The 288,358-nt window shown below is 37.8% G+C and overlaps 6 protein-coding genes and 2 long non-coding RNA genes across 10 annotated transcripts in view; 4 read left to right on the top strand and 4 right to left on the bottom strand.

Annotated features, from left to right (window-relative positions):
• Positions 1 to 38,255, bottom strand: part of LOC121380898 (sterol regulatory element-binding protein cleavage-activating protein-like) — a 51,991-nt gene extending 13,736 nt beyond the window's left edge. The window contains exons 1-18 of one of the 3 annotated variants that reach the window (XM_041509926.1): positions 38,095 to 38,255; positions 26,977 to 27,227; positions 25,352 to 25,496; positions 23,560 to 23,720; positions 22,581 to 22,718; positions 21,511 to 21,590; positions 21,160 to 21,274; positions 20,221 to 20,402; positions 18,461 to 18,587; positions 16,459 to 16,571; positions 15,992 to 16,086; positions 15,106 to 15,204; positions 14,111 to 14,419; positions 11,205 to 11,488; positions 8,987 to 9,425; positions 8,237 to 8,367; positions 4,682 to 5,103; positions 90 to 202 (exon numbers count right to left, since the gene is read on the bottom strand). In XM_041509926.1, coding sequence (XP_041365860.1) covers positions 90 to 202; positions 4,682 to 5,103; positions 8,237 to 8,367; positions 8,987 to 9,425; positions 11,205 to 11,488; positions 14,111 to 14,419; positions 15,106 to 15,204; positions 15,992 to 16,086; positions 16,459 to 16,571; positions 18,461 to 18,587; positions 20,221 to 20,402; positions 21,160 to 21,274; positions 21,511 to 21,590; positions 22,581 to 22,718; positions 23,560 to 23,720; positions 25,352 to 25,496; positions 26,977 to 27,089 — 3,066 coding nt within the window. In that variant the 5' untranslated portion in view covers positions 27,090 to 27,227; positions 38,095 to 38,255. Of the gene's footprint in view, positions 1 to 89; positions 203 to 4,681; positions 5,104 to 8,236; positions 8,368 to 8,986; positions 9,426 to 11,204; positions 11,489 to 14,110; positions 14,420 to 15,105; positions 15,205 to 15,991; positions 16,087 to 16,458; positions 16,572 to 18,460; positions 18,588 to 20,220; positions 20,403 to 21,159; positions 21,275 to 21,510; positions 21,591 to 22,580; positions 22,719 to 23,559; positions 23,721 to 25,351; positions 25,497 to 26,976; positions 27,228 to 28,866; positions 28,975 to 38,094 lie in introns of those variants that run through there. The other 2 variants (XM_041509925.1, XM_041509927.1) reach the window with 2 other exon arrangements.
• A 29,991-nt stretch (positions 38,256 to 68,246) lies between these two features.
• Positions 68,247 to 204,863, top strand: LOC121380586 (putative sodium-coupled neutral amino acid transporter 11). Its single transcript, XM_041509470.1, has 13 exons — positions 68,247 to 68,776; positions 127,752 to 127,893; positions 128,889 to 128,963; positions 156,037 to 156,095; positions 168,786 to 168,861; positions 176,962 to 177,030; positions 187,864 to 187,976; positions 190,856 to 190,935; positions 194,089 to 194,159; positions 197,586 to 197,747; positions 198,786 to 198,898; positions 201,285 to 201,422; positions 203,378 to 204,863. Exons 1-13 carry the CDS (start codon positions 68,738 to 68,740, stop codon positions 203,672 to 203,674), a joined length of 1,434 nt encoding a protein of 477 aa, XP_041365404.1. The 5' UTR covers positions 68,247 to 68,737; the 3' UTR covers positions 203,675 to 204,863.
• A 7,967-nt stretch (positions 204,864 to 212,830) lies between these two features.
• Positions 212,831 to 222,071, bottom strand: LOC121381153 (coenzyme Q-binding protein COQ10 homolog A, mitochondrial-like). The gene is made up of 5 exons (XM_041510314.1): positions 221,960 to 222,071; positions 220,605 to 220,766; positions 217,865 to 218,057; positions 215,748 to 215,849; positions 212,831 to 215,121 (listed from the first exon to the last, which is right to left on the bottom strand). The coding sequence occupies exons 1-5, from the start codon at positions 222,040 to 222,042 to the stop codon at positions 214,963 to 214,965; spliced, it is 699 nt and encodes a 232-aa protein (XP_041366248.1). The 5' UTR covers positions 222,043 to 222,071; the 3' UTR covers positions 212,831 to 214,962.
• A 1,798-nt stretch (positions 222,072 to 223,869) lies between these two features.
• Positions 223,870 to 239,439, bottom strand: LOC121380595 (zinc finger protein 622-like). Its single transcript, XM_041509483.1, has 8 exons — positions 239,361 to 239,439; positions 233,394 to 233,573; positions 231,299 to 231,605; positions 229,826 to 230,002; positions 228,298 to 228,460; positions 227,069 to 227,199; positions 226,249 to 226,380; positions 223,870 to 224,918 (listed from the first exon to the last, which is right to left on the bottom strand). Exons 2-8 carry the CDS (start codon positions 233,562 to 233,564, stop codon positions 224,791 to 224,793), a joined length of 1,209 nt encoding a protein of 402 aa, XP_041365417.1. The 5' UTR covers positions 233,565 to 233,573; positions 239,361 to 239,439; the 3' UTR covers positions 223,870 to 224,790.
• Positions 239,406 to 244,502, top strand: LOC121380596 (60S ribosomal protein L37a). Its single transcript, XM_041509484.1, has 4 exons — positions 239,406 to 239,507; positions 241,168 to 241,296; positions 243,303 to 243,385; positions 244,402 to 244,502. Exons 1-4 carry the CDS (start codon positions 239,505 to 239,507, stop codon positions 244,463 to 244,465), a joined length of 279 nt encoding a protein of 92 aa, XP_041365418.1. The 5' UTR covers positions 239,406 to 239,504; the 3' UTR covers positions 244,466 to 244,502.
• Positions 244,503 to 261,663: 17,161 nt separating this feature from the next.
• Positions 261,664 to 264,669, top strand: LOC121381381. Its single transcript, XR_005959075.1, has 3 exons — positions 261,664 to 261,910; positions 263,931 to 263,995; positions 264,616 to 264,669. It is a non-coding gene; the product is annotated as an uncharacterized LOC121381381 (long non-coding RNA).
• A 423-nt stretch (positions 264,670 to 265,092) lies between these two features.
• Positions 265,093 to 267,143, top strand: LOC121381382. The gene is made up of 2 exons (XR_005959076.1): positions 265,093 to 265,137; positions 266,999 to 267,143. It is a non-coding gene; the product is annotated as an uncharacterized LOC121381382 (long non-coding RNA).
• Positions 267,144 to 285,815: 18,672 nt separating this feature from the next.
• Positions 285,816 to 286,927, bottom strand: LOC121381485. The gene is made up of 2 exons (XM_041510805.1): positions 286,874 to 286,927; positions 285,816 to 286,532 (listed from the first exon to the last, which is right to left on the bottom strand). Exons 1-2 carry the CDS (start codon positions 286,925 to 286,927, stop codon positions 285,816 to 285,818), a joined length of 771 nt encoding a protein of 256 aa, XP_041366739.1.
• Positions 286,928 to 288,358: the final 1,431 nt, after the last annotated feature.

Here is a 288,358-nt window from a genome sequence, read left to right as displayed (position 1 = left end):
GACAATAGGAAAACAAATGTCCATGACTTAGCATAAACAACAGTAAAACATTATTTTTCTAAAGACAAAAGAACTACATTGAATAATACCTCAATGTGTCCATTCTTGCAGCCTGCTACAACCAGACCATCTTGACAAGCCAAGCACCAGATTTCCGCAGACACGTCGTACAGCTCTTCACAAATATCACTGGCAGCATCACCTGCACAGAAAAATAGCACATTCAACCATTCATTCATTTTAACTTATTTTCGTGCTTATATCCAATTAAGTTTCGAGCACACTGTCCTGGACACACACCTCAGCTATCTGGGCTGTCTGTCCAGGACAGTGGGTTAGTTAGTTGTTAGTGGTTAGTGAGAGAAAAAGAGTGTGTAGTGGTCTTACACCTAACCATCAAGTCTTTAAAATTCGCTCTGGGTGGGAGCGGGTACCAGGCTGCGAACCCAGTACCTGCCAGTTTTATGTCCGATGGTTTTAACCGTGACACCACCGAGGCCGGTAGCATATTCAAACAATCGTGTGGAGTGAGATAAAGTTTAGTGGCAGAACACTAATATAGAGAATAACTGGCTACGGTCTTATGATATCTGCTTTATCCTGCACTGGTTAGAATGGTTAACGCCGCAAGGCTCTGCCAAGTGGTATCTGCAATTTGATCTAAGCGGGATAAAGCTGATAATTTAAGACTGTCACAGTAACTGGCTATTTTATTTATCCTGCAATCCAACAAAAAACAGTTGGAAAATCAAATTTATTCCAGTTTTTGTAGCAGTATGATACAGGGGGTGGGACGTAGCCCAGCGGTAAAGCGCTCGCTTGATGAGCAGTCGGTCCAGGATCGATCCCCGACAATGGGCCCATTGGTCTATTTCTCGTTCCAGCCAATGCACCACGACTGGTACATGTATATCAAAGGCTGTGGATGGTGCATATAAAAGATCTCTTGCTACTAATGGAAAATTGTAGCGGGTTTCCTCTCTAAGTCTATATTTCAAAATTACCAATGTTTGACATCCAATAGCCGATGATTAATAAATCAATGTGCTCTAGTGTTGTCGTTAAACAAAAACAAATTTGTCATCCAAGATATATGTAATTCTTTGTAATGCCCTAATTATATTTTGACACATTTATAAATAAATATACATGTATCTTTATCATGACACAAAATGTTTTTTGTATATAGTGTACTGAAAGAAATGATTTAAAGAGTATTTTTATTGAAATTCTAGTCTAAAATATTCGAGTCTAGTCAGGCTTATGTCATGTGACCTGTATATTTTCAGTCAGTGACCATTGCTACGTACCCTTATTAAATATATCTATCCCTCATTGAACCATTAGTGCATTGAAAGGAATAACTTACTAGTAGTTAAAAAGAAAAGAAATGATGGAGTAATAGTATCCTGGTTTATTTTTATAAATTTTTGGTTTTGATGGTCGCCAAATGAACTATCTGTAAAATTCTACATTTGTCCAGTCAGGGGGGCGGGATTTAACTCAGTCGGTTCAGTGCTTGCGTCACAGAATCGAACCACCTCAGTGGATCTATTCAACTGATTGGGATTTTTTCCATTCCAACCAGTGCACCATAACTGGTCAAAGGCTGTGCTTTCCTGTCTGTGGGAAAGTGCATATAAAAGATCCCTTGCTACTAATGCAAAAATGTTATGGGTTTCCTCTCTAAAGACTCTATGTCAGAGTTATCATATGTTTGACATCCAATACCCGATGATTAATAAATCAATGTGCTCTAGTGGTGTCATGAAACAAAACAAAAATTTGTTTTGGTCCAGTCAGGAAAGGTCATCTCAGGAGACCACTGGGCAATTTTCTAGCCCGAACCATCATAAACAGACTACCAACCTGCTGCAACCCGAACCATCATAAACAGACCACCCATCTGACTACCCACCTGCTTCAAGCCCGAACCATCATAAACAGACCACCCACCTGCTTTAAGCCCGAACCATTATAAACAGACTACCCACCTGCTTCAAGCCCGAACCATCATAAACAGACTACCAACCTGCTTCAAGCCCGAACCATCATAAACAGACTACCAACCTGCTTCAAGCCCGAACCATCATAAACAGACTACCAACCTGCTTCAAGCCCGAACCATCATAAACAGACTACCAACCTGCTTCAAGCCCGAACCATGATAAACAGACTACCAATCTGCTTCAAGCCCGAACCATCATAAACAGACCACCCACCTGCTTCAAGCCCGAACCATCATAAACAGACTACCAACCTGCTTCAAGCCCGAACCATCATAAACAGACTACCAACCTGCTTCAAGCCCAAACCATCATAAACAGACCACCCACCTGCTTCAAGCCCGAACCATCATAAACAGACTACCAACCTGCTTCAAGCCCAAACCATCATAAACAGACCACCCACCTGCTTCAAGCCCCAACCATCATAAACAGACCACCCACCTGCTTCAAGCCCGAACCATCATAAACAGACTACCAACCTGCTTCAAGCCCGAACAATCATAAACAGACTACCCACCTGCTTCAACCTGAACCATCATAAACAGACCACCCACCTGACTATCCACCTGCTTCAAGCCCAAACCATCATAAACAGACCACCCACCTGCTTCAAGCCCGAACCATCATAAACAGACCACCCACTGCTTCAAGCCCGAACCATCATAAACAGACTACCCACCTGCGTTAAGCCCGAACCATCATAAACAAGACTACCCACCTGCTTCAAGCCTGAACCATCATAAACAGACTACCCACCTGCTTCAAGCCCGAACCATCATAAACAGACCACCCACCTGCTTCAAGCCCGAACCATCATAAACAGACTACCAACCTGCTTCAAGCCCAAACCATCATAAACAGACTACCAACCTGCTTCAAGCCCGAACCATCATAAACAGACCACCCACCTGCTTCAAGCCCGAACCATCATAAACAGACTACCAACCTGCTTCAAGCCCAAACCATCATAAACAGACTACCAACCTGCTTCAAGCCCGAACCATCATAAACAGACTACCAACCTGCTTCAAGCCCGAACCATGATAAACAGACTACCAATCTGCTTCAAGCCCGAACCATCATAAACAGACCACCCACCTGCTTCAAGCCCGAACCATCATAAACAGACTACCAACCTGCTTCAAGCCCGAACCATCATAAACAGACTACCAACCTGCTTCAAGCCCAAACCATCATAAACAGACCACCCACCTGCTTCAAGCCCGAACCATCATAAACAGACTACCAACCTGCTTCAAGCCCAAACCATCATAAACAGACCACCCACCTGCTTCAAGCCCCAACCATCATAAACAGACCACCCACCTGCTTCAAGCCCGAACCATCATAAACAGACTACCAACCTGCTTCAAGCCCGAACAATCATAAACAGACTACCCACCTGCTTCAACCTGAACCATCATAAACAGACCACCCACCTGACTATCCACCTGCTTCAAGCCCAAACCATCATAAACAGACCACCCACCTGCTTCAAGCCCGAACCATCATAAACAGACCACCCACTGCTTCAAGCCCGAACCATCATAAACAGACTACCCACCTGCGTTAAGCCCGAACCATCATAAACAAGACTACCCACCTGCTTCAAGCCTGAACCATCATAAACAGACTACCAACCTGCTTCAAGCCCGAACCATCATAAACAGACCACCCACCTGCTTCAAGCCCGAACCATCATAAACAGACTACCAACCTGCTTCAAGCCCAAACCATCATAAACAGACTACCAACCTGCTTCAAGCCCGAACCATCATAAACAGACCACCCACCTGCTTCAAGCCCGAACCATCATAAACAGACTACCAACCTGCTTCAAGCCCAAACCATCATAAACAGACTACCAACCTGCTTCAAGCCCGAACCATCATAAACAGACTACCAACCTGCTTCAAGCCCGAACCATCATAAACAGACCACCCACCTGCTTCAAGCCCGAACCATCATAAACAAGACTACACACCTGCTTCAAGCCCGAACCATCATAAACAGACCACCCACCTGCTTCAAACCCGAACCATCATAAACAAGACTACACACCTGCTTCAAGCCCGAACCATCATAAACAGACTACCCACCTGCTTCAAGCCCGAACCATCATAAAAAAGACTACCCACCTGCTTCAAGCCCGAACCATCATAAACAAGACTACCCACCTGCTTCAAGCCCGAACCATCATAAACAAGACTACCCACCTGCTTCAAGCCCGAACCATCATAAACAAGACTACCCACCTGCTTCAAGCCCGAACCATCATAAACAGACCACCCACCTGCTTCAAGCCCGAACCATCATAAACAAGACTACCCACCTGCTTCAAGCCCGAACCATCATAAACAGACCACCCACCTGCTTCAAGCCCAAACCATCATAAACAGACTACCCACCTACTTCAAGCCCGAACCATCATAAACAAGACTACCCACCTGCTTCAAGCCCGAACCATCATAAACAGACTACCCACCTGCTTCAAGCCCGAACCATCATAAACAGACCACCCACCTGCTTGAAGCCTGAACCATCATAAACAGACCACCCACCTGCTTCAACCCGAACCATCATAAACGGACCACCCATCTGCTTCAACCGGAACCATCATAAACGGACCACCCACCTGCTTCAACCCGAATCATCATAAACAGACCACCCACCTGCACTCCAGCTCCTGTTTCTGGCCTGGACTTCGGAGGACTGCACGTCATCCAGCCGCTGCGAGTCCCCGGCACTGTACAGACGGCGATCGTGACTGGCAGCGTCGCTGGCCACGTTGCGCCAATGTTCCTCATACACGCCATCGAACCAGCCCTGGAAATCATACCCCTGCCCCTTCCCACTGTTCTGGTCCCCAGAAGAGGTAACAAATCTCGGTTCTATGGATGAGAAGTCCGTGTTGATGGTGCTCGTTAGGTCTGGCTTGATGTCGGAGAACGTCTTCCTTTTGTTCACCTTCTCGTCGTGTAAGCTTTTCACATCCATGTAGTTGATGTCGCCATGGTATTCCTCGTACAGATCGGCTTCACTGTCTTCGATGTTTCTACCCAGGCACGGCTTCCGTTTCTGCGGAGGGGTGATGCTGTAAAGAAATGAAATGAAATGTTTTATTTACGGTTATATGGCGTCAGACATATGGTTAAAGACCATGTAGATATTGAGGGAGGAAACCCGCTGTTGCCACTTCAAGGGCTACTCTTTTCGATTAGCAGCAAGGGATCTTTTATATGTACCATCCCACAGACAGAACAACGGCCTTTGGTATACCAGTCGTAGTGCACTGGTTAGAGCGAGAAATAGTCCAATGGGTGCTGTAAAGAAAACAATCATTACATGCTATTATTATTATTATTATATCACTTGCTGTACTGTGCATCTTATGATTTTGTGGCAATCAGAGCAGTGGAGTTAAAAAGAAACTGTCTTATGACACCACCAGAGCACTTTTATTAATCATCCGCTAATTGATGTTAAATATTTGGAAAATGTTTATATACTATCTAAGAAAAACTTTGCCAGCAGTTGCAAAATGAAGTACTAGTAGGCATTGGAACTGACAGAGTAGGAGTTGGGGTTTATCGAGAGCTATAGACACTCAGTAATGGGGACACACTGGGGGGGGAGGGGTGTTCTATGGGCCGGAGTCTTGTTACCACAGAAATGTGCAATGTAGTCCACTTGCAATGCATAAAGTTAGTGAAATTGTTGGCCCAAGAATAGAACAAGTACATGTATGACTGAGTGGTTTTCCGTTTTAAAAACAAGCTAAATTTTGTTTCATGTTTTTGTAAATTCCGTTTCATTTCCATTTCAGACTACAATATGCAATTAACAATTGAACCAATTGAACTAACACAAGTTGTGACAAATTAAAGTCCGAACCAAACTGTTAACAACTACAATAAATTACTTTCCTATGTTTAATTGCCGATACATTTCCCCCAAATTTTTTTTAGACACAAGTTGTGAAAAAACCATTACAGTGACACAGATTCCACATACGAGACTGTAACGGTGTTGCCAGTGTCGACTTCGCTGAGATAGCATAGGGCAAAATACATGCAGTTTTCTGCCGTCTGCCATTTTGTTTCTTTATGGAATACTCTTCAAAAGGGGTGACAGTCTCCAAAGTATGTGTCATAATTAATATAAAATCATTACAGATCAGTAAAAATCAATGATCTCTAGTGGTATCATTAAAAATAATAATAATAATAATAATAAAATTAATATGACGTCGCTATTTGTCATTAAATCAAAGTAACCCTACATATTAGTAGCGAAAAATCAAAGCAAAGGCTACAATTATAATAACTACATAAAGTATGATTGTCTAACAATTAAGTGCACTGCACTTAGGGTTCACAAAACGTAAACATTATGATTTATTTTTTCATCTCTGTGACAGTCTAACGTCGTCTGCAAATTGAAGTATGCGCAAGACACAACGGAAATAAAGTAACATTGCAACGTTCAGCCAGCCGTTTTTTGCTAAACGTTTGCAAACACATTTTGACTGGTGGTTCCAGAAATGGTCATTTGGTTTAGTGTCTTCCAAGACAAGTGACAAACTGCTGGCTAAACTTACTCCTGGAAAAAAAAACCTGTCCCATCTGCGCAGGCGCAACAGACTAAGCAGTAAACCAGCCCCAAGTTCAGCCAGCAAACGTTTCACTAACGTTCGCGAAGTATTTGATTGGTTCCCAATGTCACCATTTGGTTTACCATGAAGCGCATAATCCAGTCTAGCGTTTGCCAATAGTACTTGCGCACAGGTCAATCGTCAGTTTACAGAGTGTGGCAATAGTAAAATAGTATTAATTTTTTTAACTTTGCGGAAAATCGTAATTCCGTTTCCAAATGTAAATTCCGTTTCACAATGGGAATTCCGTCCTTTTTCCGCGATCGCTGAAAATCACTGGGTCTACTGTGCTCATGAATCCAAACAAAATATATTTTAAAAACAAAGGCAATGAGCAGTAACGGACACTGTATTCATGGGAAACTCAAAGTTTTCCTGAAGAAATTAACCCATAGAAGCCGAGCTATACATTCAGACAAGAACCAAGAAAATATGAACTGAAGTCTGAGTAACTGTGGCGAAAATAGACGTCGGACATGAGGGTAGTAAACGTCGCATGCGCGCCTTGTTTTGCAACCACTGTTTGCTCGATATTTTTCATTAGCAGCAAGGGAGCTTTTACATGCACTTTCCCCACAGACAGGACAGCACATACCATGGTCTTTGGTATACCAGTAATGGGGCACTGTTTAGGATTGGGGAAAAAAAAACAGTCCAAGAATAAATCCTCCGAGAAGCTTGGATATGGTGATGCATTCTATTATTTATATTTATATTATATACAAAAACAAATTCAGAAACAAAAATGGCTGTATTGTTTTCGACAAGGCCAATGTTATGATCTGGTTGATTTACAGCAGCAGGGTTTCTAGAATTTTTACCTAATCCACTAGCCATGGGACCACAATTAATTAAAATTTCACTATCCCTACTTTATTTAATACAATTTTACTAATAGTAATAATCAGATATGTTACCTAAAGAAAGAAAGAATTGTTTTATTTAACGACGCACTCAACACATTTTATTTACGGTTACATGGCATCAGACATATGGTTAAGGACTAGACAGATTTTGAGAGGAAACCCGCTGTCGCCACTACATGGGCTACTCTTTCCGATTAGCAGCAAGGGATCTTTTATTTGCGCTTCCCACAGGCAGGATAACACAAACCATGGCCTTTGTTGAATCAGTTATAGATCACTGGTCGGTGCAAGTGGTTTACACCTACCCATTGAGGCTTGCGGAGCACTCACTCAGGGTTTGGATTTGGTATCTGGATTAAAAATTCCATGCCTCGATTGGGATCCGAACACAGTACCTTCCAGCCTGTAGACCGATGCCTAACCACGACGCCACCAAGGCCGGTATGTTACCTAAAGAGATATAGAGATAATAAAAACACTAAGATTGATCATATTAACCAAATAGACTTAAATGCAGCATTTAACAAAAAAATTCACTAGCCGTCGGGCATGGCAATAGCAGTTATTTACTAGCCCAACCTTGAATATCACTAGCCACGGGAGTGGGGCTACCATAATCTAGAAACCCTGCAACAGTTTGTTTAAAGCATTGCTTGAGGGATCAAAGCATAAATTATAAATGCTGATGACAAATGACCAACACTCACATATCCACCACAAACCTTTTTCTACAGATTGACGTGATACACTCTCCGGTGTTTGAGTCCCAAATGCGGAGTTGTCCTCCCCAGCAGGAACTGATCACCAGAGGGCCATCAGTAACTACACAGTCAATAGTCTACAAAAAGAAATAAACATAACTTTAGACAGAACTGTTTATATCTTAATTATTAAAATATGTTAATATAATAAAGGAATATTTTAATTATTGGTATCTAAAATATGGTTATTTTGACACCTGGTAGAGAGACAGAGAGAAAATGAGAAAGACAGAAGGAAGGAACACATTTTATTTACAATTATATGGCATCAGACAAATGGTTAAGGACCACACAGATATTGAGAGAGAAAACCAGCTGTCACCACTTCATGGGCTACTCTTTTTGATTAGTAGCAAGGGTTCTTTTATATGCACCATCCCACAGACAGGGTAGTACATACCATGGCCTTTGTTACACCAGTTGTGGAGCACTGGCTGGAACGAGAAATAGCCCAATGGGTCCACCAACGGGGATCAATCCTAGATCGACCATGCATCGAGCGAATGCTTTACCACTGGGCTACGTTTTGTCCACCAAAAAAACGAGACAGAGACCGATATGTGAGACAAACACAAAAAAACCATAGAGGGGAAATCTGTGTTGCCACATAGGCTAATTCTGCTAGAAAAAAAGCAGTAACCATTCTATCAAACAACCACACCTCGTTATCACTAAACGTCCACACCGACCACTCACCTGGTTGTGTCCCTTCAACACCAAAGGAACGGTCTCCTTGATATGTTTGATGTAGCCCTTTCTTCGCCGCCCCCGCTTCGACCACGAGGACCGCCACTTCGAGTAGTTCCTCGAACACACGCACTTGTACAGCACGACCATGAAGTACGATATCACAATGACGCTGAGGAACCCCAGACACACAGTGATCACCAGCTCCTTCCGCGAGCGTGGGTAGAACTGCTTCAGCTGTTCTGGGTCCATGTAATACGGAATGTGGTAGGTCACGTCCTTGACCTTGGGGACGGTTTGGTCCTTTGAGGTGCGGTTGTCTACAGCTGGGTGCGGGATGTCGGATGGCAAGACGTAGTAGTTTCTCTCGGATGGGTGACGGATCGAGACGGCCGCCTCGGGGTCAATGATGATGGACAGGTGAATGGATGGAAGAATTGTGATGTATCTGGGAATGTGATAAATAGAGAATATTTTATGTTTTTTGTCAAATATGATTTATATCTTATTGAGTGGAGTCCAGTCACGCTTGAGTGCGATATGATTGCAAACTTCATGAGATGAGATATAAATCATATTTTATAAAAAAACATGAAATTTTCTATTTATTATATAATTTTTGACAATTTACCTTTATTTTTTAAATGCCAGCAGCAAAATAGTTCCGGCTTTCTTACAGTGAAGATACCACTTTTTACAGTGCCGACAACACATTTTAGAGTGAAATAGTGACATTTTCACTCTAAAATGTGTTATCGTCACTGAATGATTGATAACACTTTTATTTCACTGATACTTTAAGATATTTCACTAAATGTTATATAATAAAAAGAAATATTATATAAATATTCCATGTTTCATTACAGTTCATTTGCAGTATATGTGTTTTTTATATTTGACACAATGTTAATGTCAATGAAAAGTTTGTTTTATTTAATTATACTACAAGAGCACATCGATTAATTAATCATCGGCTACTGGATGTCAAACATTTTGTACGTCTGACTTATAGCCTTCAGAGAAAACCCAGTACAATTTTACTTCTGATAGGGTACTTTTAATTTTAGAAATTAATTGTTCACCACGTAATCAACTGGCAGTTCACGTGATTTTAAAGTTGCGTAACCAACACGCGAACAAAACAGTTCTCGTGAAATATTGTGACTGTATATTTTACATTAAATCGCATGCGACAAGTCTCTATGACAAATCACATAAGGGTTAACCAAGATGTTACAAGATGTAAACTTATAGCCTACCTTCCCCACAGGCTGGTGTTGTAGTAAGCGAACAGCTTGGGCCAGTGTTTGAAGTAGAGATGTTACAAGACGTAAACGCATAGCCTACCTGTCCCACAGGCTGATGTTGTAGTAAGCGAACAGCTTGGGCCAGTGTTTGAAGTAGAGATGTTACAAGACGTAAACGCATAGCCTACCTGCCCCACAGGCTGATGTTGTAGTAAGCGAACAGCTTGGGCCAGTGTTTGAAGTAGAGATGTTACAAGACGTAAACGCATAGCCTACCTGCCCCACAGGCTGATGTTGTAGTAAGCGAACAGCTTGGGCCAGTGTTTGAAGTAGAGATGTTACAAGACGTAAACGCATAGCCTACCTGCCCCACAGGCTGATGTTGTAGTAAGCGAACAGCTTGGGCCAGTGTTTGAAGTAGAGATGTTACAAGACGTAAACGCATAGCCTACCTGCCCCATAGGCTGATGTTGTAGTAAGCGAACAGCTTGGGCCAGTGTTTGAAGTAGAGATGTTACAAGACGTAAACGCATAGCCTACCTGCCCCATAGGCTGATGTTGTAGTAAGCGAACAGCTTGGGCCAGTGTTTGAAGTAGAGATGTTACAAGACGTAAACGCATAGCCTACCTGTCCCACAGGCTGATGTTGTAGTAAGCGAACAGCTTGGGCCAGTGTTTGAAGTAGAGATGTTACAAGACGTAAACGCATAGCCTACCTGCCCCATAGGCTGATGTTGTAGTAAGCGAACAGCTTGGGCCAGTGTTTGAAGTAGAGATGTTACAAGACGTAAACGCATAGCCTACCTGCCCCACAGGCTGATGTTGTAGTAAGCGAACAGCTTGGGCCAGTGTTTGAAGTAGAGATGTTACAAGACGTAAACGCATAGCCTACCTGCCCCATAGGCTGATGTTGTAGTAAGCGAACAGCTTGGGCCAGTGTTTGAAGTAGAGATGTTACAAGACGTAAACTTATAGCCTACCTGCCCCATAGGCTGATGTTGTAGTAAGCGAACAGCTTGGGCCAGTGTTTGAAGTAGAGGTTCTGCCACTGCTGTACATTGGTGTGTTCCACAGGGCCCAATGCCTCCTCGTACATCCGGTCTCCACCCAGAGCTTCTTCCACGGCGTTCAGGCTGTTCTTGTCCATTTGTCCGAACCCCGGCGTCGACGGGCCACTTGATGCTCCGGTGTTGTCGGGACTCGTCAGCTTGTCCACTAGGCCGGTCTTGTACAGGATCAGGCCAATCCATACTACGGTGCACACCTGAAGAAAAGGTCACACATCAAAACAGAGTCTGGTAAAGTTATCTATATGTTATCACAACTGTTACTAGTAATCAATATGTAGTATATACCGGTAGAGGCTATTTCATGTTTTTTGTCACATATGATTTATATCTCATCGAGTGAAGTTTTTAATCATATCACTTGTCTTGCAAGTGCGACTCGTGAGATATGATTACAAACTTCACTCGATGAGATATAAATCATATTTGACAGAAAACATGAAATTTTCTATTTACCTTTTGGCAATTTACCTTTATTTTTAAAATGCCATCAGCAAAATAGTTCCGACATTCTTACAGTGACGATAACACATTGTAGAGTGAAATTTTCACTCTAAAATGTGTTATCGTCACTGAGTGGCTGATAACACTTTTATTTCACTGATATTTTAAGATATTTCACTAAATGTTATATAATAAAGAGAGGATAGAGTTAGAACTGGACATGCAATTCAAGGTTTGAAATTAAATTTGTGGAGTGGGAAGCAATCTTTACTTCCAAGATTTTAAGCTGGAATGAAATGCAAGAAAGTGAGTAGTCGTCCCAGAAATTAAGTTTCAAAATTAGACTCCTATACGACTCGTAGTGTAACTTTTTTAACAGCGATGTAGAAGAATTGAGACAAATGTGGATAAAGTTTAAGATTTATAATTATCACTCTTGAAAATTAGCGATTCTTAACGTATCTGGAATACTGTCAAAAATAAGATGGAATGCAAAAGCTGTTTGTGTAGCTAACTATCAGAAAACATGGTTTATGGTTTTGAAGCAATGTTTGCAATCTGCTCCCTGTCAGTTTCAGGTCTTGCAATTGCTTTACGTTGGCTGTTCAAGCAGATGCCTTAAAGCGACATACCCTAGTTTTTAAACACTAAGGCATATTTTTGACAATTACAGCTGTTTTTGATAACTGAAATCATACTTCACTTAGATTTTATTGTTTAGTTTATCCATTTCCGTACATTCAAAGTGTTTTTGGTCATCCTGGTATTTTTAATATCACAAAATGCCTTTCTCATATTTTTAAAAATGCATGTGCATTTGAGAAGTAACAGGTATGGAGTTGGACTTTTAGTCTATTTTTAGAGGGTATTTCACAATTTCAAAGTCACAGACAGATGTTTCACTCATTTGTAACTTTATCCAAATGTGTTGCAGGTTTGTAGATTAACTAAACTTAATGTTACTTTTCACAGGTTGAAACTAGGGTATGTCCCTTTAATTCCTGTATCAAAAAGATTAAGAGCACAAAATATATGGTAATTTGTTAATTTGTTAAAATGTCATGCAAGCTGGTGTGGGTTTATAACTTAATAATATGTTATTATACAAATGTTTTGTATTATTTTGTATAGAGATGCATGCCAATTCATTGGTTCCCTTTTGACACCAGAAGACTATAAATCAGTTTACTTTAACCTTTAGACTACTGGATTAATTTTTAACAAAAACCACGTTGAGTGGGTACAAGTTTATAATTTTTACTCACATATATTCACTTAAATGTTTTATAAATACATGAAATAAAGTTTATATATGAATCGGTAAGTATTATTTTCGTGTCTTTTTTTGTAATTTTTATTATTTTAAATCGGCTAATGGTGATTAAAATTAGGCAAAAAATCGAAAAAGTTGTGTTTACTTACAGGCATTTGTGGCCAGCTGTCCAGTATTTATGTCCATTATTCCCGATAACAGTGGTTTTCTGACCAGAATTTTTTGTTAAACCCGAACTAAGATTCATATTGCAATATTTGGTAATTTTCGTTGTTGGTAAAACGATCAAATTTATTATCAAATTAGCTGTCACAATTAGCTATCGATCCCTGAAAATGACCGCGACGTGCCGCCACTGTTGTCAAGCGAAAATACTTGCCGAAAACCACTTTTTGAACTCAAAATTTCAAGGTATTTTCAATTGAAAAAATCAAAACAAAAGCCACCATTTTGAAAAAAAAATCTTTTTTCTTTAATTATATTTCCGTTTCCGGTGAGTGTCGTGTGCAAACCGGCGGGAAATATGAATTGGGGAATGCACTGTATACAGTGTACAGTATATCGACTGACGTGACGTCGGGCGAGATATCTCGCCTGCAGTAGTCAGAAGGTTAAAGCAATATTTCCACACAGACCGACAACTTAATCCTGCCTGTGTGTTAAACCAAGAGATTTTTACCGGCCTCGATGACGTCGTGGCAAGCCATCGGTCTACAGGCAGGTAGGTACTGGGTTTGGATCCCAGTCGAGGCATGGGATTTTTAATCCAAATACCGACTCCAAACCCTGAGTGAGTGCTCCGCAAGGCTCAATGGGTAGGTGTAAACCACTTGCACCGACCAGTGATCCATAACAGGTTCAACAAAGGCCATGGTTTGTGCTATCCTGCCTGTGGGAAGTGCAAATAAAATATCCCTTGCTGCTAATCGGAAGAGTAGCCCATGTAATGGCGACAGCAGGTTTCCTCTCAAAATCTGTGTGGTCCTTAACCATATGTCTGACGCCATATAACCGTAAATAAAATGTGTTGAGTGCTTCGTTAAATAAAACATTTCTTTCTTTATTTCCAAGAGATTTAAAAAGCTAACTATCAAGCACTTACCATAATCATTCTCTGAAAGATTCTGGTTTTTGCCCAGAAGAAAAACAGCTTCAGTCTCCGTGGCAACTCCAGGTTCTGGAAGAAGGCGTCTGCCGGTTGTTGCCTTGGAAACAATGGTGACGATAGACCCGTATGGCCGACCTGCTGACCGTCTAGTCTGGGCGCGGACCGTGATCGGTTCAGCTTGGACGGGGGTGGGGGTGGGGGGAGCCGAGACATGATGGGGCAGCGTAGAAGCGGCTCGATGCTATCAGCAGATGGCTCACTGTCTACAACCTGATGAATGCTCTGCTTGTGAAGATCCAGCAGCTGCAACAAATATTTAGGGTTTTTTTAAATATATTATTTAAAACCAATAAGGTATATATTTAGCATAGTAACTAATGTGTTTATATTATTGGTAGCTAGAATTTTGTTACAGATATCTCATTATTTAACAAGCAAAACAGAAATTCACAACAGCAACAAAAAAAACTAAAATTCAGTATAACAACTAACATCATTACATTTATATTATTGGTACCTGAAATATGTTTTACAGACTTCAAAGACATAGCACTTAAATTGCAAGGCATGGCAAGTAATGTCATTATATTATTATTGATAGCTGGAACAAATCATATTTTAAAGGTATAATACTTAGCCAACAATGAAGAAATTCAACATATCGAAAATGAATATATATTATTTTATTATCAGTACAATTATTTCACATCACCTGTACTAAAATGGATACATGCACCATAATGAAAGGATAAAAACAAAATATGTGTATGTGTTATCAGACATTCTTTATACTAAAGTTAAAGTTTGTTTTATTTTACGCCACCACTAGAGCACACTGATTAATTAATCTCTAGCTATTGGATTTCAAACATTTGGCACTTCTGACATGTAGTCATCAGAGGGAAACCTGCTACCTTTTCATTAATAGTAAGGGATCTTTCATATGCACATGCCCCCAACATAATCCTGTCTGTCATATTTTAGTTTACCTCCATTCTCCTGATATCAACAGACAGCACTGTGGTGAAAAACACCATCTGCAGGAAGAAATCAGACAGCAAACCCACCACAGCAAACAGACAAAACTCCTGAAACAAACAAAATTTACACCCAAAAATAATGCCATTCGATTATTTTAACTTTAATGATAGTAAATAAACATATTTACTCATGTTAGTAAACGTGAGCATTCAAGAATTATTGATGTTTCTTTCATTCTTCTTTTTTTTCTGTCGAGTAGTTTTCTTAACTAAGATAGGATAACTGGTCAAAAGTTGGCTGGCCTACCTTGTTGCCTACCTTTATAATTTACTATAAGTTATTTATTTCCGAGACAATTGTTTTCTAAATTTCACACAAAAATAGTATTTTTTTGTTATTTCTAAAATAAGGATGGGACGGACTGTAAGCGAGGATTTTTGGGGTGTTTTTTAAACTAGAAATTAGTGAATATTATATCAAATTATATACCATAAAGTTTATATACCATTGCTTTGAGTGTAAGGAATATTATTTCTGAAATTGTTCCAAGCAACATCAAAGCTTATTTTGATGTTATGATGGAAGATAGTCAAAATGAGTATGTGCAAAAAAACATTATTTCAAACATTGTATAAGAATAACTTCTATATAAAATTCAAGCTGACTATATCCTTTGTGGACACAGCTGCATGTTTTTAACCTCTATATAAAGACCATCTGGTTTTAATGGATATATTTTGTAGCTCAGGGCCATATGTTATATATTTTGGGTATTTTAAACATTTAAGACAGCAAAATAATTCTCAATAAACAGGAAAACATTTACTAAAAAAAAAAAAAAAAAAAAAAAACATTTGTTTTACTTTCAATATTGCATCTAAGTGATCAAATTACCTGAATTGCTGGAACAAAGGTAAAGAAACCGACAAGAAGAATAGCCAGTTCGGTAACAAGGTTCTTGGTAATAAACCAGCCTTCCTTACTGAGACCTGAAAACACACAAAGTACACAGAGATTATCACATGAATATGTGTGCTGTGCAAACTTCGGAAATTTCATTAAATTAAACAAGCTTCATCAGCAAGTTGACAAAATTAATAAAATGAGAATATAGGCCTCTAAGAATTCAGGTAACCTATTTCCTTTTTGTGTAACCCATTATGTCTATGGTGCCCTAAAGTTTGTGCTAACAAATAATAGGTTACACAAAATTAGATTTGTACGAGCATCATGCAAATGAAATGGTCATTCTCACAATCATAGCAATTAACAGAAAACAAAACATAAGATAACCAGTCACAGATGAGTAAATTTGTCATTTTTAAAGATAATCTTTCTACAATAAATAATTATATCAGCACCTTGAGCGACTCGAACTTTGACATCGAGATGTACTGGAGTGGAAACAACAGACTTGGTCAACACTACCACATTCTCCAGTCCAATTATTATCACTAAGTATGGAAAGATCTCTCTGAAAAGAACAATAAAAATATATATATATACTCTTCAAAAGAAGAAACGCAAAACCACATTGTCGTAACATTTGGAGAATTGATTTAATTATTGAATGGTGAGTCCGATAATTACCAAATGTTGCAGGATTGTTCACAATTCACTCTAGTCCATTGTGAGTAAGTGATAGGACACACCACCAAGGTCAAGGTCATCTGGAGTCAATACCGGGTGTGGCCTCTGCGTGTGTTGACAACTGCCTGGCACCGCCTGCCCATTGAAGCAACCAGAGTACGGATGACGTCCCGGGGGATGGTGGCCCACTCGGCCTGCAAAGCTGCTGCCAGCTCGGGCAGGGTCTGGGGCTGTGGTTGTCGCTGTCGGAGGCGTCAGTCCAACTCGTCCCATAGATGCTCAATTGGGTTCAAATCCAGTGATATCGATGGCCAAGGAAGGACATTAATGTTGTTGTTCTGTAGGAAAGCCGTTGTGAGACGTGCTGTGTGAGGCCTGGCGTTGGCATGTTGGAACACTGCGTTGGCGTTGGCCATAACTGGAACGATGTGTGGCCGGAGGATCTGGTCAATGTAGCCCTGTGCATTCAGGTTGCCCTGCACGTGGACCAGGTCAGTTCTGCCAGTGTGTGAGATGGCTGCCCACACCATGACACTACCCCCGCCGAATCTGTCCACTTCCTGCACGCAGTTTTGCAAAAATAACGTTCACCACGACGCCTATACACGCGACATCTTCCATCATGACATCGGAGCAGAAATCGGGACTCGTCACTGAACCACACCTGTCTCCATCGCAGTTGAGGCCATTGTCGATGAATCTGGCACCACTGCAGTCGGAGTCGACGGTGTTGTGGTGTTAAGATGACACCTCGAACTGGACGTCTGGCACGAATTTCTACCTCACGTAGGCGGTTCCGTACGGTCTGGTCGGATATCCTGCGCAAACCTGGTATTGCTGCGGCTGTGGAGGTGGCAGTAGTCAATCGTTCCCGAAGGTGGCGTACCCGGATGTAGCGGTCCTGCCCGGGGGTAGTGACCCGTGGTCGACCGGATCTAGGGAGGTCACGTGTTGATCCATGTTGCTGGTAACGGTCCCACAGTCTGGAGATGGTGCTTGGGGACACATGGAATGCCCTGGCAACGGCCGTTCTGGATTCGCCTGCGTCTAGTCGGCCGATGGCATTGTTTCTCTGCGGTTCACTGAGACGTGGCATGTCCTGGATTGTCAACTGTCAGCCAGATACAGAGGCCAGGCAAGCGAACACCCTGCACTTTTATACTGTCGGTGTTCATGTTGCACGTGTAGACAACGCACGTGCAGTGGTGACATGGTTTGCACGTGGCTGCGTTTTTGCGAATATTCACATTTTGGAACTTTATTGTACAGTAGCTGCGTTTTATCGAATGTAACCGTGGGAATGTGTTTGGGACATGCAATGACCTTATATTCACAAAGCATGAACCGGTAGGAAACATAAAGTCGGAGTTATAACCCATTTGTACCCTTTTGCGTTTCTTTTTTTGAAGAGTATATTACATAATATCAACAAGTCTGAAAATATTTTTCTGAAAAAAACAACAACAACACAACCACAAAGAAACAATATACAACATTATGTGGATTAAAATGAACTAATATTGAAGACATCAAGAGACATCACTCTTAAAATAATGAAGCATATGAATTTTTTTTTTTTAAGCTAAATTCTAAATTGTACTGGAATACCAAGTTTTGATATAAAAAAAAAAAAAATTAAAATCTGTAAAAAAAATAATGGAAAGGTAATAGCATGGAAGCAAAATAACATCTAACATGTCAATGTAGCATAACTACAAAAATAATTAAGCCATACTATGAGACAAAGGAAAAGTTTTTTTTTTAGAAACGTACCCGCCATTCAGTGTTGGTGTGAGTCCAAAGAAAGCACAGATACTGACGGATACAAAGAGAGAAGCTATCACCGTAGACACTGCACTAACGGCAAGACCAATTTTAGATTTAACCATCTCGATCTTCCCTGAAAATAAAATGCACATTGAAATATACAACACTGTATGTTTCTTGTGTTCAAAAAGTATACAGCAAAATTTCTTACAATATAACAAAAATAGTGTTTATGCTAATATAAAGGAACTAGTTTTGTATAATTAGTGTTTAAAGTTTTATCCAGTAACATATGTACTACATAACTTTAAACATATTATTTAAAGAAACCCAGGGCCAATGTTGTTGTTTTCATAACCTAATAGTCACCTAGGACACCAGAAGTTGGCTAATAATCATGTTAAATTATAGTATCAACATCAATTTATCAATGGTTATTATTGGACACACATTAAGCTTTATTTCAATTTTACTTTTATTTTTATTCTTATTAGCCTGGCTGGCCAGTAATTTTTTTGTATAGCTCCAAAGGCCTGAAATACCTTAAAATGTACCATAAATTGAACAAGAGTGAACATCTATGTCCTTGCAATTGCAATTAAATAAATATATGGGGGTTTTTTGTTGTTGGGGGTTTTTTTCCTGTCCAAACTGTTTCTATACGGCAGTATACTTACTGACAGAGAAGTAGATGTACATGAGGAGAACAAAGTACATGACAAGCAGCGGTGTGTACTCCACAAAGTAGTTGATGTTTCTATACTGCAGCGTACTTACTGACAGAGAAGTAGATGTACATGAGGAGAACAAAGTACGTGACAAGCAGCGGTGTGTACTCCACAAAGTAGTTGATGTTTCTATACTGCAGCGTACTTACTGACAAGACAAGAAGATGTACATGAGGAGAACGAAGTACGTGACAGAGAAGTAGTTGATGATGTACATGAGGAGAACGAAGTACGTGACAAGCAGCGGTGTGTACTCCACAAAGTAGTTGATGTTTCTATACTTACTGACAGAGAAGTAGATGTACATGAGGAGAACGAAGTATGTGACAAGCAGCGGCGTGTACTCCACGAAGTAGTTGATGTTTCTATACTTACTGACAGAGAAGTAGATGTACATGAGGAGAACGAAGTATGTGACAAGAAGCGGCGTGTACTCCACGAAGTAGTTGATGTTTCTATACTTACTGACAGAGAAGTAGATGTACATGAGGAGAACGAAGTACGTGACAAGCAGCGGCGTGTACTCCACGAAGTAGTTGATGTTTCTATACTTACTGACAGAGAAGTAGATGTACATGAGGAGAACTAAGTACGTGACAAGCAGCGGCGTGTACTCCACGAAGTAGTTGATGTTGCTATACTTACTGACAGAGAAGTAGATGTACATGAGGAGAACGAAGTACGTGACAAGCAGCGGCGTGTACTCCACGAAGTAGTTGATGTTTCTATACTTACTGACAGAGAAGTAGATGTACATGAGGAGAGAACGACAAGCAAGTACATGACAAGCAGTGGTTGTGTACTCCACGACTCCAGTAGTTGATGTTGCTATACTTACTGACAGAGAAGTAGATGTACATGAGGAGAACGAAGTATACTTACTGACGAAGTACATGTACATGAGGAGAAGCAGCGGCGTGTACTCCACGAAGTAGACGTTTCTATACTTACTGACAGAGAAGTAGATGTACATGAGGAGAATGAAGTACGTGACAAGCAGCGGCGTGTACTCCACGAAGTAGACGTTTCTATACTTACTGACAGAGAAGTAGATGTACATGAGGAGAACGAAGTATGTGACAAGCAGCGGCGTGTACTCCACGAAGTAGTTGATGTCGCGGTAGTGCACGTTCACCACAAAGTCCACCTCACTGTTGTTTACATTCTTGCTTGTCTCGGGGTAAAGAGATTCCAGTCTCTTCTTCATGGCACTGATGAATCTGATGAAGAAAATAAAACTGTATATGAAAACAGGGAACACAAATTTAAAATTTATTTTGTTTGAAATTAAAAACACAAAATAAAGAATGAGAAAAGTTAAAATTGTAAAACTCTATAGTAATAAATAACAAGCAGGGCTCATATTATTTTACGAAGCTGTCTTAGTCTTTCACTATTAAGACTGTCACTATGAAATCATAAAATCATCATAACCTTTGACATCACTATGGTGTGTGCTGTAGTGATGCTATAGCCTATGATGGTTTTACGATCTTCTAGCGTTAAGACAACTTTGAAAATACCTAGCCCGGTTATTATTCCTTAATTGAGTGACCGTTATATATTAACAAATTATTCCCAAAATGCAAAACCATTCATTTAATTAAAACAATACAGATTATACAATAGTTCAAAATATACATAAAATATTTTTTTCTTTTAATCCTTACAATGATCCATCTTATAATAATGTCATTTTCTGCTTTTTATCATAGAATAACATTCCATTTTTTAGTAGCATCGTGCAATAACGGAGTAAGAATTTAGTAAAATGTGAAACAGTAAGGCTATTATTATATACATGAATTTGGAAATTTTAATCTGTGCAGGTATATTTATACTGCCTGGCAATGCAATAAACGTAATACAATAACAAACTACTGATTACTTTTCAAAGGAACATTCTCTGTGACGTACATTAAAAAGAAATCAAGTGGTATTATATCAATTAATTTTACTGGTTCATGAAATACTTACTTGGGATTATATTGCCTTATAATAATGGTGATAGCATATGAAATGGTTCTCTGTCTGTTGCGAATAAAGTATCGAGATACACCGGTTTGTTTCCATGGTAATCCAAAGAGTACATCTGAAATAATATTCGAGTCACTTTTCTATAAATATTGCAATAAAATAAGTTATAACACAAAATTAAAAGATGGATTTTTTCACAAACTACATGTGAAATTACTGAACTGGCGACTTCATAGAAAGTTAGAATAATAGAAATTGTAGAAACCGTAAGAATAAAAGTCAGGCACGGTGATCTAATTTTAATTTCATAATCGTGATAATTTGTCAATCAGTTTTATGAGCAAAGATTACCTTTAACAGAGGGAGGTGTTTCAATTGTGTTGCCAAACTTCCTGTAAATTGTCTTGATAATTTCTGCATCTGTGCTGAATCTGTTTGGGTTTTTTAAAAAGAAAGCAGGTTCATATTTCAGACACTGAAAGCACTAATCTCTACATGCTGCTTTAGGAAAGGAAGGAAATGTTTTATTTAATGACACACTCAAAACATTTTATTTACGGTTATATGGCATCGAACATATGGTTAAGGACCACACAGATATTGATAGGAAACCACTTCATGGGATTTCTCGCTCCGGCCAGTGCACCACGACTGGTACATCAAAGGCTGTGGTATGTGCTAGCCTGTCTATGGAATGGTGCAAATAAAAGATCCCTTGCTGCTAATCCAAAAGAGTAGCCCATGAAGTGGCAACAGCGGGTTTCCTCTCTCAATATCTGTGTGGTTCTTAACCATATGTCTGACGCAGAAAATAAAATGTGTTGAGTGCATCGTAAAATAAAATATTTCTTTCTTTCACTTTATGGGCTATTTTTTTCGATTAGCAGCAAGGGATCTTTCATATGCAACATCCCACAGACAAGATAGTACATACCACGGCCTTTGTTACAACAGTTGTGGAGCACTGGCTGGAATGAAAAATAGCTCAATGGGTCCACAGACGGGGATCGATCCTAGACTGACCGCGCATCAAGCAAACGTTTTACCACTGGGCTACATCCCAACCCTGCTGCTTTAGGTTACAAATTATTATATTTAATTGAATTCATATTTTCTATTGTGTTCAAAACAATGTATTAGAAAATTAACAGAACAAAAAGCATTATTATTAATTTAAAAATATCAATCCAGATTCTTTTAATACTGTCCATTTCAAACAGAAATTGTAATGTTCATATGTACTGTATAATACATGTGTTTGAAAATAGGCACAAAAATGAAATGAATTTGTCAAAAAGCAAAATTTGTAGTGACGTAAAAAGTAAGGGATCAAAGCAACAATTTTTGTTTTTAATTTCACATAGTGCTAAAATGTGGAATCACAGAGGTTTTTAATCTCTGCATTTAAATAAATTATTTACTTATTTGGATCCTTCTGCCAGATGTTAGCAGGGGAGAGAATAAGACAGCTGTATTCTGGAAGGAAGTGTTTGACTTTGTGCCAGGACAACGTCTCCGATACTCGCAGACACAGGTCAGAAACTGCATACTCCTGGTCTCTGTAAGAAAATCTTATCATTTTAGTAGAGACTCTTTAACAACTCAAACAAAATCAATTCATACAATTATTATAGTAAATTAGCATTGCTACTGTCTACACTTTTATATTCTGTGATTCATTATTTAAAGAATACAAAAAAAAAGAACTACAAAATGTCTATTCACTAACCATTTTAAAAACATACAAACATGACCAAAAAAAACACCATTAAAGGGACAGACCCTAGTTTTTAAACACTACAGCATATTTTTTCACTATTAGAGACCTTTATGATCACTGAAATCAAACATTACTTATATTTTATTCTTTAGATTATCCATTTCCATAGAACCAAAGTGTTTCTTGTCATCTTTGGTGTTTGTAGTATCAAAAATGGCATTTTTTATCTTTTTAAAAACACACGTGCGTCTGAGAAGTAGCGGTTTATTGATTCGAGTTCTACTCTATTTTTAAGGATATTTCCTGTTTCAACGTCACAGACTCTTCTTTCACTCTACTGTAACTTCATCCAAATGAGTTACAGGTTTGTAAATTAACTAAACTTAATGTCCCATTTTTTACAGGTCTGCGCCTTTAACTAACAAAACCTTTTTGTCAGTAATAATTTACACTTCAAACCACAAATCATTAGATACATGTACACGTAGAACTATTTGGTTATTTCATTAAAGAGAAGAACTTAAAGATAACAATAAAAGCTAATCATGGGTTTTAACTCCTATTTTAGAAAATTTTATAAAAAATTAAAATAAGAATAATAAAAACACTTATAAGAAAATAATTACAAAAATATAAATCTGAAATAAATAAATTCTACATTAAAAAAAAAAAATTGTTACCCATCAGAATATTTGAAGTTTTCTATATGTTCCAGTATTTCATAAACTTTTCCCAGAGGACCACGAAAAGCGTCAGTGGGTATTAAGATTTCAGGTTTCCATGGAGATACCGTAGCCTTGACAACAATCTGCTGCACAAACCCAACAGACTCCCCAACAAGCTGGAAAGGAATAAGGAGTTTTTATAATAAAATAAAATTTGTGAGCAGGTTCAATCATATGAAACAAGCATGTTAGGCAAGCGCACTACCAACTGATCTAGATCCCGCACCAGTACTCATGCATCGAAATAAGCATTGTGTCTGGTAACCCATTTACAGGTTACCACAAAATATAGCTTGGTAACCTATAGGTTACCACAACTATATAGTACTTCTACGTTTAAATTAAATGTTTGTGCAAACTATTCAGCACACATCTAGTTGATGCTGCTAAAACGCGGACATTCTGAAAATGTATCGGAAACGCAGAAGTCTAGAATGCATTATCTGATGTACGTTCGGAAACGAAACTATTGTTCGTTGAAATTTTTGTCAAGAATGAAACACCGTTCTCGACTTTTCTTACATGTGGTAACCTCCCGGTAACCTTAACGACCGTTCTTGACTTATTTCGATGCCTGAGTACTCCATATAAATGATGAACCTAATATAGCAAACAAAAAGAAAAGAATACCTGTTTAATACCTCAGCACATTTTTAAAACTATGGCTCTCTGGTGTCTAACATTATTTTTCGATTTGGTCTAGAAAATAAAAGAGGAAGCCAGCTACTGCCATACAAGGTACTCCTACTAAATAGCAGCAGCATATATTTATATGTATATGCACTGCCTTACGTGCATGTACAAACAGGTTAACATAGGGAGGAAGGAAATGTTTTATTTAACGACACACTCAACACATTTTATTTACGGTTATACATGTACATGTATGGTGTCGGACATATGGTTAAAGACCACATATATTGAGGGAGGAAACCCGCTGTCACCGCTTCATGGGCTACTCTTTTCGATTAGCAGCAAGGCATCTTTTATATGCAACATCCCACAGACAGGGTAGTACATACCACGACCTTTGATATACCAGTCGTGGTGCACTGGCTGGAACGAGAAATAGCTCAATGGGCCCGCTGACAGGAATCGATTGCGCATCAGGTGAGGGCTGTACAACTGAGCTACGTCCCTTCCCCAGGTTAACATGGATACCAGTCTATGATATACCAGTCTCGTTCGGACCGACAAAACTCACTCTGTAGTCCTATAATAATCCATTGCTTCTCAGGTGATAAAAGTAGCAATATAAACTTCCATTTTTATTTAGTGATTAGGCAAAGTTAATGTTTGTTAGAGCACACTGGATGGCAAACATTTGGTAATTCTGACATACGAAACCTGCTACACTGTTTCCATTAACAGCAAGGGATCTTTTACATGTACTTTCTCATACAGGACAGCACATACCACATCACACAGGTTGTGGGGGAAAAAAAAACACAATGGGTCCACAGAGGAGGTTCCATCCAACAACCTAAGCAATTGAAATGAGCGCTCTACCAAATGATCTTGCCCCAGGGGCGGGGGTTCCGAAACAATATGTAAATGTTTATAATCTGAAATTATACATTTTACATGGACATCAATTTAGATCTATGATGTGGGGCTTGGGTTTTTTAGGGGGGGGGGGGGTCCGTGCAACTGGAAAACACCCTATAATCCGCCCCTGCAACCCATCAAACAAATTAACTAAAAATAAATAAATTGTTGGACACAGTTAGCAACGGATCACACCCACCCAGCGTGGCTTCTTGGTGTCATCCTCCTTCACATGTTTGATCTTCGTTGTAGTTGTCGAGACTGGATCGTTCTTGTACTCGTTGACAGGAACCTCAAAGTGTAGTGGAACATTGCCGGGTAGTGGGAGGTTGGTCAAGGGATAGCTGAAATATGTTAATGATCAAACATTACAAATTAAATAGAAGACAATAGCAGTATATGTCATTGTTTCTGCCAGGAAGAAATTTTTTGGGTATAGTGCTATGGAATTTAATACATCCACAGTCAACAGGGGGTATGGGGGCCTCTCCCCAGAAAGACAATAGGCTAAGTTTAGTGTTAGAGTTAAGAAAATCATACAGTAATGATAAGAGTAATTAATTTTGACAAAAAGTTAACTTAAAAAAATAAAATCTGTCAAAACATTTAGGTATGGAGCCATACCCGTTTTACCCTCTGGCAGGAGAAACCCTGTAAGTGATAGCAAACAATATATGGATTAGTCACTGGTGTGTGGATATTAAACAACATTGGGCTTGCTCTGCCACTCGCCAAATTCACCAAATGCAAACTGGTAAATTTTATTTTAATTTGGCAAAATAATTACATGTAATTCTTGACATTTTATACGAAAATAATGGTGAAATTCTGCTATTTTTTAAATTTTAATAAATAATCTGGCAAATTTTCCTGCATACCCAAAGCTAGTTCTGTAATACTAGATAACAGGGCTTCTATAATTTTTATAAAATCCACTAGCCATAGGATCAGTTATTTTTTAAATTCATTAGCCCTGCTTTACTTTAACTTAATACAATTTTACAAAATAATAGTAATTATCAGATATGTCGCCTAAAGAGGGAGATAAAGCTTAAAAACACTAACATTGGGGGTCGGGGTGGGGGCAGCTTATTTATGTAAATTACAAAATAGACTTAACTGCAACATTTTATCAAAAACAATTCACTAGCCGTCAGGCATGGCAGTAGTACATGTAGTTATTTACTAGCCCAACATTGAATATCACTAGCCATGGGAGTGGGGCTACCATAAACTAGAAGCCCTGAGATAAATAAACGTATGCATTCAGTTTTCTAAATAATTAAAAGTAATGCACATTAAACATACATGTACACTGTATGTGGTATAGGAAAATATTTAGATAGTTCTCAAAATAAATTACTTAACATTTATAAGCTAGATTAAACTCCCAAAGTTCTTAAAAGTAAAAGGTAGAATCTATCTGGTCTTTTTTTTACTGTGACTGTCATTAAAAGTAAAAAACACATCTGCTGAATTAATCAGGGATGTTCTGGAATCTGTGGGACCCCTTTGACCACCTATCATTAATATTTTCCATTAAAACTAATGCCAAGTGCTACACCTACATGCTAAATGACACCTTCTTAAGACAACTAAAAAAAGGCCAGCACACTTGAGCACTGAGTATTTCATTAATCATTTAACATTAGATCTTAAAAGTATATCAATAAATGGATATACAATACAGACCTGGGCCCCGTTCCACGAAGCGATTTTAATTAGCCCTAAGATCAACTTAAGTGCATAGGGTAGCTATGCGTTTAAAGTAATTTTAGGGATAAGATCACTTCGTGGAACGGGGCCCTGTGTAACAGTACTTACCATATCAAACCTATAATACAGATCACCCCAACAATAATGGCAATGGGGTGGCTGGAACAGAACAAACCATGGGTGTAGTAAATTTGTGCAATGCGGTCACGCAATGACTTCATTTCGAGCTGATGTCCGAAGTCGATTTTTCCCTGGCATGGTCACTTACTGACCACATGACAGGAACTCAAACATTTGAAGTATACTAGTTGATGAGCGTGATGGATGTGACACATTCTTAAGGACACACCATGACGTGTCTGAAATATAAATTAATATGAAGATAATAAAGCAAGTACATAGATATTTAAAACAACAATTCATGTGTATAACATTTGTCATAAATACTTGGATCATACAAAGTAAACATATGATTTAAAAATTGAAATGTGATCTAAAAAAAAAAACATGTATTATATGTTATGGCATGTGTGTGTGTGAGAGAGAGAGAGAGAGAGAGAGAGAGAGAGAGAGAGAGAGAGAGAGAGAGAGAGAGAAATGTTTTATTTAACGACGCACTCAACACATTTTATTTACGGTTATATGGCGTCAGACATATGGTTAAGAACCACACAGAGTTTGAGAGGAAACTCGCTGTCGCCACTACATGAGCTACTCTTTCCGATTAGCAGCAATGGATTTTTTATTTGCGCTTCCCACAGGCAGGATAGCACAAACCATGGGCGGATCCAGGAAATATTTTTAGGGGGGGACCAAAAAAGAAGGGCACATTGACTCGTCAAAAGGGCACCTTACTACAAGTTTTGATATTTACAATTAATATGAATTCCTACAGTTCTACGTCATAATATACTAGCAATAATGAAGTAAATTGGTGTCACTCACGTTAGAACCTCAATGGGGCCCCATTGAGACTCAATAACACAGAAACATACCTGCAAGCTTGCGCATGTACACGAAAATCTTGATTTCATTTATCTACAATATAATTATTGTTTACTTAAAAAAAAAAAAATTCTACAAACAAAAAGGGCACTTGGACATTTTGAGGGCACTTGAACAATTTTTGGGGGGGACGCGTCCCCCTGGTCCCCCCCCCTTGGATCCGCCCATGCAAACCATGGCCTTTGTTGAACCAGTTATGGATCACTGGTCGGTGCAAGTGGTTTACACCTACCCACTAAAAATCCCATGCCTCGACTGGTATCCGAACCCAGTACCTACCAGCCTGTAGATCTGATGGCCTAACCATGACGCCACAGATGCCGGTAGAGAGAGAGAGAGAGAGAGAGAGAGAGAGAGAGAGAGACCGACAGAGACAGATACAGAGACACACAGAGAGACAGATAAAGAGACACATACAGAGATAGAGTGAGAGTAAGAGAGACAGAGATAGATACAAACACAGAGACACACACATACAGAGAGAGACAGAGACAGAGAGACAGAGACAAAAGACATAGAGAGAGGGGGGTATAAATCCCAGTTTGGGCTACTACTAGTCAAAGACAGACCCAAGCAAAAACCCACACATTTTCTACATCCAATTCAGACTAGTGGTTAGGGACATCATTCTTAGATGATTCTGGCATGAAACAGTGCACCATGCCAAGGACCATGGGTTCAAATCCCATCTACCTAAAAACTACCTTGTAGTGTTTAAAATGTAAAGCAAATTTAATGATAAATATGGTGGCACGGCCACATGTCCCATATTCCAATATAATTCCATTCTCAAGCCCCTGCCCTCAACACCGGTAGTGGTGTTGTCTAAATGGGGGACGAAATGACCGGGGACCAAATCGGCAAATGGCTGGACTTTGTGGGGTAAACACGGTCCAATCAAAGATACTTGTTATCAAACGTTTAACTAGATTTTGATAGACACTAACGTTAATACTTACAGATAACTATACTTTAAACAAAACAAAAACTTACAAACCACATAAAGCAGTAAATGCTATGGATATTACATCATAATTATTTTTATCCACAATGTAGGCGATCAACTTTTTGTTGATAAGCGTGACCGGTGTAACATTTATATCTAAACCCTGACACATTATCCGATGCGCGTGCGCAAACTAGGGTTTTACGTGATGTTATCATGTCTATCAGTTCTAGTATAAATAATCGATATTGCTCAGTTGTGTAGTGAAAGATATTTGTTGCCTACCCTAGAATATAATTATATTAAAAATTATCCATTATTATATTATAATATAGGCCTACATACACATGTATAGGCCTATAGTATAGTATAAGTACAACTAGAGTATAGTTAATTATTATATTATTATTATTAGCCTAACATGTAACAACCTTTGAACAATTTCAGTCATTGATAAACAACTTTCTTCTTCATTTTTGTTAAAATAAACCAAGAACAATTATATTGCATCAGAACAGCCTCAATGGTGTAGAGGTTAAACCATTGGACATAAGGTGGTAGGTACAGGGTTCACCTCCCGGTACCGGATCCCACCCAGAGCGAGTTTAATGACGCAATGGGTAGGTGTGAGGCCACTTCACCAACTTTTCTCTCACTAAATACTAACTAACCCAGGGCTTCTAGGATATTTTTTTTTTTAATCCACTAGACATGGGATCAGTGATTTTTAAAATTTACTAGTCACGATTAAAAATTAACTAGCCCTACTTTACATTAAGTTAATATAATTTTACTAAATAATAGTTATAATCAGATATGTTACCAAAAGAGGGAGATAGAGATAAAAAAAACCCACTAATATTGGGGGTTGGGGTGGGGTCAGGATATTCACATTTACAAAATAGACTTAACTGCAACATTTGACTCTGGGTTTATTTCACTAGCCGTCAGGCATGATAATAGTAGTTAGTTAATAGCCCAACATTGAATATCACTAGCCATGGGAGTGGGGCTACCATAATCTAGAAGCCCTGTAACCACTAACCCTCTTTCTGGACAGACTCTGGATAGCTGATGTGCCCAGGTCAGCATGCTTGAACTTTAATTGGATATAAGAACGGAAATGATTACAAATTAATGAATGAATAAATGAAAATATTGTATTAAGTACAGTTTGTTTTGCATAACAATATCACTAGCAGTTGCAGATCCAGAAAATCCATTTAGGGGGGCCCCTAACGTGGCCGAAGGAATTGTCTAATTGTCTTACGGGGAAAAATAAAATATACCGGTAAATATAACTGTCATAAAATTCAGGGGGAAGGGGGGGCTCAGGCTCTGAGTCCCCCCTTAGATCTGCTACTGACTAGACCACACTGACTAATTAATTATCGATCAGCAATTGGTAAATTTTGTCAAACAGTTGATAATTTAAAGGGACATGCCCTAGTTTTTAAATACTAACGCATATTTTTGACTATTATAACCGTTTTTTATAACTTAAATCATACTTAACTTAGATTTTATTGTTTAAATTATCAATTCCGAACATTCGAAGTGTTATTGGTCATCCTGGTGTTTTTAATATCACAAAATGCATTTCTCATATTTTTAAAAACGTACCTGCGTCTGAGAGGTAACACTTATGGAGTTTAGTTTTAGTCTATTTTTAGAGGGTATTTCACCATTTCAAAGTCACAAACTCATGTTTCACTCAATTGTAACGTTATCCAAATGTGTTACAGATTTGTAGATTAACTAAACGTAGTGTTAATTTTCACAGGTTGAAACTAGGGTCTGTCCCTTTAAAGTTATGTTAAAGTTTGTTTTTGTTTAACTACACCACTAGAGCACATTGATTTATTAGTTATTGGCTATTGGATGTCAAACATTTGGTTATTTTGACATACAGTCTTAGAGAGGAAACCCACTACATTTTTCCATTAGTAGCAAGGGATCTTTTTATAAGCACCATCCCACAGACATAATAGCATGTACGGCAGCCTTTACTATACCAGTCATGGTGCACTGGCTGGAACGAGAAAATAGCCCAATGAGCCCACCAACTGGGATCGATCATAGACCAGCTGCATGTCAGGCAAGTGCTTTACCCCCAGGCTATGTCTCACACAGAAGAAAGCCACTTTGACACAGAAGAAAGCCACTTCATTTTTTCCGTTATATATGCTCTTTCCCACAGACATGACAGCACAAACTACAGCCTTTGATATCCAATAGTCACAGATTTTACAGAGAAATTCATACTAGTGACTTTGTTATCAAAGGTGCTATCCTGAGTTTAAAAATGGTAGCCATTTTAAAAGGTTTCCAGCAAATAAAATATTTTTACATATATTTTTTAATTTTGTTTTTATTTATTATAATTGCAATTTCTTTACATTTTCTTGCTTACAATATGAATATTGCATTTCTGGACATTGTAATGTTTTATAGTATCTCAATATTGATTTTTGTCTAAATAATTTCATATATATAAATTTGTTATTTCTTCCAATGGCAAAATGAAATTTGATATACTAGTAGTTTGGCTAGAAGTCATTCTAAATGTATTTATCCATATATAATGCCTTATATGTAAAACATGTTAAGATAAGATAGTGTTTTATAAACAGGAAAAAGCAAGATGTCTGTTAATTTTGTTGGGGGACAAACGGAAGTCTTGCTGAAGTTGAAAACTCAAGATAGTCCCTTTAATAGCAAATATTTTAAAATTGCGTATTAGGCTACTAAATAATGTAAATAGTTCTCTCTGTCTCTGTCTCTCTCTCTCTCTCTCTCTCTGCCTCTCAAATTAAAAAAATATCTTAGTGTGATCAAACATCAATACCACTTTCTGCAGTCCACGTAAAAGCAGCTAGAGCATCTAATTTATAACATTTGGAGGATGGGAAGGCACAGTCTCCTGGAAATTTTCTCCCATCTCCCCATTCTACACATACATATCGGCATCCACATGATCACGATCAAAGAAAATATTCACTAATTATATTTCAGTAATCAGAATATACACAAATGAAATGAATATTCTTTGGGTGGGAATACCTTAATATTTCAGTGCTGGAAAATGCAATGATGCATGAACAAAAATTCTATTCAGAATGAGTGATTAAGATTTTCCAAAAAGTTGATGAAGGGTGACCCATCCCCACCCCAAACATTCAACTTCAATTGCCTCTTTTATTTTTAATTTGTTTTTTGGAAAACTTTAATTAGGTTGCCTTTTTCACAAGTTGGTCCATGTACTCTTTATGTACCCTATTTATATATATATAGCACTGTCAGTGTACTCTGACATATTACATCACATTCTGGTAAAGTGCAGTCTTCTGAAGGAAACTAGAAAGATATACTAGTATTTGGTAGAAGAAATATAATGGAATCATTTCAATTCCATCCTGAACTTTGTGGAATTATTTCAATTCCATCCTGAACTTTTGTTGAAATTTCTTGTGATACTGAATTTTATTATAAAATTTAATTTTACCTATCTGTGATGTTTGTATTTTTGGCACAGTTCTTTACAGTGTTTTAATTTAATGCTTGAATTTTTATATTGATGTTGAACATCAATTTTATGCGTTTTATGCATTTATCTTTGTTTCGCACTCAATACAGCCAATGTATTTTTCATGCTGTTGAGTTGTTAAATATACATTCATCATTCATTCTATGCATATAACCCGTCGGTGGGTCCACTGGGCTATTCCACATCACCATCATCATCATCATTATCATCATCACCATCACCACCATTATCATTATCATCACCACCACCATCATCATCACCATCATCATCACCACCACCACCATCATTATCATCATCATCGTCACCACCACCATCATTATCACTACCATCATCATCATCAGTATCATCATCATCACCACCACCACCACCATCATTATCATCATCACCACCACCACCATCATTATCATCATCATCATCATCACCGCCACCACCATTATCATCATCATCATCATTAGCATCATCATCATTAGTATCATCATCACCTCCACCACCATCATCATTATCATCACCTCCACCACCACCACCATTATCATCATCATCATCACCACCACCATTACCATCATCATCATTAGTATCATCATCACCACCACCACCACATCATTATTATCATCATCGTCATCACCAGCATTATCATTGGCAGCAACATCATCACCTCCAGCACCCAAAATATTATTGTCACATCCCATTGGTTGGTGATCACGAACATAGCAATTAATAGGAACACAAAGGCAATAATGGGATCAAACACAGTTTATTTGATCGACTTGGCTTTGTAACTTGAATTACAAATTACGTATTGATCAATGTCAGGCAATAAACGTTTTTGCTACATAGATATGACTGTCTGCATGGTCTGTACTATAAATGAAGTGCACAGAATTTTGTATTAGATATACATGTAGTTGCTTACAGTATGGTAATATGAAGTGCACCTGGCAATAGACAGAATTTTGTATTAGATATAGTTACTTACAATATGGTAATATGAAGTGCACCCTGGCAATAGACAGAATTATATAATAGATATAGTTACTTACAGTATGGTAATATGAAGTGCACCCTGGCAATTTACACACTTTTAAAATGAGATATACATATAGCTATCTGCATGGTCATATGAAGTGTACCTTGGTAATAAGCATTTTATTAAATAAGCTGTTTTGCATGATCAGTACAGTGTATACCGTACATGTATGTATATTATATATACAAAGTTTACCCTGACATTAACCATTTCATTAAATATGGTACTCTGCATGGTCTGTATTTATTTTGAAGTTCACCTCGGTAAAAGCTAACATCATTTTCATTAGATATGTCTGTCTTCCTGATGTTTATTATATACATGTAATTATTTAAGTTCACCCTGGTAATAACCATATTCATTATAGCTATGTTGTCCGTATTCTTCCCTAATTATAAATATCCTGGCTGTAAACATACTTTTGATTATATATTGCTATTTTGCATGGTCAAATTCTACCTAGTACTAATCATAATTTTCATCAAATGTGGTTCTCAGGTATATTTTTACTGCATGTGCTGGGTTGTCGTTAACTAAATGGGGGTGGGATGTAGCCCAGTGGTAAAGCATCCACTTGATGTGCAGTCGGTCTGGGATCAATCCCCATCGGTGGGCCCACTGGGTTATTTCTCGTTCCAGCCAATGCACCAAGACTGGTATATCAAAGGCTATGGTATGTACTACCCTGTCTGTGCATATAAAAGATCCCTTGCTGCTAATCGAAAAGAGTAGCTTATGAAGTGGCGACAGCAGGTATCATCTCTCAATATCTGTGTGGTCCTTAACCATGTCTTTGACGCCATATATATCTATAACTGTAAATGAAATGTTTTGAGTGTGTCGTTAAATAAAAACATTTCCTTCCTTCCTCTGCCAGGTCTATTTTTACTGTATGTGCTGGGTTGTCATTAACTAAATATTCCTTTTCTTTATGGACTTGTATAATAACATGTAAGTTCAGGGAGCAGAATTTAATTTACTTCTGTCAGTAGAGAACTCACCTGAGGTGCTTGAATCACGGGATTGAACCACCTCAACATGTCAAATCATTGATAATTCTGACACATAGTCTTCAGAACAAAAACTAACATTTTTCCTTTAGGATCGTTTATATGCATTTACATACAGGCAGAACAGCACATACCACAACCTTTGATATAAAAATCGGGGCAGGACATATCTCAGTGGTAAAGTGCTTGATGCGTGGTCGGTCTGAGATCAATCCCCGTCAGTGGGCTATTTCTAATTCCAGCTAGTGCACCACGACTGGTATATCAAAGGCTGTGGTATGTGATATCCTGTTTGTGGGATGGTGCATATGAAATATGAAAGATCCCTTGCTATTAATGGAAAAATGTTGTGGATTTTCTTTTATCAAAATTATCTAATGTTTAACATCCAATAGCAAATGATTAATAAATCAATGTGTTTTAGTGGTGTTGTTAAACAAAACAAACTTTGGTATACAAGTCATGGTGCACTGGTTGGAATGGGAGAGAAACCAATGGATCAGATGAGGAGATTCAGTCCTACGACTAAAGCACCTCCATCAGATGGCAAATATTAATTTGATCATTCTCACACACTCTTCATCTAACATTTTTCCTTTAGCAGCAAGGGATCTTTTATATTCACTTTTCCACAGACAAGACAGCACATACCACATCCATTGATATTCCAGTAATGGAGATCATAGGGCCCTGGTTGGGATTAGCGGGAGGGGGGGGGGGGGGGGGGGGGGGACCAATGGACCTGTCAAGGAGGTTCTGTATCTTACGACTATAAAGAGCCTCAGGCGATCGTTCTTCAGACAGATCTAAATCCTGCCCCTCTTAGACACACTAACGTCCTTGTATATTCCCAATAAAAGCCTTGGAGTGGGTAATACATTGAGTTAATCTATATAGTTATGGTTAGTTAGAGGAGAATATTCCACAGACTTGAAGTCTGTAGAGAGTCTGCTTGAGAGAGCTAGACGTGTTAGACTGCTAGACGTATTCAAAACCATGTGGAGATGATTTGTGTTGGGGTCCAGTGGATGGATTATAATCAAGACTATATTCAATGATAACAGGACTTGAGACAGAACAGGCTGTAAAACAAATATTGGTGGGTTTTTTTGGAAGGAAATGTTCTCTTTAATGACACAACACATTTTATTTAAGGTTATATGGCTATAAACATATGGTTAAGGACCACACAGATTAACAGCAAGGGATCATTTATATCCACCATCCCACAGACAGGATAGTACATACCATGGCCTTTGCTACACCAGTTGTGGAGCACTGGCTGAAACGAGAAATAGCCCAATGGGGCTACCGACGGGGATCGATCCTAAACTGACCACGCATCAAGCGAACGTTTTACCACTGGGCTACGTCCTGCCCCTTGTTTTTGTTGTATGCATTTAGACTTGAGCCCTGTCAGTGGATTTTTAAAATGTGGGGGAGGGTTTGTGGCTGTTACACTTTAAGTTAATTCCTTTTGTTTCACAGTGTGTGTGTGTGTGGGGGGGGGGGGGGTTTAATTTGGCACTTTTATTGTCAAAAAATCTTAGGTAATGTCAGGGAAGGAAGAAAAGAAATGTTTTATTTAACAACACATTCAACACATTTTATTTACAGTTATATGGCGTCAGACATATGGTTAAGGACCACACAGATATAGAGAGAGGAAACCCGCTGTCGCCACTTCATGGACTGCTCTTTTTGAATAGCAGCAAGGGATCTTTTATATGCACCATCCCACAGACAGGATAGTACATACCACAGCCTTTTGTGGAGCACTGGCTGGAACAAGAAATAGCCCAATGGGCCCACCGACGGGGATCGATCCTAAACCGACCTCGCATCAAGCGAGTGCTTTACCACTGGGCTACATCCCACCCCTGTCAGGGAAGTAGGGTTATTTTTAGTATTTAGTTATAACTTCTTCATACAATCAGGCTGCAAATTTAGCAGGTTTCTGTGATCAGTGAATGTCAGATTTTTTTTATCATAAGTGTAAGATTATGAGACAGAATCATAAAATAGCTATATTTAATCATGTTTAAGATTCTGGCACAATCCCAAAACACATTCCCTAAATTCAATACCTAATCAATGTTATTATTGGTAAAAAAAAAAAAAAAATGTAGTTGCATGAACAAACTTCAAAAAAATTGCCATCAGGGTTTTTACCCAAACCTGACATCTGTTTCTTGGGGCAATAAAATGCTTTGAAGTGATATATATATTTTTTTTAAAGATTGCCATCATGATCAAGTTTTCACACACAAAATATCTAGAATAGTATTTTTTACTACAGAGATCATCTGTTTATTTGTCATCACCACTGTTGTCCATTGTGTTATTTACATTCAAAGAAAAGCTATGGGGCAGCCCTGGTGAGCTCCATCTGACGATCCAGTTCATTGATCGCAGCACATCTCAGGGTTTAGTGAGCATATGAAACTGAACGAGAAGAAGAAGAAGAAGAAAAAACCAATGTAGCCCAGTGGTACAGCGCTCGCTTGATGCGCGGTCGATCTAGGATCGATCCTCGTCATTGGGCTATTTCTCGATCCAGCCAGTGCACTAGGACTGGTATATCAAAGGTCATGGTATGTGCTATCCTGTCTGTACATATAAAAGATCCCTTGCTACTAATGGAAAAATGTTGCGGGTTTTTTCTCTAAGACTGTATGTCAAAATTGCCAAATGTTTGACATCCAATAGCCGAGGATTAATAAATTAATGTGCTCTAGTGGTGTTGTTAAACAAAACAAATTTTAACAAACTTTTCAAACCAATGCCTGTCAGATTGATGCACAGGCTCTCCTGTCCATAAGAAAGTAAAGTGAACCTTGTGTTGTTTAACTACACCACTAGAACATACTGATTGATTACTCATTGGCTTTTGGATGTCAAACATTTTGTAATTCTGACATGTAGTTTTTAGAAAGAAAGAAAGAAAGAAGTGTTTTATTGTAAATATGGTTATATTGTGTCAGACGGGGTTAAGGACTACAGAAATAATTAGAGAGGAAACCCGCTGCCACCACTCCATGGGTTACTCTTTTCCATTAATCTTTTTATATGGAGTCTTTTTAAATGCACTACCCACAGATGGGATAGTACATATCACGGCCTTTGTTACACCAGGTGTGGAGCACTGGCCAGAATCAAAATTAGTCCACTGGGCCCATCAACATGGATCGATTCTAAACTGACCATGCATCAAGCGAATGGTTCACCATTGGGCTACATCATTCCCACATAGTTTTCAGAGGAAACACGTCATATTACTCCATTGTCTGTACTAGCAAGATTATGCATATAAAAACAGTTCTTTCTACTTACGACTAGACTATGTGGTAACAGCAAATTCTCTTGTGTCATTCTTCAGACAAACCTAATTGTTCACAGGTTAAATAATGTATGTGGTGGGGTGTTGTTAAACAGACATTCCTTTCCTTTCCATAAATAAAGTTTTATTTCATGAATACATTTCCTATTTTAAATTTGCAGCATGTGATACATACCGTATGTGATAATATATATTATACATATTTGTCTTACATACCTGTTGGTGAGAATGTCAGTCATTATTTATGATATTACACACCAGGAACACACATATGTATGTTACTGCCATCATTTGTTATTTTTGATAATACACACTAGCAACAAACATATTTGTGATATTAGTTTAAAGACATACGATTAGCTGATCTTAGGTGATGATCCAGTTGCCACATGCAGTCATTTAATCCTTTGAAATAGCACAATCAAAATTGGTCACTCTTTTGGAATAGCACAATCAAAATTGGTCACTCTTTTGGAATAGCACAATCAAAATTGGTCACTAAGTTGGAAAAGATGTTAAATAGAGAATATACTACATGAGTGGCAGTTAGATACCATTTATCTTATGTGTTGTTTTAAAATATATTTAATGAGCTAAAGTGAGTTGGATACGTTTTTGAACAACAAGTTATAAGATAAATGGTATCTAACGGACACGAATGTAGTATTCTATTTCTTACATATCCTCAAAAACTAGGTTTAAAAAAACCATTAAGTCCTTTTTAGATGAAACCTACTAGTATTTAATGCCCTAGTGTCTCAAGTTAACTTATGCATCACAGAGAATCAGTTTATGTTAATTTACACATCACAGAGCAATCAATTTCGATTGTGCTTTTTTTTCCATTGGATTGTATGGTATTGGTGACCTGGTCATCACCTAGAAGCAGCCAATCGTATGTCTTTAAATTGTTATTAAACATATGTGTGTTATAGTACATATATATGCATTATTAAAAATAACTAATGATGTTCTCACCAACGAGTATGTAAAAATATTTTTTATAAACCTGATTGCAGAGGATATGTAACAAAGAGAATACTACATTTGTGTTTGTTAAAGATACCATTTATCTTACAATTCATTTAAAAACGTACCCAACTCATTTCTGCTCATTAGATTAGGTTTTGAAACAATTCACAGTATGGTATCTAATGGCCACTCATGTAGCACTAAATTTTCTCGATATAAAAGATGGTTTCAGTATTTATATTATTATATTTCATTATATCATTATATTGTCAGTGTCACAGATGGTAAATTAATTAAAATTTGCCACAGGGCTGATGTATTGCTTGATATAATCATAAAAAGATAATAGTATATATATATATATAATCTGCATACATTAGTGATTATATATAGCCTAGTGTTTTCAGTGATAAATTAAAGGAAAGAAATATTGCTTTAATGACACCTTAGCCTATTTTAAAACTACAGCTATTTTGCATCTAACATACATGTGAATTCACATGTAAAGTTAGAAATACCAGAAATATAGAAGTACCATAGAATGTTGTAAAAGGACTATGTACATGCTACGTGTACACCTAAAACTGAAAGGAACAGGATGTAAAGTTTGTTTTATTTAACGACGCCACTAGAGCACATTGATTTTTTTACCTTATCATCGGCTATTGCACGTCAAACATATGGTCATTCTGACACTGTTTTTAGAGGAAACCTGCTGTCGCCACATAGGCTACTCTTTTATGACAGGCAGCAAGGGATCTTTTATTTACGCTTTCCCACAGGCAGGATAGCACAAACCATGGCCTTTGTTGAACCAATTATGGATCACTGGTCGGTGCAAGTGCTTTACACCTACCCACTGAGCCTTGCGGAGCACTCACTCAGGGTTTGGAGTCGGTATCTGGATTAAAAATCCCATGCCTCGACTGGGATCCGAACCCAGTACCTACCAGCCTGTAGACCGATGGCCTGCCACGACGAAGCTAAGCACAGAGTTACTCGGTTAGGGATGGAATATAAATCTTCTTTGAATTTACATAATTGGATTTGAACTTGTCCCAAGGTTTTTATTTTTATGCATACAAGTGTAAATGGGTCTCGAGAAAGCTGCGAATCCATGCATCAAGGGATTCAAAGAAAGGAAGGTTTATTTAACAATGCCCCAGCATTTTGCTTAATCAGCAGGGTTTTTTTAGGTTTTTTGGTCATACGTTTATGGTAATTGTGACATGTGCTGCCGGGCTGTTAATTAAGAATGGAATAGAATGGAATATTTGTACTTAGCACCTTTTAAAGTAGAGGGTGTATACTACCAAATCAAATCCCATAGACGACAATAGTAACATATGTGGCTAAAACGCCTACCTGCAGTGTATCAATCAACATAAACACCATGGATATAAATACTACCACCCCTCACACTTAAAATGAATCAGAAAAAATTGTGGGTCAAGCTGCTCATTTCTGAAATAACGGGTTGCATCTATGACTGTCCTAGTTCCGCACAAAATTCGAGTACGTTTTTTTACAGGTACCCCATACATGTTTCAAGCACAAGGCTACTTGATACAGTGGTACTAGATGAAATAAAATTGCATACATTTACAACCAACACACTCACATTTATCACCAATCTACAGGACTTGTGGTGTTCACTTCTCTATCAAACATCCGGTACACCTCAAACTTTGACCTAGCCGGAAGGTATTTGGTTTAGTACTACCTATACTGATAACATATGGTCATTCTGACAGACTAGGTGGAGAAAAAAAGAGAAAAAAGTTAAATTTTGTTTTTGTTTAACGACACCACTAGAGCACATTGATTTATTAATCATTGGCTATAGAATGTCAAGCATTGTTATACCAGTCGTGGTGCACTGGCTGGAACGAGAAATAGCCCGACCATGCATCAGGCGAGTACTTTACCACTGGGCTACATCCTGCCCCACTGTCTAACATATCGTCATTTTGACACTTGGTAAAGAAAAAAGAGAAAAAACCTGCTATCACCATACAGGCTACTCCAACCAATAAAGCAGAAAGGGATCTTTTATACGTACTTTCCCACAGACAGGACAGTACATGACATGGCTTTTGATGTACCAGTCATGGGGCACTAGTTGTGATGGGGAAAACACTTTAAATCCATCAAAGGTGTTTGATCTTCTGACCCATCACACCTCAGGCAAGTGCTCTATCATGCATGCACCAAGCTACATCCCATCCATAGGAAACCCTGCTGCCACAATATTGCTTACCTCTTTTGGTAAGTGGGGTTGGGACGTATCCCAGTGATAAAGCACTCTCTTTATGCATGGTCTGTCTGGGATCGTCGGTGGGCCCATTGGGTTATTTCTCGTTCCAGCCAGTGCACCAAGACTGGTATTATCAAAGGCCGTGGTATGTGTTATTCTGTCTGTGGGATGGTGCATATAAAAGATCCCTTGCTGCTAATCGAAAAGAGTAGCCCATGAAGTGGCGACAGCGAGTTTCCTCTCTGAATATCTGTCTGGTCCTTAACCGTATGTCTGACATCATATAACCGTAAACAAAATTTGTTGAGTGCGTTGTTAAATAAAACATTTCCTTCCTTTTTTCCTGTACATCCTGTTACATTGGGAGTTAGCCATTCCAACACCCCATTCTGACAGTTCACACCATGACACTACCCCCGCCGAATCTGTCCACTTCCTGCACGCAGTTTGCCGCATAACGTTCACCACGACGCCTATACACGCGACATCTTCCATCATGACGTCGGAGCAGAAATCGGGACTCGTCACTGAACCACACCTGTCTCCATCGCAGTTGAGGCCATTGTCGATGAATCTGGCACCACTGCAGTCGGAGTCGACGGTGTTGTGGTGTTAAGATGACACCTCGAACTGGACGTCTGGCACGAATTCCTACCTCACGTAGGTGGTTCCGTACGGTCTGGTCGGATATCCTGCGCAAACCTTGTATTGCTGCGGCTGTGGAGGTGGCAGTAGTCAATCGTTCCCGAAGGTGGCGTACCCGGATGTAGCGGTCCTGCCCGGGGGTAGTGACCCGTGGTCGACTGGATCTAGGGAGGTCACGTGTTGATCCATGTTGCTGGTAACGGTCCCACAGTCTGGAGATGGTGCTTGGGGACACATGGAATGCCCTGGCAACGGCCGTTCTGGATTCGCCTGCGTCTAGTCGGCCGATGGCATTGTTTCTCTGCGGTTCACTGAGACGTGGCATGTCCTGGATTGTCAACTGTCGGCCAGATACAGAGGCCAGGCAAGCGAACACCCTGCACTTTTATACTGTCGGTGTTCATGTTGCACGTGCAGACAACGCACGTGCAGTGGTGACATGGTTTGCACGTGGCTGCGTTTTTGCGAATATTCACATTTTGGAACTTTATTGTACAGTAGCTGCGTTTTATCGAATGTAACCGTGGGAATGTGTTTGGGACATGCAATGACCTTATATTCACAAAGCATGAACCGGTAGGAAACATAAAATCGGAGTTATAACCCATTTGTACCCTTTTGCGTTTCTTTTTTTGAAGAGTATATATATAGCACTGTCAGTGTACTCTGACATATTACATCACATTCTGGTAAAGTGCAGTCTTCTGAAGGAAACTAGAAAGATATACTAGTATTTGGTAGAAGAAATATAATGGAATCATTTCAATTCCATCCTGAACTTTTGTTGAAATTTCTTGTGATACTGAATTTTATTATAAAATTTAATTTTACCTATCTGTGATGTTTGTATTTTTGGCACAGTTCTTTACAATGTTTTAATTTAATGCTTGAATTTTTATATTGATGTTGGACATCAATTTTATGCGTTTTATGCATTTATCTTTGTTTCGCACTCAACACAGCCAATGTATTTTTCATGCTGTTGTGTTGTTAAATATACATTCATCATTCATTCTATGCATATAACCCGTCGGTGGGTCCACTGGGCTATTCCACATCACCATCATCATCATCATTATCATCATCACCATCACCACCATTATCATTATCATCACCACCATTATCATCATCACCATCATTATCATCATCACCACCACCATCATTATCATCATCACCACCACCACCATCATTATCATCATCATCATCACCACCACCATCATTATCATCATCACTACCATCATCATCATCAGTATCATCATCATCACCACCACCACCACCATCATTATCATCATCACCACCACCACCATCATTATCATCATCATCATCATCATCACCACCACCACCATTATCATCATCATCATCATTAGCATCATCATCATTAGTATCATCATCACCTCCACCACCACCATCATTATCATCACCTCCACCACCACCACCATTATCATCATCATCATCACCACCACCATTACCATCATCATCATTAGTATCATCATCACCACCACCACCACCATCATTATTATCATCATCGTCATCACCAGCATTATCATTGGCAGCAACATCATCACCTCCAGCACCCAAAATATTATTGTCACATCCCATTGGTTGGTGATCACGGACATAGCAATTAATAGGAACACAAAGGCAATAATGGGATCAAACACAGTTTATTTGATCGACTTGGCTTTGTAACTTGAATTACAAATTACGTATTGATCAATGTCAGGCAATAAACGTTTTTGCTACATAGATATGACTGTCTGCATGGTCTGTACTATAAATGAAGTGCACAGAATTTTGTATTAGATATACATGTAGTTGCTTACAGTATGGTAATATGAAGTGCACCTGGCAATAGACAGAATTTTGTATTAGATATAGTTACTTACAATATGGTAATATGAAGTGCACCCTGGCAATAGACAGAATTATATAATAGATATAGTTACTTACAGTATGGTAATATGAAGTGCACCCTGGCAATTTACACACTTTTAAAATGAGATATACATATAGCTATCTGCATGGTCATATGAAGTGTACCTTGGTAATAAGCATTTTATTAAATAAGCTGTTTTGCATGATCAGTACAGTGTATACCGTACATGTATGTATATTATATATACAAAGTTTACCCTGACATTAACCATTTCATTAAATATGGTACTCTGCATGGTCTGTATTTATTTTGAAGTTCACCTCGGTAAAAGCTAACATCATTTTCATTAGATATGTCTGTCTTCCTGATGTTTATTATATACATGTAATTATTTAAGTTCACCCTGGTAATAACCATATTCATTATAGCTATGTTGTCCGTATTCTTCCCTAATTATAAATATCCTGGCTGTAAACATACTTTTGATTATATATTGCTATTTTGCATGGTCAAATTCTACCTGGTACTAATCATAATTTTCATCAAATGTGGTTCTCAGGTATATTCTTACTGCATGTGCTGGGTTGTCATTAACTAAATGGGGGTGGGATGTAGCCCAGTGGTAAAGCATCCACTTGATATGCAGTCGGACTGGGATCAATCCCCATCGGTGGACCCACTGGGTTATTTCTCGTTCCAGCCAATGCACCAAGACTGGTATATCAAAGGCTATGGTATGTACTATCCTGTCTGTGCATATAAAAGATCCCTTGCTGCTAATCGAAAAGAGTAGCTTATGAAGTGGCGACAGCAGGTATCATCTCTCAATATCTGTGTGGTCCTTAACCATGTCTTTGACGCCATATATATCTATAACTGTAAATGAAATGTTTTGAGTGTGTCGTTAAATAAAAACATTTCCTTCCTTCCTCTGCCAGGTCTATTTTTACTGTATGTGCTGGGTTGTCATTAACTAAATATTCCTTTTCTTTATGGACTTGTATAATAACATGTAAGTTCAGGGAGCAGAATTTAATTTACTTCTGTCAGTAGAGAACTCACCTGAGGTGCTTGAATCACGGGATTGAACCACCTCAACATGTCAAATCATTGATAATTCTGACACATAGTCTTCAGAACAAAAACTAACATTTTTCCTTTAGGATCGTTTATATGCATTTACATACAGGCAGAACAGCACATACCACAACCTTTGATATAAAAATCGGGGCAGGACATATCTCAGTGGTAAAGTGCTTGATGCGTGGTCGGTCTGAGATCAATCCCCGTCAGTGGGCTATTTCTAATTCCAGCTAGTGCACCACGACTGGTATATCAAAGGCTGTGGTATGTGATATCCTGTTTGTGGGATGGTGCATATGAAATATGAAAGATCCCTTGCTATTAATGGAAAAATGTTGTGGATTTTCTTTTATCAAAATTATCTAATGTTTAACATCCAATAGCAAATGATTAATAAATCAATGTGTTTTAGTGGTGTTGTTAAACAAAACAAACTTTGGTATACAAGTCATGGTGCACTGGTTGGAATGGGAGAGAAACCAATGGATCAGATGAGGAGATTCAGTCCTACGACTAAAGCACCTCCATCAGATGGCAAATATTAATTTGATCATTCTCACACACTCTTCATCTAACATTTTTCCTTTAGCAGCAAGGGATCTTTTATATTCACTTTTCCACAGACAAGACAGCACATACCACATCCATTGATATTCCAGTAATGGAGATCATAGGGCCCTGGTTGGGATTAGCGGGAGGGGGGGGGGGACCAATGGACCTGTCAAGGAGGTTCTGTATCTTACGACTATAAAGAGCCTCAGGCGATCGTTCTTCAGACAGATCTAAATCCTGCCCCTCTTAGACACACTAACGTCCTTGTATATTCCCAATAAAAGCCTTGGAGTGGGTAATACATTGAGTTAATCTATATAGTTATGGTTAGTTAGAGGAGAATATTCCACAGACTTGAAGTCTGTAGAGAGTCTGCTTGAGAGCTAGACGTGTTAGACTGCTAGACGTATTCAAAACCATGTGGAGATGATTTGTGTTGGGGTCCAGTGGATGGATTATAATCAAGACTATATTCAATGATAACAGGACTTGAGACAGAACAGGCTGTAAAACAAATATTGGTGGGGTTTTTTGGAAGGAAATGTTCTCTTTAATGACACAACACATTTTATTTAAGGTTATATGGCTATAAACATATGGTTAAGGACCACACAGATTAACAGCAAGGGATCATTTATATCCACCATCCCACAGACAGGATAGTACATACCATGGCCTTTGCTACACCAGTTGTGGAGCACTGGCTGAAACGAGAAATAGCCCAATGGGGCTACCGACGGGGATCGATCCTAAACTGACCACGCATCAAGCGAACGTTTTACCACTGGGCTACGTCCTGCCCCTTGTTTTTGTTGTATGCATTTAGACTTGAGCCCTGTCAGTGGATTTTTAAAATGTGGGGGAGGGTTTGTGGCTGTTACACTTTAAGTTAATTCCTTTTGTTTCACAGTGTGTGTGTGTGGGGGGGGGGGGTTAATTTGGCACTTTTATTGTCAAAAAATCTTAGGTAATGTCAGGGAAGGAAGAAAAGAAATGTTTTATTTAACAACACATTCAACACATTTTATTTACAGTTATATGGCGTCAGACATATGGTTAAGGACCACACAGATATAGAGAGAGGAAACCCGCTGTCGCCACTTCATGGACTGCTCTTTTTGAATAGCAGCAAGGGATCTTTTATATGCACCATCCCACAGACAGGATAGTACATACCACAGCCTTTTGTGGAGCACTGGCTGGAACAAGAAATAGCCCAATGGGCCCACCGACGGGGATCGATCCTAAACCGACCTCGCATCAAGCGAGTGCTTTACCACTGGGCTACATCCCACCCCTGTCAGGGAAGTAGGGTTATTTTTAGTATTTAGTTATAACTTCTTCATACAATCAGGCTGCAAATTTAGCAGGTTTCTGTGATCAGTGAATGTCAGATTTTTTTTATCATAAGTGTAAGATTATGAGACAGAATCATAAAATAGCTATATTTAATCATGTTTAAGATTCTGGAACAATCCCAAAACACATTCCCTAAATTCAATACCTAATCAATGTTATTATTGGGTAAAAAAAAAAAAAAAAAAAAAAATGTAGTTGCATGAACAAACTTCAAAAAAATTGCCATCAGGGTTTTTACCCAAACCTGACATCTGTTTCATGGGGCAATAAAATGCTTTGAAGTGATATATATATTTTTTTTAAAGATTGCCATCATGATCAAGTTTTCACACACAAAATATCTAGAATAGTATTTTTTACTACAGAGATCATCTGTTTATTTGTCATCACCACTGTTGTCCATTGTGTTATTTACATTCAAAGAAAAGCTATGGGGCAGCCCTGGTGAGCTCCATCTGACGATCCAGTTCATTGATCGCAGCACATCTCAGGGTTTAGTGAGCATATGAAACTGAACGAGAAGAAGAAGAAGAAAAAACCAATGTAGCCCAGTGGTACAGCGCTCGCATGATGCGCGGTCGATCTAGGATCGATCCTCGTCATTGGGCTATTTCTCGATCCAGCCAGTGCACTAGGACTGGTATATCAAAGGTCATGGTATGTGCTATCCTGTCTGTACATATAAAAGATCCCTTGCTACTAATGGAAAAATGTTGCGGGTTTTTTCTCTAAGACTGTATGTCAAAATTGCCAAATGTTTGACATCCAATAGCCGAGGATTAATAAATTAATGTGCTCTAGTGGTGTTGTTAAACAAAACAAATTTTAACAAACTTTTCAAACCAATGCCTGTCAGATTGATGCACAGGCTCTCCTGTCCATAAGAAAGTAAAGTGAACCTTATGTTGTTTAACTACACCACTAGAACATACTGATTGATTACTCATTGGCTTTTGGATGTCAAACATTTTGTAATTCTGACATGTAGTTTTTAGAAAGAAAGAAAGAAAGAAAGAAGTGTTTTATTGTAAATATGGTTATATTGTGTCAGACGGGGTTAAGGACTACAGAAATAATTAGAGAGGAAACCCGCTGCCACCACTCCATGGGTTACTCTTTTCCATTAATCTTTTTATATGGGGTCTTTTTAAATGCACTACCCACAGATGGGATAGTACATATCACGGCCTGTGTTACACCAGGTGTGGAGCACTGGCCAGAATGAAAATTAGCCCATTGGGCCCATCAGCATGGATCGATTCTAAACTGACCATGCATCAAGCGAATGGTTCACCATTGGGCTACATCATTCCCACATAGTTTTCAGAGGAAACACGTCATATTACTCCATTGTCTGTACTAGCAAGATTATGCATATAAAAACAGTTCTTTCTACTTACGACTAGACTATGTGGTAACAGCAATTCTCTTGTGTCATTCTTCAGACAAACCTAATTGTTCACAGGTTAAATAATGTATGTGCTGGGGTGTTGTTAAACAGACATTCCTTTCCTTTCCATAAATAAAGTTTTATTTCATGAATACATTTCCTATTTTAAATTTGCAGCATGTGATACATACCGTATGTGATAATATATATTATACATATTTGTCTTACATACCTGTTGGTGAGAATGTCAGTCATTATTTATGATATTACACACCAGGAACACACATATGTATGTTACTGCCATCATTTGTTATTTTTGATAATACACACTAGCAACAAACATATTTGTGATATTAGTTTAAAGACATACGATTAGCTGATCTTAGGTGATGATCCAGTTGCCACATGCAGTCATTTAATCCTTTGAAATAGCACAATCAAAATTGGTCACTCTTTTGGAATAGCACAATCAAAATTGGTCACTCTTTTGGAATAGCACAATCAAAATTGGTCACTAAGTTGGAAAAGATGTTAAATAGAGAATATACTACATGAGTGGCAGTTAGATACCATTTATCTTATGTGTTGTTTTAAAATATATTTAATGAGCTAAAGTGAGTTGGATACGTTTTTGAACAACAAGTTATAAGATAAATGGTATCTAACGGACACAAATGTAGTATTCTATTTCTTACATATCGTCAAAAACCAGGTTTAAAAAAAACATTAAGTCCTTTTTAGATGAAACCTACTAGTATTTAATGCCCTAGTGTCTCAAGTTAACTTATGCATCACAGAGAATCAGTTTATGTTAATTTACACATCACAGAGCAATCAATTTCGATTGTGCTTTTGTTTCATTGGATTGTATGGTATTGGTGACCTGGTCATCACCTAGAAGCAGCCAATCGTATGTCTTTAAATTGTTATTAAACATATGTGTGTTATAATACATATATATGCATTATTAAAAATAACTAATGATGTTCTCACCAACGAGTATGTAAAAATATTTTTTATAAACCTGATTGCAGAGGATATGTAACAAAGAGAATACTACATTTGTGTTTGTTAAAGATACCATTTATCTTACAATTCATTTAAAAACGTACCCAACTCATTTCTGCTCATTAGATTAGGTTTTGAAACAATTCACAGTATGGTATCTAATGGCCACTCATGTAGCACTAAATTTTCTCGATATAAAAGATGGTTTCAGTATTTATATTATTATATTTCATTATATCATTATATTGTCAGTGTCACAGATGGTAAATTAATTAATATTTGCCACAGGGCTGATGTATTGCTTGATATAATCATAAAAAGATAATAGTATATATATATATAATCTGCATACATTAGTGATTATATATAGCCTAGTGTTTTCAGTGATAAATTAAAGGAAAGAAATATTGCTTTAATGACACCTTAGCCTATTTTAAAACTACAGCTATTTTGCATCTAACATACATGTGATTTTGCACTCAATACAGCCAATGTATTTATCTTATCATCAGCTATTGGACGTCAAACATATGGTCATTTTGACACAGATTTTAGAGGAAACCTGCTGTCGTCACATAGGCTACTCTTTTATGACAGGCAGCAAGGGATATTTTATTTACGCTTTCCCACAGGCAGGATAGCACAAACGATGGCCTTTGTTGAACCAATTATGGATCACTGGTCGGTGCAAGTGCTTTACTTACACCTACCCACTGAGCCTTGCGGAGCACTCACTCAGGGTTTGGAGTCGGTATCTGGATTAAAATTCCCATGCCTCGACTGGGATCCGAACCCAGTACCTACTAGCGTGTAGACCGATGGCCTAACCATGACGCCACCGAGGCCGGTAAGAACAGGATGTAGTCCAGTGGTAAAGCACTCTCTTGATACACGGTCAGTCTAGGATCGATCTCTGTTGAACAACCCATTGGGCTATTTCTCATTCCAACCAGTGCACCACAACCTGTATAGCAAAGGCTGTGGTATGTGCTCTCTTATCTGTGGGATGATGCATATGAAAGATCCCTTGCTACTAATGGAAAAATGGTGGATCATATGGTAATGTGTGCTGTTCTGTCTGTGAGAAAGTTCATATAAAATATCCACTGTTACTGATGACATGCAAATTTGTGAAGTGTTCAGTTTTTGTTTTCCTGTCCTGGATGGAGGAGCCGGCGAAAGTTGACACATGTATCCATGACAGACATGTGCTACAACACCTAGTGCTGAATGTGCATGTTAAAACCTATGACCTGACCTGACCTGACCTAATTGAAAAATATAGTGGTTTTCTTCTCTTAAGACTATATGTCAAAATTACTAAATATTTGACATCTATATGTATTGGATGTTTTAAAAACATTCGGCAATTCTGAAACATAGTCTTCAGAGGAAACATGGTACATTTTTCCATTAGTAACAATGGATCTTTAAGATGAACTTTCTCAGAGACAGGACAGCACATACCATAACTTTTCATATACCATTGGTTCCACTGGTGAGGTTAGATCCTACAACCCAAGCATCTCTGGTATGATAGGCACCAATGATCCAGTACCAGCTGGACACTGAACTGCAGCCCTCAGTTTTTATAATAACTTGTAACTTGTTTTATTTTATTATTAAAACCGTACGATGTATAAACAGAAGAAAAAAACCCTCAGTTTTTATATAACTTGTAACTTGTTTTGTTTTATTATTAAAACTGTAAGATGTATAAACAGAAAAAAAACCTCAGTTTTTATAATAGCTTGTAACTTGTTTTATTTTATTATTAAAACTGTAAGATGTATAAACATTAAAAAAACACCTCAGTTTTTATAACAACTTGTAACATGTTTTGTTTTATTATTAAAACTGTAAGATGTATAAACAGAAAAAAACACCTCAGTTTTTATAATAACTTGTAACTTGTTTTATTTTATTATTAAAACTGTAAGATGTATAAACAGAAAAAAAACCTCAGTTTTTATAATAACTTGTAACTTGTTTTATTTTATTATTAAAACTGTAAAATGTATAAACATAAAAAAAACAACTCAGTTTTTATAATAACTTGTATTATTTTATTATTAATAGAGGGCGAGACGTAGCCTAGTGGTAAAGCGCTCATTTGATGCGCGGTTGCTTTAGGATCGATCCCCATCAGTGGGCCCATTGGGCTAATTCTCGCTACAGCCAGTGCACCATGACTGGTACGTCAAAGGCCGTGGTATGTGCTATCCTGTCTATGGGATGGTGCATATAAAAGATCCCTTGCTGCTAACTGAAAATAGTAGCCCATGAAGTGGCGACAGCGAGTTTCCTCCCTCAATATCTGTGTGGTCCTTAATCATATGTCCAACACCATATAACTGTAAATAAAATGTGTTGAGTGCATCGTTAAATAAAACATTTCCTATTTTTCTTATTAAAACTGTAAGATGTATAAACAAAAACAAAACAAAACAAAACAAAAAACCTCTTTTTTCATAATACATGTACCTTGTAACTTGGTTTCTTTCATTAGGGATGGAATATAAATCTTCTTTTAATTTACATAATTGGATTTGAACTTGTCCCAAGGTTTTTATTTTTATGCATGCAAGTGTAAATGGGTCTCGAGAAAGCTGCGAATCCATGCATCAAGAGATTCAAAGAAAGGAAGGTTTATTTAACAATGCCTCAACTTTTTGCTTAATCAGCAGGGTTTTTTTGGGTTTTTTGGTCATACGTTTATGGTAATTGTGACATGTGCTGCCGGGCTGTTAATTAAGAATGGAATAGAATGGAATATTTGTACTTAGCACCTTTTAAAGTAGAGGGTGTATACTACCAAATCAAATCCCATAGACAACAATAGTAACATATGTGGCTAAAACTCCTACCTGCAAAAATGGGGGTCAAGCTGCTCATTTCTGAGATAATGGGTAGCATCTATGACTACCCTAGTTCTGCACAAAATTAGAGTACTTTTTTTTTTACATGTTTAAAGCACAAGGCTACTTGACACAGTGGTACTTACTAGATGAAATAAAATTACATACATTTTTTTGCCCAGATGAAACTATTTCTTTTTACAACTAACACACTCACATTCATCACCAATCACAGGACTTGTGGTGTTCACTTTTCTATCAAAAGTTCGGTACACCTCAAACTTTAACCCAGCCAGAAGTTATTTGGTTTAGTGCTAGAAAAAACATAAGAAAGTTATATTTGTTTTGTTTAACAACACCACTAGAGCACATTGATTTATTAATCATTGACTATTGGATGTCAAACATTTGGTAATTTTGACATAATTATAGTCTTAGAGAAAACCCACTACATTTTCCCATTAGTACGATATTAGCTACTATATGCACCATCCCACAGACAGGATAACACATACCATGGCTTTTGATATACCAGTCGTGGTGCACTGGCTGGAACGAGAAATAGCCCAATGAGCCCACCCAATGGGATCTATCCCAGACTGACCGTGCATCAGCCGAGTGCTTTACCACATTACTTTGACATTAGGTTTTAAAAAAACTAAAAGATTAAAAATAAACCTGCTATCACCACACAGGCTACTCCAACCAATAAAGCAGCAAGGGATCTTTTATCTTTCCCACAGAAGGGACAGTACATGACATGGCTTTTGATGTACCAGTCATGGGGCACTGATGGGGATGGGAAAACACTTTAAATCCATCAAGGGTGTTTGATCTGCTGACCCATCACACCTCAGGCAAGTGCTCTATCATGCACCAAGCTACATCCCACCCATAGGAAACCTGCTGCCGCAATACTGATAACCTCTTTTGGTAAGTGGGGTGGGACATAGCCCAGTGGTAAAGCACCCTCTTTATGCATGGTCTGTCTGGGATCATTCGTGGGCCCATTGGGTTATTTCTCGTTCCAGTTAATGCACCAAGAGTGGTATATCAAAGGTTGTGGTATGTGTTATCCTGTCTGTGGGATGGTGCATATAAAAGTTCCCTTGCTGCTATTCGAAAAGAGTAGCCCATGAAGTGGCGACAGTGGGCTTCCTCTATAAATATTTGTGTGGTCCTTAACCATACGTCTGACGTTGTATAACCGTAAATAAAATGTGTTGAGTGTGTCGTTAAATAAAACATTTCCTTCCTTCCTTGCATTAGACTTGGATAGGATCCCTTGCATTAGACTTGGATGGGATCCCTTGCATTAGACTTGGATAGGATCCCTTGCATTAGACTTGCATGGGATCCCTTGTATTAGACTTGAATAGGATCCCTTGTATTAGACTTGGATAGGATCCATTGTATTAGACTTGGATAGGATCCCTGCATTAGACTTGGATGGGATCCCGTGCATTAGACTTGGATGGGATCCCATGCATTAGACTTGGATGGGATCCCGTGTATTAGACTTGAATAGGATCCCTTGCATTGGACTTGAATAGGATTCCTTGCATTAGACTTGGACAGGATCCCTTGAATTAGACTTTGATAGGATCCCTTGCATTAGACTTTGATGGGATCCCTTGTATTAGACTTTGATAGGGTCCCTTGAATTAGACTTGGATAGGATCCCTTGAATTAGACTTGGATAGGATCCCTTGAATTAGACTTGGATAGGATTCCTTGCATTAGACTTTGATGGGATCCCTTGTATTAGACTTTGATGGGATCCCTTGTATTAGACTTGATGGGATCCCTTGTATTAGACTTGGATAGGATCCCTTGTATTAGACTTGGATAGGATCCCTTGAATTAGACTTGGATAGAATTCCTTGCATTAGACTTCGATAGGATCCCTTGCATTTGGTCTGGATGGGATCCCTTACATTAGACTTGTAGCATGAAGAATGAGAATGAATTAATGTTTGTTGACACCTCGTCACAAAGTTTTATTCCACTGAGCTTTCATGTACAAGCTGATTTACTAAACCAATCTTAGCCATGGCAGTCCTCCTACAGACAGTCCAACAAGGATGTACCATTCTGCAATGGTTGCATGATGCTTTTCATCAATCACTGTTCCACAAGTACAATATCCAAAGGCTATAATAGCATATGTGCTGTTCAGGGGCCAGTTTCACAAAACATCGTAAGCCTAGTTTTGCACGTAATCGTAAATCTATGACTAAACCACAATTCTTATTACTATTATTTTACAAGAAATATAGTTAGAAACACACATATTTCATTTTCTGTTGTCTTTAAAACACTCCATTTTCCTTAATGAGGTCATTTTCTTCGTGAAATAGATGCCAAACACTTGTAAATGTATGCCCAGTATCACTGCTAGTGGCAGACATAAACTTACAATGTTTTGTGAAATTACCCCCTGTTTCTTAAATAAAAGAGTGTACATAGGATTCATCACAATTGTTTTTTAATATGGAAAATATCAACCGAGTCAGTGTTAATCGGTATTTGTCAAGGCTGATTAACTAGACGAGGTTGATATTTTACATATTAAATATCACGAGTAGCGAATTCTAAGTAACCTGGATTAAACCACTTTTCACACTCAATAATCATAGTGGAGACCTTTTTTCTTTACTTTCTTACACATAATTTACTTGTCATATATAAAAGTATTGCATGGTATATTTAAAGCTAGCATATTAAATATAGTTCAGAACTGTTGACTTATAAATAAATAGTTTTTTTGTTGTTTTTTAAGATATACTGTTCATATAATCATCCACACAAGCTTGTTAAAGGCCTGGATGATCAAAATCCGATGCCATACAACCGTAAATAAAATGTGTTGAGTGCATCGTTAAATAAACCATTTCCTTCCTTCCATGGTCAAAACAATATAATAAAAGAAAGAAAGAAAGAAATGTTTTATTTAACGACGCACTCAACATATTTTATTTACGGTTATATGGCGTCAGACACATAGTTAAGGATATCACACAGAGTTTGAGAGGAAACCCGCTGTCACCACTTCCGATTAGCAGCAAGGGATCTTTTATTTGCACTTCCCACAGGCAGGATAGCACAAACCATGGCCTTTGTTGAACCAGTTATGGATCACTGGTCGATGCAAGTGGTTTACACCTACCCATTGAGCCTTGCGGAGCACTCACTCAGGGTTTGGAGTCGGTATCTGGATTAAAAATCCCATGCCTCGCTGGGATCTGATCCCAGTACCTACCAGCCTGTAGACCGATGGCCTAACCACGACGCCACCGATGCTGGTAAACAATATAATGAATTGCTGAATCTTCCACTGAATAATCATTAGCTTAAATTACTCACACTGATGGCATGGTGTTCTTGCTCTTTTGTCACCAAGTGATTCCATCGGTTTTATATCTTAATGATTTTCTTATTACTTGCAACAATTTGAGGTAATCTGTTGGAGTGGTGGTGGTGGGGTTAGAGCGCTAGTGGCCTGACATGTTTAGTCACATGGTCAATTCCATATGGTAACCACATCCCATCAGTGTTCAGAATAAGCACTTGTCCATTTATTGGGGGCTGGGGGGTGGTGTTGGGGGTGAGGGTGGCTGGTGGGGGTGGGATTTAGCTCAGTTGGTTAAGATGCTTGTGTCATAGGATTGAACCACCTTGGCAGATCCATTCATCTGACTTTTTTCTCATTCCAACCAGTGCAACATAATTTAACTGGTCAAACTGTGGTATACATGTGCTTTCCTGTCTGTGGAATGGTGCATATAAAAGATCCCTTGCTGCATTAGGAAAAATGTAGGAGGTTTCCTCTGATGACTATGTGTCACAATTGCATGATTGTTTGACATGTAATAGCCGATGATTAATTAATCAATAATTAAACAAAAAACTTTTCTTTTTTTGTCCGTTGTCCTGGAATGTATAAATCTGCTTAGACAAGCAAAATGTACTGCAATGGTTATTATTTGGATAAATAAAAATGTAGAAATTAAAAACAGTGCTCTTACATAGAAACTTAAAACAAACCACCGGCCTCGGTAATGTCATAGTTAAGCCATCGGATATCAGAAAGAAAGACATGTTTTATTTAATGATGCACTCAACACATTTTATTTATGGATATATGGAAGGAAGGAAGGAAGGAAGGAAGGAAAGAAGGAAATGTTTTATTTAATGATGCACTCAACACATTTTATTTACGGTTATATGGCATCAGACATATGGTTACGGACCACACACTTCATGGGCTAATCTTTCCGATTAGCAGCAAGGGATCTTTTATATGCACCATCCCACAGACAAGGTAGAACATAACATGGCCTTTGATATACCACTTGTGGTGCACTGGCTGGAACGAAAAATAGCCCAATGGGCCCACTGACGGGGATCAATCCCACACCGACTGCACGTTGAGCGAAAGCTGTACCACTGGGCTACGCCCCCCCTCCCCCCTCCCCATCGGATATCAGGCTAGTAGGTACTGGATTCTCTGCCAGAGTTAGTTTTAATGAATCAATGGGTAGGTGTAAGGTCACTACACACACCTTCTTCTCTCTCACTAACCACTAACAACTAACCCACTGGACAGACAGTCCAGATAGCTGAGGTGTGTGTGTGCCCAGGACAGCATGCTTGAACCTTAATTGGATATAAGCACAATAAGTTGAAATGAAAAAATTAAAACAAACCACTATATGGTGCAGGGGAGGGTGTGTGTGTGTAAACACACTAATCTGTGATATTTATATAATATAGTTTTCTATTCTATATGTATTGTTCTTTTTAATGCTTGATATATATATATATATGGGTGTATAATGATAATTATGTTGATTTAGGTGTAGTTTTATCATGGTTGTACATAACAGGCAAAGTACAATACTGAAGACTAGCAAGTACATCGAAAGAAAAAAAAACATGGGTCTAAATTCTATATGATTATAAACATAAAAAAATAATTAAATTATTATTCTGTTTTAGAGACAAGAACAAAAACTTACATGTAGTTTTGGGGTTTTTTTTTTTATTATTTTTTTTTTTTTTGGGGGGGAGGGGGTAAAACAAAATTATCTGATAAAACTGATGATGTTATTAATGTACAGTACACAAAAACAGACAAATTTGATTTATTATGTTGCAGAGTGCAAACTGGCATCCATGTCATTATTCACTGAAATCCACTAACTGAATTATATCACGGAGAGTACAGCACAAATGAGTTATTCGTTGTATCACAGTCTTTGTTTGGCACACCACCGGATCGATGAACTGTCAGAATGGGGTGTTGGGATGGCTAACTCCCAATGTAACAGGATGTACAGATAATGGTCTGATGACTTTCATAAATCAACTGGGATGAGACGTAGCCCAGTGGTTAAGTGTTCACTTGATGCGCTGTCGGTCTAGGATCAATCCCCATCGGTGGACCCATTGGGCTATTTCTCATTCCAGCCAGTGCCCTACAACTGGTGTAACAAAGGCCGTGATATGTACTGTCCTGTCTTTGTGATGGTGCATATAAAAGATCACTTGCTGCTAATCAAAAAAGGTAGCCCATGAAGTGGCAACAGCGAGTTTTCTCTCTCAATATTTGTGTGGTCCTTGACCATATGTCTGACGCCATATATCTGTAAATAAAATGTGTTGAGTGCGTTGATAAATAAAACATTTCCTTCCTTCATAAAGCATATGATAAATCACACATAAAAATCCATTGATTGCATCTTCTTTTCTAGGGGGCAGGGTGTGGCCTGCTTGTAGAGCACTCACCTGATGTTCAATAAATCACATGCATATGAAAATTAATTGATTGCATCTTCTTTTCTAGGGGGCAGGGTGTGGCCCAGTGGTAATGCACTCGCTTGATGTGCAGTTGGTTTGGAATCGATCCTGTTGGTGGGCCCATTAGGCTATTTCTCGTTCCAGCCAGTGCACCACGACTGGTATATCAAAGATTGTGGTATGTGCTATCCTGTCTGTGGGATGGTGCATATAAAAGATCCTTTGCTACTAATGGAAATATTGTAGCGGGTTTCCTCTCTATGTCGGTGTCATAATGACCATATGTTTGACATTCAATATCAAAGGCTGTGGTATGTGCTATCCTGTCTGTGGGATGTTGCATATAAAATATCCCTTGCTACTAATGGAAATATTGTAGCGGGTTTCCTCTCTATGTCGGTGTCATAATGACCATATGTTTGACATTCAATATCAAAGGCCGTGGTATGTACTATCCTGTCTGTGGGATGGTGCATATAAAAGATCACTTGCTGCTAATCGAAAAGAGTAGCCCATGAAGTGGCAACAGTGGGTTTCCTATCTCAATATCGGTGTAGTCATTAACCATATTTCTGATGCCATATAACCGTAAATAAAATGTGATGAGTGCATCATTAAATAAAACATTTCCTTCCTTCCTCTAACTCAAGTGAAGCTACAAGGTACAACACAGAGCTGTGGGTCATGGGCAGTTGACCTGTTAAGGGATTTGACACCATCATGTTATAAAAAGGCTTCTGGTCAGGATGGCGGAAATCTCAGTGGGTGTGCTCCTACAACCCAAGCACCTTGGGTATTTAACAACACCACTAGAGCACATTGATTAATTAATCATCGGCTATTGGATGTCAAACATTTGATAATTCTGACATATAGCCTTTAGAGAACATCCGCTATATCTTTCATTAGTAGCAAGGGATTGTTCATATGTACATTCCCACAGACATTTTAATTGCAGCACATACCACAACCTTTGATATACCAATCATGAAACACTGAATGAGACAGAAAAAATATTTCAGAGAATGGGTCCTTTGAGGGAAATTAATCCTACGTCAAAAGCAACTCATCTGAATGGTCTACTGGTTTAGCTAGATCCCATGCCCCTCTACTGAATGCTGCCAACATGCAAATGAAAATGTTAAGGTTTGTTTTGTTTGATGACACCACTAGAGCATATTGATTAATTAATCATCAGCTCATTGATGTCAAACATTTGGTAATTCTTATATTTGGTCATCAGAGGAAACCCGCTACATTTTTTTCTAATGCAGCAAGGGATCTTTTATATGCACTTTCCCAGACAGGAAAGCACATACCACAGCCTTTGTCCAGTTGTGGTGCACTGGTTGGGATGAGGAAAACCAAATCAGGTGAATGGATCCACCGAGGTGGTTGGATCCTGCGACACGAGCACCTCAGGCGATCACTCAACCGACTGAGCTAAATCCCACCCTGGAACATTGATTCAAACAAAAACAAAATCAATCTGAGGGTCCTTTGAGGGGGTTTGATCCCACAACCAAAGCACCTCAACCGTATGCTCTACTGACTGAAGGAGACTCCATGCCCTTCTGCTGAATGCTGCCAAAATGCAAATGAAGATTTTTCTCTCACAGCCTGCGAAAGTGTGCGATGAGCCACTGTGGAAACCAAGGTTAAGACTGCTCGGCCGAAAAGTTTTAAGGTGATTTTGAGCAATTGAACGGGCGCCAAAGTAAAATGCGTTAGACTATTTATAAAAAAATAAACATAAGAATTTAGAACTGGTTCCAAAACGTTTAAAGTCTAACTAGCCCAAAAAAAGGTTGGTACTCACGGAGGTAAAGGTTAGTAGGAGGTTGGTATAACAGGACTCATGGTGAGGTGATGGACTGTCCAGGCCTGAAGTTGGGGAGTCCTTCAATCAAGACCTTGATATTCCTGTAGATGGCTGCCGGATATATATCTCTCAGCACTATCTTGAGGATACGATGGATCGTTGTGTTGGTCATATCCGGTATCAAGAGTCCTTGCCTGTACAGTCCGTCCTGTTTTGCAGTCACGTGGATCTGGTTGCCAGTTCCTGTTGAGTGCAGTTGGTATTTCCCAATTCCGTTGGGTAGGTTTCGCCAGTTGTTCTCATTCCAGAGTCCCTTTAGTTGGCTGGTGTCTGTGAAGTCGCCGTGGATACAACCCTGCCATTTGGATGGGATGTTTTCACATGCGATAGTCCATTTGGATTGGTCGAATGTCCCCGGTTCGGAAACCGTTGACATCTTCCTCCTCTTGGACTCCCCTCCGTCTGCAGGGTCGGCAACAACATCATCATCAGTGGAAGGCGCTTTTGGGCTCGCTGGGGGGTCCGTCACGATGACGTGTCCAGTTTTCCCTCTCAGCAGTGTGGGTCGTCAGGAGGGATCGCCACTGTCAGTGGAGCTGACAGCTTTGGTCCCCCCTGTTCCGCTCCTGGCGAGTGCTTCCGGTCAGAAACTGGGAGCGGCTGCGCAGAATGAACCGCCCCCGGTGGTTTAGCCACCGGGTTTGGATCACCCTGTCTCGCTCCCGTTGGTCTGATCTTCCTCTTCGGGGCAGGTGGGACCGCTCCTGGCGGTTGAGCCGCCAGGTTTGGTCCCCCCTGCGAAGTCTTAGGTCGCCGCCTCCGGTTCCTCCTCTTCGATCCTGATGAGTTGGTAGCTCCGTAACTCAAGGTTACAACAGCACTGTCTCCATTGTGTTCAATGCGGTACTTGACTAGTGGGCCAAGTACACGCAACACAGCCCCCAGGGTGGGGGGGAGAGAAATCACCACGTTCTCGCTAGACAACTTCATTGTCTGAAGGTCGAGGTAAGAGTGCAAGAATCGAATGGTGTGCGATGAGCCACTGTGGAAACCAAGCCCTCCTTTTATCAGCTGATGATTGGTGTTATGCACTTAACTAGTGAGCTGGACACAATCATCTTTAATTGATTCCGGGGTGAGCTCAGGTGAAGGGCTGCAGAGCCGTCTTACCACCTTAATGATCTCATTTCCGAACAGTCACTGAAGCAACAGGAATTAGAGTCTACTGGAGCCACTGATCACTTTGGTGTCATTCCGCCTTGACTTGACAACTGTCTTTCATACTCATTCGTGTGGCAGGGGCGAGATGTAGCCCAGTGGTAAAGCACTCGTCTGATGTGCGGTCGGTCTTGGATCAATCCCCGTCAGAGCCAGTGATCACTTCAGTGTCATTCCGCTGTGTATTCACAACTGTCTTTCTCCATCTTCATTCATGTGGCAGAGGCGAGATGTAGCCCAGTGGTAAAGCACTCGCCTGATGTGCGGTCGGTCTGGGATCAATCCCCATCAGAGCCAGTGATCACTTCAGTGTCATTCCGCTGTGTATTCACAACTGTCTTTCATATTCATACGTTTGACAGGGGCGAGATGTAAACCAGTGGTAAAGCACTCACCTGATGTGCGGTCGGTCTAGGATCGATCCCCATCAGAGCCAGTGATCACTTCAGTGTCATTCCGCTGTGTATTCACAACTGTCTTTCATATTCATACGTTTGACAGGGGCGAGATGTAAACCAGTGGTAAAGCACTCACCTTATGTGCGGTCGGTCTAGGATCGATCCCCATCAGAGCCAGTGATCACTTCAGTGTCATTCCGCTGTGTATTCACAACTGTCTTTCATATTCATACGTTTGACAGGGGCGAGATGTAAACCAGTGGTAAAGCACTCACCTGATGTGCGGTCAGTCTAGGATCGATCCCCATCAGAGCCAGTGATCACTTCAGTGTCATTCCGCTGTGTATTCACAACTGTCTTTCATATTCATACGTTTGACAGGGGCGAGATGTAAACCAGTGGTAAAGCACTCACCTGATGTGCGGTCGGTCTAGGATCGATCCCCATCAGAGCCAGTGATCACTTCAGTGTCATTCCGCTGTGTATTCACAACTGTCTTTCATATTCATACGTTTGACAGGGGCGAGATGTAAACCAGTGGTAAAGCACTCACCTGATGTGCGGTCGGTCTAGGATCGATCCCCATCAGAGCCAGTGATCACTTCGGTGTCATTCCGCTGTGTATTCACAACTGTCTTTCATATTCATACGTTTGACAGGGGCGAGATGTAAACCAGTGGTAAAGCACTCACCTGATGTGCGGTCGGTCTAGGATCGATCCCCATCAGAGCCAGTGATCACTTCGGTGTCATTCCGCTGTGTATTCACAACTGTCTTTCATATTCATACGTTTGACAGGGGCGAGATGTAAACCAGTGGTAAAGCACTCACCTGATGTGCGGTCGGTCTAGGATCGATCCCCATCAGAGCCAGTGATCACTTCGGTGTCATTCCGCTGTGTATTCACAACTGTCTTTCATATTCATACGTTTGACAGGGGCGAGATGTAAACCAGTGGTAAAGCACTCACCTGATGTGCGGTCGGTCTAGGATCGATCCCCATCAGAGCCAGTGATCACTTTGGTGTCATTCTGCCTTGACTTGACAACTGTCTTTCATCTTCATTCATGTGGCAGGGGCGAGACATAGCCCAGTGGTAAAGCATTCACCTGATGCGTAGTCGGTCTAGGATCGATCCCCATTGGTGGGTCCAAATGAAGCCAGTAATCATTTCTCCATCCCAACCATGACTCCACAACTGGTATATCATCAAAGCCGAAGATATGAGCTACCCTGTCTGTGGGGAAGTACATGTAAATGTACATATTCAATGTTGGGCTAGTAAATAACTAATATTGCCATGCCCAACGGCTAGTGAAAAAAAAGGGGTCAAATGTTGTACGTAAGTCTATTTTGTAATTATGAATATCCTGCCTCTACCCCAACCCCCAAATGTTAGTGTTTTAAGCTCTATCTCCCTCTTAGGTGATGTGATTATTACTATTATATAGTAAAATTATATTAACTTAAAGTAAAGTAGGACTAGTGAATTTTTAATTGTGGTAAGTAAATTTGTTTAAATCACTTATCCCATGGCTAGTGGATTTTATAAAAATTCAAAAAGTGCTGCTGATGAAAAAAATGTAATGGGTTTCTTTTAAAGACTACATGTTTGATATCCAGTTATTAATAAATCATTGTGCTCTAGTGGTGTCATTAGATAAAGCAAACTTTAATTCTTTAACTTTCATATGATTGGAAGGAAGGAAATGTTTTATTTAATGATGCACTCAACACATTGTATTTACGTCTATATGGTGTTGGACATATGGTTAACGACCACACAGATATTGAGAGAGGAAACCAGCTATCGCCACTTCATTGGCTACACTTTTCGATTAGCAGCAAGGGATCTTTTATATGCACCATCCCACAGACAGGGTAGTACATACCACGACCTTTGATATACCAGTCGTGGAGCACTGGCTGGAATGAGAAATAGCCCAATGGGCCCACCGATGGGGATCGATCCCACACCAACCACGCATCGAGCGAGCACCTTACGACTGGGCTATGTCCCACCCCTGTGCTCTAGTGGTGTCATTAGCTCTTTAACTTTCATATGATTGGCACAGTAAGATCTGTCAGACAATGAGGTAGACCAATGGTAGAGTGCTCATCTGATATATGTTGTATTGCAGGACAAATTGTCTCCTGTAGACATACTGTGTATGCCCATCTCAGCCAATATCCCACTTTATTTTATATTGGGAGGGAGGGTGGGGTGCAACCTACACTATCATAGTCTATGTATGTAGGTATGTATGTAGGTATGTATGTATATATGATTTTTAATACAGTGAAAAAAACAAGAAGAAAAAAGATACCTTGCCACTTTATCAAAAGGAATAATAGTTACATAACTATAGGTGTGTTTTTTCTTAAAGGAGAGGACAATTAAGGCATTTGGCCTGGTATGCATATTCAAAGATATATAATGCACATTATTGCTTAATATCAATACATATAATCATATAGTTAATTAATAAAATGGTTAAATGTGACGGCTATTATATATAACAGGCGCAGCCATTTTGTACCATCTCAGTGAGTACGCCCTCTGGCGAGCTGGTGGTTACGTAATACTTAACGCTAACGTCAGGAATGAGCCTTAGAACTAGAGAAACACAATCTACCTGGTTTTTGTGGGATGATAAATAGTCATACATTGCAATGTACTGTAATAATACACATCCCAGTAAGCCAGCAATAAGTATATCCAGCACTATATATATATTTTTTTTTTTCAATACAAAATAAAATACCATTGTCAAAGTGGCTACACAAGTCGAAATAATTAACAATGTTTTGCCCATGCAGTAACCTATGTACTGAAATGATACATGGAGTGTTTTCTTAGTTAATTGGTCTATGCTGTTAGTTGCTTCTACCTGTGATTTCTGATTGGCAGGTGTGTATTTGATTGGTAACCAGACAAGCCAATTAATTGACGCTGTCTAGACACAAAAATACATACCGGTATTTTGGAATATTACCTGTCGCCCCTAAAATTGTAATGCACATGGTTTATTACTGTAAATGGTTATGTAAAACTATTGATTAAGTAGACTATTCCATCTAAAACCACAGAACTGACCAATTACGTAGTCCCAAAGAAAAGAAAATTATCACTTGGGTATCGTGGGTTGTCGTTTTTGCTCCAACGTAGCGTATCAATAGGCCTAATAGTGTACATTTTTCCTTTGGATTATTTAACAGAGAAAAATACTATAACCCCATTTTGTTCCGTTAATGCAACTTGAAATATATTTAGTTAAATAGTTTATTATATTATTACGTCATTTATGCTGTTTTACAAGTCAAGTTGATCAAAGAGAAGCGCCTTGTCCAAAATTACTGCTTTTGTTTACACTTTTGAGAGGAAACCTGCTGTCGCCACTACATGGGCTACTCTTTCCGATTAGCAGCAAGGGATCTTTTATTTGCACTTCCCACAGGCAGGATAGCACAAACCATGGCCTTTGTTGAACCAGTTATGGATCACTGGTCGGTGCAAGTGGTTTACACCTACCCATTGAGCCTTGCAGAGCATTCACTCAGGGTTTGGAGTCGGTATTTGGATTACAAATCCCATGCCTCGACTGGGATCCGAACCCAGTACCTACCAGCCTGTAGACCGATGACCTAACCACTACGCCACCGAGGCCGGGTTACATATTAAATATATTTTCTTGTTTAGAATATTAGTGGCTGTATATTAAACATGTTTCTGATCGTTCTAATATTTGTACTAAGTTCATTTTCTTTTTATTTCCTAAAAACTATTTTTGTGTACGGACGAAATTATTTGAAGACAAAATCCAGTTTGGGCTTCTTACAAATATTAAGACGACCAGAAACACATTGAATATACAGACACTGATATTCTAAACAAGAACATATATTTAATATGTAAGTTTAATCATAGAAATATTTTATCAGTCAGAAACATCTTACAATGCAGCAAATTCCGGAATGTCCCTTTAACAAAATATCCAACCAAATATGAAACCATGTTTTGTGCCAGATGATATAAGTAAATAACCGAGTGCTAATTGTTGTGAGTTTATAATGATATATTCTTTGGTTCTGTGATCAACCTGCTACTTTTCTATTGATTATATACATAGCAAACTGTACAGAGTAAAACAAAATAATTACTAACATTAGCATTTATTTGCTGGCTGACAATTATTTGAGAGTTTTTAAATACATTGCAATGGTAGTGGGTGTGCTGGTGTCCTGGGAAATTTCTTGATTTTAAATCTTCCATTTCCTTTTTAGTACAAATGGATGGATGGATGGATGGATGGATGGATGGTTGGATGGATGGTTGGATGGATGGATGGATGGATGGATGGTTGGATGGATGGATGGATGGATGGATGGATGGTTGGGTGGATGGATGGATGGATGGATGGATGGATGGATGGATGGATGGATAGACGGACGGACGGATGGACGGAATGGACAGAACAGAACGGAGGGAAGGCCGGACGGATGGGTGGATGGATGGATTGGTGTGTGGCTAAATGGAAGGATGGATGGATATGGGTTAGTGGATGTATGAATAAATTGTCTGGATGGATGGATGGATGGATGGAAGGAAGGAAAAAAGGATGGATGGATGGATGGACGGACGGACAGATGGATGGATGGAAGGATGGAAGGAAGGATGGATGGATGGATGGATGGATGGACGGATGGATGGACAGATGGATGGATGGAAGGATGGACGAACAGATGGATGGATGGAAGGATGGAAGGAAGGAAGGATGGATGGATGGATGGATGGACGGACGGACGGACGGACGGACGGACGGACGGACGGACGGACGGAAAGACGGATGGACAGACAGATGGATGGATGGAAAATATCAGTAACCCTCTAGACATATATCCCAATAAAATAGTACTAGTACAGTGAAAGTGCTCTAAACCAGACACTCACAAAATAAAAAGTTCAGTTATGAGGGAACTGGTTGAGACAAGTTATATTATGTACTGATATTTAAGGTTGCACTATACCAATTAATTTCCGGCTGGGTCGAAGTTCGAGGTGTACCGAACTTTTGATAGAGAAGTTAACACCACAAGTCCTGTGATTGGTTATAAATGTGAGTGTGTTGGTTGTAAAAAAAATTAGTTTCATCTGGGCTAAAAATGTATGCAATTTTATTTGATGTAGTACCACCGTGTCAAGTAGCCTTGTGCTTGGAACATGTATGGGGTACCTGTAAAAAAAAGTACTAAAATTTTGTGCGAAACTAGGGGTGTTGCAGAAACATCTGGTTATACCGAAAATGAGCCATGAAAGGTACCATTTTCTGCAGTTAATACTTTGAGGTAGGGGTTGTAGTACTGATATTTATGGGTCACAGTTTGGTTGATATATTGCATATAGTGTTTTTAAACACAAACGTTAACATGGTCGCCTATGGGATTTGAATTGGTATAGTCCAACCTTAAACTGGCACCCTGACAAACATCTGGTTTTTACATATTGTAATTTCGGTTCCTAGAGAGTTCCATTCTGTGGGGTTTCACTAGACAATGTACAATGTACAGTGAAACCTGTCTAAACCGGATCATGGTGGGGACCTAATATTCATCCGATATAGACTGGTCGGATGTTTAGAGGGTTCATTTCAAAATTTAGACAATTCAGGACCATGAAACTTGACCCGTTTTGACAGAATTCCAGTTTACAGAAGGTCCGGTTTTGAGGGTTTAACTGTACAATATATATACTCTTCAAAAAAATGTAGAGGAACTCAAATAAGAATTTACAATTGCCAAAATTGTAAGGTATATTAGCTGTGGGGAATGGTTATATGATAATAGAGAATTAATTGGGCAAACATTACAACCTGTAGTTCAGTATTACAGTAGGTTTTATGACCACCAAAGATCTTGAAGGATGATTGGGGTCTGAAGTGAAGTTTGAAAGCTGACGGTTTTTTTATCAGTAAATCGCAAATTTAAACAATAAAAATGACTAAAAACAAAACAATAACAACTGTATGATCAACAGAATGAAAAAAAAAATTGACAGAAATAATGTTCCACAGTGGTTAATGGACCTTCCTGGAAATAGTCAAAATCGAGAATGACACCTGAAACTGTGGAATGTGTTTCGGTGTGTTGATAAACAGACCTGAAGGTTCTTTACTAGGAAGTCTGTAGTGAAAACGCATGTTCGGTCTAATAGTTGATATTAATATTAATATTTCAGGTTCCCCTACTTTTTTTTTTTTATGAGTATATAAAAATATTTATTTCTAATTTTTTATTAGCATGTAGTTCAAGATATATAATATTTACAATTAAAAATAAAATATCCCTTTTTTTAATAAGAAAAATTGCTATTATTCAGCTTTGATAATATTTAAATCATGCTTAACTAGAAGAAAAATATGCTGTACATAGTAGACCAGCATAAATCATGCCATGTGTAAATTGATCAGTGCGAGCAACACGTGTAACCAGAGGTAGATCTGGGGGAGGGGGGAGGGGGAGGGGGCACGGGCCCGGGCTCTTCTTAATGTTGCGATAGTTATAATTTTATTATATATTTTCATTTTTTACGATCCCCCTTCCAAACCTTCCACCAAAGTTCCCTTGGCATTCCACCTCATGTCACTGCCCCTCCCTCAAATGGATTTTCTGGATTCACCACTGGTAACAATATTACAACTGTCGCACGCCTGCAGTATAGGCCCTATTGGGCCTCTCTATCACCACACACACACACACACACACACACACAGAAAGCATGCATTTCGTGGCTTGCGTGCCGTGGTTCATATCAATCGATACACGATCATTCAAATCTCTTGATCTCGTGGAAACTGCTCAGTGTAATATATATATATATATTTTTATTAGCATGTAGTTCAAGATATATAATCTTTACATTAAAAAATTTATACAAAATATGTTTTTATTTTAATAAGAAAAGTTGCTATTATGCAGCTTTGATAATAGTAAGTTGATCAGTGTCATACGCGTGCGGGCTCCCATTTTTGTAGGGTGGGGGGGGGGGGGGCAGGCTGTTTTTGCCCGAATTAAAAAAAAATTGAGGTTTTGTCCCCCCCCCCCGCCCCCCGTCCGTCTGGTACGCTTATGATCAGTACGAGAAACATGTAACAATTGATCATACAACTGTCGCACGCCTGCAGTATAGGCCCTACTGGGTATATCTTGTCACCGCTCTCGCTCGCTCTCTCTCTCACACACACGCACAGATAAAACTCAATTGCATCTCATGGCTTGTATGCTGCGGTTAAAATCAATCAATACACTTGCGATCATTCGCAACTCGGGGAAAACTGCTCAGTGTAATATTCGCGTCTCTGGGCCAAGGCAGTTTATATCGTTCAGTGTGGAAATAACAAACCGAAAAAAACTGCTCTTGATGGTGCATGTTTAACTTACAGATTACCAAATTTAAAAACAGGACGAGTGAAGGCTAGACATCGTAGTTTAATCACTGGTGCCATTCAATTGTGAAAAGCAAAGGTGTTAGTGAGGTGGAGAGAAAGAGGGAGGGAGAGATATATATAGAGAGGGAGAGATATATATACAGAGAGAGGGAGATAGAGCAAGGGAGGTGCTTTATTATAACTATACTGCTGTGCATATAGGGAATGCATGTTTTGAGTTTCTGAGTGTTCAGTGAAGTCATCATGATGGTGAACTCTTGGTGTGGACTCTAACACGCGAATACGTTGAGAGATCGGTCACCAATTTTCATCATGGCGACAGAAGGGACATATATTCTGGGCCATAGTCAGGTGAGTTGTTTTCAATATAAATATATAATGTTATATTAGTATATTAATTATTATAGATTGGTGTCAGGGGTCCTGAATTAGTGTACGGGGTAGTCCGAAGGGGCGTTGTGTGGTTAAGAATAGTATCGACATAACGTGCCCCGTGTACTATGCACGGGGCACGTTACGGCAATACTTTTCCTAAGAACGACACTGAACTACGTCCCTCCGGACTAGTCCTGAATGTGAAAGTGTACCATTTGATTACAGTGTGATGAATACTTTTTATTTCAGTGTCAAATGAACGGTTTTCACTGTTCGTTTTTGTCAATAAATGATTAATTTTACTTTCAGTGTGATGAATATATATATTTTTTATTATGTGAACGTTTTTTACTGTTGGTTTTTTTTATGAACAATTTTTATTTTGATGCCAGGTGTATCTATTTCTACTATATATACATGTATTGTGTCAAACATCCTGAAATTGAGGTGGTTTTTTGGGGTGTGTTTTTGTGTGTGTGTGTGGGTTTTTTTTTATCAGTATGTGTATATTATTTACTTAAAGCAGCAGTATCCGGAATATTTTTAATTTAAGCATATAGAACAGAAAATCCAATTACATTTGGTGCATATATGATGCTGCACTCGGCATTGGTTTCACTACGCTACAATAATTTTTATTACACTGCCACAATACCCATCTTGATAATGTAGTCCTAACGGATCAACGTAGAAAGAAAGTGTGGTTGTTATTATGTTAAGAAAAGTATTAACTTAATGTTGCACCCTGCACTACATTTTGTACTTGATAATGGTGACTCAGCCATTGGGCAAGGCTGATTATTCCAGCATTCTATATATTCTGACTCCGGGTTAGGGTTGTTGATAGTATTATAGCATGCTGGATGTTAGGAACTCTTTCCTGTATACATATCAAAGATATTGGTATGTACTATCCTGTCTATGGGACAATGCATATATATATATATATATATATATATATATATAAGATCCCATGCTGCTAATGGAAAAATGTAGCATATTTCCTCTCAAAGATTATATGTCAGAATTACCAAATTGTTTGACATCCAATAGCTGATTATTATAAAATCAAGTGTGCTGTACATAGTGATGTTGTCAAACAAAACAAAGTTTTAACATTGTAACTCTCGACTCCATCTTTGAGACTCGGAGCACTTATTTGTATAGTTTATAATCGATGATGGACTCATTTGGGCTTGTCTATCCAGCCAGTGCACCAGGACTGGTATGTCAAAGGTCATGGTTCCTGATATTCTGCCTTAGATGGTGCATATCAAAGAGCCCTTGCTACTAATGGGGGGGGGGGGGGGGGGAATGTAGCGGGTTTCCTCTCTATGACTGTGTCAAAAGACTCAAAATGACGGGTAGGACAATACTTTGGCACTGTCACATATAAAGAACATGATAAATACTTATCATAAATAGTTAGGGTTAGTGTTAGTGACAGTTTCAAAGGAACGTTCTTCCATATGACCATATGCTTGACATCCAATAGCCGATGATTAATAAATCAATATGCCCTAGTAGTGTTGTTAAACAAAACAAACCAACAAATGATTATCTCTGTGATGCTATATATAACCATAATTAAAATATGTTCAGTGGGTCATTAACTGAAACATTTTTCCTTCTTTTCTTCCAAATATAATATAAAAAGTAAAGTTTGTTTTATTTAACGACACCACTAGAGCACATTGATTTTTTATCTTGTCATCGGCTATTGGATGTCAAACATGGTCATTCTAACACTGGTTTTTTTTTAGAGGAAAGCTGCTGTCGCCACATAGGCTACACTTTTACAACAGGCAGCAAGGAATCTTATTTGCGCTTCCCACAGGCAGGATACCACAAACCATGGCCTCTGTTGAACCAGTAATGGATCACTGGTCGGTGCAAGTGGTTTACACCTACCCATTGAGCCTTGCGGAGCACTCACTCGGGGTTTGGAGTCTGTATCTGGATTAAAAATCCCATACCTCGACTGGGATCCGAACCCAGTACTTACCAGCCTGTAGACCAATGGCCTAACCATGACGCCACCAAGGCCGGTATGGTTAAACAATTCTGAGGTGTTCAGCAAATCTTCCTTTTTCTTTATTAATTTAGTTAAGTTTTTTTGTCCATCACCATTGCTAGCTCTGGGAACAGTACAACTCTCTAATGTCTCATACAACAATGCACGTGAGTGCGATCATTTATTTATGACTCGAATTCAGATGTATGTAAAGATTAGAAATGGTGTTTTTTCACCGACTGCAAAATCCTCGAGCGACATGACCTCGAAACTATTGACCAGGACTATGAAAAGTCATCATTGTATGTTTGGCTGGCTACGTGGCATCAGATGTTGCATTTGTATCATCAGTAATGTGATGCCTTGAATAAACGTTTGGGTTGCACAATTATTTTTTCTTTCTCCGTTCTTCCTTTTTTTTCCCCCTCCCACTGAGCATCAGATTAGTTTAAATCTTAATTGCACACAAAATGAGATTTGCGCCATAGCTCATGACTGAACATCCATGTTTATAAAAAAATATTATAGTCACAGGCATAGGATGGTGCCAAAAATTGCGTGTGTGTGTGTGTGTGTGTGTGTGTGTGTGTGTGTGTGTGTGTGTGTGTGTGTGTGTGTGTGTGAGAGATGTGCACACACATGTATATAAATACATGACATTGAATAAATATATAAAAAAACCCATCGCTGCTGCTACAAAGTGGGGGTACATGACCCCTTGCCCCCCCCCCCCCCCACTTCCTACCCCAGTTATAGTTCACTTCATTAAAAGAACAAATGTTTTCATTTAACGATGCACTCAACACATTTTATTTACGGTTATATGGCATCAAACATATAGTTAAGGACTACACAGATATTGAGATAGGAAACCCGCTGTCACCACTACATGGGCTACTCTTTTCGATTAGCAGCAAGGGATCTTTTATATGCACCATTCCACAGACAGGGTAGTACATACCACAGCCTCTGATATGCCAGTCATGGTGCACTGGCTGGAACAAGAAATAGGCCAAATGAGCGCTTTACCACTGGACTACATCCCACCCCCGCCCTGTATAGGAAGTAAGGGGAAAGGTCTGTACCAACCAGAGCCGGTTTAGGATCCATGGGTCCTGTAGCACAAATAATAGTGGGCCCTCTTCCCAGGATATATATATTTTACAACCCCTTTGGGGAGAGGGGACAAAAATGACCAGGTGAAAATATATGTACACATCTCCGTGGGGGCCCCTTGAAGCGCGGAACCCGTAGCACATTATTGTTCTCATGTGCTGAAAATAAGAAATACTTCAATATTTATAACTTGTTTTTCATGGGTCGACTTATAAATGGGTCAATAAAAAAACAACTTTTTCAGGGCATGAAATTAGGGACTACTTATAGCCGAGATCGACTTACAGGTGAAGATATACATTTGTACAGTATGTGCTACTAGGATAAACCAGCTCTGGTACCCACCATATGAAATAATAATAATAAAAAACTTTATGCTAGTAACAGTTACTTCCTGTTTCTCGTCCTGGTTTTATAATGTTACATATGTTACACTGAGAATGCTGTTACCCATTCATGTTGTTACGATAATAATTAAGTTACATTAAATAACATGACATAATCAGATCAATAGTATGTTGTGTCATATCTATTCTGTAATATAATGTACATGACAAAGCAGTATTGACTAAATACTATGAACAGCTGTACTCTTTAATTGATCTACCGGCCTCGGTGGCGTAGTGGTTAGGCCATTGGTCTACAGGCTGGTAGGTACTGGGTTCGGATCCCAGTCGAGGCATGGGTCTTTCTTTAATTCATCTGGGAAAAGGATGTAGCCCAGTGGTGAAGTGTTCACTTGATGTGCGATCGGTCTGTGATCAATCCCTGTCGGTGGACCCATTGGGCTATTTCTCGTTCCTGCCAGCAGCGTACCATGACTGGTATATCCCTGTCTGGGATAGTGCATATAAAAGATCCCTTGCTGCTAATCGAAAAGAGTAGTCTATGAAGTGGTGACAGCGGGTTTCCTATCTCAATTTCTGTGTGGTCCTTAACCATATGTCTGATGCCATATAACCATAATTAAAATGTATTGAGTGTGTCGTTAAATAAAACATTTCCTTCCTTCCTCCATATGAAGTTATGAGAGACCTCTATAAAATAACTGACCCATAAAGATAAATATTACATTAAAAATGTCTATAAGGCATAATTTACAAAGTCTGTTTTTTGTCTTGCACACATGCTACATGCATGCTACATACATTTACAATGCTTAAGCACCCACATGTAAAAAAACAGGCTTCAAAACATTTGGCCCTAAACGACGGAACATGAAATAAAATACACTTATTAACTTTCCTTAGTTATAAACAATCTAGTGGAGTGTGTGTGTTGAGGGATGTGGTGGGGGGGGGGGGGGGGGGGGGGGGGCAGGTACTAGTGGGGATGGAAAACAAATTGATGAGAGTCTATCAGTGGTGATCAGTCTTAAGACAACTAATTGCACCTCTGGAGAGCACTCCATCACGGGGCTACAACCCTCCAATGAAAGATTGAAAATGCAGTCGGAATTGCAAAGAAAATATTGACTTTGTGAAATTTTAAAGGAGAGGAAAAATTAATGGGTCTGCAGTGGGATTTTACAAAATTATCAAACGTAACCAAATTTAGTGGTCTGTACCAACCATGTTAATGGGAGGAAATGACAATAATATAAAAACATTTTAAAGGTAAGGAGTCTTAATCAACGTGAGAATGTAACGGCTAAATTGTGTTACTTAAGAATGCTCAGCAGCAAATAAAATTTAGATTTCCATTGGATGTTTTGATAAAATTAAGGATGTCAGCATTTTTGAGAGAAAGGGAGTAGTGATGACGATGACAATGACGATGACGATGATGATGACGATGGTGATGATGATGGTAGTGATAATGATGGTAGTAGTAGTGATGATGATGATGGTGATGATGGTAGTGATGATGATGATGATGAAAGATGGGGACAGTCTGTTCTCTTGCTAATGTTAGTGTCAAATACCTTTGTGTTGGTTTTAGTATAATTTCCACAGTTGTAATATTACTGATACAGGAATTTTAACACCCAATACACTTTGGGTGGGTATTTTATGATGGTTACTTCCAGTTGTTGGTACACTAAGAGCTTCAGTTACGAAGCACAATGATTCTCATAGATTTAAGAAAGAGTTCTTATGATGTTATACAGAAACTTAAAATTCACATATTATGTTTTTGCTTCCTATTTATTGTACCAGCCTCGGTGGCGTTGTGGTTAGGCCATCGGTTTACAGGCTGGTAGGTACTGGGTTCGGATCCCAGTCGAGGCATGGGATTTTTAAATCCAGATACTGACTCCAAACCCTGAGTGAATGCTCTGCAAGGCTCAATAGGTAGGTGTAAACCACTTGTAGCGAACAGTAATCCATAACTGGTTCAACAAAGGCCATGGTTTGTGCTATCCTGCCTGTGGGAAGTGCAAATAAAAGATCCCTTGCTGCCTGTCGTAAAAGAGTAGCCTATGTGGTGACAGCGGGTTTCCTCTTAAAAATAGTGTCAGAATGACCATATGTTTGACGTCCAATAGCCGATAAGATAAAAAAAAACCAATGTGCTCTAGTGGTGTCGTTAAATAAAACAAACTTTACTTTACTTTTCCTATTTATTGCACTCGTTTATTTTGTGCAATAAATATGAAGCGTAAACAATGTATGTGAAGTTCTGTATATATGTTACTTTGTAATTTTGATTAATACACTGCCATGTGGTCCACACCATGAAAGGAGATCCTAATTTCGGGGTGTAAAGACTCGCCACACAGCATGAGCAAACTGCATTAGTAACATGTGGTATTGTAAATGACAATCTGTTGTTGGTTTTTGTTTTTGTTTCTTTTGTCTTTCCAGCTCTCTTTTGTTTAATATGCATATCAGTAAGTACATGACAAAATGATCACTCATTTGTATGCAAATCCATGGTTGGATGAACCCAAATTAAATACATTTGCATTCTGTGACACATACGTATTGGTATTAATAATATTTCCATTGTTCTAATACTGTGCTATAATGTTTCTTGGGTTGGATTACTGGCCTCGATGGTGTTGTGGTTAATTAAGCCATCGGAACATGTGCTGGTAGGTACTGGGTTCACAGCCTGATACCGGCTCCCACCCAGAGCCACTACACCCTCTTCTCTCTCACTAACAACTAACAATTAAGAACCCCTCCTTCCCAGGAATTGGTAGCTGGCGATGTCAGAGGTTAAGTCCGGGGTGGGTGTGCCTGAACCTTTGGGATATGGGCACGATATAAGCATGAAAATAAGTTGAAATGAAATTAATTTGGTCAGATCTGCTAGATTCATACTGCCTATGGTGATATTACGAAAAGACGTAATACATAATTTTGTGGTATAGTGATGAAAATTAATAGGGGAACACTGATTTGAGACCAAATTCAGGGCTGTCTGTGTGATCCTTAACCATATGTCGGACACAGGGGTGGGGAAAAATAAAATTGTCAATCGGTCCCACGTGATATCATCACTACCGGAGGGGGGGGGGGGGGGGAGAAGAAAGAAATACAAATAAAATCATTTAAAAGGTGATATTTGCCAAATAGTGTTTTAAAAACAAAATCATAGTGGCATTTGTATATTTTTATCTTGAATCATGAACGCGAAACGATAAACATCAAAACATGAAACAAAAACAAAATGTTTGATCACATCAGCGAAAAAAACTAATTGTATATATTTTACATAATGGAATAAATAATATAAAAAAGGAATAAAGTTACGCATTTTAACTCCCATACCAAGTACGAGTATTCAGTACTGTCCTGAAAATTAATAAACAATAACACCGTTGGAGCGTTTGACAACTTGAGGTAGCACACGTTTAGACAAAACAATTAATAACGGTGTCCCCGATTGGATGACATTTGACCTCTACTGGCTCTAGAGATAGCCGGTTTAGCTATTCCAGCTCACTCCCACTTGTAACAAAAAAGGTGGAAACCTTTTTTTAATTTTAAAATCCTTTATAATTATTTGATACACTACATTGAACAGTCAACAATAAATGCATTTATAGATTATTTCAGTATATTTTATGCTATTTTAAGCAGTTTGTATTTCACAAAAGCCTCTTGCCTCGGACTCGGACACTCGACCCGACAGAGCTCCGTATTCAGGCATTGACAAGTGTTGATTGTGACCAGTTGCAAACTCTGGGTCCTTTGTCCTAATTGGAGTGTAATACCTTGGTAACTTTCTCACCAAGAATGGTGTTATTGTAAACGTCTGTTTAATCTCTTGACCAGCTCAGAGGTTTTGACAAATGTCTAGCCTAGTGGCAGTGAATTGATACTATTGTAGGTCCGACTTTATGGCAAACTTTAAAATCACAGACGTCTAAAACACCAGTCAGTTTGACCACTATTTATTTATTTATTTATTTATTATTATTATTTTAAATAATGCACAAGATACCGATGTCTGGTCAGGCCGATCCAACTGACGGATAGGAATTTGTTCCAATAATAGAAACGGACAGGTGCTTCGGACCAATAAGAATGACAAAAGTGGGACCGGCAAACACACGTTTTAAAAAAATATTTTCGGTCTCAGAGATCGAGAATCGGTCCCAGACCGGTAAAAAAGGGCTTTTCCCCACCTCTGGTCCGACACCATATAACCGTAAATAAAATGTGTTGAGTGCGTCGTTAAATAAAACATTACCTTCCTGTATTACTATAATACATATGGAACCGGACAAAGCTTCTGTGAGGGCTGGCGACTTTCTCAGACATTTGTCAAACACTGAACTGGTATATCAAGGACCAAGGTGTGTGCTGTCCTGTCCGTGGGAAAGTGCATATAAAATATATCTTGCTGCTGATGAAGAAATGTAGCAGCTAGGATTCCTCTGAAGACTACAAGTTAATAGCCGATGATTCATAAATCAATGTACTGTAGGGAAACACTGAGCTGGTATATCAAAGGCCATGGTATGTGCTGTCCTGTCTGTGGGAAAGTGCATATAAAAGATCCCTTGCTGCTAATGGAGAAATGTAGCAGGTTTTCTTTGAAGCCTACGAGTTAATTAATAGCCAATGATTAATAAATAATGTGCTGTAGATATTTTCACTTTCTCAAACATATGTCATCACCAGGGCATAAAATTTGAATTTTTCGGACAACCAATATGTTGTTTGTGTTGTTTTAGTGTTTTTACAAATTAAAAATTAATGGGCAACCATAATGAAATGAGAATCTAACATGAGCGATTTTCTTAGCTTTTCTCCATCACATTACCTATCGTAAATAAAAAAATACACATGTATACCGTTTGTGTGCTAGGACTGACTTGAAAGCTACATGGTGAACATAAAAATTAAGTTTGTTTGTCCTAATCCAACCGACCCACGAAAATCGACCTGTGACAAAATCATTTTAAACCTCTTTTGGGGAAGATTAAAAAAAAATAAAAAATATATATATATATTTAACCAATTTTAATTTAGGCTTAAACTTTAAAACTTCAATATTATTATACCACGCTGGAATAAAATTAGAAATTGTGTGAAATGCTATTCATGGTAACAAGAACACGATTTTCCCGCCACGGTGGGATGAGATCTCGCTCACCACGGTGCATGTTCATATTACATGGTACAATCTCTTGTGACAGGCAAAATGGGTTTTAATCTAAATCTGCATGAGCCAGATGAAGCTATGTATTGGAATTCTTTGACAGTGACAACGTTAATATTAGTGGTCATTTTGTCTGACAATAGGTACAGTCTCTAGAATGTCATCACATTTGCTATTAATAGACTCGATTCTGTCCGAAAGAAGCTACACAAGCTTAGTGTAGAACTCCGCGGAGAATCCGTAATCGGCTGACTTATTCCGATTGGCTTGTAATAGAGGTGAGAGATTTTCGTGACACCCATCTATAATATTTTAAACATATTTTGTTTTAATCATTGTCATTAAATTGCATCGGTATATAATACAATATTCTGAGAAATTACCCATAAAAATTCTGTGACGTGCTTTCGAACACCGAATATCATGACGTCAGGAGTTTAAGAATTTCAGCAAATGTCCGTAATTTGTAAATATGTTGGTGGTTATTTATTTTATTGTTATTTTAATGTTTTATTTAACGACGCACTCAAACACATTTTATTTACAATTATATGGTTAAGGACACATGGTTAAGGACCACACAGATATTGATAGAGGAAACCCACTGTCACCACTTCATGGGCTACTCTTTTTCAATTAGCAGCAAGGGATCTTTCATATATGCACTATCCAACAGATAGGATAGTACATACCACAGCCTTTGATATACTAGTCGTGGTGCACTGGCTGGAATGAGAAATAGCCCAATGGGCCCACCAATGGGGATCGATCCCAGACCGACTGCACATCAAGCGAGTGCTGTACCACTGGGCTACGTCCTGCCCCATGTTAGTGGTGTGCTAACTTAGGTAGTATTTTATAATGAAAGTAAACAATGGTTGTGAAGAAAATAGCTGGACATGTTGAATGATGGATGAAAAGCTGGTCAGAACATTACCATCAAGCACATATGACGTAAATCTAGGTCAGGGATTTTCCACTGCATGCACAGTGTTTTCCAAAACATTTTTGATATTAACCAACACACATTTGTTTGGATTTTCTGACTAGCGACTACAGCTTTTGCACGAACGATCCGTCGTTTATGTTGATATTGGTTTTGCATAACCGACAGACAAATGACAAAATCGTGTGTGCCTAATTTTATGTCTGCATAACACTGAAGTGGTATATCAAAGGCCAGGGTATGTGTTGTCCTATCTGCTGATGGAGAAATGTAGCAGTGGCCTAATTCACAAGGCTCTCGTAGGCTCTGCTAGACAACAAAGCATCCTCTTTGCAAGTCTTTTAGCATTGCACTGCGAGAGACCGGCCTTGGTGGCGTCGTGGTTAGGCCATCGGTCTACAGGCTGGTAGGTACTGGGTTCGGATTCCAGTCGAGGCATGGGATTTTTAATCCAGATACCGACTCCAAACCCTGAGTGAGTACTCCACAAGGCTCAATGGGTAGGTGTAAACCACTTGCACCAACCAGTGATCCATAACTGGTTCAACAAAGGCCATGGTTTGTGCTATCCTGTCTGTGGGAAGCGCAAATAAAAGATCCCTTGCTGCTAATCGAAAGAGTAGCCCATGTAGTGGCGACAGCGGGTTTCCTCTCAAAATCTGTGTGGTCCTTAACCATATGTCTGACGCCATATAACCGTAAAATAATGTGTTGAGTGCGTCGTTAAATAAAACATTTCTTTCTTTCTTTTTTTGCACTGCGAGATCGCAAAGTTGCGAGAGTTTAGTGAATTAGGCTCCTGGTCTCCTCTGAAGCCTACGAGTTGATAGCCGATAATTAATCATTTAATGTGCTCATGGGATTTTCAGTTTCACATCTACAGCAACCCAAACACACAATTTGTAATTTATCTACGGTCTGTACGTATACCTAAAAACAAAAACAATCTTTAATTACGCAGACATGAAATGAAAGTCTATCGATTTCATGCTATGAATACCCTTTAATATGTGATACATTAGATCCATACGGGTAGATAAACGACTTTCACTTGAAAGACAATGCAATAAAATATATAGTTATGGGCATCTGGCTAATCAATATCCAGTTTTATTTGTAAGTAATTGTGGTCTGTGTTATTGCAAGAACATCGCTCAAGGACATATCAGTATTTTATACCCTCGTTTTATTGTTATTAAAGGGACATTCCCAAGTTTACTGCATTGTAAGATGTTTCGGACTAATAAAATATTTCTACGATTAAAATTACATATTAAAAATATTTTCTTGTTTAGAATATTGGTGTCTGTACATTTAATGTGTTTCTGGTCGTCTTATAATTTTGTACGTACGAAAAAAAAGAAAAATTGGGAAATAAAATGAAATTTAACCTAGCACAAAAATTAGAATGATCAGAAACACATTTAATATACAGTCTCTAATATTTTATGCAGAAAAATATACTTGATATGTAATTACAATTGTTAAAAGGTCTTTGTTAATCGATAACGTCTTAAAAATTGCAGCAAACTCGGGAATGTCCCTTTAATGGCGAAGTGATTTTTCAGTTTCATCTGAAAATACACATGAGAAGCAGTGGTAGGTTTCTTATTTAATTATCATTTTGATCTTTAACCATATATGTCTGACACCATATACACTAGCTATAAACTGAAATGTGTTGAATGCATCATTAAATAAAACATGTCTTTCATTTTCCTTTCTGGCCTCGGTGGTGTCATTGTTAAACTATCTGACATAAGGCTGGTAGGTACTGGGTTTGTAGCCTGGTACCGACTCCCACCCAGAGCGAGTTTTCACGACTCATTAGGAAGGAATTAGGAAATGTTTTATTTAACCACGTACTCAACACATTATATTTACGGTTATATGGCATCGATCAGATACTCATTATTGGAAGGTGTAACACCGTAAGGCAACTACACCAACTTCTCTCTCACTAACCACCAACAACTAACCACTAACCCACTGTCCTCAACAGACAGCCCAGATAGCTGATGTGTGTGTGTGTGTGTGTGTGTGTGTGTGTGTGTGTGTGTGTGTGCCCAGGACGGCATGCTTAACCCTTAATTGGAAAAATCATGAAAATAAGTTGAAAGAATTAATGAATTAATGATAATTGACAATCATATTACATTTATGGAATTCTGTAAAGATTATGCGAGTGCGAGTGCGAATAATTTTTACATGCTCATATACCACTAGAGTTTCGAGCATATCCGTCTCTGGATAGCCAGGGGCTTGTTCCAGGACAGAAAAAAATTAAGCGGACAATTTTGAAATTTACATCCAAAAATTAAATAATAGGCCTTTAAAATTTTGATGCACATCTCTAATTAATATAATTAATAAAGAAAATTCTACTCATTAAATTTGGTCGCTAGATAATATCGGGTGGTCAAAAAGATTGTAGCAGAATGAATGAATGGATTTTGGAGTTCAGTACATAAATGTTTTATTGGTGTTTCTGGAGATATGAGTCTGCATCATGAATCCACTTGATGACCTTTGGGGAAATTTTTTCATTGAAATTTTTTTAAATGGTTGTCATCAAAAACTAATATGGCCAATACTTCAGACAATAGTTGAATTAAGACTCAATTAATATGACAAAATATATTTTTACAGTAAAGGAATCATATTATACTAATATATATAGTATAAAATACTTAAAAATAAAACAAAATTGAAAATAAACAAATAAAAATGGCTGCCATCAAAACATAAAATCTGCTTTTATTTTTACAATTATCAGGTTGATGTAACATGCTTTCTTAAGCACCCAAACCAGACTCTATTATTTATTGAGCAAGATGATTCACAACTCATTTCATACATGTCCCTCACATGTTCACATACATTAATAATCTCGAAGTCTATATATTTCAGTCAAAGAGTTTGTAATGTGCTAGCTGGAATGAGACATAACAAGCAGGCATTGATCGAAAACCTCCAGTTGTGGCCGAGTCTGCTTATAATAACTGATTTGTCATGTGAAGAAATGACGTAATCCTACCAGCAAAGAGGATGTGTACAGCCTTTTATAGAAGGAAGGAAGGAAGGAATGTTTTTTTAACGGAACACATTTTAATTAAGGTTATATGGCATAAGTTATATGGTTAAGGACCACAGATATAATTAGAACACCTGCTATAACCACTCCATGGGCTACTCTTTTGATTAGCAGCAAGGGATCTTTTATATGCAGCATCTTACAGACAGGATAGTATATACAGCCTTTGATACACCATTTATGGATCACTGGTTGGAACGAGAAATAGCACAGTGGGCCCACCTATGTGGATCATTGGCTGGAATGAGAAATAGCCCAGTGGGCCACCGACAGGGATCGATACTAGACTGACCGTGGTATCAAGTGAGCACTTTACCAATAGGCTACGTCTTGCTCCAGTCTGTTATAGGAACTTCAAAACTTAGTTTTCCTTTTTTGCATTTAGATCAGTATAGCCATTTATCTACAGTGTATATTGCCAGCCATTCAAGTATTCATCAATCTATCCAATCATGGATTCATTTATATTTCCATCCATCCACCTATCCACCCATCCACCCAGCCAGGTACCTGTTCATCAGTCGATCCAGCTGTCCATCCATCCATCCATCCATCCATCCATCCATCCATCCACACACCTACCCACCCATCCAGCCAGGTACCTGTTCACCAGTCAATCCAGCTGTCCATCCATCCATCCATCCATCCATCCATCCACCTACCCACCCATCCACCCAGCCAGGTACCTGTTCATCAGTCGATCCAGCTGTCCATCCATCCATCCTCCCATCCATCCATCCATCCAACCAGCTGTTCATTGATCCATCCAGCTGTCCACCAATCCATCCATCCATCCATCCAACCAGATATTCATCCATCCATCCATCCATCCATCCCATCCATCCCATCCATCCAGCTGTCCACCAATCCATCCATCTAAGTGGATCAAAAATGTATCGCCAAACTGTAAAACCACTAACATATCGGAAAAATGCAAAATAGGAAAACGTGGTATGGTCATCCTTTAAATTGTCTTCTTTTCTACTACTTAACTGGTATATTAAAAGCTATGGCATGTGCTGTCCTGTCTGAGGGAGTTTATATATAAAAGATAAATCACTGCTAATGAAACAAAAAGTAGTGGGTTTTCTTCAGATGACTAAAGGTCTCAATGAACAAATGTTTGACATCTGATACAGGGTTCGAAACTCGCCAAAAAATATGGTGGCCCCAAAAATAATAATGCATGTTGGCAAATTATGGTAAGCAAACCATGAGCAAGATTTTAATGTGGAATACAAATATTAATAGTGGTTCATATATTATAGCTCTAAAGAAGATAATATTATTTGGGTGACTAATGCCATTAGTTTTTAAATCGCCTAAGCAGGACATTGGTCACATTTGGACCGGCCTCAGTGGTGCAGTGGTTAAGCCATCGGACTACAGGCTGGTAGGTACTGGGTTCAGATCCCAGTCGAGGCATGGGATTTTTAATCCAGATACCAACTCCAAACCCTGAGTGAGTGCTCCGCAAGGCTCAATGGGTAGGTGTAAACCACTTGCACCGACCAGTGATCCTTAACTGGTTCAACAAAGGCCATGGTTTGTGCTATCCTGTCTATGGGATGGTGCATATAAAAGATCCCTTGCTGCTAATCGGAAAGAGTAACCCATGTAGTGGTGACAGCGGGTTTCCTCTCAAAATCTGTGTGGTCCTTAACCATATGTCTGACGGCATATAACCGTAAATAAAATGTGTTGAGTGCGTCGTTAAATAAAATATTTCTTTCTTTCTTTAGTCACATTTGGCGACCTGGCCACAGGCCGTTTCGAGCACTGCCAATAGCCGATGATTAATAAATCGATGTCCTCCAGTGTTGGTGTTAAATTAGAACTTTAAATTTAACTTTCTTCTCAACTATTTTACAAAGGCTAGTCATAATTGTTGCTGGCAAATAAACTGGAACAAATAGGATTGCTCGGATAAAATAGTAAAACGGCCATGTCAGCAATAATAAAACATGTATCATAAATTTATTCATACTGCATGATTTGCTAATAATGGAACCCATGTAAAAATATCAAAATAGAAACCCATAATAGACACTCTCTGTGGAATTCTTTCTCTGTCTGTACTAAAATACAGTACCAAAACTAATAACAGCTGAGGAATATTGTGAAATTAATGACTGGAACTCATCTATTATCAATGAATGAGAAGTTAACTGGGATATCTGACATTTACATGTGTTGTCTGTGGGAATATTTTTGTCTTGCAATGTAAATTATAGAAATTGTAATTATGTACTGAAGGCAAGATTCATGTGTTGTCTGTGGGAATATTTTTGTCTTGCAATGTAAATTATAGAAATTGTAATTATGTACTGAAGGCAAGATTCATGTGTTGTCTGTGGGAATATTTTTGTCTTGCAATGTAAATTATAGAAATTATATTTTTGTCTTGCAGTGTAAATTATAGAAATTGTAATTATGTACTGAAGGCAAGATTCATGTGTTGTCTGTGGGAATATTTTTGTCTTGCAATGTAAATTATAGAAATTATATTTTTGTCTTGCAATGTAAATTATAGAAATTGTAATTATGTACTGAAGGCAAGATTCATGTGTTGTCTGTGGGAATATTTTTGTCTTGCAATGTAAATTATAGAAATTATATTTTTGTCTTGCAATGTAAATTATAGAAATTGTAATTATGTACTGAAGGCAAGATTCATGTGTTGTCTGTGGGAATATTTTTGTCTTGCAATGTAAATTATAGAAATTATATTTTTGTCTTGCATTGTAAATTATAGAAATTATAATTAAGTATGGAAGGCAAGATGCAGTATAATTTACTTTTCCGACACTATACATTTTTTAATATTTAGATCTGCTAGTACATTAAAAGTTTCTGTTTATTTCTGCATTTTAACGAGCACCACAGTAAGTCAACCAAACATAATTCACAAACACTTGTGCTATCATCCAGCCAGTGCACCACAACTGGTATATATCAACGGCTGTGGCACGTACTACCCTGTCTGTGGGATGGTGCATATAAAAGATCCCTTGCTGCTAATTGAAAAGAGTAACCCATGAAGTGGTGACAGCGGGTTTTTTCTCTCAATATATATGTGGTCCTTAACCATATGTATGACACCATATAACCGTAAATAAAATGTCTTGAGTACATTGTTAAATAAAAACATTTCCTTCTTTCTTTCTTGTTCTATCATTACTAGGAAAGGGGGCGGGATTTAGCTCAGTCGGTTAAGTGCTCGCTTGAAGTGCTTGCGTCGCAGGATCGAACCACCTCTGTGGATCCATTCAGCTGATTGGGTTTTTTCTCGTTCCAACCAGTGCACCACAACTGAACAATTTAAAGGCTGTGGTATGTGCTGTCCTGTCTGTGGGAAAGTGTCTATAAAAGATCCCTTACTGCTAATGGAAAAATGTGGCGGGTTTCCTCTCTTAAGACTAGATGTCAAAATTAATAACCGATGATTAACAAATCCATGTGCTCCAGTGGTGGTGTTAAAGAAAACAAATTTCTTCATTACTAGGAAAAGAAAGGAATAATGGCAGGTCACGTCAGGTCAGGTCAGGTCAGGTCAGGTCAAAGGCTTAAATTGCACATTCACAAGATGTTGTAGCGCACACCTGTTATGGGCGTAGGTATCAACTGCCAGCTCCTCTGTCAGGGACAGGAAGGACTGCTGGTTTAAATTATAGCTATTTGATGTCTAACAAATTGTTGTTTCAATGCTAGGTTTAGAAAATCATAGAGGAAGGCAACAGCTGCTACATAATACAGACTATTAATTCCTACCAAACAGCAGAAAAGGATTGTTAATATTTTAGGGCCAGGATGTAGCTCAGTCTGTAGAGCATTTGTAAGGCTTAATATAAGAAGTAAAATATGGCCTGCTGTTGTTAAAAAAAAGAAGAAAAAAAGGCATGCCAGAAAAAATACTGCTAAGAAACAATATACTCTGCTGGAATTAAGACAGCACCTGAAGGGTGAGTGGAGGGTTTGAGACTGTGTGTGGAAAATTGGGACCTCTGAGATGTAGTTTAGAGCATTACAGAATTAAAATATATAGCAGAATCATAAGCTCGCCCTCAGCTAATAAATAAAAGATTAGACGAAGGAAAGAAGGAAATGTTTTATTTAACAACGCACTCGACACATTTTCTTTACGGTTATATGGCGTTGGACATATGGTTAAGGACCACACAGATAGAGAGAGAGGAAACCGGCTGTCGCCACTTCATGGGCTACTCTTTTTGATTAGCAGCAAGGGATATTTTATAAGCACCATCCCACAGAAATGATAGTACATACCACAGCCTTTGTTATACCAGTTGTGGAGCACTGGCTGGAATGAGAAATAGCCCAATTGGGCCACCGACGGGGATCGATCCTAAACTGACCGCGCATCAAGTAAGAGCTTTACCACTGGACTACTACATGATTGAATATACATCAGTCTCTTAAAAATGCCCTGCCATTTTTTATGCAATTTTAGCAGGCCGCTATTTCAAGCCCTGTACTTGTCTCAGATGCTATTTCTCATTCCAGCCAGTGCACCACCACTGGTATATCAAAGGCCATGGTATGCACTATCCTTCCTGTGGGATGGTGCATATAAAAGATCCCTTGTTACTGATTGAAAAATGTAGTGGGTTTCCTTTCTAAGACTGTCGAAATTGCCATATGTTTTACATCCAATAGCTGATGATTAATAAATCAATGTGCTCTAGTGGTGTCAGTAAACAAAACAAACTTTATTAATTTGTCCGAGGTGCTTGGATCAAGGATCGAATCCCCTTGGTGGAACCCTTTCTCTGACAGGGTTTTTCCCATTCCAACCAGTGCTCCTCTAATAGTGAAAAATATGCCTTAGTGTTTAAAAACTAGTCTGTCCATTTAATTGTAATCAAGTATACCTAGGGGTGAGACGTTGCCCAGTGGTAAAGCGCTCACCTGATAGGATAGATCCCTGTTGGTGGGGCCATTGGGCTCTTTCACATTCCAGCCAGTGCTCCACAACTGGTGTAACAAAGGTCATGGTATGTGCTATCCTGTCTGTGGCAAAATGCATATATAAGATCCCTTGCTGCTAATGGAAAAATGTAGCAGGTTTCTACATTTCAGAATTACCTAATGTTTGATACCCAACAGCCGATGATTAATTAGTCAATGTGCTCTAGTGCTGTCATTAAAAAATGCAAAGGCTTAACAGTCATGAATTTTGTGATCATTGTGCTACTTTGCTATCGATTGTACCTAGCAAATTGTACCCAGAGGAAGAATTAAGCCAAGTTGCTAATGTCTGTGTTTATTTGCTGGCTGACAATTACTGTAAAGAGTTTTAGGATATACCGCTGTGGTAGTGTGCATGTGTTGGTGTCTTGGGAATGGCCTCAATTCCTGATCTGCTAGTTAGACCATCACAATTTGATGACGGTACATTCATTTTAGCTTCTGGTCGCACTCGGGGGGGGGGGGGGGGGGGGGGGGACATATTGCATGATGGCTGGTTGAATACAATATACTGATGTTTTGTGCTTGGTGCTATGACTGGCCTCGGTGGTGTCGTGGTTAGGCCATCGGTCTACAGGCTGGTAGGTACTGGGTTCGGATCCCAGTCGAGGCATAGGATTTTTAATCCAGATACCGACTCCAAACCCTGAGTGAGTGCTCCGCAAGGCTCAATGGGTAGGTGTAAACCACTTGCACCGACCAGTGATCCATAAATTGATTAAACAAAGGCCATGGTTTGTGCTATCCTGCCTGTGGGAAGTGCAAATAAAAGATCCCTTGCTTCTAATCGGAAAGAGTAGCCCATGTAGTGGCGACAGCGGGTTTCCTCTTAAAATCTGTGTGGTCCTTAACCATATGTCTGATGCCATATAACCATAAATAAAATGTGTTGAGTGCGTCGTTAAATAAAACATTTCTTTCTTTCTTTCTTTCTTTGGTGCTATGAGTGCAGTTTTTCAGAAATTGTTGTCTTTGACACTGTCATATGTCAGGGCGGGATGTAGCCCAATGATACAGCGCTCACTCGATGCGGTTATATGGTGTTGGACATATGGTTAAGGACCACACAGATATTGAGAGAGGAAACCTGCTGTCGCCACTTCATGGGCTACTCTTTTTCGCGGCAAGGGATCTTTTATATGCACCATCCCACAAATAGGATAGCACATACCACGGCCTTTGATGTACTAGTCATGGTGCACTGGCTGGATCTATATTAGGCATGCAGACAAATGACATATAGGTAACAACTGTAAATGAAAGAAGATACTGTTCAAATTGGGATTTTTTTTCTCCATAAAATGTGGTTTTAAACAAAAAACACAACATTTTTTTTTTTTTAAAGTTATATTTAAAAAAAAAGACCTAAAACATAAAAAAATGGTTGCTTTTATAGGGAGAAGAGAGCAGGCAATGCACATGCAAACGATTTTCATACGCAATGCTGTGTTGTTGCAATAAACACCCAAGTTATGCTTTTTGCTGAAAACTTATTTTATTCAATTGTTTTCTGATTTGAACAAAATCCTCTTTCACTTACAGTTGTTACCAATATGTCCACATGCTTCGTATATATGATTTAACATTTCTGTAAGAGATGGGTATGGGTAACTATATTTACGTGCCCCTATCCACGAAGGTTCAGGCACGCCCACTGCGGAATTAGCCTCTGACTTCGCCAGTGACTGACTCCGGAGCAGGGGGGGGGGGGGGTAAGTTTGAAGTGGGCGGAATTTGGAAAAAAGCCATTTAGTAAGCGCGGACCGACTAGCAGACACTTCATAAACAAGAAGTAACACCGAGTGGGAGCCGTGTTCTGATTGGCTGAATTTCGATTCCTCGGTGAAGCCTGTTTTTTACCTAAGTCTACAAAGAGTACTGCATACCGATACATGTCTGGACTCTAAAATTTTAGCCAAAAATGGTTAAGACTGCTCGGCCGAAAAGTTTTAAGGTGATTTTGAGCAATTGAACGGGCGCCAAAGTAAAATGCGTTAGACTATTTATAAAAAAATAACATAAGAATTTAAACTGGTTCCAAAACGTTTAAAGTCTAACTAGCCCATAAAAAAGGTTGGTACTCACGGAGGTAAAGGTTAGTAGGAGGTTGGTATAACAGGACTCATGGTGAGGTGATGGACTGTCCAGGCCTGAAGTTGGGGAGTCCTTCATCAAGACCTTGATATTCCTGTAGATGGCTGCCGGATATATATCTCTCAGCACTATCTTGAGGATACGATATCGTTGTGTTGGTCATATCCGGTATCAAGAGTCCTTGCCTGTACAGTCCGTCCTGTTTTGCAGTCACGTGGATCTGGTTGCCAGTTCCTGTTGAGTGCAGTTGGTATTTCCCAATTCCGTTGGGTAGGTTTCGCCAGTTGTTCTCATTCCAGAGTCCCTTTAGTTGGCTGGTGTCTGTGTGTCGTGAAGTTTTCAATTAGAAATCGCCGTGGATACAACCCTGCCATTTGGATGGGATGTTTTCACATGCGATAGTCCATTTGGATTGGTCGAATGTCCCCGGTTCGGGAAACCGTTGACATCTTCCTCCTCTTGGACTCCCCTCCGGCTGCAGGGTCGGCAACAACATCATCATCAGTGGAAGGCGCTTGTGGGCTCGCTGGGGGGTCCGTCACGATGACGTGTCCCAGTTTCCCTCTCAGCAGGTGGGTCGTCAGGAGGGATCGCCACTGTCAGTGGAGCTGACAGCTTTGGTCCCCCCTGTTCCGCTCCTGGCGAGTGCTTCCGGTCAGAAACTGGGAGCGGCTGCGCAGAATGAACCGCCCCCGGTGGTTTAGCCACCGGGTTTGGATCACCCTGTCTCGCTCCCGTTGGTCTGATCTTCCTCTTCGGGGCAGGTGGGACCGCTCCTGGCGGTTGCGCCGCCAGGTTTGGTCCCCCCTGCGAAGTCTTAGGTCGCAGCCTCCGGTTCCTCCTCTTCGATCCTGATGAGTTGGTAGCTCCGTAACTCAAGGTTACAACAGCACTGTCTCCATTGTGTTCAATGCGGTACTTGACTAGTGGGCCAAGTACACGCAACACAGCCCCCAGGGTGGGGGGGAGAGAAATCACCACGTTCTCGCTAGACAACTTCATTGTCTGAAGGTCGAGGTAAGAAAAGCAAGAATCGAATGTGTAAGAGATTATTCAGTGAAATACCCATTGTGTTATTTATGCCTTTCAGTATATTGAATTAACTTTAGCATATTGACAGATTGTATTATGGATGGCCGTTCTATGTCACCTGGCTGCATAAAATCAGTGAGGTTTATAGAAAATTAAAAAAGCTTCCATTTCGTATCATGTATGTATCCAGAATGAAATCAATTAATCATGAGCTTTATTGAATGACGATGAAAATTATTTTACAAATGAATAAACAAAAATAATTATTGTTTTACAGCTTTTTTTAAATCTCTCACTAGTTATTACCATAGGTGTCGGACATACAGTAATTGTGATGCATAGACTGGAATGTTTGTGTTAACTAGGGACTAGGGTAGTTAAAGGTACTTTCCGTTATTTTTCTAAACTAGCAGTTTACCTTGCCCACCCCCACGTTTTTATGATTTACTTTAAAGGAGGGGCAGGACATAGCTCAGTGGTACAGCGCTCGCTCGATGCACGGTCGGTCTGGAATCGATCCCCGTCGGTGGGCCCATCGGGCTATTTCTCGTCACAGCCAGTGCACCACGACTGGTATATCAAAAGCCATGGTATGTGCTATCCTGTCTGTGGGATGGTGCATATAAAAGATCCCTTGCTGCTAATCGAAAAGAGTAGCCCATGAAGTGGCGACAGCGGGTTTCCTCTCTTAATATCTTTGTGGTCCTTAACCATATGTCTGACGCCATATAACCGTAATTAAAATGTGTTGAGTGCGTCGTTAAATAAAACATGTCTTTCTTTAAAGGCACATACCCTAGTTTTTAAACTCTACAGCACATTTTTCACTATTAGAGCCGTTTATGATCATTGAAATCAAACATTACATATATTTTATTATTTAGATTATCCATTTCTGTACATCCGAAGTGTTTCTGGTCATCCTGGGCCCTGTTCCACAAAGCGATCTTAGCACTAAGATCATCTTAAGTTCATAACTACCTAATGCATTTAAGGTGATCTTAGCGCTACAATCACTTCGTGGAACGGGGCCCAGGTGTTTCTAATACCACACAATGCATTTTTCATATTTTTAAAAATGCATGTGCGTCTGAGAAGTAACAGTTATGGAGTCGAGTTTTAGTCTAGTTTTAGAGGGTATTTCACCGTTTCAATACCACAGACTCTTGTTTCACTCTGTTGTAATGTTATGCAAAGGTGTCACAGGTTAGTAAATTAATCAAACTTGGTGTCCATTTTCATGGGTTGAAACTAGGATCTGCACGTTTAAGGCTTTATAGTATTTATATCCATGGTGTTATGTTGGTGGAAATGCTGCATGTAGCAGTTTTAATCACAAATACTATTATCATCTATGGGATTTTATTTGGTGATGAATACACTTATATACAGCAATAGTCTTTATTCAACTCACTGTGCTAGCACAACAAAAATGCTGTACGATCCTAAGTCATAATCTCCACTACAGAATTATTTCCCCTTGCCGTATGTATGTAGTACACCTGCGCATGGGCAGACCGTAAAAATATCCTTGTTTGTGATTCTGCAGTCATTCATTGTGGTCGTGTTGCTCTTGTTCATTTACGTTCATTAAATTATAAAGTGTGTTTAATTTTCCTCTTGCATTCTCATTCCCTTACTACTTAATATGAGGTTGGTTTGGGGTTTTTTCTCGGGTGTTAGGATGTCAGATACGGCTTCTTCCAGCTCGAACCGGCTGGTTGGGTATGCCGAGGACAGGTGTCAAATATACAGAACTTCACATATGTTGTTTTCATTTCGCTTCCTATTTATTGCACAAGTTTATTTTGCACAAGAATATATACCACGAGACTGCGTAGTGGTCGAATGGTATGTTCTTTCGCAAAATAAATGAGTGCAATAAATAGGAAGCAGAATCAACGTATGTGAAGTTTCTATTTAATACATACTTTCTTTTATATTTTACAAAAACATTTTACTATTTTACGTCATAACTATACTTTGTTAAATCTGTGATCAAAACTCCTTTCATGGATTTGCTTACGGCTAAGAATCATACTCTGTGGCAGCCTCATGTAATGTTTCAAATACGATGTGACGTAATTTGTAAATCATATATGACATCAGTAAAAAGAACGTACTAACTGCAGTAAAAATAAAAAGGGAATTCCCCATTTAAAAGTTCCGGTCCAGGATAGAAAATATATTTATCACACGGTTTCAAAATGTCTTTTATCACTACAGTAAGATTGAATAGGTAATATGTAATGAAAGAAGTTAACCCACTTTGAAGCACATTTGCTGTGTTGTGCCTGTCACTCATGTTTATTTGAGCGTCTGTGTGATGGTATGACATGCTGAAAGGTCATTAAACATTTTCCTTTCCTTTCCTTCTTTATTTGGCAGGACTGGCCTCGGTGGCGTCATGGTTAGGCCATCGGTCTACAGGCTGGTAGGTACTGGGTTTGGATCCCAGTCGAGGCATGGGATTTTTAATCCAGATATCAACTCCAAAGCCCGGAGTGAGTGCTCAGAAAGGCTCATTGGGTAGGTGTAAACAACTTGCACCGACCAGTGATCCATAACTGGTTCAACAAAGGCCATGGTTTGTGCTATCCTGCCTGTGGGAAGTGCAAATAAAAGATCCCTTGCTGCTAATCGAAAAGAGTAGCCCATGTAGTGGCGACAGCAGGTTTCCTCTCAAAATCTGTGTGATCCTTAACCATATGTCAGTGTTCGAGATTAAAATTTTGGGGCAGTATCCCAGTTGGATACTAACATTTCAAAATCTGGTATCCCACCTGAGAATTTAGTATCCCTCTTAAATGAAATTCATAAATAACATCGTACAAACTTGGACGAAACTGTTCTTGTTCCCAGTCTATTGCTACGCCGCAATCGAAATCATGGAATTTGTGAAACTGGCAATCAAACAGATTCTGCAGAAAGATTTGCTGCATCTATTTTTGCGTAATAACGACATAAAGTAATATTTAGCAGTAATCTATAAGTGTTTCTGACATTACTAATGATAAACCTACCTGTATCAATTTCATGCATATGTGGAATCAATATCTCAAATAAAATTTGAAGGGAAGAAACATCCAACAAAAACAATAGTGACTTAGCGGTTCCCAGTCCATTGCTACACCGCTATTGCTCCAGTGTAGCATTAGACTGGGTATGAGCTGGGGGAGATATTGTTACGGCATAGCATTAGACTGGATACGAGCTCGAAAATACTGTGACCTAACTTCAGTAAATGACCGACGTTCACTGTTTCAGCGAAAAATGAAAACGCAGGATTAAAAAACCCAACAACAATGTTACATTACATTAGTATCCTGGTGGGATACTGGGTTATTGAAGTCTGGTATCCAAAATTAAATTCTGGTATCCCTGGGATATCGGGATACCGTTAATCTCGAACACTGTATGTCCGACGCCATATAACCGTAAATAAAATGTATTGAGTGCGTCATTAAATAAAACATTTCTTTCTTTCTTTATTTGGCAGGAATATAGCCTTTCTGGCAGCAGTGGGTTTCTTCTCTCTCAGTCTCAGCCAGGTGACACTAAATAGCCCTAAAGTTTAAGAGGTTTAGATTGTTAAGCAAACTTTCCCTTTTGTCTCCTCTTCCGATCAAAGATCAAATATTCCGTGAAGAGCAGTTCAGTGGCTGGCTTGCTATCTTTACAAAAATCAATCTGTAATAACTATTCCTCTCCAGACCTATACAGATTTATCTCCGCAATAATAAGAGTATTCTTGGCATAATGGCCGTTAAGTGCAGACAGGCATCGTCTTTCTCTATTTCGGTTCAGAAGATGCAATTTCATTCATTTGTAAGAGTTATTGCTCTGTGGTATTTTGGCCCATTTCAATTCGACTCTTTGAGTGTATGACTTAAAATAATGTCTTCTTGTTGGCTAAATAAGTTATTAATGTAGTCATGATATATGATACTCGAACCCAAGGACAAACAGTTGACCTTGATGGCTTCAATATGATATTGTTATTTTATTGTATAGTCGGGGACAGGATGCGTTGCCCAGTGGTAAAACACACTCATCTACAAGAATCAATGGCCATCATGCCATCAGTGGGCCCATTGAGCTATTTCTCATTCCAGCCAGTGTTCCACAACTGGTATAACAATTAAAGGCTGTGATATGTACTATCCTGTCTTTGCATACAAAAGATGTGTTGCTGTTAATTTAAAAAAGTAGCCTATTGAGTGTTGGTAGCAGTGGATTTCCTGTCTTATTTTCAGTGTGGTTCTTAATTAGCCATAAACTACAAATAAAAATGTGTTCAGCCATCTTTAAAAAATTTAAACAGCATACTTGCATATTGGGGTATCTTCTTTTTTTTTTTACCTAGAGGGCAACTGTGCTCCACCTTGTGGCATAGTACAAAATACTTATATTTTGTAGGTTTACCTTTATGTCACAAAATTTGCCCTCAAGAAGTATACTTTTACCTTTTATGTAAAATTACCCCTGGGGTAAATAAGTGCATTTAAACAAGGCTTATAATATCCTACTAATGAAAAAAATGTAGCAGGTTTGTCAGAATTGTCAAATACGTTTGATATCCAGTAGTCAATCATTAATAAATCCATTTTCTCTAATAATGGTATTAAACAATACAAACTATAATATTTTGTTCTATACAGAGTATATAAGACCTTCAGTGGGCCCATTGGGCTATATTTCTCATTCTAGCCAGTGTATACCACGACTAGTATATCAAAAGTCATGGTACGTGCTATCCTGCCTGTGACGGGTTTCCACTCTAAGACTTATACGTCAAAATGACCAAACGTTTGACATCCAGTAGCCAATGATTAATAAATCAATGTGCTCTAGTGATATCATTAAACAAAACAAACTTTATACAAAGTAAGTAAGAAAACTGTTGCTTTATAGGCTATATTCTGATCAAATGGCATCAATAGATCTTTCATACAGGCACTTTCCGACAGACAGGACAGTAAGTAATCAGTGCCATGGTGGCTGAAGTAATATTTTATTATACATATTCATGAGATTTCACCATATAAATTAACAGTATTCAGACCTCACAGTTTAAGGGGAGCTATCACTCCCTCCCCCTCCCCATCACGAGGTGGGACGTAGCCCAGTGGTAAAGTGTTCGCTCGATGCACAGTTGGTCTGGGATCGATCCCCGTTGGTGGGCCCATTGGGCTATTTCTCATTCCAGCCAGTGCACCACGACTGGTATATCAAAGGCCGTAGTATGTGCTATCCTGTCTATGGGATGGTCCATATAAAAGATCCCTTGCTGCTAATCGAAAAGAGTAGCCCATGAAGTGGCAACAGTGGGTTTCTTCTCTCAATATCTGTGTGGTCCTTAACCATATGCCTGACGCCATATAACCGTAAATAAAATGTGTTGAGTGCGTCGTTAAATAAAACATTTCTTTCTTTCTTCATTGTTTAAGGGGAGGTATCACTCCCCCTCCCCGTCACTCCCTTGAGACTATATATAGTTCAAGGAGAGCAATTTTTAACACGCCTAAATAAAAGAATTTATGTGGTTTCAGTATTTAAAGCAATGTCTTAAATGGATTCCAATCATATAATTAGAGAATAATTAATCACTCCCTTCAATTTTCTTTTTCATGTTGAACTCTTTGAGTGTTATTTTTGAAAATGTACTTTCATGATTTGTACATCATCCATTTAAAGAACAGAAACATACTGCAGGCCTTCGAAAAGCATTTGCAGTTATAAGGAAAAATTACTAAAGCAACTCCTGCAATTAAGAAAATGTCCACGACAAAAAAAAACATGCATAGAAAAAATTTCTAATATTTAGACCACAACGTAAGAAAAAGTGCTCAGCATTGCTGATTGCCGTGGGCAATTGCAGAGGTTGTTAAAGTAATTTTTTATTTTTAAAAATTATTATTTACCTTTCTCTGTTACAAAAATAGCCTACCCTCTGTCCAGGGCGGAAACAGAGGACAGGTGGTCAACAGGACCCAGGAAGTTGTATCAACAAAACAGAATATTATAGAATGGTGAATACATTTAAAAAAAACACAACCCAAAACAACAACATTGATTCACACCTAATTTAATTGATGCACACCCACACACCGACACATACATCATTCATGCTAGCATATTCCCTAAACCTCTCAGTCAGAAAAAGTAATACCATCAAAAAACAACCTGTTCAATTACTATGTATATAAAAGAGTCCTAAAACAAGTATGACTAATATTGGCACATTAGAAGATGTCAGTTTGTATGGTATCATATTGCTATCAGTCAGGGGTTTAGGTCCGTTAAAACTCTTTATTTTTTTAAGATTAGTCGTAGATCCGTCTGAGCCTTATTGATGTCAGAGTCATATTAGACGATCGCTTAACTCTCTGACAGCCAGAATTGCCAGACACATGTAGGCCACATACTGTGCACCAAATAGTTCGAATCTAGAAGCTAAAGAAATACATTTTACAAAATGTAGCAAAAAACCATGTTTGTTTTATTTAATGACACCACTAGAGCATATTGATTTATTAATCATCGGCTGTTGGATGTCAAAGATATGGTCATTTTGACATTGAGAGGAAATCTACATTTTTTCCATTCAGGTCAGGTCAGAGTGTTTAATGTGCACATTCTGAACAAGCTGTTGTAGTGCACGCCTGTCCCGGGCACAGGTACCGGCCTCAGCCAGCTCCTCTGTCCAGGACAGGTCCATTAGCAGCAAGGATCTTTTATATGCACCATCCCACAGACAGGATAGCACATACCACGTCCTTTGATACACCAGTCGTGGTGCACTGGCTGGAACGAGAAATAGCTAGCCCACACTAAAAAGAACCAATTACTTAACAGTCCAGACTAAGGTGGGGTTGGCAGGCATCAAAATAAATCAAGGAAGTCGAGAAAGGTTTACTTTGTTCCCCATAAAATCTATATGTCAGAATTACCAAATGGTATGTGCTATCCTATCTGTTGGATGGTACATTTAAAACATCCCTATATTTGCTACTAATGGAAAAATGTAGGAGATTTTTCTCTTTAAGGCTATATAATTATCAAATGTTTGACATCCAATTGCCGATGATTAATAAATCAATATGCTCTGGTGGGGTCATTAAAAGACCACTACACCCTCTTCTCTCTCACTAACCATTAACTTCTAACAACTAACCCACTGTCCTGGACAGACAGCCCAGATAGCTGAAGTGTGTGCCCAGGATATTGTGCTTGAACCATAATTTGATATAAGTACGAAAATAAGTTGAAATGAAATGAAATGATGTAGGTGTAGTTTGCATAGAATATATTCAGACATGGAAATCATATTGACCTGCACAGAATAATTAATGGGTGTATGCAACCGTCAACCGGATCCCATGTAATGGAGACACATGATCCTTTATCACAACTATTAATAGCTTACCAAATTAATATCAGTCTGCTCTACGTGAAATGGCGCTGAACTTAATTAATGTTCTCCCCTGATCAGTTTAGTGAAAATCCATTTTGTTCTGTAAATAATTCTGTTATCTTGCTTGGGACTGATCAATGAACGGCATGTTGTAATGCAATTATTTGTGAACATGCCTTTTAGATTGTGTTGTTTCCACATGAGGGGCTGTTTTTATATAGATTTACTGAACAGTACAGCGGAGTCTTGTCTAAAGCGGATTCAAGGAAGACTGCATGATAAAATGTGCAAGTGTATGTGTACACATCTAGTACAGGATTAGACTGACTCAGGGCTTCTAGAATTTTTGTAAAATCCACTAGCCATGGGATCAGTGATTTAAAACATTTACTAGCCATGGGATCAGTGATTTAAAACATTTACTAGCCATGGGATCAGTGATTTAAAACATTTACTATCCACGATTAAAAATCCACTAGCCATGGGATCAGTGATTTAAAACATTTACTAGCCATGGGATCAGTGATTTAAAACATTTACTAGCCATGGGATCAGTGATTTAAAACATTTACTATCCACGATTAAAAATCCACTAGCCATGGGATCAGTGATTTAAAACATTTACTATCCACGATTAAAAATCCACTAGCCATGGGATCAGTGATTTAAAACATTTACTAGCCATGGGATCAGTGATTTAAAACATTTACTAGCTATGATTAAAAATCCACTAGCCATGGGATCAGTGATTTAAAACATTTACTAGCTATGATTAAAAATCCACTAGCCATGGGATCAGTGATTTAAAACATTTACTAGCCACGATTAAAAATCACTAGCCATGGGATCAGTGATTTAAAACATTTACTAGCCACGATTAAAAATCCACTGGCCATGGGATCAGTGATTTAAAACATTTACTAGCCACTATTAAAAATCCACTGGCCATGGGATCAGTTATTTAAAACATTTACTAGCCACTATTAATGGGATCAGTGATTTAAAACATTTACTAGCCACTGTTAAAAATTCACTGGGCCTACTCTACTCTAAGTTAATGCAATTTTACTAAATAATAGTAATAATCAGATATATGTCGCCTAAAGAGGGAGAGAGAGCTTAAAAACACAAACACCAGGGCCCGTGCTTATAAAACTTAAAGTCTAGACTTTAATAAAGTCTAGACTTTAACGTAATGCTATTTGAATGGCGTTGCCATGACGTTAAAGTCTGGACTTTATTAAAGTCTAGACTTTAAGGTTTATAAGCACGGGGCTAGGAGTGGGGGCAGGATATCCATATTTACAAAGCAGACTTAATTGCAACATTTTAACATTTAAAAAAATAGACTGGCCTCGGTGGCGTCGTGGTAGGCCATCGGTCTACAGGCTGGTAGGTACTGGGTTCGGATCCCAGTCGAGGCATGGGATTTTTAATCCAGATACCGACTCCAAACCCTGAGTGAGTGCTCTGCAAGGCTCAATGGGTAGGTGTAAACCACTTGCGCTGACCAGTGATCCATAACGGGTTCAACAAAGGCCATGGTTTGTGCTTTCCTGCCTGTGGGAAGTGCAAATAAAAGATCCCTTGCTGCTAATCGGAAGAGTAGCCCATATAGTGGCGACAGCGGGTTTCCTCTCAAAATCTGTGTGGTTCTTAACCATATGTCTTGCGCCATATAACCGTAAATAAAATGTGTTGAGTGCATCGTTAAATAAAACATTTCTTTCTATTTAAAAAAAAAAAAAATATATATAAATCACTAGCCATCGGGCATGGCAATAGTAGTTATTTACTAGCTAAACATTGAAAATCACTAGCCATCAGAGTGGGACTACCATAATCTAGAAGCCCTGCTGACATCACACAAGCTATTCAGGGCTCGAAACGGCCTGTGGCCAGGTTGTCAAATGCGACCAATGTCCAGTTTGGGTGACCTAAATATTAAAAAAATAATAGTGTTAGTTGCACACACAATATTATTTGGGCTATCTTCTTTAGAGCTACAATATATGAGCTACTATTAATATTTGTATTGCATATATTGATTCCACATTAAAATCTTTGTGGTTTGTGGTTTGCTTACCATAATCACTCACCATAATTTGCCAGTATCCATTATTATGTTTTCGGCCAACATATTTTTTGGCAAGTTCGAGTCCTGGCTATTGGTACTGGACTGAAGTTTGAGATAGTGCAAGTTTAAATAGATTCAAAGTATGATAATGTAACCAAGTGAAATAATATGGGGGGGGGGGGAGGGAGGGGGACCAGTGGGTTCACCAATGAGGTTTAGTCCTTTGACCCAAGAACACTGTATGGGAGTTTGAGATTGTGCCAGTTTACATTGTCAAGTATGATAATGTAACCAAATGAAAGAACATTGGTGGGGTGAGGTGGGGGGAAAACAATGGTCTACCAAGTAACTTTAATCATATGACATACGAACACTGGATGGGACTTCGAGATTGTCCCAGTTTAGACACCACTAGAACACATTAATTTGATTAATCATTTGTTATTGGATGTCAAACTTATATATTTACACCTAGGTATGTCATTGAGAAAATGATTGAATATTGCAAAAATTGCACAATATTTTGAATACTTTTTCATGCCAATTTAGATATTGTAGTTGTACTTTTTAAAATTACTCTTTTTATTTTTAAAAATCAGTTTCATTTGTAATTTGATAAAAGTAATAAGTAACTAAAATTTGTCAGAGACATACATCATTGTTTTCCCCTATTTTTGCAGTATTGTAATCCACAAACTTACCTTATTAGTGCACCCAAACAAGTTTTGAAAAAAAAAGAAGAAAAAAAAAGGAAAGGTGGAGCACACTTGGTTAGCTGTGAACTGAAAGGCCATCTGTCTGTCCTGTTACATAGATTTTCATTCACTCCCTGAGAGCTGTGACCAATCAACCGACTGCCTGCTGATACAATTTTCTTGATTGGCTAATAAGATTTGTCATGAATGCAGGATTCTTGTATTTCAGTTTGGTTCTCGTAGTTATATTACCACTGTAATGGTGTGGGAAGAGGTCAAATTCCAACCCTTTAGCATATGGGGTATGGGGTGGTTGTGTGAGTAATTAGTAAGTAGTGATGTGTCTGTGTGGTGTGAGAAAGGTTGTAACTTTGGAGGTGGGTGTTTAATAGTAAATGGTGAAGTGTCTGTGTGGTGTGTAAAAGGTTGTAACTTTGGAGGTGGAGGTTAAATAGGGTTAAATAGTAAGTAGTGAAGTGTCTGCGTGGTGTGAGAAAGGTTGTAACTTTGGAGGGAGGGGTTAAATTGTAAGTTGTGAAGTGTCTGTGTGGTGTGAGAAAGGTTGTAACTTTGGAGGGAGGGGTTAAATTGTAAGTTGTGAAGTGTCTGTGTTGTGTGTGAAAGGTTGTAACTTTGGAGGGAGGGGTTAAATTGTAAGTTGTGAAGTGTCTGTGTTGTGTGTGAAAGGTTGTAACTTTGAACTTTGGAGAGAGGGGTTAACTTGTAAGTTGTGAAGTGTCTGTGTGGTGTGAGAAAGGTTGTAACTCTGGAGGGAGGGGTTAAATTGTAAGTTGTGAAGTGTCTGTGTTGTGTGTGAAAGGTTGTAACTTTGGAGGGAGGGGTTAAATTGTAAGTTGTGAAGTGTCTGTGTTGTGTGTGAAAGGTTGTAACTTTGAACTTTGGAGAGAGGGGTTAAATTGTAAGTTGTGAAGTGTCTGTGTGGTGTGAGAAAGGTTGTAACTTTGGAGGGAGGGGTTAAATAGTAAATGGTGAAGTGTCTGCATGGTGTGAGAAATGTAACTTTGATCATAATTAAGATGGTGTTTCACCACTGGCTTATAGTTCTTTTGTCTGATAAGATGGAATCTTAGAATTTTACTCAACCAGTAGATTAATTGTTTGAGGTGCCTGGGACTTGGGATCAATTCATGTTGGAGGACCCATTGGGGTTTATCCCCATGCCAATCTGTGCCCCATGACTGGTACATGAAACACTGTGGTATGTGCTATCCTGGCTGTGGGAAAGTATATAAAAAACCTCTTACTGCTTATGCAAAGATGTAGCAGGTTTCCTGTGAAGAATATTTGTTAAAATTACCAAATGGTTGACATCTGGTAGTTGATAATAAATTAATCAATGTGCTCCAGTGGTGTTATTAAACAATTTTTTTTACAATAACTTTTTAATGCAGAGTGAGCTTTATCAGTTCATTGAGAAGGTATAAGACCTACACCAGTTTCTTTATCAAGAAAAGAAAGGGAATATTTCTTTAATGATACCTCAGTACATTTTTAAACTATGAAGCTATTTAGTGTCTAACATAATTATTTCAATATGTTATGTTATAGTTCATTCAGCTATTGTCTAGGTTTTGATAATTGAAGAGTTTCATTGCAAAATGTGATAAACGCCATAATTAAAAACAATTGTGTGAACACCACTCAGACACTGTTCACACGTAGACAAACACCAGTTCAAATTAAATTTTCAGCAAAATGCGATACGATTGTCTGAGGATATATCGCAGATTGCAGAGAAACTGGTGTAGTGTTTATGGTGGTTTAGAATAAAACGTTTTTAGGACTGGGTGTGTATAATGGTGTTTATCGCGTTTTGCGATGAAGGAAGGAAGGAAATGTTTTATTTAAATACGCACTCAACACATTTTATTTACAGTTATATGGCATCAGACATATGGTTAAGGACCACACAGATATTGAGAGAGGAAACCCGCTGTCGCCACTTCATGGGCTACTCTTTCCGATTAGCAGCAAGGGATCTTTTATATGCACCATCCCACAGACAGGGTAGTACATACCATGGCCTTTGATATAACAGTTGTGGTTTTGCGATGAAACTCTTCAGTTATATCTCATGTGCTTAGCAGATGAGGTATGCATGGTAGCTTTAACACTGGGCTTTTCCCCAAAAATATGACTGTCACGTCATGTCATGCCAGCCATATTGCCACTTCTATGTTTTGTGACATTTGTAAGTAACATGTAGCATGATGTGTATATGGTTGTCAACTGGACCAGAGTGCTAAAAGGATTATTGTGATGAGTACAAAGAAGGCAGTCTGCAGTACAGATCAAACGAGGAGAAGCAATCAGAACAGGAAACTGTTAAAACAGCCTTGCATCTTATATTATAGATTGAATCCAAGTACATCGGATACCATCGATGGGTTCTTACTGGTATTTTCAACCTATTTGGATTCATTGCTTTTATCTAAGCTGCAAAATCTGCAGATTTTATGCCAATGATGAAACATTTTTTTCCTTCAAAAATCCTAAATCCAGCTCTCTTGTTAGTGAGGTGAAGAGCTCTCGCGTTCGTTTCCGTCTGTTATTCTGAATGATCGGCTGTTCATACTGTGAGAATGAGAGACCCTTGTTGTTAGCAAAAGTTGGCTTTTCCTGTAATTGAGCTGGAAAAAAATTGATTTTACCCTGCCCTAAATATTCTCTATCCACACTTCAACATGTAGCTAAAGCTGCAAATAATGTCGTGGCTCTTTGACACAAATTGTATTGGTTATTGCATCCATTTGATCAGATTACGGATGGGTAATTTGCCAAGTTTTCAGCTTTGTTTCCCCTTCTGTATCCCCTTTCATAAATTTATCAAAATTGGCCAGCAATATGTTGCTACTTTTATTGTCTGACTAGCAGAGAAAAAAAAGAAGAAAAAAGATAGCTTGCTGTGTGGTTTGCATAAAGGCAATCAACTACTCCTAAAAACAAAGCCCTTGTTTTATCTAATATGCTATTCCTATTCCTAAAAATTCCTTAAATGAAGACCATTTTAATGAATAAATAAATAAATAATAAATTTTAAAAATCAATGAATTAGAAAATTGTGAACCCTCGGGCACCAATTTTTGAGCCAATTTGTTTATTTTTTTGTAAAAAGTAATTATTTTTCCTGAGTCCTTTTTTTTTTTGACAAAGCATATTCCTTCTGGGCCTTAACTTGGTGCTTACTTTGGGCCAATCATTAAAGCAGTCATCATGCTTGCCAGGGGCGGAATGTAGCCCAGTGGTAAAGCGTTCGCTTGGTGTGCTGTCGGTCTGGGTTTGATCCACGTTGGTGGGCCCATTGGGCTATTTATCGCTCCAGCCAGTGCACCACGACTGGTATATCAAAGGCTGTGGTATGTGTTATCCTGTCTGTGGGATGGTGCATATAAAAGACTCCTGACTGCTCATTAAAAAGAGTAGCCGATGAAGTGGCGACAGCGGGTTTCCTCTCTTAGTATATCTGTGTGGTCCTTAACCATATGTCCGATGCCATATAACCATAAATAAAATTGTGTTGAGTGCGTCATTAAATAAAACAATTACTTCCTTCCTTCATGCTTGCCCATTTTATAACCTAGTTCACTAATAATAGTTTTCACCATCACCAGATTAGTTTGTTTATTTTGATTTTTTAATCATCGACTATTGCAGCCCTTGAAATTCGGACAAGTTTGCTATGGCAGTTAAGTGACGTCGCAAATCAATTTTGCAGTGGCACTACGGCAGCAATTTTAAAGAAACGATTAATGCTGTCAAAATTATTCATATATGATTGACTGCTGTAATAATATGCTAAAACATAACATCTCAACTTTACTTTCATAAGCTTCTATACTGGAATAAACCAATTTATATTAATTGAGGAAACTGAGCCACACATGATAATAAATTTATGCTTTTTTGGGGGAACTGTAATTGGACAGAGTTCAGAGAGAAATGCCTACAGACTTTTCACCACTTACAGATTTGCGACGGCAATGAAATGCTGTCGCAAATCAAGTATGCGATAGCTTTTGCGATGGCAATGCCGATTGCCACCGCGAATTTCGAGGGCTGCTATTGGATGTCAAACATTGGGTAATTTTAACATGTAGTGTTAGAGAGGAAACCTGCTACATTTTTCCGCTAGTAGCAAGAGATCTTTTACTTGCACCATCCCACAGACAGGATAGCACATACCACAGCTGTTGATTACCAGTCATGGTGCACTGGCTGGAACGAGAAATAGCCCAATGGGCCCACCAACAGGGATCGATCCCAGACCAACTGCGCATCAAACAAGTGCTTTACCACTAGGCTACCGGCCTCATTAATGTCGTGGTTAAGCCATCGGACATAAGGGTGGTAGGTACAGGGTTCACAGCCTGGTACTGGCTCCCACCCAGAACGAGTTTTAACAACTCAGTGGGTAGGTGTAAGACCACTATACACACTGTTCTCTCTCACTAACCACTAACAACTAACCCATTGTCCTGGACAGTTGGGGTTTTTTTTCAGCTTTTTTTTAAACAATGCACTCAAGACATTTTATTTACAGTTATATGGCGTCGCACATATGGTTAAGGACCACACATACACTGAGGAAGGAAACCAGCTGTCCTGGACAGACAACACAGATAGCTAAAGTGTGTGCCCAGGACAGCATGCTTGAACCGTAATTGGATATAAACACGACAATAAGATGAAATGAAATAAAACCACTGGGCTTACCCAATTTAACCCTTTTTGCGAATTGAAAACAAAAATCTTCATTCCGGAGAAATAGGGAATTAATATTACATTTAGGTTGCATGTTTTCAAGATGGCCGTGTTGACTATGACAAGCGGGAATGACAATCACTTAATTGTAGCATGCTGCCAGGGAAAAGCTGATTGTGTCTGGTAATACTATCTTCTACTTGCCATTAAATATTTATTTTCAGTTTAAAACAGTGCTGTCTACGCCAACACCAGTAATTGATTATTTTTCTCTTTTTCTGTGTAATATATTTGTAAGGTTTTTTAGGGTGGTTTTTTTTTTAAAGTATGTCGGGATGTAGCCCAGGAGTAAGGGGCTCGCTCGATGTGCGGTCGGTGTGTGATTGATCCCAGTCGGTGGGCCCATTGGGCTATTTCTCGTTCCAGCTAGTGCATCACAACTGGTATATCAAAGGTCGTGGTATGTACTACCTTGTCTGTGGGATGGTGCATATAAAAGATCCCTTACAGCTAATCGGAAAGAGTAGCCCACAAAGTGGCGACAGTGGGTTTCTTCTCTCAATTTCTGTGTGGTCCTTAACCATATGTCTGATGCCATATAACCTTAAATAAAATGTGTTGAGTGTCGTTGAATAAAACATTTCTTTCTTTTTTAAGTATATTTATATATATACTCTTCAAAAAAAGAAACGCAAAAGGGTACAAATGGGTTATAACTCCGAGTTTATGTTTCCTACCGGTTCATGCTTTGTGAATATAAGGTCATTGCATGTCCCAAACACATTCCCACGGTTACATTCGATAAAACGCAGCTACTGTACAATAAAGTTCCAAAATGTGAATATTCGCAAAAACGCAGCCACGTGCAAACCATGTCACCACTGCATGTGCGTTGTCTGCACGTGCAACATGAACACCGACAGTATAAAAGTGCAGGGTGTTCGCTTGCCTGGCCTCTGTATCTGGCCGACAGTTGACAATCCAGGACATGCCACGTCTCAGTGAACCGCAGAGAAACAATGCCATCGGCCGACTAGACGCAGGCGAATCCAGAACGGCCGTTGCCAGGGCATTCCATGTGTCCCCAAGCACCATCTCCAGACTGTGGGACCGTTACCAGCAACATGGATCAACACGTGACCTCCCTAGATCCGGTCGACCACGGGTCACTACCCCCGGGCAGGACCGCTACATCCGGGTACGCCACCTTCGGGAACGATTGACTACTGCCACCTCCACAGCCGCAGCAATACCAGGTTTGCGCAGGATATCCGACCAGACCGTACGGAACCGCCTACGTGAGGTAGGAATTCGTGCCAGGCGTCCAGTTCGAGGTGTCATCTTAACACCACAACACCGTCGACTCCGACTGCAGTGGTGCCAGATTCATCGACAATGGCCTCAACTGCGATGGAGACAGGTGTGGTTCAGTGACGAGTCCCGATTTCTGCTCCGACGTCATGATGGAAGATGTCGCGTGTATAGGCGTCGTGGTGAACGTTATGCGGCAAACTGCGTGCAGGAAGTGGACAGATTCGGCGGAGGTAGTGTCATGGTGTGGGCAGCCATCTCACACACTGGCAGAACTGACCTGGTCCACGTGCAGGGCAACCTGAATGCACAGGGCTACATTGACCAGATCCTCCGGCCACACATCGTTCCAGTTATGGCCAACGCCAACGCAGTGTTCCAACATGACAACGCCAGGCCTCACACAGCACGTCTCACAACGGCTTTCCTACAGAACAACAACATTAATGTCCTTCCTTGGCCATCGACATCACCGGATTTGAACCCAATTGAGCATCTATGGGACGAGTTGGACCGACGCCTCCGACAGCGACAACCACAGCCCCAGACCCTGCCCGAGCTGGCAGCAGCCTTGCAGGCCGAGTGGGCCACCATCCCCCGGGACGTCATCCGTACTCTGGTTGCTTCAATGGGCAGGCGGTGCCAGGCAGTTGTCAACACACGCGGAGGCCACGCCCGGTATTGACTCCAGATGACCTTGACCTTGGTGGTGTGTCCTATCACTTACTCACAATGGACTAGAGTGAATTGTGAACAATCCTGCAACATTTGGTAATTATCGGACTCACCATTCAATAATTAAATCAATTCTCCAAATGTTACGACAATGTGGTTTTCCGTTTCTTCTTTTGAAGAGTATATATATATATATATATATATTTAGAGGTGCAATTGCAACTTTCTATCCTATAATAACTGCTTTTACTAATGTAAATACAAATGAAAATACATTTTTAATGTATGTGTTTTCTGTAAGCATATGGGACCTTTCAATAATTACATAACTCTCCCAGTATAATGTACTCTGTCTGCTTGATGTGTGGTCGATCCCTGTCGGTGGGCCCATTGGCCTATTTCTCACTTCAGCCAGTGCACCATGACTGTAATATGCACTATTCTGTCTATGGGATGGTGCATATAAAAGATCCCTTGCTACTAATGGAAAAATGTAGCGGGTTTTCTCTCTAAGACTATTTGTCAAAATTACCAAATGTTTAACATCCAATAGCCAATGATTAATAAATAAATGTGCTCTAGTAGTGTTGTTAAACAAAACAGATGTTTTAACTTTCTCTAAAATGACATAACATGCACTTCATCAATAACCAGACATACATGCTTGTCTTGTCATAATGATCCATGTAATCGTACTAATATTATTATTTGATTTTTTTTTGGAGGGGGGGGGGGGGGGGGGGGCAGGGTGTTGGAATCCTTACAAGTGGCGAAATAACACTTGCACAATTGTCAATATTATTAGTTGCATGTTGTCATAAAAATAACCAGTAACTTGAAACCAATGGGTTATTTAAGTACTACAGAGATCAACCTACTTGTTATCATATCAAAGAAAGATTGCAAAAGGCATATCAGAATTTAGTATTATTATTTTAAGCTGGACTGGAGGCAGGACATAGCCCAGTGGTAAAGCGTACACTTGATGCGTGGTTGGTCTAGGATCGATCCCCGTCGGTGGACCCATTGGGTTATTTCTCGTTCCAGCCAGTGCACCACAACCAGTATATCAAAAGGCATGATATGTCTTATCCTGTCTGTGAGATGGTGCATATAAAAGTTCCCTTGCTGCTAATTGAAAAAAGAGTAGCCTATGAAGTGGTGACAGCAGGTTTCCTGCCTCAATATCTGTGTGGTCCTTAACCATATGTCTGATGTCATATAACCGTAAATAAAATGTGTTTGAGTGTGTCGTTAAATAAAACATTTCTTTCCTTCCTTTAAGCTGGACTATATTGAGCTGCTACAAGAAATGGCAGTGTACATAGTGTAGGTGGGATTTAGCTCAGTCGGTAGAGTGCTCGCCTGAGATGTACCTGCCTCGGTGGCATCCTGGTTAGGCCATCAGTCTACAGGCTGGTAGGTACTGGGTTCGGATCCCAGTCGAGACATGGGATTTTTAATCCAGATACTGACTCCAAACCCTGAGTGAGTGCTCCGCAAGGCTCAATGGGTAGGTGTAAACCACTTGCACTGACCAGCGATCCATAACTGGTTCAACAAAGGCCATGGTTTGTGCTATCTTGCCTGTTGGAAGCGCAAGTAAAAGATCCCTTGCTGCTAATCGGAAAGAGTAGCCCATGTAGTGGCGACAGCGGTTTCCTCTCAAAATCTATGTGGTCCTTAACCATATGTCTGACGCCATATAACCGTAAATAAAATGTGTTGAGTGCATCGTTAAATAAAATATTTCTTTCTTTCGCCTGAGATGCCTGTCTCAACCATAACTGGTAAATCAAAGGCTGTGGTATGAGCTGTCCTGTCTATGGGAGGGTGCAGATAAAAGATCCCTTGCTACTAATGAAAAAATGTAAAACTTGGTGTCAAAATGATCAAATATTTGACATCCACTAGCCAATGATTAATACATCAATGTGCTCTAGTGGTATCATTAAAACTAAACAAGCTTTATCTTTTAACTTTATATTAGCTAGGTGGCAGCAGACATTACTTGTTTCACTGAGACTTGTGGAGATCCGACGGTCCAGTAATTGCTATTAGATTTTCAAGAACGCGCACTGCCTGACTTGTCAAGAGTTTCGATATTTCTTACGATTTGTGGGGTTGCTAATTCTCTTTTTGAATCTGATGAGACTCGCAACTCCACATTGGATTCCAGTCTGATTAAATCTTGAGGAATCTTATGACACGGACTCTGCAGACATTGACGGACAACAACAGAAAATTAGTCACCAATGTCTGCCTACTATAGAGCTGGGGCCTAATTCACAAAGCTCTCTTAGGCTCTGCTAGACAACAAAGCATCCTCTTTGTAAGTCTTTTAGTATTGCACTGCGAGATCGCAAAGTTGCGAGAGTTTAGTGAATTAGGCCCCTGGGCGGTATTGAAATTTCAGGTTCAGTATCGGTATCAGTATTTTGGGGGTGATTAATTTTCCTCGTTATCGGTATGGTATTTGGTATTGATACAATACCGATACCGATATTGAGCAGTATTTTTGGTATACTTGGCTTTAAATGCTTGAACGAGTTAGGTCTCACCTGCTAATTTAATCTAAATAAAATTAAATTCCATACACAAGGCCCTCATCTCTCTCTTCTTTTCAGCTATTTTGTGTTCATCAGATATATTGTTAGTGCTTTACTAAATGGGGGGAAACATTTTTCAAAACCGAAATTTTGTTATTTTGAGATTTGCTTGGTAGGGTAAATCGGCATTGACGTGATACCGATTCTGAACGGTATATATGGTATACTGCACAGCTCTACTACCTACAACAGCATATTATATTAAAAGAAGAGGAATATTATTTTGAATGTTACATCAGCATATTTTAAACAATGGTTATTTGGAGGGGCAGGTTCTAGCTCATAGCATTCACTTGAGGTGCTTGAGTTGTAGGATCAAATCTCCTCGGTAGGACCATTCTCTGATTGGATGTTTCCCCATCCCAACCAGTGTCCCATTACTGGTATATCAAATGCAATGGTATGTGCTGTTCTGTCTATAGGAAAATGCATATTAAAGATCCTTTGCTGCTAATGGTAAAATGTAGCAGGTTTCTTTGAGAGCCATTAGGGTCTAATTCACAAAGTTCTCTTAGGCTCTGCTAGACAACAAAGGATCCTCTTTGCAAGTCTTTTAGCATATTGCACTACGAGATCGCAATGTTGCAAGAGTATAGTGAATTAGGCCCCAGACACCCATAGGACCAAGTAATAGGTCCAGTTTTAATGAGTATCTGGTTAAAAGAGGTTCTGTTCTCTATTGATGAATAAAAAGGGACCATAAAGCAGGTCTAATTTTGAGGGAATTTTAAGTTTACTATATAAGGGCCCAGTTTAGAGAGGTTGCACTGTATACTTTGCTGATTGCAATGCTGTGCATGTGTTTGGCCATTATAGGTAGTACTATACCAAATAACTTGGTCCTGTGATTGGTTATAAATGTGAGTGTGTTGGTTGTAAAAAATAATAGTTTCATCTGGGTAAAATAAATGTGCAATTTTATTTCATCTAGTACCAATGTGTCAAGTAGCCTTGTGCTTGAAACATATATGGGGTACCTGTAAAAAAAAGTACTCAAATTTTGTGCGAAACTAGGGTAGTGATAGACGCTACCCGTTATCTCAGAAACGAGCAGCTTGACCCCCATTTTTTTCTGATTCACTTTAAGTGTAAGGGGTGGTAGTATTTATATCCGTGGCGTTTATGTCGGTTGATACGTTGCAGGTACGAGTTTTAGCCGCATATGTTACTATTGTCGTCTATGGGATTTGATTTGGTAGTATACACCCTATAGCCATGTATGTTAATATTGTCATTTATGGAATTTGATTTGGTGGTATATACTCTTTATGTAAATATGTCGCAGCTGCTCATGACGTCTCTACGGAGGATGCATTATTGATATACTTTATACTACATTTATTAAATTATATGTAACTTGTAAAGAACTGTATATACATGTACATGTGTATTTAAGTATTGTCTGTTATTTCTTTTACTTTCATCTGGGTGTGAACAAAAACAGTCATTTGCAAACTGTGTGAATCGGCAAAGCCGTTCTCACATAATTTTGCGGATGATTTTTGTTTTGTTCATACCCAGATGAACATAAAAGAAATAACAGACAATACTATAATTAAATTTGAATCAGTCCGGCTGGCGATCTGTCTTTTTCTTACTGATAGTATTTTTATTTTTATTTTATACATTTTGAATTTTATAAAAAAAACCCTGTCTTTATTAGAATATTAAAAAAATATATTTCATTTGTTGTGAAAACGGTGCATATTATAATATTATTAAACATTAATATATTGTTCTCTAGGCTGGCAGAATAGTATACATTTTGGCGGGCTAGTAAATTTCAGTTGGTTCTGGTCCGGCAGGCTAGTGAAATATTTTTCATTTTTGTACCCCTGCTATCTCTAAACACCATTTTAACATCTGTTTTTCTACAAAAAAAATAAATAATTAAGGTTCTGTATCATTTATCATCTTGCTTTAATGAAGTAAAAACATGAGATTTAGGTATTCTTTTTCTGGGAGTGGCGTCAACTTTTGTTTAAACTGCTGTGTTACATTTTCACATTTAGCTCCAATTCTCACAAACATAAATGACCCTTGGTTTACAGTTGAATCTACATGTATGGATGTTACTGTTCATTACATTTCATCTCAATTTATTATTATGGCGAGACGTTTATGGTTCTGCAGAATTCTTGTTTTGCATAATATCAATATCTAAATAATAAAACTGACTACATGTAAGCTTCTTTTTAGAAGTGTTCTAAATATAGAAACTAAAACTGAATTTGATGAATAAATAAACTCGTATTTCATAATGAATTCACCAAAATGTTAATTTCACAACCATTGTCTGTTTGGTTATATACAGTAGAATCTCGTCGGCTCGACCTTGGAAGGGTCGACAACACCATAACGCTCGAACCGAAAATGAAGTCCCGAGGTTTTTGTTAGGTAAACACTTATATTAACTGCTGATGGGTCGAACACGTCCAGGGTTGACTATAAGTCTTCGCTCGAACTAAATTATTGGTCCCATCTGTGTTTATAGCTATATTTCCCTCGAACTGGTGATTTGTCAAATATCAAATGGGAAACCACCAAACAGGACCAACAATTGCTGCGCTTGCACAGTTGGTTATTACAACATTTGGATTAATTATTCAGGCGGAACGAACTATAGATGAATCGGAACGCACTATAGATGAATCGGGGAATTGTAACAATTAATAGCCATGCAATCCTTTAGTTACCACACTTGTCGTGTTGTTTGTTAAGCGGCTATCGGTAATGATCTTTCAAGTACAGCTCCTGTTACGGGAACTGTGAGGTGAACCGTGATACCAATCAAACAATTAGTGTGCAAACGGTCATTATTATAAAGTGTTACTTTGAACCTGACTACTTTGAACCTGACTACATTTCAGTGCTGGGTGGTTGTTTTTTTTGTTCAAATTGTTTAGTAATAAATTCATGTAAATACAGATTACGAATTTGCCATTTGTTTATTTTATTTCAGTACACTTACATGTATTACATAATTTGTATCTGATTCAACTTTCTAACTGATGTTACAAAAATGTCCGATGTTGACCGAATGGTTCGGTCGAACTACCCGATGGGTCGAACACTTTCTATAGCACAGACAGGGTTCGATCCAATGGGATTTTGAAGCATTTTTGAGTACCATGAATTGTGCAAACAATTGTTACTGCAGAAAGCCACCAAATATACACGAAAACCTAGAGTAATTATAAATTACATGTACATTGTATGAAGACTGAAACCCTTTTATACTAGACCTTATGTTAATTGGAATTCTCTCAAAATCAGACATTTTTTATGGTCACTTGTTAAACATCAGTACAGAACAAAATCTCTATAAACCAGATACCTCTTAAAACCAGACTTTTTTTTTTTTTTTTTACATGGTTCTGTGGGTGTTCAATTTATAGAGGTTCCACTGTAAACCGAATTCACCAAATATGTCCGCATCTCGTTTTGGTTCACCTTTTAACCCTGAAAACCTTTCTAAGAGTTCGATGATTCAAATCAGCTGTTCTAATATGCACAGCATAAAGAACATATAACCTTTAGCTCTTTGCCCATCAGACATCCACAAAACTGATAGTCAGTATGAAGAACCAACACGTTAAGAGGAAAAGGGTTTCATCAATTGCTTTATTAAAAGGTCTTGAGTGCGAATGCAGTTACTCTGTGTGGGAATAATATGGCCAGATTGTGAAGGTCAGCGTACTGGTGTTAGTTGTGAACGATGGCCGCATTCCTTGATTAAAATATTAATCTCTTTAAGTGCCAGTAGCAAGATTCCATTTAATTTTCTCTTTCTCTTGTGGGTTTTTTTTTTTTTTTTTTTTTTTTGTCACAAATACAATTTTCCACTGGTTGGAGATGATTATATTTTGACAAAGAATGTGTTTTACTATCATATTTTTTTTTTAAAAGATGATAGTTTGGATGACAACTTTCTTTATAAAATATGTGGCGCGTGGTATGCAGTATACAGAAAGTGGAAAAAAGAAAGAAATGTTTTATTTAACAATGCACTCAACACATTTTATTTACGGTTATATGGCGTCAGACATACGGTTACGGTCCACACAGATTTGGAGAGGAAACCCGCTGTCGCCACTACATGGGCTGCTCCTCCGATTAGCAGCAAGGGATCTTTTATTTGCGCTTCCCACAGGCAGGATAGCACAAACCATGGCCTTTGTTGAACCAGTTATGGATCACTGGTCGGTGCAAGTGGTTTACACCTACCCATTGAGCCTTGCAGAGCACTCACTCAGGGTTTGGAGTCGGTATCTGGATTAAAAATGCCATGCCTCGACTGGGATCCGAACCCAGTACCTACCAGCCTGTAGACCGATGGCCTAACCACAACGGCACAGAGGCCGGTGCAGAAAGTGGAATTCAATATAGGCCTTTGATTGCTCTATAGTGGGCAGGGCATAGCCCAGTTGTGAAGTGCTCGCCTCATTCACTGTTGGGCTGGGGTCGATTCAAGTTCCAGCCACAACATCTCGACTGGTATATCAAAGGCCTTGGTATGTGCTATCCTGTCTGTGGGATGGTCCATATATAAAAGATACCATGTTACTAATGAAAACATTTAGTGGGTTTCCTTTCTAAGACTACATGTATATGTCAAAATTACCAAATGTTTGACATCCAATAGCCGATGATGAATAAATCAATATGCTCTAGTTAAACAAAACGAATTTTAACTTTGGATTGTGGATTGTGGAATGTGTAACGAGGACTGGTGTAGGCATTTATTGGGCGAGACATAGCCCAGTGGTAAAGCACTCGCCTGATGCATGGTCAGTCTGGGATCAATCCCCACCACTGGGCCACATTGGGCAATTTCTTGTTCAGGCCAGTGCACCACGACTCAAAGGCCTCAGTATGTGCTATTCTGCCTGTGGATGGTGCATATAAATAAAAGATCCCTTGCTACTAATGAAAACATGTAGTGGGTTTCCTCTGTAAGACTGACAAAATTATCAAAATGTTTGACATCCAATAGCTGATGATGAATAAATTAATGTCATTAAACAAAGCAAAGTTTTAACTTTTCTTCTGTTTATATGCACACACGGTATGCAGTATGCAGAACACAGAATGCAGAATGCATAACAAATAATTTTTCCAGTTATCGATCCATACGTTCTCATAGCCACATTCTCTCTCTACTAAATATAACCGGTCTCGGGGGCATCGTAGTTAGGCTATCGGTCTACAGGCTGGTAGGTACTGGGTTTGGATCCCAGTCGAGGCATGGAATTTTTAATCCAGATACCGACTCCAAACCCTGAGTGAGTGCTCCGCAAGGCTCAATGGGTAGGTGTAAACCACTTGCACCGACCAGTGATCCATAACTGGTTCAACAAAGGCCATGGTTTATGCTATCCTGCCTGTGGGAAGCACAAATAAAAGATCCCTTGCTGCTAATCGGAAAGAGTAGCCCATGTAGTGGCGACAGCGGGTTTCCTCTCAAGATCTGTGTGATCCTTAACCATATGTCTGACGCCATATAACCGTAAATTAAATGTGTTGAGTGCGTCGTTAAATAAAACATTTCTTTCTTTCTTTCTCTACTAAATATTTTGCAATGAAACTGCATTCAAGTAAATAATAATACAATTTCCAGTACATTCATTACAATTTGTAGAAGCATCACGAGGGGTATATGGCTTTTTATGTACCCTCTGTGTGTTCTTTTACCCCGAGCCGAAGGCGAGGGGGTAAAAGAGCACACAGAGGGTACATAAAAAGCCATATACCCTGAGAGATGCTTCTACAACGAATTTATCTTGCCGACATGTTAAACCATATAGCTAAATAATTAAAATAACGCCAGACAATAATTGTTAACAATTTATTAACGGAGGAGCCGTATCACGCGGACGCGAACGAAAGCACTTGCCAGTGACGAAAAATAGTTCCATTGATAAACGAGTTTTTAACTTCAAATGTTTGTAATACGAAATTGTCTGAAACAGATATTAATAAAAAAACTAAAAAAAAACAAAACTTTTTTTTTATCAGAAATGTATGTAGTAAAAAAAAAAAAAAAAAAAAACTGTTGCTAATCGCGCATTAATACAATAACACCACGACCGTAATTAGGTGGCCGAGTTCAACATTGCAGCTTTTAAAAGTATTGAAATAGTGTATTTTATAGTAAAAATAAAATTAATTGTGTATACTTGATTGATTATCAATGTTATTTATAATCTAATTATTGCTTTAGCATTAACTGGGGCGGCTGGAAACTTGGAAATTACAGACGGGGTATAAGAGAATTTGGCTCCGCCCACAGGGGGATAAGGGATTTGTCCAACGGCAAACAACCAATGAGATTAAAGAATTTTACATGAAGGCGAGATAATATAATTTAACGTCATCCCATTGGTCCAGCTATAGTAGTGTGAGTTTGTTCATTTACAATTCTCAACGAAGGTAAACATAATGTGACGTATCCTGATGTTTCCTGACATCTGATTATGTTACTTTTAAAGGTTATTTTGCTGTTTATAGACTTATTTCATATGTATAAATGATATATACTGGCATATAATATACACACGGTGTATACAATTTGCCATTTTTGATGATCTTAATTTACCAATGGAACAAAAATGCTGTCCATGATGCTCCTGAACTATGGCAGTTTATATCTTAACAACGGCAATTGCCATCAGTGCCATCGTTAAGTTTGAGCCCTTGTAAGGTACAGTTTAAAGTGTTACTTTCTTGATGACAACTATTGTTTATATCCCTATTAATATATTAAACATAACATTTTTTGGATCACTGGCATATTTCACAATCAATGCAATATACATATACGGTAGTTGTTTATTAATCTAGCTAATATAACAAGTTCTTTATCAACAGACTAAAAGTAATACACATTTTGTTCAGATGGCTTTATCTGCATATTTCAATAATGAAAAAAGACGTCATCTTTGCATACAGCTTCAGGAAAGCTTACTATCTATAGTTAATGCTTGCTGTTCTGTAATTCATCCCAGAATCGAATATAAGCCTGAAAACAAGATAAATACATTGAATGGTACTTTTATACAGCTGACAGTAGCATTAAGAGCTCAATTTCAAGAAGACAAATTACCTCACTGATTCACACCAAGTCGTTATGTGTTTTAAACTGAGAAGGAATAAATTGACTGCAATGAAATCTGTCTTGTAATGCAGGCATTAAAATTAGACTTTATGAGATGGGGGAAATATGTCTGCTTCCTGTAATTGCCGTACAGGACATAAACATGTTTCATGTTCGTGGTTATTCATTTTGTATGACAGGTTTTGCAGGGCTCCATTTTGTGTTAACAATAAATGTTACAAAGTACACCATTGGGTTTTCAGATTTTAAAATAACAGAATAATCAGGTGTGTAGTTATGTCCTCTCCACATTCATAAAGCAAGCACATGACCTTGTGTGCAGGACATTTTGTTGGGGGTGTCTAGACTGGTGAGTTCAGATTCTATGGGGGTTCAAGTTGGGCCCCCATTAAAAAAAAAAACGGTGTCGTGGTTAGGCCATCGGTCTACAGGCTGGTAGGTACTGGGTTCGGATCCCAGTTGAGGCATGGGAATTTTAATCCAGATACCGACTCCAAACCCTGAGTGAGTGCTCCGCAAGGCTCAATGGGTAGGTGTAAACCACGTGCACCGACCAGTGATCCATAACTGGTTCAACAAAGGCCATGGTTTGTGCTATCCTGCCTGTGGGAAGTGCAAATAAAAGATCCCTTGCTACCTGTCGTAAAAGAGTAGCCTATGGGCGACAGTGGGTTTCCTCTAAAAAAAAAACCAAGAGTGTCAGAATGACCATATGTTTGACGTCCAATAGCCGATGATAAGATAAAAAATCAATGTTCTCTAGTGGCGTCGTTAAATAAAACAAACTTTACTTTACCATTAAAAAAAAAAGAAGAAAGAAAAACAAAAGTTGCTTTGAGCAAGGGTAGGCAGTTGACCCATGGACAGAAAGTTATCACAATAAATCACAACTTAGAACAAGATTTTGCTACAAAAACAAGCATATATTCATTGGTCCATAAGGTACGCATGTACTGAGATTTGAAGCTTACTGCATGGTACAGTGTATGTAAAGCTGGCACAGATCCAAGGAATGATGCTAGGGGTGTGCACCCGGCCCCTCCCCCTAACTTCTGAGTACCATGAAAATCCTCTAGATAATAATTGTTGGTGTAAAATAAGCTTTAACTTTTACACAGCTTGTATTATATGATTGAACCAGCTCATGCAATGGAACCTTTCTTCAACTGATGTTGTTTTGTCACCTCAACCAGTGCACTATATGACTTGTATATCCAATAACTGATGATTAATAAATCAGTGTGCTCTAGTAGTGGTGTTATTAGTCCTACCAGTCCAACTTGAGAGGACTATGGGTTTCATGTCCGTCCTGTCTGTCTGTCTGTCTGTCTGTCTGTCTGTCTGTCTGTCTGTCTGTCTGTCTGTCTGTCTGTCTGTCTGTCCGTCCGTCCGTCCGTCCGTCCGTCCGTCCGTCCGTCGTCATGTACTGTTACAGATCAAGTTTGTCATTCATGGCAATTTATCCATTTTTGACAGAGTTATGGCCCTTGAACTTAGGAGATATGAAAATTGGTTTTCCAGAATTGTTTTCCAGAAGGCCTTGAGGTGTTAACTTGACATTTTGTGTATTGTTTTATCATGTACTGTTACGGATCAAATTTGACATTCATGGCAATTTATCCATTTTTGACGGACTTACAGCCCTTCAGATATTGAACTGACATTTTGTATATAGCTTTATCATGTACTGTTACAGATGGAGTTTAGCTTTCATGGCAATTTACCAATTTTTTACAGTTCTATGGCCCTGGAACTTAGGAGATATGAACATTTGTTTTCTTGTTTTTTGTTTTGCAATACCTGAAATTATGGAGGTGAAATTTTGTATCTAGCTTTATCATGTACTGTTACTGATCAAATTTAACTTCCATAGTGATTTACCCACTTTTCACAGATGTTTGGCCCTTGAATTTAGGAGATACGAAAAATTGTTGGGTTCAGTAGGTGACATGTATTGCTTTAGCAGTACTCTCAGAATGCTTGTTCAAACAAAATAAACATAACATTCCACTTTTGCATTCATTCCCAAGAAAATGTCTGCATCTGCTTATGTAAGGTTGAAATTGGTTTAATGTAGTTCTGCAAGTAATGGGGATTTAGCTCAGTTGGTAATGCACTCACCTGAGGTGCTTGCGTCGTATGATCAGACCACCTTAGTGGATCCTATTTTCCCCAATTGCCATTTTCCCCATCCCAACCATTGTGCTATGACTGGTATATATCCAATAGCCAATGATTAATAAATCAGTGTGCTCTAGTGGCGTCGTTAAACAAAATAAACTTTCAACTTTCAACATTTGCACCTATACTCTAAAACCCCCCATCTACATCTGCTCCTGTAAGCTAGGATTAAATTGGTTTGATGTAGTTTGGCATACAGTGATAAATCAGTAACTCAGTTTGCTCTAGTGGTGTTGTTAAACAAAACAAACTTTTAACTTACAACTTTTGCACCCATTCTCTAAAAACCAAACTTCTACGTCTGCTCCTGTATAAGGATTAAATTGGTTTTATGCAGTTTGGCATATAATGAACACTGAGGTTAATATTCGTACTCGCAGATTAACGTGTTAAGGAATCAAAGAGAGAGTTGTATGAACATTAGGAACTGATTGCATTATATATAGCAGCCCGTCGTTGTCGTAGGAGACTCGAGTCCTTGGGGAATCGCAGTGACTTGGTGCAGAAAGAAACCCACCAGCATGGCAAGATGCCAGAACGCCCGACATGTCACTCTGCGCTGATTTCCAACTACTGGCCGGAGTAATTGGCTTGGCCAGGAAATTGGATTGAGAGTGGCGAGATGCAAGTTTTTCAAGATGTATAGTTAATCTGCTGGGAGATAACCATTTCTTATGTGTACGGCTTCTATAAGCTGATGATGAATTTGTCAGCAAATCTACTTGTAATTACTATTATAACAGTGGGCGTACTGATGTTACTTTGCATGGCCGGCACAGTGGGAAAAAATAGTGGTACGGCTCAAGGTTGCCAGATTCCTATCAAAATCTTCAAGATATCTTTAATACCCATAATTTTAAAAATGTGCGTGCTGACCAGAGACCAAAAATTTATTTTGTTTGGCCTAATATAGCGATTTATTTCTAGGCCCATGCAGTGATAAGTATATAATACAGCTTGTGATCTCTACAATCTAGAGGGTGTATACTACCAAATCGAATCCCATAGACGACAATAGTAACATATGTGGCCATAAAAGCTCCTACCTGCAACGTATCAATCGACATGAATGCCACAAATATAAATACTACCACCCCTCACCCTTAAAGTGAATCAGAAAAAATTGGGGGTCAAGCTGCTGATTTCTGAGATAACGAGTAGCATCTATGACTCTTTTTTTTCAGGTACTCCATACATGTTCTAAGCACAAGGCTACTTGACACAGTAATAAATAAAATTGCATACATTTTTAGACCAGATGAAACTAATTGTTTTACAACCAACACACTCACATTTATAACCAATCACAGGACTTGTGGTGTTCACTTCTCTATCAAAAGTTGGGTGCCCCTCGAACTTTGACCCAGCCGGAAGTTATTTGGTTTAGTACTAACTTTAGACATTTTAAACTTGTATGCAATATACAGTGTGTTCCAGACATAACAAAAAGAAAACCTTTATATGAAATGGCCCATTGGGTTATTTCTCATTCCAGACCATGCCCAACGACTGGTACATGTGTTTATCAAAGTCTGTGGTATGTTCTGTCCTGTCTGTGGGATGGTGTATTTAAAAGGTCCTTGCTACTAATGAAAAACTGTAGCAGGTTTCCTCTCTAAGACTATGCATCAAAATTACCAAATATTTGACATTCATTAATAAATCAGTGGGCTCTAGTGGTATCGTTAAACAATGTTTTGTTTTTTTAACACTTGCACCATATGCCACAATGATCATATATTGAATCCAAATTGTAATGTTCTGCCATTGAACAACTTTCCATCAATTTCTAAAATTGTGGATTTTTGAGAAGATATTGAACACTTTCCATCAGTTTTTAAAATTGTGGATTTTTGAGAATATATTGAACACCTCACCATCAACTTTTAAAATTGTGGGTTTTTGAAAAGATATTGAACGCCTTCCCACCAGCTTTTAAAATTGTTGGATTTTTGAGAAGATATTGAACGCCTTCCCACCAGCTTTTAAAATTGTGGATTTTTGAGAAGATATTAAACGCCTTCCCACCAGCTTTTAAAATTGTGGATTTTTGAGAAGATATTGAACACTTCCCACCAGCTTTTAAAATTGTGGATTTTTGAGAAGATATTGAACACTTCCCACCAGCTTTTAAAATTGTGGGTTTTTGAAAAGATATTGAACACTTTCCATCAGCTTTTAAAATTGTGGATTTTTGAGAAGATATTGAACACTTTCCATAAGCTTTTAAAATTGTAGATTTTAAAGAAGATATTGAATGCCTTCCCACCAGCTTTTAAAATTGCAGATTTTTGAGAAGATATCTTGTACCACACTGTTTTGTAATGAAAAATGACCTGACAAATGTTATCAGGAGATGTCACTAAATCAACTTTTCCATTAAATCCCTGACATCACCAATGTTTCTGGGGATAATAGACAATTAAAAAAACCTAAAACTTTTCCACTGATAGCCTTTGATCAATAGGGATGCTTGACAATCATTCAAATAACCCCTGTATGATGTACAATGTAGGTGGGGGTGGTGTGTGTGGGGGTGGGGTGTGTGGGGGTGGTGTGTGTGGGGGTGGTGTGTGTGGGGGTGGGGTGTGGGGGTGGGTGTGGGGGTGGGGTGTGTGGGGGTAGGGTGTGTGGGGGTAGGGTGTGTGGGGGTGGGGCGGGGGGGGTATCAATGCTAATGACCTCTAATTAATAAATGTAATGGGGATACATGTTATTGAAACCTGATTAATGTCTACATATATTCCTGAAGCTGTAGACTAAATTTATAAGTAATAAGTATAATTAACCATTTTAAAAATATTCCTTCAAATAGCAAAGCGAAACACAATATGATTGACTTTTAGATATTATAGGGACGGGATGTAGCTCAGTGGTAGAGCGCTCGCCTGATGCGTGATCGATCTAGGATCGATTCCTGTTGGTGGGCCCATTGGGCTATTTCTTGTTCCAGCCAGTGCTCCACAACTGGTGTAACAAAGGCTGTGGTATGTACTATCCTGTCTGTGGGATGGTGCATATAAAAGATCCCTTGCTGCTAATCAAAAAGAGTAGCCCATGAAGTGGCGACAGCGGGTTTTTCCCCTCAATATCTGTGTTGTCCTTAACCATATGCCCCACGCCAAATAACCGTAAATAAAATGTGTTGAGTGCATCGTTAAATAAAACATTTCCTTCCTTTAGATATTATCTTCGTCCTGTTAGTCGATCTTGATCTATAAAAGCTCATATAGACTGGATGCCGTGCGTGCATGCGGTCAGTCAAATCGTCTTATCTGATGCTTGTGTTTTTAGACGTGTAAACCATATACAATTATTTCATTACAGTTGGCTGCATGCATTTTGCAAATGCACAGATCACACGCATTCAGTCTAGACGCTCTCACTGAAACTGATCCATTTGAAAAACATTTGCCTCACAACACGCACACACTACATCCAGTCCATATATAATCCTTTAGTCGTAAGTGTCTCCATTTCAAGCCCTGAAAGCAGTTTTTTTATTGACCCATTTGTACATGTAGGTTGACCAAAGAAAAAAAATTGAATTGTTTGGGGTTTTTTTCCAGCAAATAAGAATCATATTGATGCGATATCTGAACAAAAGAAAATTATTTTAGGAACTACTAACATGATTCTTTTGAATTGGCATAACAGAAGACGGTTAATTTACAAAACTGCTTGATTTATCATGGCAAAAAAAAAAAAAAAAAAAAAAAATCAACATATTGATTTTAATTGTCCTGTTTCAATATGCAACTTGTGCCAATTACTTCATTTGTAATTGTCTCGTATTGATTGGTAGTCTACCTGTTGCCTAGGTTACATCTGTTTGATAAGATAAATGTTTGGTTTGTGGTACGGGTTTCTTTTTCACCTTTTTTTAAAATATATATATATTGATGCCTAATAAGAGCACATTTACAACAATTCCCTGATGTATTTGATATTGAACGGATTCCAGATGAATGGCGAAAGGTTAATAAGAAATCTGTGAGGAAGAAAACAAGTTTAACACTTCTCTGATGTACAGAGTGTCAGTAACATTGATCCCTGTAATTGATAGATCTGTTGGAGAATACTTGGTACAATGTATTAACAAACCTGGGGTGAGGTGCGGTTAGAGAGGGATTGGATCAGTCTGTATAGAGTACTTGCCTGATGTGTGTAAGGCTGTAGGATCAAATCTCTGAAAAGACCCATTGGATTTTTTAATTCCATTTCGGGGCGGGATTTAATTCAGTCGGTTGAGTGCTCGCTTGAGGTGCTTGCGTCACAGGATGGAACCACCTCGGTGGATCCATTCAGCTGATTTTTTTTTTTTGGTCTCGTTCCATCCAGTGCATCACAATTAGTCAAAGGCCATAGTATAGTAAGTGCTTTCCTGTCTTTTGGAAAATGCCCCACAACTGGTACATGTATCTCAAATGTATGTACTGTCTTGTCTGTGGGTAAGTGCTTATTAAAGATTACTTGCTGCTAATGGAGATATTTGCTATATGAAAAGTATATGTACTGTCTTGTCTGTTGGAAAGTGCTTATTAAAGATGACTGGCGGCTAATGGAAATGTTTAATGACTTTCCTCTGAATGCGAAAATGTGTCAGAATGATCCAGTAGTCAATTGATTAACTAATCAATGTGATGAAAGAGAAACACAGCTAGCTAACCTGTGCTATCATTAATGAATGAATGAAAATCTAAAGCTGCATTCACACCTTCCATCTTATAAGATCATTTCCTGATGCAAGATACAGCCATAACTACTATAGTTAAGATAAACTCATTTGTTTTTGCCTTGATACAGTGTTTGAAATAAGCACTTGTCTGTCCCGACAAGTGAAAATCTATTTGGACAAGCAAAATGTGTCTCTTTGGTTGTCCTGTGGACAAGTAAAAATGTTCAGAACAGTTTCATTTTGAGCAATCACAAACATCATCCTGGTACTTGAATAAAATGCACCATTTATTTGGACAAGTGAAAATATCGACGGACAAATAAATATTTAATGACTTGTAAAAAAAACCCAACTTATTTTGATCACTGTGATATCCTGTACTATAATTAATTAATGGAAATTTAAAGCTACATTTTCATCTTCCCATGTTATAACATCATTTACTAATGCAAAATATGTACAGCAACAACTACTGTTAAAATAAAACTAATTTGCTTTTTTTTAATCATCCACCATATTTGTAACACATGAAATGGACTATGGAGAAAGAAGGAAGGAAATGTTTTATTTAACAACGCACTCAGCACATTTTATTTATGGTTATATGGCGTTGGACATATGGTTAAGGACCACACAGATATTGAGAGAGGAAATCTGATGTCGCTACTTCATGGGCTACTCTTTTTGATTAGCAGCAAGGGATCTTTTATATGCACCATATCACAAACAGGATAACAAACCACAACCTTTGATACACCAGTCGTGATGCACTGGCTGGAGCGAGAAATAGCCCAATGGGCCCACTGACGAGAATCGATGCCAGACAGACCGTGCATCAAGCAAATACTTTACTACTGGGCTATGTCCTGCCTCTATGGAGAAAGAATACATAAATTTAGTTTTTATAGAAGATTAATACTACATCTCTACATGACCTAAATTAATCACTGCATCTAGCATCAAGATACTTAGCTGAAATTTCGCATGCAGTTTTATCAAGTAGAATTACAGATCAAGTTTTGAGTTCCATGGGGAATATTTGCCTATTTTTAAACTTACAGATATTACAACCATAACAATTTTCTTGACTTTACTTTGCAATGTGTCGTGATACTGAGCTGAAATTTTGCATATATCTGTATTATGTGGAGTGATAGATCAAGTTTGACATTAATGGAATTTAAACTCTCTTTGATAGAGTTAATTAAGGCCTTTGAACTGAAGAAATATTACGACCATCACATCATCAAAGTTTTCAGTGCTTTTCTTTGCAATGCTTCAAGATTTTGATCTAAGATTTTCTTTGTGCCTGTATTAAATACATGTAAGGCTACATGTATAGATTAAGTTGGTGTTTGATCACACTCTCAGAAATGTGACAGTCATGTATTATGTCCTCACAGAATTTGGTTGCGGCCCAGTATAGGGTTCATATGTAGTGTTTTAGCAATTCACTAGCAATACTGGTTTAAATCGAAAATAAATTCTATAAAAAAAAAAATTAAAATTGACTGAAATTCCTGCCGGCCATTCGATTTAGAAAGCTACAAGAGTTTTTGTTTAACAACATCACTAGAGCACATCGATTAATTAGTCATCAGCTGTTGGATGTCAAACATTTGGTAGTTCTGATATATAGTCATCAGAGGAAACCCGCTACATGTTTTTTTCTAATGTAGCAAGAGATCTTTTATATGTACCTTCCCACTAGAATACATTGATTAATTAATCATCGGCTATTGGATGTGAAATATTTGGTAGTTCTGACTCGATAGTCATCAAAGGAAACCCGCTACATGTTTTTTTTAATGCAGCAAGAGATGATTTATATGCACTTTCCTACAGGCAGGAAAGCATATACCACGGCCTTTGACTAGTTGTGGTGCACTGGTTTGAATGAGAAAAAAAAAGAAAACTACAAATTCTACCGGACGGAATCAATACCGGCTGGACCAAACATAATCATAAAGTATAAGTGCAGAATAATTTCCAGTCCCGGCCTATGTTGACGTTCTAGATTGTTGACGTTCTAGATTGTTGATGTTCTAGATTGTTGACGTTCTAGATTGTTGACTGGCAAACAATGGTCGGGATGACAGTATTTCAACCACTGTAAATATACATGTATTATATATTTATTATATATTATTACCCCAGCAGGCACTCATAACAGGGAAAATAAAAATCACAATTTCTCACTGAGAAATTACCATACATTGGTTTAACGTACACTACTATTGGACGATTTGACGCCAACAAACCAATCACCTTGTAGGTACTAAATATGACGTCATCACAATTTGGCAAAGCACACACAATGACGTCACATAGTTTAAAGCGTTTGCATTTATGTCTTTCTGGTTTCAGTGTTAAACTTGTCATAAAATGGTAATTTAATGCAATTCATTATAGATTTTATTTACAGAATATATAGAACTTTGGGTTTTGAAAATTATCTCTGAAGCGTGAATAAAATGCTAAGTTAAAGCAATAACCAGAACAGTAAAGTAGTTTACGTCGTTTCTATATACATGGATGAGTAGTCGATGTAGGCTTTAAAAAACCCACCCAAATAGCTGGGGTAATAAATAGAATCACAAACTCGGTACCAGTTATTATCAAATTTATGTCCCTCGTGATTATTAAAGCTAAAGCACGTAACAAGTGAAAATTATTTCACGAGGGACATAAATTTGATAATAACTGGTAATTTGTTTATTATCCTCTGTCAAGAAAAGAGGCAGGACGTAGCCCAGTGGTAAAACGTTCGTTTGATGCGCGGTCAGTCTGGGATTGATCCCCTGTCGGTGGGCCCATTGGGCTATTTCTCGTCCAGCCAGTGCACCACGACTGGTATATCAAAGGCCGTGGTATGTCTTATCATGTTTGTGAGAATAAAGCATTTTTGTAGATGATTGCTAGATTGACAGTTATAGGCTGAACATGTGTTGTTATGACTGGTTGATAATTAATTCAGACAATGTTTTTGATAGTACTGATATCTTTTTGTCTTTTATTTTCATTATACCATTGTACAGTGACCAGTACTACTCTCAGTATAGTCCCTTAAAGTTTTTACAGTACTTTGATACTCACAAAACATTAGGGATTTACAGTACATGTACAGTAAAACCCCCCTGAACTGGACAACCCTTAGGACCAAGTAAATTGTCTGGTTTTAAGGGGTATCCAGTTTAAAGAGGTTATCTTTTGTACTGATGTTTAAAAAGGGACTCTGAAAAATGCCTGGTTTTGAGAGAATTCTGGTTTACAGAGGGGTCCAGTTTTGAGAGAATTCCGGTTTACAGAGGGTCTGGTTTTGAGAGAGTTCTGGTTTACAGAGGGTCTGGTTTTGAGAGAATTCCGGTTTACAGAGGGTCCAGTTTTGAGAGAATTCCGGTTTACAGACGGTCCAGTTTTGAGAGAATTCCGGTTTACAGAAGGTCTGGTTTTGAGAGAATTCCAGTTTACAGAGGGTCTGGTTTTAAGAGAATTCCGGTTTACAGAAGGTCCAGTTTTGAGAGAATTCCGGTTTACAGAAGGTCTGGTTTTGAGAGAGTTCTGGTTTACAGAGGGTCTGGTTTTGAGAGAATTCCGGTTTACAGAAGGTCCAGTTTTGAGAGAATTACGGTTTACAGACGGTCCAGTTTTGAGAGAATTCCAGTTTACAGAAGGTCCAGTTTTGAGAGAATTCCAGTTTACAGAAGGTCCAGTTTTGAGAGAGTTCTGGTTTACAGAAGGTCCAGTTTTGAGAGAATTCCGGTTTACAGAGGGTCTGGTTTTGAGAGAATTCCGGTTTACAGAGGGGTCCAGTTTTGAGAGAATTCCATTTTACAGAGGGTCTGGTTTTGAGAGAATTCCAGTTTACAGAGGGTCTGGTTTTGAGAGAATTCCAGTTTACAGAAGGTCCAGTTTTGAGAGAGTTCTGGTTTACAGAAGGTCCAGTTTTGAGAGAATTCCGGTTTACAGAAGGTCCAGTTTTGAGAGAATTCCAGTTTACAGAAGGTCCAGTTTTGAGAGAGTTCTGGTTTACAGAAGGTCCAGTTTTGAGAGAATTCCGGTTTACAGAGGGTCTGGTTTTGAGAGAATTCCGGTTTACAGAGGGGTCCAGTTTTGAGAGAATTCCATTTTACAGAGGGTCTGGTTTTGAGAGAATTCCAGTTTACAGAGGGTCTGGTTTTGAGAGAATTCCAGTTTACAGAAGGTCCAGTTTTGAGAGAGTTCTGGTTTACAGAAGGTCCAGTTTTGAGAGAATTCCGGTTTACAGAGGGGTCCAGTTTTGAGAGAATTCCGGTTTACAGAGGGGTCCAGTTTTGAGAGAGTTCTGGTTTACAGAAGGTCCAGTTTTGAGAGAATTCCGGTTTACAGAGGGGTCCAGTTTTGAGAGAATTCCGGTTTACAGAGGGCCCAGTTTTGAGAGAATTCCGGTTTACAGAGGGGTCCAGTTTTGAGAGAATTCCGGTTTACAGAGGGGTCTAGTTCTGAGAGAATTCCAGTTTACAGAGGATTCCGGTTTTGAGAGATTCCGGTTTACAGAGGATTCCTGTTATGAGAGTGTCCAGTTTTGAGAGGTTTCACTCTATTAATTTTAATTTAAAAAAAATGTATTATTGTTTGTTTTTTAGACCCTGTCCGACTTCTCTGAGACGAGCAGTATAAGTGACACACGCCACCTGGTGGAGGATAAGGATGATGGGAAACCACGGAGTAACATGCCCATGACCAGCTTTAATTTCATCAACTCCATTATTGGCTCGGGAATCATAGGTCAGTGCCTAATCAACTGTAAATGTCGGTCTATGTATAACTACATAAACCAGTTACCGGCTTTAAAATTAAACTTTGACATTTATTTTAAAATTGCCTTTTAAAGTTTAAAATGTTAATTTTGGCATCTGCATTCAAATACTTGCTTTAGCATTATTATGTAGGTGGTGATTGTTGCGTTGGCAGTCATATTTACACCACTGCACATGTGTCAAATGAATTGGGTGATATGCAGCTTTAAAGTTTAATTTCAATGTATCCAATACAGTGTATTTCTATGTATTAGCTGCTTGATTGTATTTCTCTCTTAATTTACCGACCATTTCATAGCACTTGAAATGTCAAGCTACTACATATTATTATAATTTTGTATATTTATGCAGTAATTCTCAAAGGCATACATGCAGGCACCAAATTCTGTAGGTGTGGAGGTGGGAGGGATAAGGGGGATGGGGGTGGCAGGATGATTTTGTCCTAATTAAATTAATTAGCCGAATCTGCATAACAACGTTTATTCATGTTTGCATTACTACATAACAGCTATATAGGGTTCCAATGAATAAATATGCATTTAGAATTTAGAATATGATTATACTGTTATTGTGAGTAGAATATGATGGAAATAAATGGTAAAAAAAAAATCATATTGCCCCAAACATCATTATTGTTTTTGCCCGAATGCAAAGGTTTTCTCTATAACACAGTTGGGGTGGGGGGCAGTTGCCCACCTGCACTCTGGCCCTTTGTAGTGCTCTAGTTAGCAATAAATAGACAGGTGCTCCACCCTGCCTCCCATTTTGTGCCATCCTGCCGTGTTTGTAGCCACCCTGGCTCGATCTTAATTCACTGCCCTATAAAAATAATAAAATAAAAAACTTGCTATTCTCTCAGGTACGGTATTGTCACAGGTCTAAATTTCAAACTAAGAGCATAATTACCTTCCTTTTCTTTATTGTTATATTATTTATTTATGTTTTTTCCTGATCATTTTTCAGGTATTCCATTCGCATTACGTCAAGCTGGATTTGGTTTAGGAATAATATTAGTTATAGGTGTTGCCCTAATTACAGGTATGTGTAAATAATGCATAATATTTAAAAGATATAGACAATAACTTATGAGTTGTGAGGAATTACGGATTATCTGTCCCGAGTGAAATTAATATGTTGTCAGTCACAAGCTTTAGATAATCCGTAATTCCAAGTATCGAGTGGGTTATTGTATTTATTACCCATAATCTAAATAGTTTAGAAACTTAAACTTTAAACTTCTTACATGTCACAAACTATATAATATATAAGACGTGGAAGTCTAAACTGATGATGTCACAAATGAAAAGCAGTGACGTCAAAAGCTATCTATAGGTACACAAATCAAATGTAAGCAAGAGAGGTCACATTCGTAATGAACTGATATTTCTAGTGGGAAGTGAATGAACTACAAAGAAATTAGTTTAGAGCATGTTTAATTGTTAACAAGAACAAATTGCTTAAATGATTTCAACAAAAACTGAACACTGGTGGAGCTAAATGTTTTGTAAAATCTCATCAATAAGAGACGACAGTCGAGGAAACCGATGACGTCACCAAACTAACGTCATGACGTCAGCAGGGAAAGATAGCTTCTATCTTTCCCTAGTGAAAGATAGAAAATATATTCACCTGCATCACACTGCCCATATGAGTAATAAATAACTACCATATACATACATGCATGTACTTGGGGGTGGGGAAACGTCCTCTGCACCATATAAAATGGTCTCAAACCAACGGTCAAATGTTTAAATGGTTCAGATTTGTGACTCGTGAGAACGCACCATGATAATGCAAATCATCTCATCTCATATGGATGACCAATAAATATTTTTTAATAAAAAAAATTCAATGTCATTAAATATATACCTTGTACAATACAATACATGCATAGGAATCTTCGATGAGTATATATACATATACAATATCAGGTTACTACGTTTTGATATCGTGGTTATTTGGCTAGGTTTAGATAATGGTGTAACAGGCGAGCTTCAATCAGCCAAATAACCATGATATCAAAACATAGTAACCTGAATCCTGACATGAGATACGTAAAATCAGTATGACTCACATGCGAGTGTAATAATTTCTTTATTATTCATATGTAATAATTTCTTTATTATCCATATGTAACAATTTCTTTATTATCCATGTGTAATAATTTCTTTATTATCCATATTATTATTGTTGTTTTCTTTATGAATAACAAGACCTAACTCAAAATTATTTAGCCACAACTAGAAGATGATGATGAAATGACATCATATTTCAAATGCACAGTCTGAGCTAGGACTGGAGAAGCAACATCATGTTATGACGTTGCTTCCCAAAATTACATCATCACACTTGTTATTACACGTGTGCTTTGTATGATTATTATTAACTTGGTTATGTTGAACCATATGAATAATAAAAATTATTAGTTTTATCGTGTAGAAACTTCTTCTGGAAGTCGGACAATAGCAGGTGCCCAAAAGCATCTTGGGAATGGCACAGCCAGCCTAAAAGTTATGTGTTTCCGATTTTTAAATAAAATACTTTGATTATATTTCAAAGTCTGTTGTGTCACATTACAGTTTTTGTACCTTTTTCTGTGAAAATAAACTAATCCTATCACTGGCTGCTGGTGACTCTGACGTCAGACGCTGTTCCCAATGTAAACATTCTTTGCAGGAAGCTACTTGCTGTTTTATTTCAAAATGTTTAATTAAAAAGTTCCGAATGGCAGCGAATAATGGAGAATTAAAAAATAAGAGGTAATTTGATGTTACAGGAAGTGTAAATGTTATATTTATTTATGCAGTTCAGCAATCATTGCTGTAAATGGATGTTTGAAAAATGAGAAAACGATCTACCTGAAAATTGAGCAGACATTCGTCATGTGCACATCTCATTTCCTAGTGAAATGATAACACTTCCTATAGTGACATGATAACACGTTGAATTATCAGCTAGGGGTTATCAGGTCAATAGGCAGCATGGTTGCATGATAAATATATATATTGGTGGAGTAGCTGTGAATGTTCGATCAGTAGCTTAGTGATAGTACTTTCCTGAGGTGGAGCTATTTCATACAAGGGGCAGGACATAGTCCAGTGGTAAAGCACTTGTCTGATACGTGGTCGGTCTAGGGTCGATTCCCATCGGTAGGCCCATGTAGTGGGGCTATTTCTTGTTCCAACAGGCGACAGTGGACCATGACTGGTATGTGGTATCCTGTCTTTGGGATGAAAAATTTAAAAGATCTGTTGCTTCTAATGGAAAAATGTAGCGGGTTTCCTCTCTAAGGCTGTATGTCTAGTGGTGTCATTAAACAAAACAAAGTTTTTCTCCCCAACTGGTATACCAAAGGTTGTGATATGCGCTATTCTACATTGTATCTTTGGAAAAGTCCCTTGCTGTTTCCCACAGACAGGACAGCACATACCACAGCCTTTAATCCACCATTCATGGGCAACTACCAAAACATAGGCCCATCACTATCCTGCAACCAAAGAATGACAGACGAACACTTTCCTTAATGAGGGGCGGGATGTAGCCCAGTGGTACAGCACTCGCTCGATGCACGGTCGGTGTGGCATCGATCCCCGTCAGTAGGCCCATTGGGCTATATTTCTCGCTCCAGCCAGTGCACCACGACTGGCACATCAAAGGCTGAGGTATGTACTACCCTGTCTGTGGGATGTTGCATATAAAAGATCCCTTGCTGCTATTCGAAAAGAGTAGCCCATGAAGTAGTGACAGCGGGTTTCCGCCCTCAATATTTGTGTGGTCCTTAACCATATGTCTGACGCCATATAACCGTAAATAAAATGTGTTGAGTGCGTCGTTAAATAAAACATTTCTTTCCATCTACTTACTGAGCTACGTCAAGTGATATATTTATTTTATTTCAGCTTATCTTCGTGCTTATATCCAATCAAGGTTCACGCACAATGTCCTAGGCACACACACCTTGGCTATCTGGGCAGGACAGTAGGTTAGTTACAAGTTACTTGTTAGTGGTTCATGAGAGAGAAGTGGGTGTAGTGGTCTAACACCTACCCACTGAGTTGTTAAAACTCGCTCTTGGTTGGAGCTGGTATTGGGGCTGCAACCCTGTACCTACCAGCCTTATGTCCGATGGCTTAACCATGACACTATCGAGGCTGGTTCCGAATGATATACAGATAGCTGCCGGCTATGAAGTCAGGGCTGGTGTTTACTGTGAGGCAGTGTCATCATTCAGTATGATAATTCATCTCGATAGGTCAGGACGGGTGTTTACTGTGAGGCAGTGTCACCATTCAGTATGATAATTCATCTCGATAAGTCAGGACTGGTGTTTACTGTGAGGCAGTGTCACCATTCAGTATGATAATTCATCTCGATAAGTCAGGACTGGTGTTTACTGTGAGACAGTGTCACCATTCAGTATGATAATTCATCTCGAGAAGTCAGGACTGGTATTTACTGTGAGGCAGTGTCACCATTCAGTATAATAATTCATCCTGACAAGTCAGGGCTGGTGTTTACTGTGAGGCAGTGTCCTCATTCAGTATGATAATTCATCTCGATAAGTCAGGGCTGGTGTTTACTGTGAGACAGTGTCATCATTCAGTATGATAATTCATCTCGATAAGTCAGGACTGGTGTTTACTGTGAGGCAGTGTCATCATTCAGTATGATAATTCATCTCGATAAGTCAGGACTGGTGTTTACTGTGAGACAGTGTCACCATTCAGTATGATAATTCATCTCGATAAGTCAGGGCTGGTGTTTACTGTGAGGCAGTGTCACCATTCTGTATGATAATTCATCTCGATAAGTCAGGACTGGTGTTTACTGTGAGGCAGTGTCATCATTCAGTATGATAATTCATCTCGATAAGTCAGGGCTGGTGTTTACTGTGAGACAGTGTCATCATTTAATATGATAATTCATCCTGATAAGTCAGGGCTGGTGTTTACTGTGAGGCAGTGTCACCATTCAGTATGATAATTCATCTCGATAAGTCAGGACTGGTGTTTACTGTGAGGCAGTGTCACCATTCAGTATGATAATTCATCTTGATAAGTCAGGACTGGTGTTTACTGTGAGGCAGTGTCAACATTCAGTATGATAATTCATCTCGATAAGTCAGGGCTGGTGTTTACTGTGAGGCAGTGTCACCATTCAGTATGATAATTCATCTCGATAAGTCAGGACTGGTGTTTACTGTGAGGCATTGTCACCATTCAGTATGATAATTCATCTTGATAAGTCAGGGCTGGTGTTTACTGTGAGGCAGTGTCACCATTCAGTATGATAATTCATCTCGATAAGTCAGGGCTGGTGTTTACTGTGAGGCAGTGTCACCATTCTGTATGATAATTCATCTCGATAAGTCAGGACTGGTGTTTACTGTGAGGCAGTGTCATCATTCAGTATGATAATTCATCTCGATAAGTCAGGGCTGGTGTTTACTGTGAGGCAGTGTCACCATTCAGTATGATAATTCATCCTGATAAGTCAGGGCTGGTGTTTACTGTGAGGCAGTGTCACCATTCAGTATGATAATTCATCTCGTTAAGTCAGGACTGGTGTTTACTGTGAGGCAGTGTCACCATTCTGTATGATAATTCATCTCGATAAGTCAGGACTGGTGTTTACTGTGAGGCAGTGTCATTCAGTATGATAATTCATCCCAATAAGTCAGGGCTGGTGTTTAGTATGAGGCAGTGTCACCATTCTGTATGATAATTCATCTCGATAAGTCAGGACTGGTGTTTACTGTGAGGCAGTGTCATCATTTAGTATGATAATTCATCTCGATAAGTCAGGGCTGGTGTTTACTGTGAGGCAATGTCACCATTCAGTATGATAATTCATCTCGATAAGTCAGGACTGGTGTTTACTGTGAGGCAGTGTCATCATTTAGTATGATAATTCAACTCGATAAGTCAGGGCTGGTGTTTACTGTGAGGCAGTGTCATCATTCAGTATGATAATTCATCTCGATAAGTCAGGACTGGTGTTTACTGTGAGGCAGTGTCATTCAGTATGATAATTCATCCCAATAAGTAAGGGCTGGTGTTTACTGTGAGGCAGTGTCACCATTCAGTATGATAATTCATCTCGATAAGTCAGGACTGGTGTTTACTGTGAGGCAGTGTCATCATTCAGTATGATAATTCATCTCGATAAGTCAGGGCTGGTGTTTACTATGAGGCAGTGTCATTCAGTATGATAATTCATCCCAATAAGTAAGGGCTGGTGTTTACTGTGAGGCAGTGTCACCATTCAGTATGATAATTCATCTCGATAAGTCAGGACTGGTGTTTACTGTGAGGCAGTGTCATCATTCAGTATGATAATTCATCTCGATAAGTCAGGGCTGGTGTTTACTATGAGGCAGTGTCACCATTCAGTATGATAATTCATCTCGATAAGTCAGGACTGGTGTTTACTGTGAGGCAGTGTCATTCAGTATGATAATTCATCCCAATAAGTCCGGGCTGGTGTTTACTGTGAGGCAGTGTCACCATTCAGTATGATAATTCATCTCGATAAGTCAGGGCTGGTGTTTACTGTGAGGCAGTGTCATCATTCAGTATGATAATTCATCTCGATAAGTCAGGGCTGGTGTTTACTGTGAGGCAGTGTAATTCATCTCGATAAGTCAGGGCTGGTGTTTACTGTGAGGCAGTGTCACCATTCAGTATGATAATTCATCTCGATAAGTCAGGGCTGGTGTTTACTGTGAGGCAGTGTCATCATTCAGTATGATAATTCATCTAGATAAGTCAGGACTGGTGTTTACTGTGAGGCAGTGTCATTCAGTATGATAATTCATCCCAATAAGTCAGGGCTGGTGTTTACTGTGAGGCAGTGTCACCATTCAGTATGATAATTCATCTCGATAAGTCAGGACTGGTGTTTACTGTGAGGCAGTGTCATCATTCAGTATGATAATTCATCTCGATAAGTCAGGGCTGGTGTTTACTATGAGGCAGTGTCACCATTCAGTATGATAATTCATCTCGATAAGTCAGGGCTGGTGTTTACTGTGAGACAGTGTCATCATTCAGTATCATAATTCATCTCGATAAGTCTGAGAAATGATGTATTTGTGTGGCTGAATGATGACCGATCTCTTGAACAAATGTTTGCTTTGTCGTTTCACTGAGACATTCGGCTATATATGATTAATAGCAGCTTTTTATTGGAAGAACATCCAATATTGTTTACTAATTGAGTGGGCCTGGTCATATATTGTTTTTCCGAAGATAAATTGTTGTGATTAACCTTTGTGTATAGGGCCATATGTATCAACCAGTACTGTGAAGTTTTTCATGAATGGGGTGGGACGTAGCCCAGTGGGAAAACATTCGTTTGATGTGCGGTCGGTCTAGGATCGACACCCATTGATGGGTCTATTGGGCTATTTCTCGCTCTAGCCAGTGCACCATGACTGGTATATCAAAGGCCATGGTATGCGCTATCCTGTCTGTGGGATGGTGTATATAAAAGATCCCTTGCTACTAATGGAAAAACATAGCGGGTTTCATCTTTGTGACTGTGTCAAAATGACCGTATGTTTGACATTTAATAGCCGATGACTAATAAATCAGTGTGCTCTAGTGGTGTCCCGAAACAAACTTTTTTTTTGATGATTGAGGCGGGATTTAGCTCAGCCGGTTGAGTCCTCACTTAAGGTGCTTGCATTGCAGGATCAAAACACCTTGGTGGATTCATTCAACTGACTGACGTTTTTCTTATTCCAATCAGTGCACCACAACTGGTCAAAGGCCGTAGTATGTGCTTTCCTGTCTGTAGAATGGTGCATATAAAAGATCCCTTTAGCAAAAATGTAGCAGGTTTCCTCTGATGACTATGAGTCAGAATTACCAAATGTTTGCATCCAGTAGCCGATGATTAATTAATCAATGTGCTCTAGTGGTGGTGTTATCAAAAAACTTTCTTTTGAGGAGTGAGGGAGCTATATAGTGGGAGTACAATTTATCACATTGGTATACTGTTGGGGGGTGGGGGAGGGGGGTAATTCAATAAAAATGAAAGGAATAGAATTTTGCCAACCCAACCAGTGCCCATAATTGATACAACAAGGATGGAAATGTTTTATTTAACAATGCACTCGACACATTTTATTTACGGTTATATGGCATCAGACATATGGTTAAGGACCACACAGATATTGGCAGAGGAAACCCACTGTCATTACTTCATGGGCTACTCTTTTTGATTAGCAGCAAGGGATCTTTTATATGCACCATCCCACAGACAGGATAGTACATACCATGGTCTTTGTTACGGAGCATGAGAACGAGAAATAGCCCAAAGGGTCGAGAAATAGCCCAATGGGTCCACTGATGTGGATCATCCTAGACCGCCCACGCATCAAGCAAACAGTTTACGACTGGGTTACGTCCCGCCCACAACTGATACATCAAAGACTGATCTGTCCTGTCCTTTTTGGAAAAAATGCATATAAAAATTCCCTCGCTGCTAATGGAATAATATAGGGGGTTTTCTATAAAAACTACATGACATTATCAAATAACCAAAATGTTTAACATCCAATAGAGCTCCGATATCATTAATGAATCAATGTGCTCTAATGATGTCATTTAAAAAAAAAAAAAAAAAAAAAAAAAAAAATTGTCAGTATATTAATGCCCAGAGTTGAATTTCTTTTTTTTTATTATCATAGTAGAACATTATTATGACATGCAAAAGACTACCATTAATAATACCTTCTAGTTGTCCATTTGTAACTCTCTGCCATTCTGACAAATTCTTTATAATTTATAAAACATCATGGTGTTTGTTGGTCTTTGTACAAGAAAATGTACACAAAAAAGATGCCTTGCTGTAATAAAAAAGAACAACTTATAGATAAAAGATAGCATTAAAAATGGAAATCATCTCGAATTGTTTCATCGCTGGTTTAAAAAATTAACTTGTACCATCATGTAATATGCTAATCTTAGTTTTATGCATATTAATGAAATAAGATATAATACCAGCTGATACTGATACATTTTGGTTTAGCCAGTTTTCAAATATGTAGAGTATTTGCTTGGAAATTATTAAAAAATGGCAAATTTAAAGAACATTTTATTAGTCCAGGACTACATTTTGTAGCCACTTTGTATGAAAATGATGAGTTTAGCTAATTTGGCAGTGGACAAGGTGATCAGGCCCAGAATAAGCTTGTATTTTTGGAAGCCCATTAAACAATAAAACATTTTTGTAATTTCTGAAGAAAATAGCTTGAATACGAAATATTTTCTGCATAAGAAACAATGTAGTTTTAGCCACTATTTTGAACAGTTCTGTACTTTTAAATTATATTATTTACACTGGCAACAATGTAATACTGCAAAAATTATTAGTAATTTTATTTTATTTTATATCTGCTATATCATGTTTACCATGTTCAAAGCAATTTATTATGCTTTAGACCGATATAATAATATTCATTTTGATGTACCGGTACTGATTCCTGTGTCGTGTAAAATATAAAATAGCTTTATCATCCCTTCATCGATCAATTTTCTTCGGTAATAGCATTTTGTGTCTTATTATACTTCATTTTCCACTGGTTAAACATTTTGAACTACATGTTAAGTAAATTGATGACGACTATTATTTCGTTCTTTTATTGATTCAAACAAAACGTATTATGCAATCAAAGGTCTTTTTATTTCTGTGGTGGGATTAGGCCAGCTTTGATGACTCCAAGGAAGAAAATGAAATGAAAATTGTACGACTACAATTTGAAGGAATGAAAGGTTGTTGTTCAGTTTGGTGTCCATAATCCCGGAGTATTGATCACCATGGTTGATGTACATTGTGAACACTGCAGAATTATACGTGTCTCAGATTTCTATACAATTATATTGCTTGTTTTTTTTTGGTGTTTTTTTATTCTTCAATTCAAATTTACTGCGATTGTTGATACACATGAATGATATACATGTATTTGGATTGCAAAAATATACAGCAGAAATCAGTGAAACCTCTTGAAACCTCACAATGCCTAAAGATATTGCAGTGAAATTTGGTATGTTGGTTTATCGTGTACTTGTACAGATCAAGTTTGACTTTCATAGCAATATAACCATTTTGGATGGAGTTATGAAACGTTTTGGGCCCGGTAAGGGACATGTATTGCTTTAGCTGGTCTCTCAGAATGCTTGTTTGTTTTTCATTCATCATTTCAAAGTAAAGTCAATTAATATGTTTTTATTTTTTAAACTTTGGATGACCCCTAACTGTGATTGTTAATGCACATTTATCATCCATTAAAGACTTTTATAAGAGATCGCTGGCACTATAATTTGTGATATTTCCTGCGATATTCTCCTAGGGGATATTGCTTCTTTTGTTACGTCACTGTGTATGTTTCAGTGCTAAACCTATCATTAGTGACATCATGCCACTGTCGTTCTGCTAGTTAACGAGTCTGCTGTTGCCAAATATAGTGACATTCAACTCACATTACTGACATTGTTTACAATTGTTGCAAATGAAAAGAATGATAATGGATGATAAAAAGAATACCCCCTCGTGTCTTGTGATATCATAATTTATCAGCACTCGTTGATAAAAGTATAAAAATCCTCATGCTGATAAATAAAGATATCACAAGACATTCAAGGAGTATCCTCTATATTTTTGATGGTATATTTGCATTGCGAAAATATACAGCGGAAAAAACAGTGAAATCTCTCAAAACCAGACCCTCTGTCAGGGCTTTATAGATCTCAGTAATTTGGGCACAACGAGGACTGTTGTCTTTTCTAAGCACAGGAAGGTCGTTTTAGTTCAGTACTGTTATTAACAGCTGCTGGAGAGTTGTCAGTATTTAGAAAGAAATGTTTTATTTAACGACGCACTCAACACATTTTATTTACGGTTATATGGCTTCAAACATATGGTTAAGGACCACACAGATTTTGAGAGGAAACCCACTGTCGCCACTTCATGGGCTATTCTTTCCGATTAGCAGCAAGGGATCTTTTATTTGTGCTTCCCGCAGGCAGGATAGCACAAACCATGGCCTTTGTTGAATCAGTTATGGATCACTGGTTGGTGCAAGTGGTTTACACTTTCCCATTGAGCCTTGCTGAGAACTCACTCAGGGGTTGGAGTCGGTATCTGGATTAAAAATCTCATGCCTTGACTGGGATCCGAACCCAGTACCTACCAGCCTGTAGACCGATGGCCTAACCACAACGCCACCGAGGCCGGTCAATCAATATTTAGAAATACATTTCATGTTATTTTGGGGGTGTGGCGTAGCTCAGTGGTACACCACTCGTCTGATGCACGATCAATCTAGGATCAATTCCTGTCAGTGGGCCCATTGGGCTATTTCTCGTTCCAGCCAGTGCTCCACAACTGGTGTAACAAAGGCTGTGGTATATACTATCCTGTCTGTGGGATGGTGCATGCAAAAGATCCCTTGCTGCTAATCAAAAAGAGTAGCCCATGAAGTGGTGACAGTGGGTTTCTTCTTTCATATCTGTGTGGTCCTTAACCATATGTCTGATGCCATATAATCGTAAATAAAATGTGTTGAGTACGTCGTTAAATAAAACATTTCTTTCTTTCTTTCCATATAATGGTAAATAAAATGTTTTGAGTGTGTCGTTAAATAAAACATTTCTTTCTTTCTTTCCATATAATCGTAAATAAAATGTTTTGAGTGTGTCGTTAAATAAAACATTTCTTTCTTTCTTTCCATATAATCGTAAATAAAATGTTTTGAGTGTGTCGTTAAATTAAACATTTCTTTCTTTCTTTCCATATAATCGTAAATAAAATGTTTTGAGTGCGTCGTTAAATTAAACATTTCTTTCTTTCTTTCCATATAATCGTAAATAAAATGTGTTGAGTGCGTCGTTAAATAAAACATTTCTTTCTTTCTTTCCATATAATCGTAAATAAAATGTTTTGAGTGTGTCGTTAAATTAAACATTTCTTTCTTTCTTTCCATATAATCGTAAATAAAATGTTTTGAGTGTGTCGTTAAATAAAACATTTCTTTCTTTCTTTCCATATAACCGTAAATAAAATGTTTTGAGTGTGTCGTTAAATAAAACCTTTCTTTCTTTCTTTCCATATAACCGTAAATAAAATGTTTTGAGTGTGTCGTTAAATAAAACATTTCTTTCTTTCTTTCCATATAACCGTAAATAAAATGTTTTGAGTGTGTCGTTAAATAAAACATTTCTTTCTTTCTTTCCATATAATCGTAAATAAAATGCTTTGAGTGTGTCGTTAAATAAAACATTTCTTTCTTTCAGGTTATTTTAATGTAATTAAACTAACATTTCAGTAGTTTTAAGATGAAATATTTTGAGGTCAGCAGGTTTGTACTTAATTTGGGCGTGATTATTTGGGGAACAGCGTTTATCGCCTCGACTTTGATGCAATTTACCGGCCTCGGTGGTGTCGTGATTGGGCCATCGGTCTACAGGCTGGTAGGTACTGGGTTCTGATCCCAGTCAAGGCATGGGATTTTTAATCCAAATACTGACCCCAAACCCTGAGTGAGTGCTCCGCAAGGCTCGAGCAGTGGGTAGGTGTAAACCACTTTCACCGACCAGTGATCCATAACTGGTTCAACAAAGGCCATGGTTTGTGCTATCCTGCCTGTGGGAAGCGCAAATAAAAGATCCCTTGCTGCCTGTCATAAAAGAGTAGCCTATGTGGCGACAGCGGGTTTCCTCTAAAAAACAGTGTCAGAATGACCATATGTTTGACGTCCAATAGCCGATGATAAGATAAAAAATCAATGTGCTCTAGTGGCATCGTTAAATAAACCAAACTTTACTTTGGTGCAATCTGTAAACTGGAATTTCCTCAAAACTGGATGTGTTTTTCATGGTTCCTTTCTAAATACCAATACAGAACATACACTATAACCTCTGTAATCCCTTTAAACTAGATGTTTGTACTTGGTCCCATGGTGTCTGGTTTAGATGGGCTTCACTGTATATGAAGTATTGATACAATAACATGTCAAAACTGTGACAGTTACAACAAAACATACAATTTTAATAACGGTTATTATTTAACATTATTAGAATTAGGGGAGGATTTAGCCGTGTCATTTGAGTGCTCGCGTTGCAGGAACAAACCATCTCAACTGACTGGGTTTTTTCCTGTTCCAACCAGTGCACCACAACTGGTCAAAGGCCGTGGTATGTGCTATCCTGTCTGTGGGAAAGTGTGTATAAAAGATCCCTTGATGCATTAAGAAAAATGTAGTGGGTTTCCTCTGTTGACTACCAGTCAGAATTATCAAATAAAAAATTTGACATCTAATAGTCAGTGTGCTCTAGTGGTGTCGTTAAACACAACAAACAACCTTATCACAATTGAACGTCTTGTCAATTATTTTTCTTTCCTTTTCTCAAAGCTACATCTTTTTTTTTCTTCTTCTTCTTTTGTTTGTTGAAAAAAAATCAATATATTATTTCCCTACTGGATTAGCTGAAGTGAGAGCATTGTCAGATAAGCCCGTTTTATTAAGCTTTTGGCAATTTATCTTTTCATTTTCTATACGGAATTTCCATGTCTTGTCTGACTTGGCCAAGTTCTGTGAAAGCTGTCCTGTCTAATTCTTCTCAGCGTTGAACTCGGTTGCCAGGGAGGTTAGTGGGTTACTGTGATCAAGACTACAGCAGGCTCTGACTATACTGAATGGAATATTGTCCTCAGTAAATATGAATCTCTTGAGAAATTAGAGGCTGGATCCAGTTGACTGGTAGATTTATTTCAACTTATTTTTCGTGCTTACCGGTATATCCAATTAAGGTTCAAGCATGCTGTCCTGGGCATACACCTCAGCTATCTGGGCTGTCTGTCCAGGACAGTGAGTTAGTTGTTAAGTTAGTTAGTGGTTAGTGAGACTGAAGAGGGTGTAGTGGCCTTAATTACACCTACCCATTGAGCCCCTGAGAACTCGCTCTGGGTAGGAGCTGGTACCGGGCTGCGAACCCTGTAACTACCAGCCTGTAGTCTGATGGCGTAACCTCGACGCCACCGAGACCGGTTGACTGTTAGAACGCTAGCCTGAAGTGTGATTCAAAGTAAGATAATCACGTTCAGTAGACTTTATTAAGTTTGTTTTGTTTAACGACACAACTTGAGCACATTGATATATTAATCATCGGCTATTGGATATCAAACAATTGGTAATTTTGACATAGTCTTAGAGATGAAACCTATTACATTTTTCCATTAGTAGCAAGGGAGCTTTTATATGCACCATCTCACAGACAGGATAGCACATACCATCACCTTTGATATACCAGTCATGGTGTGCTGGCTGGAACTAGAAATAGCCCAAATGGCCCATCAATGGGGATCGATCCCAAACCGACAGTACATCAAGTGAGTGCTTTACCACTGGGCTATGTCCCGCCGTCGTGTACTTTATTAGGTATACAGCAGTCCATTCCAGCCAGTGATTCTTGATGTTAATGTTAACTGGAGCCAAAACCAGGCATGTTTTAGGTGTCGAATAGGAACTTAACGGCATCATGTACATTGTGGTAATACTCTGCACTAATACTCTGCATGAGTGTTCAATCAAATAAGCAGTTATTGCAGCACCGCTCCAAATCAAAATAACTTTATTGATGATTTTGTATATGACATCAAATAACACAAAATAGGTTATTGAAATAATTTAGACTCTTTCATTCATTATTCACCATAGCTTCATACTACATCAACTAACAATTTTTTTTTTTTGAAATACAAATACTCTGGTATGTGCTGTCCTGTCTCTTTAAGCACAAGCATGTGATTGATATCCAATGAAAGGCAGAAATTTCTTTTATAGCTTTCTTTCACGGGATAGCTCGATCTGTCCAATATACCTGAGGATAAGAGAAATTTCCGACATACACAAGTATTTTGTGGAATTTAGTTTCTTTTCTTCCCTAAAACTGCACCAGTTGTTACATGAGCCATTATGTAAAACACCTGTATGTATCAGGGCTCAAACATAATAATTTGTCTTCCACAGCACTTTTGTAAAGAATTGCCATGGGTGCAACATATAGGCAATTTTGAGCCTGCCTATGGCAATTTGTTTTTTAAAGTAACATTTGCAGCAAATAAACATGACCAAAAGGTTATTTTGGTCTATATAGACATATTTCAAATGCACAAATGTTGAATACTGGCAAATAATATACACTAGGTATATACATTTATAGTCATTATTGAGGAGCTTTACCAACAGCATTTTTGTGCCGCCAGTGATGATCTCTACCTACAGCAATTTATATCTCATCTACGGCAATTGCCGTTGGTGCCCGTTAAAAAACATTAAATTTGCTTTTCTCAGAAAATCATAATTGTATATATATATATATATATATATATATACATGTAGCTATATTTATTCTTATTCTGCATTTCTTTGCCACCATCTACTGCATGCCAAGATGATTTGAAAAAAACTATTTTCCACCATGATGACCTACAGAGGTCAAATTTGACTTCATTATGTTTGGATTAAAATAGGATAATTCGAGATTCTGGTACCTGTTCTTATGTCTTTTAAAAATTCAAGAAATTTATTAAAGTAAATTTCATTTTCTACTTTTTGTCACACCTCATCCAATGGCCGATGATTAATAAATCAATGTGTTCTAGTGGTGACATTAAACAAAACGTGGGTGGATGTATCCCAGTGGTAAAGCGCTAGCTTGATGCATGGTCATTTCTGGATCGATTCCTATCAGTGGGCCCACTGGGCTATTTCTCGTTCCAGCCAGTGCACCACGACTGGTATATCAAAAGTCGTGGTATGTGCTATCCTGTATGTAGGATGGTGCATATTAAAGATCCCTTGATACTAATGGAAAAATGTAGCGGGTTTCCTCTCTAAGACTATATGTCAAAATTACCAAATGCTTGACATCCAATAGCCAACAATTAATAAATCCATGTGTTCTAGTGGTGTCATTAAACAAAACAAACAAACTATGGTTTGATGGTGTCAGACATACGGTTAACGACCACACTGATACTATGAGAAGAAACCCACTACTGCTTCTACTTGGGCTAAAGTCCGCAAGTCCTGGATAATGGATTTATATATTGTTGTTTATATATATAAATTAATGCGTTTGGTTTTTGTTGTTTTTGTTAAATTCTAAAACCAAAGAATTTTTTAAAGTAATAATTGAATTCTGTTAATTTTTTGTTTCCATGATGAGTTTTAACTATTTACATGTAGCCTATATCTTCAGGCTAATTTTCTTCTTTTGTCTAAGACATGTGTTAAAACATTAATAGCTTTTGGCTTCATATTTTATTTATAAATATAGCTATTTTCTCTTTCATTCCTCTAGGGGCATAAATATGATATGTTGAGATATGAAGAATCATATTCTGATAAAAATGAGCCTAAATTGTGTATTTCTAAGTCTGTTATGTGATATGTTAAAGCAGATTTTCCTAGATTAGGTATTAGCTGTTTTGTTTGGCTTGTGAACTACAGTGAATCCTGTTTAAACAGGACCCTAAAATAATTGGAATCCTGTAAAAAGCGGCCAAATTTCATGGTCCAAAATTTTCTAAGTTCTATAATGTGACCCTCTAAACACCAGATCCTGTATACATCGGATAAATATAAGGTCCCCATTGTGATCTTCCAGCCAATGCACCACAACTGGTATATCAAAGGTCGTGGTATGTACTGCCCTTTCTGTGGGATAGTGTATAAAAGATCCCTTGCTGCTAATAGAAAAAGGTAACCCATGAAGTGGCGACAGCGGGTTTCCTTTCTCAATATCTGTGTGGTCCTTAACCATATGTCTGACATCATATAACCGTAAATAAAATGTGTTTAATGCGTCGTTAAATAAAACATTTCCTTCCATTGTGATCCGGTGTAATAGCCCAAAATATAACCCCCGCCAAACCAGGATATAAACTGGACTAGCCCAGAATATACCCCGGGTTATGAAACAGGCTAGCCCAGAATATACCTCTCTAGTCTGTATTTCAATGTCCAGAGGGTTTTTCCCCATCATAATTTATATATTTTGGGCTAGAGAATATCAAAATATCTTCTAACATTACTAATCTGTGATAGTTTTATTTTTATGAAAACAATAGTTGCTTTTCTTTTAAAGCGTTTATTATTATTTATTTATTTATTTTGTGTACAGGTTAGTAATAAAAAATTAGGGTTAGGGTTAGGGGTATAAAACAGGCTAGCCAACTTTAACCCTGGGTATAGTTTGGTGGGGGGGTGGTGGTGGTTATGTTTTGGGCTGTTAAACTGGTTTAGACCAGTTTCACTGTACAACAAAGAGTACATTAATACTTACAGCTTTCTCATAGATCTGAATGAACAATGAATTGTGTAAATTAGATCATGATTGATTTGTTATTGTGTATTATAATAGGCTTTAGTTAATTAGTTTATGCATCTGACAGTTTAGTATTCAAGATTAATTGCATTTTATATGTAACAGGGAAAAATCAATAAAGCTGTAGAATGAAAAATGGTGATTTAAAAAATATATATTACCAGTAATAAGACTTTTTATGAATTCACATTTTATTCTTAATTTTTTTTTTTTTTTTTTGCATACAAAAATAATAACTTTGGTCTTTAGACATAATTTATTTATAAATAATTATGTTTATTTTCTGTGGGTATTAATATTATATAGGAACAGATGTGGAATCAGTCATTTCGATCGCTTTAGATTTCTGATTAGCTAAGAATAGCTGTTTGGTTTGGCTCACGGACTATACCAAAGAGTATATGCTGTGATTTACAACTTTCTCAAAGATATGAATGACCAATTAATTGTGCAGATTTGTTCATGACTGGTTTGTTAATTATTGTGTATGATAAGTGTTTAACAGTTTATGCAACAAAATATTAATTTCGACTGCACAAATGTATGCATATAACTTATTTATTATTCAAGATGAATTGCATTTTAAATGTAATAGCGGGCCAGGACATAGTCCAGTGGTAAAGTGCTCACTTGGTGTAGTCGGTGTTTGATTGATCCTAGTCGGTGACCCATTGGGCTATTTCTTGTTCCAGCCAGTGCACAATGACTCTGTGGGATGGTGCACATAAAAGATACCTTGCTACTAATGAAAAAAAGGTAGCACATTTCCTCTCTAAGACTATGTCAAAATTACCAAATGTTTGGCATCCAATAGCTGATGATTAATAAATTGATGTGCTCTAGTGGTGTTGTTAAATAAAACAAATTAAAAATAAATAAATAATGGGGAAGATCAGTTAAAGTTAAAGAATGAAAAAATTGTGAATTAATAAAAATAAAAAAAAATATCAATAAGTCTTTTTCATGAATTCACATTTTATTCAATTTTTTTTTATCTTAACTTTTGTATGATATAAATTATTTGCTCTCTCTACAAGAACAGTGATGCATAACTTCCTTGCAATAAAATAACTGCATTCCCAGTTGTATTAAAGTAATTGGTTTACCAGCTTTTATGGCTGGAATTTATTGAACACCTCAATTAGACTATTTGTAAAGCTTAGTGGAATTTTTGCCAGGGACCGTGCTTATAAAACTTAAAAGTCCAGACTTTAATGTAATGCTATTTGAATGGCGTTGCCATGACGTTAAAGTCTGGACTTTATTAAAGTCTAGACTTTAAGGTTTATAAGCACGGGGCCTGGTACGGTATTAATAACGGTATATCCATTGGTTCCATACATTTCACATTTTTGTCTTTATTCAAAATTAATTTGTATTGGCTGGACAGATCTTATGCCAAGGCTACTAGACAAGATGGGGGATGGGGCGTAGCCCAGTGGTTAGGCATTCGCTTGATGCCCGGTCGGTCTAGGATTGATCCCTGTTAGTGGACCCATTTGGGCTATTTCTCATTCCTGTCAATGCTCCATAACTGGTGTAAGAAAGGCTGTGGTATGTACTATCCTGTCTGTGGGATGGTGCATATAAAAATCCCTTGCTGCTACTATAAAAAGAGTAGCCCATGAAGTGGAGACAGAAGGTTTCCTCTCTCAATATATCTATGTGATCCTTAACCACATTGTCTGACACCATATAACCATAAATAAAATGTGTTGAGTGCATCGTTAAATAAAACATTTCCTTCCTTCCTTATGGTTGGAGTATATATTGAAAACGTCGATTAGGCTACCGGTATTTACTGAACATTATCACATGTGCTTATAGAGGCTTGGTGGAATTTTTGCCTCATATCAATAATGGTATGTATTTCCATTCGTTCGATACATCTACGTTTTTTGTCTTTCTGTGAAATTAATTTGTGTTGGCTGGGCAGATCTTAATTATGCCAGTGTGCTGATTAGTTTCATATTAAATTAATCGGTTTAGCAGTTTTATGGTTGTAATTTATTGAACACCATGATCAGGCTATTTGATCAACATTGGTTGAACTTTTGCCAAGTATTGATATGTCCATCAATGATTCCAGAAGTCTGTTCCTGTCTGTCTGCTAAATTAATTTGGGTTGGCTGGGCATGTCATATGCTAATAGTCTTAAATGTCCAGACTTATGTCTTATGTTTGTCTAAGGAGGACGTAGCTCGATACACAACAATTCTTGCATAGAGCTAAGATAATTAATGAACGAGTTACCAGTTATTATCAAATTTATGTCCAGACTTAAATAATTTTCACTTGTCTCAAGCTTTAGCGAGTGACAAATGAAAATCTTTTCACTCAGGACAAACATGTAAGAATATCTGGTACTGAGTTGGTTATTCTATTTATTACCGCCAGTTATTATTTTCTTTAAAAGCCTTTTATTGTTAGTATACCTAAATGTACATGTATATACGATGTAAACCACTTTACACACTGTTCTTAGTATTGCTATAACAATGTACTTGAATCACAATCACAGATAATTTTCAAAAACCAAACTTCTGTATATTTTGTTAAAATTTTTATAATTGCATATAAATAACATTTTATTACAAATTTAACAATGCAAATAGAAAGCCATAAATGTAAAATCTCTAAACCATGTGATGTAATTGTGTGTTTGCCAAATCGTAATGACATCATATTTAGTACTGACGGTAGTACTAGACCATATAACTTCCGGCTGGGTCAAAGTTCGAGGTGCACCGAACTTTTGATAGAGAAGTGAGCACCACAAGTCCTGTGATTGGTTATAAATGTGAGTGTGTTGGTTGTAAAAAATAATAGTTTTATCTGGGTTAAAAAAAAATGCAATTTTATTTCATCTAGTACCAATGTGTCAAGTAGCCTTGTGCTTGAAACATGTATGGGGTACCTGTAAAAAAAGTACTCGAATTTTGTGCGGAACTAGAGTAGTCATAGACGCTACCCGTTATCTCAGAAACGAGCAGCTTGACCCCCATTTTTTTCTGATTCACTTTAAGTGTGAGGGGTGGTAGTATTTATATCCGTGGCGTTTATGTCGGTTGATACGTTGCAGGTAGGAGTTTTAGCCACATATGTTACTATTGTCGTCTATGGGATTTGATTTGGTAGTATACACCCTGACAAAGTTTTTGGTTTGTAAGCTTTAAGTATTGATGAAACTGTTCATTAATGATTTGCAATGAAATTTTTTAATTTTATACTTCACTTTGCTCAGACTAAGGAACGGGATCCAGCTCGGTCATTAAAATGCTTGCGTTGTAGGGAATATTAAATGCTGTGGTATGTGCTATCCTGTCTGTGGGAAAGTGCATATAAAAGATCCCTTGCTATACTAATGCAAAAATAATGTAGTGGATTTCCTCTCTAAGACTACATGTGTATAATGTCAAAAAGTACCAAATGTTTGACATCCGATAGCCGATTATTAATTAATCAATGTGCTCTAGTGGTATGATTAAACAAACTTTGACATTATTACATTTACAAGTACATGCACTCCATGACTGAAGGATCTCTTCTGGTTGGTTTTATGAGATTTACTTTCCAATAATTTTCTCGTTGAAAGCTTTTAACTGGCACCAAAACAACATTTCCATGTATTTGTGCTGATGGCACAAATTTTTTCATTACATTATTCCTGTCATATTTTTCGTGGGTGGAAACTTGATAACGGTTTGTAATTTCCATTATCAAGAAACACGAACAAAGACTTTGTGGCGGATTGTTTAGCTATCGCGGATTGAAGTGCGCACCTGATGTGGTGTGGATCCCACATGAGCTGGACTTTGAGCGTAAAATGTCACATCTGAGTCATGTTTGTCGGAAAGTCTTAACCAGGTTTCCTCATCAATCAGTGTTGATGAGGACTGCCGGATGTTGAGGCGTATAAACATTGATTAGTACCACAGGAATTGATAGCTGTGCCTACAGCAGGCCGTTGCATGCTGGCTTTGTAAAATGACCTCACCACATTAGGTGGGATGTATGTAGCCCTGTTGGTAGAGCACCTGCCCTGAGGTGTGATGGGTCATCATACCGATTGATCATGCATGCTGGCTTTGTAAAATGACCTCACCACATGAGGTGGGATGTATATAGCCCTGTTGGTACAGCACCTGCCCTGAGATGTGATGGGTCATCGGACCGATTGATCATGCATGCTGGCTTTGTAAAATGACCTCACCACATGAGGTGGGATGTATGTAGCCCTGTTGGTAGAGCACCTGCCCTGAGGTGTGATGGGTCATCGGACCGATTGATCATGCATGCTGGCTTTGTAAAATGACCTCACCACATGAGGTGGGATGTATGTAGCCCTGTTGGTAGAGCACCTGCCCTGAGGTGTGATGGGTCATCGGACCGATTGATCATGCATGCTGGCTTTGTAAAATGACCTCACCACATGAGGTGGGATGTATGTAGCCCTGTTGGTAGAGCACCTGCCCTGAGGTGTGATGGGTCATCGGACCGATTGATCATGCATGCTGGCTTTGTAAAATGACCTCACCACATGAGGTGGGATGTATGTAGCCCTGTTGGTAGAGCACCTGCCTGAGGTGTGATGGGTCATTGGACCGATTGAAGTGGAAGTGGAACTGTATTTACGTGCCCCTATCCTATCAAGGTTCAGGCACGCCCACCCCGGATTTAGCCTCTGACTTCGCCAGTGACCAATTCCGGGACAGGAGGTGAACTGATTTTTATCTTGTTTTTAACTAACACTATTTGATTAGTATGTCAAAGGCCATAGGATTTAAAGTTTGAGGTGTGATGGGTCTTAGGATCGATTGCTATTGGTGGATGCTTCAGGTTGATGTAGCTCAGTGGTAGAACACTCACTCGAGGTGTGATGGGTCTTAGGTAGGAAGGAAATGTTTTTTTATTTAACGACGCACTCAACACATTTTATTTATGATTTATATGGCATCAGATAAACGTATGGTTAAGGACCACACAGATATTGAGAAAGGAAACCTGCTGTCACCACTTTATGGGCTACTATTTTCGATTAGCATCAAGGTTTTTTTTATATGCATCATCCCATAGACGGGGTAGTACATGCCACAGCCTTTGATATACCAGTCGTGGTGGACTGGCTGGAACGAGAAATAGCCCAATGGGCCCACCCACGGGGATCGATCCTAGACCGACTGTGCATCGAGCTAGCACTTTACCACTGGGCTACATCCCGCCCCTTGGGTCAATGGATTGATTGCTATTGGTGGACTTCAGGTTTTTATCTTGTCCCAACTAATATTATGTGTCAAAGGCCATAGGATTTAAATTTAGTTTGTTTTGTTTAACAACACCACTAAAGCACATTGATTTATTAATCATCGGCTGATGGATGTCAAAAACATTTGGTCACAGGAAACAAGGGATTTGTTTTTATATGTACTTTAACACAGACAGGACTGCACATACCACAGCCGTTGATATAAAATTCAGTGATCCTAAAGTTTTAGCTTTTAGCTTTTCAACATAACAATTCAGCACATATCCCACTGGCAGTTACATGAATTTAAAGTGGTGTAAACGACAGGCGAACAGAAATGATAGTTCATTAAAATATGCCCTGCTTTTTAATTTTTATCCTCAAAGTACAACTCATAGGACAGATGTATGGCATATATGGTAGGAAGAGATGAGGATCTCTTTAGTACAACTCATAGGACAGATGTATGGCATATATGGTAGGAAGAGATGAGAATCTCTTTAGTACAACTCATAGGACAGATGAGGATCTCTTTAGTACAACTCATAGGACAGATGTATGGCATATATGATAGGAAGAGATGAGAATCTCTTTAGTACAACTCATGGGACAGATGTATGGCATATATGGTAGGAAGAGATGAGAATCTCTTTAGTACAACTCATAGGACAGATGTATGGCATATATGGATAGGAAGAGATGAGAATCTCTTTAGTACAACTCATAGGACAGATGTATGGCATATATGGTAGGAAGAGATGAGAATCTCTTTAGTACAACTCATAGGACAGATGTATGGCATATATGGTAGGAAGAGATGAGAATCTCTTTAGTACAACTCATAGGACAGATGTATGGCATATATGGTAGGAAGAGATGAGAATCTCTTTAGTACAACTCATAGGACAGATGTATGGCATATATGGTAGGAAGAGATGAGAATCTCTTTAGTACAACTCATAGGACAGATGTATGGCATATATGGTAGGAAGAGATGAGAATCTCTTTAGTACAACTCATAGGACAGATGTATGGCATATATGGTAGGAAGAGATGAGAATCTCTTTAGTACAACTCATAGGACAGATGTATGGCATATATGGTAGGAAGAGATGAGAATCTCTTTAGTACAACTCATAGGACAGATGTATGGCATATATGGTAGGAAGAGATGAGAATCTCTTTAGTACAACTCATAGGACAGATGTATGGCATATATGGTAGGAAGAGATGAGAATCTCTTTAGTACAACTCATAGGACAGATGTATGGCATATATGGTAGGAAGAGATGAGAATCTCTTTAGTACAACTCAAAGGACAGATGTATGGCATATATGGTAGGAAGAGATGAGAATCTCTTTAGTACAACTCATAGGACAGATGTATGGCATATATGGTAGGAAGAGATGAGAATCTCTTTAGTACAACTCATGGGACAGATGTATGGCATATATGGTAGGAAGAGATGAGAATCTCTCTATTGCAGAAACAAAAAAGTTAAAAGTTAATGTTTGTTTTGTTTATTGACACCACTAGAGCACTGATTTATTAATCATCAGCTGTTGAATGTCAAACATATAGTCTTAAAGAGGAAACCTGCTATATTTATCCAATAGTAGCAAGGGATCTTTTATTTGCACCATCCCACTGACAGGATAGCACATACCACAACCTTTGATGTACCAGTGGGCTATGTCCAATTCCCTAAATGTAAAATTGGTATATAAAAGAAGTTGAAATATAGGAAATTTTATTAGTTACATGGATATTAAGATGATTGAGCTAAAAGAAACTAAGAGGGTTAACTGATTTAATTTTGATAATTTCGGAAATGACAGTTCTGAATTTTTATATTAGTACATCAATAATAAAATATAAAAAAAGTTGGTTTCTGCATGGTCAGACCAAAGTTCCATAATTAATGTGAGGATGCGTGTTCTTTTTTTCAAATTTGTTAAAAAAATTTTTAAAAGCATGGATTACACAGAAAAGGTGGGTATATTTGATACTGAAATGAGGGGCATATATATATATTTAAACTGAAATCAGAATGGACGTCCTAGTTCATGCTCGATGGCATTTTGGCTCCAGATGCGGTTTTATGTCATAGCATGAAAAGCCCGGCAAAAAATGTACATCATATTGCAGGAAATTTAAAAAACAAAAAAGTTGATGCATGAGGGTCAAATTTGACACGTGCACTGACCAGAGATCAGGAATTTATTTTGTTTGGCCTAACAATGCAACAGTGAATACAATCGACAAATGTAAAGAGCTAATATTATGCCTTGAAAAAAAAGACGACCCAGTACCTACCAGCCTGTAGACTGATGGCCTAACCACGATGCCACAGAGGCTGGTATTATGCCTTGAAGATCAGGAAGCTGACACTGCAATCAATGTACTCCAGTGGTGTTGTTAAACAAAACAAACTTCTTTCTTCTGATGCTACTGTTCAATGCGTACCTTTGTGCATGTATGAAGTTGGAAGTTAATGAACCGGTACATATGTGTCTTCATAAATATAGATGAATCTGTGAATTGTTGGATTCTTCATTGAAGCTACCAAGCTATCGAGTGCAAGGATATTGAAAAATGTTTGAATAACACACAAGTTTATTTAGCCATGCATGAATAGCAATAGTTGTTTATTGCCGCATGGAGGCATCGAAAGAGTTATGCGTTATTTGTAATACAAAGGACCGACACAATGGAATTCAGATGCAATCAAACGTCCCACGCATTGTTCCATAAGTCAATATTACTGTTACAGATCAATATGTACAAGCAAGGAAAGAATGTTTAAGGATATGTTCAAGAGAATTAAAGAGTTAAGGTTTGTTTTATTTAACAACACACCTCTAGAGCACATTGATTTGTTAATCATCGGCTATTGAATGTCAAACATTTGGTCATTTTGATGTACAGTAGTGTTACCGAGGAAACCCTGTAAATTTTTCCATTTGGAACAAGGGATCTTTTATATAGGCCCCATCCCACAGACAGGATATCACATACCATGGCCTTTGATATACCAGTCGTTGTGCACTGACTGAACAAGAAATAGTCCGGTGATCAATCCCTAGACCGACAGTGCATCACGTGAGCACAAGGGCTTTATCACAGGGTTACGTTCTGCCCCATAGGCATCAAAAGAGTTATGCGTTATTTGTAATAAAGACAAACACAATGGAATTCAGACGCAATCAAAGGTCCGACGCATCTTTCCATAAGTCAATATTACTGTTACAGATCAATGTGTAAAAGCAAGGAAAGGAATGTTTAATAATATACTCAACAAAATAAATTAGGGCAAGCAGTGTTTTTGGTAAGTTTTTACTAGTGTCTGTCCATCTGTCCATCTGTCTGTCCCACATATAGTTTTCTGGATGGTTATTTTTTGTTAGATATTAAAGAGACATACCCTCATACAAATTAACACTAAGTTTAGTTAATCTATAAACCTGTAACACATTTGGATAAAGTTACAATTGAGTGAAACATGAGTCTGTGACTTTGAAATGGTGAAATACCCTCTTATAATACACTAAAACTCTACTCCATAACTGTTACTTCTCAGACGCATGTGTGTTTTTAAAAATATGAGAAATGCATTTTTTAATATTAAAAACACCACGATGACCAAAAACACTTCGAATGTATGGAAATTGATAATCTAAACAAAATATAAGTAAAGTATGACTTAAGTTATCAAAAACGGTTATAATAGTCAAAAATATGCATTTGTGTTTAAGCACTAAGCTATGTCCCTTTAAGCTCAAATTTTATTTTGTATATAGCTTTTTCATGTACTGTTACAGATTAACTTTGACTTTCATGGCAATACAACTATTTTCACAGAATTATAGCTCTTAAACGTTATTTTTTGTTTTTTTTAGCAATACCTTATATTAAACTGAAATATTGTATATAGGGTTATCATGTACCGTTACAGATCAAGTTTAACTTTCATAGCAATTTACCCATTTTTAACAGAGTTATGGCCCTTGAACTTAGGAGATACAAATATTTGTTGGGCCTGGTAAGGGTTATATATATTGCTTAAGCAGTATCATTCATTGATCTTTTTCGGTGGTTGTGTTGTTTATGCGCAACAGTATGTACATTTAAAGATTTCTGACGTCATTGATTTTTGCATGGGGAAAGTGAACAAATGTCTTGTCACATTCACAGAAATGTTCGTAAAAATAAGGTTAAAACCAGCAAAGAAAGCAAGATTGAACTTATAAATCCACTCATCAACACGGCACATTTCTTAATACCTTTTTTCTTATTTTTTTCAAAGACTGTTATTTGAAAGAAAACTTAATTTTAAAAACTATTTTTGTCTGTTCTTAGCTGTACTGCTATCTTGTTGTTGAAGTCACTTGATTGTCACAGCGTCTGCTGGCAAAACTCTCTTTACAAATACTTGTCAAAAATATATGGTCCTTATATGTTTTAACATAAATATCTTTCTGGATATCTGTTTATATATTTATTAAAATTCAGAATGCAGTTTATATTGTTTAACGAAACAATTTTACCATTATAGCTATTCATTCGCTTAACTTACAACATGATAGCAAGACATCAGAATTGTTATATTCGTTTTCCTAAAAGGTTGTCTGTTAACGTTGGTTCTCGAGGACTCTATTTTGTAATTTTCTTAAAATATTTAAAATAACTTTTATTTTAATTATTATAAATACATGTTTTGTTGAACAACATACATGTTTTAATAAAACACTGAAAAGTTTTTGTGTTGGAAAGTTTTTGCTGTAAGCTATACCACTAAACATTTCACTCACCGAAACAGGTTATGTAGTTAACAATATTTACTGCTGATTCATGCTCCAGTTTTTGACGCACGTATGTGGAATTTTGCTACATAATCTAGTTTAGTGCTTATTTGAAGCATAGAAATATGATTAAAAAGGTAGCTATTTGAATAACAACTGTCGGTTAATATTGATATGGTTTAGAACTGAATGATTATATGCTCACTGAAACTGGTTCACCCATGATCAGTAAAAAATTTTTTTAACCCTTTTATTGTTTATTTATATTGGTGTGGGACGTAGCCCAGTAGCAAAGTGCTCGCTTGATGCGCGGTCGGTTTGGGATCGATCCCCATCAGTGGGCCCATTGGGCTATTTCTCGCTCCAGCCAGTGCACCACGACTGGTACATCAAAGGCCGTGGTATGTGCTACCCTGTCTGTGGGATGGTGCATATAAAAGATCCCTTGCTGCTAATCGAAAAGAGTAGCCCATGAAGTGGCGACAGCAGGTTTCCTCCCTCAATATTTGTGTGGCCCTTAACCATATGTCTGATGCCATATAACCGTAAATAAAATGTGTTGAGTGTGTCATTAAATAAAACCTTTCTTTCTTTCTTTGTTTATTTATTATTTGGGTTTTTTATGTACTGCTGTCTTTATTTATCGATTATTTGTGTTATTTTTCAGATTTCTCTATTTTCCTCTTGATAGAAGCAGGACACCTGTCTAACACAGACACCTATCAGGTGAGTACATGTAAACAGTTCGATCAATGTCAGTGGCATAAAGAGCGTGGCTATGGGTGATCAGGATCTCGCTTATAGTCAGTGTCAAGTGCTTGGATCATCTATAGGGCTAAACATCCTCAGCAGATCTATTGAGTTTTCCCATGCCAACCAGTTCCCCATGTCTGGTTAGTCAAAGGCCTTGGTATGTGCTGTCTTGTCTCTGGGAACGTGCATATAATTAATCGATGGTCTCTTGATGCTGAAGACTGTCAAAATTACTTAGGACAGAATTTACAAAGCCTGTTTTGCATAAAACACAGGTGATTAAGCATCGTAAATGTATGTAGTTATATGCCTGTAAATCCTAAACATGCTTTGTAAACTTGGCCCTATATGTTTACCATCCAATAACCAGTGATTAATAACTCAATGACTCTATTGGTGGTGTTAAAAAACTGAAAACCCCGAAACAAAGTGCCATGATAGCCAGTGTTTGGCCCATGTATTATACGACATTGCTCTCCCTTAGCGAACCCATTTGTTTTCTTCATCCTGTCCAGTAGAGCTGGGCGGTATTGAAATTTGAGGTTCGATATCGATATCGGTATTTTGGGGGTGATTTACCTCTGTTTTGGTACAGTATTCGGTATTGACACGATACCGATATCGAGCACTATTTTCGGTATACTCGGCTATAAAGGCATGCCTGTGTTATTGCTCACCCGTTAATTTCATCTAAATACAATTAAATTCCATACACAAGGCTCTCATCTGATTTATACCAACCCATTTTACGTTCATCAGATATATTATTAGTGCTTTCCGGGAAATATTTTCAATACCGAAATTTTGGTATTTTGAAATTTGCCCAGTACTGTAAATCGGTATTGACGTAATACCAGTACCAAACGGTATATATGGTATACCGCCCAGCTCTACTGTCCAGTAACCTGTGATTGGTGCATCATGAAATTCTGCTTAATTGGAAAGTTTAGATTAAAAATCCCTTGTGCTCTTTGGCAAGAAAAAATGTATGTTGTAACAGTTGGTTTCCTTTTTATTTTTTGCATTTTATTGTAAAGAAAATATTACCGGTATTCCAATGTACATGTACTACAACAGCCTTTTTTGTAATTATCTCCAATACTGCCACAAGGTACCAGTAATAATCACACTTACTCACTTCAACAGGGGAATTGCCCAACAGCAAAGGTCTCTATTAAAGGGAAATACCCTAGTTTTTAAACACTAAGGCATATTTTTTACTATTAAAGCTGTTTTTAGATAACTGAAATCATACTTTACTTAGATTTTATTGTTTAGATTTATCCATTTCCGTACAATCGAAGTTTTTTTTGTCATCCTGGTGTTATTAATATCACAAAATGCATTTCTCACATTTTTTAAAATTTTAAGAGGTAACAGATATGGAGTTGACTTTTAGTCTGTTTTTAGAGGGTATTTCACCATTCCAAAGTCACAGACTCACGTTTCACTCAATTGTAACTTTATCCAAATGTGTTACAGGTTTGTAGATTAATTAAACTTAGTGTTAATTTTCATGGGCTGAAACTAGGGTATGTTCCTTTAACAGTCACACTTATGGAGAAAATGAGATTGAAACAAATGGGTGAACTCGCAGCATTCTAGTATGCTCGGCAAAATTAGTTAAGGGTCAGTAAATAAATGTATTTTCCACCAAATTTTTTCTTTAAAATAGTAATTTAAAATTTTTTAAATACAGCTTCTTTTGTTGTAAGTGTTGATGTTGTAACATATTTTACACTTGTTGATTTAAACAACAATTAATGCGTAGTGAACAAAATGACACGTTTCAGCACCAACCAATGTGTAACAACTCTTAATTAGCCGATTGCACAATTTGGCAGTTTTCATAAATGTACTCCAAAACCCCACCATATATGTGTATTGTGGTTTGGATTTTACTGAACCAATGTTTAGAAGTCATATCTGTGATAAAAAAAAATTGCTAAAATAATACACAACACTAGCAAAGAATTACAAAAAGTCTTCTGGCACTTAATTAATTTTGTTGAGTATCTATGATAAACAATTAGCTTCTATACTGCCAGGAGTGGGATGTTCTAGTTCAGGGACAGTGTGCCTCTGAAAAGATATCTGCCCGGTCCCCACCCCCTCCATCCCTCATCAATGTAAAGAGGTTTTTTTTCGATAGGGCTTGTATATGGAATGAATAAAGGGGGAGGGAGTGGGCGTATATTTTGCCGTGTCTCTAAACTAGCCTTCATAGTTCACTCGTTAAGTCATCAGTGTTAAGCATGGTAGGTGAAGGTGTAATGCATAATGTTCAGAGACACCTACCACAGCTTCCAATATGGTGTAACTAATCTCACATGAAATATTGTTCAGGTGGATGAGTATTTAGTGGCAAATTATACCATGGTAAGTGGGGTGAGGAATGATGCATAATGTTCATAGTTGGGGGTTGGGGGGGGGTTGGCATGCAGTGCGCCCCCCCCCCCCCCCCCCCCCCTGCTTCCTGCCGCCCAGCTTTCAATGCCTATGGTGTAAGTAATCTTAATTGAAATACTGACCAGGTGGCTGAGTATTAAGAAGGAAGAAGGAAGGAACTGTTAAATATAAGCAAATATGATAATGTTCAGTAAATACTGGTAGCCTAATCGAGGTGTTCAATATACATTCCAACCATAAGGAAGGATTGAAGGAAATGTTTTATTTAACAAAGCACTCAACACATTTTATTTATGCTTATATGGCATCAGACATATGGTTAAGGACCATACAGATACAGATAGAGGAAACCCGCTGTCGCCACTTCATGGGCTACTCTTTTCAATTAGTAACGAGGGATCTTTTATATGCACCATTACACAGACAGGATAGTACATACCACGGCCTTTGTTACACCAGTTGTGGAGCACTGGCTGGAAAGAGAAATAGCGCAATGGGCTCACCGACGGTGATCGATCCTAAACTGACTGCGCATCAAGCGAGCGCTTTACCACTGGGCTACATCCCGTCCCTGTGCCGAGTATTTAGTGGAAAATTATAAGCTGACCAAACTGGTATTTGTTAAGTGGAACATTTTTGTCTCAAGCTTGGCAAGTCCAATGGTGAGCTTTGGATATTACTGTTGTGATGATGGTAACAAAGACGGCAACTTTTGTAAGACTTAAATCTTCACGTTTATAGTCCGTCCCATAGGGATTGCATTTGTTTCATACTATGTAATTTACTACAAGTTATTTATTTCCGAGACAATTGATTTGTAAATTGTACACACAAATTATATTTCTTTGTTATTTCCAAAACACTTTTAATGTTCTCCTTACATCAAACCAAACTGAAATTATTTACAAAAAAACATTTTAATAGAATGATGGGATGGACTATAGATCCATTTCTGGGGTGGGACATATAGACCAATAGTAAAGTGTTCACCTAATGAGCGGTCGATCTGGTATTGATCCCCATGCATTGGGCTATTTCTCGTTCCAGACAGTGCACCACGACTGGTATATCAAAAGCTGTGGTATGTACTACCCTGTCTGTGGGATGGTGCATAGAAAAGATCCCTTGCTACTAATGGAAAAATGAAGCACTTTTTCTCTGTGAAAATTACCAAATTTTTGACATCCTATAGCCGATGATTAATAAATCAATGTGTAGGTCATTAAAGGGACATTCCTGAGTTTGCTGCATTGTAAAATGTTTCCGACTAATAAAAAATTTCTACGATTAAACATACATGATAAATATATTTTATTGTTTAGAATATCAGTGTCTGTATATTCAATGTGTTTCTGGTTGTCTTAATATTTGTAAGAAGCCCAAACTGGATTTTGTCTTCAAATAATTTCGTACGTACGAAAACATATTTTTAATGAAATTTAAGCTAATACAAATATTAGAACTATCAGAAACACGTTTAATATACACCCAGTAATATTTTATGCAAAAAAATATATTTAATATGTAATTACAATTGTTAAAAAGTCTGTTTGTCAATAACATCTTAAAAATTGCAGCAAACTCAGGAATGTCCCTTTAAACAAAACATGTTTTAACTGTAAGTCCATTTCACACAGATTATAAGTTCTAGCTCAGTGAAGTTTGGTTTTTAGTTGCATCCATGAATGTTCATCTCAGTGCATAGTAAAAACTGTCAAAATTGACTAAATTATGAAAAACCCCACCTAACATAAAAAAAAAGAAAAAAAAAGAAACTAACTAGATTAATCCTGAAGGTTACAAGACAAATTATTTATTTATTCACCAAGTTGGTTAATGGTAGGTGTGACATTTGCAAAAGGGGAATAACTCTCTAAATCCCTGGAGAAGATAAATTTTACAACCTGTTACATTTCAGTCTGGCTGTAGCTGTCTACTTACCACTATGGCACATCCTGTTAGTGACACATTATACAGTGGAACCTGCTTAAACCAGTTCATTCTGGAACCTAAATATGTATCGGGTTTACAGAAAGATCTGGTATATCCAGAATTTGATTTTTTTTGGTCACTATTTCATTTATAAATACATCTTGGCGGAAAACATTTCTTAATGGAATCTGAAATTGCGCCATATTCCATGTTCGTTTGATTTTTGACAATCAGCTGTTGCAGAACACTTCTGCATTAATTGATTTACACATCCACAGCTTGATTAGAAATAATTGCTTCTTCACCCATGCTGTGCACATGAATAGACAGATTATATAAAATAAAAAATTTAGTTTCCATTAGTACAGGTCCACTCTTCCAGTAGAGTGTTATGTGTGTGCTTCTTCTGAAAGTCCCTGAATACAATTACAAGATTTTGTAACTTCAAATGTAATGTACCATACTGTGTTCACAGATTACTATGATTAGAGGCAACTCATCATGCTTTTTTGGAACAAATTTATCAAGTTATATGACTTGCTACCTCAACATGTGTTTGTGGATTCGGGGGTGGGGAGGGGGGGTGGGGTGGGGGTGTGATGTGTGGAAATGTCATTAAAGGGACATTCCTGAGTTTGCTGCAATTTTTAAGAAGTTGTCGACTACCGGTAACAAAGACTTTTTAGCGATTGTAATTACATATCAAATATATTTTTTTGCATAAAATATTAGTGGTTGTATATTAAACTAATATTTGTACTTGGTTAAATTTCATTTTATTTCCTAAAAAAAAAAATCCAATTTGGGCTTCTTACAAATATTAAGATGACCAGTAACACATTGAATTCTAAACAAGAAAATATATTTAATATGTAAGTTTAATCGTAGAAATATTTTATTAGTTGGAAACATCTTACAATGCAGCAAACTCAGGAATGTCCCTTTAATAAAGGTAAATACAGTCAAACCCCTCTATAAACTGGACATCCACAGGACCAAGTAAAAAATCTGCTTTTATATGGTATCCTGTTCAGAGTGCTTGGGCCGAATTTACAAAGCCTTTTAATCTCTTACACACGTCAGGGAAAATTATGTTTTTTAACTCTTGATTAGCGATATTTCTAGTTAGTTGAAAATTGATTAGCAATTACTGTTTAAGACTCTAAAATTGTGTGACGATCTTTAAAACTTGCGTTGCGAATTGCGACGCGATACTGAACAAGATGTTCCCTGCATGTGTATCTACATAAATTTACAATGCTTAAACACCTGCGTTTAAGAAACAAAAAAGGCTTTGTAAATTTGACCCGTTATGTTCATGATCTGTACTGTTTTTTTAAGATGAAGTATTGTACAGTTTTCAGGGAATTCCAATTTACCAAGAATCTAACAATGGGATGCTTCACTAAATATTTGTTTCATGCTTATATGAAATTAAGGTTCAAGTAAGCTGTTCTGGACATACTAGGTTAGCTGGGCTGTCTGTCCAGGACAGTGGTTGATGGTTAGAAGGTAGGAAATGTTTTATTTAACAATGCACTCAACACATTGTATTTATGGTTATATGGCGTCAGACATATAGTTAAGGAGCACACAGATATTGAGAGAGGAAACCCACTGTCGCCACTTCATGGGCTACTAGTTTCGATTAGCAGCAAGGGATCTTTTATATGAACCATCCCACAGACAGGATAGTACATACCATGGCCTTCGTTACACCAGTTGTGGAGCACTGGCTGGAACGAGAAATAGCCCAATGGGTCCACCGACCGTGATCGATCCTAGACCGACCACGCATCAAGCGAACGCTTTACCACTGGGCTACGTCCCGCCCCGTTTATGTTTGTGGTTTATGAGAGAAAGAAATCAATGTAGTGCATGACCTTACACCTTATCATGGGTAGGAGCTGGTACTGGGACATGAACCCAAAACCTACCAGCCTTAAGGCCAATTAATGGCTTAACCAGTATACCACAGAAGCCAGTGAAAGCTCTATTACTATTCCATGCTTATAGGAATTGGAAGTAAAGTGAAGTTGTTTTCTTTAACAACACCACTAGAGCACATTGATTTATTAATCATCGGCTATTGGATGTCAAACATGGTAATTCTGACATGAAATCTAAGAAAGGAAACCTGCTACATTTTTCCATTAGCAGCAAGGAACCTGTTATATGCAGTATCCAACAGACAGGATAGCACACACCATGGCCTTTGATATACCATACCGAACAAGAAATCACCCAATGGGCCCACTGACATGAATCAATCCTAGACCAACCACGCATGAGGTGAGCACTTTACCACTGGGCTATGTCACTTATATAATTATTTCCCCTTTACATATTGGGAGTGGGAGCTGTGTATAATATTCATTCAGGCGGGGGGGGGGGCAGTGCCCCCAGTGCTCTCACATCCCCCTCTTATGATGCTAAAAACACCAGAAATAAGCTACTTGGTTAGTATTTTTAGCCTGATAAAGATCTTGGACCATAGAATACTGTGAACATCACTTTAGATCCATATGTAAGAAATAACCCAAGGCTATATTTTTAATGATTACTGATATTGTAGGCGGTTGTGGGTGTTTGTTAACAATGCCAGAAGCAATCAATGAACTCTATTGTGGTCAGAGTAAGCCCACAACAGATGGTGAATGATTGATGTGTAGCACAGATATGGCCACAAGAGACAAGCACTTGTGGGTAGAGAGACATGGATTGGGATGCGGAGGTGGCTAGCAAAATAAGTTGAAAATAGGAGCTACCAGAATGGAAATATATCACACCTGAATCATTCCACAACAGATGGTGAATGATAGATGTGTAGCCAAGATGGCAACAAGAGACAAGCACTTGTTGTGGTTAGAGAAACATGGACTGTGTTGTGGAGGTGGATAGCAAACGAGGTTGGAAAATAACTTCCAGCATGGGAATAGATCACACCTGGATCATTCTACAACAGATATGGTGAATGACATGTAGCAGATATATGGCCACAAGAGACTAGCACCTATTGTGATTAGAGAAACATGGACTGGGATGTGGAGGTGGATAGCAAACGAGGTTGACAAATAATGTCCAGCATGGGAATAGATCACACCTGAGGCATATCCCACATTTAAATTATAATAGGATACACATACTGTTTTAAGCTGCAGACTCTCACCTACCTATTTTATAACATTGGTTATAATACAAAATATGATGCACGGTCAGTCTGGGATCGATCCCTGTAGATGGGCCCATTGGGCTATTTCTTGTTCCAGCCAATGCACCACGACTGGTATATCAAAAGCCGTGGGATGGTAAAATTAAAAGAACCCTTACTGCTAATCGAAAAGAGTAGCCCATGAAGTGGCGACTGCGGGTTTCCTCTCTCCATAGCTGTGTGGTTCTAAACCATATGTCTGATGCCATATAACCATAAATAAAATGTGTTTAGTGCATCGTTAAATAAAACATTTGTTTGTTTCATTATACAACATCTGTTTTAATAAAAGCATGGGAATAATTCACACCCAAGACATTCAACATAAATTATAATAATTAACAACAAAAAAACAGGTCTTGTGGCTGCACACAACCACTCTTTATAAAGATCGTTCTAGCCAGTGCACCATATAACCGTAAATAAAATGTGTTGAGTGCGTCGTTAAATAAAACATTCCCTTCCTTTATTAAGAAAACATTCTGTGAAAAATACTACAACATGAAAAGAACCACATGGGTTTTAGGAAATTACAGTGAACTTGTAACCACTATGCAAAAAATCAATACAGGTTGACCCCAAAACAATATTGAGTTAACGGTACCACCCTTATATAAGCCAGAGCACCAACTTATTTTATAATTTTTGTCAAAGCATTCCACATACACAGTTGTTTTATCGTTTAGTAATAAAAATAAATTACCAAAATCCACTGGGTTACTTAAATGCTACAGAGAATGGTCTTCATTTATTGTCATCATTAAAGTAAGATTTTAAAAGCATTTCTGTATTTTATATTAATTTTTCAATGCTCTATAGGTAATGATGGTGGATTGCCTTTTTTCATGCTTTGTAACAAATTGTTACAAGGAATTGTGGAGAACTCATCCTCCAGATTGCCTTTCATAACAAGTTAATACATTTTTATTTAATATTGTTTAATGGCTGCATTTGATGGGTGAAAAATGGCATGTAACAGAACAAAATATAATTAGCATTTCTGTTGTAAATACTGATGCCATATAACCGTAAATAAAATGTGTTGAGTGCATCCTTAAATAAAACATTTCTTCTGTTGTAAATTGGGGGTAGGATTTAGCTACTTGATTGAGCTCCTGATGCCATATATCCGTAAATAAAATGTGTTGAGTGCGTCGTTAAACAAAACATTTGGTTATGGACCACACAGATATTGAGAGAGGAAACCCACTGTCGCCACTTCATGGGCTACCCTTTTCGATTAGCAGCAAGGGATCTTTTATATGCACGATCCGACAGACAGTATAACACATACCACAGCCTTTGATATACCAGTCGTGGTGCACTGGCTGGAGTGAGAAATGGCCCAATGGGCACACAGATGGGGATTGATCCCAGACCGACCGTGCATCAAGCCAATGCTGTACCACTGGGCTGTGTCCCGCCCCTTTTAAACCAGTCCTAAAGATACGACCACCCATGCCAAAGCTGTACCACTGGGCTGCATCCCACCCCTTTCATACCAGTCCTAAAGATACGACCACCCATGCCAATGCTGTACCACTGGGCTGCGTCCCGCCCCTTTCAAACCAGTCCTAAAGATACGACCACCCACGCCAATGCTGTACCACTGGGCTGCATCCCACCCCTTTCAAACCAGTCCTAAAGATACGACCACCCACGCCAATGCTGTACCACTGGGCTGCGTCCCGCCCCTTTCAAACCAGTCCTAAAGATACGACCACCCACGCCAACGCTGTACCACTGGGCTGCGTCCCGCCCCTTTCAAACCAGTCCTAAAGATACGACCACCCATGCCAATGACCACCCACGCCAATGCTGTACCACTGGGCTGCGTCCCGTCCCTTTCAAACCAGTCCTAAAGATACGACCACCCAGGCCAATGCTGTACCACTGGGCTGCATCCCACCCCTTTCAAACCAGTCCTAAAGATACGACCACCCACGCCAATGCTGTACCACTGGGCTGCGTCCCGCCCCTTTCAAACCAGTCCTAAAGATACGACCACCCACGCCAACGCTGTACCACTGGGCTGCGTCCCGCCCCTTTCAAACCAGTCCTAAAGATACGACCACCCATGCCAATGACCACCCACGCCAATGCTGTACCACTGGGCTGCGTCCCGTCCCTTTCAAACCAGTCCTAAAGATACGACCACCCAGGCCAATGCTGTACCACTGGGCTGCATCCCACCCCTTTCAAACCAGTCCTAAAGATACGACCACCCACGCCAATGCTGTACCACTGGGCTGCGTCCCGCCCCTTTCAAACCAGTCCTAAAGATACGACCACCCACGCCAATGCTGTACCACTGGACTGCATCCCACCCCTTTCAAACCAGTCCTAAAGATATGACCACCTACGCCAAAGCTGTACCACTGGGCTGCGTCCCGCCCCTTTCAAACCAGTCCTAAAGATACGACCACCCACGCCAATGCTGTACCACTGGGCTGCGTCCCGCCCCTTTCAAACCAGTCCTAAAGATACGACAACCCACGCCAATACTGTATCACTGGGCTGCGTCCCCCTTTCAAACCAGTCCTAAAGATACGACCACCCACGCAAATACCAGACCAGATTTCTAATACTGCTTTGTTGTCCTGTTCTTTCTTTCTTTCCTGCTGGTGATGTTGACCATTCTTTTGCGTTTAGCTTTATTATCAACGAACATCGACTAATGCGACACAATGATTATGTGAATGATGCCAACAACTGACCGATCACAATAACATGATTTCGCACCTGCCGTCATGCAAGAGAAATAAATCAATTTTCGTTTATGAGATATCTTGCCGTGCATAAAGCCCAATCCTTTAAGAGGAAAGGGAATTGATTATTCCAGGCCCGAAACATACTGACATGGCAAGTAATGCATTCCTGTTAATGAACTTTGGTAATAGTCGGTCTGTTAGAAAGCTGGTGACTAAATTGGTTTGCAGTGCGTACAAGTCATTGAATTTTTTTTTTAATTCAAGACATGCCTCTTCAAAGATTAAAGAATTAAAAACAGAAAAAAATGAGAAAGCCGATGCCTAAATTGGTTTACAGTACAAGTCATTGAATTTTTTTTTTTAATTCAAGACATGCCTCTTCAAAGATTAAAGAATTAAAAACAGAAAAAAAATGAGAAAGCCGATAACTAAATTGGTTTACAGTGCATACAAGTCATTGAAAACATTAGTCAAGACATGCGTCTTGAAAGATTAAAGCATTAAAAACAGGAAAACCCCAGAGAAAGCTGGTGCCTAAATTGGTTTACAGTGTATACAAGTCATTGAAAACATTATTCAAGATGGCACATGTCTATTAAAAGATTAAGCAATTTTGTTTTAATGAGAAAGCCATTTCCTTTAATGTCCAGTGTGCAGACTTGATCAGAAAATAATTCTGTGGTAAAAAGTGTGCTTTTGCAAAGAGTGGACATGGGTGCTTTAAAATATAGTAGGGCGTTGGAAAATAAAGAGGGGCTCAGGAAAATAAAGGAGGGTGGCCAAACGTGAAAGGAGGGTGGCAAAATGCTTAAATGGAGCAGCAAGAACACTGTGGCAGGTAAGCCCTGAATACAAGAGGATTGCTAGGACAGGTTTGAATGTACTTCAGTACAAAGATGGATTTTTTGTTCTGTTTCTATTCAAACAAAAGTATTAGGGTTTTTTTTGAGGGGGAGGGGGGCCAGGGTTATAAATCAATACGGGACAAAGATCAGACTAGTTGACTCTGGGTCTTTGATGTAACTGCCGACATTTTAACAAATATATTAATCTGTGTGTAACTTTGATGTTACCACTGACATTTGCACACATGGGCTGATGCAATTGATTTTTGTTTTCATCTGAACTTGAGTTTCAAAGCTTATATCCAATTAAGATTGAAGCACACTTTCTTGTGAAGCTATAATTCAATTGATGCAAGTGTCATTGTTCATCAGAGGAAACATCCATTGAATGAGTGTTCATTCACAAACCATTGCAAATCTCAAACAATTTGTTCAAAAGCCATTTTTAAAGGGACATACCCTAGTTTTTAAAGACTAAGGTATATTTGTTATTATTAGAGCTGTTTTTGATAACTGAAATCATACGTTACTTAGATTTTATTGTTTAGGTTATCCATTTCCATATATTCAAAGTGTTTTTGTGGTCATCCTGGTGTTTTTACTATCACAGAATGCATTTCTCATATTTTTTTAAAAAGCATGTGTGTCTAGCTGAGAAATAACAGTTATGGAGTCTAGTTTTAGAGAGTATTTCACCATTTCAAAGTCAGACTCGTGTTTCACTCCATTGTAACTTTGTGTTACAGGTTTGTAGAGTTAACTGAACTTAGTGTTAATTTTCATGGGCTAAAACTAGGGTATGTCCCTTTAAGAGTGACACTTATGGAGAAAATGAGATTGAAACAAATGGGTGAACTCCCAACATTCTAGTATAGTCGGTTCATGGTAGGTGTGACATTTGCAAAAGGGGAGTAACTCTATAAATCCCAGGAGAAGATCAATTTTACAACCTGGCAAAATGGCTGTGCCCGTTATAGATAATAGCCGTCACTTGTTTACCATTTTATTAATTAAATATATACCGATATACTTGTTGATTTTAAGCAATTATGTGCATTAAATATCGTTGAATATTCATACCAATCCCAAAGCCTTGCAAAATCATTCTTTTAAAGGGACAGTCCTGAGTTTGCTGCAATTTTTAAGATATTATCGACTAACAGAGACTTTTTAATGATTGTAATTACATATCAAATATATTTTTCTGCACAAAATATTAGTGGCCGTATATTAAATGTGTTTCTGATCGTTCTAATATTTGTACTAGGTTAAATTTCATTTTATTTCCTAAAATGTTTTTTACGTACGTACAAAATTATTTGAAGACAAAATCCAGTTTGGGCATCTTACAAATATTAAGATGACCAAAAACACATCGAATATACAGACACTGATATTCTAAACAAGAAAATATATTTAATATGTAAGTTTAATCGTAGAAATATTTTATTAGTCGAAAACATCTTACAATGCAGCAAACTCAGGAATGTCTCTTTAACAGATTTTAAATGACTGCTTTACATGCATGTATTAATATTACATTTTAACTTTTCAGGACATGGTGCTTGTAGCCTTTGGAAGACCCGGTTTCTACATATTGACTGTTCTGCAGTTTGTTTATCCTTTTATCGGTAAAGTGCTTATTTATTTGATGTATTTTTGAGTAGGTGTTTGCATGTTTGTATGAATGCCGCTTTTGAGAATGTGGTGTTTTATGTGTGTGTGAAAGAAACAAATATTGAAGAGACTGATGGAGATAGATGGATGAAGATAGCAGGCCATAGGATTTCCCATTTCCTAGGAAACACTTTTTCGGTTCCGTGCCGTGATCATGGGAATCCATTGGAAATGATTTTTCAGTTCCAAGAAAATTATTTTGTCATGGGAGCCCAGTTTTAATACCAGTGATTTAAATTGCAAAAATCTATGTAAAACGTTTTCAAACTCAATATAAAGTTGATTTTCGACACGTCCTCTTAATTATACGCATGCTGTTGTGATTTTGACAGCTAAATAAATAATAATAGTTTAGGCCTATGTCATTTCCTCGCATAATGAAATCACAGGAAATAGTGGGGCCTATTTGATTGCCACCTTCAGTACTCGAGCACATGCGTTACGTTGATTTTTGTCGACTTCAGTGACAGTAGTCAGAAGGTTAAATATTTTCGACAAAATTATATTTTAATTTAAATACTGTTTCTTGACCCCTATATTTAAGAGATACACTACAAATAATTAGTGCCAGTGATTTTGGTTCAAATGTGTAACGCGTTTGATTGAGCATGTGTTGGAACTCTCATTAGAGTTTACCCGAACCGGAACTGCACTGAGAAGTTCTGTTAACAGAACAATCCGAATTGGGTTTCGTAGGTACAGGCTTCGCAGCCCGGTACCGGCTCCAACCCGGAGTGAGTTCTTAAGGGCTCAGTGGGTAGGTGTAAGGCCACTACACACTCTTCTCACTCACTAACCACTAACCAACTAACAACTAACGCACTGTCCTGGACAGACAGCCCAGATAGCTGAGGTGTGTGCCCAGGACAGCGTGCTTGAACCTTAATTGGATATAAGCATGAAAATAAGTTGAAATGAAATGAAACACTCTCCAGTAGTGCGATATCAGAAACATAATTTAAAAAACAAAATGGTGATATATATACATTATATTATTTTCATTGAATAGTCGTACTCGATATAATAATCATGGGAAACAAAATTTCAGTTCCATGATTTAAAAAAAAGTAAAGTAAAGTTTGTTTTATTTAACGACGCCACTAGAGCACATTGATTTTTTATCTTATCATCGGCTATTGGACGTCAAACATATGGTCATTCTGATACTGTTTTTATCTTATCATCGGCTATTGGACATCAAACATATGGTCATTCTGATACTGTTTTTAAGAGGAAACCCGCTGTCGCCACATAAGCTACTCTTTTATGACAGGCAGCAAGGGATCTTTTATTTGTGCTTCCCACAGGCAGGATAGCACAAACCATGGTCTTTGTTGAACCAGTTATGGATCACTGGTCGGTGCAAGTGGTTTACACCTACTTATTGAGCCTTGTGGAGCATTCACTCAGGGTTTGGAGTCGGTATCTGGATAAAAAATCCCATGCCTTGACTGGGATCCGAACCCAATACCTACCAGCCTGTAGACCGATGGCCTAACCACGATGCCACCAAGGCGGGTCTGTAATTTTAATGACATACTACTGGAAATGATTGTTACCATGAAATTCGAAGGCCTGAGATAGATACAAACAAATCTCAGAGCCAGTCTATTTCTCTTCTACTAATAATTGATATTAAACCTGAAGAATTGTTGCACAATTATGACTGACATCAAATTACATAAATATACAAAAATACTAAAGTACCCGGTAGTTGAATTTTTTATTTAATTTATTTTTTTCACACATTACTATCAACAAAAAACCTTGAAGAAAAAGCTTTTAACCCAACTACCGGTACAATGTATATACCAGGGCCCACGTGGTTATAAAAGCTTTAAATTTTAGAGTCCAGACTCAATCTCTAATGACTTCATACACATGCAGTTTGTCATGACTTTTAAGTCAAAGACTCTGTTATAGTTTTGGTGCTATCCTGTCTTTGGGATGGTGCATATAAAAGATCCCTTGCTGCTAATCGAAAAGAGTAGCCCATGAAGTGGCGCCAGCAGGTTTCCTCTCTCAATATCTGTGTTGTCCTTAACCATATGTCTGGCGCCATATAACCGTAAATAAAATGTGTTGAGTGTGTCATTTCTTTCCTTCTGTTTTATAAGCACCAGGCCTGGTCATAATTTTTTGAGTTATGACTTTTCCATCATGCTGCCCTTGACATCAGAATTATGCATGCATAATTAAGCAGTACAAATTATTCATCTTTTTCTTACCATCTTCATCTTGAAATCACATTTGTCACAAAAGGCATATTACGGTAATTGGCAAAAAACTCTAGCAACACGAATTTGTCCAGGCAGCAACATTGCCATCCCACGAGAATGACTACATAATCAATCACGTGGATGATTTCATAGCTAAGAGAAACACCTTACATTTTCCACATAATAATGATATTTAATACTTTTTCTTTTTCTTCTTCTTAACTCCTTTTTTGATAAATGGATTTTCTTTCTGGGTGAAAAAACCAAATGGGACTGATGTGCATGTTGCATGTTACTTTAAAATGATGAGAGATGGGGAAAGACATGAATAATGGTTATGTAGTAGCATGACTAGAAGCTGTAAATACCACTCTTGGGATGTGTTATTAAGTTATTTTATGGGCGAGTCCAGACAGGTTTATCAGGGACAAAATTAGGTTCAGTCTCAACACCTCAACACTGTATATGTCCTGTGGTTCTGTACAGCATCAAAACGTGACACTCATGGCAATGAATTTGAGAAACGTACCTTATTAGCTAAAGCAGTAGACAGCATATGGTCCCATGCTTAAGAAATATTTCAGCATTCCACAAAGTCCAAAGACTTTAAAGGGAGGGTCAACTCAAATATGAGCCTGATGTGTTGGAAAAATGCATACCTGGACGACCAACACGTACTGACACTAAGAAATGAAAAACATGTAATTTTAGAGTTAATTAAAAAAAACCGTGATTATTCCTGGTAACTGGGGGCAGCCATTTTCTTTTGTTTCTGGTGCGTCAGGAATTCTAGCTTGGGGTGAAGGGACGTCAGCTCTGACCAACTCCAGTATGCACAGTGTAAACAAAGGCAGTCATTTACGACAGGGCACTTCTCTTTTATCAACCTGACTTGTAAAACAACATAAAAGACTTTATTATATAATAAACTATTTAACTAAATATATTTCAATTTGCATTAATAGAACAAAATGGGATCAGGTATGTTTTATTTCTTCAGTTCTAAGACTCATTCCTGACGTGACATGTTAAGTATTACGTAACCACCAGCTCGCCAGAAGGCGTATTCACTGGGATGTTACAAAATGGCTGTGCCAGTTATATATACTAACTGTCACATTTAACCGTTCTATTAATTAACTATATGATTAGACTTGTTGATATTAAGCAATATTGTGCATTATATATCGTTGAATATGCATACCAGGCCAAATGCCTTAATTGTCCCTTCCTTTAACATCTCATTGCAATGAATTTGAGAAACATTATTAGCTTACAGTAGATATCATCAGGTGCCATTCTTATGAAATGTTTTAGAAATCCACAAAGTCCAAAGACATTAACCTCATGCAGAATGAAAAGAAAAAAAATCATGAAAAATAGACTGACTTTAATTAGTTTTTTTTAATCATTATGAGCCCACTGGTGTATATATATATAAAAAAAAACTAATGATATTTGTCATCCAGTTAATGAAAATCTAGTGTGAAAAAATATCTGACTGATTTTTTTAAAAGCTAGTACCGATACATATTATTGCAGTAAGCTAGGTTCTCTTTCAGCAGTAGTAAATTAAACCAGCTGTAAAAAAAATAAAAAAATTGAAACGTACATCTCCATTTCCATTTATGTGCACTACCATTCTTGTACTGTCTAGCCTGTGTGACATGCAGCTGGTTTCCTTTGTTTCTGTCAACCAGATGTTGAAATAACTCATGTCAGACGCCAAAATGGCCATATATGGTACTTTAAAACGTGCTAAGGCCAGTTTCAAAAAGCCTTTGTACAATGTACATATTAGGATTATGAGCATTTCTCAATTTCTTTGTACATGCAAAGATTTATAAAACTGTTATTGTAAATCTATGACAGCTTTGAACCACTAATACAGCTTAAAAGGCCACATTTTATATTCCAGGGCCCATATTTTCAAAGCAATCTTAACCTACGAAATCGTAAAACCATCGTAAGCTATGACGTCACTATGGCGTGTACTGTAGTGACGTCACAACCTACGATAATTTTACGATTTCGTAGCACTAAGATGGCTTCGAAAATATGAACCCAGCCCTTTACTGGCTGCTTAACACAGGTTTTTACTGGCTGCTTAACACAGGTTTTCACTATAAACAATAATTTGTAAAAAAAACCTGTCAGCTTTATTGATACCAAATATTCATTTGTACTTATATAATGAATAAGAATTTATGTTAATATATGAGCGTTTCCCACATAAAAAAGAGTTTGGTTTATTTACGACACATTGATTTGTTGATCATCGGCTATTGGATGTCAAACATTTGGTAATTTTGACATATAGTCATCAGAGGAAACCCGCCACATTTGCACATACTGCAGCAAGGGATCTTTTATATGCACTCTCCTACTGACAGGATAGCACATACCAAGCCTTTGATATACCAGTCATGGTGCACTGACTGGAATGAGAAATAGCCCAATAGGTCCAAACCCATTGCGCATCAAGTGAGCGCATTACCACTGGCCTAAGTCCCGTCTCTCTTCCATGTAATGAAAGTTATTTAAAGCTTAAACTGTGGTCATTGGTATTAAAATCACATAGTCGTATTAAACCAAATTATCAAATGGCATCGTGCCACAAAGACGGGATTAATCTGGGAGATTAGCAGAACAGATTTCATTAACGTGAAAATGCCACATACAGATAGAAATGTAATATGAAAATAGAAGCTGGCCTTGAATGTAATTGCAATCACATCGGACTTGATAAGAAATCGGAAACTGCCCACGCAGTATACTTCCGTGGTATGAAATGTGCATGCGTAGGACTAATTATATTGAGAAGTGAAATTACTGTAGTGTGTGTGGTCACCTACAGATAGCTGTGTGTCATGTGTATGTGGCATTGTGATAAATGTACATGAAATGAAAATGAAAGGATGTTTAATGATGCACACAAAAGTATACGGAGAGAGAAACACAGAGAGAGAGGAAGATGGAGAGAGAGAGATATAGATAGATGGAGAGAGAGAGATATAGATAGATAGATATAGATAGATGGACAGAGAGACAGACAGACAGACAGAGAGACGGATGGAGAGACAGACGGACAGAGAGAGGCAGACAGACCCAGAAACAGACAAAGAGTTTGACCTCCAATAGCCAATGAGAGGGAGACAGATATAGCTATAGAGACAGAGAGAGACAGACAGACAGACAGAGTGACTGACAGAGAAACAGACAGACAGAGAAACAGACAGAGAGAGAGGCAGACAGACCCAGACACAGACACAGACTTTGACCTCCAATAGCCAATGAGAGAGAGACGGATATAGATATAGAGACAGAGAGACAGACAGACAGACAGACAGACAGAGTGACTGACAGAGAAACAGACAGAGAACAGACAGACAGAGAGACAGACAGAGAAACAGACAGACAGAGAGACAGACAGACAGAGAGACAGAGAGACCGACAGAGAGAGGCAGACAGACACAGAGAGTTTGACCTCCAATAGCCAATGAGAGAGAGACAGATATAGATATAGAGATAGACAGAGAGACAGACAGAGAGAGTGACTGACAGAAAGCGATAGACAAAGAGAGATGGAGAGACAGACAGATGGACAGACAAACACAATGTGCTTTGTTTTTACTATTTATGAAAGCATTAACAGTAAATTTATAAAATTCACCAATCCCTCATCACCTTACTTAACATAAACAAATTGTAGTGTTGTTTATTTGCTGCACCTTCACTCAAAATAGTTTGGTATTAAGTTTTACCTTTTAGTAGCCATTCAGTAGCACTAAAAAAAAGAAGAAGAAAACAAAGTTTTTATTTGAATGGTTTATTTAAACAATAATTAAATATTATTATTTAATGTTTTTTCAAATACAAAAATGCTGTAATTTAAATAAAATCGGCAACTGTGAAAGGTGAGCTGTTTACTGTCACCTCTTGTCAGCATAGTTTTTGTTTTGAGTGAACATAGCTTCACTGCAATGTGTTTATACGTCTATGTTTTTATTCAGATAGTATTATTTTATCTTAAGACTTGATTCTGTGATATTACATTAAGGCTACAGCTGTTTTTAACAAAGGGTATTTGGGAAGGAAAACTACATGTAGTGGTCATTATTCTGTACAAGTGTCAATCAAAGAAACGCCTACTTTTTTTTTCTTTTCTTTTTCACCGGTACAAACCCATTTCTGATAAACTGATAAACTTGCAGCAGAACTGATAAACTTTTTTTTTGGTTCTATACTGAACAACTAAAGAAACGCAATATTTAACTATATGTTTTCATGATCAAATTACTTAGACTGCCAAACACGGCCTAAATTGTTCACATGACATCGAAAATTTGAATAAACACCAAATTTAATGGGATTTGAACCAAATAATTTTAAATAAATACCCCCCCCCCCCCTTAAATTAAAAGGGCATAAAAATTTGGCAAAGACAATTTTGTTGTTCATCTGTCGGCTGCGCAAAACCAATATCATCATAATCAACAGATCGTTCGTGCAATAGCTGTAATTGTTAGTCTGAAAATCTAAAAACAAAATGTATTACTGTTTTTAGAAGAAAATATGCCTACATTGTCATGTGAGGAAGATACAATGTATTCATTTGAAATCAGCATCACAGTTGATACAAAGTCGGCACCGCAGTGATACAAAGTCGGCACCGCAGTGATACAAAGTCGGCATGTCTTTAAAAAGTCTTGAAAAAGTTTAGTAACATAGTTGCACATTCCCTTTGATCATGTTGCTACATGCACAAGATCATGGCATACTGGTCGAAATTCTTCTTATGTGTCGACATGTGGACGATTATGGAGAAGATGCTGCCTGTATTAAAAAAGCATTCGACTCTCTTTCCTGACTGACTATGAGATCGACACAGAGAAATTTATATCTACTATGATTTCTGTTTGTGCCGATGGTGCCAGTGTTAATATGGGCTCTAGCTATCAGAGGGACTTGTACACATACGCAAGTGCACGACAACAGGAAGTGGTTCCTCATTCTTCATTGTGCCAACCACAGACTGGAACTTGCAATAAAAATGTTCTCAAAAGAGGCACCGTTTTCACCAAAGTTGATGAGATGATGACACTTTTTGTGTGGGTTATATTTGTTGTATCTGTGAAAATGTCCATCACAGGTGAATTTGAAAGGAAAGTCTGGCAAGCTAGCACAGTACCATGTACTATTTTTTACACTGTGCCACCCCTGGAACCGATGGGGTAGTGTGCTGAAATGTAAATCACTAAATGGCAACTTTTAAGTTGGTCCTAGCATACAACTGTTGTGGGTTTTTTTTTGTGGGGGTGTATTTATGATAAGAAATTTGATTAAGAAAAGCTACAGAAATCATTCATATTAGATTCTCATTTGATTATACTGTGGCCCATTAACATTTTCATTTATATCTGAACTACTGAAAACAAATTGTTTGTGTAAACACTAAAACCACACAAACGATATATTGTTGTTTTTAACCGTTATTAATATTCATGATTCTTATATATTGTTCAGTATATAAATATGTGAATTCATGCATTTATTATTTGTACAGCACCACGACTGGTATATCAAAGGCCAATGTATGTACTACCCTATCTGTTGGATGGTGCATATAAAAGATCCCTTGCTGCTAATAAAAAAAGAGTAGCCCATGAAGTGGCGACAGTGGGTTTCCTCTCTCAATATCTGTGTGGTTCTTAACCATATGTCTAATGCCATATAACTGTAAATAAAATGTGTTGAGTGCATCATTAAATAAAACATTTCTTTCTTTGTGATTTGTACGGAGCACCCTGTAATAATTTTATTTTTTCATTTCAGCCATGGTGAGCTATAATGTGATCATTGGTGATACAGTTACAAAATTTGTTCTCTGGTGTGGTGGAGAAGGTAATTAAATTGACTCAACAAAATTCATTAAAGGCCTATCTCTCTCCCTATCTCTCTCCCTATCTCTCTCCCTATCTCTCTATCTATCTCTATCTCTATCTCTATCTCTATCTCTATCTCTATCTCTATCTCTATCTCTATCTCTCTCTCTCTCGCTCTCTCGCTCGCTCTCTCTCTCTCTCTCTCTGTTACTGAGAGAGAGAGAGAGACACAGACACAGACACAGACACAGACACAGACACAGACACAGACACAGACAGACAGACAGAGACACATACACATACACATACACATACACACAGATACACACAGATACACACACACACACACACACACACAGACACACACAGACACACACAGACACACACAGACACACAGACACACACAGATACACATACACATACACACACACATGCACACACATATACACATACACACATACACATACACACACATTCACATACACACACAGATACACATACACACACACACATACACACACACACACAGATACACACACATACACACACAGATACACACACACACAGATACACACACAGATACACACACACAGATACACACACAAAGATACACACATACACACATACACACATACACACACACACACATACACACATACACACACACAGATACACATACACACATACACACAGATATACACACACACATACACATACACATACACATACACACATACACATACACATACACATACACATACACACACATACACACACACACACATACACACACACACATACACACACACACATACACACACACACATACACATACACACACATACATACACACACACATACACATACACATACATACACACACATGCATACACACACACATACATACACACATGCATACACACACATGCATACACACACATGCATACACACACATGCATACACACACACACATACACACATACAGACATACAGACACACATAGACCGACACACACATACACACATACACACATAGACAGACACGCACACAGACACACACATACATAGACAGACACACACACACACACACACACACACACACACACACACACACACAGACACACACACAGACATACACATATACACATAGACAGACACACACATATACACATACAGACACACACATATACACATATATACATACATATACATCTTCATTTATAAAATGTTAATGTCGTGGCATTTTCTTGAACTTTATATTTTAAACAACCATTTAGAGCAAAAACAAAAGATGAGTATATAGCTACATGTACAAACCAATGTGTAATAATTAAATTTCCATTACATTCATTGCAATATAACGTCATCTTATTGGTTCAGACGTAGCAACGGGATTTTGTTCATTTCTCGATGAACGTAAAAATTACGTTGTCTGAGAACGTCATATCTGATGATGTCATTTTATGTAGGTAAGTTGTCTTACCGAGCGTTATTGTTTAGACCAAAAATAATTCGAAATAAGTATGAACTTTTAGTGTTGTTATTAGCATGTATGATTCAAATTTAATTTATAAGTATTGTCTGTTATTTCTTCTAAGTTCATCTGGGTATGAACAAAAAGAAATCATCTGCAACTTATGCGAGAAAATGCAGCTTTACCGATTCACACAGTTTGCGGATGATTTTTTTTTTTATGAATCCTAGCCAAATGTGGGTTTTTTGTAGTTTTCATAAATGTACAAAAGATCCACAGTGCAAAAGATTATTGCATGTGTTACAGTGTTCGAAATAAGCACTTGTCCGTTTGTCCTGACAAGTGAAAATCTGCTCGGACAAACAAAAATGTACCTTGGTGGTTGTCCAGTGGACAAGTAAAACTGTCCAATCAAGTTTCCTTTTTGAGCAATGAAAAACATTGTCCTGGTCCTTAAATAAAACAAACTGTTTATTTGGACAAGTGAAAATATTGTCGGACAAGTCGATTTCTAGATGTGTTTGTCCGATGGACTATTGAAAAATTCTGCTTATTTCTATCACTGTGTTACAGGTCAGATTTTACTGAAACAATGTTTAGAAGTCATGTGTGATCAAAATGTGTTGTGGGTTATAGATTCAATAACTGTCTATGGACAAGGGATTTTTTTCTTGTTCCAACCATGGAGGGGATGATCCATTTGTTTTAAATTTTCAATTTGATTTTCAAAATTTAGTTTTAGTCTTATTCAACTTAATGTGCTAGCATAACAACAATGCTATATGACCCTGATTCATAACCTCCACTGCAGAATTGTCTCCCCTTGCCGGATGTATGTAGTACACCAGCACATGGACAGACCTAGATATTGCAGTCCTCCATTGTATACGTTCGATTTCTCTCATTAAAAACCTCTGTCCCGGACCAGAACAGACCACTGGCTATCCAGAGATCGGGCCCGGGATGGACATGCCCAAAACTTTAATGGTATAGGGGCATGTTAAAAAAGTACTCTCTCTCTCTCTCTCTCTCTCTCTCTCTCTCTCTCTCTCTCTCTCTCTCTCTCTCTCTCTCTCTCTCTCTCTCTCTCTCTCTCTCTCTCTCTCTCTCTCTCTCTCTCTCTCTCTCAAACCTTATTAATTTTTTTACGTTTTCATAAATTGTAAAGTGTTAGTACTACATGTATGTAAGTATGAATAATAATGAAAATTTGAAACCTTTTCTAATATTTGCAATACCTTCAACACGTATGCTGGCAGTAACATATACACTTTAATAATACAGCTTAATATTCATAATTTTTTAATATATATTTTGTTTACACTTGAAAAGATTTAGTCCATTAAAAATATAATTGTTTTGTAAAATAGTTCTATCCTTAATTTGTTTTTGTCTATTTTGTTTACACTTGAAAAGATTTGGTCCATTAAAACATAATTGTTTTGTAAAATAGTTTTATCTTTAATTTGTTTTTGTCTATTTTGTTTACATTTGAAAAGATTTGGTCTATTAAAAACATAATTGTTTTGTAAAATAGTTTTATCCTTAATTTGTTTTTGTCTATTTTGTTTACATTTGAAAAGATTTGGTCCATTAAAAACATAATTGTGTAAAATAAGATTTGTTATATTTCCCTTTCTAATTTAAAAGTGGTTTAACCGACTAACATTATTTTGTGTTTATTGATTTTCTAAAGAAAGTTGTTGATATTTAATGAAGTGAAGACAGATCTAAATGTCAGTGTAATCCTATTAGTTCTGATATTAAAAACGGATTCAGTCAAGTGTGAAAAGATTCAGAATAAAAAATAAAACTGAAAAAAAGCAGCTAAAAATCCCAACAACAACTGTCAGACTGATTTTTCAGTATTGGCAATAACTGTGGTTCCGAATTGATTTTAATCTATAGTCCATTTGCATCAAGAGGGAACTGATGAATTGGCATGTAACTATAGTAATGAGGGCGGCAAATAGCCCAGTGGTAAAGCACTCGCTTCATGCATGGTTGGTCTGAGATCGATCCCCGTCGATGGACCCATTGGGCTATTTCTTGTTCCAGCCAGTGCACCACAACTGGTATATCAAAGGCCATAGTATGTGCCATCTTGTCTGTGGGATGGTGCATATAAAAGATTCCTTGCTACTAATGGAAAACGTAGCAGGTTTCCTCTCTAAGACTATATGTCAAAATTACCAAATGTTTGACATCCAATAGCCGATGATTAATATATCAATGAGCTCTAGTGGTGTCGTTAAACAAAACAAACTTTATAAGCCTTTATAATGTTACGGCCAACATGGTCAGACAAATGAAGTGGGTTTTTAAATGATGCACTCAACACATTTTATTTACGGACATGATTCCTACCCACTTATGCCCTGCACTTTTGTGGATGGGTTCAACTTCCATCTGGTATATAACATATGTGAGCTACTATTTTTGTGCTTATATCCAATTAAAGAAAGAAAGAAATGTTTTATTTAACAAGGCACTCAACACATTTTAGTTATGGTTATATGGCGTCAGACATATGATTACGGACCACACAGATTTTGAGAGGAAACCCGCTGTTGTCACTACATGGGCTACTCTTTCCGATTAGCAGCAAGGGATCTTTTATTTGCGCTTCCCACAGGCAGGATAGCACAAACTATGGCCTTTGTTGAACCAGTTATGGATCACTGGTCGGTGCAAGTGGTTTACACCTTGAGCCTCGACTGGGATCCGAACCCAGTACCTACCAGCCTGTAGACCGATGGCCTAACCACAATGCCACGAGGCCGGTCGATATATCCAATTAAGGTTCAAGCACACTGTCCTGGTCACACACTTCAGCTATCTGGGCTGTCTGTCCAGGACAGTTGGTTAGTTGTTAGAGAGAGAGAAGAGGGTGTAGTGGCCTTACACCTGCCCACTGAGCCTTTAAGGACTCGCTATGGGTTGGAGCCGGTACCGAGCTGTGAACCCTGTACCTAACAGCCTGTAGTCCGATGGCTTAATTAACCACTGCACCACTAAGACCAATATGCATATACATATAGCTCTCTCACTTTGGTATTCATTGGCATGAAATATTTAATCATCATGATTGTAGTTGTTAATAAAACATGCGCGCATGGAATATCGTTGATATTAATTGGGTTCTAGCTGCAGTATTGCACCTGAGGGTTCAGTCATAATTTAGAAATAAATTATGTATTACATGCTTTCTGTTTCTGTCAACATTTTCAAGCTGGTAATGCGCATTACAAGTTATAATCCCAACCTCTAGGCAGACAACTTTCATTAAAAGTAATTAACATAATTAACAATGGAATTGTGTCTACTTTGAGAACAATTAATGAAAGATTTAATGTGCTGCAACTGTCTCAATCTGTTCTGGACATGGATCAGGAAGAGCACTCACCTGAGGTGTTTGAGTTGAAGGATCAAACCCCCTCGGTGGAACCATTATCTGATAGTTTTCCCCATCCCCATACCCACTGGCGTAGGAAGCGGTGGAGGGGGGGGGGGGAGGGGGCAAGAAGGGCATGTGTCCCCCACTTTTCAGATATTTTGCTTTGTTTGCTCTATAATAGTGTAAAAGTGTGTAAATATAAAAGTGTGGGGCCCCCCATTTTTTGGCACCTTCCTACACCACTGCCCATACCAACCAGTTCCCCATGACTTGTATATCAAAGGCCATGGTGTGTGCTGTCCTGTTTGTGGAAAAGTATATATACAAAAGTATTTGCTATTAATGCAGGCCTCAAACTTAACAATTGCCGTCATTGAGATATAAATGGCTGTAGGTCACTGATGGCACTTCTACCGGTTAGACCATCAGTCTACAGGCTGGTAGGTAATTGGTTTGGATCCCAGTCGAGGCATGAGATTTTTAATCCAGATACAAACTCCAAACCCTGAGTGAGTGCTCTGCAAGGCTCAGTGGGTAGGTGTAAACCACTTGCACCGACCAGTGGTCCATAACTGGTTCAACAAAGGCCATGGTTTATGCTATCCTGCCTGTGGGAAGTGCAAATAAAATATCCCTTGCTGCTAATCGGAAAGAGTAGCCCATGAAGTGGTAACAGCGGGTTTCCTCTCAAAATCTGTGTTGTCCTTAACCATATGTCTGACGCCATATAACCGTAAATAAAATGTGTTGAGTGCGTCCTTAAATAAAACATTTCTTTTCTGTGCCACTGGATAAATATTGCTGCGGACGATAAAACTCCTCAATAACAGCAAAATTGTGTACATTATCTGCCAGTATTTAACATTTATACATTTGAAATATGTCTACATACAAGAATATAACCTTTCAGTCATGTTTAATTGTCACTTTTTAAAACCATTTGCCATGGGCAGACTAGAATTGCAGTTTCACCTATGACAATTAAGAGAAAAAAAATTGACTGGGTCACAAATTCTTAAGTTCGAGCCCTGTTAATGGAAACCGACCTCAGTGGTGTAGTGGTTAAGCACCTCAGTACCAGCTCCCACCCAGAGTGAGTTTAACAACTTAGTCCGTATCTGTAAGGCAACTACACTGACTCAGGGCTCAAAACGACCTGTGGCCTGGCGACTGTTTGGGCGACTTAAATATTTAAAAAATAATGGTGTTTGTTGCCCAAATAATATTGTCTTCTTTAGAGCTATAGCATAAGAGCCACTATTATTGTTTGTATTGCACATTAAAATCTTGCTCGTGGTTCGCTTACCATAATTTGCCAACATGCATTATTATTTTTTGGGCCACCTTATTTTTTGGTGAGTTTCGAGCCCTGTGGATTTCTCTGATATAACCACTAACAAACTAATGACTAACCCACTAACCTGGACAGACAGAGCCCAGATAGCTAAGGTGTGTGCCCAGCCAGGACAGTGAACCCGGTACCTTTCAGCCTGATGTCCGATGGCTTATTCAACCACCACACCACTGAACCTCGTATACATGCCTTCCATAGATAATTTCAATTCATTTCATTTCAACTTATTTTCGTGCTTATATCCAATTAAGGTTCAAGCACGCTGTCCTGGGCACACACACCTCAGCTATCTGGGCTGTCTGTCTAGGACAGAGGGTTAGTTGTTAGTTGGTTAGAGGTTAGTGAGAGAGAAGAGGGTGTAGTGGTCTTACACCTACCCAATGAGTTGTTAAAACTCGCTCTGGGTGGGAGCCGGTACGGGGCTGCGAACCCTGTACCTACCAGCCTGTAGTCCGATGGCTTAACCACTGCGCCACCGAGGCCGGTAGATAATTTCAGTGTTATACCTGGAGGTAACTGCAGCACATTAAATCTTTGATTGTTCTCAAAGCAGACACAATTGCATTGTTAATTACTTTTTAATGGAAGTCGTCTGCCTAGAGGTTGGGATTACAAGTTGTAATGAGCATCACCAGCTTGAAAATGTTGACAGAAACTGAAAGCAGTCAAGCTTGTGATGGTTAAGTACTTTAGCAATCTGCTTGTTGCCCTTCAGCATTCATTCCCACACCAATGAATTCCTTTGATGAACTCCAAATGTTGAATCACTTGTTCTCAGTTTTATCTGGAAGTATAACAAGATTAATTTTGAACAAATAATACGGTTTGTGTAGGTGAAACGTAACTGTTTTGCTAAGCAATCAATTCTTTTTCATTTGGCTTTAGTCTTTTCCCCTATTGTCATCATGTTTTTTTGTTGTTGTTTTTTTAACTAAATTCCAAATTTAGTTCACTTGAAACTTACACCTACAACATTAACTCTTGTCATGATGTGTTTTTTGTTTGTTTGTTTTTTAAACTAAATTCTAAATTTAATCCACTTGAAACTTACACCCACAATATTTCTGCCCAGAATACTGTCACCAATAATGGAACATTGATACAGATATATTTATAGAGTAACTTGACCTGAGGTAATAGAAAACACTTGAGAATTCTTAATTTATCTAGAATCTGTTTATTTTGTACCATCCACCTTGGTAACATAGTGGTTATAGCCATTGATCGGCTGATTAGGTTGGTCTATAAGAAATAGAATATTAAGGGGTGGACGTAGCCCAGTGATAAAGAGTTTGCTTGATGCAGTCTGTTTGGGATCGATCCCCATCAGTGAGCCCAATGGGCTATTTCTCGTTCTAGCCAATGCACCACGACTGGTATATTAAAGGCTGTGGTATGTGCTATCCTGTCTGTGGGATGGTGCATATAAAAGATCCCTTGCTACTAATTGAAAAGAGTAGCCCATGAAGTGACGACAGCAGGTTTCCTCTCTCAATATCTGTCTGATCCTTAACCATATGTCTGACGCCATATAACCGTAAATAAAATGTGTTGGGTGCGTCGTTAAATAAAATATTCCTTCCTCTAAGACCAAATGTTTGACATCCAATAGCCGATGATTAATTAATCAATGTGCTCTAGTGGTGTTGTTAAACAAAAACAAACTTTAAACTAGACCTGATGGTGCTGGATGAAATAAAATAGCTTACAGATAAAACTATATATTTTTGGACAACAAATACTTGTAAAATGTATCACTAATGGCAGGACTGAGAGTTTTAACTGCACTGCCAAAAGTTGCGAAAGGTGCACCTCCAACTTTGACCCATCCCAATGTTATTTGGTATACAGAGTGCTACCAGTACTTGTTCAAACCCTAACCGGCCTCGGTGGCGTCGTGGCAGGCCATCGGTCTACAGGCTGGTAGGTACTGGGTTCGGATCCCAGTCGAGGCATGGGATTTTTAATCGAGATACCGACTCCAAACCCTGAGTGAGTGCTCCACAAGGCTCAATGGGTAGGTGTAAACCACTTGCACCGACCAGTGATCCATAACTGGTTCAACAAAGGCCATGGTTTGTGCTATCCTGCCTGTGGGAAGCGCAAATAAAAGATCCCTTGCTGCCTGTCATAAAAAGAGTAGCCTATGTGGCGACAGCGGGTTTCCTCTAAAAACAGTGTCAGAATGACCATATGTTTGACGTCCAATAGCCGATGATAAGATAAAAAATCAATGTGCTCTAGCGGCGTCGTTAAATAAAACAAACTTTTTTTTGTTCAAACCCAGTTAGAAGATGTAAGATCACTAGACCCTCTTCTTTCTCACAACCAACTAATTAATCCACATAACATAAATATGTACCCAGGACAGTGTGCTTAAACTATAGACGGGTTTTTCCGATTGTTGCCCAGCAGTTTATGACATTGTCGATAGATGGCGTAACCGTACGGCCGCCATTAAAGGAGTGAAATTCACGCAATAATAACATGTGACGGCATTGCAGCTGGGTGCAATTTCAAGTTTTATTACTTTTTTTGGAACGTTTTGCAAAAGCAAAACCAGTCTCTTGGATAATTCAACCTCATATAAAGATTGTATATTCATATCAATATCGGTGGAAATCTGTGAATGATTAAACACATATATAATAAAGCACCTATACACGCAAATACAAAAGCATAGCGAATAAATTAAACACACATAAGTGTGAATAATTTTGATGGTTATTAAGTTAAACTTTACTGAATGCATCCTAAAATATAGAAAAGTATTTCAATTATGTACGTTTGTAGAAAACGTGGTGTACCATTTTGAAAAAAGATAGACTGACCTTAGATCTAGAGTAGATGTCAACGTTTAGCTGTTACTATTATTAGCTTTGGGATATTCCAATGTGATCACATGGGGTTGAAGTGGGTCGCATTTAACACTGCCAAATATTTATCTCTTATTTATTTTAATTTTATTTTTTTTACATTTTTTATATATATATATATACATACGAGTTATTATGGTGTTAAATGTGTGCGATAACATGATAAATAATTTACTGATGTAACATGCATGCATGCCACACTGAAAATCGCACCCCACCCATTTCGTCGAATTTTTTTAATAATTATTTTTTATTTTATTTATTTTATTATTTTTATTATTAATTAATTAATAAATAATAATAAATAAATAAATAAAAAATAATTAATTTATTTATTTGTTATTATTTTATAATTATAATATATATTTTTAAAATTATCTTTTGTTTCTTGAAATTTTTTTTAATTAGATTAATCATACACAATATACAACACTAAATTACCCCGAAAATGCACTTCTGGTTTGTCTTAAAATTTTCTATATACTAGTTAATTACAAAATGAACCCCTTTGATGACCAAGGCAAGTACAAACAAAACAGGAGCTTAGGCTGGTGGGGGGTGGGGTGAGGGAGTGGTGGGGTCATCTTTTACCCTCGTCCGCTGATGCTAAAATATTGTTTTAATGTTCAATACATTAGGCTATACAAGTGTCCAGGGAAATTATATTTGCTTGCATAAGTTTAAATTATTTGTTATGATTTTATGTTCGTGTGTATGGGCTATATACATGCTTTATTACTGATGTTTTTAATGATTAATACACTTCCACCAACGTTGATGTGAATCTACAATCTTTAAATGAGGTTGTATTATTCGACATACTGGTTTTGCTTTCACAAAATGTACTAAAATGGTAATAAATACTGAAAATGCACCCAGATGCAATGCCTTCACATGTTATTACTGTGCGAATTTCACTCCCTTAATGGCGGACCGATCACGTGATTATAAACATGGCCGCGCACATTACTTTGACGTCACTGGCCAATAAACCCGTCTATACTGATGGAAATAAATAAACATTTGGTAGTGTTTTTAATCGTAGTCTTAGAGGAAACCCGATTAAGTTTTCAATTAGCAGTAGGGATATTTTATAGGTAGTTCATCATCTGTGAAATATCAGCCCATTCTGTGCTGGGGAATCGCCAGTTCATCTTCTGTGTTCTTTATTTTAGGTGAAACATCAGCCCATTCTGTGCTGGGGAATCGCCAGTTCATCTTCTGTGTTCTTTATTTTAGGTGAAACATCAGCCCATTCTGTGCTGGGGAATCGCCAGTTCATCTTCTGTGTTCTTTATTTTAGGTGAAACATCAGCCCATTCTGTGCTGGGGAATCACCAGTTCATCTTCTGTGTTCTTTATTTTAGGTGAAACATCAGCCCATTCTGTGCTGGGGAATCGCCAGTTCATCTTCTGTGTTCTTTATTTTAGGTGAAACATCAGCCCATTCTGTGCTGGGGAATCTCCAGTTCATCTTCTGTGTTCTTTATTTTAGGTGAAACATCAGCCCATTCTGTGCTGGGGAATCTCCAGTTCATCTTCTGTGTTCTTTATTTTCAGGTGAAACATCAGCCCATTCTGTGCTGGGGAATCGCCAGTTGATCATCTGTGTTCTGTATTTCAGGTGAAACGTTAGCCCATTCTGTGCTGGGGAATCGCCAGTTGATCATCTTTGTTCTGTATTTCAGGTGAAACATTAGCCCATTCTGTGTTGGGGAATCGCCAGTTGATCATCTGTGTTCTGTATTTCAGGTGAAACGTTAGCCCATTCTGTGTTGGGGAATCGCCAGTTCATCATCTTTCTGTCCACCTTGTTCATTACTCTTCCATTGTCTTTGTATAAAAATATTGTTAAATTGGGCAAGGTAAGTTCAGTTTGTTCATTTGTTATGAACTTGTATTGTCAAATTTAGTTTGAAGTATAACGACCTAAACTAATTTTTTGTTGTCATCAACACAGGCATCACTGTCTGAGCGGTAAAGACTTTCAGACTGTAAATCTACAAGGCACTTACCTCATGTCATTTAGCAACACACAAGAGAGTTTCCTCTTCTTTTTTTCGTATTTTTCCGTGGGAGCAGAACTCATCCCTCCTAGAAAGTTCTCTTGCCACCGTTTAGACTCCCCCCCCCCCAATACATCCCTGGACTCTCACCTGTAACGTTTTAAATGTACTGGTAACTGGAATTGTTGTTTGGATGGAATTACAAATAATTTATTGTCTTTTTGCATTGTTCTATATTGCTCTTTGAGATCGAAATGTTGTGAGAGTTTACCTGGCTTCATACGAGAACTGGGTCGGATGTAGCCCAGTGGTAAAGCAGTCAGTCTGGGATCGATCCCCGTCGGTGGGCCCATTGGGCTATTTCTCGTTCCAGCCATTGCACCACGACTGGCATATCAAAGGCTGTGGTATGTGCTATCCTGTCTATGGGATGGCGCATATAAAAGATCCCTCACTACTAATAGAAAAATGAAGTGAGTTTCCACTCTAAGACTATAAGTCAAAATTACCAAATGTTTGACATCCAATAGCTGATGATTAATAAATCAGTGTGCTCTAGTGGTGTCATTAAACAAAACAAACTGACATTTTTCAGTGGTTAAGTGTTAGTGTTTAGTGACAGAGAAGTTAGTAGTTTAGGGGTGTTATACCCACCCACCAGGAGGCAATTCTAGTATCTACCAGCCGTAAGTTCAACATCATAACCATGGGGCGGGTCGTAGCTCAGTGGTTAAGTGTTAGTGTTTAGTGACAGAGAAGTTAATAGTATAGGGGTGTTATACCCACCCACCAGGAGGCAATTCTAGTATCTACCAGCCGTAAGTTCAACATCATAACCATGGGGCGGGTCGTAGCTCTGTGGTAAAGCGCTCGCTCGATGCACGGTCTGTCTGGGATCGATCCCCTTCGGTGGACCCATTGGGCTATTTCTAGTTCCAGCCAGTGCTTCACAACTGGTGTAACAAAGGTCATGGTATGTACTATCATGTCTGTGGTATAGTGCATATAAAATATCCCTTGCTGCTAATCGAAAAGAGTAGCCAATGAAGTGTTGACAGCGGGTTTCCTCTCTCTATATCTGTGTGGTCCTTAACCATATGTCTGACGCCATATAACTGTAAATAAAATGTGTTGAGTGCGTTGTTAAACAAAACCTATCCTTCCTTCCTTCAACATCATAACCACTTTACCACTGAGGCTGATGGTATGAGCCATATAGGGTTTCCTTTTATATCCAGGTAGCTGACAACAGTGTCTTCCACCCCCTCAAAATAGAGTTGAAGTTACATCATCCAAAAAAAAAAAAAAAATTGAACTTCAACTTGAACTTGAACTTCAACTTGAATTGAAAAAAGGAGAAATTTCTTAGCTAATCCATGGATTAGATGTTTCAATTATTGATGTTGCCAAATGGCATGAGGTGAATTGTCTTGCACATTTGCAGTCTGCGAGTCTTCACCGCTCGGTTGGTGATGCAATGTCTGGAGGCCAGTGTTCATTAAATTCCCATTGACCAAACTCTGGCCCAATTTTTAGTCTGGCATTCCATTCAGAATTGATCGAAAAAGCAAAAGAAAAGGTATTAATGCAGCACAGCTGTCGTCACTCATGTTACTCATGTGGGTGGTTTAGTAATTTAATTATCAAGTAACCAGGAATGTTCTTGGCTTAGGATATTATAAAATGAATCCTAGATTTTCGTGCTCATCCTGCTCAAGGATACAGGCCTGCCTCTGGTTTTATGTTCCCTACCGGTCCATGCAATTGGAGGGGGACTGTACTTTTCATCTCCATCTTTCTGTCCATCTGTCCTGTCTATCCTGTCCTGTCTGTCTGTCTGTCTGTCTGTCTTTCTGTCTATCCTACATTCATCTCCATCCGTCTGTCCTTCTGTCTGTCTTTCTTTATGTCTATCCTTCATTCATCTCCGTCCATCTGTCATTCTGTCTGTCCTGTCTATCTGTCTGTCTGTCCTGTCTGTCTGTTTTTCTGTCTGTCTGTCCTACATAAAGGTTTCTGAACTTTTTCGCAATGCCTCAAGATATGCCTCAAGGTTGTAGATCTTTCTTGTATCATGACAGTACATACCAAAGATTAGTTACTGTTAACTGGAAGAGAAGGGATTGCCACAAACATGGCAACATTTTTTTTTACTTAGCAGAAACTATTGGTCTTAATTTTGTGTATACTGTATTACAAACAGGACTTAGAATGCCTATCAATAGTTGTTTACCGGGATGGTGGGGGGAGTTCTGTGATGGGTATCTCTGAGTTATATTTAGGAGGCTAAGTATTTTTCACAAACATGAGAAGGATGAGGGTTCCAGATGACATCTAATGGAATGAAAAATTATTTATTCTATTTTGTGGGGCTGGACGTAACCCAGTGGTAAAGTGCTCGCTCGATGCATGGTCGGTCTGGGATCGATCCCCGTCGGTGGGCCCATTGGGCTATTTCTCGTTCCAGCCAGTGCACCACGACTGGTGTATCAAAGGCCGTGGTATGTACTACCCTGTCTGGGATGGTGCATATAAAAGATCCCTTGCTGCTAATCAAAAAGAATAGCCCATGAAGTGGTGACAGTGGGTTTCCTCTCTCATATGTGTGGTCCTTAACCCTATGTCTGACGCCATATAACTGTAAATAAAATGAGTTGAGTGCGTCGTTAAATAAAACATTTATTTCTTTATTGTATATTGTATACATGTACTTTGATTCACTTTTTTCTTTTTTTCAGTGGGCATTTTTGTCTATTGTGTTGATAGTTTTCATCTTGATCAGTATCATAGTCAAACTTGCCATTTTTGCCAAAGACATGTGAGTATATTTATTTTAGGATTCAATTTTGTCGTTAAATAAAACATTTCTTTCCTTCTTTCTTTGTGTTGGCTGTCATCCAAAATTTTACTTAACTCCTCCCCCACCTAAAAGCATAAAAAAATCTACCTTGTTTTACTAAACATGAAAAAAATTACTGATGTTTTTCCTGTCACACACTATATAATTTAATGTGTGTCTGTTGACTGTCGTCTGATATTTTACTTACCCCCGCCCCGCTCCCCCCCCCCCTCCAAATAAATCTACCTTGTTTTACTAAACATGAAAACAATTACTGATGTTTTTCCTGTCACACACACACACACACACACACACACACACACACACACACACACACATTACATGGTTTAATGTGTCTCTGTTGGCTGTCATCTGCCTTCGCGTATCTGCATATTATGGAAACAAGAAGCACACACATCTGTTGATGGCGAGGAGTCTTGCTTTAATCTCATTCTAATGGCTTGTCATGATAATTCAATATCTCTACTGACGGCCAGGCGAGAGTTTGACAGCTCCATTGTAGTATCCGTCTGCTTCTACCTACTTCCTTATTTCCCCAACTCAATATGGCTGAGTATGCACTTAAGATCCTTTCGTCATTTTACAGTATTCCTTTCTGAACTGATTACAACCTAGAAGGGTAGTCAGCCAGTTGCTAGGGTTCTTGAGATTGCGGTCATAAAAAAAAACCTCCATCATAATGAGAGGATAATTCCACATTTTACCGTATTTTTTTTCTGAACTGATTACAATGTTAGATAATTCTTAGTCAGTCGGTTGTTAAAGGGAGAGTTCTGAATTTTTAGTACAATTGTTGCCAACTAACCGAGACTAACGGCTATAATTACACATCAAATATATGTTATTCTGAATTAAAAAAATCAGTGGCTGTATATTAAAAGTGTTGTTGGTCATCATAGTGTTTATAATAGATCGAGCTTGCTTTTATTTCCTGATATATATTCCACCCCCCCTCCTCTCCGTATGCTCAAAATTATTAGACAACCAAATCCAGTTTGAGATATTTACAAAACTTTGGATGATCAGAAACAAATTGAATCGGTAATGTTGTGGTTAAGCCATCGGACATAAGGCTGGTAGGTACAGGGTTCGCAGCATGGTACCGACTCCCACCCAGAGAGAGTTTTAACGACTCATTGGGTAGGTGTAAAACCACTACACCCTCTTCTCTCACAACTAACCCACAGTCCTGGACAGACAGCCCAGATAGCCGAGGTGTGTGCCCAAGACAGCGTGCTTGAACCTTAATTGGATATAAGCTCAAACATTTTGTTGTTGAAATGTAATGAATATAAAGACACTGATATTCTAAACAAGAATCTATATTTAGTATATAATTTTAGTGCTTAAAGGGGGGCAGGATTTGGCTCATTTGGTTGAGTGCTCGCTTGAGGTGCTTGTGTTGAAGGATCGAACCACCTCTGTGGATCCATTCAGCTGATTGTTTTTTTCTTGTTCCAACCAGTGCACCACAACTGGACAAAGGCCGTGGTATGTGTTTTCCTGTCTGTGAGAAAGTGCATATGAAAGATCTCTTGCTGCATTAGAAAAAAATATAGTGAGTTTCCTCTGATGAATACAAGTCAGAATTACCAAGTGTTTGACATCCAATAGCCGATGATTAATTAATCGATGTGCTCCAGTGGTGTCGTTAAACAAAATAAACTTTTAACTTTTTTAGTGTTTAAAATTTTTTATTTATAAGAAATGTGTTATGTCACAATGTCACAAAATCAGGACAATTGCTTTAAGGGTCTTAAGACGTACTGCAGTGAAAAAAATATATAAGAGAATTCAATATTGTCAGAATATTTTTAGACCACTCACTCCCACCACCTAATAAAAGAATGTTTCAATCTATATGTTTGCAGTATAATTATGCAAATTCAACCACTGGTCATCATTCAACATCTCTGCTGATATCCAGGTCTAAAATAGACTGGTTTTCGTCAATGCTGTCTGCTCAAGATGGCTATAGTATAAGGATCCAATTAAGTACTTTCTTTTATTCTGGCTGATTTTATTTTTGAACTGCATGTAATTATCATATAGAATGGTCTGTTGATTAGTGGGAATGCAGAAATTGTTGTGAGGATCATAAATATGTCTTAATGAAATAATGACACAATTACACGAGTGGAAAATTCAAGGTTGGCCAATCTTTCCATGGCAGTTCTTTCCAAGATTGTTAGTTCTTGTATCACAATGGTAGAAATTGGTGAGCTGCAATTTTAACTAGAATTTTGATATGACAAGTTTATAGTTTATTACGGAATTTTGAATGTGACCTATTCAATGGGTCAATAAAAATTCAAACATATACATCATACATGGAAAACATGTCATTTTTCCTGTTTCATGACTGCTGTAGATCCTGAAATAACACATCCCTAAATTAATGTGAATGACAGTGGGCAGACTAAAATGTGACATGAATTTAATGCGAGTAGCCTCCCCTATGAAATATTATTTTCCTAACAACACACGTCTGTGTACTTTTAGGTTAAATCCAAGTTACACGCGTCTTCAATGAGATCAATTCACTAACATGTCTATACATATCGATTAAACAACCTGTTTAGTCCCTCCTGTTTTTGATGACATCAAAATAAAGAAACGGTCAACCTCAGGATTAGCGTGCTAAAATCCATTCACATGCGATGGATTGTGATGGCTTTTAATAGGGTGCCAAAGACCCTGCAATATTCATCACACGTGGCTGGCATTTGGCTGGACTATTGTGGACAGTTGTGTTTTATAAATATATTATAATTTCAATCTTTTTTTTGTTTTGTTTTAATAATGTGTGACTCATAGACAAAACATAGAAATAAATGTTTTGATGCAGTCATTATTTCTTGTTGCTATCTGTGTGATCCTTTATTTCTCTCCGTCAGTATATTATGATCACATTAATTGCAGGAAACTACAGTATATTAATCTGTAAATAATCCTGGAACTCAAATGAACAAATACCAGAACCTGTTATGCTAAGTATTTCTATTTGAAGCTGGACAAAATATTTATTATAACATGATTAATTGCAATTTAATCAAAATTTAATATTATTTTAGTTGAATTGTATACAGTACTACATCTTTCTTTTTTTAGCCCACCCACCCCAGATGCCTGGCAATTTGCCAATATAAACATAACACAAGCTATTGCAATCATGGCTTTTGGTAAGTATTGTTACAAATAATAGTAATATAAATACCTTGTGTGTGTGTGTGTGTGTGTGTGTGTGTGTGTGTGTGTGTGTGTAATTATCACTATCCTCATGTCAATGAATTTAACAAATATGCCCTATGCAATTTACCTTACAGTAAAGCCTGCATTAAGCATCTAAATGAAAATGTTAGAACGTGATAATCTGAATACAGATGGTACAGTTGTTTAATTGAATAAATGTAGTGATGGTACAATACTTTTTAATTTTGGATAACTGGAAGCAAAGGACATGTGGGCCTGGTGTCTTTGGCTATATTGGTAGGCCTATATCTAACTTAACTTTATTTGACTACTAATTATCTAGGGATTACCTGTTACTTCAGTTAGGTTCATCAGGGTATGATCCCTCCAAAAAGCAGCATGTGTGAATTGGTGAATCAGGCCAAACTGCTATAATAATAAGACCAATGTCCTGGAAATTCAGGAAAGTGTCTCGACCAAGCTGACTGTGTTTTACTTTGCGTCATACTCTAACCCGACGATTCATTCTTATTTTGAATGGCTTATGTTGTGTTATTTTAAGACACTTATTGAAGTTTGCTTTAATTGTCACCCTGTTTTATGGTCATAAACCATATGACCTTAATTGCCCTCTAATTTGCCAAATTAGAGTCCTGGTGTGAACACGAAGACATAAAAGAATGCAATGCTTTTTTGTGTGCACCCAGATGAACCTAAAAGCAATACCAGACAATCCTTATAATTAAATTTGTAAAATTACTTATTAAAGGGACATTCCTGAGTTTGCTGCAATGTTTAAGATGTTATCGACTAACAGAGACTTTTTAATGATTGTAATTACATATCAAATATATTTTTCTGCATAAAATATTAGTGGCTGTATAACTAATATTTGTACTAGGTTAAATTTAATTTTATTTACTAAAATATGTTTTTTTCGTATGTACAAAATTATTTGAAGACAAAATCTAGTTTCAGCTTCTTACAAATATTAAGATGACTAGAAACACATTGAATATACAGACACTGATATTCTAACAAGAAAATATATTTAAGATGTAAGTTTAATCGTAGAAATGTTTTGTTAGTCGGAAACATCTTGCAATGCAACAAACTCAGGAATGTCCCTTTAATAGTAACACAAACATATTTATATTTTGTCTTTGAATTCTTGTTGCTTTTGTTTTATTCTTAAAAAATGCTCAGTGTACATATAATGTAAAGTACCGGTACATGTTATTATGCAGTTGTGATGTTCCCCGACATTGGTGTACATTCATGTAGAAATGAACAAAATTACATTACCAGCTGGGAGCCTTTAAATTGTGATGATTGTAGCAAAAATTTAATTACAAATGCCTTGAAAAGTAACATTACCATCTTTGTTTGATTATTTCACCAATTTCCTATCTTCAAAATGTACAGATGTCTCGTAAGTCGGATACTGTGCAGATAATTTCTCCTGGGAATCTAGTATAATTTCCTTCTCAGTTTGTGTTGAATGTGTAAAAAAAAAAAAAGAACGAAGTGTCGCTTGTGAAATGGATGTTTGTTAATTTTCTTTTAAATTTTTTTTGAAAGTTTAAATGTTTCCTGACAACAATCTCATTCCAAAATATTTTTCTGATCCTTTTTCAAATTGGTTCCACGACTCTTGGGAGAGTGCATAATTACAAAAAATTGAATTTTGCTATTTAAAACCCTAAACATATCTCCTATATCAGTGCCAGACACGAATCTCTGGTGAGGTTAGAGTTTGTGCCAAAGACAGAACTGTCTATAAACTTTCAGTCAATATAGCCATGGAAATAGGCCTATACTCAGTGTGTTGATTGTCTTATTTTTGGTGCTTAAATCGGTTTTATTAGCTCCACTATAATATTTGTTAACAGAGCTTTTTTGATACCGATTCGTCCACTGTCCCTCAGTCTGTCTGTCTGTCAGTTTTTCCTTTTGAAGTCCATTTTCTCCTGCAGTTTTTTCTTTTGAAGTCTATCTTCTCCTACAGGTTTTCCTTTTGAAGTCCATTTTCTCCTGTAGTTTTTCCTTTTGACGTCTGTCTTCTCCTACAGTTTTGCATGCATTGTTCTGAAACTTGGTATGATGATCCTCTTGAGGCACCCTCTATAAATTAATACAGATATTTTAGAAATGTAGAATTTTTGAATTTTTATTATTAAGTTAAACAAATATTTAAATTGAAATTTTAAAGTCTGTCTTCTCTTAGTGTTTTGATTGAATAATTCTGAAACTTAGTTTAAGTATTTTCAGGGCACAAACTAATAGAGAGATATTTAGGACATTTTGAACTTTTTACTTATATTTAAAAATTTTAAATAAAAAATTAACATTAAAACTCCTAGAGTTTTCATTGGATAGTTTGGGGGGCAAGACATAGCCCAGTGGTAAAACGCTTGCTTGATGTGCGGTCGTTGTGAGATTGATCCCCGTCAGTGAGCCCATTGGGCTATTTCTTTCGCCAGCCAGTGCACCATGACTGGTACATCAAAGGCCATGGTATGTGCCATCCTATCTATGGGATGGTGCATATAAAAGATCCCTTGCTGCTAATCAAAAAAAAAGTAGCCTATGAAGTGACGATAGCGGGTTTCCTCCCTCAATATCTGTGTGCATGGTCCTTAACCATATGTCTGACGCCATACAACTGTAAATAAAATGTGTTGAGTGTGTTGTTAAATAAATCATTTCTTACCTTCATTTGATAGTTCTGAAACTTAGTATAAGTATTCCCATGGGCAGTCTTCACAAACTACATGTAATAGAGATATTTAGGAAATTTTGACTTTTTGAAAATTTAAGTCGAGAATAATCTCACAATAGATAACATAAATTAACAATGATGTATACATAGATTGAAGTTTTCACATTTATTATATGTATAACAATTAGTGAAATATCTTAAAATATCAGTGAAATAAAAGTGTTATCAGTCACTCAGTGACAATAACACATTTTCAAGTGAAATTTTCACTATTTTACTCTAAAATGTGTTATCGTCACTGTAAAAAGTGTTATCTTCACTGTAAGAAAGCTAGAACTATTTTGCTGCTGGCATTTTAAGAAATAAAGGTAAATTGCCAAAAGTTATATAATAAATAGAAAATTTCATCTTTTTTGTTAAATATGATTTATATCTGATCTCGTGAAGTTTGCAGTCATATCACACTCATCGCGCTGTAGAGATATCATTAACAATATCGTACTAATAGACATGATACATTAACAACAGTATCGTACGAATACACAAGGTGGCTGGTAGACATGTATATCATTCATGAATAGGTGCAACTCATGAGATATGATTGCAAACTTCAATTGATGAGATATAAATCATATTTGACAAAAACCATGAAATATCCTCTATATATACCGGGTACATGGTTTGTGTCTTGCAGCCTACATGTGTCACCACAACACCTTCCTGATTCACTCGTCACTGGAGAACCCAACACATGAACGGTGGGGGTTCGTCACCCACTTCAGCGTGCTCTTCGCGATGGTCATGCTGTTAGTACTGGGAATTGTCGGATACGTGTCTTTCACAGGGCTCACACAAGGTTTCATTTCTTCTCATGTTGCTTTAATAGTGGAATTTTTTGTAATTGTCAAAGGTTGTGGTATGTGTTGTTCTATATGTTAGAAAGTGAATAAAAAAGACACTTTGCTGTTATAACCAAAATTAGTAAATGGAGTAACTTTATTTGGTTGTTTTAAAGGAACTATATCTTGATTTTGTAACCATTTATTAGTTTTTTTGCAAATAAAATATTTTTATATTGTTAAAGGGACATTCCTGAGTTTGCTGCATATTTTAAGATGTATATTTTAAGATGTTATCGACTAACAGTGACTTTTTAATGATTGTAATTACTGCATAATATATTAGTGGATGTATATTAAACATGTTTCTGATTGTTCTAATATTTGTACTAGGTTAAATTTCATTTTAATTCCTAATTTTTTTTTTTTTAGTATGTACAAATTTATTTGAAGACAAAATCCAGTTTCGGCTTCTTACAAATATCAAGAAGACCAGAAACTCATTGAATATACAGACACTGATGTTCTAAACAAGAAAATATATTTAATATGCAAGTTTAATCGTAGAAATATTTTATTAGTCGAAAACATCTTATAATGCAGCAAACTCAGCAATGTCCCTTTAAAATTAACATTTACTTAGATTTTGTTTAGCTTAGAATATGAGTATGTCTATAACCAGAACATTTCTGGACATTGAAATGTTCCATAGTATTTCAATATCAATTTTTGTCTAAAATAATTCTGTACATAAGAAATATGGCACTTGCAACTATGACGCTGCAACATTATTTAAAATAAACATTAATTTCTATTGGCAACTTGTTTGGGTTTTCTCATAGATGGTCATAAATATCAAAATGTTCTGAAAATATTTCTTTCATTATTATTAATTTTATTATAAAACAGAATGAAATATTATGAAATATCGCACATTACTATGTTGGTGTCCTCTTTTTAATGGATCCATTTTCAACAAAACTGGCAAACGGCACAATAATTCATAATTGCAACCTACATGTACATAGATGTAAAATGTTTTTTGTTTTTTTAAGGTGATCTTCTAGAAAACTATTGCCATGACGACATTCTGATGAACGTGGCTCGTGTCGCCTTTGCCGTCACCATCATGTTGACCTACCCAGTGGAGTGCTTCGTCACACGAGATGTAGGTTCCACTACACCAAATCACTTCCCGCCGCCAGTGGAGCTAATGTCACCCTAATCAAACTAATATTGGGGTGGGACTTAGCCCTGTGGTAAAACGTTCACTTGATGTGCAGTCGGTTTGGGATCAATCTCCGTCGGTGGGCCCATTGGGCTATTTCTCACTCCAGCCAGTGCACCACGACTGGTATATCAAAGGCTGTGGTATGTGTTTTCCTGTCTGTGGGATGGTGCATATAAAAGATCCCTTGCTGCTACATCAAAGGCCGTGGTATGTGCTATCCTGTATGGGAATGGTGCATATAAAAGATCCCTTGCTGCTAATCTAAAAGAGTAGCCCATGAAGTGGCGACAGCAGGTTTCCTCTCAATATCTGTGTGGTCCTTAACCATATCTCCGACGCCATATAACCGTAAATACAATGTGTTGAGGGTGTGGTTAAATAAAACAAAGCCTATGACCACACCCATGAAGTATATCTATAAAAACTCTGCCATCTCACAGTTAATCTACCTGAAAACTTGGTGATAGAGATATACATCAAGAATAATACATGACTGGCTATTAGATATCATTTATCTCACAACATGTTGTTTTAAAATGTATCTAACGAGTGAAAGTGAGTTTAATATTTTTTAAAACAACGAGTTGAGAAATAAATGGTATCTAACGGACACAAATGTATTATTCTATTTCTTACATATCCTCAAAAACCAGGTTTTAAGCAAATTTTAACGTCGTTTTTGACTAAAAGATATTTACAACTGTTACACTTGTAGCTGACTTACACGTCACAGACACCTAACTGTCAGGTTAACTATACGTCACAGTGTAATCTATTTCCATTGTGTTGTTTTTCATTGGATATATGGCATTGGTGACCTGGTCACCACCTAGGAGCAGCCAGTCGTATACCCTTGAAATTGTTAACACATGTACATGTGTAAACAGGGTATATGTGATCCTAAATAACACATGGTGTTAGCACCAGTGGGTGTGTAAGAAAACTTGTTTTTATTAGAAGCTCTCATTTTCCACCCCTCCAAAAAAATATGCAGTTCCATTTAAAAAACAAAAATTAACAATGTAAATTATTGGTTTTATTTTGTAAATTTTTGATGGTCTACCTCAGACTTAGTCTTTAATTCAGAATTCTCTTATTTAGTACAATGTAAGAAAGAATGAATACTGGACCATCATGAATGACTCTGAATCCCTTCAGAGTTGTTCCCCTTGAAAACAAGACAATATTATTCTATTTACTTGTTTTCAAAAATGTTACACCCATGGGGCTGTTCAACAGTCACATAATGGTAAGGGGGTATCATGAGATGTGTTACAAAACATAATGGGGAAGAGAGTGGTGTGTTTTTCAAGAGTTGTGTACATTTTCAAAACAATTCGTCTCATTTTGATTTATAAAGTAAAATGCAGCCAGATATTGCTGTTTTGTTCTTCAACATGTAATTACTTTACATGTATTACCAAACCAAACCAAACTAACAGAAATAGTCAGAAAATCCAATAATTTTTATCAAATGACATAATTACAGGAAAAGTAAAGGGTGTGTGTGTTCACAAGCATTATGTAATTGTTGGAAGGGGAGTGGTCTCACAGTTACATGTACTAAATGTTACATATGGCTGGGGTTATAATTTTTTGTTACATAATTGTTGCTAAATTCTGATAATGAACAAAATGTCCCAAGCATAATTAAAGCTATGGTGTGGTTTTGTTTATGTTTTAAAGTAAACCATTCTTAATTTGTACGAGATCATTAAACTTCAAATGTGTAATTTTTATTGTAGCCTATACATGTATTCTTGCATTCATTATGGAGCAGGAAATGGTTTATTTAACGACACACTCAGCACATTTCATTTACAGTTATTTGGCGTCGGACATATTGTTAAGGACCACACAGATATTGTGGGAGGTAACCTGCTGTCGCCACTTTGTGGGCTACTCTTTTCGATTAGCAGCAAGGGATCTTTTATATGCACCATCCCACCGACAGGATAGCACATAACACAGCCTTTGATGTAGCAGTCGTGGTGCACTCGCTGAAGCGAGAAATAGCCCATTGACGAGGATTGATCCCAAACCGACCGCACATCAAGCGTGCGCTTTACCACTGAGCTACGTCTCGCCCCCACATTGTATAGAGATACAATAACTGTTTTGTCATTCAGATTTAGAAAAGATTAAAAGATGATAGTTCAAGTTTCAGTAGTGTAATATAATGAATTCCTAAGTGGATGAAAGGAAATTTGCACGTTCATACAAAATTGTATTAAAATCTAAATGACGTTAAACTTTGTTGTAGAATCTTCAAATCTTTACTTATAAATGCAAGGGATATGTTTTCAATATTTTTCTTCTCTAGGTTATAGAAAATGCTGTATTCCCATCAAACCCAGACCCACCCATGTGGCGCCACGTCACAATTACTATCCTCATTGTGTTCTTCACGGCTGTGGTTTCCATGGCAACAGACTGTCTCGGCATAGTGCTTGAACTCAATGTAAGTACTTTTCTTCTTTTTTTTATACACCGGTCTATGATGGCGTTGTTTTATGGTATGGCGTAGTCCGTCCGTCTGTTAACTTTTTCTTGTCCAGACCATATCTTGCATACAGATGCATACAGGACCATCAAACCTCACTTGTAGGAACAACTTGTCATGGCGGTGTGTCGCATACTATTGCTAGTTCACGGTGACCTACTTTTCACTGTCTACTGCACATAACAGTAAATCCTTGATGCATACTATGGTTTTCCATCAAACTATTAACAGACGTATCATGTGTCTCACCCCGTACTCTTGTTAAAATATCACATACTATTTAGTTTTTGTTAATTTTGGTTATATTAGATTTAATTTGTATTGACTAGTGGAACCGTGTTCTAAAAACATTTTATGTGTCATTTGCTATAGCAGTTATTATCTGTATTTAAGAACCAATGTAATAACTTGGACACACACACACACATCAGGGGTGGGAATTCTCCTCGAATCAGCTGCCTCTCATGGAACATTGCATTTCCTTGCATTTTAATCATCCTTTCCTCCACAATGTGTCATGTGGCACAGATTTTAATGTAGGATTTCAAGAATTTCCGGGACCCCTCTAGATTTCCTCTTTTTTACAGTTCACAAATTCTCACCCCTGACACATACACATGTTTTAATTTTTAATTTCATGGGTTTCATAGGCACATATACATGTATTTTGAAACCTATAGATGCCATCCATGAATGATTAAAAAAGATTTTAATGAATGCATGTAGCCACCCCCAACTCTAATATCTTTAACCTTTTTATGCCAATATCAGTAATGAATATTTTCATATACGGACCCCACTTAAAATATATTCTCTCCACGATACGTTGGCAATGTAATACAGATTTTATTTGACTAAATGTTCATATTCTTGAATGTCTCTGCTCTCCAATAAACACAAGTGTGTGTATGTGACTTTTTCCATGCCCATATACCATGAAGGTTTAGAGCATGTCTGTCCCGGGTTCCATATCTGGATAGCCAGAAACCCAACCCGGGACAGAGTATAAACACAAGTAAAGAAAATCCCAACTACAACAGAACTGACAGAGAATTGCAATCCCCTGACAGTAGCGGATCCAGAAAATACATTTAGAGGGTGGCCCCAATGACATGAGGCGGAATGCCAAGGGAACTTTGGGGGAGCTTTGGAGAGGGGGGTGGGTGAAAATTAATATATAATAAAATTATAAACCTCGCAAAATTTAGGGGGAGAGGGCCTGGGCCTCTAGGACCCCCCTAGATCCGCCTCTGCCTAATGAAAGCAGCGAGAGGCTGCTATAATTGTTGGGCATAAATTGTGTCAAAACCCAATCTAATTAAAATTAGCTCCACTATTACATGTGGATCTAACAGCAGCCCGCTGGAGCTCATGTCCAGTTGACCTTTCATTTGACCAATCAAAACCTTACTTGCAAAATAATGCCAGTGATTTGAAAAGAATTTGAAAACATTTGGGTTTATGCCGAGGGTATACAAAATAATTTGGGTGAATTACAAAGTATGCCGGAAACTAATTTCAGTATAAAATTTTATATGAAATTCATTTCAAGATGAACCAAAAAACTGTGATGGTATAGCCATAAAATCTGTTTATACTAGTATACAATCCAGAGTTTATTACAGCACTTTTCCCTCTGTTTTTTTCACCATGTTGAGCTAGACCAAGAAGTTCGCCTATTGCATAAATAGTCTCGACTGATATTTTTAGAATTTGTATGCTCTCGAATAACGTTATAAAAGGCGAAGTGTAATTGGTTGATATTTAAATTTGTTATTTATAGATGAAATGTCAACTGGACATGGGAGTTCACGCAGTGCTGTTAGATCTACTGGCAAGACCAGTAGAGCCAATTTTAATCAGATTGGTCAAAACCGATGGAAGTGTACACCAGAACTTGTTTTTATTTTCAGGGAACAATTGCCGCAGCTCCTCTTGCGTACATCATCCCGGCAGTATGTGTGATCCGTCTGCGCCAGGAGGCGTTTCTGTCGAGGGGAAACATCGGCCCCATCCTCGTCGCTCTGTTTGGCATCTGCGTGTGCGTCATTGGCTTCATCATGGCCATGGTGAACCTGGCGAAGGGATTGACCTGCAGCCACGGCCAGGAGATGCCATACTGCATCCACAACAACCTGACGTCTGCTGCACAGTCCATTCTTGGGAACCACACTAACTATGCCAGGTCTCACTCGCTGTTTCCAACTTAATTGAGAGTTTTATTGTAGGAGATACAAATGAAGATGGTTGTTTATTGAGAGGTGCAATGGGTGAAAATTAAGACAAGTTTCTTTCCATTGGTGCACTTGAGGGATCATGAATATGATACTTAGTGACTCAAGTTGGAAGGCTTATGAAATATCAGTTTTGCATTGGTGAGAGTGTTGTGGGTACATTAAAGAAAAACTAAATATGTAACTGTGACAGAAAATAGGTTTCTAGCTGTCAAACATTTAGGCTGGGAAAGATACAGCTATCACAAAATGTAAATTTATTAATGCTCTGGTATAAAAGTTCAAATAACTTGGGACTTGTTCTATAGGATATTTTTAGACCAGAGCAAACAATTAAATATCCTTATGGTTATTGGCCTAGCCAGGAATTTATATTGGGGGGGGGGGGGGGAGGCTAACTGCACTATCTAGATGTGTTGTGTTATGTGACGTGGTGGGGAATAAAAGAGAACTGTGATTGGTGGGGGTATCATTATGACCTCTACTGGCCATGCCTGTGCTTAAGGTTGACCAGATGTATATTAAACACCATGTTTTATCATCACAAATGAAAATCTTCATACTATGAGCTATGTTGTTAGATAGTATACTTACAATAATATATAAACATGGTATTATTAATTAATGTTCCCTTTGGTGGTCCAAAATAACTTGGCATCATGTACGTCTTATACCTGAAACAAACTACTCAATATGTAGGTCAAGTTCTCCATTTCTTTGTGTTGTGGAGAGCCTTTGAAGATGACTGTGTGGTGTATGGCAGAAACAAAAAATGAGATTGGAATTGATGTACATTTGTATGTGATAGTTTAGTTTTTCAAACTACAAGACAGGGCCCCATTTTATGAAGTGATCTTAGCTTTAAAATCACCTGAAGTGCATAAGGTGCACTTAAGGTGATCTTAGCGCTAAGATCGCTTTATAAAATGGGCCCCTGGGCTTTAATGTGAAACCCATTTAATATTAATGTTCAATATTAGTATATGGGGGATGTTGTTATTATATTGTTGATAACTTATTAAGGCTTAGAGGTTAAAGATAACTTTTATTATAAAGTAAAGATAAAACCAAAAACCAAAAAGTGTTGCCAAATTGTAGTCAGATATCAGAAGGTGACATTATGTATGTCTCATTCCCAATAAAGGCTATGTCATTTAAAAAAAAATTTTTTTTTGAAAATCCTATATTAAATTACTTTTGTCCTAAAAGGTTCAAGTTGATTAATGACACAATTCGAGGTATTTTCCATGACTGAAGCTACTAGTATGTATTTGACATACTGAAAATGATCAAGAATGTCGTCACATTTGGATGTTAACAATTTGATGTCATGTCATGTCATAGGGTTTTACGTGCACATTCAGAACAAGCTGTTGTAGCGCATGCCTGTCGTGGGCGCAAGAGCCGGCCATGACAGGAACAATTTGATTATAAAGTTAATCTTTAATACTGTAGGTCTGCATGATTTGTGACTGAAATGAAGAGACCTCTTTAAGAAAGGCTACCCGAGCGAGTTTAGATGTCATTTTGTTGGAAGTATGTACAGTCAAACTACAGTTTTTGAAATACAGCCAATCTTCTTTTATCTATAACTTTTATCAGCAACTATACTGATAGAAAGAAATAAGGGAACACATGGTATTTGAGACCAAATTTAATACACTACTAGAGTAGTTATGTCTCTGTAAAATACAGAGAGGTGATGTTGGACCGAATGTCAGTACTGTAGAATCGACTGCCAATGTTGGTACTGTGGGAAGGAATTGACTGCCAATGTCGGTACTGTGGAATTGACTGCCAATGTCAGTACTGTGAGATCGACTGCCAATGTCAGTACTGTGAGATCAACTGCCAATGTCAGTACTGTGGAATTGACTGCCATTGTCAGTACTGTGAGATCGACTGCCAATGTTGGTACTGTGGAATTGACTGCCAATGTCAGTACTGTGAGAATGACTGCCAATGTTGGTACTGTGGAATAACTGCCAATGTCAGTACTGTGGAATGACTGCCAATATCAGTACTGTGAGATCGACTGCCAATGTTGGTACTGTGGAATTGACTGCCAATGTCAGTACTGTGGGAATGACTGCCAGTGTCGGTACTGTGAGATCGACTGCCATTGTTGGTACTGTGGGATCGACTGCCAATGTCGGTACTGTGGAATTGACTGCCAATGTCGGTACTGTGAGATCGACTGCCATTGTTGGTACTGTGGGATCAACTGCCAATGTCGGTACTGTGGAACTGACTGCCAATGTCAGTACTGTGGGATCGACTGCCAATGTCAGTACTGTGGAATTGATGGTACTGTGGGATTGACTGTCCGTGTCGGTACTGTGGAATTGACTGCCAATGTCGGTACTGTGGAATCGACTGCCAATGTCAGTACTGTGGGATCGACTGCCAATGTCGGTACAGTGGAATTGACTGTCAATGTCAGTACTGTGGGATCGACTGCCAATGTCGGTACAGTGGAATTGACTGTCAATGTCAGTACTGTGGGATCGACTGCCAATGTCGGTACTGTGGAATTGATTGCCAATATCAGTACTGTGGGATCGACTGCCAATGTCAAAACTGTGGAATCGACAGCCAATGTCAGTACTGTGGGATCGACTGCCAATGTCGAAACTGTGGGATCGACTGCCAATGCAGTACTGTGGGATCTTTTAGTTGGCAGTCATAATATCTGTGTGTTCCCTTATTTCTTTGCATCAGTATATTATATTTATCTTGAATGACTGATGTTTTGAACTTATTGGTTCAGTCTCATCAACATTGAGATAACAAAATTGTATATATATATATCATTACCAATTCACCAAAAAACTCATTTGAAAATCATGTACTATTGTAAATCTACTGGCATATGATTTTGGCTAGCTTATTTATTTGCTCATTTGGGGCCTAATTGACTAAACTCACACATTTTGCAATCTGACCAGACCTCTAGTCATTTAAGGGGAGCCATCATTCTGCTCCCCCCTCCATGACTCCCTTGATTCTAGTTCAAGGAGAGTAACTTCTTTTCAACTTAATCTGACCTCTAATTAGTGATATATAACGTGCCTGAAACTCTTTTGGATATATATAGGCACATATATAAAGTAACAGTAACAGTGGTATTTCCCCTTATATCAGAAGACTGGTCCGATCATCCCAACAGCCAATGAAATGGCAAAAACATATTCCAATGGTTAGAGGTCGGGCTCCATATTCATAAACGTACTTAAGTCAATGTATGCTACCTAAATACATACTTAAAGTACATAGATAAGTATCATACATTGACTTGAGTACATTTATGAATATGGAGTCTAGTCACGTTAAGTATGTAAACAGAAACCCCCCCCCCAAAAAAAAAGATTCTACATTTTTAGCTTCCCTTAGCATGTGAATTTTAAAAAATGGTACAAAAATACAAACTAGATTAAATATCAATGCTCATTATGGATGGGATGGGATGGGAACTCTATTTACGTGCCCATATCCACAGAGGTTCAGGCACGCCCACCTCAGATTTAGCCTCTGACTTCGCCAGTGACCAACTCATTATGGTAATATTATAATGCTTATAATGCTTAAGAGAGTTTATGTAAATTATAGGTCCCTGTTTGCACTTACCTAAATTTACGTTTTATGTAGAAAATATCAAAATAGATTCTATTGCAAAGATGTGATATTACTTACCTTGTATTATATTATTGCATTTGTTATCTTATTAATTAATTAATTTATTGTATTACTGCATTTAATGTTAGTGGTTCTTGTTTTTGTTTTTATGCAGTGATGCATTGAGATGAAAAAAAGTGCACTTGAACAACACTGTAATGTATTTATTTTAAAACGCCTCAACTGTTACAATTATTGTATGTACCTTGTTCTTAGTGTTTTGCTTATACTTGGATAGTAGGATGTACCACAGTTTACAATTAAGGTCCAACATGTTTTGTACACACACTGGAATTGGTGCAAATTTAAGATTGATTGCATGGTTTCCAGGCTTCAGCTCTTGACTAGTCAAATTATAAGCAAGGGATCTTTTTTATATGCACCAGCCCAAAGACAGGATACATGTAGTACATACCATGGTCTGGAATGAGAACTAGCCCACTGGACTATATGCTTATGCTCGCTCGCTCGCTCTCTCTCTCTCTCTCTCTCTCTCTGTGTGTGTGTATCTGTGTTCTCTCTCTGTCTGTCTCTCTCCTCTCTCACACTGTGTGTGTATCTGTCTGTCTGTCTGTGTGTGTGTGTCTGTCTCTCTCCTTCACTCTACTCGCTCTCTCTCTGTCTCTCTCGCCTTCTGTGCGTGTGTGTGTGTGTCTGTGTGTCTCTCTCTCTCTCTCTCTCTCTCTCTCTCTCTCTCTCTCTCTCTCTCTCTCTCTCTCTCTGTATCTCAGTTATGTCTCCCCCTCCCCCAGTGTTTCTCAGGTGAATACCCTGACCTTTAATACAGCAGTCACGGAACATCGGTTGGGACAAAAATGGGCCCACTGAAGTGATTTGATCCTTAGACCAGTGCTCGGGCGTGTACTCTACTGACCGAGCTATACACCTCCCTTATTACAAAGGGAATTGGTTAAAACTGGAGTTCATGACTATATGACATCAATATGAAAATACAGTAAAATGTTCTTAATTTTAACCAGTTTTTGATTTCCACGACTTTCCAAGATCCAGTGTAAATTTCAATGATTTTCCAGGCCTGGAAAATTACATTTTCAAATTCCCTAACTATCTAGGATTACCCTGACCCAATCGTCCTTCAAGATCTTTGGTGGTCATAAAACCTACTGTAATACTGAACTACATGTACCAGTTGTAATGTTTGCCCAATTAATTCACTTTTATCATATAACCATTCCCCACAGCTAATATAATTTTGGCAATTGGAAATTCTTATTAGAGTTCCCCTACCTTTTTTGAAGAGTATATTTATTATCTTAAGACTGATTGAAATATTTCCCAATCCAATCCTATTGTATACGAATCCCAAAAATTTCTTAATTTATCCTTAAATTAAAAAAAAATAAAAAAAAAAAAAAAAAATAAAAAAAAATATATATAAATAACCCAAATGATCATGATTTAAAAAAAAAAAATTAATCTTTTTCCGAAGTTTTTCTTTTATACTGTACTAAAATATTCTTATATTCTTGTTGGGACTACATTTTGGTTTAACTTCTTTTTTTTTCTTCTTTTTTTTAAACCTGTATGTACGCATGTGTTAATATATTTTACATAATGTATTGCTAAATGCAGTTCTGATATCTATATTAATTACATTTGTGGTATCTTTATTATACATGTATTTGGTATTTCTTTTAATTAAATATAAAATATAAAAGCTGATCTCATTTTTAAGCATTATATTAAAAAATATGTTGGTTTTGAACTTTATATTAAAAAAACTCAGAATTGTCACATCATAGCTTATGACTTTTTCTTCTAGAATGTGTCAGTGATATTTTTATCTTGATTTTATAATTTGATCTGATATTGTGATCCTGTTTGTTGTCAAGTGACCCATCAAAAGAAGTCACAGGTACATGTATCCAATATATTTATATATATATATATTGTGGAATATTGTTATATATAATATAAAGGTTGTTATTAATGAACTATATGATTTATTGATTTATTTACCACATTGTACATAATTATGGAATTGTTAGACCCTTTATGAGCTGGCATACTGGTACGTTCATTTATTTATTGTGCAATGCTTATTGTCAAGTGATTAATACATTATGAATCAACATTCTGAAACTAATAAATCTTGTTATTTACTAGTTTGAGTTTCATTATTTGCTCATCTACAGCCACATTCGGCCATTAATGGCATTATAAAAGAAATCCTAAGATTTGCATCCTCACCTGCCTAGAAAATAAAAGCTTAAAGTTTCTTTTCTTTAATGCTACCATTAATTGATTCCAGATTTATTTACTAATCATTGACTATTGGATGTCAAACAATTGGTTATTTTGACATGTAGTCTCCGAGAAGAAACCTGCTACATTTTTCCATTAATAGCAAAAGAATCTTTTTATATAAGCCATCCCACAGACAGGATAGCACATACCACAGTATTTGATATACCAGTTGTAGAGCACTGGCATGAAGGGTCCATCAACACCAATTGATCCTAGATTGACACTTTACCACTAAACCTCGGCCCTAAACAAAAACATTTTGTCCCTCGGGTTGGAATTGCCTTATCTATACCTCACAACGGTGATAGATTCTATTAGTATGGCCTTAATTACATGCCTTTGTTACATCAGTTATCAGAGTACTGGCTGGAACAAGAAATGGCCCATTTTGACACCTGCTAAATTTTCCATTAGCAGCAAGGGGTATTTTTTTTATGCACCATCCCATAGACGGGATAGCACATACCATGGCCTTTGATATACCGGTACCAGTTTTGGTGCACTGGCTGGAGTGAGAATAGCCCAATGGACCCACCAATGGAGATCGATCCCAGACCGTCTGCACATCGAGTGCTTTACCACTGGGCTATGCCCCCTACCACCACTGTTAAAGGCAGTTTATTATCAGTTGACCTATGAAACGGCCCAACAAAATATTACCTGAAAATATATACGTTTAATTTGTTCTTGGAAGTACTTTATTTAACCAGGTGCATACCAGTAGTTGTTAAAACCAATTTGTTATTGATATTTTGGCATATACAATTACATTTATGACTATGTACCCATAGAGCAGAAAAACCAAATTTAAATTTTTAGTTAACATAAAACTTGCAGTAGAAAGCATTAAATGTCAAAGAGAAACATACATAGTGTGTATTTGAAGTAATGTAACCTATACGACTCCCAATCTTAATAGAGTACTGCCTAGAATGTCAAGTTTACCCAGCAGTTGTTAGGTGTTTATAATGATAATGGCATCTCTTTGATGTAGACGCAGAGAAAAAAAACCTGCTGTCACAAAAGCTACACATAACAATGTATTTTATGGACTGTTCAGACAAGATAACACATACCATGTTGTATTTGATATAGTTGTTTATAATGATAATTGCATCTCTTTGATATAGACCAGGAGAAAAAAAACTGATGCCGCAAAAAGCTACATGTATAACAATGTATTTTATGGACTGTTCAGACAAGATAACACATACCATATTGTATTGCTATACCAGTCATACAATATTCAGAAAAACACTGTAAAAACCAAATAATATACAGTGAAATCTTGCAAAACCGGACCCTCTATAAACTGGACTTCCCTCAAAACCGGACGTTTTACCCAGTCCTTTTTTTTAAAACCAGTACATAACTTAACCTCTCTAAAGCGGATCCCTCTTAAAACCAGACATTTGTCTTGGTCCCAAGGGGACCGGCCTCGGTGGCTTCGTAAATGAGTGGGAAGCACTCTAGTAATAGTTGATGTGCCACACTTTTAACTAAAGAAAATATTTGCCAAAATTGGGTGGAATATTTTGTATCTGTCAGTTGAGCACTTGCCTGAGGTGATTTGATTGTGGGATCGAATCTCCTCCTGTTATTTGACTGGGTTTTTTTCCCATCCCAACCAGTGCCCCATGACTGGTATGTTAAAGGCCCATGGTGTGTGCTGTCCTGTCTGTGGGAAATTGCATATAAACGTTCCCCCTGGGCATGAGTCAAAATTATCAAATGTTTGACATCCAATAAATATATTATAATAATATATGATTAATTAATCTATGTGTTCTAATAGTGTCGTTACACAAAACAAACTTTAAATCAACTAAAAACCGTAGTCGATGTAGAAATTTTTAATCCTTTCAAGAGTTCACACACCCATGATAAAAACAGACGATTTGGTAACTGTCAATAATTAACAGCTGTTTGTTTCAAATAAACATGTTGACCTTGATACCTTGGATTTTTTATCTACAATACAGACTGATAAAATATTCCACGTATCTCATGTGCGTATGATAACAGTTCATAAATGCATCGGATAATTCCACTACAATAACAACTAAGTACTATAACAAATGATAATATGAACATATACATGTATGCTGCAAATAAAAAAAAATAAATGAATATTCACTCAATGACATGTAAACAGTTTGTAATAAACAGAATCTGTATGGACCAGTGATGCAAACAACTAGACTGGTATCATCATCATCATCTTCTAACATCACATTCATCTAACGTTTGGCACAAAAACCAGTTGAGCAAGCAATCCCGATCCTGGGTCTTCCTGAACATGTGGCCTATTAAGGGATAACTCTTGGCACTCGCCAAATTCGCCAATTGTGAATTTTAAAAACAATTGGTGAATTTTATTTTTGCAATTTTTTAAAGTTTAAATAAGACGATTTGGCGAAAATTTTTGCTCACCCACAGCTAGCCCTGTCAAGGTCTCTGGTGTGAATTGTGTCTGTATCAGAAATTTAGTCTAAGGGAAAGAAAGAAAGAAAGAAAGAAAGAAAGGTTTTATTTAACGACGCACTCAACACATTTTATTTATGGTTATATGGCGTCAGACATATGGTTAAGAACCACACAAATTTTGAGAGGAAACCCGCGGTCACCACTACATAGGCTACTCTTTCCGATTAGCAGCAAGGGATCTTTTATTTGCGCTTCCCACAGGCAGGATAGCACAAACCATGGCCTTTGTTGAACCAGTTATGGATCACTAGTCGGTACAAGTGGTTTACACCTACCCATTGAGCCTTGCGGAGCACTCACTCAGGGTTTGGAGTCGGTATCTGGATAAAAAATCCCATGCCTCGACTGGGATCCGAACCCAGTAACTACCAGCCTGTTGACCGATGGCCTAACCACGACGCCACCGAGACCGGTTTAGTCTAAGGGAGATCTAGAAGTGTTTTCATCTTTCTGTTTTGTTATTTTGTTACTAATTTTAAAAATGTCTCTGGTGTGATTTGTCTTTATCACAAACTTGGGCAGGATTTAACTCGTTTGAGGTACTTGTGTTGCAGGATCAAACCACCTCGGTGGATCCATTCAACTGACTGGGTTTTTTTCTTGTTCTAACCAGTGCATCACATCTGGTCAAAGGCCATGGTATGTGCTTTCCTATCTGTGGGAAAGTGCATATAAAAGATCCCTTGCTACTTACAGAAAAATGTAGCGGGTTTCCTTTGTAAGACTAAGCGCCAAAATTAAAAAAAAAATTGACATCCAATAGCTCTAGTGGTGTCGTTAAACAAAACAAACTTGTTTTTTTGTTACTAATTTTAAAAATATCTCTGGTGTGAATTGTGTTTTTATCACAAATTCAGCCCAAGGGGATCTAAAAGTGTTTCTTTCTCCGTTTTGTTACTAATTTTAAAAATGGCATTATCAGAAAACAAAATATAAAAAACCACTTCTAGATCAGACCATGAACTAGGAAAGTCCATGATAACAGGATACATACAAATCTTTAAAATTTGCCCCAAAACCACTTTCTACATGGACAGTACATGAACACGGTCTACAATTGATAAAAACTCTCATTCAAATATGATTTCTACACAATGCACACAGAAAATTAAAATCAGAAGCATCATGTGATATATATTTAGAATATTATATTATACCTAAATTCATATACTGAGTATGATTATAAAACATACCTGAATGAAATAAACATAAAAAATTAATTCAAGAAAAAGATGACACAAATTTGTCATGTAAACTGTGCTATGTTCATGTCTAAAACGTTACAATATTACTGTTAACATCATACCATACTGACGTCCAAAAGACACTTTACAAGGCTTGAAACTGTATTATAGAAAACCAACAAACGGGTACAGTGGGATATGAAAGTATCATGGAGTTCAACATCTAAACGTCACAATGCAACATCGTGATACATGCAAAGTGTTTGTAAGGTGGTTTCTAAATTCGTTCCTTTCGATTAAAAACAATATTTATCAAATTATTCAAATTCTATGTACAGGTATGTAAAGTTTCTTATGGAAATCAGTATAGTAGTTGTCAGCAAAATTTTCTTCTTTTTTTTATATTGAAGTAGTACATTTCAGGGCTAGCTCTGTGTCAGCAGAACATTTTGCCAAATTACCTATTAAACTTTAAAAATTGCAGGTACTCAATTATTTTATGACAAAATATTATTTATTACTTGAAATTATTTCGGCAAATTAAAATAAAATTTGCCAACTGTTTTTGAAATTTGCAATTGGCAAATTTGCCGAGTGCCAGAGCTAGCCCTGGTATTTCATGTATAACACTTATTTTTTTCAAAGCAAAAAACAAAAAGAAATTGTCAAAAGGGGGATTATTTTCCCATACACCCTGCTATGTCCCTGAACCTGAATTTTAAACTGTCAAAATTCATCTGCGTGATCTCATTATTCTACTGCATAATCCGTATCAGCAATAATTTCTTATTACCACAAAATACCAATTAAAAAACCCCAAAACATACTGATTGATCCAGTACTAACATTATGCATAGGATAACAACAAACCATTATTTCTTAAAGGATTACTTAGTTTCTCTTGCTTTTTTCTTTGTCTACACTCATGAATCGTGAAGTTTGATTAAATCTGACAATAACACGAAAGCTGTCTATTTCACACACACACACACACACACACACACACACACACACACACACACACACACACACTACTAGTAAGAATATAATACCTGATACAGGGCAATAAAGGAAAGTGGAATACAATGAACATTAAACATAGAGATGTAGCCACAAATGCAGTAATAAGCTCTACTACTAACCATCTCTGACCTTATACCTGATATGTCAAACTTAAACATTTCATAGACTAAATCATACTTAAATCACTCAAGTCCAGTCCTCGTTGTTTATGGGGAGGCTCCCCAATGCTCCACTGAGATTAGTTCAAGAAGAATTTTAGCTCCCCTTAGCATGTGAATTTTTCTTATTAAAAAGGGCTGCAAAAGGATTAAATATAAATTGATGCTTAATATGGAAACATCTTAAATGGCTCCCCATAGGCTAAGACTAAGTTAGGGGAGAAATTAATCATTCCTCTCAAAAATCATTTCATATCAAGGTCTGAAGTTTTATTATATTTTTGAAATTTAGCGAACCCATTTCATTCTCAAATATTTATTTCTTCTTCCACACCTGTCCATGTCATTATATGGATAGCACTATGGGAGTCTATGTAATTTACTAAAACTTTGTAATATGATGACACTATTAATGGAAAAGCATAAAAAAATATTTATATATTACATTATTTTCTATAGAAAATCTATGTCAAGAAGATGTTTTTGTAGCCCTCTGAGATTTGATTGTTTGTGGTCCATACAGTTTTTTGGCACGTTTCAAGAATGCATTCACCATTGCTTTTACCACCTCATCAAAAAATAGATGAGAGAGTTGAGAATGAAGAACGGAGCGGAATTCAAACACCACCTGAAAATAGAAGGAAAAAAAAACAATAAGTAGGTATTCTAAAAAAACACAAACAAATTATACTCTTTAAAAAAAGTAGGGGAACTTTAATAAACATTTACAATTGCCAAAATGGTAAAGTATATTAGCTGTGGGGAATGGTTATATAATAATAGTGAATTAGTTGGGCAAACATTACAACTGGTAGTTCAGTATTACAGTAGGTTTTATGACCACCAAAGATCTTGAAAGACGATTGGGGTCAGAAGTGAAATTTGAAAGTTGATGTTTTTTATCAATAAATGACAAATTCAAACAATAAAAATGACTAAAAACAAAACAATAACAACTGAATGATCAACAGAATGAAAACGATTGACAGAAATAAAGAAAGAAATGTTTTATTTAACGACGCACTCAACATATTTTATTTACGGTTATATGGTGTCAGACATATGGTTAAAGACCACACAGATTTTGAGAGGAAACCCGCTGTCGCCACTACATGGGCTACTCTTTCCGATTAGCAGCAAGGGATCTTTTATTTGCCCTTCCCACAGGCAGGATAGCACAAATCATGGCCTGTAGACTGTTTGCCTAACCACGATGCCACTGAGGCCGGTCACATACAAAAGAATACTACTTACAGAGAACTCCAGTGTACATGTCTGAGGATTGTTGGGCAGACCTGGACTAAACTTCCATATAGTGAGGAGCTGATTGAACAAATGGCCATCAGTGCATTCAGACTGAAAGGAAAACAAAAACACACAGCTGTGATTTATGAAATTATTGACACGTTACTTAATTACATGAAATGGCCCACTGATGGCAATTTTCACTCCCCCGTGAATTCTGTGATTCTGCGGATGCGGAAAAGGTGGCAGAATTTGCATCATCCACTGAAACAGGTTGAAAATAAATATGTAACATTTTGCACATCTAGTTTTAATTTTTAAGTGTTATTTTTCAGTTTTATGTGTTGCAGAATTTTCCGCAGAATATGTCAAATTTTACCGTGAATTAAAAAAAAAATCCGCGGAATTCAGGGGGTGGGGGTGGGGGTTGGGGGGGTGGGGGAAATTGAATTTTGAGCCTGCCTTCAGCAGTTTTTTAAAAGTGACTTTTGCAGCAAATAAACATGACTGAAAGGTTATTTAGCTGTACTTAGTCATATTTCACATGCAGAAAATTGCAAGAGGCAACAAAACTCAACGAACTGCAGCAAGATTGTTTTGTTCTACAAGGAACACGAAAACCACTCCCTCGACCTCACCCCTCTCTAAAACCACTCCCTCGACCTCACCCCTCTCTAAACTTAAATAATGTTTCTGTTACCCCCCCACACACCACACACAACGTGATTTCACCAACATTATTTGTTTGTTTTTTTTGCTTCTCTGGCAATAAATACAAGATTAACACACATGTACACACACACACACACGTCAGTAACCGAACAACCTGATCAAGACGTCTGTTAATTAAAAAAGGACCATGTGGATTATGCAGAGTTCAAAATAAGCACTTGTCCGTTTGTCCTAACAAGTGAAAATCTGTTTGGACAAGCAAAATGTATCTCAATGGTTGTCCAGTGGACAAGTGAAAACGTTCAATGCAATTTTATTTTGAGCAATCAAAAACATCATCATTGTACTTGAATAAAACAAGCCATTTATTTGGACAAGTGAAAATATTGGCAAACAGGTAGATTTCTAGATGTACTTGTCCGGTAGACTAGTGACTATTTCTGCTTATTTCTATCACTGTTATGCACCCCTAGATACACACACACCCCCACCCCACCCATGACATTACTTAATTGTCAAATACTTTCTGTAAGACACTCGATTGTGACAGAGTTTGGTGACAGCTTTGATTCTCAGTTCACTTTATTATAACAAAACTGGATTTGACTGATGGTTAACACTGAGAAGCCCGTTATCTGTTTTTTTAGTGAAGTTTGACAGGTAAATATTTATAACAGTTGATAACCGACCACAGAACAGACCACACAATCCTACTGGCAGATAATGTACACCTGGGGTGTTTTGCTGTCATTGACTTTTACCCAAGCATCGAAAGAAGTTCAGGTTACTGGGAGGTTACCACATGTAAGGAAAGTTTCAACGTAACGGTAGTTTCGTTTCCGAATGTAAACCAGGCAATGCATTCCGGACTTCTGCGTTTCATTTTCTTGTAAGGAATTGCATCGATGTTCGCGTGCACTTGTGCAATTGTAAGCAATTATAGTCACTCCGCATTTAAGCAGCGTCCACTAGATGAATATACTTCCGTGTTTCGTTTTCTCATACGAAATTGCACCGATGTTCGTGCGCACTTGTGCAATTGCAAAGCAATTTTGGCAATCCGCGTTTAAGCAGCACCCACTAGATAAATTTACTTCCAGATTTCGTTAGTTTACCTTTGATATAGTTGTGGTAACCTAACGGTTACCAGGCTATATTTAGTGGTAACCTGTAAATGGATTACCAGACACAATACTTATTTCGATGCCTGTTTACCGACAGCAGTAATTTTTATCCAGCGCCACTTTTGTGCCACTGGAGATGAACCCGACCTACATCAATTATATCTGAACATCGGCAGTTGCCATCAGTGCCCTTGTTATGTTCAAGCCCTGTAATTAATTACACTACCAAAGCAAAATGACATCATTTTGTCCTATTATGTCATTAATCAATGACTGTTTTAATGGATACTTTTGTATTATATTTCAAATGACAATATCTTAAATACATACCCGAACCAAGTTGGGCCTGGAGAGTGTGAGAACGGATGTGTAGCTCTCGACGAGAGGAGGGAATCCGATCTGTAGCCTGGCCTTGCTGCGTCCCGGACGTGACTCGGTGACAACGGAGCCGACACACCACGGAACAAACTCCTTGTAGTGGTCTACTTCAGCCACCACATTGTACATCTGATCCATCGAATACCTGCAGAAAAATGGAAATACTTTACAGGGATCGAAATACTACTGTCCTGATCAGTTTTTGCTGGTCAACATCAACACTGGTCGGGAGATCTTTCTGCCTGCTGTTCCGTATGAACGGCAATTATTATGCGTTTATATTGTATGATTATGTTTGGTCCAACAGGTTTTTATTTTTATTCGGTCCCGCAGAATTTGTAACTTGCCAGACCGAATATCCGGCAGGAATATCAGCCAATTTTGACCCCCTCCTTTACACTGAAAATGTTCACAAATGAATACTTTCTTTATATTGTATCTGGGGGCGGGACACAGCTTAGTGGTAAAGCACTCACTTGATGTACGGTCGGTCTAGGATCGATCCCCGTTGGTAGGCCTATTGGGCTATTTCTCAATCCAGCCAGTGCAATATTACTGATATATCAAAGGCTGTAATATGTGCTATCCTGTCTGTGGGATGGTGCATATAAAAGATCCCTTGCTACTAATTAATGGTAAAATGTAGCGGGTTTCCTCTCTAAGACTATATGTCAGAATCACCAAATGTATGACATACGATAGCCGATGATTAATAAATCAATGTGTTCTAGTGTTGTTGTTAAACAAATCAAACTTTAACTTTATTATCTTTTATGCAATGAATATGGGACCTAAAAATTAAATATATTTAATGAGACATTCCTGACTTTATAGCCATTGTAACATACTTCAACTAACACAAGGGGCGGGATGTAGCCCAGTGGTACAGTGTTCGCTCCTTGTGCGGTCGGTGTGGGAGCGATCCCCGTCATTGGGCCCTTTGGGCTATTTCTCGCTCCACCAGGGCGCCATGGTATGTGCTATCCTGTCTGTGGGATGGTGCATATAAAAGATCCCTTGCTGCTAATCGAAAAGAGTAGCCCATGAAGAGGCGACAACGGGTTTCCTCTCTCAATATCTGTGTGGTCCTTAACCATATGTTTGACGCCATATAACCGTAAATAAAATGTGTTGAGTGTGTTGTTAAATATAACATTTCTTTTTTTCAACTAACACAATGGTTTTCTTAACTAATGTGATAATTTGTTTTATTTAAAAAAAAAAAAAAAAATTCTGTTAATACACTAGCTTATCCAGTTATATTAATCCTCCACCCCACAAACTGGTCTACGAGGGTAATTTCTTTTTGCATTTCTGGACATCTTGTTGTGTTGCACCCTCAATGTCAGTCATTCAATTCCCCAATGTTCACTTGCTTCCACCGTGCCTGCACAATATGTCAATACCTACATAACTGTAAATGTTAGCTAGTTAAAAAAATTAAAATACCACTATACACCTACACTCACAAAACAATACAAAGTCAGATTATGACAAATATTTTGAAAAGTCACTAGTCACAGGGCTAGTGGGTTTGTGAAAACCACTAGCCCACCAAAATAAAGCACTAGCCCAAATTCCGGATCAATTATAACTGGATTTTTATATAATTTTGTAACATTACACATTTACGAGTATAACAGTAAAATAAAACAAACACTTAAATCATGTTGTAACTTTCAGTTTTTTGTTGTGTCGTACGTTTGGTCTTTTGTCAAGTGTGATCCATCGTCATTGTCCGGTTTCCGCTTTTACCCTCCCCCTGGGGAAAAATAATTGAGCAAACTCTTCATTGGTATCTAAAGACACTATCAAAATAATTAAATTTAAATGAGGGTACGACAGTGTGACACACGGTAATAGATGGTTCAGTGTATTTGGTAGTTGGTTATATATTTAGGGCCTTCTATTTATGTCGCCAGGAACGGTGATGCCAATTGCTCAAATACAGGGCATTCTCCAGTGTCAGCCTGATATCAAAAGAATATAGCGGCGACATCTAATCCGTTGTTAATTGATGAAAAAAAAAGGTATTATCTTGTATCGGCAGCTGTGACGTATTATCCAAGCCGAGTCATTGCATATGTGGTTACAGTAAATTGTTTTCCTGATTGCCGATAACCACATGTCAGCGAAGTGTTAAATTAGAAAACAATAGGTAAATAAAACAAACACTGAAATTCAAAGCATGACTGGGGTTTACTTGATTGAGATTAACCTGTCCAAGTTCTTAGTCTAAAACATATGTGCGAGATTAACTACCACGTGACGTGTCTAACCAATCAAAAGACGCATGTCATTAGACTTATTTCCTGTGCCAGAAACTTGAAAGGGAAAGGTAAACAATGCATGCTGTAACTGTGACGATGTAGAGATAGTATGTTACTGCAGTTTGAAGACCTAGCTCAAGTGGATTATTATTATATACTGATTGCGTTGTTGATATTATTTGATGACAAACGTCACAATCAAATTTATAAAACGAAATTTCAGCCGAGAGAAAAAGAAAAAAGAAAGAAAGAAAAACCAAAAAAAAAATCCACGATCGAGCGATAACGAGAGGAGGGGGAAAACCACTAGCCCTGCGGGCTAGTGGTTTTGCGTTTCTCACTAGCCCGAACTTAAAAACCACTAGCCATGGGCGTCGGGCTAGCGGATTTGTCGAACTCTGACAAAGTTTCAATAAAAATACCCAATAATCCTCTTCTCAGAATAGGACTGTTTCTTTGAATTCTTCGATGGCAGTGGGCCGAATTTTGGAAGTGAGAAGAAATGTCTGCAGTAGGTAATACATTTGTCATTATTTTCCAGAATGACTGGTTTGTCCTGAAGGTCTGTACACACAAAACTGATTCTGAAAAATAAAAGATTTATTGATCAATTTAACCTAAAATAGTCATATATATGCAATACTTGTTAGCTGTATCGATCTAGGATCTAAGATTGATCCCCACAGTGGGCCATTGGGCTATTTATCATTTCAGCCAGTACACTATGACTGATATATCAAAAGCTGTGTTATGTGCTATCTTGTCTGTGGGATGGTGCATATAATAAAAGATCCCTTGCTACTCATGGAAAAATTTAGCAGGTTTCATCTCTAAGATAGTATGTTAAAAATGTACCAACTGTTTGACATTCAATAGACGACGATTAATAAATCAATGTGGTTTAGTGGTGTGTTAAACAAAACAAACTTTAACTTTTGCTGTCACATTTGTCCAAAATATTGTTGTTTCTGTTGTAATGTAATTGTAAGAAACAGTCACAGGGCTTCTAGATTATGGTAGCCCCACTCCCATGGTTAGTGATATTCAATGCTGGGCTTGTAAATAATTACTATTGCCGTGCCCGACGGCTAGTGCCAGTAGTGGAAACAAAATGAGATCAAATGTTGTAGTTAAATCTATTTTGTAAATATGAATATCCTGACCCCACCCCAACACCCAATGTTAGTGTTTGTAAGCTCTATCTCCCTCTTTTGGTGACATATCTGATTATTATTATTATTTATTAAAATTGTATTAACTTAAAGTAAAGTAGCTAGGAGTAGGACTAATGAATTTTAAATCATGGTTAGTAAATGTTTTAAATCACTGATCCCATGGCTAGTGGATTTATAACAATTCTAGAAGCTCTGAGTCAGTTATGTAAAATCAGAGGGCAGCAAATTATAGAAACTTAAAGAAAATTCTCTTCTCAACCGTTTAAAATTAAGGAGTTTTCGACTATTAACTACTCAGTTGCCCCTCCGCCCAACCCAAACAAAAAATCCTAGCTACGGCCCTGATATGTATATTTTTCACTGAGGCTACTGACAGTGGAACGTGTAAACGTATAGGCTATAACCATCAGTGACCATACAGCAATGTCAATGTCAACGAGTGATATAAAGTAACAAACTGATCAATCATTCAATGTCGACTCTAGTCTCCACTACTACCCACGTAACCTTGCCCTTCCTTTTTCATACGATTTTTCATGTTACACGCCAGCTGTCTGCTAATATAATGACTGACGTATCTTAATATCTATAACACAACAAACCTTGCAATGTTGTCGATGCTCTGAGGCTTTAAATATTGTAAAACCTGACGCCCGTTCAAGTAAAACCGCCGCAAATGTGCCATGGTTATTCCGTAGCCTCTAGACGTCAGCACTGTCGAAAAGGGCTATCCCAAGATATTTTTAGCTTCGTTATACGTCATAAGCTCAATTCGGGCGATTTACACCAGTAACTTAAAGATAGTGGGAGATTGTTAAGCAAGGAACCCTCCACAGTCAAGTAACAATCTTGGGGTAGGGATGGGTTTGGAGGTATCGTGAGATGCATTACAAAATGTTATGTATCATAATATTAAGAAAATTAGGTCTTTGTTAACAGTTATCTAACCTGTTCAAAACAATGTTTAATTTTTATTCATGAAGTGAAATGCAGCCATTACATGGCCATTTTTTGTTTCTTGATTATTTTGTTTAATGTAACATTTATTACCCACCCACTCCCCAGAAAAAGAAAAAAAGAAAAAAAAGAGAAGAAAACCCCAAAATAATCCAATAATATTGGTAAAATTACATTACAGTACAAGGGTAAAAGAACAAAGGTGTTGATAAGTAGTTTGTTTTGTTTAACAACACCACTAGAGCACATTGATTTATTAATCATCGGCTACTGGATGTCAAACATGCTACCTTTTTTCATTTGTAGCATGAATTATATGCATCCATCCCAGAGAGGGGTGGGATGTAGCCCAGTGGTAAAGTGCATATAAAAGATCCCTTGCTGCATTAGGAAAAATGTAACAGGTTTCCTCTGTTGACTACAAGTGAGAATTACCAAGTGTTTCACATCCAATAGCCGATGATTAATCAATGTGCTCTAGTAGTGTCGTTAAACAAAACAAACTTCCATCCCAGAGACAGGATAGCACATACCACAGCCGTTGATATACCAGTCATGATGCACTGGCTGGAATGAGGTGTTGTTGATAAGTGTTACACAATTTTAAAGAGGGGAGTGGTCTAACATTACACAATGATCAAGTTTAATGACATCACTACAGCACATTGATCAATTAATCATCAGCTATTGGGTAGTCAATAATTTGGTGATTTTTACAGAAAGTGATGTTTTATATGCATTTTCCCACAGACAAGATAACACATACTTTGGCCTTCGATATACTCGGGAGAAAAAAAACAAACAATGGATCTGTGGTGCGATTCAATCTTATAACCCTAGCAGTGAAGCACCTTAAGCAGTCTTTTAGTCTCCTACATGACAATACATACAGGCCCTTAAAAAACGGGAGGGCCTGTACACTCTCCCCCCCCCCCCCCCATCACCAACACACAGGGGCCTAATTCACAAAGGTCTCTTAGGCTCTGCTAGACAACAAAGCATCCTCTTTGCAGTCTTTTTGCATTGCACTGCGATATCGCAAAAGTTTAGTGACTTGGTCCCAGTTGATGAAAACGTGTTTATTTTTGTCTTCTACATACTGGTAGATGGCATTTGCCCTCCACCACTAGAGATGTGTCCCCCAACTTCAGATATCATTCCCAACTGCCTGTACATCTGGACTAATAACAGATGTGGAGCTATGTCTGCAACTAGAATGAACCCAATGGGTCAACTCGGATATATCAATCCCACAAACCACTTCACCTAAGCAGAGTGATCAACTACTGAGCTAAATAATCACTCCATTGAAATTTAATTTTAAAATGTTCATGTGATCAATATGGTACAAATATATATCAAGAGCATTGGTAAAAACAGAACAAATTGACATTTTTAACTCGGATATATCAATCCCACAAACCACTTCACCTAAGCAGAGTGATCAACTACTGAGCTAAATAATCACTCCATTGAAATTTAATTTTAAAATGTTCATGTGATCAATATGGTACAAATATATATCAAGAGCATTGGTAAAAACAGAACAAATTGACATTTTTAATTTCAATTTTATTTTCAGTTTGGCATATAATGTTGTATGTGTTATTACACCATTGACAATTTTAAAACAGATTTTAATTGCAAATGCATCACATTCAAAAACAATTATAAGGCAATGGGTAAGTGTAATAATCATTCCTTTCCAAATAAAGTACCCGGTAATAACAGTATATTAAACAACACAATACCCAGATTTGGGTAAGGGGAGGGATCTATATTTCGATGAATTGTTGTACATGTAGGTGTATTTAATTGTTGTAAGTGAGCAATCAAAGATAAATAATAGTCCACCACACTGTACATAATAATTTGGTCACAATGTGAACTTTATATAGTCATATGTTTTACTTTCTTTTTTTCTTTTTTTTATAGATATGTCATCATTTTAAAGATGATCTTAAGTTTGTGAATTCAGAGAAGATAACAAATGAACCTACAGCTGCAAAAATCAGCTGTTTGATATGATTTGTGTAGTACACAGAGACTAACTGGTATTTTCACCAAGATACATTTTCTTAAAGGGTCATTCACAACTGTCAACATTTTCACAAGCTTACAAATACTACTCCCTACCATTCCTAAAACTGAATTGTTTCTATGTATATTATCACCTTTTTTCCCCTTTTTAAAAAAACCCCAAATGACTAGAATTAATTCCCACCACCCTTTCTAGTGTAAGTTTGTTTTCTCATGAGAAAGCTTATCAACAACTGCAAATGGCCCTTTAAGAAAATTCATCTTAAGGGAGTTTTTTTTCCAATATGAACCATTGCTGACCATTTTTCTACAAACAATGATAACACAGGTTTGTTTTTAAGACTGTGATGGCATTTGTCATTGGTATGTTTTAAAATATCATTCTTCATCCACTCAGGGTTTTCGATGAGTTGGAACAGCCCTGTTGTATGTCAGTCTACACTGGGTTTTGTAAGCGGAAATGATGCTGTTGGTTGTTCGCTTTAATCCCAAGTTTCATGTAATGCCTGTGCTTCAGTCTCTGCATGAATCCCAAATCTTTAACACGCTTCTGAACAACCTCTCCTAAAACAAAGAAAACCAGCATTGTTATACAGTGAATTTCAGCAGTTTTGTATGCAACTAATCAAGTAACAAAAACAGTAGCTAGATTATTTAAAATCAAACTACTATATAGAGATTATTAAACAAGCTTGTGTGTTGTAGTAATTTTACGAAACAATTGTCAGGATTTGTGTATTGCCCGAGCGAGAGCAAGGGTAATACATGAATCCTGACACGAGTTTCGTAAAATCAGTACGACTCACACGCGAGTGTAATAATTTCTTTATTATCCATGTTATTATTGTTGTTTTCTTTATGAACAACAAGACCTAACTCAAAATGTTCCAGCCACAACTGGAAGGAGACGACAAAATGACATCATATTTCAAATGCACAGTCTGAGCTAGGACTGGAGAAGCAATGTCAGGTTATGACGTCGCTTCCCACAATTACGTCATTACACTTGTTATTATACGTGTGCTTTGTATGATTATTATTAACTTGGTTATGTTGAACCATATGAATAATAAATGATGCTATGCTGCAGATATGTGACATATGAATGATTCAGGCTTATAAACAGATTTAAAGTTCAAGTCATAATGGGGAAAATATCTGACATATTTTCATTTGAGAAAATATTATACATTAGAATAAATAGCATGTTATTAGGTTATAACTCAAAAATGATTTTCAGCATATTAAAATGGATGTCCTAGCAAAAATGGACACAAATGCAAAGTGATGCTACATATTACTCTCAAGAAAGTTGTATCATTAATATTAATATAAATATCACAATAAAAAGGTGAAAAAATGTCTTCATAAAAGAAAATGGTATTCTGCCCTACATCAGACACATGTGCAGGGGGCAGCTCAGTTAAATACCTTTATGTGATACTAATGCAATCAAACTAAGGTTTATTTTTTTTCAGGATTGACCATTCAGACATATAGTTCCAAACCAATAATGGGGAGGTGGTGACTACTATTTTTCCTGGGAAGGCAGTGAAATATTTCTTAATTAATTTCAATCCCTGCTCCATGCAACACTAGTGGTGTTTTCAGGAAGTTGAGCAATTAATTTGACTGGTACCATTGTCGTCTATCAAATCAAATTTATCCAAGGTTAGGCACAAAAACCAATCTAGTAAATGATTGTGATCGCTTACCCTCGTGGCTACATATTTTCGAAGCTACATGTATATCTTAGCGCTACAAAATCGTAAAACCATTGAAGGTTATGACGTTGCTACAGCACATGCAATAGTGATGTCATAGCTCTTACGATTTTCATAGCGCTAAGACATCTTTGAGAACATGGACCTAGAACATGCCTATGTTTACACACCTGTTGCTCCAGTCCATCCAAGAGCTTTGTACTGTGCCAGCATTCTGGGTAATGCTGATCTCCTTTCAGGACGAGTGGGCGGCAGATTCTGTCTGTAGTACTTCAACAGTGACCGATGCCCAATAGTTGCACCTGTAAACATAGATTGTTATGTAAGAGAGAGGGTCATACAAAGTCATTGGAAAAATGTTTTGTAAATTTTGTATTGTACTCACACATTCATATATTGATTTATACTTATTCTCGTGCTTATATCCAGTTAAGGTTCAAACACGCTGTCCTGGGCACACACCAGCTATTGGGGCTGTCTGTCCAGGACAGTTAGTTAGTGGTTAGTGAGACAGAAGTCACTGTAGTGGTCTTACACCTACCCGGTGAGTCGCTAAAACTTGTTCTGGGTGGGAGCCGGTAATGGGCTGCGAACCCACTACTTACCAGCCTATGTCCAATGGCTTAACCATAACACCACCGAGGCCAGTTCGGCATTCATTCTCTACAAACTTTACTAGTAAGTTACTAACTAAAATAAACATATTTGATTATAAAAACTGTGGACAATTAAAGAAAATAAGTTGCAGTATCAACCAATCAATAATATTGTGTCTGTAATTTAGTCGACTCTTCTCCAAATTTTAAAATGATATTTTGATGAAAAAAATTACATTTATAAGTGAAGATATACATAAGTATCATATTTGCTACACAACTAATTATAAGGTTAGTTACTGGGATGTCAAAGTACCTTCATAAAACTCCACTTGTGAAACAACCTCACACATTAAATAGACTGAATGAAGGGTTAAAGAAAGTTGATCCCTACCTGATGGAAGAACCAGCTCATATCCCTCTGTGAGGATCTGTTCTGTTTCCACCTCATCATCCCCCTTTAGTCTCTCTGCCACGGCCCCCTCCGTGTCTGACGCTGGGTTAGCGCTGTCCGGATAGCTGCTTCTGCAATTACATGAAAAACGTAGAATAGTCACTGGCTGGGTGGTGTAATAAATAAGCAAAAATAAATTATGGCATTTGAGGCTAGAAAGACATATGAAAAACATAGCATAATGACTGGCACTGAAGGCTGAAAGGGACGGGATGTAGCCCAGTGGTAAAGCATTCACTTGATACGTGGTCGGTCTGGGATCGATCCCCGTTGGTTGGCCCATTGGGCTAGTTCTCGTTCTAGCCAGTGCACCATGACTGGTATATCAAAGGCCGTGGTATGTACTATTCTGTTTGTGGGATGGTGCATATAAAAGATCCCTTGCTGCTAATCGAAAAGAGTAGCTCATGAAGTGGCGACAGCGGGTTTCCTCTCTCAATATCTGTGTGGTCCTCAACCATATGTCTGACACCATATAACCGTAAATGAAAAATGTGTTGAGTGCATCGTTAAATAAAACATTGTCTTCCTTCCTGAAGGCTAAAAGGTACTGTCACTTGCCTCGGAGACTGGAAGGCACTGGGCTTGCATCCCAGTACCTGGTCGCATACATAGTCAATGTTTCTGCCAGAAAGAAATTTTTGGGTATGGCACTATAGAATTAAATGTTTAGAATGTGTGTGAATGCTCATATCCAATTAAGGTTCAAGCATGCAGTCTTGGGCACACACCTCAGCTATATGGGCTGACTGTCCAGGACAATGGGTTAGTTGTTAGTGGTTAATGAGAGTGAAGTCAGAGTAGTGGTCTTACACTTACCCATTCCTTATCCTAGTCATTAAAACTCGCTCTGAGTGGGAGCCAGTACTGGGCTGTGAACCTAGTACCTACCAGCCTTATGTCCGACGACTTAACCATGACACCATCGAGGCCAGTCGAAAGGTGACTTCACCAACTTCTATTTTATACTAACCACCAAGTACTAGTAAACATTAGCCCACATCTTGAAAAGAAAGCCAAGATGGCTGAAATGTGTTCCCAGGACAAAGTGCTTAAACCGAAAACTGAATGTAAGCAGAAAATGTACATGAAAGTATGAATAGCTGTACAAACAAGAGAAGAAAACAGCTTACAATGACAGCAAACTCAGGACTGTCCCTTTAACTTACCTGTAATCATAGTAATCTGCATATTCAAAAATGACATCTCCTTCGTGTAACATCTTGCAGTGACCCTTGTCCAGCATGTGTTGTTGGACTGATTTGGTGGAATGGAATGACTTGCCCTTCTCATTACACCACAGACAGACGCGACCAACACCAACCTTCTCACCTGAAAATAACAATACACTAATGATAAAGAAGCTTTATTTTGAATTTTTAATATTTGTGTAGTGATCATTTTAATGACATTGTTTTAATACATCGGTGTAAGGATATCCCAGAAAAATTAAATCATAACATTGAAAAAAGAACAAGTTAGTTTTGTTTAAGGACACCACTAGAGCGCTCATTGCTTAATTAATCATCGGCTATTGGATGTCAAACATTTGTTAATTCTGACTTGTAGTCATCAGAGGGAACCCGCCAGAAAAAAAATGATGGGGGGGGGGAGAGATTGGACCACCGAAGGGGGGTGAACCCCCTGACCGCGCCCCAGCGGGATGTTTAGGGGCCCTCCCCCACAGGTATCCCCCAAACAACAACATCAGATATATCATAGTAATGTTATGTAATAATACTCTTTATATATGTAGCTATAGCATTTGTATTATGGGTTTCTGTTTGGGGGTACCTGTGCCCTCCCCCATAAAAATTTGGATTTTAGATTCCCGGAGATGCGATTTCCTGTCATCTCGGAACACAATCCGGCAGCCAAAACAGTTGATCTATTCTGATGCACTAACCGTGAAAATCGTCACAAATTTGGACAAAATAAATTATGTATTCCATCTTATAACTTTTATTCTGATAATTTATACATTTAAAAATTTCCTCTCATCGACGTTGTTTATCATTTGACTGCGCATGCGCCAGCAGCCATAATATATAGCCGATGATTTCAGGTGGCAGAGAAGTAAATAATAATACACTGTCGACTATATTAACATAAAAACTAAAAGTTGTCAACATATGCAGGTGTAATTATTCAATTGCAAACCACATTGGGGTTTTTTTTTCTTTCAAAATGAGCTGAATTAACAGCGTCCTACATTCGTATACAACCTAACGCTCATTGGTTGATTTACTTCTCTGCCTCCTTCTGTTTCTCTACGTACAATCACAAATTATTGTTACTGTTCATGTATCTTGTGAAATAAAATCAGTTGTATACAATTGTTGTTCCCAAGCCAAAAATATGCAAAACAGCTAGATAATTAACATTTGCTAATTAACATATTCTCTCTACCTAGCATTTTCTTAGAAAATGTTATGCTAAGAGCTAAAAATGACCTTAAAAAACCCACTGCTCTGCAAATTGATGGGTGGGATATCCCCCCCCCCCCCCCATATGTCAAAATCATGCATTATATGCATTTTCTCAGAGACAGGAAAGCACATACCACAGCATTTAACCAGTTGTGGTGCACTGGTTTAAATGAGAACCCCCCCCCCCCCAATAAATGGATCCACTGAGGTGGTTCAATCCTACTTCGAATATGGCACAGAAACTGAACTGAATTATTTACAAGCCAACCTAGGTAGGTAATGAGGCCTTCAAGGTCACTGACGAACTCTGCATCGGGAATGAAGAAACTGTGTTTGACAGTCATGTGGTCCACATTTTCTTCCATACTGGAGCTGATATGTGAACAGAACAAACATTCTTCGATTCCCAGCTCATTTTCGTCCCAGGATTCAGCATCAGAACCATCTGAAGCACAAAAATAATGAAAACACATGTATATTACTTTGTTTCTTCCAAATATTTAACTACATGTAGCTATCAAACATATTTAAAAATACCAAACATAATCATGGCTAGCTCAAGGTGAGCAAATGTTTTTTTGCTAAATTATCAATTAAACTTTACAAATAAAAAAACCCCAACCCAGTTATTTTCAAAAGAAAATAAAAATAAAAAATAAAAATAAGATTTGCCAATTGTTTTGAAAATGGCTAATTTGGGCGAGTGCCAGAGCTAGCCGTATAATAATATACATGATGTACCCTATAACTCCATTCTTCGTTGACAAAAGATGTTGGGAAATAAGCAAAACACTGTGCCATAGTAGGGTTTGCCCTACATTGTAGCATGACATATATTTTGCCATTCATTCATTAAAGCTAGCACATTAATTACATTTATTTTTATTTCTATTAATTGTTTGTCTTTTTAATGTAAACAAAATTGAAAGGAAAATGGTGATAATGCCCCAAAAGAATTTAATCTGCCATACATTGCCACATTTCTAAGGAAAACATTACATCGGTAATAATTATAGGATATTAAACAAGCTTCCATTTCATATCATGTTTATGTTCAGAGTCGAATAATTTTCAATTGTCATGAGCTGTAGGGAGTGTCAATGAAAATTATTTCACGAGAGACATAAAATATGATACGAAATGATAGCACATTTGGTTAACGTTCCTGTAAGGTTGCAGTGTACCAATCGATGATGTAACAAAGTGCTACATCCCACTTGGTGTTCTACCCACCAGATTTTCTTAACCCTAACCCTAAACGTAACCCATACTCCCTGTTGACTGTGGTTGCATTCAGTTTGATAGTGCCATACTCAAACATTTCTTTCTGGCAGAAACACTGGTGGAACATAATTACTTTGATATGTACCAAGATATTTTTAACCATATGGGTAATAACAGGGCTCGACCTTAACAGTAGCCCGGTGTGTTTTGGCTACCAATTTCTCACTGGGGCTACCAGATGTCTAAACCTGGTAGTCCGCTGGGCTACTAGATTTTTTTTGAACCTCCAGTTACTCTGCAATCAACAAGATGCGTGTAAACAGCTAAAAAAACACATCCTAAAAACATTTAAATAAAAATTAATTTTTTTGCTTTTTTCTCTCCTTTTTTAAAAAGTTTATTAAAATTATGGGCTACCAATTTTACTGAGAGCTACCAGATTTCATAACCTGGAAGCCCGGTGGGCTACCACTGAAAAAGGTTAAGGTCAAGGCCTGAATAATTATGGTGTCTTTACCGTCCTCTTCTACTTCCATCTCTTCAGCAGTCTTCTTCTTCTCTTCATTTACGGAATCCATTTTGGACTTCAGTTCCGTGTTTACCGTATTTTTATCACTAGACGTTGGATCACCTGAACCAACAAGTCCCTCTTCCTTATTTTTCTTATTCTTTTGCAATATTTCTCTCTCTACTTTAGCCTGGTGTTTTTTCTCTGCTTCCTTGTGTTTTTTAGACTGGACGTGATTTTCGTACTGACTCTTCGTACTGAAGTGTTTCCCACAGACGGCACACGCCGATGATGTGTCTTTTTCCTCCTCATCTATCTGTTAATAATTTAAAATCAACAGATAAAATGTTTAACAACAAATTATACATTCAAGATGTGCAACCCAACCCAAGGCTAGCTCGGACCATTGTCAAATTCTCCAACTGCGAATTTTATAAACAATTTGCAAATTTTATTTTAATTTGGCAAATAATTTTATGTAGCTATTGATATTTTGTTAGAAAATAACAGGTGTTTTTTTTTTAGCACTTTTTTTATGCTTTAAATAGATGATTTGGCGAAATGTTATGCCAGCCCTACAAGCACATCCTCCAATTTCGAAGAGCTAAGAAAAATTCAGTTGTTTGCAGATAAAAGTAATGAATTTACTAGTGCATGTGTAAGTACTAAAGTTTTAGAGGGCGACATTTAACATCATGGTGTTTCACTGGAAAATTGCCATAGATATAATACATATTCTTTAATATTGTAGATGGCCCTTTTGAAACATTCCACCCTGAATGGTGTCCCTTTTAAATTCTGTACCCCATCCTTAGAAAAACCTTGTATCTACCCGTAGAAAGTATGAATGAATGTTTAACAACACCCAGGGGTAGAATTAAAAAAAATTCAGGGCAAGGCCATTTTGGCTTTGGGTTTGTGGAAATTTTTGGGGCACCAAGGTCAGTGGGCAGGGCACCAAGGGCAACATTTCTTTCAAGGGTAGGGCACCTAGGCCACTTTCTGTAAAGTTTTCAGTGGGCCAAAATTGATCCCTGAACACCCCAGCATGAAAAATACATCAGCTATTGGGTGTCAAACTAAAACAATGTAAAATATCAAATGCTGCATGTGTACAACCAAGTATCAGTAACCAATAGCCAGCCACAGTAATCTAGTAATGGTCGGTAAATGTCAAGTCAGGGTAAACAAAAACAAAATGTTGTATGATTTTTCAGGTGCCGGTATTCTACGATAAGTAAATATATATTTCTAAAAAAAGCTGTATACATTCATGGGCCAGATTGAATAGCTACATCATTTCAGCAGTTGTTAATAACATTACAGAAAGGTAATGGACAGATTTTTAATTGTTTTGCAGCGTATACCTATGCATTTTAATGTGCTAAAACGTCCTCGCTGTACACAACAGACAAAACACCTGATGTGCCTTGCTCACTAGCCTGGACTATGAGATTGTACCTGTTTGTAAACACAGATGAAGTTTGCTTTGCTTAACAACACCGCTAGAGCACATTGATTTATTAATCATCGGCTATTAGAAGTCAATCATTTGGTAATTTTGACCTAAAGTCTTAGAGAAGAAACCCGCTACATTTTTTCATTAATTAGTAGCAAGGAATCTTTTATATGCACCATCCCACAGACTGGATAGCACACACCACAGCCTTTGATATACCAGTTACGGTGCACTGGCTAGATCGAGAAATAGTTGTAAACACAGATGCCGGTTTGGACAGTGTTCTACTTATAATTATATGTAGGTGCCTATTATGGACAAAATAATTCTATACTGAAACCACTCCTACAAAAACAACACCCCAAGTTGTGCCTGGATGAGAACATTGTAAGTCTGGCCCTAATATGTACCTATAATGATACTTAGTAATTAATATTAAGTACGGTTCAATTGGTGCCTATTATGGACAAAATAATTCTATACTGAAACCACTCCTACAAAAACAACACCCCAAGTTGTGCCTGGATGAGAACATTGTAAGTCTGGCCCTAATATGTACCTATAATGATACTTAGTAATTAATATTAAGTACGGTTCAATTGCTGTAATACATATATCTGATTGTGATAAACAGTATCAATTTACAAGGGTTCTCTGGGCCAATACACGCTGTTGGAAGTTTTCCGCAGTCACGGGCGCCATTTCTGCAACCCTTCGCTTGAGATTGTATCTGTGCCAGTCTGTTTTGTAGTGGGAACGGTGAAGTTCAGCATCAGCAAAAGCCACCCAGCAGGTAATACACGCAAATGCCGACATGTCAGCTGTCTGGAAAGAAAAAGAAGATTAATGAATGTACAATGTACCTCAAATAAATATTGAATTTTTTTTGTACTTACATCCTCTGACCATTCACTGCCCATCTTTTCAAACATTTATTATATATTCAGTATTTGAAAAGTTAAAGTAATGTCGACACTCATTCCATTTCACACAAAAAGTTTATTTTAATTAATAGTCAACACAAAAATTGTCTTCTAATGCCAGCAGGGGACAATATTTCGAAATCTGAAGGAACCAGAAGTCGGTTCACGTGGTTTTTACCTAGGTAACCAATTGTTCGGTTACATGAATTATATTTGCGTAACCTGTGGGTTACCTGATCGGTTACCTCAAAATTACTTTGAAATTATATTTTAAATACATAGTTTTTAGCTGAAACATAAAGTTGAAACAAATACAAACGAAAACATTTTTTTTAAAAAAGAAGTTTTTAATGCTTGCTAAAGTTAACAATATTATAAAAGAACTGAATATCAGCCCCAGTACTGAAACAAAATACAGGGGCGTAGCCAGAAATTTTCTTAGCATTATGCACGCCAAAGGTGTGCCCGAGTGGAGATATTCGGGGGGCCTCCTCCTGTGAAAAGTTTGAAACTCAGGACGCCTGTAGATGCAATCCGAGTCTTTTTCGAAGGCTTTTTTTTTGTAATCTTTTTTTCGAGTCAATTTTAAGAGGATATTTTATAGAACAATTGCAGACAGCCTCGACCTAATCCCGGATTTTGTTTTTGCATTACGCACATGCGTATTGTGCATAATGCCTTTGAAATATATACATAATCATTTGGAGGGATTCCTTTTTGCGTTTTGCGGTGGCTATGCTACTTTCACTTTATCGATGGTACTTCTATACTACAGTGACGTTCCAAATGTTTGTTTTTTTAAAGTTCATTATGCAATGTTGGTATTTTTCAATTTTTGTGACACTTTTGGATTCCTGTTTACATTAAAACTGTTTTTAACATATGTAAAATTATAGGCAATCCAATATTATGTCTACATATATTCCTTTCGAGATAAAATAGCAGCAGATAATTTAGCCATCCCTTATGGTCTGAGCACATTTCTTTAAAACTTTTGGCTCGACTCTATACTGAACATTTACTTTAGACTGGTTGCAAATTACAACTGTTGAAATATAACGTTGTTTACTGATTTGCTGCGCATCAAGTATCTAAAATTCAGCCTAAAACATTTGTTGAAATACTAGTAGTATGTCTGTGTGAATAAACGTCCTGTAATCGTGAAGTTTGCAAGTTTTAATTTCTGAACGTTTACAGGTCATGACGTAACCAGTTTGCGGTTCGTGTAAATTAAATTTTGCGTAACCGACACGCGAACAGAACGGCGGTTCGTGTGAAATATTGTGCCCTGTGCCAGAGGGTAAAATTGGTATTGCGCCATACCCAAATTGTTTTGTAGATTTCTTTTTTTTCAAGTTAACCTTTTGACAAAATTAACTACTCTTTATCATTCAATTTAATGTATGATTTTCTTAACCATAAACGTAACCCATTTTCTTACTGGGAAGGCCCCCCATACCCCGTTGACTATGGTTGCATTCAATTCCATAACGCCATACCCAAAAATACAGAATACTTCAGTTTGATGGCAAATATATCAGACAAATGTGGGTGATAAATTATTATTAAATTAAATTATGGATTAATGAGTTTTAAGCATGTTAACTTGGTCCGGTTGTCTGGCAACCCATTAGTTCACCAAAGTAAACAACTACGGTCCATTTTTTTTATACATTTTTACAACTGTAGGCCCAGCAGTAAACATCACAATAATAAATAACGGGCCGAAAAACGTTTAGGCCAAAAAAAAAAAAAAGTTTGTTTCAGGTAACATGGCCAAAAAAAAGTAGGGTAGGTAGGTAGGTAGGATTTTTTTTTTTTTTTTTTTTTTTTTTAGTTCAAAGAAAGGTTACCCTACCTTAAATGTGTTTGCCAGAGAAAAACTCAGTCTCAAGATGAAAGACATGAAGGCAAGCTGTCTGAAAAATCTTAGTTTACTCTTTGCAGCCAGAGAGAAATAAAAACAATCTCACTGTCAATGTCAGTTTTAAGTTTCACATGCCATTTTCAAAAGACAGGAAAACAAAAAAAAAGTTCAAACTATTCCTTTCACCAATAAAAGTCAGTAGATGACTGCACAGAAACTTCACAGCTTTGTCCAGTTTTGTCAGAGGATGACTGCACAAATTTGTCCAAGTTGGTCGATTCCTACTCGAGACAGCGCAGAATGCGGTTGTGTTTAGCAAACGTCGAGGTTTCTCTCCCCCCCACCCTTGGGGCTGTGCTGCACGAGCTTGGCCGCTTAGCCAAGTATCGTGTTGAACACAATGGGAGCACGGCTATTGTCACCTTGTATTATGGTGACAATAAACAGAAGAGATCGGGAAGTAGGAGGAGACGTCGTCCCACGGCAGCTCAGGGGGGACCAAACCGGGAGGCTCAACCGCCAGGGGCGGTCCCTCCTGCTTCACAGAAGAAGACGAGACCGGCAGGGGCGGTTCAGGGGGAGCCAAAACCGGCAGGTCAACTGCCGGCGGCGGCCCCTTCTGCGTCGCCGTCCCCCACTACTCGGAAGCAGCAGACGCCAGGAGCGGCAAAGGGGGAGCCAAAGCTGTCGGCTAAACCGGCAGTGGCGGCTCCTCCCCCTGCAGCACCAACGCCGATGGAAACAGGAAAAGTGTCGTCCGCACCAACCAATCCACCGGCGTCTCCACGAGTTGTTGCGACAGCGGTTGCAGAGCGTGAAGCCAAGAAGAGGAAGGTGTCGGTCCAGGACTTGTCCGACACACAGCCCACGACTTGGCAGATCGCACGCAACAAGCTTCCTGGACGGTACCGCAACTGTGTGAAGGGGGAGTTCACTGCGACCTCTCAGCTGCCAGGCCCCTTCGTCACCAAGAGCTGGAGACCAACACCAACTGGTCAAGGGCGGTACCAGTTCCAGTACGTCGAGGGAAGTCGTACCTACTACCTGACGTCGGAGCGGAACGGGATGTACCGGCAAGGCTTACTGAAATCAGACATGGATAATCCAATCGTCCATCGGATTATCAAGCCTGATACTTCCGGAAGACTACTCAGCAATACTTCGGGGAGAGTGCTACATCGACCTGCCTCACTTCTTCCCGAAGTTCCGAGCCGATCATCCCATCAACTCGCCATGAGTTCCGCTGCGTACCCTCTCCTAGGACATGTACTTCCTTTTTTAGGGCTCAGTTGGACTTTAAAAACATTTTTGGCCGCAGTTCAAAATTTTATGGGTTTTTTTTTTTTTTTTTTTTTTTTTTTTTCTTTGTAAACAGTCCGACGCAGTTTATTTTGGTAACCCGTCTAAATTGCTCAAATCACCTTAAAACCTTTTCGGTCGAGCACTCTAATTTTATTGTTTGGACTTAAATTTTGGTAGCAAATTTTGGTCTTCGGTCTTTGACCTAACTACTAAATTCGTATTCCAAATTCCGCCCACCTCAAAATTACCCCTCCCCCCCCTGGCCCGGACCATATAGATCGGACTTTAAACTTTTAGACCTTCGTTCAAAATGTTATGTCAAAAATATTATTAAATAGTCCGATCCTCTCTTCTTTCTCTTATTTATTTTTGGACTGTCCTTCTAAAATGCTCCAAATTATATAAATATTCGGCCGAGCAGTTAATTCCCACTATTTAATTTTTAGATGTAAATTTCAAAATTATCCCCTTAATTTTGTTCTGTCCCGGAGCAAGTCACTGGCTATCCAGAGACAGGCCCCGGGACGGACATGCTCGAAACTCTAGTGGTATGTGAGCATGTTAAAATTATTCGCACTCGCACTCGCCAAGTTGGTCAATAGATGTTTGCACAAAAACTTCACAGATTTGTCCAACTTGTATTGGAAATAACAAAACAATACTAATTTTGTGTGCAATTTACAAATCAATCGGCTTAGAAATGAATAATTTGTAGTAAATTTCATAGTAATAAAAAAGGCGTTCCTAACCCGAGTACTCTTGACTGTAAGAGAGCTAGACGGACATTTGTACATAAATAATGAGAGCATGTTTATGTTCAAATGTCCGTCTAGCTCTCTTACAGTCAGAGTACTCGGGCTAAGGTGTTCCCTGTGGGACGAACTTATAGTTTTAATGTTTATTAGCCTATTGAATGGACCCATGCTAAAATCACTCAAATTAATTTATTCCCAATTAACTGAAACACTGAAATAAATGTGAACTGTTTAATGTTAGTGGTTATTCTTGAATATTCTGTTTATTTATTACCCATGCTCAACAAATGATAGGCTTATCTACATCACTGGCGTAGGAAGCGGCATCTATGGTTTATATATTAATTTTATACGTGTGTGTACCCACCCACCCCACTTTTTGATATCTTCCTATAGGCTACACCTGTGTATATTAACAAATTCTGGGTACTAGGCCTAAGCAGTAGCCAACAACGAAAATTGTACCCAAGTCTTCTTCAAATGACCTTCACCTTTGCATGTGGGAAAAACGCGATGACTTGTAGTCTGTGCATGTGGTATCGAGAAATCCTTTGTTTTGTTGATATCGCACGTTGTTGTTTTTGGAAAATAAACCTACATTGTATGAGATGACTGGAGTTACGATAATTCGATATATTTTCCTCTATAGGCCTACAGTATTTAGCAGTTTGTAATAAAAGCTGTTTAATCGCCACACACGTTACCGTACTGTCATGCGATCTCGTGTGTCACCAATTACCATGGTACCTAATAAGAGCATGTGTTATTAACAGTGTTCTACACTCGGTTTTATAACTTACTCTTCTTTGGCTAGTGGACAAACAAAATTTACTAGCCAAGCTTAAAATGTTACTCGCCACAGTGCGACACTACTCATTTTGTATCATTTATGAATGTGTTGTAAGTATCTGGATTGTTTTCGCCAAATTACTAAAATCAACGATGAGTTCCGAATTGTACCGACAATTAATACGGAATTCACAGTGATCAATCGGACAACTTCGTAAATAGTGAAATGTTCCGACTGCACAATGATGTCAACAAATTTCATTTGTTTTCGCTGCTAGGACTCTGAACGCACGTGGCAAATAATTTAATACTTTTTGGAGTCAGTCGCCAGATGGCGACGATAATAAATTCAATCGGTCGCCACGCCAACATTTTGGTCGCATTGGCGACCATTATGGTCGCAACGTAGAACACTGGTTAATGATTCCAATTTCAGTGGGGGTGTATAAAAACCATCGCTGCTGCCCCCCCACCCCTCAACCTCCATTTAACACACACACTGACGTGTAAGAGTTATCCTACTTGAGTACTTCTGTCGTCTGCTTTGTCGATCCGCGACCACAACTTCTCTGTGTGCTCCCCCCCCACCCCACCCCAGCAGAAAAAAAAAGTTCAGGGTCGGTGGCAAAATTTAGGGTCGGTCGGGTGACCGGTAACAAACAATTATTTTTTTTGGGGCCTTATGAAACTTTATCTTGAACTAGTAACCCATTAGATTTACAAATATATTTTAGTGTCACTCATGGCGTATCTGAGCGACTGAAAACAGTTGGCTAAAATCCAGCGTTATCATACTTTTAGTACGAGTTTCGAGCCCTGTTTTTACCATTTCTTGTTACATTGATGAAATGACACTCACACGTCCCAGTCCCACACCACTCATTATTCGATGTAATTTTAAAACATTATTTCAAGAATGAATCTTTGATTAAATAATTTTACATTAAAAGAAATATTTCTCTCGTGTGTTACTTACTACTGTCTTTTTTTCCCCAATATTGCACAACTAAGCGAAGTAACGACTTGGTGCTTTCTTGACTGCTTCTCAAAATTGCTGCGCCACGATAATAACCGGTTGATAACCGGTCAACTTCCTTTTCCGTTCTCCATACACAGCAAAATGGTTAGATTTTAATATTGATCTACAAAATCTGATTACATCTAGATGAAAATTACTTTAACAATTAAATCGCTATCTTTGATTGTGAAAGAAGTTGTCTCTCTTCATATTAAAACGAATATATATGTATTTCATGTACAAATAAATGATGTTTTTTTAGGGTTTGTTGGTGCCCAGTATAAGTGTCAGGTGTTTTTTTTTTTTTGGAAAGAATTCCAGTTTCACCAGGCATCGAAATAAGCATTACGAGTCTGGTAACCTATAGGTTATGACAGATTTATGAAGTTTACAATTCCCATTATCATTCTTTCAGAAACATATTGATACTTTGTTCAATCATTCATATGCCCAGACCAGGCATTGAGGCAGTGTTCCTAATAAACACTTGTCCGTCTGTACGGTAACAGCCTAAACAGGTCATTTTTTGTTGTTAATAAAGTACATTTATTCTTTGATTTGTCTTATATCCATTGATATTTAGATTTCACACATTGCGATCTATATTGCATGTTTATACTTACAAATAAAAATGATGTTATAATTTTTTTTTTTTCTAATATCATTTTCTCAAGCCATATACACGAAATACATACAGGCCTTAGATAATATATTCACAACATTACTAATTTAATTTATGAACAGTCACTCTGCATGCTACTGATGTGCTGTTTTTTTTATATTAAATATACTACATACCCAGCTGAGGTTCAAACGCCGAGTTCGGTATGTTGATTTCGCCCAGTTTCAGCCGAGAGAAAGTAAACCGCTGATAAGGCATTAATATCCAAAGACAGAAAATTGACTAATATTTGGTAATGAATAAACAAGAAAAAAAGACTTCAAAATTATAATTATATATATATATATATATATATATTAATTTTTTTTTTTTTTGGGGGGGGGGGGGATTCTGGTGAAACGACTTGGTACAAATGAGATTTAGGGCGAACCAACCATGGGTGAATAGGACTACGGGCGAAGCAATGCAGGGTTCGAAATGTTTTTAGGGGGAAACGACCCAGAATCTGTCCCAAGTGAAAATATATTCGGACAAGCAAAATGTGCCTCTTAAATTCTTTGGTTGTCCAGTGGACAAGTAAACATTTTGAGTGCAGTTTTATTTTGAGCAATCACAAACATCATCCTGGTACTTGAATAAAACAAACCATTTATTTGGACAAGTGAAAATATTGGCAGACAAATAAATCTGATTTCTATTACTGCCTGGTGCTTATAAAACTTATTTTAAGAACTTCGACTTTTTAAGAACTTCACAGATAATTTCACAGATAGGAGTGTAGCTAGCATAAAAGTGAAGTAGAACCGAATCAGCCAGCTACACACGGTCAAAATGTATTTTGAGGTTTAATTTTGTAAAATGTCATTACCACATGTAATTTTATAGTCAATGCATAATAATAATAATAATAGATGGGGGAAAAAGAAGAAAACATAATTGACTATTCTAGGCATGAACACTCCAGGATGAACCCTGAGAAATATTACTTAAAGCTTATAGAAATAAAATAGATTTACTCAGTATGCTAAAATATTACATACATTGTACATGTACCTCATAATCACGTTAAATACACACATGTACATGTGATACCATTACAGGTTTTTTGAGTGACTTGAATTAATCAGTAATAATGTTTTTCAGGCCAAGCGTACAAAGAAGGTTGGCATTGTGGGTAAATATGGTACCCGTTATGGAGCCTCCTTGAGAAAGACTGTGAAAAAGATGGAAATCTCCCAGCACAGTAAATACACCTGTCAGTTTTGTGGAAAGGTTTGTATTACTTAAAGGTTTCAACTTTGTTTAATTATTAGTCCCCTTTCTGGTCCTGGGCGGGACGTAGCCTGGTGCTAAAGCGATTGCTTGGCTATTTCTCGTTCCGGCCAGTGCTCCACAACTGGTTTAACAAAGGCTGTGGTATGTATCCTGTCTTTGGGATGGTGCATATAAAAGATCCCTTGCTGCTATTCGAAAAAGAGCACATGAAGTGGCAACAGCAGGTTTCCTCTCTCAATATCTGCGTGGTCCTTAACCATATGCAGGGCTAGCTCTGGCACTCACCAATTGCGAATTTCAAAAACAATTGGCGAATTTTATTTTGATTTGGTGAAATAATTTTATGGAATAATTGTTATTTTGAGACAAAATAACTGGGTTTTTACAATTTTTGAAGTTTTAATAGATCATTTGGCAAAATGTTCTGCTAACGCAGAGCTAGCCCTGTATATGTCTGACGCCATATAACCGTAAATAAAATATGTTGAGAGTGTCGTTAAATAAAACACTTCCTACCTACCTTCCTTTCCGGTCCATCTATAGGTTTTGTCTTCATCTGTCTGGAGGTTTGTTTTGAGAAGTCATTCAAGATATTGAGCTAACATTTTATCTATAGCTTCATCATGCAGAGTTCATAGATTGAGTTTCATGAGGATATGCCTATTTGTGACAAGAGTTATGACCCTTGAACTTGAGATATTTATATTTGTTGGCCCAATGTGGATATGTATTGCTTTAGCAGTATTCTTAGAATGCTTGTCAATAGAGTAAAAAAACAAAAACAAACTGAGAAAGTGTCTTAACTTTACAACGTTGAACATTATTAGTCATTCTGACCGGCCTCGGTAGCGTTGTCGTTAGGCCATCGGTCTACAGGCTGATAGGTACTGAGTTCGGATCCCAGTCGAGGCATGGGATTTTAATCCAGATACAGACACCAAACCCTGAGTGAGTTCTCCGCAAGGCTCAATGGGTAGGTGTAAACCACTTGCACCGACCAGTGGTCCATAACTGGTTCAACAAAGGCCATGGTTTGTGCTATCCTGCCTGTGGGAAGTGCAAATAAAAGATCCCTTGCTGCTAATGGGAAAGAGTAGCCCATGTAGTGGCGACAGCGGGTTTCCTCTCAAAATCTGTGTGGTCCTTAACCATATGTCTGAGGCCATATAACCATAAATAAAATGTTGAGTGTGTCGTTAAATAAAACATTTCTTTCTTTCTTTCTATTAGTCATTCTGATATTCTAACGAGTTGACCCCATTTAGCAAGCCTGTTCCTGTTCGTTCCGATATTTGTTGAAGAAAGATGCATAAGAAGAAAGCAAAAACACCTTATTTTAAATATTACAAAAGTATAATTTTAAAATTAGCTAATTACTTGAAAGGTGTGTCTAATCATTCACTGTACAAATGGTAAAATAGAGGATTTCAGTCTTCACATGAAAAGGCAAGTAATCACTCGCATTCCCCTCCATTCTCCTGGAAAGTTTTAGTATCGCCTTGCAATAAAATTTAAAAAAACTTTATTTGAAACTTCACATGATTGCTTGTCTAGCACCATTTTGGGACTGATCTTCATCTCACCTTGATTTTGCTAATGGCAAAGACTGGATTTAATTCAAAAGTAGCATTTAGTTTGTGACTTGCCAATTTAACTTTGTAGTTGGGGTGGGATGTAGCCCAGTGGTAAAGCGCTCGCTTGATGTGTGGTTGGTTTGGGATCAATCTCCATTGTTGGGCTGTTGTGCTATGCCGTCTGTAGGATGGTGCATATAAAATATCTCTTGCTACTAATGGAAAAATGTAGCAGGTTTCCTCTTTAAGACTGTCAAAATTGCCAAATGTTTGACATCCAACAACGGATGATTAATAAATCAATGTGCTCTAGTGGTGGTGTTAAACAAAAACAAACTTGTACATCTTAATACATATTTTAAAAATAAGAGATTTATTTATTTTTATTTTATTATGTGTTTAGATTAATCACGAGTTGTTAATTTTTAGGATGCCATGAAGAGAAAAGCTGTTGGAATCTGGGGCTGTTCCAAATGCAGGAAAGTGGTTGCTGGTGGTGCATGGGTTTACAGGTGAACACTACACTGCCATATTTTACTGCAAACAGAAATTGAAAATATTCTTTATTGCCTTTCTTTTGCAGTTAAAAAAGTACTTATTGCTAACTTCTTTAAGGAAGCATATTTTGTAATGATGATAATTTTTTTTACATCTTATTACTCACAACTAACAGTCTTGCAAACAGTTCAATGCGTTATAACTTAGTCGCTTTGCCCCCACCCACCACCGTGTCGGACAACCAAAACTGGATTCCACTCTGCTGCTAATCCCAGTTTTTGGGACTGAATCCCAAAATATCTGTTGAATCATATTTATAATTATTGGAGAGTTCTTAAAATAAATCCTCTGATTCATTTCCTTCATGTTATTAATGTAGTCGTCTTTACTTTCCTCCGATACAGTTCCTTCATGTTATTATTAATGTAGTCGTCTTTACTTTCCTCCGATACAGTTCCTTCATGTTATTATTAATGTAGTCGTCTTTACTTTCCTCCGATACAGTTCCTTCATGTTATTATTAATGTAGTCGTCTTTACTTTCCTCCGATACAGTTCCTTCATGTTATTATTAATATAGTCGTCTTTACTTTCCTCCGATACAGTTCCTTCATGTTATTAATGTAGTCGTCTTTACTTTCCTCCAATACAGTTCCTTCATGTTATTATTAATGTAGTCGTCTTTACTTTCCTCCGATACAGTTCCTTCATGTTATTAATGTAGTCGTCTTTACTTTCCTCCAATACAGTTCCTTCATGTTATTAATGTAGTCGTCTTTACTTTCCTCCGATACAGTTCCTTCATGTTATTATTAATGTAGTCGTCTTTACTTTCCTCCGATACAGTTCCTTCATGTTATTATTAATGTAGTCGTCTTTACTTTCCTCCAATACAGTTCCTTCATGTTATTAATGTAGTCGTCTTTACTTTTCTCCAATACAGTTCCTTCATGTTATTATTAATGTAGTCGTCTTTACTTTCCTCCTATACAGTTCCTTCATGTTATTAATGTAGTCGTTTTTACTTTCAGCACAACGGCAGCAGCAACAGTACGCAGTGCAATCCGTCGTCTGCGTGAAATGAAGGAATCTTAAACTGTTACAGTGCTGTTAATAAACTCGTCTGGGTCAACACATTTTGTTTGAGATTTTTAAAGCTTATCTCAATAAACCAGTTACTTTTATACCATGGCATAGCTATACAGTTGAGTAAAGTGTGATTTGAATGAGTGCCATTTCACATCATTGAATGTTACTGAAGCATACTGATCATATCGATGATCCGACTTTAAATTGAGGTAAATGTCTTGCCCCAGCCCCTACAATGTCTATGATGCAATGCATCAATTTGGGACACCTGTATTGTGATGTATACAGTTTGTTATAGACGTACGGGCTCCCTCTTTTGTAGCGGGGAAGACTGGTTTTTGCTTTAATTAAAGGGACTGACCCTAATTTCAACCCGTGAAAATTAATACTAAGTTTAATTAATCTACAAACCTGTAACACATTTGGATAAAGTTACAATTGAGTGAAAAATGAGTTTGACTTTGAAATGTTGAAATATCTTCTACAAACGACAAAAACTACTCCATAACTGTTATTTGTCAGACGCACGTGTATTTTCAAAAATGTAAGAAATGCATTCTGTGATATTAAAAACACCAGGATGAGCGAAAACACTTTGAATGTATGGAAATTGATAATCTAAGCCATTAAATCTAAGTAAAGTATGATTTCAGTTATCAAAAACGGCTATAATAGTTCAAAAATAAGTTTTTGTGTTTAAAAACTAGGGTATGTCCCTTTAAAACGAAACTGCCTTTACGTCCAATAGCCAATGATTGATCAATCAATGTGCTCTATTGGTGGTGTTAAACAAAACAAAAACTTTAACTTTAAACGAAAATTCCAGAATCTGGATGACGTTTTATATAACCATTACTACTGAAACGCTATGTAGGGTTACAAACTAATCATTGCGCATTTCTCCAAGGATTACAATTCGTTTTGCACGTAAAATTATTGAAATACATGGTAAAAAGGTGTCCTGACCCCCCCCCCTCCCCCTCAAATTTGAGAAGTGCCCCTTTTATTTAGGATTTTTAGGTTTTTTACAATTAATTTAGTTTTTTTAAATTATTATTTAAAAAAAATCTAATTATACCAAAGAAAATCGAAAATATAGCTAAGATTTTCCCTGTTAATGCATATACATGGCATACGTGGGCGTGTTGTCACCCAAACCTAACTGCTATGACGTTCACTAGTGTCTGAAAACGTGACGTCATGGAAATAGAGGCGCGATTTGATTATTCTATCAAAATGCCGCGAAGAGCACGTCGATTACTGTATAGAACACTGCAGAATACGTCTGCCAGCGTCCCTGTTGTAGCACTATTATATTATGGTCCATGTGAACCGTGTGTAATTTTTCAATAGTGCCTTTTAATAATGTTATGGTGCCCTTTTTGTCTTGGACCCCCCGTCATCAGAAAAGCTGGATCCGTCCCAGGTATGTGCTATCCTGTCTATGGGATGGTGCATATAAAAGATCCCTTGCAACTGATCGAAAAGAATAACCCATGAAGTTGCGACAGCGGGTTTCCTCTCAATATCTGTGTGGTCCTTAACCATAAATTCTGATGCCATATCACTAAATAATGTGTTGAGTGCGTCGTTAAATAAAACATTTCCTTCCTTATAAGTGTCAAAAATTACCAAATCTCTACCCCACACGGGTCCCGTCTTGTACGCTTATACAGATTAAATGCACGTTTTGATAAGATTGGATGCTCTACCAAACATCTGGTTTGTAATGAGATGGATATCACAATGTGTTGTAATGCAAGTTTCGTTTATTCTAACGCACCGTGACTGGATTTTAAGTTTTAAAATATACTTCCCTTGATTTTATGTATTGTATTATACTTTTAAACTCGCAGCTCCTTGCACTGGTTAAACATAAATATATATAAATACTATTTTCATATACTTAACATTTGTGACACCCAATGGCCGATGTGTATTTTTGTGCTGCGGTGTCGTTAAACATTCATTCATTCATTCATTCATTCCGTGACTGGATTTTATCGAAAATCTGTTTATTAACAAGACCACTAGAGCAAATTGATTGATTAATCATCGGCTAATTAATGTAAAATGAAATCCTTCAGTGACAAAAAAACCTACCTTTTATTTTTTCAATTGGTTGCACATTTATTTATTTATTTATTTATTTTTATTATGGATTTTCCCTCGGACGGAACTGTAGCTTACATACCACAACCTCAGATATATCATTCGTGGGATATTGGTTGGGGGGGGGGGGGGGGGGAACCCTTTTCAAATGGCCCGCCGAGAGGATTGTTCTATTGACTTGGCTACGTCCTGCCCAGGATTAGATCTCAAATGCCCTAAATGTACCTTCATTTGAGTACACGATTGGTGTATCAAAGGCCGTGGTATGTGCTATCCTGTGGGATGCTGCATATAAAAGATCCGTTGCTACTAATTAAAAATGTTTCCTCAAGACCGGCCTCGGTGGTTAAGCCTTCGGACATAAGGCTGGTTGGTACATGGTTCACAGCACGGTACCGGCTCCCACACGGAGTGAGTTTTAACGACTCCATGGGTAGGCGCAAGACCACTACACCCTCTTCTCTCACTAACAACTTACGACTAACCCACTGTCCTGAACAGACAACCCATATAGCTGAGGTGTGTGCCCAGGACAAATTACTTTAACCGTAATTGGATATAGGCATTAAAATGCATGAATGGGGCCGTTCAAATATTACATGACGCTTGTTTGGTTAAACTTAGACGCCCTACACAAACATTCCATAACGCTAGACCATACACACACCAAAAATATTACATAACGCTTGGAGACCCCCCCCCCCCCCACACACACACACAAACCAATTTAGAAACAAGTCGCGCGACCCCACCCCTATCAAACCTTTTAAAAAAAAACCTAATAAATTTTATAAAGTCATACAGTGTGCACGTCGTTTTTTCGGTTCATACTTAATTGTGGTCAATTCTTATATATATACACACACACACACACACACACATGTATATATATATTCCGGATTTAGGATGCAAGAACAAAAGAACCTTTCATGTAGTAATTAGCTTTGTCTACACCGGCGCGCGATCTTGCCTCTATACTGTCTACACTTACAGGATAGCACATACCACGGCCTTTGATATGCCAGATATACAATACTACTTTATCCAAGTTCGTTTTTACTATATTTTCCGTATCAACAGAGACCATTCATTGTACATAACAAGTTTTTATTCTCTTTGTAGACTTTAAAAAATAATAATTGGGGTCTGTGCAGAAAATTATGCAGGTGGGGGTCTAGATTGGTGAGCGAAGTCTCTAAGGGGTTCCGGTCATGCAGTCCAATAAATTATATTTGAAAAGAAGAAAATTCGCATTGAACACATCCCCTAACTACTCCACCCCGCCTGCTTTTCAGTATTTATGTGTACCCATATCTAATATATCGAACCTTTGATGAAGTTGATATGCAAAGAGATCGTTGGAATTTGGAAAGATTTATATTTATTACCTATGAGGTACAGCATAACGAGGTCATATTTATTGTACGATTCCCCTCGTACGTCATAACTAAATCGTATGTCCTCTTGGCATTGTCGTTTAACGATTGGCTGTTGTAAGAGTACATTTCTTTCTGATTGGCACTCTGATAATTTAGGCACTCGTGTCGTAAACGTCTCTCTCTCTCTCTCTCTCTCTCTCTCTCTCTCTCTCTCTCTCTCTCTCTCTCTCTCTCTCTCTATATCTATATTTATATAGGTTTGTTTGTGTGATCTGTCTCGTCTCTGGCATGGTTGGTATCCTTGGGGGTCTTGGGTTTTGTGCTTATGTTTGTCTTGTCGGCCATCTTGGTGGATCGGGTTGTTTGATTTTTCACTGCTCGAAACACCTAGGGGCACACGCACGCACACACACACACACACGATTTAAAGTGTGTGTGCGCACTGAAAGTTAAACTATGTCATAACTTTATTTCTCGATCCAGCCAGTGCACCACAACTGGTTCTAAATGTTGTGAAGCAACACATCATTTGAAACAGAACTGTAAAATAACACTAGGATGAAACCGCTCATCTGTCTCCCCCCCCCCAACCACCCAACAACGTTTCACACAACAGTTGTAGCATTTTGTTTTTCGATACCAAGCTTTTACTAATTATTAAATATTTTTTCTTTATTATACAAATAAAAGAGCGACTATATAAAATAAATTCCTGTTTGAAATAGTATTCAGATACTCAGCTTATTTTGTTGTCGGCAGTCGGGGGCGGATCCAGGAATTTTAGCAGGGGGAGTCTAATCTTGAGCCTTTGAAGGGCCGGCTGCGCGAGCGAAGCGAGCCCGGGGGGGGGGGGGGGGGGGGGGGGGGGGGGGGGGGGGGGGGGGGGGGGGGGGGGGGGGGTCCGAGGGGTGTTCCCTGCCTCGATAGGAAATTTTCATATTTGGTCACGAGCAGGGGGGGGGGGGGGGGGTGGGGGTCCAGTGGGTTAGTGGTTGGTGAGAGAGAGTTATGTCGAGTACAGTGGGTTAGTGGTTAGTGAGAGAGTTAAATCGAGTACAGTGGGTTAGTGGTTGGTGAGAGAGAGTTATGTCGAGTACAGTGGGTTAGTGGTTAGTGTGAGAGAGTTATGTCGAGTACAGTGGGTTAGTGGTTAGTGAGAGAGAGTTATGTCGAGTACAGTGGGTTAGTGGTTAGTGAGAGAGAGAGAGAGAGAGAGAGAGTTATGTCGAGTACAGTAGGTTAGTGGTTAGAGAGAGAGATGTCGAGTACAGTGGGTTAGTGGTTAGTGAGAGAGAGTTATGTCGAGTACAGTGGGTTAGTGGTTGGTGAGAGAGTTATGTCGAGTACAGTGGGTTAGTGGTTGGTGAGAGAGAGTTATGTCGAGTACAGTGGGTTAGTGGTTGAGTGAGAGAGAGTTATGTCGAGTACAGTGGGTTAGTGGTTAGTGAGAGAGAGTTATGTCGAGTACAGTGGGTTAGTGTTAGTGAGAGAGAGAGTTATGTCGAGTACAGTGGGTTAGTGGTTAGTGAGAGAGTTATGTCGAGTACATGGGTTAGTGGTTGGTGAGAGAGAGAGTTGTCGAGTACAGTGGGTTAGTGGTTGGTGAGAGAGTTATGTCGAGTACAGTGGGTTAGTGGTTAGTGAGAGAGAGAGAGTTATGTCGAGTACAGTGGGTTAGTGGTTAGTGAGAGAGAGACAGAGTTATGTCGAGTACAGTGGGTTAGTGGTTAGTGAGAGAGAGAGAGTTATGTCGAGTACAGTGGGTTAGTGGTTGGTGAGTGAGCTATGTCGAGTACAGTGGGTTAGTGGTTAGTGAGAGAGTTATGTCGAGTACAGTGGCTTAGTGGTTAGTGAGAGAGAAGTCTGTCGAGTACAGTGGGTTAGTGGTTAGTGAGAGAGAAATCTGTCGAGTACAGTGTGTTAGTGGTTAGTGAGAGAGAAGTCTGTCAGTGAGAAGTGTGCTTGTTCTGTGTTTGTCAAACAATCCACAATTCTGTTAGTAGTTTCTTCCACGTGTTAAGTGCTCACCCTTTTTCAATGCTTGTGTTCAAGTCTTAGTCCTTAGCTTATATTTCTCGATCCAGCCAGTGCACCACGACTGGTTCTAAATGTTGTGAAGCAACACATCATTTGAAACAGAACTGTAAAATAACACTACGATGAAACCGCTAATCTGTCTTTCCCCCGACCACCCAATAACGTTTTACACAACAGTTGTAGCATTTTGTTTTTCGATACCAAGCTTTTACTAATTATTAAATATTTGTTCTATATTATACAAATAAAAGAGCGACTATATAAAATAAATTCCTGTTTGAGATGGTATTCAAATACTCAGCTTATTTTGTTGTCGGCAGTGTAGGGCCGAATTCATAAAGTCTGTTTATGTTTAACATGTGTGTAACTACATGCATTTACAATGCTTAAAGGTAGTACTAAACCAAATACCTTCCGGCTGGGTCAAAGTTCGAGGTGTACCGGACGTTTGATAGAGAAGTGAACACCACAAGTCCTGTGATTGGTTATAAATGTGAGTGTGTTGGTTGTAAAAAATAATAGTTTCATCTGGGTAAAACAAATATGCAATTTTATTTCATCTAGTACCAATGTGTCAAGTAGCCTTGTGCTTGAAACATGTATGGGGTACCTGTAAAAAAAAGTACTGGAATTTTGTGCGGAACTAGGGTAGTCATAGACGCGACCCGTTATCTCAGAAACAAGCAGCTTGACCCCCAATTTTTTCTCATTCACTTTAAGTGTGAGGGGTAGTAGTATTTATATCCGTGGCGTTTATGTCGATTGATACGCTGCAGGTAGGAGTTTTAGCCACATATGTTACTATTGTCGTCTATGGGATTTGATTTGGTAGTATACACCCTAAACACCTGCATCTAAGGAAAAACAGGCTTCGTAAATTCAGCCTGTAATGTTTTGTTTTCTACATTTCTTAAAAACAAATGTCATATTTTAAAAACTTCCATAAAGATGACCAAAGTGTGTAGCATTTATAATCACCACGTCATCACATGGATTTAGCGTCTTTTCTTTCTTTCTTTCTTTTATCTGTCTACACCACATACATTTTATAAGTGTTATTTTCTTCCATTAATATTCCACACTGATCATTACATAGGGTAGTTAAGCATGACGTGTCTTGTTTGGCCAACTCCAACAACATAGGATCGTCGAAGAACTTGTTGATACTGACATCCTCACTCAGGCCCTGCAAATATATCAAAGAATATTAAAAACAGTAAACATTAAAGAAAAGGTTGATTAAGAGCCAGTACCAGTACATATTCACTGCATTGTTTTTAAATTATTTGTTTTTAAAATAAGCAGATTCTTCCGTTATGAGGTGTTAACATTGTGGCATGTTCTTAAACTTAATGATTTAAACAACACTTTGGACAAAACAAAATTACAATAATTATTATAGTTACGAACCAACCTGTAACAAATCGTGTCCAAGTTAGCATTTCGGTATTTTTCATAAATGCAATAAAAACTTACTGTGTACAAACGTTTTGCAGGTATTACGGGGCTAAATGTTACTGAAACAGTGCTTTAAAACATTATATGTGATCAAAACTTGCTAAATTAATTTGATACAAGCAAAGAATTACCAACAAATCTACTGGCCCTTAATTGTGTCGAGTATGCCGACAACACCATTATGGCGAGCCCCAACAATCAAATAATAAAAAACCACTGTATTAATAATTTCTAGCAGTTATTTCCCTTTGACCATGGGAAGACAGGCCAAACGTGTTTTAATTTAAGAAAAAAAAGTTACTTAAACAAACATTGCTTTATTAATCATCGGCTATTGAATGACAAACATATGGTCACACTGACACCGTACTAGAGAGGAAACCTGCTACATTTTTTTCATTTATAGCAAGGGATCTTTTATATGCACCATCCCACAGACAGGATAGCACATACCACGGCCTTTGATATTAAAGTAAGAGTTAAATACGATGTAACATGCAATTACTACATTAGACCGAATATTTCTGTCTCTGTAAAGCTATTTTATATTCATTTTTTAATGATTTGTCTATTTTGTATTTATATCTACCATAGAATATAGATATAAATATAAAATAGACAAATCATTAAAAAATTAATGTGAAATATATATACAGATATATTCGGTCTAGATATACATGTGCATGCAGGGGCGTCGCAATGATTAAACAAAATATTAAATCATCTTTATTGTCCCAGAAGAATACGTAGCGTTAGGGTTGGTGCCCTAAATCACTACAATATACAGTATATATATTAATAGCAACGTATACAGGTAATTACATAGACATATCTGGTATGAAGAAATATTACTTTAAATTCTTCTAGATCATTGACAAATTTAAAAAAAAAAAAAAAAGCGAGAGAAAAGAAATAAGGAACGAAAGAAGGAAAAGAGTTACTTCGCGCATAATTGCACATACGTGTATATGGCAGTATGTTCAAACAGATACCCACATGCATAAATACCTATATGCACACACATATATTATACATATATTCACACATGTACACGCATCTACCAGAAATATACGGCAGAGATTAAATTAAAGTATTATATTTGTGCTAAAATATAGTCTGAATTTTCTTATCCAAACAAGCTGTTCCCATGTCTATATTGTCTTTAAGTTTCAATAAAATAGTGTTTGCCACGTTGCCCATTCATTATTAAATACATCATATTTACAAGTATTTAAAAGTATATACCTTTTCATTTCAAATTTCTGTTCCAGTATGCTATGCATAACGTTAATACTTAAACATTTCTTTTGCATTTTCATACTACAGATATAATATTTTATATTAATTATTAACCAGTTTATAAAATTGTTTTTATTATTTTTTACCAAAACAAACATTATACTAATTTTATTAAAATGAATTATAGTTCCTGTTCGAGTAAATATCCAATCTGTTATTGCTTGCCATAGAGTGTGTACCTTATCGCAATCGAAAAATAAATGTTGTATTGTTTCAGGAAAATTATTACAGAAGCTGCATATATCACAATTAATGTAGTTAATTTTGTATAGAAAAGTATTTGTAGCTAATATGTTTTGCAGTAATCTATACTGAAACCATCGAAGGCTAGAATCGTTCACACATCGACATGGTAAAACATAATATGTTTCCCCAATCAGTTTGTTCAAATAAGAAACATTCATTAAAATGTTTGATCTGTGCTTTTGGCTTTACATAATGAAAGTTTAAAATATCGTACATATCTCTGCACCCTTTTTTACTTTTTAGAAATACTTGCAGTTTTAAAGGGTGTATAGGATTTTTCGCTGTGTTAAAATGATCGTCTTTTAACTGATCTAATGTATATATAAATGATTTTACAGCATTTATTAATGATGCATAGTTGATGAAATTTGTAGTTATATGGTATTTTTCAACAAACTGGTCATATATTAAAGTGACATTCCTTAGTTTGCTGCAATTTTCAAGATGTTATCGACTAACAAAGACTTTTTAACGATTGTAATTACATATCAAATATAGTTTCACTGCATAAAATATTAGTGGCTGTATATTAAACGTGTTTCTGATCGTTCTAATATTTGTACTAGGTTAAATTTCATTTTATTTCCTAAAATAAATGTTTTTCGTACGTACGAAGTTATTTGAAGACAAAATCCAGTTTGAGCTTCTTACAAATATTAAGACGACCAGAAACACATTGTATATACAGACACTGATATTCTAAACGAGAAAATATATTTAATATGTAAGTTTAATCGTAGAAATATGTTATTAGTCGGAAACATCTTACAATGCAGCAAACTCAGGAATGTCCCTTTAAAACATTTCCTTTTACGTCTAATAAATCGTTTATAAAAATAATGCCTTTACCAATAAAAGTTTTATACAATAATAATCTATTAATATTTTACACTTAAGCCATATATTTGTTCCAAGTATGTCTTCTACATTATTCGGATTTTGTTTTTGTTGTATTGCTGCCCAACTTACCAGAATATCTTTCATATATTTTTTTTTTTATGTGCAATGTTTTACGAACAATAAAAATTTCCCCATATAAGATTAGATCCTTTGTGGATATACCTGTAACTTATTTAAACAGGTTATCGATTTTGAGTTTCCTGAAAACAATCTTCAAACCCATAAACATTTTAAAGCTATACAAAAATTATCTATATTTATAATTTTTATACCCTCATTTTTGTAGTCTTGTGTTATTAAAGTTCGCTTTATCTTTTTTAGTTTATTCTGCCAAATAAATTAAAAAAATAATGTATTCAGATGTTTTATTACTTTTTCGTTTGGGTTTGGTAATACCATTAAAAGGTGTGTTAATCTCGGTAATACTAAGGTTTTTAGAACCGTTACTCGCCCGGTATTTTTAGAATTTGCATGCTCCCGAATAACGCTATAAAAGGCGAAGTTATTTATAGATGAAATGTCACCTGGACATGGGAGTCCACGCAGTGCTATTACATCTACTGGTAGACCCGGTAGAGCTAATTTTAATCAGATTGATGATATTATATCAAGCATCATTAGTAATGACACGTTTTATAAAGTGATTCCCTTACAGAAATGCCGAATGTCATTTCCAATCGAAAATAACATGGTCCGACTTGCATCAAAAAAGCGTTTATATCACTGGGCTTAACACACGCATTGCTCTTTTTTTGTAAATAATAGTTTCATCCGGTACCAGGATGCGAACCCAGTACCTACATGGTGTCAGTCTTATTTCCAATGTCACTACACCAACGTCGACTAATAAATATACAAAAATTATGATTAAACACCTAATAATGACACGTTTTATATACTGATACAATCTGCATGTCATTTGCAAATACCTAAACTATTGATGGCGACAACTGTGAGTCGAATTAATAAATATACATGGATTATGATTATACACCTGGTACTAGTGGGTTTGATGGCGACAACATGGTCCGACAGGTGTGACTATGGCCAGAACAACTCTTCATTTTTCAGTGCATGGGTTCAGGTTTTAGTACAGCTTCGGGTTTACCGTGACTTTAATATATTGATTAATAAAACACATCTGTTGAGTACAGTGGGTTAGTAGTTAGTAAGAGAGAAGTAAGTCGGGTACAGTGGGTTAGTGGTTAGTGAGAGAGAAGTCTGTCGAGTACAGTGGGTTAGTGGTTAGTGAGAGAGAGTTATGTCGAGTACAGTGGGTTAGTGGTTAGTGAGAGAGAGTTATGTCGAGTACAGTGGGTTAGTGGTTAGTGAGAGAGAGTTATGTCGAGTACAGTGGGTTAGTGGTTAGTGAGAGAGAGTTATGTCGAGTACAGTGGGTCGAGTAGTGGGTTAGTTTTAGTGAGAGAGTTATGTCGAGTACAGTGGGTTAGTGAATAGTGAGAGAGAGAGAGAGAGAGAGAGAGAGAGTACAGTCAGTGGGTTAGTGGGTTAAGAGAGTTAGAGAGAGAGAGAGTTATGTCGAGTACAGTGGGTTAGTGGTTAGTGTGAGAGAGAGAGAGTTATGTCGAGTACAGTGGGTTAGTGGTTAGTGAGAGAGAGTTATGTCGAGTACAGTGGGTTAGTGGTTAGTGAGAGAGAGAATTATGTCGAGTACAGTGGGTTAGTGGTTAGTGAGAGAAGTTATGTCGAGTACAGTGGGTTAGTGGTTAGTGAGAGAGAGTTATGTCGAGTACAGTGGGTTAGTAGTTAGTGAGAGAGTTATGTCGAGTACAGTGGGTTAGTGGTTAGTGAGAGAGAGTTATGTCGAGTACAGTGGGTTCGTAGTTAGTGAGAGAGAGTTATGTCGAGTACAGTGGGTTAGTGGTTAGTGAGAGAGAGAGTTATGTCGAGTACAGTGACTTAGTAGTTAGTGAGAGAGAGAGTTATGTTGAGTACAGTGAGTTAGTGGTTAGTGTGAGAGAAGTCTGTCGAGTACAGTGGGTTAGTGGTTAGTGAAAAAATCTGTCGAGTACAGTGGGTTAGTGGTTAGTGAGAGAGAAGTCTGTCGAGTACAGTGGGTTAGTGGTTAGTGAGAGAGAAATCTATCGAGTAGTTGGTTAGTGGATAGTGAGAGAAAAGTGTGTCGAGTACAGTGGTTTAGTGTTTAGTGAGAAAGAAATCTGTCGAGTACAGTGTGTTAGTGGTTAGTGAGAGAGAAGTCTGTCAGTGAGAAGTGTGCTTGTTCTGTGTTTGTTAAACGATCCACAATTCTGTTAGTAGTTAAGTGCCCACCCTTTTTCAATGCTTGTGTTCAAGTCTTAGTCCTTAGCTTATATTTATCGTTCCAGCCAGTGCACCACGACTGGTATACCAAAGACCGTGGTATGTACTAACCTGTCTGTAGGATGGTGCATATAAAAAAATCCCTTGCTGCTAATCGAAAAGAGTAGCCCGTGAAGTGGCAGCAGCGAGTTTGCTCTCTCAATATCAGTGTGGTTCTTAACCATATGTCTGACGCCATATAACCGTAAATAAAATGTGTTGAGTGCTTTGTTTAATCCTTAGCTTCGGATTTACTGCTTCTTTAATTTATTGATTAATCACAGTCCTAGCAATGAAAGAAATCTGTTGCTGTATGTAATCGTGCACCAGCCAAACATACGACATAATATAATCAATATGGGCATGCATTGAAGGTCCTTTATCAAACATTGTGAGATACCAAATATATATATATATATACGAACAAACATTATGGTTATTTTAGTGAAGGAAGCATTTTTTTTAAAGAGAAAAATATGTTACTTTTAATATATTGTCCATTATTGGATAATGCATGATAACAGATTCGGTTTTCCTAATATATTTACCAAGAATATGATATTTTAATCACATTTGGTTTGTTTTCATTGGGATATTTGAAACAAGTTGAATATATAACGTTATTATTCAAAGCTGTTTGCGTTTAGTTTTTCGTATTTTTGTTTTACATTTCAGGTTTATAGTTTCAACTCTTCCATATTTATATCAAACCAACAAACAACATATAACAAACACATGTGAAGAAAGTAACGTATTTTGGTTGCAATTGTAAATTAATTCTTAGCATAATTTCACTAAACTTATGTGATAATTACAATAACAATATTTAAATAGCTATAACTACTAACGGAAGGTAATTTTTAAAATGTTCATTGTCGTTCAATTTGACTTGTTCTAGACGATTTAAATTTGGTAATTGGCATTTAGGAATAAATTGAATTTTTTGGTTCAAAACAAGAAAATTGTACTCATCCGCTTTTGGAATGTCTGTGAATTCTGGCATAGATTGGTACCATTGCTATGTGCCTTTTGACGGCCTTCTTCTATATTTAAGTGATGTTTACAAATAGTAACGGTTTTTTGCATAACGGATTCCGGTGCAACGGATTCTGTGCACACAATTTTATTCTGACATAACTCAGCGAAATTTTCACCGACCACGGTCTTTTTTTTTTGCTTTGGTCGGGAGAAGACCGCCTGGCAGTTATATGTATAACAAACGTCATTTGTTTTTCTATTCTATAAATAGGTCAAAATAGCGTAACGTGTTTTTATTTTTTAAATCAATTCCTCGGTTTGAACTTTGTTCAGATTATATTGACCGTTTTTTAATATACTTGCAGTTACCAATTGCTCTGTTATGACCCATTGTTGGTGGGAGGCGGTACCAGTACCTATGTGGTGTCAGTCTTTTTATTTGCGATAGCTTAACCACTACAGCAATGACGTCGACTATATCTGGATAATCGGCTGGTATTTTATGATATGATATAACACAACCAGGACCACTGTGGCCAATTGTAAATAAACAAATCATAGATGATATTATATCAAGCATCATTAGTAATGACACGTTTTATAAACTCATTCTCTTACATTCTGCATGTCATTTGCAATAATATAATACTTAAATAACAAAAATATCAAGCTAACACACGCACACAAATGTTTGTAAATAATATTTCATCCTGTGTGTCGAGTTAATAAATATACAAAAATTATGATTAAACACCTCGTAATTTGTTTAATCCTAAACTATTGATGGCGACAACATGGTCCGACAGGTGTGACTATGGCCATAACAACTCGTTATTTTTCAGTGCATGGGTTCAGGTCTTAGTACAGCTTCGGGTTTACCGTGACTTTAATATATTGATTAATAAAACACATCTGCTACTGTTTCTAACGTAACACTATGTTGATTTGTCAGAGAAAAAGATGAAGTTTATATTGGAAGACTGCCTTTTAGGACAATTATCTACGTCAAACACGTCGAAAACATGGGTGGAGGATAGGTGGAGTGCTCTGAGGTTTCTGTTTTAAAAATGAATAAAAAAATAATATCTTTAAAATTTTATGAAATTCCCCTGACGACATATAACTATTGAGGGTGGGGTCGGGGTGGGTGTATGTATATTGGCTTTATTGGTCAAGAGCCGACCAATGAAAATATTTTTGGCAATCAAGAAATCTGAAGTAATAGATGAAAATTGTATTTGTTACTTTGTATATTCGGTTAGTTTATACATACATTTAATGGTTAGTGAGAGAGAAGTATGTCCAGTACCGTGGATTTAGTGGTTAGTGAGAGAGAAGTCTGTCGAGTACAGTGGGTTAGTGGTTAGTGAGAGAGAAGTCTGTCGAGTACAGTGGGTTAGTGGTTAGTGAGAGAGAAGTCTGTCGAGTACAGTGGGTTAGTGGTTAATGAGAGAAAAGTCTGTCGAGTACAGTGGGTTAGTGGTTAGTGAGAGAGAAGTCTGTCGAGTACATTAGGTTAGTGGTTAGTGAGAGAGAAGTCTGTCGAGTACAGTGGGTTAGTGGTTAGTGAGAGAGAAGTCTGTCGAGTACAGTGGGTTAGTGGTTAGTGAGAGAGAAGTCTGTCGAGTACAGTGGGTTAGTGGTTAGTGTGAGAGAAGTCTGTCGAGTACAGTGGGTTAGTGAGAGAGAAGTATGTCGAGTACAGTGGGTTAGTGAGAGAGAAGTCTGTCGAGTACAGTGGGTTAGTGGTTAGTGAGAGAGAAGTCTGTCGAGTACAGTGGGTTAGTGGTTAATGAGAGAAAAGTCTGTCGAGTACATTAGGTTAGTGGTTAGTGAGAGAGAAGAATGTCGAGTACAGTGGGTTAATGGTTAATGAGAGAGACGTCTGTCGAGTACATTGGGTTAGTGGTTAGTGAGAGAGAAGTCTGTCGAGTACATTGGGTTAGTGGTTAATGAGAGAGAGAGAGAAGTCTTGTCTACTCAACACACCACTACTCTAACACACCACTACTACCCTAACACACTACTACCCTAACACATCACTACCCTAACACACCACTACTATAACACACCACTACTCAACACACCACTACCCAAAGACACCACTACCCTAAGACACCACTACTCAACACACCACTACTCGAACACACCACTACCCTAACACATCACTACCCTAACACACCACTATTCTAACACACCACTACTCAAAGACACCACTACCCTAAAACACGACTGCCCTATCACACCACTACCCTAACACACTACTATTCTAACACACCACTACTCTAACACACCACTATTCTAAAACACCACTACTCTAAGACACCACTACCCTAAAACACGACTGCCCTATCACACCACTACCCTAACACACTACTATTCTAACACACCGCTACCCTAACACACCACTACCCTAACAAACCTCTACTCTAACACACCACTACCCTAACACACCAGTATTCTAACACACCACTACTCTAAGACACCACTACCCTAAGACACGACTGCCCTATCACCCCACTACCCTAACACACTACTATTCTAGCACACCACTACCCAAACAAACCTCTACTCTAACACACCGCTACTCTAACACTCCATTACTCTAACACACCAGTACCCCAACACACCACTACTCTAACACACCACTACCCTAACACACCTCTACTCGAACACACCACTACTCTAACACACCAGTACCCCAACACACCACTACTCAAACACACCACTACTCTAACACACCACTACTCTAACACACCACTGCCCTAACACACCACTACCCTAACACACCTCTACTCTAACACACCACTACCCTAACACACCACTATTCTGACACACCACTACCCTAACAAACCTCTACCCTAACAAACCTCTCCTCTAACACACCACTACTGTTAGCTTAGCTTAGTAACTGGTTTAACGTGTCCATATACCACTAGGGCTTGGAACACGCCTCGCTCTGGATGGGAGCCGACATCGGGCTGCGAACCCTGTACCTACCAGCCTGTAGTCCAGTGGCTTAACCATTGCGCCACCGAGGCCGGTATTATGACTTAATTGTGTCTATATTTAATGCATTGCTACACTAATATTACCTATCGCCGTGAATGTACTTTTTCATAAAAAAATAAAAATTAAGAAGACTAAATTTATTTTTAGTGCACCATGACTGGTATATCAAATGCGGTGGCATGTGCTATCCCGTGTGTGTGTGTGTGTGTGTGTATCAGATGGTGCATATAAAAGATCCCATGCTACAAATGGATTTTTTTTTAACGGGTTTACTCTCTAAGACTTGATGTGAAACTTACCAAATGTTTGACATTCAGTAGCCGATGATTTATAAATCAATGTGCTCTAATGGTGTCGTTAACCAAATTAACTAACTACCCATATCTATACCAGCTTGTATGATTTTTATGAATGTTCAACATTCGATGATATCCAGCACTTGCCTTTATACTATAACTTTCGCAAAAATTCCCTACAATTAAATTATCGCCTTGGCCTGTCAGAATCCTTAATTTCATTCATTCATTTCAACCGTCCTCGGTGGCATCGTGGTTAGGCCATCGGTCTACAGGCTGGTAGGTACTGGGTTCGGATCCCAGTCAAGGCATGGGATTTTTAATCCAGATACCGACTCCAAACCCTGAGTAAGTGCTCCGCAAGGCTCAATGGGTAGGTGTAAACCACTTGCACCGACCACTGATCCATAACTGGTTCAACAAAGGCCATGGTTTGTGCTATTCTGCCTGTGGGAAGCGCAAATAAAAGATCCCTTGCTGCTAATCGGAAAGAGTAGCCCATGTAGTGGCGACAGCGGGTTTCCTCTCAAAATCTATCTGGTCCTTAACCATATGTCTGACGCCATATAACCGTAAATAAAATGTGTCGAGTGCGTCGTTAAATAAACCATTTCTTTCTTTCTTTCTTTCATTCATTCATTCATTTCATTACAAGTTATTTTCGTGCTTCAAGCACGCTGTCCAATCAGGGCAGTGTCAGTTGCTCGCGGTTCGTGAGAGAGAAGTCGATGTAGTGGTCTTACACCTACCCATTGAGTCGTTAAAACTCATTCTGGGTGGGAGCCGGTACCGGGCTGCGAACCCAGTACCCACTAGTCTTATGTCCGATGACTTGACCACGACACCACCGATGCCGATGCCGGTATCAGAATCCTAGCTGTAACATGTACGTGTATTATAGGCATTATAGATGTAACATTACAAGCTAATCGACCTAATTAACGACACAGTAGCCCAGCGAAAGTCAATTTCGATAACTATGTACAAAGTTATAACTTTACAAAATTCAGTTTAGTTCCACGATCAACTCATTTTTGGCCAAATTCGTATTACAAATTGATTCGTAACATATGTTGCCATCTGCTATCTGCTACGTCATTGCCACGTCTGTATGGGCGGATTTCTTATTTCAAGCGATGCGTTACATAAGTGTATGAGTAACAGCGTTTGACGCTCCACAACAAGAGGTGTCGTCTGACGAACATGAAGCTGTCGTTGATTTTTGTCGTACTTCTCGGTGTTTTCCTCGTGTGCTCGGAAGCTCATCGACACTGGGGGCGTCATCGTGGGGGCTATAGAGGCTGGGGACGCCATAGAGGCTGGGGACGCCATAGAGGCTGGGTACGCCATCGAGGCTGGGTACACCATCGAGGCGGGCGCTATAATAATGGCTATGCACAATGCCAGAAGAGGTAAACAAGATTAATTGTTGTACTGTTGTCTTTCTAAAACTGACTCTCTTTTACTAACACAAAATTCATAGAGTAACGGGTAAACACGACTCTAATATCTGTACTGTTGTCTTTCCAAAACTGACTCTCCTTTACTGACACCGAAACCATAGAGTAACAGGTAAACAATATTCTAATATCTGTACTGTTGTGTTTCTAAAACTGACTCTTTTACTAACACAAAAATCATAGAGTAACAGGTAAACAAGACTAATATCTGTACTGTTGTGTTTTTCTAAAACTGACTCTCCTTTACTAACACAGAAAGCATAGATTAATAGGTAAAAAATATTCTAATATCTGTACTATTGTGTTTCTAAAACTGACCCTCCTTTACTAACACGGAACACACAGAGTAACAGGTAAACAAGACTGTAATATCTGTACTGTTGTGTTTCTAAAACTGACTTTCTTTTACTAACACAGAAATCATGTAGTAATAGGTAAACAAGATTGTATTATCTCGCCTTCATGTAAAATTCTTTAATCTCATTGGTAGTTTGCTGTAATTTCCAACAGTTTCCAGTCACCCCCAGTTAATGCTAAAGCAATAATTAGATTATAAATAACATTGATAATCAATCAATATTGCAATAATTTCGTATTACAAACATTTGAAGTTAAAAACTCGTTTATAGATGGAACTATTTTTCGTCACTGGCAAGTGGTTTCGTTCGCGTCCGCGTGGTACGGCTCCGTAAATAAATTCTATTCTACTAACTTTTTTTTGTTTTGTTACTAATTGCTATTTTCAAAATTCTGCCCATTTTCAACACTACCCCCCCCCCCCCCCCCCCATCCCGAGTCAGGCCACCGATCTTGTCGGAGGTCACTCAGGATGAGCGTGTTCGAGGCCCTAGTTATCTATCTAATTTCTTTTTGACCGCCCGATCTAATCTAGCGACCAAATTTCATGAGTAGAATTTTTTTTTTTTATTAATTAGAGATGCGCATCAACATTTTAAAGGCCCACTATTTATTTTTTGGATGTAAATTTCAAAATTGAACCTACTTGTTAGGTTATCCCTGTCCCGAGTCAGACCCCCGATCCTATCGGAGGCCGGACTCGGGATAGGCGTGTTCGAAACCCTAGTGGTATATGGACACGTTAAACCAGTTACTAAGCTAAGCTAATAAATTGTTAACAATTATTGTCTGGCTATATGGTTTAACATGTTGGCAAGATAAATTCGTTGTAGAAGCAACTCTCGGGGTATATGACTTCGGGGTAAAAGAACACACATAGGGTACATAAAAAGCCATATACCCCTCTTGATGCTTCTACAACTTATAATATCTGTACTGTTGTCTTTCCAAAACTGACTCTCGTTTACAAAACACAGAAAACATAGAGTAACAGGTGTCGAAATACTCCAAATAGCGAGGTTTACCAATGTGCTGAGGTGTCGTTAAACAAACATTTCTTTCCTTTATTTAATGCATTTGACTGTAATAAAATCCAACTGCCATCCAACGCGGACTCACAGCAGCCGATCTGACGTCATACAACCCCATGTCTTGTTTAAAGGGACATACCCTAGTTTCAACCCGTGAAAATTAACACTAAGTTTAGTTAATCTACACACCTATAACACATTTGGATAAAGTTACAATAGAATGAATCATAAGTTTGTGACTTTGAAATGGTGAAATACCCTCTAAAAATAGACTAAAACTTAACTCCATAAGTGTTACTTCTCAGACACACGTGCGTTTTTAAAAATATGAGAAATGCATTTTGTGATATTAAAAACACCAGAATGACCAATAACACTTCGAATATACGGAATTGATCATCTAAACAATAAAATCTAAGTAAAGTATGATTTAAGTTATGAAAAACGGTTATAATAGTAAAAAATATGCGTTAGTGTTTAAAAACTAGGGTATGTCCCTTTAAGTACGTTTTGCTGTGACAGAAATATGCAGGATATTGTAGTCTGTCGTACATGTACAAGCAATAATTTTGTTTTCTTTGTAGAGTTAACCATCTGCAAAGGCAACTGCATAATTTGAGCAACCTGATAAATAGATATCTGGCAGCAGGTATGTTCAACACAAATAGATTTCTTTATCGTAAATACATCTCTCTCTCTCTCTCTCTCTCTCTCTCTCTCTCTCTCTCTCTCTCTCTCTCTGTCTCTCTCTCTCTCTCTCTCTCTCTCTCTGTCTCTGTCTCTGTCTCTCTATTTATCTCTCTCTCACGCACGCGTACGTATACACGCTGTCTTAGTGCATGTATACCTATTCGATGTGATAATGTCTGTTATCTGTGTCTGTACACCAATGGTTAGCTGACTGTCTTATTCACGGTGTATAATGTGTAGTAGTGTTGGTATAAAGTGCTCCTGGAAGTAAGTAGTGGGAATTTCTCAATTAGATCAGTTAGTAGTTCGTACTGAGAGTGTTTGGTTCGAATCCCCTCAGTGGAGGTTGATTTTTCTGTTACATACATGTATGTGTGCTTTTGAGCATTTAACTTCTTTCATTCTTTCTTTATGCATGGATTTGTTTTGTTTTTAAGGAAGGCATACATGTAATACTTAAGGAGGATGCGAAGCTACATAATTTGAAATAAACAAAACCGTCTTCTTTTAAGGATTTTTTAGAATTTGTTTAAACAATAAAACAACTACAACTATTTAATAAGGTATTTTTATTTCCAGTAACAGCACCGACCACAATGGCAACAACCACATAGAAGACGTAAATAATGTGGCAAGTCGTTATACACTTATAATATAACTATAAATTATTTTATTTTGTTTAATGTAGGCCTATATATTTAGTCGTTCGTTATTCTTATCATTAGCTTTATTATTGCTAGGTCACTAGACTGTGTTTATAAATATGTACATAATAATTATATGTATACATCATTATAAGTAAGCACGGCAATAAAGCATTTTGTATTGTATTATATATTGGTTCAAAAGATCTTAGTTCTAATACGTCACAGCGGCCGTTGAAGATAACGTAACGTAAAATTTGCCATTTTTATACTCCTCTGCCCCATGTAACGCTAAGAACACCAACCACATTCTAAAATTACGTAACGCTTGTTAATACCCCAACCCACGCTTTCCCCATCATGTTGACGAAATTTGACCTATATTATTAAATGTTCTGTTTTATTTTTGTTTGTTTAGTTTCGTAATGAAGATGATTCATTCCTGCAGCTTCAAAAAGTAAGTAGGCCTACTCTTAAGTACAACCTAACTATGCATTATCTAAATGGTTCTGAAAAAGGGAATGCTATCCGTTGTAAAAGAAATTTACCTTGATGTCTGTAATAATCAAACAGCCTGCAATAACTGATCAAAGAAATCATCTCTTGCTGCTTTTCGGTAGTGATAATAATAATAATGATATCATAAACGGAAAATTTAGCGAAGACGAAATTAAAAGGGCCATAAATGAACTAAAAAATAACCAAGCGGCCGGCACCGACCAAGTAATTAATGAATATATTAAATACAATGCTGACTTATTCATTCCAGTCTACGTTAAATTGTTTAATACAATACTAAACAATCAGAAATCTTCATTATTCCCATGCAGCAACGGTGTCCGTCAGGGTGACAATTTATGCCCAGTCCTATTTTCCTTGTATCTAAATGACCTAGAAAAATATTTAATTAATTTTGGATGTAAAGGAGTTACCCCATCAATAAAAACCAACAAAACCCGCTCGACACCGGCATTCACTTACTTTGCTTATTTTATGCAGATGGTACTGCTACACTAGCCATCAATGCTGCTGATTTACAACACACACTAAACGTATTCGACCAGTACTGTAACAAATGGAAACTAAAGATAAATATCTCAAAAGCTAAAGTTTTTATTTTCAATGGAAATGCCAGAGATTATAAATATACTTTCAAAATTGGAAAATATGTTCTTAAATTAAATAATTTTAAAACGACCAAGACCCAATTAAAACATCAAGCAACTAAAGCTATGTATTTTGTATTGGCGAAATCTAAAGACAATAATCGATCGATTGAGTGAGTGTAAACTTAAAATGTTTGAATCAATGGTTCTCCCAATCTTCTTATACGGTTGCGAAGTTGGGTATATGGAAAAAACGATATATGTGATTCTGTTCAAATAAATTTCTTTCGACACATCTTGCCCCCCCCCCCCCCCCCAAAAAAAAAAAAAAAAATAATAATCCACCCCATTATTTATGTTATACGGAGAATTGGGGAAAGTGCCCGTGGAATTAAATATTCAAAGAAGGATGGTTTGTTACTGGGCACGCATTATTTCAGGGAAACAATCAAAATTATCATTTCTTCTATACAGATTTATGTTGACAGATCATGTTACAAACAGAATAAATTATAATTGGCTCACTAGTATTAAAAATATTTTGGAGCATTTAGGAATGAAAGATGTTTGGATATCACATATTTTTTTATCGTTAACTTGGCTCTCACAGCAAATTAAAATTAGGCAAAGTGATCAATGTTTACAGATATGGAACAATAACATATCAATGTCATCAAGAGGCAAAACCTATCAACTTTTTAAAGAAGAACTTATTTTTTGAAAAATATTTAAATATAATTCCAGAAGGGTCGTGGAGATTAATTATACAATCTAGAACGTCAAATCACTATTTACCTGTCGAAACTGGAAGGTAGAATAACATTATTTGAAGACAGATTGTGTACTTTATGTGATGAAAGTGACATCGGTAGTGAATTCCATTATTTATTTGTATGTACATTTTTTCATAATTCCCGAGTAAAGTTTCTACATCCCTATTATTATACAAGACCAATCACCTACAAATTCAAAGAACTAGTGAGCAGTAAGAAATAAGTGTATTAAAGAAGTTGGCGAAATTTATAAATGTAATTTGCCAGGTTTTTAAACGCCCTGGTAACTGAATAACTCATGTCACAATCAAAACTGTTTCCTAGCTATATTACAGTTATTATTATTATTATTATTATTATTACTGTACCAGATACTGTCAGCTTTTTCTGTTTGTCTCTCTGTTTCCGCTACACGCTGATTATTTGTTTTTAATTTCAGTTTGTTTTGACAATATTTTACATCTTTATCGTGTTGGTGCATCTAAACACTGTCGAGGCAAAATGACAATGGCTTACAGATGCCAGGGGGAATGGATGCGTTGTCAAACATCTTCATCAGATAAATAAACGCATATTATGCAAAAGTTTTGTGTTCCGTTATTGTATATTTTAAACTACATATTAAAAGTCTCTCTCTCTCTCTCTCTCTCTCTCTCTCTCTCTCTCTCTCTCTCTCTCTCTCTCTCTCTCTCTCCTGATTCTTTCGCTCTTATTACTCAGTTTATGTCTGTCTGTCTGTCTGTCTCTCTCTGTCTCTCTCTCGCTTTAGCAAATTCGGTTTTCTGAAGCATCACACTATCTCGAACATGGTTTCTGAATATTTCACTATGTAAACATGTCATGTCTGTGTCTTTATGCTTATTGACGGGCGTATGGGTCCTGGTTAGAATTTCTGGGTGTTTACTTTACCAGTCGATGAAACAGTCATGCGCGCTACGCTGTATCGCAATTCGTCTTTATAAAGAAACTCTAACCGGGACCCGAACACCCATTTCTTTATCTTAAACTTTAATACCCCCCCCCCCCCCCCAAACCCCCCCCCAAAAAAAAACCCCCAAACAAACCCCAAAACCCCCCAACAACAAACAAACCCACAACAACAACAAAAACAACAACAAAACAAACAAAACAAACAACAACAACAAAAAACAAAACAAAACACGTTATCTCTCCAATCACTTTTGTGGTCCCAATTGGCATATCTAGACCTCGATAATCCGGACTTCAGCACGAAGAATACACTCAATAAATGTGTTCGTGAATGCGGATATTCAGCTTCCGGAAGCGGACGACCATTATCCAAAATATATCTGTAAAAAATAAAGACAAATTGCTTCACTTATAACTTGCTCCATGGCCAGTACGCACCACTACAGAACAGAACAGAACAGAATAGGATTGGACAGAGCAGAACAGAACTTCATTAACAACTCAGGCCGTTATGCTAGGCACAGACTGTCAACTGTCAGCAGGAAGTTGGCCAACTCGACGGTTGCGTTGTAATTTCCCCGACTCCCGACATACGACGGGTGCGCTCAGATTAACAACTATTGGGTTATAACACGAGAATCTTCTAAAAGCGCAGAAACTGAAGAAATTACATCGCAACCGCAACTTTGTGCTGGCAGTTGGTAGTCTGAGATTAGCATTAATCAAATTAATATTATTTTAGTTTTACATTTTTTAATGTCATGTAGACATTTTAAGCCGATTTTGAGTCTATTTTCCAAATTAATTTTAACATGAAAACATAATAAATTATATATATTAAATAATCGTAATTACTTTCTTTTAATCAGTATACTTATATTAAAGTAAGTTTTTTGTTTTGTTTAACGACACCACTAGAACGCATTGATTTATTAATCGTCGGCTATTGGACGTCAAACATTTGGTCATTTTGACACATAGCCTTAGAGAGGAAACCCGCTACATTTTTTTCATTAGTAGCAAGGGATGTTTCATATGCATCATCTCACAGACAGGATAGCACATGCCATGGATTTTGATATACCAGTCGTGGTGCACTGGCTGGAAGGAGAAATAGCCCAATGGGCCCACCGATGGGGATTGATCCCAAACCAACCGCGCAAAGAGTTGGCTACGTCCTGTCCCTATATTAAAGTAAATTTATTTGTTTTGTTTAACGACAGGATGGCACATACCACGGCCTTTGATATTAAAGTAAGAGTTAAATACGATGTAACATGCAATTACTACATTAGACCGAATATTTCTGTCTCTGTAATGCTGTTTCATATTTTATATGCATCTGTTAATGATTTGTCTATTTTATATTTATATCTACCACAGAATATAGATATAAATATAAAATAGACAAATCATTAAAAAATGAATGTAAAATATGAAAGAGATTTACAGAAACAGATATATTCGGTCTAGATATATATGTCCATGCAGGGGTGTCGCAATGATTTAAAAAAAATTAAATACTCTTTATTGTCCTAGAAGAATACGTAGTGTTAGGGTTGGGGTCTTAAATCACTACAATATACAGTATATATATTAATAGCAACGTATACAGGTAATTACATAGACATATCTGGTATGAAGAAATAATTACTTTAAACTTTTCTAGGGCATTGACTTAAAAAAAATTAAAAGTGAGAGAAAAGAAAAGAAATAAGGAACGAAAGAAGGAAAAGAGTTACTTCGTGCATAATTGCACATATATATGACAGTATATTCATACAGGAAATGTTTTATTTAACGACGCACGCAACACATTTTATTTGCGGTTATATGATGTCAGACATATGGTTAAGGACCACACAGATATTGAGAGTGGAAACCCCCTGTCGCCGCTTCATGGGATACTCTTTTCGATTAGTAGCAAGTGATATTTATACTCACCATCCCACAGACGGGGTAGTATATACCACGGCCTTTAATATACCAGACATGGTGCACTGGCTGGAACGAGAAATAGCTCAATGAGCCCATCGACGGGGATCGATCCCTGACCGACCGAGCATTGAGCGAGCGCTTTACTACGTTCCGCCCCAGAAATATAAATTAAATTAAATTTCCAAACAAGCTGTTCCCATGTCTATATTATCATTAAGTCTCAATAAAATAGTGTTTGCCACGTTGCCCATACATTATTATATACATCGTATTTACAAGTTTTTAAAAGAATATATCTTTTCATTTGAAATTTTTGTTCCAGTATGCCATGCACAACGTTAATACTTAAACATTTCTTTTGCATTTTCATACTACAGATATAATATTTTATATTAATTATTAACCAGTTTATAAAATTGTTTTTATTATTCTTTACCAAAACAAACAATATACTAATTTTATTAAAATTAATTATAGTTTCTGTTCGAGTAAATATCCAATCTGTGACTGCTTGCCATAGAGTGTGTACCTTATCGCAATCGGAAAATATATGTTGCATTGTTTCAGGAAAATTATTACAGAAGCTGTATATATCAGAATTAATGTAGTTAATCTTGTATAGAAAAGTATTGGTAGCTAATATGTTTTGCAGTAATCTATACTGAAACCATCGAAGGCAAGAATCTTTCACACATCGAAATGGTAAAACATCATATTTTTTCCCAATCAGTTTGTTCAAATAAGAAGCATTCATTAGAATATTTGATCTGTGCTTTTGGCTTTACATACTGAAAGTTTAAAATATCGTACATATCTCTGCACCATTTCTTTACTTTTTAATAATAGTTATACGATTTTTCACTGTGTTAAAATGTGTTAAGCCATATATTTTGTTTTTGTTGCCCAACTTATCAGAGTATCTTTCCAAAACATATTTTTTATGTGCAATATTTTACAAACAATAAAATTATCCCCATATAAGATTAGATCCTTTGTGGATATGCCTGTAACTGACTTAAATAGGGTTATTGATTTTGAGTTTTCTGAAAACAATCTTCGAACCCATAAGCTATAAGAAAATTATCTATATTTATAATTTTTATACCCTCATGTTTATTTAACGACACACTCAACACATTTTATTGACAGTTATATGGTGTCGGGAGGAAACCCTCTGTCGACATTTCATGGCATACTCTTTCCGATTAGCAGCAAAGGATCTTTTATATGCACCATCACATAGACAGCATAGCACATACCACGGACTTTGATGTATCAGCCACGGTGCATTGGCTAGAGCGAGAAATAGTACAATGGACCCATTGACGGGGATCGATCCCAAACCGACCGCGCATCAAGCGAGCGTTTTACCACTGGGCTACAATGAGAGAGAAGTCTGTCGAGTACAGTGGTTGTACAGTGGGTTAATTGTTAGTGAGAGAGAAGTTTGTGTAGTGGCTCAAATTAAATTACAGGAAATCATTGACCAGATGAAACAACATTTCATGGCAACAACCACTGTCATCATCTGTCTCCAATGACAGAACTGGTAGTGTTAACTGTGGTATTAAAAGTTGGGTGTACTCTGAACCTTAATCCAGTTATATGCTAATTGGTATACTGCTTCTTAATGGACAAAAAATATTCGAGGATTTTCTCTGAAGGCTACGACCGGCCTCGGTGGCGTCGTGGTTAAGCCATCGAATATAAGTCTGGCAGGTACAGGGTTCGCAGCTCGGTTCCGGCTCCCACCCAGAGCGAGTTTGAACGACTCACTGTACGTGTAAGACCACTACACCCTCTTCTCTCTCACTAACCACTAACAGTTAATAACTAACCCACTGTCCTGGACAGACAACACATATAGCTACGGTGTGTGCCCAGGACAGCATATTTGAACCTAAATCGGATATAACCACTAAAATAAGTTAAAATAAAATGAATGAATGAAGACTACGTGTGAGATTTACTAAATGTTTCACACCAAAAGGCGACGAGTAAACTATGTTCTAACGGTGTAATCAAACAAACAATCTTCATATACCAGAAATATACCGCTGGTTGGAACATGGTAAACATAATATCTACTAAGTGGGATTGATCTAGCAACCCACCGCACATCAGACGGACACTTTATCACTGAAATACACATCGCTCAACTCGCTAATGCGTTGTAGATGTGTACGACTTAAAAGCAACATTTTCACAATCCATCAACAATTACTTAAAGAAGCTGGCAATCTGGATAAAGCTAGTTTAGACTTGTGCAATAAGCCGGTTAGTCACCGCGGCTGCCAGCTCTGTGGGTGATAGCTGGGAGCGTTGTAATTTGAGTTGAATGATAAGATCTTAACAGTAAGAAATACGTCATCTCGGTTAATATCGCGCGTCCATCGGAGGTGAAATGTTCATGTTTATTAAAGGTACTGACACTATAGGTATTGTAGGCGATGTATATAGTATTGGGCATTGGGGGGGGGGGGGGGGGGGGGTAGTGTCTGTTAAATTACATATTATTTAGTGCGTCTTGCCTTGGTTATACATTTTGTCAATTTAGTTTGTCGTCATATTGGTGTTTGTAGTAGATCCAAGTATACCATGCGCCAAGCAGAAAATAATATTATACGTCCCTCTGAAACGAGGATAGATTATTTTAAAGTGACAATTGATAGGGATGTATTCCAGTTTTTGTTTTGTGTGAGTTTCTTCTTTTATTTAACACCAATAGAGTAGATTTATTTATTAATCATCGGCTATCGGATGTCAAACCAATAGCCCATTGGGCTATTTCTCGTTCCTGTCAGTGAACCACGACTGGTATATCAAAGGCCGTGGCAAGTGATATCCTCTTTGGGATGGTGCATACAAAATATACCTTTCAGCTAATAAAAAAACTCTTGCGAGTTTCCTCTCTAAGACTATATGTCAAAATTATCAGTTGTTTGACATCCAACAGGCGTTAATTCATAAGTCATTGTGCTCTTGTGGGTTTTTAAACAAAACATACTTTTTTCTTCAACTTCTTTTTTGTTTTTGTTCAGATCGCGATAAAAACCGGGGGGGGGGGGGGGGGGGGAGCTTGTGCCTCTCTCCATCACACACATACTTGAGGACGAAAATGCACGTTTTGTGCTGTACTTAAATAAGATACAAATATAGCTTGTGCCCCCACCCCCTCTAATAGATATTGTTCCTCACCCCACCCCATCCCAAACACACACCCACAGACTCCAAATGTCGTTCCCACAGGTCTCAAATTGTTTTGCTGGTAGTATTTTGCGACATTATATTTCGAGCAGTATTATGACAGTTGTTTTAATTAATATCGAAATCCCTACTTAATTAACCCATCACAATTACTAGCGTTAAACTCCATACTTCCATATATTGACATAAAGGGATTATTCATTGGTGTATTTTAAGTAGGGGGTCCGGAATATCCTCGTAACTCTCCATGTCTGTAAAATAATGGGACTCGGCCCTAGCGGCGCTTCGTTTCCATTATGTTTCAGAAATGGAGAGTTACTCGGACATTCCCCTTTACGTAAGTGACTTTAAAAAAGAAGCAGTGCGAATTAGACAACAGCCACTGCATATCTATTTTTTTTATTAAAGGGACATTCCCGAGTTTGCTGCATTGTAAGATGTTTCCGTCTAATAAAATATTTCTACGATTAAACTTACATATTAAATATATTTTCTTGTTTAGAATATCAGTGTCTGTGTATTCAATGTGTTTTTGGTCGTTTTAATATTTGTAAGAAGCCCAAACTGGATTTTGTCTTCAAATAATTTCGTACGTACGAAAAAATAGTTTTTAGGAAATAAAATGAAATTTAACCTAGTAAAAATATTAGAACGATCAAAAACACGTTTAATATACAGCCACTAATATTTTATGCAAAAAAATATATTTGATATGTAATTACAGTCGTCAAAAAGTCTCTGTTAGTCAATAACAACTTAAAATTGCAACAAACTCAGGAATGTCCCTTTAATCGTCTAAAGGTTCTAAAATGTTGTATGAAGTTTTGCTTCTATTCTTTCAGAAGGTGTATTTCGAGATGTACAGTAACTTTGACAAGAAGAAAAAAAGAGTAAAGTTTGTTTTATTTAACGACGCCACTAGAGCACATTGATTTTTTTATCTTATCATCGGCTATTGGATGTCAAACATATGGTCTTCTGACACTGTTTTTTTTTAGAGGAAACCCGCTGTCGCCACATAGGCTACTCTTTTACGACAGGCAGTAAGGGATCTTTTATTTGCGCTTCCCACAGGCAGGATAGCACAAACCATGGCCTTTGTTGAACCAGTTATGGATCACTGGTCGGTGCAAGTAGTTTACACCTACCCATTGAGCCTTGCGGATCACTCACTCGGAGTTTGGAGTCGGTATTTGGATTAAAAATCCCATGCCTCGACATCATCAAAATCACAAATATTAGTCCAGTCGTCATTACTACAATATTCATCATCGAAAGAAGAATGGCATGATGATTGAGCCTGGCAGTCGCTGTCGGTCCCACTTTCGCTTGCGCTGGAAGTCATCTTGTGGTTAGTTTCTGTGAAGCGAGTTCCCTTCATGACGTCACGGCTATTTACAGGCAAATGTTTTTACCGAGAATTTTACTCGGTCGTTTCCGGCAGTGTTCTACGGGAGTGATGCTTTAATACTTTTATGGGGCATTTGCGTAATTATTGATTTACACATCGGTGTAAAATATTATTGCAATGGATTAAGAAGACATTTAATTGTGGAATTTGAAATTTTAATGTATGATCTGGAAACACACTTTAATTTAATTATTTACAATTCAACTTTACTATTAACTGTATGCTCTTTAGGTTTTTAAGGTCAGCAAATGATTGCAAATATGCGCAATCCAAGGCCCAGAGGTTAATAAATATTTATAACCAGGCCTAATATGTTAAAGTCCTCAAACGAATTAACAACAATATACCATCATAATATGTTAACTACAATAAAAAAGCAATAAACTAATAACAATAAAAACATAAATAAATGGAAGTGGTATCCCAGGGCGTCCCGATGAGGAAGAGACAACGGCACAGGAGTGGTAAACATTGGTATAATGTGTGTGTAATTTTTGGCATAATTCCATCAGAGAACTGTTCAAGTACGCCTGTCGTGGGCACAATCTCTGACTTCACCTGAGAGTTATGCCCATAACAAGGCCATTGGTATAATTGACATATATATATTATTTATACCTCATGGAAGCCCTACGTTGTAATAATACCCATCAAATGCAGCTTCATATTATTATCCCCTGTTGAAGTCACCTTTTGATATATATTTTGACCGACAAAAGCGGACAGGTGTTCAACATGGCCTGTTGCCAATGAACTAAATAACTGTATAATATATATATATATATATATATATATATATATATATATATATATATATATATATATATATATATATATATGTGTGTGTATGTGTGTATACAAATTCCTGTCCATCGCATTTCCCCTCCCCTCCCCCTTTTACTATGGGAACAATACCTTATTTTAATCCGAGGCTGTGCCCATAGTAAGCGTGTTTGAACCCGATATAAGCACATTAACACTTACAAAACAAACATGGCCTTTTACCAATCAGCTAATTAACAGTTAACAGTATAAGCACAAACACGGTTTGAATTAAGCTATCATATACAACATATACTGTAACTGAATGAAGAACATTCAGTAATTAAGAATAAAGAAATAAAAAAATAAAACACACACACACGTGTGTGTGTGTGTGTGTGTGTGTGTGTGTGTGTGTGTGTAAACGATTAAACTCCATCAAGCGAACAACTAACTGAGCCAGACCAAACATTATCTTTCTGCAATTCAACAAACAAAAGTAGGTGCGTTTGCCGTCGGGAAAATTGTGTCTTTTCATCTCTATTAATGTTTAATCTAAGTAGTTCATTTGGTTGTCTGGCAGACGTTTGTAATGAAACAACAAAACAATTGTATGCATGAGTATAAATCGATCATTTTCATTTCAGTGGAATCCTAGGGGTGTTGTGAAGACGAACTCGCTTTTCGGCTGTGTGTTTGTTTGAGAAGAAACGGTCTACCGTTGCTAAATAATATTGCATTTCAAACTTTTCAGATAATGAGAAACCAAAGCATATGTATAAATAATTCATGCCTTTTTCGTTTTCTCTGCATATTTATCTTGAGAAATCTTGAGGGAAGAGACCATAGGTTCAGCTTAGAGAACAAAAACAAAAGTCGTATAGTTATATTGTTTAATAATGGAATTCTGTTTTTCACGTGATCACGTGATCACCCACTGGGCGATTCCGCCTAGTAGACGGAATGGCTCAGTGGGCGATCATGTGACGCAACGTCACGATATAGGTCGGCGAACTTAGAATTCTGCTGTCCGGAGTTTGCCGAAGCTTAGCTGAATGTGGGTGCTGTCGGGTTTCTTTCTGTAGTGTGTGTATTAGTGATTAATATGTGGATTTTTTTTTTAATCAATTAACTCGAAAATGATCGATGTAAAAGTATTTAACGTCAAACATAGGATTGTTGTGATATTAGAGCGGAAATCTTTGCCAACATTTTGGTTGTCGGGAATTGCCAAAAAAATACATAGCTTGGTCTCTGACTGTAATGAGAGCGTATTTATGTCCAAATGTCCGTCTAGCTCTCTTACAGTCAGAGTACTCGGATTAGTCACACCCCAGCTCATTGATTTGAAAGCAGAAGTTATTAGGTATTAGAATAAACGAAAGGAATGTGTAGACGGAATGAAAGGCATGTATGTTAATGAGAAGAAAGGAATGTTTGTAAGGAGAAGAAAACAGACAATATTAGGTATGTATAATAAAAAAAGAAAGGAATGTGTCAGCGCCTTAATCGGTGGCCAGTAGGGAAGGAAAGGCACGTGTTACGGAAAAGAAAGGAATGTGTGTGACACCCCAGCCCATAGCTTTGAAAGCAGAAATGATTAGGTATTACAATAAAAGAATATGTAGACGCCTTAATTGGTGATCAGTAGGGGAAGAAAGAAATATTTATGAAACCCCAGCCACATTGTTTATCTATAGAAGAAAGGAATGTTTAACGCGTGACTGCAACTCGAAATAACGCTTCAAACTAACCTATGGCCAAGAAAAATAGCTGCATTTTAACTGCATATCGTTTGCTTTATGGTTCCAGGGCCGTTTAATATAAATTTACCAAATGGGTTTAATAGTAAATACAGGGGTGAGACGTAGACTGGTGGTGAAGTGCTCGCATGATTGCACGGTCGGTCTAGGATCGATCTCATTCGGTGGCCCATTAGGCTATAGGCAGCCAGTGCACCATGACTGGTATAGCAAAGGCTGTGGTATGTGCTACCCTGTCTGTGGGATGAATTACCAAATAAACCCCACGCACATAAAGGTATTTAAACAAAATAAAGACAAAGAAACGTATCGCTAATGGTCAGTTTTAAAACGTGCACAGCTAATGGTAATTTGTTTAGTATGTAGACAAAGTCTTTTAGCATTAATTGGATGGAAACATTTATATTTTAACTTTGGGAGACTCTCATTGGCGCGTTCGAAACATACACTATACAACAACAACATAATGGCACGGAATGGAAAGCCCAAAACGAAACAGATGAACATATATCAAAAGAGTATATGCCTAAAAGAAACAACTCTGGTCAGATATCATCATTTCACTTTGAGTCATTCAACAGCCAAATTATGAATCAGTGTTACATTTGTTCTAAAACGTACGTACGGTCTCACGATCTAACTCGTCACGTGCGAAATAAACATGGATTGTTGGAAACGAAACCTAACACTTCCCATCAGCAGCAGCACACGCAGCAAAAACAGTATCAGGAAACGCAGAAGCAGCACCAGCAATAACAACAACGGCGGCAGCAGCAAAAGCAGAAGCAGCAGAAACAGCAAAAGGCAGAGGCAGAGCCAGAGCCAGAGTTAGTGTTGATTGTGGTAAAATATTTACAGTTTCCCAGTGTCGTATCAGGTTTCATGGTTTGGAGTAACAACGCAGTGTTAACGCAAGGAACGCATCTTAACGTAGTGCTAACGCAAGAAACGCATCTTAACGCAGTGTTAACGCAAGGGACGCAGAACAACGCAGTGTTAACGCTATGCAGAACAACGCAGTGTTAACGCAAGAAACGCAGTGTAACGCAAGAGACGCAGTGTTAACGCAAGGAACGCATCTTAACGTAGTGCTAACGCAAGAAACGCATCTTAACGCAGTGTTAACGCAAGGGACGCAGAACAACGCAGTGTTAACGCTATGCAGAACAACGCAGTGTTAACGCAAGAAACGCAGTGTAACGCAAGAGACGCAGTGTTAACGCAAGGAACGCATCTTAACGCAGTGCTAACGCAAGGGACGCAGAACAACGCAGTGTTAACGCAAGAAACGCAGTGTTAACGCAAGGAACGCATCTTAATGCAGTGTTAACGCAAGGGACGCAGACCAACGCAGTGTTAACGCAAGAGACGCAGTGTTAACGCAAGGAACGCATCTTAACGCAGTGTTAACGCAAGGGACGCAGTGTTAACGCAAGGAACGCATCTTAACGCAGTGTTAACGCAAGGGACGCAGAACAACGCAGTGTTAACGCTATGCAGAACAACGCAGTGTTAACGCAAGAAACACAGTGTAACGCAAGAGACGCAGTGTTAACGCAAAGAACGCATCTTAACGCAGTGCTAACGCAAGAAACGCAGAACAACGTAGTGTTAACGCAAGGGACGCAGAACAACGCAGTGTTAACGCAATGAACACAGTGTAACGCAAGAGACGCAGTGTTAACGCAAGGAACGCAGAACAACGCAGTGTTAACGCAAGGGACGCAGCAACAACGCAACACTGAACGCTGTGTTAACGCATGGGACGCAGGTTAAGACGTATAGCGTAGCAGATGTTCAGCGTGAATACGTGATATTGTATTGAACTATCTGGGAAACCCCTTACTTTCTTGTACTTTGTAATGTCTCAGTGTCAGTCATCAGCGGCAACGACTACATCATCGCCATTGGTATTCTAGGATTGTGAACTTAGTGTATTCTATAATCGTGCTAGTGTATTCCAGAATTGTGGAATTAGTGCATTCTAGAATTGTGAACATAAGTGTATTCTAGCATTGTGAATTAGAGATTACAGGCTGAGGTTTCCCTGAATTCTCACGACAGCTCGTGGTGAGATTTGACGGAGGAGCAGGACATGGACTGGAGGTAGATGTAGGTGTTAGGCGTAGCGACGCATCCATAAGGCATCCAGAGAACTCGCAGTATCGCTGTCACTCCTCAGCGGTGACTTTGATGTACTCCAGGCCTGGTGCTTATAAACCCTTTAGAGTCTAGACTCGAGACTCTAACAGAGTCTGTTACAGTAATGTCATGACAACGCCACACAAATTGTATGCGTGTGACGTCATTAGAGATTGAGTCTGGACTCTAAAAGCTTTATAAGCACGGGCCCAGTTGTTGAAGAGCGTCACCACTCTGTTACTGGATGTTTGACCCCGACCGTCTGTTGATGTTTAATTCCCACCAGAGATTCAAGACCTCTGATATTCTCGGAGTGGACCCACAGGGACAACGGCTTGTCTACGGGCACCAAATATTTGTTGCATTCTCTCCTTGTTAGCTTCACTAAGATACTTTGACATTAGACCGACGCCCCACCCCAGATGAAATCTATCGAGTGGACTCGCACATGGCCAAACTGTTCAGATCAGGAGAAACCAAAGCATATTAATGAAGCAAATAAATAATTCATGCCTTTTTCTTTTTCTCTGCTTGAGTATTTGACTTGAGAAATCTTGAGGGAAGAGACTATAGGTTCTACTTAGAGAACAAAAACACCAGTCGTATAGTCGGTCATTCGGGTGTTGTGAGCATGAAACCACTTGATGGCGGCCATTTTTGAAGATGGCGTATGTTTCAGAATTTAACATTCATAACTCAGTGGCTGTTCCAGTTAGGAATGTGTTTTTTGTGTTAAACCCTGTTTTTGTTTGTTTGTTTGTTTGTTGTTTTGTTTTGGTTTTTTGTGGGGGGTTTTGTGTGTGTGTGTGTGTGTGTGTGTGTGGGAGGGGGATGTCAAAGAACATGAAAATATTATGAGTAAGATGATTTGGTATAAATTGTACCAAAATTAAAAACAAATACAAATAACTGGTTATTTTCTGTGTAAATATGGCAAAAAATGGACCTCCCATTTCCATCTCGTCTGCATTAATTATCATACGGAGGAACTCTACGTTCCTCTAACCAGTGCTCCACAACTGGTGTAACAAAGGCCGTGGTATGTATTATCCTGTCTGTGGGATGGTGCATATAAAAGATCCCTTGCTGCTAATCGAAAAGAGTAGCCCATGAAGTGGCGACAGCAGGTTTCCTCTCTGAATATCTTTGTTGTCCTTAACCATACATGTATGTCTGACGCCATATAACCGTAAATGCAATGTGTTGAGTGCGTCGTTAAATAAAACATTTCCTTCCTTCTACGTTCCTCTAAAACAGCTTAAATGTTAGGGGTTTAAACAAAAGCCCACACAGGATCTGATCTTCTGATCCATCAACATGTGATATTGAGCATCTGCTCCTTGATGGGCCTAGACGTCCCTGTGTCTGTCTAATATTCAGCTGTTGTGAACTCAATACAATCTAAATGATTCTTGGGGCTCAACTCAACTCTCGATCTTTCAGATAGGTCTAATAAGAAATCTCAAAGTCCCTCCCACCTGAGGTCAAACCTAACCGTATCGACAATGACTCCGTCCATTCACAACGCATGACACACAAATATTGGCCGAATGGTCTTTGGTTTACTTTCAACGCCATATATTTTCCGTATCTACTCTGGACTCAACCCAGCACCCAGTGCATGCATCGAGGATATGTGGCTAATACTCACTAGTTTAGGCCTGATGACTGGTACATACAATTGAATTTGAATGGTTTCCGATCATGTTGATAGCTTCTTCTTATTTGATATGCATATAATATGTAAGTCCTTTTTATCAGTTTCCGACCATTTTGATAGGTTCTCCTTATTTGATATGCATATAATAATTAAGGCCTTTTTATCAGTTTCCGACCATTTTGATAGGTTCTCCTTATTTGATATGCATATAATATGTAAGGCCTTTTTATCAGTTTCCGACCATTTTGATAGGTTCTCCTTATTTGATATGCATATAATATGTAAGGCCTTTTTATCAGTTTCCGACCATTTTAATCGCTTCTCCTTAATTGATATGCATATAATATGTAAGGCCTTTTTATCAGTTTCCGACCATTTTGATAGGTTCTCCTTATTTGATATGCATATAATATGTAAGGCCTTTTTATCAGTTTCCGACCATTTTAATCGCTTCTCCTTAATTGATATGCATATAATATGTAAGGCCTTTTTATCAGTTTCCGACCATTTTGATAGGTTCTCCTTATTTGATATGCATATAATATGTAAGGCCTTTTTATCAGTTTCCGACCATTTTGATAGGTTCTCCTTATTTGATATGCATATAATATGTAAGGCCTTTTTAATAGTTTCCGACTATTTGATAGGTTCTCCTTATTTGATATGCATATACTACGTAAGGCCTTTTTAACAGTTTCCGACCATTTTAACCGTTTCTTCTCTTTCGATCTGCACTGCCGACCGCCTTCGTTGTACTTACCTGATGCAGTAGTTCATAAGGATCTTTTTACGCTCCCGTCGACTATCCTAAACATTTCATGAAAAATATTGCAAACAAAGATGAATTCCATGAATACATATTTTAAATAACATATATACATTCCTTGCCCTTAAAATGTAAGTTATAAAAACTGGAAGAGACTATTGGCAAGTACAGAATATAAGAATAAACGTACCAGGTTCCTGGTAGAAATCTGGCAACAAGAGAGAGAGAGAGAGAGAGAGAGAGAGAGAGAGAGAGAGAGAGAGAGAGAGAGAGAGAGAGAGAGAGAGAGAGAGAGAGAGAGAGAGCAACTTGGTAACACTATAATAATGGTCTCGTCCGGTGCTGCAATCGGAAGCATGTAAATAAAATGTCTACATTGTTACAAAATGTCCAAAAACATTGATATAAACGTTTTTATGGATGCCTCATATAATAATCCAAATTACCTAAAACGAAAATTGGCTTGAAGATGCTTTGTTTTAAAACAGTGAAAAACGTTTGAAGATGCATCATGAAATGTTTTAGGAAAATGCCCTTTTTCCAATACATTTTCTTGATTTAGGTAAATACATTATAATATTGAAAACTATATATCTACTAAGACAGAATTGTAAACTGAACACAATGAGCCAAATTACATGTCCATATGTGATTTTGCTAGTGAGTTATAACCACTTGGCTGATTTGTGGGATTTCGGTCAAAATGCGAAAATAGCATTTAGCTACCGATCCAGAATGTCCATCAACTTATTTCGGACACTTCAGATATCAATCTAACTAAAAATCCATGTTGGATCTGTTCATCAATTTGGTACTCAGATTCGGTCTGGCTCAAGGACTAATAGAAGTAACATCCACGCATGTCGTCCATACGTTGCCCCACATTTGACTGCGAGACACAAAGCTGCCAGACGTCAATGTTGTACTGAACTGGACATAACATTTATTTCTCTCAGGCCGTAATCCACGGCATATGAGGAACAATATATAATACAACAATTCACATTTTTTAACAAGATGACAGAGTAAAACTATTCACATAAGTATATCTACATAAAACGAACATGGGAATATAATTATAAATAATTGGTTTGGGTTTGCATACACAATAATAATACAATAAAGCTATGAGCCGGAGGGCTTGAAAGTATTCATAATATGTTTACAAAATATTGGAAGTTTTCGGAGGACACCATTTTTTTTACAATTAAATAATTCGTGAAATGTATATGTGTTTGGTTTGGATCAATAATATTTCGGTATATATTGAAGTCTGAATTGGTTAAAATATGGGCATGTAAAAATATAATGGAATTCATCTCCGATGTCGTTAGTGTTGCATAAAAAAACACAATCTATCATGTAATGGTTTACGTATCCATCTACCTGTCTCTATTGGAAGATTGTGGTTTGATACTCTAAAACGTAACAATAGGCACCAATGTTTTTTTTCTAATAAATTTAAATAATGTTCGAATGCTATACTGCTTTTAAATATTTTGTAACAAGATGCTTTCGATGAAGTGTCAATATGACTGTACCATGTTTGCAAAAAATTTTCTATGAGTTTTGTTGAAATGTTTTTTTACAACAATACGCTCACAGTGTGACCACTATATGTATGTGCAACCAATATTATCTAAAATTGATTTTATAAAAGCTATCCATTTGTGATCATAAAAATGTGTATTATAATCATTCAATAACATTCTGTACACTAATAATGATAGCTTGGACTGCTTCCCAGTAATCATCCTAAACCAAAATCCTATCATTCTTATTTTTACTGTTATATCTACCGGGAAGCATCCAAGTTCTCCATACAACATATATAATGGGGTGGATTTTCTAACAGGCAATAATAACTTTAAATATTTGCTATACAATTTTTCTATGCAAGACAGACTTTTAAAACGCCAAATTTCACATCTGTATAAAGCAATAGGTAAAACCATACAATCAAATAATTTAAGTTGGCATTGAATGGAAAGATGGCAACGTTTTCCTTGTCTAAGTGTAAAATACATAGCTTTTTGAGCTTGTTCATATTGATGTTTTCGAGCATTAGTGAATTTATTGGATTTATGAAATATAATTCCAAGATATTTGTATATTTCAACATTATCTAGATTTGTGTTTCCTAAATGGAACCTTTTGGAATAATCTTTTTTATTACCACTGAAAATTAGCACTTTTGTTTTTTTACAGTTTACATTTAGTTTCCATTTTGTACAATAAGAGTCGAAAATATTTAATAAATCCTGCATGTCGTCATAATTTTCGGCAAAGAGCGCTGTGTCATCAGCATATAGTAACACAAAAAGAACAATATTTGTATACAAAGTGGAATCTGTGAATAAGTTATCTATGCGGATGCCATTACAATCATTAGTTTTAAAACGTATCCTCTAACTCATTGAGAAACATGGAGAATAATAGGGGCGATAAATGTTCTCCCTGTCTAACACCCATGGAACATTGAAAATAATCTGACATTGTGTTATGTGCACTAATGCATGACTTAATGTTCTGATACATGCTATATATTACTTTAAAACATTTACCATTAATACCATTTTGTATTAGTTTACCCCAAAGTCCTGTTCTCCATACTGAGTCGAATGCCTTGCTAAAATCTATAAAAGTACAATACAGTTTTTTCTTCCGTGCTTTTAGCAATTCTATGAGTCCATACAATGTAAAAATATGATCGTTCGTCGAGTACTCCTTCCTGAATCCGGCTTGAACTTCAGATAACAAATCATTAGTTTCTAAATATAATTTCAGTCTATTATTTAAAACAGCTGTAAACAGTTTCCCGAGACAACTAAGTAAAGTAATAGGTCTATAATTTTCTGGAACAGTTCTATCGCCACATTTATAGATCGGTTTGATTATGCCAACTAGCCACGAATCAGGAAAGATGCCATGTTCAAACACTAAATTAAAGAGCTTAACATATACAGGGACCATACAGCCGATAGTTTGCTTAATATACTCGTTGATTATTTGGTCTATTCCGCAGGCTTTATTGTTTTTTAGATTTTTAACAACGGCGAGTATTTCTTCTTCTAATATTGATTCATTTAGCATGGTAGTGTCCTCAAAATCTATATTAAAACTTGAATCTTTTTCTTCTGTTGTGTTGTCATCACTGCTGTTTATATTTTTAAAGTAATCATACAGAGTGTCTAAAGGGGGGAGAGTAGGGTCTTGTTTTTCTTTTAACAGTTTCCAAAACGCGTGTGTATCGTGTTGACTAAGTTCTGTGAGTCTTTGTTCTGTCTTCCAATTGTGTTTGTTAACATATTTTCGTATTACATTTCTGTAGCTTTTACTGGCATTCAAAAGTCGTTGCTTATTATCAGGTGTTTTTCGTTGTTTGTATGCTGATCTCGCTTCTGTATACTTTCTTCTTAGTGTTCTACAATGATTGTCAAACCATGCTTTGTTACGGGTATTTTCACGCTTGTGTCTGGCTCTGACGTGGGCTTGCGTGTAACCGAAAGTGTCGGCTGCGGTGTCAACCAATAGGGTCCCAATACGCTCCACTGCACCATTCAGCTTTTCTTTCGAGAAGTGTTCACACAATTCATTTAATATTACGTTTATGTCGTTGACTGTTTCTTTGTTTATATTTTCACTATAGTGTTTAGCCTCTTTAGTATTCCATTTCCTTGGGGTGAGTTCATTATTAATGACGGCGTGGTGTTTACCACTAGCTGTATGGATATTCAGTCGCATTGTTAATGGATTGTGAATGTTCGAGAATAGTGGTTCGAATTCGTTGACCTTGAATTTAAGAATTCTTTCCAAAACTGTGAATGAGGCTATGGCATAATCTATTACACTCGTTCCTTTTCAAGTAGGTTGTCCTATACCCCGATCTTCGCCGACTCTTCCGTTCACTAAATACAAATTACTATTTTTACAAAGATCAATTAATTTATATCCGTGACTGTTAGGTCTACTGGTATCTTGACTTGCTCTTTGTAATGGAATGCCAATATTTAATAAGTTGTTAGGTTCATTAATAAAATCGGAGATATCAGAAATGAGTGTGTTATTAGCATGTTCACCATCACAACTCACATAATCTACAAGCAAACTCGTTTTAGCATTAAAATCGCCGATCAAAAGAACATTATTTCCACTTAAGAGTTTCTCGTTCACTTCGTCTTGTATTGTGTTAAACGTATCATTGTTAAAATATGGCGAGCCTACTGGGGGTATATATACAATTCCAATAACAGTGCTTAATACATCTCCCTGTGAAATAGCGTTAGAAAGAGTAAACCATAATACATATTGGGATACAGTTTTATGAATATGTACTTGATCTGTGAGCTTATTTTTAATTGCCAGGCATATGCCCCCTGATCTTACATTGGATTCAATATTTCTATTATTAGTACAAATTGTATAACCTGGTATTTCTACGTGATCAATATCGTTAAGTTTAGTTTCAACTAAACATATTAAATCATACTGATTGATAAAATCTATAAATTCTGGAATATCCAGTCTGCTGCTGAGACCACACACATTTAAATATACAATATCTACATAGTCACATACGCTTATTCCCTCTGAATAAGAATGTACACGGGGAATATTTACAGTTTCGTATTCACTTGGTGTTGACAAGTCCTGACCGGTGTCTCTCCTCCGGCGTCCCTATGGTCGATATTCCCTTGGTGAGAAATTACGTGCACGTTTGTTTGGGTTTTCATTCGGAGGACTGTACGGATGCGCATCGTTGGGCCTATCGTGGGGTGCACTATCGGGAAACCAGCGTTTACCGTCAATAAAAAGTTTATCAACAACAAGTGAGGCACGGAGTCCACGACGCTGCGCTTCTTTGTACTTCGGCCATAACTCCTTTCTGCGTTGAACGATCTCGTAAGGGAATTGTTCGCTTACACCAAAGTTTGTTCCCTTGAGCACTTTTGAGCTTCTTCTGACGTTTTCACGATCTTTATATCGTTCGAATTTTGCTACGATTGGCCGCGGTCTTGTCGGATTAGTACTCTTTCTACCAAGTCTGTGTACACGGTCAAAGTTAATACAGCTTTCTATTTTCATTTTATCTTTCAAAAATGTTTGTAAAATCGCTTCTGTTTCTTCATCGTCTTTTTCCTCAATACCGTTAAAAATAAGATTGTCTCTCATTGATCTGGTTTGAAGGTCTAACACACAGTCATGCAACTCGTTACAATCACCGCGTAAGCTGTTGACTTCATCAAAACCATTACGCACTTCTCTCACCTCAGTTTTTATTTTGTCGACAGCGTCCGCCATTTTCTTTCTATCTGAACGGGCTTCTTCGAAGCTTTCGTTTACAAAGTTTATAGACTTTTTCATTTCAATAATTTTCTCATTGCTTTCAGATAACTGTGTTTTAAATGCATTAACATTAAGTTCAATAGTCTGTAATCGCTTTTCGATTCCTTCAATCTTATCAGTCTTTTGCGAAATTACAATGAGCTGAGCGTGTTGGAAATTTCAGTCAATTTTTGGAACACTTGGTTCGCCCATGGCGGTATAGATAATTGTTGGGTCAGCTAACCTGGAAAAACTGGCTGAATTTGCAAGGCGGGGTTACCGAATTCAGGCTGTTGAATCATTATCGCATCATATAAGACTTGGGGTGGTTTTGGCGATTGTTGATGACAATTACTCGTTGAGGGATCTATGGCCGCCATCGTGTCAGTTGGGCTACGTGACTTACCAACCTTCTCCTTCTGTTTTCCATCCTTCTTCTTGTTCGCTGGTTCTCTTTTCGGCATGGAGCATTTCGATCGCATGTAATGAACTCTACAAACCACTTTCTAGCTGGTTTTTAGGTTAAAAGAAGACATTATTTTAAACAATATCAGAGCAAATTTCTCTATGTCAACCTCTCCGCCATCTTGTCACGTATCGTAGACATTGGGATAACAGGCGTTGTGCTCAGGTAATATTTTCAGACGTGTACAGATTCACACGACTTAATTGATCGACGACAGTGTGTCTGGCGACGTCCCCATGAACGCTACGCTAACGTTCGTCCTCATGACCGATTTGGAGGAAGGTCCGTTATAGTCCCAGCTGCATATTGTTCATGGGAGAGTCAATGGGCGGGATTACCGTGACAACATCCTTGCATCGATCGATGTGCCCTTCATGCTTCAGGCTGGACGCCATTTTGTTTTTCAGGACGACAACGACAATGCTCACCAGTCTACTGGTCACTGCATATCTGCAGCAACAGAACATAACCACACTATCGTGACCAGCCCTAAGCCCAGACCTTTCACCAATTGAGCACATGTGGGACATCATCGGACTATGTCTCCGAGATCGTCAATGTCAGCAACCAAGAGGAATGGGATAGGATTACCAAAATTATTATTGGGCATTTAATCAGGAGCATGCCATATCGGATTCGTGTGTGCTTGGTAAACCGCGGGAGTTTTACCCGTTACTAGTCAAATATTGAAAACGTCAAATTGACAAGCACCACCCCTGTTAAAATAGCAATAAAATTAATATATCTCTGATATAGTGTGATATATTTAAATATCCCCTACTTATTTTGAACTATATATATATATACTCTTCCGAAAAAGTAGGGAAACTCTAATAAGAATTTACAATTGCCAAAATTGTAAGGTATATTAGCTGTGGAGAATGGTAAAATGATAATAGTGAATTAATTAGATAAACATTACAACCGGTAGTTCAGTATTACAGTAGCTTTTATGAACACCAAAGATCTTGAAGGACGATTGGGGTCAGAAGTGAAATTTGAAAGTTGACGTTTTTTATAAGTAAATCGCAAATTCAAACAATAAAAAATGACTAAAAACAAAACAACAACAACTGTATGATCAACAGAATGAAAAAGATTGACAGAAATAATGTTCTTCAGTGATTAATGGACCTTCCTGGAAATTGTCAAAATCGAGAATGGCACCCCATGCACGTGTAAGGGGCAACTGCGTGATGCATGTGCAAACTATGGAATGTGTTTCGGTGTGTTGATAAACAGACCTGAAAGTTTTTTTACTAGGATGGCTGTGATCAAAACGTATAACATTAATATTCCAGGTCCCCCTACTTTTTTTTTTTGAAGAGTGTATATACATGTATATATATATATATATATATCCCTCGTCCAATAATCGTAATACCCATATGTTGGATACGAAATTATGTTAGTTATGTCGATAATTCGT

This window comes from Gigantopelta aegis, chromosome 9 (assembly GCF_016097555.1).
Source record: "Gigantopelta aegis isolate Gae_Host chromosome 9, Gae_host_genome, whole genome shotgun sequence".
Taxonomy (NCBI): Eukaryota; Metazoa; Mollusca; class Gastropoda; order Neomphalida; family Peltospiridae; genus Gigantopelta; species Gigantopelta aegis.
Note: the sequence above shows the minus strand (reverse complement) of the source record. Positions and strands in the feature narration are given on the sequence as shown.

What these genes read in the sequence shown, in the direction of transcription:
- LOC121380586 (XM_041509470.1), top strand. Translation starts at nt 68,738, where the DNA reads ATGGCGACAGAAGGGACATATATTCTGGGCCATAGTCAG. An exon ending in AGTGCTTCGTCACACGAGAT is followed by an intron (nt 198,899 to 201,284) that starts GTAGGTTCCACT and finishes TTTCTTCTCTAG; the next exon opens with GTTATAGAAAATGCTGTATT. An exon ending in GCATAGTGCTTGAACTCAAT is followed by an intron (nt 201,423 to 203,377) that starts GTAAGTACTTTT and finishes TTTTATTTTCAG; the next exon opens with GGAACAATTGCCGCAGCTCC.
- LOC121381153 (XM_041510314.1), bottom strand. Translation starts at nt 222,042, where the DNA reads ATGGCACATTTGCGGCGGTTTTACTTGAACGGGCGTCAGGTTTTACAA. An exon ending in TCTGAGAAGAGGATTATTGG is followed by an intron (nt 218,058 to 220,604) that starts GTATTTTTATTG and finishes ATTTTTCTGCAG; the next exon opens with GTATTCGATGGATCAGATGT. An exon ending in CATGTACACTGGAGTTCTCT is followed by an intron (nt 215,122 to 215,747) that starts GTAAGTAGTATT and finishes TTCTATTTTCAG; the next exon opens with GTGGTGTTTGAATTCCGCTC.
- LOC121380595 (XM_041509483.1), bottom strand. Translation starts at nt 233,564, where the DNA reads ATGTCGGCATTTGCGTGTATTACCTGCTGGGTGGCTTTTGCTGATGCT. An exon ending in TATTGGCCCAGAGAACCCTT is followed by an intron (nt 231,606 to 233,393) that starts GTAAATTGATAC and finishes AATTATTAACAG; the next exon opens with ATAGATGAGGAGGAAAAAGA. An exon ending in TGGATGGACTGGAGCAACAG is followed by an intron (nt 224,919 to 226,248) that starts GTGTGTAAACAT and finishes TCTTTGTTTTAG; the next exon opens with GAGAGGTTGTTCAGAAGCGT.
- LOC121380596 (XM_041509484.1), top strand. An exon ending in CCTGTCAGTTTTGTGGAAAG is followed by an intron (nt 241,297 to 243,302) that starts GTTTGTATTACT and finishes GTTAATTTTTAG; the next exon opens with GATGCCATGAAGAGAAAAGC. An exon ending in GGTGGTGCATGGGTTTACAG is followed by an intron (nt 243,386 to 244,401) that starts GTGAACACTACA and finishes TTTTACTTTCAG; the next exon opens with CACAACGGCAGCAGCAACAG.
- LOC121381485 (XM_041510805.1), bottom strand. Translation starts at nt 286,927, where the DNA reads ATGCCGAAAAGAGAACCAGCGAACAAGAAGAAGGATGGAAAACAGAAG. An exon ending in ATGGAAAACAGAAGGAGAAG is followed by an intron (nt 286,533 to 286,873) that starts GTTGGTAAGTCA and finishes TTTAAAACACAG; the next exon opens with TTATCTGAAAGCAATGAGAA.